This window comes from Diabrotica virgifera, chromosome 5 (assembly GCF_917563875.1).
Source record: "Diabrotica virgifera virgifera chromosome 5, PGI_DIABVI_V3a".
NCBI lineage: Eukaryota > Metazoa > Arthropoda > Insecta > Coleoptera > Chrysomelidae > Diabrotica > Diabrotica virgifera.
Genome location: NC_065447.1, coordinates 147,831,067 through 148,082,074, shown reverse-complemented (window position 1 = coordinate 148,082,074; position 251,008 = coordinate 147,831,067). Strand labels below are relative to the sequence as shown.

Sequence of the window (251,008 nt, the reverse complement as noted above, 5' to 3'; positions counted from 1 at the left end):
ATTCGTACTTACATAAATAAATTACAATAAAATTTTGGTGTTGAACAGTTTTATTCATGAAATAATCGCAACAAATTGCACTCGATCTCTAAAATTAATATAGAATTTTAGAGCTCTTGTGCAATTACAACTGATTATTTCATTCATAGGAGATTCTGACCAATAGAAAGCTACAGAAATCTAAATTAAATTGATAATTTTTGATAATTGCCCGTCGTCAAGTATATAACGTCAGATGCCCTTCGTTGCTATGAAAAAATACATTCAGTGACATTAATGACAATTAATGTTTTAAAAATTATAAAAGTGATGACTTTCAAGCGTGAAATGTTTATAACAACTGTGTGTTTAATTGTACTAATTTGTACTTACATAAATAAATTACAATAACATTTTGGTTTTGAACAGTTTTATTCATGAAATAATCGCAACAAATTGCACTCGATCTCTAAAATTAATATAGAATTTTTGAGCTCTTGTGCAATTACTACTGATAATTGGATGAAATAAAATTATGTTGACATAATATTTAAAAGTCAGATCAGTAGACAATTACAATGGTTTTGAATCGTCGTCGTGGTAGCCCATTATATTGAAAGTTTGGTTTTGACAACCTTGTCAAAGAATTAATTTGTGCATATTCCAGTGTTGCCAATCGCATTTCTCTAGATTATCCGATGATCGCTCGAAAAATATCCGATTTGTCACGAAAAGATACGCTAGGTCAAAAATTATTCTGTTATTAAAATCAATGTTGCCAATGGGATTCTTTTAGTCCCCTTAACAACCATCAAATAACAAAATCCGTTGTTCGTACGCCAATCAGTTGATTGTAATCAATTATCATTATGATAATTAACATAATTGATTGAATCATTAATTATTAATTATCAATTAACGTAACAATTAGGGAGCGTTCAAGTATTACGTAACGCGATTTTTGAAGATTTTTGACCCCCCCCCCCCCCACCTGCGTTACGTAATACTTGAACGCTCCCCTATTAACATAATTGATTAATTAATCAATTAATCTCATAATTGTAATCAATTATGTTTTCAGCAACCCAATCAACGGTGACATTGACATTAATTAAATATTTGATAATGATCAGTTAATTCCATTTCTGATTAGCGTTCGAACAACCGACCCTTTAATCTACTGGATTCTCTATTTCACGGTTTAAAAATTTTCGTTTATAGATGAAAATCTCGTATCCTAGCTGATTATTACCTAATTCATGTATGTAAATACTATTTACTTACTATTATTATATTATTCGTATTTTGTATTATCGTAAAAGTGTTAAATTCTAAATAAATAAATAAATCTAAATATTTCATTATTTGGATCGTTATATTAATTTATTATAATTATTTAAGTAAAAAAAAAACACTTTTAAATATTATTTTATTAAAACGTAATAACTACCTAAAACTAGGTACTGGAAAAATAAATAATAAATAAATCATTACAAAATAAACTACAGCTACATTAATAGCATAGGCGCAAAATTTCTGGTCAATGCTTTTAAAATGCATTATTTTATCGAGTCCTGAGTTACTTAAGCACTGCACTACATAAAATGAAAATAAAACTAAATCGTGCGTGAATTAGCTTTCATAAGTTTAAAGACTAAAAACTAAAAACTCATCGGACGGCAATAAACTCATACTCATCGAACTAATACTCATCAAAACAATAACATCGGACGGCAGACGGTTTTTGAAATTTGAATTGTATTAGTATGCCTTAAGTGGCATTGGCCTTAATTGTGCATTTAAATTCTAAACAAAAGAATCGGCACATGTCCCTTTTGTCAAAAGATGAAAAGTATCGGATGTCACTAACATTCATCTAGTATAGACTGTTTATAAAAATTTGGGCGGAACCAAACAAAATTAATGTGTTGTTGGTGTTGGGAATATATGGATGAGAAAGTTTTAGTCGATACACTGAAAAATATCGGCAAATATCCGATTTATTTAAAGATACGACAACTCTCAAAAAGGTACGCAAAAAATCCGCCGATTGGCAACACTGGTATATTCACTCCTAAATAAAAATTGATATAACGCTATTTGTTGTGGTTTTTTTTTTCAAACGTACGGCTCTAGAAAAAATATTGTTCCTAACTCATGCGGAAAGTGTCTTCCCCGCACTCGACTGCTTGCCCGAACTCCGCTATCGCGTCGTTCGGGTCAACGGCAGTCTCGTGCGTGAAAGTATCACTTTCCGCACTAGTTAGGAAATAGTATATTGTGCAACAAGTGCAGAAATTACCTTTCTGCACGTGTTGCACACTATACTTTTTTTGCAACAACAGTTTTTGCTAAAAATAAAAATCAAAATTTTTAAACGAAGATTTATTATAATAATAAATTATCACCTAATCAATTTAAATTTCTTATACCTAAACAAAAAACTTGTTGATTCCTACCACTTGTCAGTACATTTTCCTTTTTGGTAATTTAGGAAAAAACGATTTTCATATAGATCAGAAGGACGCAATAGAATGTATTTTTTTACATGGTATAAAAGGTACCGGTAATTGTAAAACTTCTTGCAGCTTTTGTTTTCGTGTCACTTAACTTTTACTAATAATGCGGACTTTAGGTCTTCTATTTCATTTATTTTCAGCTCCCATAATTCACTTCTTCGACATGCACCACTAATTGCAATAACCATTACAACCTACGGTAATAAATACTAGAATTGTATTCTAAAATTATTTAACTTTAAAAATTACCTTAGTTAGTAGGTATCTATCGTCCGGGACTTCTCTTATAAATTGATTTATTTCTTCGGATCTCAGAGTCCGTGCTTTCTTCGTAATATAACCATCAGATTTTCTTTTTAAAAAGGTACGTAATTTTGCATAAGTAAGTTGATATATTAATACCAAGATAGTATTAATATTAATACCATTAATAGTCGATTTTAGCATTGAATATATTGACCATAGAGTAGATGATTTTCTTGATTTTGATAGTTCTTCAAAATATGCCATAATTATATTTTCAGAAAAACTTTTAGTTTTATATTTTTTCTTCCAATTCATAAACTATTTGTATATAGTTTCATATTTTTCTTTTGAAGTTGAGGTAATAACGATAACGAATTGGCTTGTTCTCTCAATAGGGAACTTGCATAAAATTTTAAATTCGAAAAAAATGTTATAAATCACAACAGAACATAATTTAGAACCTGTATCAAAGATAAAAAGTTTTGTTTGTCTTTCGTTTGGCCCCTAAAGACGACTAAAAATTCAACTTATACCATCCACCCCAAAACGCGTCGTGACGTCACAGGGTTGTACGTTTACATTCTACACCAATAGGGAACTTGCACAATTTTTTTTTATTACACAATAATGTTCAGTTTTGTTTAAAAATGAGATTTCCAAAATTTCACGCTGCAAAAACTCGTAATAACTTAGAAATACATATTTAAAGTCTTCTGCGGTATAAAATAGTTCAAACGACCCGGGACGTCACATAGTTTTACATTAGTTATTATTATGGTTATATTTCGCTGTGTCTAGGTAAACGCTAACGTGTACGCAAATAAAAAAGTTAGGTAACACGCGAATTAAGCTTCATCAAGCCAGTGACGTCATTATTTAGCGTGCTCAGTGACTGTATATTTTGGTACAAGCTATTTTCATATGTTTAGTGTTTGTTTGATAGAAAAATATTTGTTAAAGGAAGGGAAGCAGAACTATTCAGATGTTTCAAACTTAATTGTAATAAATCAATGTATATATAAAAGTATATATTTAGGTTAGCAAAATAAATATATGTATTTAGTTGACATAACACGTACAAAATATTGTTAAAATAATTTTTATACGTAAGTTAATTATTATAATCAACTATTATAAATGGGAAATAAGCCACAATTTAACTAAAAAAATGATTGTATTAACGTTTCGACGTCTAAATCGGATGTCATTGTCAAAATACAAAAATTAGTCAGATTAAATAAATTATTAGAAAATTTTTTTACTAAGCAACAACATTTTTGTTTAATTTAATAATATTTTGTATTTTGACAACGACGTCCGATTTGGACGTCGAAACGTTAATAAAATCATTTTTTAGTTAAATTGTGGCTTAGTTCCATTTAGGGTAGTTGATTACAAAAATGCCATAAGGAAATAGCTTCAGAATAAGTTAATTATTATTGTGAAAGCTTTAGGTCTTCCTTTTATTTTAATTTTGGACGGTAATAATATTTTACTTATAACTAAAAAAATATATATTAATTTATAGTCTCTTAACTTTTTCATACTGTTTTAAAATGTTGTTAAACTCATTAAAACAACTATATAATTGTACACACTGCATAGTTAATTTAAAAACAAACCTAAACAAATAAAAAATAAGAAATCTCTTCACTAATCAATATTAAAATTAAAGTGTAAACACAACGCGATTAAATAAATTCCAACACTCTGACACTCTAACTTTTTTATTTGCGTACACGTTAGCGCATACCTAGACACAACCTTATATTTAGGTATTTTCTTCTTCTCCTTCTTTAGTTTATTGGCCTCCACCTACTTGGGTATTTTGCCAGCTCGTCGTCGGAGAATAAAGGAAAAATATTTATATTCTAATGACATTTATCGTATGTCGCTGTAATAATATATACCAGTTTGTTGAGATTGGAGTTTGATACAGTTTTTGAAGAAAAGTAAAGAATGTTTACTATTGAAAATAAAACCATTTTGTAAAAGTGCAAATTTTCTATGAATAGTTCAAACGATCAAAAACACTTTTAACGTCACATAACTGTATTTTTTACTAACGTTTATAATGTCTAATTTAAAATTATATATACAATTGGTGTAGAATGTAAACGTACAACCCTGTGACGTCACGACGCGTTTTGGGGTGGCTGGTATAAGTTGAATTTTTAGTCGTCTTTAGGGGCCAAACGAAAGACAAACAAAACTTTTTTGTCTTTGATACAGGTTCTAAATTATGTTCTCTTGTGATTTATAACATTTTTTTCGAATTTAAAATTTTATGCAAGGTCCCTATTGTATATATAATTTTAAATTAGACATTATAAACGTCAGTAAAAATACAGTTATGTGACGTTAAAAGTGTGTTTGATCGTTTGAACTATTCATAGAAAATTTGCACTTTTACAAAATGAGAATTTTAAAATTATATTAATTAAATAAATAAAAACATTTTTTTGTTATTTATAAGTAATATAAATTTTATGAAACAATCCTTTTTACATACTCCAAAAAATAATAATTTTATTTAAATATAATTATAGTCCTGTCGCCAGGGGGGTACAACGGCCTCCTGTATTCAGATGGATTTACCCAAGTTTTTTTATGTATTTTGACCTGTAGAACACGAATTTTTTGGGTAACAGTTGATCCGGATGTCGATAAGATTGTTATAAACCAAGAAGTTGAGGAATCACATAACAGCGATTTCTCGCAAAACAAAACATTTTTTTGTATTTTTTGGGCCATTCTAACCAAAAAATGTTCCTACAAATTTTTTCGTAGGATGCATAGCTTTCGAGAAAAACGCGGTTGAACTTTCAAAAAATCGAAAAATTGCAATTTTTGAACCCGAATAACTTTTGATTAAAAAATAAAATAGCAATTCTGCTTACCGCATTTGAAAGTTCAAGTCAAATTATATCGGTTTTAATTATTTGTATTGCTAAAAATTTATTATTTTATTGTTAAAAAAAGCTATAAACACCTAGTGCTTGAGTGATTTTTTAATGATTTCTCATTTAAAATCGAACGAGTAGGTAGAAGAGGTAAAAGTGCAAGCGAGGCTATTTCTACGTAGCATGCATTAAAACGCATGTATTAGGCACGGGAAACACTATGTGTTTATAGCTTTCTTTAACAATCAAAAAATAAATTTTTAGCAATGCAAATATTCAAAACAGATATAATTTGACTCAAACTTTTAAAGGCGGTAAGCAGAATTGCTATTTTATTTCTTATTCAAAGGTTATTCGGGTTCAAAAATTGCAATTTTTCGATTTTTTGAAAGTTCAACCGCGTTTATCTCGAAAACTATGCATCCTACGAAAAAACTTGTAGGAACGTTTTTTGGTTAGAATGACCCAAAAAATACAAAAAAATGTTTTGTTTTGCGAGAAATCGCTGTTATGTAATTCCTCAACTTCTTTGTTTATAACAATCTTATCGACATCCGGATCAACTGGTACCCAAAAAATTCGTGTTCTACGGGCCAGAATACATAAAAAAAACTTGGGTAAGTCCATCTGAGTTAAGAAGGCCGTTGTACCCCCCTGGCGACAGGACTATTAGACTGTTGCTACATTTTTACTTCATTTCGTACACATTTGATTCAAAATATAGCTTTATAAACACTGTAAGTACTGTTTTTATAAATACCTACATATTAATACCATTAACTGCAGAGAAGTAAGTTAGAATTTAGATTTCTTAGATTAGGTTTATTAGAAATAAGATTATTATTAGATTTACAGATCAGAAGGTTTTCTTATGAATTTTAGCGTTTGCAGTACTTAGTTTTAAAAATATTAAATAATCTGTTTATTATTTCAAATAAGTCAAAAAGGACTTATTTGAAATGTCATATATTATGTATTTAAATTGTAAAAATGGATAAAAACATTCAAAAACTAATGATAATTCAGTTAGAACACGAGGTCCCGCCAGAAGAGTCCCATAAGAAATGTTTTACCATACTTTCCAGAATTGTATGAGATATATAGGTCCGATAAACAACATCTAAAAGTAACTAAATTAGTAAGAAGAGGAGCCCAAATTTGGAGACTCATGAACGAAAAAGACTTTATTTATTTGATTCCTTTTTGTAAATTTTAAAATTAGTTAGTGTTAAATACAATCAAAATTCAACTCTCACGTACAAGTTGTACCTACAACTTCAGTGAGAAACTGAGTTTATTTTGTTATGTACAATTTATTTACTACGAATAAACTTCATTATTATTATTATTAATGATTAGGTATACCAACACGATGATATTAGTGTTGTTAATTAATATATTTCGGCAAGTAATGAAAACCAATTGACATCATTAATTAGAATAAAGAATTATACACTCACCGGCACAAAAAACCGCCACCCCAAAAAATGGGTATTTTTAATGTCTTGTATTTCCTAAACCTGATATCCGATTTAAGTTATTCTTTTAATATGTTATAGCATTATTCTTTAACAATATCGCTGTAATAATATTGTTGCTAGACAGGTACATTGTCATTGTATACAGGGTATACGAATCAAACTGTGTTTTTTTCTCAAACTTTGGTATAAACATTTTAGATATATCCCGTATGCACGCCAATGGTGAATACAAAATTCTTAATTGTATGCCAAAAAATGCGCAATAACTACCTCTTAAAATCTACCAAATTTCATTTGCATGTCACAAACCGTTTTAGAGCAATAAATAAATCGTCAGTTTGTAAGACCAATTTCAACACCCCTATCTCGGAAACAAAGCATTTGCGGGCATACGTTTATAAAGCAAACTGTCATTATTTTATCATGCAAAATTACCTCTTAAAGTTTGCCGTACTTATTTAAAAACACCCTATATTGACGAAAAACAGGGGTAGTTGTTAAAGTGCCTAACTTTTTTATTATCCAACAAAAGCGAATGAATCAAAAAACATAATGCTAAGAAAACCTGAAGCTATAGTTGGGTTTTAATTTCAGTATTTTATAAGAGCTAGAAAATATAGCTTATAAAAAAACCACAGGGTGTTCCAAAATTTGAAAAAAAGAATGTGTGTGTACTTTGTACGCACGTAAGAAGTTATATTTCTAAATATGATTTCAATAAAATAAATATACTTTCGGACAGTTTATTTGTATTTTATTTAATGATTAAATTAATTTTTACTTACTACTTTCCAAAAATTTTTATTAAAACAATACCAAAAATTAAAAAAAGATTAGAAAACACCAGGATTTGAACCAAGGACCTCTTGATCTCCAGCCCAACGCTCTACCACTGAGCTATACCCTTTTGTGTATACGGGCTACAAGATTTCTCAGACATACGAAGTGAATTATAAAATACTTTAAATATTACCTACTTATTATCTTATTCCCGAGGTAGACAAGTCCAAATACATAAAAATTATAATAATAGTTATTTATGATATAAATGTTAAAAGCACAATTTTAAGGCACGTATGTGAAAGATTCGCTTCACTCATTCTGCAATTCACATGAGTGCCTTAAAAATGTACTTTATAACACCTATATCATACAATATTTTTTCTACAAATGTCTTATATATCAACAATTATAATTTATTCATTCTCAATTACAGGACAATACCTACAAAAACTTTTACTTGAACTTGACTGACATTCCATTTTTATATTTTTCTTGACATTACATTAAAACTGCCTATACTGTCAATACGTAAATCATAACAACTATAGAATAACATCTACAGTCGGAAAAATGAAAGAATACCCATGAACGAACATATAAAACATGCTGTATTTTCCTGTCACCGTATCACAAAGAAAATTGTCCAGTGCAATACATGTAGCAATAATTATTACATGTACTTACGCTGGCCAATTTTTTGTGTGATACGGTGACAGGAAAATACAGCGTGTTTTATATGTTCGTTCATGGGTATTTTTTCATTTTTCTTACTGTACTTTTATTTTTGTATATTCTAACAAATTTTAATAGTTTTTTTTTTCTACAAACGTGTTAAAATGCAATAATACAGTTTAAATTAAATTTAAAAAACCTTTTAAACCACCTTTTTCAAATTGCGCAAGTTGTATTATTAATATCTATTACTCTTAATAAATGAAATATAAATATTTTGACGTTTCACAATTTGACAATTCACTTTTAACTGCAGTGCCTTATAATTTTTAAAGCACTGGTGCTTTAAAGTAGCATTTTTAACGCTCCTATGGAGTGCTATAAATTGCATTTTTAACACGTTTATAGAAAAATATATTTAAAAAGACTAATATATCCTTTTACACCTTTTCTGGACTGACACATACATAAATTAAAACATTTAGTAACGAACTCCACACTGTCTGTGTGCGCATGCGCGCAGATTAATAAAATTTCACCCTCAATCGCGCCTAAAGAAGTATAATTAAAAAAAAACACAGTTTGATTCGTACACCCTGTATATAATGGAAATGTACTGTCTAGCAACAATATTATTACAGCGATATTGTTAAAGAATAAGGCTATAACATATTAAAAAATTACTTAAATCGGACATCAGGTTTAGGAAATACAAGACATTAAAAGGGACCCATTTTTTGGGGTGTCGGTTTTTTGTGCCGGTGAGTGTAGATATTATTTTTATAGTAAACAAAAAAAAGAAAAATATCTCTGACAAGTATTGACATAACCATGACCATGATGAAAAGTCACATTCTAATGTTTTGACAGTGCTCTTACGTCAGTTGTAGTAAAAATACTATATATATCTCTCTCTACCGGTGCTTAGCTTTCTTTCTCTAGCATCTGATAGCCGCTGCCTCTGTGTCTGTGTCGTTCCATTACTCCCACCTCTTGGTAGATACACTCATACGACAAAGATAGCTAGACCACTGTACTTGATATTGGCGTTACACCTCGATGCATTGAGCGGCCTCTAACTAGCCTGATCTATTGGTAATATGTCTATGGAAAATACACCTGGTAACCCATTATATTGAAAGTTTGGTTTTGACGACCTTGTCAAAGAATTAATTTATGTATTTTCACTTCTAAATAAAAATTGATATACCTAACTCTATTTTTTATGGCTTTTTTCCAAACGTACGGCCCTAGAAAAAATATTGTTTCTAACTCATGCGGAAAGTGTCTTCCCCGCACTCGACTGCTTGCCCGAACTCCGCTATAGCTTCGTTCGGGTCAACGGCAGTCTCGTGCATGAGAGTATCAATTTCCGCACTAGTTAGGAAAATAACTATTTTTTTCTATGCCGCATGTATGAATACACATGATCAAACGGTTTTTACTGACTGTGTAGATACAAATAACACGTGGCGGTTCAAGCTCTGCCACTGTGTATATTCAGGTATACATATGGCAGTCAAAGTGTTACAATTATTAATAAAATACATAAAACCAGGTTTAATGAAATGGATGAGAAAATAAATAACAATATTTCATTTTTAATACAAATGTCATCTAGCTAGTACTGTCATCTACGTCAAATTGTGTTAGTTTTTATTGTATTCTAATATTACATTTAAACATAAGAGGAAACAGTAGCGATCAACAGGTAGCGAAAACGCGTTCCAAGATTGCGGCTGTAATTTTGAATATTTTTTCGAGATATTTGGCACACGTATTCGTAATATAATAAAGAATGGCGGTACAGAGCCCAATTTGAAAAATATATTAATATGTGGAAATTACTCTGTAATTAAATACAATATTAAAAAAACGAGCCTGTACCGCCATTAAGAAGAACAAAAAAAATACACTTTCTTCAAATAAACTTTTTTATCCGATGCCTAGATTTTGTGTCATTTTGGAACTTCTAAAATTTTTTATTTCATTAGTAGTTTCAAAATGACACAAAATCTAGGCATCGGATAAAAAAGTTTATTTGAAGAAAGTGTATTTTTTTGTTCTTCTTAATGGCGGTACAGGCTCGTTTTTTAATAGTGTATTTAATTACAGAGCAATTGCCACATATTAATATATTTTTCAAATTGGGCTCTGTACCGCCATTCTTTATTATATTACGAATACGTGTGCCAAATATCTCGAAAAAATATTCAAAATTACAGCCGCAATCTTGGAACGCGTTTTGGCTAACTGTTGATCGCTACTGTATCACCTTAATAAAATTTATTATGTATATTTAATATTTTAACAGATGGCAACCCTAATTTGCGGCAATTTTTTCATAGACAACCTTATATCGTCGTATTAGAAAAAAAATAGCTTTAAGTACACCTCTATAAATTCAATTAAGAATGGTTTTGAAAATTTTATTACCAAAATTAACACAATTTTAATTAACGAAAAGGATGTCAAAAATATATAGAATAAGTACTTTGGGAGTGGGAGTTAAGTAAATGAATTATCTAGTTTTTATGGGAAATAAGCCACAATTTTACTAAATAAATGATTTTATTAAGGTTTCGAAGCCCAAATCGGGTGTCGTTGTCAAAATTCAAAAAATATATCAACCCCAACTCAAGAATATCCGTCACAAAAAAATCATAACATGTGATCTGTCTTTAAAAAGACAACCACATGCAATGGTGACAGTAAAATTCTCGCGTTAGAGATTCCATAGTAAATCACGAGGGAAAACCAGGAAAAATCCTCGTGATACTATCCCGACATCGTAAGTATTAGGTCTTACTTTAGTTTACTCTCAAAACTAATACCAAATTCTGACCTTAACATGTAATACATGGTAATTTTAAATTATAAATAATATTAATAATACACAGATATATAAATAATACTAAAATATAAAATATGTACTAACTCGATATGTTATTGACTTACTAATACCACCTAATACCACGATGATTACGTCCTATCACGGGCCGCCTACCGACTAAACCCACCTCCTCTTTTCTCCAGCCGACGGGTCTGGACGGCCACGGGGCCGCGCGATACGCAGGGCATACGAACAAGACATGCCGCGCGTCATTCACCACACCACACTCGGGGCATAGATCGTCCCTAGTTTTCCCAATACGGTGGGTATATTGTCGAAACGATCCATGCCCCATCAGAAACTATGTAAAGTAGTAGTTGACGCGCCGATGCCGATATCCGGAATCAGGGATCAGCTCACTACATCCGGAATCAGGGATCTCGTCCAGGCGGCCCTTCCGACTTCGGCTGCCCATTCCCTTTGCCACGTCTCTAAACTTCTAGCTCTATCCAGTGGCCCTGAACCTATCGCCCCGTTGCCGCTTCCGTACATTTGGACTCTCTCCCTGGCTAGGATATGCACCGGCAGAGAACAGCCACCACCTGTAAGGCAATAGTTGATACAGTCCTGTACGCGCTGCACACTCTGATCAGGGGTTTCCTTTGAGCCTTCAGAAGCATGTCTCTATACTTTTTCATCCGAAGGACCTCATGCCACACTGGGGCCCCGTATAATATTATGGATAGTATTCATTGTAACATCATTAGCCTCTTCTGGGATCCGGGCCCCCCTATATTTGGCATTAGTTTATTCAGCATTGAGGTCCTCTCCTTCGCCTTTCGACATGCTTTTATCACATGTTGTCCAAATGTCAATCTCTCATCCAAAGTTATGCCTAAATACCTTATATATTACTGTCTGTTGGGGTCTTATTTCGGAGTCTTGATATCTGAAAACTGTATCATCTCTTTTTCTTGGTCCCCTCAAGATTATTATTTCTGTCTTGTCTACTGCTAACTTTAAATCGTTTTTCTCTATCCACGCCCCGGTCTTCTATCGCTTTATTTACTTTTTCCGTTATACTCCGATTCATATCATCTTCCACCAGTAAGGCTAGATCGTCCGCGTATGCTATCGCTCTAACTCCTGTTCTCTTGTGAATTTCTAGTACCCCGTTATATAATATACGAGTATTCCAAAGTAAGCGTCCCAGGACTGACCCCTGGGGTACTCCCGCGGTCATTTGTTTCTTTTTTTTTTCTTCGATATGCATACGGCTTTTTTAGACAGATAGTCCTTAATTATGTTGGACAAATATTCCGGAGCCCCACATTCGCCTATTCGGTTCAATATGAGACTCCAGTTTGCTGAATTAAAAGCGTTTTTTATGTCCAACAGAACAAGGACCACCCATCTTTTCTTGTTTGCCTTAGCCGCATCCCTTATCCAGGTAGCGGCATCGACTGTCGATCTACCTTTTCTAAACCCATATTGTTGACTAGATAGAACTCTCTCATCTTCCAACATGCCTTCCAGCCTCTTCTTGATAAGTCCTTCATAGAACTTACCAAGGCAGTCCAGGAGGCTTATTGGCCGATAAGAATTTGGCGAATCAGGGGGTTTCCCAGGCTTTAGGAATGGAAACCAAGTTCGCTTTCCTTTAAGTCCCTGGGAAACTCTTGTTTCTGCAGTAGCTCATTACATATTCTTCTGATAAAACCTGGTTTCAAATATGTAGGTACCTAGTTTTATCGAGATATTCTATTTGTTTGTAAGCTAAAAAATTGTTTACAACTTAAATACATTGCTGAGGCCGCCCAAATAATCTAATTTCAAATCTAAAAAGTAGGTACTTTAGATAGCTGGAGTAATATTACTATTCGTAAAAAAATTGGTAAATTTCTGTATAGTCTATTAGTTTTTGTTATGCAAGGTTTAAAAAATAATTATGAGAAATGCGAAATGTTATTGTGTAGCAAGGCTAATAAATTAAAACATTTTTAACTAGTATATCTCATAGAAAATTCAATAATTGTCTTTATTTTATTTCCCTACGACTTTTAAAATGAATCGTTTTAAAGTTATAAGCAAGGAACGTAGAAAAAAAAACAACGATGTTTTTAGTAATTTTTAAATAAGTATATATTTCAATTTTTTATAAATGTTCCCGACCCATTTGATAGGAAGGATAAGGCATTTATTATTGCTGAAGTTATCACATAACTTTTTCTACAAAAATCTGAATGCCACTTCTCACTTTCTCACATCCACTATCCAACTCAAAACAGGTCCGCCTCTGGTCTATATTAATTTGATCGATGCCATGATTCAAAGACTACATAATTATTAGTTAATTATTTTAAAGAGAACAGTAAACAACGACAATATTACGGTAAAACGTCATAAATTTGTTGCACCCTTACAGATATTAAAATATTAGTATGTATTTAAATAAAAGTTTACTTTTACAGTAAATTATGCATTTTACAGTAAATTTTTTTATTAAAAATAAAACCTTAGCCCTTAGCAAAATTAATTATAGGTGTATTGATGGTGGCATAGCTTACGGCTATAATTATATCCAGATTCTATTTATTTGGCATTTTAATATTTTGTATACACGATACGTACCTATAATATTTTATTAGATTTTAGTTCAAGTAGGTATCAATATAAACGAGTAAAAAGTTCATGTCACATAATATTATTCTAATAATTTTAAAATATCGTCTGCAGTCTGCATATGTGTTCGCTAAAACAATACTGGCTGACTTTCAACGATTTCTTGAAAAGCCGATTCGTTTTTGTTTTTAAAATTGATCCCGCCATAATCGTTACACGTTACCGACTTTGGTAAATGTATAGCAGTTAATTTCTACGTTTTCGTTTTTAGTTACATTACAAATTATTAGTGAATTCTTCGTTGAATTAATAGTGATTAATCATGTTTTACGATATTATATTATTAAGTTCCCAACACAAGGGCCAGTATTGTAAGGCTTGGATTGCCGGAACGAGAGGAGTAAAATTTATTAAAGAAGCCGAAATAAAAGAATTGGATATTGCTAAACTTTGGTAAGTATTATACCTACCACATTTTTCAATACATATTAAAATTGTTTAACACTATACCGTTGAATGATAAGTAGGTAGGTATTTACTGAAGTTAATGTTGATTTCTCATTTAATTAAGTTTGGTAGTTTTTTTTTTCATTTCGAACTATTCTTATGTGTTCGCATGTTCGTATACCTACCTATCCCATACCTATTATTTTTATTCATCAACACTGTCTTTTATCTAAAACTAATAGGTTACTAAGCTTATACAATTAGTTTATTAATAAATATATTATACATAAATATTTTGTAAATACGTTGCTTCTGATTTCTTGACTATTATGACTAATAATTCACATATTATTACAAGTTTATCTGTTCCATTCAACAGACACAGATACACCTCACTTTAGTCTATTTCTGACGAATATTGCCTTAAATAAAATTAGAAATACATTATGTAAATTTTCTTAAGCTAAGCCAAGAGTCCAAGGAAAACTTACATTCTCATTTCTAGTTTACTTATATCGTTCTTACAATCCAGCAAAATGTATAGTATAACAAACCAGACATAAAATATTATTTAGTTGTTTACTTTGGTTAAATTTCAAAATTCAGGTGACACATCTATGAACATATTTTTAAAAAGGCTATTTACTTGTTATAATTTGAGAAATGATTTTGAGAACATTGATTCATTTATTGATGTTGCTGTTGTTTGTGCTCTTTGGGATCTTTGATTTAGATTTTAGATTATACCAGACACATGGGCGCCCATAAAAAAATTTTAGGAGGAGTAGACGTGAAGATATTGCACATTATATTTTGTATAGGTACTTTGGTTGACAATATACACTCACCGGCACAAAATTCCGCCACTAGAAATGTTTGATTAAGTTTGACAATTTATAACTTTATTATTTGTTCTCCGATTTTCAAGATTCTTCTTCCATCAGTTTGTAGGTATACCTATTAGGCGAGCGGGAGATACCCCTAAAATGACCAGGTACTGACCACGGAGAGCCGAATGGCTAATTTTATTCATACTTTATATTTTCGAGGGTGCTGAAAACGAAAATGAGGTTTATTTTGAATTTTATGTGGGGGAACATTGTCAAAATCGCAATTGTAACCGAAAAATAAAAATAAATCAATCACGTTTTTTTTTGCGTTTACCTCGCTACAACTCTGTTCAGTTTTAACATTTTCTTCTGAAATTTTTACAGTATATAGCTCCAACATTTCTGAAGACAACGGTACTTGTTTTAATCTTTATTTCTTATTCTGATAAAGGTTATGAATTTTTCAAAGGGAAAGGTACGGATTTATGCATTGCAAAGTTTAATCGCAAAAGTTGAGTGACGAAATTTAAAATTTAGCCTTTTAATCACGTTTATGTTAAAGTAGAGAGTACAAAGAAGTTTTCTGGAAAATTTTTAATCAAAATGTTTTATAGAAAAAAAAATAGTGCAACTTTTATTATCGATATTAGAAATCACCGATATAACGGTTCTTTCTCGAGATACTGACCATGTGTGGTGAAATTTTGATCTTAGATTATGTTTTTGATGGTGCTGAAAACGAAAATGAAATTTATTTTAAAATTTTAGGTGGGGGAATATTGTCAAAATCGCAATTTTACCATAGAAATAAAAAACAGTGAAATCACGTTTTTTTGCGTTTAACTCGCTACAACTCTGGTCGATTTTAATATTTTTATCTAAGGTTTGTACACTATATGTTGCTCACTTTTTTGAAGACAACGGTATCTGCTTTAAGATTTTAGTCTTATTCTAGTAAAAGTTATGAATTTTTTAAAGTACAAGGTACAGATTCTTGAATTACAAAGTTTAATCGCAAAAGTTAAGAGGCAAAATTTAAAATTTATCTTATTAATTACGTTTATGTTAAAACATAGAGTACAAAGAAGTTTTCTGGAAAGTTTTAGTTACAAATGTTTAATAGAACAAAAATTGCGCCACTTTTAATATAGATGTTATACGTCCCCAAAATAGCGCTTATTTTTCGACATACTGACCATGGGAGGTGAATGGCTATTTTGGTCTTATTTTATGTTTTCGACAATGAAAAAGAGGTTTATTTTGAATTTTCTGTGACGGAACATTGTCAAAATCGCAATTTTAACCTTAAAATAAAAAAAAAGTGAGGTCACGAATTTTTACGTTTAACTCTACAACTCTGTTCCATTTTAATATTTTTTTTCTAAAATTTCTACGGCATATATTTCTTACTTTTGTGAAGACTATGAAAGTAACTGTAGTCCTTTCAGTGTTTTTTTTTTTGTAAAAGTTATGACTTTTTAAGAATTAAAGGTGCAGATTCGTGAATTGCAGAGTTAAATCGCAAAAATTAAGTGACAAAATTTAAAATTTATCTATTTGATTACGTTTATGTTAAACCATAGAGTTCAAAGAAGTTTTATGGGGAGTTTTAGGTCTAGATGTGTTATAGAAAAAATATGGTGCAACTTTTAATTTTAAGAAAAACGTGGTTTAAATTTTTTTTATTTTTATGGCAAAATAGCGATTTTGACAATTTTCTCCCACCTAAAATTCAAAATAAACTTTATTTTCGTTTTCGGCACCATCAAAAACATAAAGTAAGACCAAAATTAGCCATTCACCACCAATGATCAGTATCTCGAAAAATTAGCGTTATTTTGGGGATTTATAACGTAGATGTTAAACGTTGCACCATTTGTTTTCTATAAAACATTTTGATCCAAAATTTTCCAGAAAACTTTTTTGTACTTATGTTTTATTTTTGAATTTGATTTAAAAACTATTTTTCAAATTTTGTCAGTCAAATTTTGCGATTAAACTTTGCAATTCACGAATCAGTACCTTGTACTTTAAAAGATTCATAACTTTTACTAGAATAAGACTAAAAGCTTAAAGCAGAAACCATTGTCTTCAAAAAAAGTGAGTGATATAAATACGAAATAAATTTATTTTTTTTTTATTTTTAGGGTGCAATTACAATTTTGACAATATTCCCCCACCTAAAATTACAATAAATTTTATTTTCGTTTTTATCACGGCCAAAAACATAATCTAAGACCAAAATTAGCCATTCTCCACCCATGGTCAGTACCTCGAAAAATAGGCGTTATATTGGGCATTTCTAATGTCGAGATTAAAAGTTGCACTATAAAACATTTTGGTCTAAAACTTTCCAGAAAACTTCTTTGTACTCTTTATTTTAACGTAAACGTAATTAAAAAGCTAAATTTTAAACTTCGTCACACAACTTTTGCAATTAAACTTTGCAATGCCCAAATCCGCACCTTTTCCTTTGAAAAATTCATAACCTTCATCAGGATAAGAATAAAAGCTTGAAACAGGTACCGTTGTCTTCAGAAGTATTAGGGCTATATACTGTAAAAATTTCAGAAAAAAATATTAAAAAGGAACAGAGTTGTAGCGAGGTAAACGCAAAAAGCGTGATTTCATTTTTTTTATTTTTAGGTTAAAATTGCGATTTGACAATGTTCCCCCACATAAAATTCAAAATAAACCTCATTTTCGTTTTCATCACCCTCGAAAATATAAAGTATGAACAAACTTAGCCCGTCGGCCCTCCGTGGTCAGTATCTCGAAAACTAAGCGCTTTTTTGAGGGTGTTCCGCTCGTGTATAATGTATCGATATCGTTGTATTATTCCGGTAACAAAAAATTTTTGCTTAAATCAAATTATACGGGGGTGAATGGAAGCGTTGTATTTCCTCCTAATCAAAAATACTGTGGAAAAATGGAGGGCTGATTTTGTTTCATACTCCTTTCGTATAAGGTATCTATCTAGTGCGGCAGATTCGTGCAAATATTATAAGAATTGTGCATTTAATGATAGAAGCATATAATTTGGACCACATATTCTACACATATAAACGTTCAAATTTAGATGGGAGGCCATCTCAGATTTTGCCTTTTACAATAATGGCGGGAATTCAAAATGGCGACTATACATATGTGACTAATAGCACGATAACTTTTGAACGAGATAACAGATTTCAACCAAATTTGGTATATAGGTTCTTTTTTTGATGTATAAGATCGAGGTCTTGAACCGGAAGAATAAGTTTACCAGAAGTTGTGTTTTTCCTGGTTTTTATGTAAAAATATGTTCTTTCACCCTGTATGTATTAATTTTTAAAAAAGTTAATACGGCCATTAAAAATAGTGTAAAAATATCTTTTAGGAAATATTTTGAACTTTTTAGTTAGGTTAATTACCATGTAATAAATGCAAAACGTATCTTCACATGTACCTATATGCGGCAGATTCGTGCAAATATTATAAGAATTATTGTGTATTTAATGGTAGAAGGATATAATTTGGACCACATATACTACACATATAGAGGCTCAAATTTAGATACGAGGCCATCTCAGTTTTTGTTCCTTTTACAAAAATGGCGGGCATTCAAAATGAATCTGCCGCCCATAGGTACACTTCGCGTCAAAAAAAACTGGTACACTTCGCGTCAAAAAAAACTGGTACACTTTTTTTTTCCCAATGTAAACCTGTGTTCACACTGGACACAATGGCTCGTGAATCACGGCGTTGTTGCCAGCACAGATAATGGAATTGCACTAAATCTAAATACAAAAAATAACGTTCAAAAATCATGGTGGTGAATCGTAAAACGGGCCATAGGTAACTCAATGTAAAATTCTAAACTGTTAAATTCCTGCTTCCCTAATCATTTTACAACAAAAATCATGAGAAGCTATTTGTATGGGATTAAAATCTGTATTAAAAACAAAAGCTAAAATTGTTCTACGATTTAAACACATTCCAACATTTTGAAAAATACCTACATTTGCCACAGTAGGCATGTGTGTAAAAGTTAGGCCCACGGTATTATTTACCTTATTGTTCGCACACTATTGACTGAATAAATCATCTTTATTATTATTACTTTCTCCTCAACTGAGGCTATCTTATCAATTTTATTATTTTTTTAAACAAGAAATGATACAATAAAAATTTTGACAGTTCAAATTGTCAATATTTATAATAACTTCACTGTGACGGAACGCAACCGATACACATTATGGTAATGTGTGTGGCCTAACTTTGGCGTATTTCTGTGAAAAATTCTTATAATATTTCTCATGATTCGAAAAAAAATGAATACATTTAATAAAACACATTGAACATTTTGACATGCGACATTTTCCACCTATACTTCATCTAATTTACTAACCGTTGCACGCCATCCGCGTCATAGCCTTTGACGTCGCATGATACCAACACGAAATATTTAGGCGGTAGGTGTGTTTTTTTAGAATCACGTTGCCGAATACACTGGAATTACAGCCACTAGACATATTTTATTATATACGCGTAGAAATAATATTTGAAGATTTCTATTAATGTTGACCTAAAAAAATACACAATATGTTTCATTTAATTTGTATAAATGGATTATAAAGCGTTTTTATGAAGCACATTTACTCGAATCACACTGTAACTGTAATCGAACGAAGGTGACATTTTAGAATAAATTGGTAACATTTATTTGACAGTTGCGGTGATGACACTTCATATTTGTTTATATTCTTTACTATAAGTATCTGTTTTATTATATTTACTGTTTTTATTATTTACTTTACTATAAAAACATCCTCTACTATAAAAATATAAATTTCACCTAATTTTATCCTTGGAATAATCGAGGTATCTGAAAACTTTTTTAGTTGTTATTGTAGACATATACAAAGAAACCTACCGGCTTCATGCCAAGAGTTCGAAGCCGTTTTTTAATTATTAACAATGCAGTGCAAAAACGCTTGCACTGCAAATCTTAAAAGATTATAACTAAATTCTTGTTCTCTATTTCTTAAGTTTTTACTTATTTACATTGAATATTAATTTGTTTTGTTGTATAATCCACGTTTACAATAATTATGTGATCTATTTGATTTAAAATGGATTCAGGATTTTTTTATACTTTGGCAACTATGTCAACTTTGATCTCTGGCGTAGATAATTACGTGCAACGGTAAGGGGCGGTTGTTCGAACGCTAATCAAAACTGATCGTTATCAAATATTTAATTACAATTATATTTGATTAAGCGTACTTCTGACAGATGTCGCATTTTGAGGTTATGTTGACTGATTTATTTTATTATTTTGGTTTTAATTGAAAATAAAACATAATTAAACTCTTTCTGATGTTAATTTCTTGTTTTTACTTACAAATCAATAATAATAATAAGCAATTTTTAATAATTTAAGAGCTGCGGCTATATTTTAATTACTGTTTTACCTACAATCAATAACTGATTAGTGTTTTACATGTATTTTTCATGTCGCGATTTGATTCCCATCAAGAAAATTGATTACAATAAATGATTGATAATAATCAACTTCTTGATTAGCGTTCGAACAACCGGCCCTAAGTAAATTAGACGGACTGTATGTGCTTGATATTTCAGCAGTTTCGAATTTTATTGTAATACATAATATTTAAGTTTCACAATAATTGTTCACTGTAAAAGTTATTCATTTTGTATTAATTTCAAATTTTAATTTTTACAGTGTGTTTTATTTATTAGTATCCCACAACTTTACGAGAAACCCTTCACATTTCTCGATTTTAAATTAAACATAATAATTTAATGTCATGTCTAGAGTTATTATCTGTCATTCATGTCATATCTGTCATAAATTATAATAGAACACGAATTAATTTATGGGTACTTAATTGAGATGATGGAACATTACAAAATTAATAAGAGAATTTTTTAGGATGCATGTTTAAATAAATGTGACTGACTAATCGAGAATGCTCGATGTTGTTTTAATTTTTAGTAAACCTACTAAAAACTTGCGGTCTGCCGCACAGCCCTGTTTTTACCTGGTTTGATATAATATTTTATTTGAACTGGCAACGTTGCCTAGAAATAAGAATGACATATGTGACAAGACCAATTTACATAACTAGAAAAACACGATTTTCGGTTACAAGTCTTGTACACTTCGCGTCAAAAAAACTGGTACAAGTCTTGTAACCGAAAATCGTGTTTTTCTAGTTATGTAAATTGGTCTTGTCACATATCGATGGCTGAAAGTAACAGTGAGATATCATGTCAAATTGAAATTACGAGATAATGAGGATTAAAGTTTGCATGTCTTATTAAAAATCAGAAATAGGTGACCAAAAGCTTATTGTTATTGGATATTAGTCTCCTAATATACGAGCGTAACCTGTAATGTTAATTTTCTTTGAATTTTATCTCTAACCCAGAAAAAACAGGTTTTTGTAAAATATCCCAGTGTTACATTAACATAAATAGTCTGGGTTGTGCTATTATTCAAAATGTCTCATTTCTATAGGGACTAGAATAGAGTAAAAAAAAATGTTATTTAGCAGAGATGTTTATTTTTTACAACTTAAAATAAAAAAAACTTCATTTCTGACACTAACTACTTAAAATTAACATGACAAAATTTACTTCAAATTCTCAAAAAAAAGGTGATGTCGTTCTGGGATCGCTCTGGATTTGCATAATTCCAACAAATCTTTTTTTTTATTTTCAGGGATTGAAGGAGGGGCAGTATAGGCTGGCTGTAAATTTAAATTCCGGCAATCAGTTCTGCGACCCCGCATTTTGTATTTTACATCAATGTATTTTTCAAAGTGTTGGTCAGAAAAGCTTGTTTTGTAAAAAATTTTGTAGGGGTTGTCAGCAGTTATTTTTATAGCTTTAATGTTGTTCCACACACATTTTGATCCTGTGTTATCAACATTAAAGTTTTTGCCAATACTTTCGGACAACAGTTTCCAGTCCAAGAAGTCGCTTGTTTCTAGTTCAGTAACATTGTATGGTGAACCTGTTTTCTTGGCTAACTTTATTATAGACACCAACTCCGTGGGAACATAAATGGGACCTTGTTTTAGCATTCTTGTCTTCTCTCTTTCAATACAGGCATGCATTGAGTCCCCTTCGTTTTGTGTATGACCTGTAATTAAGTACTTATGTGTAATGCTTTTCACCTGCAATGTACACAATGCAAAAATATACATGCACAGGAGATATTTATTTTTGTTCTGTGCAGTGCAGTTATCACTCCAGAAAATGACATCTTTTCCTACGCAATGATTTTTTAAATATTTATATAAACATGTAGAAATTTCTATTGCCCCTCTCTTGCCCACGCCCTCATTCCAAAAAAAGCAGTGGCCCTGACATGTTAAAGCATCAAAAATGGTAAAGTTGTATGCATTCAACTTTGATTTATAAAAAAAAGAAGATGTATTTCCACAAGGAAGCTGGAACACACCCTCTAATCAAAAATAGCTACAATTTTATTGTCTTCTAAAGTTTTGTCCCGGTTTTTTTCCTCTCTAGCCAAAGCACTGTCTGATTTATGAAGTTCATATTCTTGTTTTTTCAATGAACGTTGCTGCTCATCCATATTTTCATACTGTGTACAAAAATTACATAAGTCTTTTTTCGGCTTAAAAAACTTAAATTAAACTGTGTGTCAAAAATTCTAGTATATATACTTTTCGTTACAGGCTGAATCTGTTCTGTATAACATTTTTCTGTGTATAATCTGTACATTATTGATAGATTCAAAGAACCTTCTAAATATTCCCTTTTACTGTCTGCCCTACAGTAGTGAGAGGGCATGCGAGGAAAACTGTTAATATGGTTTTTGACCAAAAGTATTGCTTCATCGCTTGTTTTGTTTACACTTGATTGAGCACCTCGTTTTTCTCCTTCTATAAAACCGTCTTTTAATTTCTTGGTAACTGTCGATATTGTATTGTTTGATATATTCAATGTTGCAGTAAAGAAGTGCTTACAAACTCTGACCTTTTTTCCATCAACTTCAAAATAATAGCCAAAATTTTCCTTTCTCTTCGCATTGTTTAACCTTTTTCTCTTGGGCAAAACTTTCATGATGCAGCGAGCCAAGTAATTCCTTTGCTTTACTTTATCACTTAAACCATAAAAAGAATTGAACAAATCTTGTCTCTTATCTTCTGAAATTTGTTCTGGACATTTTAAACTACACCTGTTGCAAGGGGTCTGCAACGATTTTGCTTTATGATGTTTTCCAAGACGAGAGACATATTCCTGGCCAGAGTTAATTTTCAGTTTTTTAACATTTTTTTTCCAGTTATTTTCATTGCGTTGTCTCTTACGACTAAGGATCGGTAACACTTCATCACCATTTTCACGGTTGATTACTGCATGAGAAGTTACAGGAATACTTTCATCAGCGTCTGGTACATAGGCTGAGTCCGAATCAGAGGGCTCAAAATCTCCATCATGAGCTGTACTGTCATCTAAAAGAAAAATGTGTTATCAATTCAATATATCACACCTAGCAGCAATAAACAACACAGACTGGAATTTATCAGAATAAAAGTAATAACAAAAACTTCATTAATACCTAAAATTCTAGAATTCAATATTTCTTCCACCTCATCAGCAATCCTGTATTGTTCCAAGTTCAGTGAAGTATTCGTGCGAGAAATCAGGCTTTCGGTTACAGGAACATCTTCATTAGTGTCTGATATATAATCTAAGTCTGAATCACCTTCATCAGTGTCTGGTACATAGTCTGAGTCTGAATCAGAGGGCTCAAAATCTCCATCATGAGCTGTACTGTCATCTAAAAGAAAATGACTGTTCAATTCAATATATCACACCTAGCAGTAATAAAGAACACAGACTGGAATTTATCAGAATGAAAGTAATAACAAAAACCTCATTAATACCTAAAATTCTAGAATTCAATATTTCTTCAACCTCATCAGCAATCCTGTCTTGTTCTAAGTTCAGTGAAGTATTTGTGCAAGAAATCAGACTTTCGGTCATGTTATCAGTTTTTGTGTGAGAAATCAGACTTTCGGTTATGTCATCAGGTTTAGTAGTGCTGTTCGAATTTCCTGAAAAGAAAGAATCATTGTTTGTTACATGGCCAACATTTTAATGAAAACAAAAACTTTATTATTTATTAAAGTAACTTTGATTATTTATTTAATAAAGTAACTTTTGTTTAAAGTAACTTGTATTTAATAAAGTAATAAACCTTATTTATCTTAAAAAGGGAAATGCTTACCTGTTGCAGTCTCAGTTTTGTCTACTTGTTTAGTTGCAAGAATGCACATCAATTGACCACGTGAAACCATTTTTATAGCACTTTTCACTATATTCAATCCTTTAATAAAGTTTTGATTAAATAACAACAGGTGTGTTAATTTATATGAGTATTTTGCACACAGACATTTACACACAAATTATAATACAAATGAACCTAACCTCACAAAACTTGACAGTCAAACAGAATGTCTCAGTGTTGCCCATATTTCTTTCTCTAACGAACAAGCGACAGTGGGTTATTCAGTTTGTCTCAGTGTTGCTTGCACTACATGAGTTAATTGCTTCCAGTGTAACACTGGTTTATTCACTATAGCCGTGAAGTTAGGTTCTAATACATGTTATCTCAGTGTTGTTATGATATATTGGACTCTTTTAGTTAATTTGCTGTAATAATGTTGAAAATGGAATTTTGTCAAAATATCCCACTGTTGCTTTCAGCCATCGATATGTCATTCTTATTTCTAGGCAACGTTGCCAGTTCAAATAAAATATTATATCAAACCAGGTAAAAACAGGGCTGTGCGGCAGACCGCAAGTTTTTAGTAGGTTTACTAAAAATTAAAACAACATCGAGCATTCTCGATTAGTCAGTCACATTTATTTAAACATGCATCCTAAAAAATTCTCTTATTAATTTTGTAATGTTCCATCATCTCAATTAAGTACCCATAAATTAATTCGTGTTCTATTATAATTTATGACAGATATGACATGAATGACAGATAATAACTCTAGACATGACATTAAATTATTATGTTTAATTTAAAATCGAGAAATGTGAAGGGTTTCTCGTAAAGTTGTGGGATAATAATAAATAAAACACACTGTAAAAATTAAAATTTGAAATTAATACAAAATGAATAACTTTTACAGTGAACAATTGTGAAACTTAAATATTATGTATTACAATAAAATTCGAAACTGCTGAAATATTAAGCACATACAGTCCGTCTAATTTACTTACCGTTGCACGTAATTATCTACGCCAGAGATCAAAGTTGACATAGTTGCCAAAGTATAAAAAAATCCTGAATCTATTTTAAATCAAATAGATCACATAATTATTGTAAACGTGGATTATACAACAAAACAAATTAATATTCAATGTAAATAAGTAAAAACTTAAGAAATAGAGAACAAGAATTTAGTTATAATCATTTAAGATTTGCAGTGCAAGCGTTTTTGCACTGCATTGTTAATAATTAAAAAACGGCTTCGAACTCTTGGCATGAAGCCGGTAGGTTTCTTTGTATATGTCTACAATAACAACTAAAAAAGTTTTCAGATACCTCGATTATTCCAAGGATAAAATTAGGTGAAATTTATATTTTTATAGTAGAGGATGTTTTTATAGTAAAGTAAATAATAAAAACAGTAAATATAATAAAACAGATACTTATAGTAAAGAATATAAACAAATATGAAGTGTCATCACCGCAACTGTCAAATAAATGCTACCAATTTATTCTAAAATGTCACCTTCGTTCGATTACAGTTACAGTGTGATTCGAGTAAATGTGCTTCATAAAAATGCTTTATAATCCATTTATACAAATTAAATGAAACATATTATTGTGTATTTTTTTAGGTTAACATTAATAGAAATCTTCAAATATTATTTCTACGCGTATATAATAAAATATGTCTAGTGGCTGTAATTCCAGTGTATTCGGCAACGTGATTCTAAAAAAAACACACCTACCGCCTAAATATTTCGTGTTGGTATCGTGCGACGTCAAAGGCTATGACGCGGATGGCGTGCAACGGTTAGTAAATTAGATGAAGTATAGGTGGAAAATGTCGCATGTCAAAATGTTCAATGTGTTTTATTAAATGTATTCATTTTTTTTTTTTCGAATCATGAGAAATATAATAAGAATTTTTCACAGAAATACGCCAAAGTTAGGCCACACACATTACCATAATGTGTATCGGTTGTGTTCCGTCACAGTGAAGTTATTATAAATATTAACAATTTGAACTGTCAAAATTTTTATTGTATCATTTCTTGTTTAAAAAAATAATAAAATTGATAAGATAGCCTCAGTTGATTAGAAAGTAATAATAATAAAGATGTTTTATTCAGTCAATAGTGTGCGAACAATAAGGTAAATAATACCGTGGGCCTAACTTTTACACACATGCCTACTGTGGCAAATGTAGGTATTTTTCAAAATGTTGGAATGTGTTTAAATCGTAGAACAATTTTAGCTTTTGTTTTTAATACAGATTTTAATCCCATACAAATAGCTTCTCATGATTTTTGTTGTAAAATGATTAGGGAAGCAGGAATTTAACAGTTTAGAATTTTACATTGAGTTACCTATGGCCCGTTTTACGATTCACCACCATGATTTTTGAACGTTATTTTTTGTATTTAGATTTAGTGCAATTCCATTATCTGTGCTGGCAACAACGCCGTGATTCACGAGCCATTGTGTCCAGTGTGAAGACAGGTTTACATTGGGAAAAGAAAGTGTACCAGTTTTTTTTGACGCGAAGTGTACATGTGAATATACGTTATGCATTTATTAAATGGTAATTAACACAACTGAAAAGTTAAAAATATTTCCTAAAAAATATATTTACACTCTTTTCAATGGCGGTATTACCTTTTTGAAAAATTTATGTATACAGGGTGAAAGAATTGAAAAAGAAACAACATATTTTTACATAAAAAAAACAGTAAAAACACAAATTCTTTTAAACCGATTCTTCCGGTTCAAGACCTCGATATTATTCATCAAAAAAAGAACCTATATACCAAATTTGGTTGAAATCTGAAGTCTCGTTCAAAAGTTATCGTGCTATTAGTCACATATGTATAGTCGCCATTTTGAATCCCCGCCATTTTTGTAAAAGGCAAAATCTGAGATGGCCTCCCATCTAAATTTGAACGTTTATATGTGTAGAATTTGTGGTCCAAATTATATGCTTCTATCATTAAATGCACAATTGTTTCACATATCGGCTGCACTACTCGGAGGTATCCCTCAGATGTTGTTTTTGAATTATCCTAATATCTCTTTTCTTGTAAAAGCTGCAAATAATAACACTGATTTGAGGGTTTATTTAGTTAAAAGAATCAAACGCACTAAAATTAACAACAGAAAACCAAATTAACAACAAAACAATTCAATAGCGGGTATATCCTCCTCTCGTAGCAACGACTTCTCACAATCTGTTTGGCATCGAATAAATAAGATGTTATCCTTGACTGGGGGAATAGCCCGATATTCATCTACTGGGACCATAACTGTACCAAATTTTCTGGAGGCCTAGGATGATGGCGAATAGCTATTTTCAATTCATCTCATAAATGCTCGATAGGATTGAGATCTGGGCTGCATGCGGGCCATTCTAATCTTATCAATCCAACCTCTGTTTAAGATATTTATAGAGTCAAAATATAAAAGTCAATATCAGTGTTTTTACACTCACAGACAAAAATATTGCATATTTTATTTTTGAAGTACTTACATATGTATATTTTTCCTTTTAAAAAAATGTGTAGGTACTTTTTATTGCTAAATAAGTTTATCTGAACTATCCTACGTATATGTATTGTCAATTAACTTGCATATTGCATAGTCACAACTAATTTATAGAGAAATTAATGAAATAGTCTGATTTTGCTCATAACATTTAATTAGAAAAAGAAACAATAACGACAATAGAACAATTTTTTACGGCAACATTGTAACAATTTAGTACCTATTATTTCCCATTCTAGCTCTAATGATTGCTTGCATCCTTCTAGGCATGCTCCGCAGAATACCTTGGATGGTTTCTTGCGGAAGTCGATTCCATTCTTCCCGTGCAGCAATTCTTAATTCTGCAATTGAGTTTGGAGCTGGATTTCTTGCTCGTATACGTCTTTTTAGGATGTCCCATATTAGTATGGTATAGTTAGACCCAAACCCAGACATCCAAAGTGAAAGTTATCCTCCAACACCAAATTGTTCTATATGGTCCATATAATGTTCAGGAAAAAGTCACACCATTTGGAGCGTCGAGTTAGGGGGGGAGAGGGGGGAGAAATCTGTAAATTCGTAGTTTTTTACGTTTTTCGTCAATATTTCTAAAACTATGCGGTTTAGCATGAACAACCTTCTATACAAAATTGTTCTACATTAAATTTGAAATAAAAAAGGCCCTATTCATAACCCTTCTAAAATGCACGGTTCCAAAGTTACGGAGGTAGTATAGTATAATTGGTCCAAAAAAGGGCCTAACCCAGACATCCAAAGTAAAAGTTTTCCTTCAACACTAAATTGTTCTATATGGTCCACATATTGTTTAGTAAAAAGTTTTGAGCGTCCGGTTTGGGGGGAGATGGGGGAGAAGTCGGTAAATTAGTAGTTTCTTTACATTTCCTAGTCAATATTTCTAAAACTATGCTTTAGCGTAAAGAGTGTTCTATAGAAAAATGTTCCACATACAATTTAACACAAAAAAGGTTCTATACATAATTGTCATAAAATTAACGGTTCCAGAGTTACGGAGGGTGAAAAGTGGAGGTTTTCGATACTTTTTATATTTACCGATTTCTCCCCCTCTCCCCTCCAAACCCAACGCTCAAAATGGTGTGACTTTTTTCTGAAGATTATGTGGACCATATAGAACAATTTGGTGTTGGAGGATAACTTTCACTTTGGATGTCTGGGTTTGTGGTATAGTTTACCATACATTGCCCAAAAAATATAAAAAGTATCGAAAACCTCGACTTTTCACCCTCCGTAACTCTGGAACCGTTGATGTTATAACAATTATGTATACAAGATTTTTTTGTTTTAAAGTTCATGTAGAACATTTTTGTATATAGCATTGTTTACGCTAAAGCATAGTTTTAGATATATTGACGAAAAACGTAAAAAAACTACTAATTTACCGACTTCTCCCCCATCTGCCCCCCAAACCGGACACTCAAAATGGTGTAACTTTCTACTGAACAATATGTGGACCCTACAGAACAATTTGGTGTTGGTAGAAAACTTTTACTTTGGATGTTTGGGTTAGGCCTTTTTTTTTGGACCAGTTATACTATGCTACCTCCGTAACTTTGGAACCATGCATTTTAGAAAGATTATGCATTGGGCCTTTTTTATTTCAAATTTAATGTAGAACAATTTTGTATAGAGGATCGTTCATGCTAAACCGCATAGTTTTAGAAATATTGACGAAAAACGTAAAAAACTACGAATTTACCGATTTCTCCCCCCTGTCCCCTCCAAACCCGACGCTCAAAATGGTGTGACTTTTTTCTGGACATTGTGTGGACCATATAGAACAATTTGGTGTTGAAGGATAACTTTCACTTTGGATGTCTGGGTTATGCCATCTTTTGGATCAACTATACTATACTATTGTATTGTATGACTGTTCCTGCGGTATGTGCACGGGCACTATCATGCATTAGCTCAAAGTTATCATTCTCAATGAAGCCGGCATAAGGAAAAACATGCTCTTCAAGGATGTTCCGTATGTACTAGTCAGCATTCATTCGAATATTCACCTCAATAAGCTCCGTACGACTCTCCCAACTTATGCCACCCCATAGCATTATGGAACCGCCACCAAAACTAACATGTACAAGATTACATTCTGCAAAACGTTCCCCAGACCTTCTGTATACTCGATCACGTCCATCTGGCTTCCATAATAATTGTATCCTCGTTTCATCTGTGAAAAGAACTCTTCTAAATTGATGTTCGTTCCAGTTAACGTGGGCCCTTGTAAAGTGCAACCTTTGAGTTTTATGCCGTGGTAGAAAAAGTGAAACTCTGACAGGCCGTTTTGGATTCAAACCAACCTCTTTGAGTTTTAGAGTCACTGTTTTGGCACTTACATTAACTTGTCTTGTGATCAGTAACTCATTTTTGAGATAAGAAGCTGTAAGTGTACGATTTCGCAAAGATTTAAGTCTTAAATATTGGTCATCTCTTGGCGTTGTACATGTTTTTCGTCCTTGACCAGGTCGCCTTTTGTATACCCCTGTCTCATTGTATCGCTTTACTATACGAGAAACAGTCGATTGATGGATATTCGCTATCAACGCAATATCTTCTTGTCTGTAACCCTCATTTCTTGAAGTAACAATTCTAGCACACACTACCTCACTTAAATGTGGCATATCAGCAAGAAAACTGCAGAATCGAAAAATAAAACTCTCCAACTGACATATCCAAAGCACACTTTGCATACTATGCAATGTTTGTTAATTTGTTACATTATTGCATATTCAGTTATAAAGCCTGTGTTTAACCATTTATTTATCTCTAATAAAATAAAATACATCAAATAAATAAATAAATAAAATAAATAGATAAATAAATGAATAAAAAAAATACTTAACATTTCAAAGATTAAAAAATAAACAAATAATATCGATTGAAGATAAAATATGCAATATTTTTGTCCATGAGTATATTTACAAAAAATTACGCAGCTCTTAAAAGAAAATAGATATTCGGATAATTCCAAAAACAAAATCTTAGTGATAAGATAAGTCTTTATTTATATTTTTTCATTTATCTATGTTCATATTACATATTTGTTTATTGATCCACAATCCACACAAAAAATAAAAATACCGAATATAAAATCTAGATCATAAATATGAACTATTGTAGATCTTCAATTATACTCACATAAAATTCATGAGTTTTATTATTTTGAAGTTATCTACCATAATTTTTAAAATACTTTCTTGCACTTAAACTAAATTTATGAAGATAAAGTAAACCTGTCTCTGTATATGCTTTATAATTTTAAAATTTCCGCTGTTCATGTCAATATCAGCCGTTCTATCGCATGCGTTTAAATGCCCAAGAGAGACCATCCCAACCACTGCGTTAATCGCATGCAACTGCTGCTTACGTCAAACGCATGCGACAATCGCTTAAGAGAGACTGCACCTTAAGGGTTTTATAAACAAGAAGGTGAGCTAGTTTCAACTTTCAACTACGAGTAGACTGTTTCACTGATGATGGTCTGATAAAACCGAAAACGTTCTGGAATTTTTGTAATCCATTTGGATGATTTTTTTAAGTTTTTTTAATAAAACACATAGTGGCGGCTCGTCAGAGGAGGCAAGGGAGGCTTAGCCTCCCCATAAATTTTTTACACACGCTACACTGTTTTGTTTATCTTGAATCGCGAAAAACAACAAGCACTCTCACTATTATACAACGTGTAAATTCTATATTATCACTAAATATCCATACGCACGGAGCATTAGCATTAGAACGCATGATTGCGTCTCAGTTTTTTTATTATTATTGTAGGCAGGACCCTGGGTTATCCCGAGATGCATGAACGGAGCCGAGAAGCCGGCCAGCCTCCGTTGCTAATGCTCCGCGTAGCCCAGCAGGCGTTTAAGGAGACCCGGTCTCCTAAAAGTGGCATCTAAGGTGCCATCACACGCTGCCCGGAGATTTACCAACGGAGGCTAACTAGCATCTCGGCTACGTTGCCGTTGCGTGCATCTCGGGACAACATATTTTAGGGTCCTGACTAAAAACAACGAAAAAATTAAAAGTGCGAATTCTGTTATGAAATTTGGTATTTGGGGTTAGAATAATATTTGGAACAACTTGTTCAAATAACTTTTTCCGATATTTGTAACGCAAAGCAAAATATTTTTTTTTTTTTTTTATTTAACGTCCTAATTTATTTACAATCTGTAAAACAAGTTACAATAAGTAAATGTTGTGACCACTAGTGTATGTGACTTGGAGAAAATGATTCAATAATCATTTTCTTTACAAATATTTTACATAGATATAAAATTGTTTGTCTCTGGGAATTACGGCACATATAACTAAAATCGCGATGGTAAATCACTAGGTGTATTTCGTCTAAGTCTCCGTCTGACTGGTTGGCTCATCAGGTTTCTGGCTAGTACATTTGGATGTTGTGCCAGTCTGTCTTCGTATTTCTGTGCAAAGTTGGTAATTTCTTCTTTTACTGTTGAAATTTCTAGATCGCGTCTAATAATAATATTTGCAACATACCATGGGGCATTTGTGATTATTCGAAGAACCTTCGACTGGAACCTCTCCAAGATTTCGATATTGGAGTTTGATGCAGTACCCCAAAGTTGGATCCCGTAAGTCCATATTGGCTTCAAAATTGCTTTGTAGACAAGTACTTTATTTTTCATCGAAAGTGATGATTTGTGACCAATCAGCCAGTAAAGATTGTGTAATTTGAGACCAAGTTGTTTACGCTTCATAAAAATGTGTGTTCTCCAGTTTAATCTTTGGTCTAGATGCATTCCAAGGTATTTGACTGTTGCTTGCTGTTTTAGTTGGTGGTTGTTGATATATACAGGCGGGCAGTGACCTTTACGGTTTGTGAAGGTAATATGAACCGACTTTGTTTCATTTGTTTGAAAACGCCACCGTTTTAACCAAGTTTGCATTTTGTTGAGGCTGGTTTGCAGAAGTTGAGAAGCTATCCGTGGGTCCTGATGTACTGACATCACTGCTGTGTCGTCTGCATATGTAGCTGTAGTGGTTTGAAAGTTTGTTGGTAAGTCTGCTGTGTACAATAGGTATAACACTGGCCCCAGAACACTGCCCTGTGGAACTCCAGATCCAACTGGAAATAGAGACGTGCACTCATCTCTATGTTGTACAAAAAAGTAACGGTTATGGAGGTAGGATTTTAAAATTAGGAAGTGAGTGAGAGGAAGCATATTTTTTAATTTGTATAGAAGGCCTGTGTGCCAGACTTTATCGAATGCTTGCGAGATGTCTAGAAAAGCGGCAGTGCAGTACATTTTGTCTTCCAATGCTTGATTAACAGTTCTGCATATCCGATGAACCTGTTCTATGGTTGCGTGTTGGGATCTGAATCCAAACTGGTGTGCAGGGATTAGTTCTCGATCTGATAGGAGTGGTTGAATTCTTGAGAGTATCAGTTTTTCTAGGATCTTTGACACTATCGGCAGTAAGCTTATGGGTCGATATGATTTGACATTTTCCAGCGGCTTTCCTGGTTTGGGAATTAGTATAATTTTTGCGACTTTCCAGAGGAGAGGGAAATATGCGGTTCTTAATACTGCATTGAATAATTGAGTGAGGTACACAATTCCTTTCCTGGGTAGTTGTTTAATAATTTTACTGGATATAAGATCGAAGCCTGGGGACTTTTTCGATTTAAGATTTTGTATTATTTTGATCACTTCATTTACCTTAAACTTTTCCGGTGGAAGTTCTAACTGGTATGGAAATTCTAAAAATTGTTGGATGGATGCTTCAAAGTTTTGATTATTCTCAGCAGGGAAAGGTTGAAAGACGTCTGTGAGATATTTTGCAAACACTTCTGATTTTTCTTTATTGCTTTTGGCCCATTCGCCGTTTTCTGCGCGAATAGGAGGGTTGCTTGATTGAGGTCGTTTAAATTTTTTCGTAGCCTTCCATAGAGAATAGTCTGTAATTTCTGTTGCTGATAGGTTGCTAAGATATTCTTTAATCCCATCGTTTTTGTAGTTATTTAGGAGAGTTTTAAGTTGAAGTGTAGCCTGGTTGAGTCTGGTTTTGTCCTGAGGCGCGTGCGTTCTTTGCCATGTTTTTCTTAAATATCGTTTTTCTTTGATTTTTTGTCTGATTATGTTTGGTAGCTCTTGTTTCATGAGCGTCGTGTTTTTTAGGGGTGTTGTTTGCCAGATTGCTTCCTGTATAATTACGTTAAAATTTTGTATGGCTTCATCTATTTCATAGTTTGTTTTTAAAGGTATGTTTAGGTTTAGGTTGTCCTCAATCACCCGCCGAAACCTTTCCCAATCCGTATATTTGTTGTCCAGTTTCGGTGGTAGCTGTACCTCAACAAGTTCAGTACTTATCGTGATTAATACAGGCGAGTGATCCGAGGAAAGGTCAAAGCAAGATTCAATTCTTTGCGATCTTTTTGGAATTCCCTTTGTTATGCAGAAGTCAAGTAGATCGGGTATTTTGTTCACGTCGGTTGGCCAATAAGTAGGTTCACCACTGGAAATATACGAGTAGTTGTTACTATTCATAGCCGCTAGAAGCTGTCGTCCTTTTGGGGTGATTAATCTTGATCCCCAATGTGTATGTTTAGAGTTGTAATCTCCTCCAGCCAGGAATCTGTTACCCAATGTTTTAAAAAATTCTTCAAATTGTTCTTTTTTTATCTTGTGTATTGGTGGGCAATAGACTGCAGAGATTGTTAGTGAGCCATGCCAATCTTCAATAACTATGTTAGTAGCCTGCAAGTAGTCTTTTTTAAAGTCATTAGTCTCATAGTGTTTGATATTGTTTTTGATTATAATAGCAGTTCCACCATGGGCTGTACCATCTGGGTGTCTAGTATTGTAAGTTGTGTAGTTAGGTATTTTAAAGTAGCTTCTACTTGTGAAGTGAGTTTCTGATATTAACATTATATCAATTTCGTGACTAATGATGAAAGTTTTTACCTCAAGACAATGTTTGGCAAGCCCGTTGGCGTTCCAAAGTGCAATTTTTAGTAACTTATTCATTTTGTTAAATTATTGACGACTATCGTTAGGAGGTTTAGCAGTGTGGACAGTTGTTCCGCAAATCCTTTAAACATCGATTTTAGTTCAGACAGGTCGTTAGCAGGAGTAGGATGCGTTAAATTTGGTGCTTGCAAAGTATTCTGAGATGTGCTTGCTTGAGGTAGTTGGTTTGTTACTGCTTGTGAGTAGCTAATGCCTGGATTGATGGTTCTTCCAATATTACTCGTTAGTGGGGTTGTAGGTTGTTTTTGCCGTAGGGTTGGATATGTTTTTTTCTGCAGTTCCTTATATATAGTACATCCTTTATAATTTGCCGGGTGGTTTCCTTCGCAAAGAATGCACTGAACATCGTCAGATCTTTCTTTTCTTGTACAGTGTTCAGTAGCATGATCTCCGGTGCATTTTACACATCTGGGCCTATGTTGACAGTATTTTTTTGTATGCGCATATCTTTGACATCTACTGCACTGTGGAATTTCCCTCCTTGTGTATGGTGGTTCAAATTTAATTTTGTAGTTTAGCAAGTGTTCAACGTCGTAAATTGTTTTATTATTTTCTGCTGATTTTAAGTCAATGAAGAACATTGATAAAGGTTGCTTAGTTTTGTAATTTTTAATGTTCCACATATTTACTACCGAGTGCCCCAGCTTTTCGATTTCTTCTTTTAATTCTGTCAGATTGGCTGAGTAATGCATGTTTTTTAATACTACTCTGAAGCTGCGTTCGTCACGAGGCCTAAATGTATGGAATTCTGTTTTTTTCTCAGTTAAAGCTTTAGTTATTGTACTATAATTTTCTTTTTCTTTAGGTTGTATTTTAACTTGATCGTGATTTAAAACTTTGATTTCGTATCCATTTTTGGCTATATTATTTAATAGTGTGGTGAGTGGGGTCACATTTTTCACTCCATTTACAAATATGGGAGGTGGTTTTGAGGTTTTTTCAATTTGAATCTCAGTTCTTTCAGTTTGAACTTCTTCATTTTTTGCTTCGTTATCTGCGTCGTTAGACAACTCCTCAAATCGATTTGATGTATGAACAGGTGAATTTAGCCAGTAGTCATTAATTTTGGTCTGTTTAGTTACTCTGTGTTCAGGGCTAAGTCTGACTCTTTTCCTAGTGTTTTCTACAGTTTTCCATTCTTCGTCTTGGCTAATTTCTTGGCTATTTTTGTTTGGCAAGGCTGGGATATTGCTAAAGTATAGGGGTTGTTGTGTTGTTTGGTAATATGGTGTGGGTAAAACCTGAGGAAATGAAACGTTACCTTGTACTAGTTGGTCGTTGTTGATCTGAACTTGCGGAGCGTACGCCACTGGCTGAGTTGTAAATTGGCCTGGCTGAATCATCGCTGGTGTTGGAACTCCGTATAAATTCTGCTGTGGCTGTGGCTGCATCGGTTGAAACGGCGAAGTAATATTGTAATCCATTTCGCTGAGAGTTTTTTCCGTTTTGTCATTGGAATCACTTTCAATTTATCAATAATAAAAACTGAGTTTATTATTTTTAAAACAAGTACCGGGTCATTCGAATATATGATATTAAAAACACATTAAAATAATTAAAATCACATTAACGGTTACAGTATAAAATATTTTAAAATTTGCTGGACGAAATGCGACCGCTTTGGTCTAAGGTTTGTGGTCGAAGCAAAATATCGGTAATTTATCATGTTTTTGGATTCGCAATAGGCCGCGTTTAGAATTAAAAAAATTCAGTTGACTATCTTAAAAAATGTGAACCATCAACCTGTATGGACTGCAAAACTTCAAATCTGTATTTATTTTGATATGCATAATATGATATTATCTACTTACAAAGATGGAATTGTTAACAAATAAACGACACAAACTTTGGTATTAAACTTTTACAATTAGACTAATTATTTTTAAAATGATGTAAATGTAAATAAAAAATGGTCAAAAAATGGGGCCTTACAATACATTTTTTGGCGCTTATTTTTGCTAGTGCAAAGTCTAGATATTTTAGAGTTAGGTATAGCCTCCCCTATTGTAAAAATCACGAGCCGCCACTGGATACACCATTTTACATACGAAGTTTTTATTTCATTGTATATTTTTTAAATTATAGTATACAGCTAACTAGTTTTTTATTTTATCTTGTGTAGTTTGGATTTATTCTGAATTTATTGAATATACAGCATATTGTCTACTTAAGTTGGAAACATATTATGGGAAACTTTTTTATTAGATATTAATTTTACGAAAAAAAATTATTCTTAATAAAAAGTTCTGCATGATCTAAAATCTAAGATTCAACCATGAGATATCAAATTTTATCAATATTATACGAGGTATGTCAAAAAATATGAAATTTGCTTAGTACCTTTTATGAAAAGTTGTTTGGAATTAAAAACTATATAATCAAATTATATGCAATTACATGCTTCTAATTGAAAAAAAAAAATTCTCAAATTGTGGATACCCAACATCGTTTTCATTTATTACACATACCACATAATTTTTTTATTATTAATCTTGGGAAAAAAAATATTCTTCAGAAAGCTCTGTATGTTTTAAGACAGCTTTGTATGTTTTAAGCTCTGCATGTTTATTAATTTTATAGGAGGTCAAAATACAGGGTGTTTCATTAATAATTGTCCATATAGTAACTGGAGAAACCTTAGCACAAAATACGAAGATTTAACCCAAAATACTTAAATAAAATGTGGTTCCTTACTGAGTTACAGGATGTTTTATCTAAAAATTTAAAGACTATTTTTGCTCAGCATTTTAAAACTATTCGACGTATCCTTTTCATACTTGTCAGAAAGTGCGACTACTGGACACCCTACTAAATTATGATAAAGAAACAATTCTAGCTACTACCAGAGGCGTACGACAGGGGATGGAGAATGGTTGACCCTTCTCAAATTCTGCGCCACTGGAGGAATTACTATTTTAGTGCCAGTTCTAGATTCTCCAATACTTTCTACATAAATACTATAATCTTCATTGGTAACGATAAAGTCATTAGTTTTCGAGATATTTAAAGTTAAATATGAAACGGCACAGTTATTTTGATTAATTTATGATATGATTCATATGATTAAAATTTAAAAATTATTTGTACCCAGTACTTTAAAACTATTTGGCGTATCCTTTTCATACTTGGCAGAAAGTGTAGGTACTGTACACCCTACTAAATTAAGATAAATGAACGTTTCTAGCTATTATCAGAGGCGTACGACAGGGAATAGTTGCTGGTTGACCCTTCCCAAATTCTACGCCACTGACGAAATTGCTATTTTAGTGTAATTTTTTGATTTTGCAATACTTTTTATGTAAATATTATACTCTTCATTCGTAACGATAAAATAATTAGTTTTCGAGATATTTGAAATTAAAAATGAAGCGACACAATACATTAATAAAAAAAAACCGTGTCGTTTCATTTTTAACTTCAAAGATCTCGAAAACTAATGACTTTATCGTTACGAATGAAGAGTATATTATTTTCAAAGAAAGTATTGGACAATCCAAAAATTGAGCTAAAATAGCAATTTCGCCAGTGGCGTAGAATTTGGAAAGGGTCAACCATTCACTTTCCCCCGTCGTACGCCTCGGGTAATAGCCAGAAACCTTCGTTTAACATAATTTAGTAATTTGTACAATACCTATACTACCTGCCAAGTATGAAAAGGAAGCAAGCAAGCAATTTGATTCAACCCGACCTGTGGGAGATGTTCACCCTTTCGAAAAAGAGACATTCGGGTGTAACAATTCATTGGGACGAGGTGTTTTGGCCCGAGTATAAATACAGGGATCACCCCACCTCGCTCCAATGCTCCAGGCCATCCCTTTCGCCCCTATAGCACGCTGATGCGCGATAGGGGCACAACTATCAGCCAAATGCTCTTCACAGTGGAACCCTGGGTAATAGGATTCCAATGTGGTACCCTAATCGAATGCAAAACTAGGCCAGCGTTAAGCGCTCTAAGCCTTTTATCCTCATAATTACTTATCCGCGGGAACTAAAATTTCTTGCTTGGGCTCCAAGCCATTGTACCGAGTCCTAGTAGGCTCCGTCCAATGACTCGACGCTCTAATTTTATGTCGATTTTTTTATTTTGTGTGATTTTTTTGGTGGCTTACGCCTTTTTTATGATTTTTTTAATTGTATAGTGGTTTTACCTGATCGTCTGTCTGTTATCTTGGATGGCTTCCTGGACTACCTTGGTCACTATGTTGGTGACTAGTTTGACCAGGTATTCTTCGTCTGGGAGGATCGCTGTGTTGTCTTGTTGGTTTTTGCCCTGCGTGACTTTGGCATAGGAGACTCCGTTTGCCTGTTGTCGTCTGTAGGTTTGTTGTTGTGGCCTCTGTTGTGGTGGTCTGTACCAGGTTGGACTTCTCGGGCATCCTCTGTAGCTTGCGGGGTGACTTCCTTTGCAGTTAGCGCAGGTTGCCTTTGTTTCTCTGGGTCTTTTACACGTCTTCGTGTGGTGGTCTTCTCCGCATTTCACGCATTTGGGGTGTTTGTGGCACGCGTTCTGCGCATGGTGGAAGCCCTGGCAGTTGAAGCACTGCGTTGGCTCTGTCGCTTTTCTTAGGTCTTCTACCTCTATCTTCATGTGGCACAGATGATCAGCTTAGCCTTTTCTACGTCCTCACGATTCAGAGTCAGTACAAACATCGGTAATTGCCTTTTGGGGCCGACTCTTGTGGTCATATTCTTGGCTGCTTGGCAGACTATTTGGTGTCTTGCTTCCATCTCTTCTTGGATTTCCTCCTCGGTGGTATTTGAGGGCAATCCTCTTAAAACCACTTTGGGTTTTTTATCCTCGTCTACTGGGAAGGCTACCCATTGTAGCCTTTTGTCCTTGTGTGCCTTTGCGTATTCTTCTATTACCCTCACCATTTTCTTGTAATCTTCCAGGTTTTTCGCCTGGATGAGTGTTTCTTTACCGCTCCTGGAGATTTTGTTAGTCGTATAGACTTTTAGTCTTTGGGCTATGGTGAGGATAGCCCCTGTCTCATTCACGCTCTGTAATTTAATTACAGGCGGCTGTCTGTGAGGTGTTGCCTGTTGTTCGGGCAGCACGGTGGTTTCTTTGTTTGTTACCATGTCCTCTTTCTCTGAATCGTCAGATCGCCCCAAGGCAGGCGTCTCACCATCTGTGCTTGGTCTTCATGACAGTGGTGGGAAGTCTTCTTTTGCCCTCGGCTTTTTAGTCGGTGGTGGCTTATCGGTCGCTGGGTTGTTTTCTAGCTTCGGTATGGGCTTTGCCTGTTGTTGGCGTTCTAGCATCAGGTTTTTCTGGGCTTCTCGCAGCTCTTTGGTCAGTTCGTTCATCTGGCTCTTCATCTTCATCATCGATTCTTGTAGTTCCGCTCTTTCGGTCTTTTGTCGGGCTATTTCTTCGTCCTTTTCCTTCAATTGCTTCGCAAGCTGGTCTTTCGTCCTTCTCATCGATTCTTGTAGTTCCGCTCTTTCGGTCTTTTGTCGGGCTATTTCTTCGTCCTTTTCCTTCAATTGCTTCGTGTGCAGGTCTTTCATCCTTCTCAGGTCTTCTGTTAATCGCTTTGTATTTTCTTTTTCACTTACTAGTAGCATCTTGGTTGTCTCTAGGATGATTTTGTCTGCCGCGCTTTTTCTCTTCGTAATTTCTCTTTCCCAATCCTCTTTTGAGTATTCTTTGGATTTCATCTCGGTATCTTCTTCGGTTTCCTCTTCGCTTTCATCGGTTTGTTGTTCCTGTAAAAGGCTAAGATCCACTTTGCGTGGATCTTCATGTGTTGGCGGAGTGGCCATAGGGGGGGGGGGGTGATCGAGACTTAGCTCGATCAATCGTCTGGGGGGGGGGGGGAGAATCCCTAATCTTATCGAACCTTTTTTTTCCGCCGACTGGCCCGACGCCAGCTCGGCTTCAGGGTTGGTTTCCCTACCCCTATCGCGGTTGTTCACGTACCCAGACAGAACTGGGTACGGGATCCTCTTGATGTTCTCGTTTTTACTGACCTAGGGGCCGGGGCTGCCCGATGGAGGTTCCATAGAACTACACCTTGCAGTGTCTACCCTTACGGAGGCACAGTAAAAATCCCGTAGCGGGCTCCCGTCGAGCCCGCTTTGCTTCTTCTGCTAACCGATCTCTAGCTGTGGCGTCTCAGAGAATCCAATAAAATCAAATTCCCTAAGTTTCACCACATCCAGTCGATCGGCCTTTGCCTCTCCTTCTTGCCTAGGGCTTAGAAGTGCACGATTTCGCTATCACGCTTACATTCGGGATGGAATGAAAATTCCTGCTAGTCGTACAACTTCTTCCACCGTTGGCTCCTCGTCGTCTTCACGCCTCAGAGAGTGAAAACGCTCAACTGCTGCCTTGCTTACAATCAAGGCAGGACTGAAAAGTCCACAGCCAAGCTATCCCCACCTCTCGTTGGCTTCCTTCGCTGCTGCTGCTCCGCTCCGCTCGTACGCGTGTTACTAGTCCGGTGGTCGGCACCAGACTTTACTTACTAGTATGAAAAGGATACGCCGAATAGTTTTAAAATTCTGAACAAAAATTGTTTTTAAATTTTTAGATAAAACAACCTGTAACTCAGTAAGGAACCATATTTTATTTAAGTGTTTTAGGTTAAATCTTCGTATTTTGTGCTAAGGTTTCTCCAGTTATTATATGGACAATTATTAATGAAACACCCTGTATATAATGATGTTTAGAGATAGATGTCAAAAAATATAAATTTCGCTTAAGAGTAATGCGCCTTTATTTTTCACAATACCTATTAAAAATTGTTAATATACCCTATTCCACGAACATACGCCTGTTTTGGATTACTTCGACAACGAATATTTTACTGTGCAAAATAAGAAGAACGAAAGTAAATTGCAAATTACATTGCTGTTTATTGGAATAATTATTAGTGCCATTTACTTTCGTACTTCTTATGTTGCACAGTAAAATATTCGTTGTCGAAGTAATCCAAAACAGGCGTATGTTCGTGGAATGGCCCATATAAAAAGTTATTTAGAATTAAAACTATGTTTAAATATGCAATTACATTCTTCTAATTGAAATATTATGAACTATACCTAAAGGTACTCTACTCTTGAACGAAATTCGTATTTTTTGACATACCTCGTATAAAATTGATACAAGTTCATATTATCTTAGACTATACAGAGATTTTTATAAAAAATAACTTTTTTCGTAAAATTAATATATTCGGTTCGCTAAACTCATACACAACTGGCTAGTGATTTTAATAAGTAATTTTGCCAATTTCGTAAAATTGGTAAAATAATAATTATTAAATCGTTAATAATTACTAAATAGTTAGTAATTTTGCTAATTTTGGCAAAATTGGCAAAAAAATACCTACTAAAATCACTAGCCAGTTGTGTCTGAGTTTAGCGAAACAACTATAATAAAATGTTACCATGTGAAATAAATAAAAATGATATTGGTTATCCATAATTTAAGAAAAATTTGCATTTTTTTCCAATTAGAAGCGTGTATAACAACTTTTCATAATAACAATTTTCAATATTGTGAAAAATAAAGGTACTTTACTATTAAGCGAAATCCATATTTTTTACATACCGTTGTTGAAATTGTTGACAAATAAACCAGAAAAATATTGGTCATACATTTCTACAATTATTAGACCAACTACTTTTTGAAAAATCCCAATTTTGAAAAATGTTGTTTTAATTTCTTACCGACAGAATCCGAAATATACCAAGATTTCCGAAAAAATTTACTATGAACCTACATAATATATGGAAATAGTACATTCTTTCACGGTTTTTGCTCTAAATTTTAAAGAACCGCTTGGATTGACATGAAATTTGACATACGCATAGCTTACATGCCAAAGAAAAAAAGTGATATTGTGCCGATGTGTGCTTTTGCTCTGGGGGTGACTTTCACCCCCTCTTGGGGGTGGAAAAATATATGTCCAAAATAAGTCCAGAAATGGGTAAACTGACTAATTTTAAGTAACTCTTGTTCTATAGAGCTTTTTCGCCAAGTCAACACTTTTCCCGTTATTTATAGTGAATATGTTAATTTTTCAACAAAATAACCACATTTTTAGACGGTTTTTCGCAAATAAATCGAAAATTAACTATTTTGTCGAAAAATTCGTTCTTAGCAAAAATATAGCCTGTAAAAAAGTAAAAAAAAATGGTGCACGCGTTAGGTCACTAGACCTTGTAGAACCAGAATTATAGCCAATGAAAAATAGATTCATATTCCCCAAATTTCAAATAGAATATTTCGACGTGAAATATCCAAAAAATTAAGCACTTTTTGTAGAAAACCCATTTTAACTTTTTTAAAGTGTTTAAAAAACGCTTTATTTCTGTTTTTATAAAAAGGTTCCAGAATTAAATTTAAGCAAGTTACGCTCAAAATAAAAATGGTCTCTTTTGTTTTGGCAAAAAAAAAATCGGAAAGACCACTCCCTAATTAGCAACTTAAATGAAATTAATCGTTACCGCTCCACAAATTATTTTACTTATGTTGTGTTTATATGATTAAAAATTTTAATTTTTAAAAATATGCTTTTGTTCAAAATAACTTAAAAATTGTTAGAGATACCAAAAATCTCGAAAAACAAAAAAAGTTAGCATTGCTTTTCTGAATATCATGTATTTTTTTTGTTTTTCTGTTAGACAAAACTCGTGTTTTCACTCACACTACTGTTCACTCGTATTTGAATCGTCGGTGTGTTAACACGTTTTGTTTTTGTTCTGTTTAGCTGTCGACATACACGAGTGTGTTATTGTTATTTTGTTATTGTTATTGGAGTGAACGAAACTGTAAGTTTTGCACCAGCTTTGTTTAATTTATTTTATGTTTTGTTTATCAACGACCCAGTTAAATATTGCAAATTGACCTTGACCATAACTATGGCAAACTACCAATGTGAGAATTGTTTACATGAATTCCCCGAAAATGACACATATAATAAGCTTCGTTGTTTTGGGGAATGTCAGCGAAATTTCTGTATGCACTGTTCTGGATACAACAAGACCATCACCAAAACTCTCCTGGACCCAAAAAATTCAAATCTAAGATTTTTCTGTAAACTATGTGATTCGCCTAGCCTCAGATATTTAAATGAAAAAATACCAAATCTATCAAAAAATCAGATACCTCATGAGAACTTTAATGCCTTAATTCAACTAACTAAAAAATTTACTGATAATTTGCCCGTTTTTATAGAGACATACGATTTATTAACAAAAAAAGATGGCAAATTGGATTACCTTACAAAAAAAATTGACGAGATCCATAAATTAAATAGCCTAATGAATCCTGAACATCTTTTAAAATCGGTACGGCAAATGCAACAAGATATCTTCAATATATCGTCAGCTTTTTTCGGCTGTTCCGATGATACTATTAAGGTTCAAGTTGAAGACTCAAATTCATCCGAGATAAAATTGGGATTACAAAGGCTATCTGAAAACATCAGCGAAATATCTAATCAGATAAGTAATCTTTCCAGCAAACTACCTGCTATACAAACTGAAAAAGAGGTACCTAAAAAAAAGATAGTGTATGTCACTTCAAGCACCCAAACTGAAGGCCCTCAACATTTCCAAACCTGTCCAGAAAGAAAGTCAAAAGTTTCAGAAGATAAGTGTCATTTTGTTGTTATCAGTAACTTAACCGCAGCATACACCCCTATACAAATAGTACACTACATTAAAGAGAGGCTAGGTATCAAGGATTATATTAGATGTTACGCTCTCCCTAAAGACGCCAACACAGCAACTGGTTGCTCATTCAAAATAGGCATAAAATCCAAACCATCTATCGACTTATTATTTAATAAGGAAATTTGGCCACCTGGTGTCAACATTAAATGGTCTATAGAATCACCACACTCTGAACCAAAGACTTCATCTGAAGAAAATATGAATCCGAAGTACATCAGAAGCCAGGTTAGCTTGGAAAACCCAATTACCATTCCAAGCAACAACAAAAATGAAGTTGAAGACACCAATATATTTACAGACAAGCAGGCCATCACAATTTGCAAATCTCAAGAGCCTTTCCGTTCCCATATCAATTTTGTTAAGAAAGATACTTTGGAACCATCCATAAATTTGGATCCTTTAACACCACCAAGAGTTAGACTAACTAATAACTCGAACAGTCGATATCTTCTTGCAAGATTAAGGGAACCAGACATCTTAAAGGCAATTAAACTACATCTTGCTTTTCTTCACGATCAGCCTGCTTCTGTATTTTATGACGGATATACCAACACCAGCGTGAAACTCTTTTTGGCTTCCGAAGGATTACCTACTAAGACTGAAGAACTACGAAAAGTTCTTCTAGAATTTAACCATGCCTATGGAATTGGTCCAGCTGAAGTGGAAGCTGATCTTGCCGCTTATAGGTCCTATCTAACTTCGGAACGAATTATACACCTACAAAAGTCAAGGGAATGTCACCGAAGTTATTATTCCACTGGCTCTCCAAAGCGAAATTTTTAAACAACACGACGTGTTCTGAGGGACTAGAAACCTCAAATTATTTTAGTGATGACAACTTTGGCATGGTTCTGATTAATATTCGTTCTATAAGAAATAAAACTGATGAATTATTTTTGTTTCTGGAGGAATTAGGATTTCCTCCGATAGTTGCGGTTACAGAGCACTGGCTTGAAGTTAACGAGCCTTTTTTTGTAGAAAAATATACCACAATTGCCAGGTATGATCGTCCAAGTTCGGCTCATGGAGGCACCCTGATTCTCTCTAGAAATAATGATTTTTCTCTGGTAACAAAATATGACTTTTTGTTAAGTGAATCCTTCTTTGAGTTTTCCTTAGTTTATAATAAAAATCTTAATCTTTACATTATTTGCATTTATAGATCACCTGATTCTACCGTGGAACTATTTTTTCAGAACCTGCTAAATTTGTTAGATGACCTGCCTCATAAAAGCAGAAAAATTCTATGCGGTGATTTTAACATTAATTATGCTGCTGCTAGTGCTACCCAAGTGTCCCTGGCAAACATATTTGAATCGTATGGTCTCTCAATGCACGTTGATTCTCCTACAAGGATTACAAAAACTACATCTACCATAATCGATTATATTGTCTCAGATTTCTCACCCCTTGATGTCTGCTCTACAGTTATTAATGCGGGACTATCTGATCATGAAGCAGTGTATACGAAGTTTAACATCTTCAGCAAACCCTCCTCAAAAACCCCACGTTTAGGTAGGATTTTTTCCGCCCGGAATTTTCGTAAATTCCAAAATTTATGCTTAACTTCTGAGTGGCAATTTCCTTCTATAGACGTGGACTATAATTTCAGTGTTTTTCTAGATAAGCTTCTCCACATCTTCAATAAGGCATTTCCTTTAATTCCTATTAAGCCAAAACATCGGAAACCTTGGGTTACGAAAGGTATTCGCATATCAGCTAAGAATATGCGTTCACTACTATACATCAAGAAATTTACTACCAATGTTGCTGTCACTGAATATATCATGAAGTACAGGACAACATATCTAAAACTTGTCAGGTCAGCTAAAAAAGCCTATTATCAAAATCGTCTGGGAAGCTCTAAAAGTGTTGCAAAAGAGACTTGGTCTATAATAAACGATCTTCGAAATAAAACTCACACAGCTCAATCATTTTCCCTTCCAAATCCTGAAAGTCTAAACGACTACCTACTTCGTTAATGTGAGTAAAAATATAACATCAACAATTTTGCCGCAACAAGATCCTATTTCCTATCTTCCTAATTCAAGACAGGTCTCGAATTCATTCTTTTTACGACCAGTCGATAACTCTGAACTTATCCAAACAATCAATTGTATCAAAAGCAAATCATCCTGTAGTACTGATGGACTATCTATAAAAATTTTCTCTAATCTCACAGAAAATGTGTTGGAAATCCTCCTCTCACTAATTAATGATTCCTTCGAAAAAGGTAAATTTCCAGAGTGCCTAAAGACAGCCATTATTATTCCTCTTCATAAGGGTGGCGAAAAATCTGATGCCTGCAACTATAGACCTATTGCCTTACTACCGGTACTCTCCAAAATTATTGAGAGACTCATTAAAACTCGACTTATGTCCTTTATCGTTGATAACAACATTTTATCACAAAATCAGTTCGGCTTTTTAACAAATAAATGTACCACTGATGCCATGTTTTCTGTACTACATGAGGTTTACCAAGCACTAAACAATAATCTTTATACTGCCACTGTTTTCTGCGACTATGCCAAAGCTTTTGATTGTGTAAATCACGACATCTTGATTACAAAACTAAATTTCTATGGAATTCGAGGTATTTCTTTGAATTGGTTCCAATCCTACTTGAATAATCGGAAACAACTAGTTAGAGCAAATGATACTGACTCTAGTCTCAAAAACATCGTATGTGGAGTACCACAAGGTTCAGTATTGGGTCTTATACTGTTCCTTATCTTTATAAATGACATTACTAATTTAAAAATCAATGGGAAAATTTTTCTTTTTGCTGATGATACCAGTATCACTTGGAGCAACTCAACTATTGCATCTCTTCATGAAACTATAACTTCGGATCTACTGACGATAAAGACCTGGTCTGACTCTAATTTACTCTCTTTTAACGTAAATAAAACAGTAGCATTATCCTATAAAGGAGCTCTTCAACCTTTGCCACTTCATAACAGCCAGATCAGTACCGTTGATTCTGTAAAATTTCTTGGTATTTTTGTAGACAGCAACCTCAAATGGTCCCTTCATATCGATTCGTTAAGTAAGAAACTCGGCTCAGCTTGCTATGCAATACGATCTGTCTCAAGGGAACTCAATTTAGCATCTTCTAAAATGACATATTTTTCGTTGTTCGAGTCTCATCTTCGATATGGTCTTCCTTTTTGGGGTTCTAGTACAGCTGCTCAATTTGATGTCATTTTTAGATTGCAAAAAAGAGCAATAAGATATTTGTTTGGCCTCAGAAGATCTACACATTGCAGAAGTTACTTCAGAGATCACGAAATTTTAACACTTCCATCTTTATATATTCTAGAAACGGTTTCTTTAATTCGTAAACACCTTCATGTCTTTCCATCAAGGCCCAATCATCTTTACTCCACCAGAAATTCAATCTTTGATATTTATTTACCGATTCCATCCACTGAGTTAGTAAAGAAATCTATATTATATTCCGCAAAGAAACTGTACAATCATCTTCCGTTACAACTTAAATCTGCAACATCTTTCCCTAAGTTCCGAAAAATGACAAAAGCCTATCTATCCAAAAGACCATATTATTCAATAGAAGAATCTCTTAATGAATAACTAAGAAAATTGGGTTCCATGCGCAGTAGCATAAACTTGTCAGTTCCTTATGTTGTACCTATTTTATTTTATTTGTTGTATGTTCAATTTGCAATTTATATATGTTTTGCAATAAATTGTTTTTGTCTTGGCTTTTGTATCTTATACTGTACATTGTTGACGATTTATCTAATTTTAGTAAATTGTAGTTGTTATTTGTTATTTATATTATGTTTTTCTTTTGACTGTATGTAAGCTTTGTCCATAAAATTGTAAAAATTTTCAGTGGCAATAAAGCATATTTCTATTCTATTCTATTCTATTCTAAAAATTAACTAAGATTTAGTGTTTCTAAATTTGCATACAATCGTGATCAGTGACTCGTTCAACCCCTTTTAACTACAGCCCTTTCAAAAATAATGACTTTGAAACGATGAAACTTACAGATTATATAAACAATACATACGAGTCAAAAAACTTGTGAAGTCGTAACAATTAAGTTCATTTGAGATACTAATTAGGGGGCGATTTTCCCGATTTTTTTACAAAAAAAAGGGACTAACTTTATTTTGAGCGTAACTTGTTTACTTTTAATGCTAGAAATTTTTTTATAAGACAAAAATGAAGCTTTTGTTAAACACTTTAAATAAGTTTTCCCCGAAATGTGCTTCATTTTTGGTTATTTCACGTTAAAGTATTCCATTTGGAATTTGACGAATATGAACCTATTTTTCATTAGCTATAACTCTGCTTCTACTAGGTATAGAGAAGTGATATATACAACATTTTTTAAAATTTTTACAGGCTATATTTTTGCTAAGAATATTTTTTCGACAAAATACTTACTATTTGATTTATTTGCGAAAAACCGTCTAAAAGCGTGGTTATTTTGTTGAAAAAATGAACATATTTACTGGCAAATAACTCGAAACGTATTGACTTAGTGAAAAAACACTATAGAACAAAAGTTACTTAAATTAGTCAGTTTATCCATTTCCGGACTTACTTTGGACGAATATTTTTTCACCCCCAATAGGGGGTGAAAACCACCCCCAGGGCAAAAGCACATATCGGCACAATATCACTTTTTTTCTTTGACTTGTTAGCTATAAGTATGCCAAATTTCATGCCAATCCAAGCGGTTCTTTAAAATTTAGAGGTTTTGCAATATTTTGCCGTTAAAGAACGGACTAAAACGATTCTATTGCCTCATCAAAACTTTATATTTCGCCAATAATGGGTATTTACTCTGGGCTAATTAGCAAAATTCATGGAAAAGTTATTTACCAGCAATTTTATTGCTGGAACCGAATTATAAGATCCTATATATTAATAATATAGGTATGCAAAGTCCGCAGATAGTGTGCTACTTTTTTTATAAACAAAATGGCGCCGACAAATCGTATTTTTTTCAATTATTGCTCTATAACTCCGAAGATTTTAACTTTACAACAAAAACACCTTAATAAAAATTTACCGCAATTAAATTCTGCATAGAGATATGTTTTTCACGATTTGCTCCGACGAAAATTTTCCTCGGAAAATGCGGGTTTTCCTAACAAAAACTCTAATTTTCAAATAAAGTTTTAGATAAGTAATTATTAATCAATAATTAAATAACTTAGTGACATCAAAGCTTTCTTGGTGTAGATTGTAATTCCAGAAGCCGGTGAAAATTAAACGAATATTTTAGCAACAATTCAATTGGTAATTAACAAATTACGATCGCAATAATAACCAAAATAATCATGATACATTGATCAAACTTATAAAGATTATAAAGATGAGATGCTTATTTAATATTTTATCGACAAAATATAAATTTTTCGTTTTTTTGCATAATCTTTAAATTTTGAAAAAAAAATTGTTATAATACGCTGGTCTAATTAGTAAAGTACAAAGAAAGGTTATTTACCAGTAATTTTATTGCTGGAATCGAATATTATGATCCTATATATTAATAATGTAGGTATGCAAAGTCCGCAGATAGTGTGCTACTTTTTTTATTAACAAAAATATAAATTTTTCTTTTTTTTGCATAATCTTTAAATTTTGAAAAAAAAAATAGTTATAATTAGTCCATTCTTTAACGGTAAAATATTGCAAAACCTCTAAATTTTAAAGAACCGCTTGGATTTACATGAAATTTGGCATACACATAGCTAACAAGTCAAACAAAAAAAGTGATATTGTGCCGATATGTGCTTTTGCCCTGGGGGTGGTTTTCACCCCCTCTTGGGGGTGAAAAAATATTCGTCCAAAGAAAGTCAGGAAATGGATAAACTGGCTAATTTTAAGTAACTTTTCTTCTATAGAGTTTTTTCACTAAGTCAATACTTTTCGAATTATTTGGCAGTGAATATGTTCATTTTTTCAACAAAATAACCACGCTTTTATACGGTTTTTCGTAAATAACTCAAATAGTAAGTATTTTGTCGAAAAAACATTCTTAGCAAAAATATAGCCTGTAAAAAATTTCAAAAAATGGTGTATATATTACGTCTCTACACCTAGTAGAAGCAGAGTTATAGCTAATGAAAAATAGGTTCATATTCGTCAAATTCCAAATGGAAGATTTTAACGTGAAATAACCAAAAATTAAGCACATTTTGGGGAAAATTCATTACAACTTATTTAAAGTGTTTAAGAAAAGCTTCATTTTTGTTTTATAAAAAAAATTTCTAACATCCAAATTAAACAAGTTACGCTCAAAATAAAGTTAGTCCCTTTTGGTTTTGGTAAAAAAATCGAGAAAATCACCCCCTAATTAGTATCTTAAATGAACTTAATCGTTACGACTTTACAAGTTTCTTGACTCGTGTATATATTGTTTATACGATCTGTAAGTCTCATCGGCTCAAAGTCCTTATTATTGAAAGGGCTGTAGTTAAAATGGGTTGAACGAGTTACTGATCACGAATGTATGCACATTTAGATACACCAAATCTTAATCAATTTTTGTTTAACAGAAAAACAAAAAAATACATGATATTCAGAAAAGCAAATCTGACTTTTTTTGTTTTTCGAGATTTTTGATATCTCTAACAATTTTTAAGTTATTTTGAAAAAAAGCATATTTTTCAAAATTTAAATTTTTAAAAATTTTTATTTGAAACCAAATTTTTTCAAAAATAAGCACTTTGAATCGATGAAACTTACAGATAATATGAATACAACATAAGTAAAATAATTTGTGGAGCGGTAACGACTAATTTCATTTAAGTTGCTAATTAGGGGGTGGTCTTCCCGATTTTTTTTTTGCAAAAACAAAAGGGAACAACTTTATTTTGAGCGTAACTTGCTTAAATTTAATGCTAGAAACTTTTTGTTACAAAGCAGAAATAAAGCTTTTTTTAAACACTTTAAAAAAGTTAAATTGGGTTTTCCCCAAAAGTGCTTAATTTTTTGGATATTTCACGTCGAAATATTCGATTTAAAATTTGGTGAATATGAATCTATTTTTCATTGGCTATAACTCTGGTTCTACAAAATCAAGAGACCTAACGCGTACACCATTTTTTTTAATTTTTATATTCAATATTTTTGCTAAGAACGTTTTTTCGACAAAATACTTAGTTTTTGAGTTATTTGCGAAAAATCGTCTAAAAATGTGGTTATTTTGTTGAAAAATGAACTTATTCACTCGCAAATAACTCGGAAAGTGTTGACTTGGCGAAAAAGCTCTATAGAACAAAAGTTACTTAAAATTAGTCAGTTTACCCATTTCCGTACTTATTTTAGACATATATTTTTTCACCCCCAATAGGGGGGTGAAAGTCACCCCCAGGGCAAAAGCACACATCGGCACAATATCACTTTTTTTCTTTGACGTGTAAGCTATACGTATGCCAAATTTCATGTCAATCCAAGCGGTTCTTTAAAATTTAGAGCAAAAACCGTGAAAGAATGGACTAAATACGCTGGTCTAATTAGTAAAGTACAAAGAAAGGTTATTTACCAGCAATTTTATTGCTGGAATCGAATTATAAGATCCTATATATTATTAATATAGGTATGCAAAGTCCGCATATAATGTGCTACTTTTTTTATAAACAAAATGACGCCGACAAATCGTATTTTTTTCAATTATTGCTCTATAACTCCGAAGATTTTAAATTTACACCAAAAACACTCAAATAAAAATTCACCCCAATTTAATTCTGCATAGAGGCATGTTTTTCCCGATTTGCTCCGATGAAAATTTTCCTCGGAAAATGTGGGTTTTGCCAACAAAATCTCGAATTTTCAAATACATTTTTTGGGCCAGTAATTATTTATCAATAATTATATAGCTTGGTGAAATAAAAGCTTTCTTGTTATAGATTATAAATTCAAAAGCCGGTGAAAATGAAACGAATATTTTAGCAACTGTTAATTAACTTGTCAATTGTTAATTAACAATTTACAGTCGCAATAACAACCAAAATAATCATGAGACATTGATCAAACTTAGAAAGATTATAAAGGTGTGATGCGTATTTAATATTTTGTCGACAAAATATAAATTTTTCATTTTTTTGCATAATCTTTAAATGTTTAAAAAAAATTGTTATAAACAAATTAACATTTCTCAGAAATTGTTTATTATATTCTAATTTTAAAAAATACTTAAAATGCGTATTTCATAGGTCTTGAAAATGAATGTCTAAAAAATTTTCCAACCATTTGCAAAAAAGTTATGAAACAGCAAAGTAAATATACGAAATCTCCGTTGTTTATAATTTGTTTTAATTGTTTCAAAGCTTAAAAGTGAGTCTATGGTACAACCTAATTACTCACAAAGAATGTCAAAAATTAGTGCAATGGTTATCTTTTAATCAAAGATTAAAAATACTCTTTTTTTGTAATTTTTAGCGCAAACGTAGCCCTGATACAGAGTCGGAGCTAAAATGTTCACTCGAAGCGACTGACACGCAGCGTACATTATTTATTAAAAGTGTACATCACGCGGCCGATCGTCGCTCCGAGTGAAAATTTTAGCTGCAGTACTGTGTTACTCTACTTTCGCGCGTGTAAATTACAAAAAAATATATTTATAATCTTTAATTAAAATATAACCATTAAACTGATAATTGATATTTTTTTGTAAATAATTAGCTTGTACTTTAAACTCACTTCTACGTTTTGAAAGAATTAAAAAAAAATTATAAACACAGTAGTAATCGTATGTTTATTTTGCTGTTTCATAACTTTTTTACAAATGGTTGCAAAAAAGTTTTAAAGCATTCATTTTCAATGTATTTGAAATGCGCATTTTAGCTATTTTTTAAAATTATAATATAATAAAAACTTTCTGAGAAACGTTAATTTGTTTATAACTATTTCTTTTAAAACATTTAAAGATTATGCAAAAAAATAAAAAATTCACATTTTGTCGACAAAATGTTAAATAGGCATCTCATCTTTATAAGATTTCAAAGCTTGATCAGTGTATCATAATTATTTTGGTTATTATTACGACCGTAAATTATTAATTAACAATTGAATTGTTGCTAAAATATTCGTTTAATTTTCATCATCTTCTGGAAATATAATCTAAACGAAAAAGGCTTTTAAGTCACCAAACTATTTAATTATTTATAGATAATTACTTATCTAAAACTTTATTTGAAAATTAAAGATTTTGTTGGGAAAATCCGCATTTTTCGAGGAAAATTTTTGTCGGAGCAGATCGGGAAAAACGCGTCTCGATGCAGAATTTAATCACGGTGAATTTTTATTTGGGTGTTTTTGTTGGAAAGTTAAAATCTTCGGAGTTATAGAGCAATAATTGAAAAAAACACGATTTTCGTGCGCCATTTTGTTTATAAAAAAAGTAGCACACTATCTGAGGACTTTGCATACCAATATTATTAATATATAGGATCTTATAATTCGATTCCAGCAATAAAATTGCTGGTAAATAACTTTTTCCAAAAATGGCCTATTCTCCGATAATCAGCCCAGACTAATTGGCTTCTTCAGTAATGCACTAAAATTTTAATTTTAAACAATTACAATATGGTACCTTCAGTGTGGTGCAAATGAAAGGAATATAAGTATTAATGTTTTAGTGAATGGGCGATTTTGAATATAAATCCCGAAACGAGTCGATTTTGTTTTAAATTATAATATATACTATATCATAATTTATATACTATATATTATATATTATATCATACTAGTGACGTAAATCACAATTATTTATACAAGAGTGACCAAAACATTTTTCTTTTTTCGATTAAATTAATTGACGCAAGAAGAAAAATATATGTAATTTATTTAATGGAAAATATATTTTACTGGTGTCAGAAAACAGAAAAAAAAATGTTCATTTGACAAATAAACATTGCTTTGTGCTCAAATTAAATGTAGAAAATGCCAAGAGACAGGACAGACATTCTTCTTTTAAATTAATTTTATAATAAAGTTTTGTACCCCCTGTAGGTATAAATAATTACCTAAAAAAAATTTTGACCCCCTGTAGGAATAAATAATTACCTATGTTAGTGTTTATTTTGCTGAATATAGAACTGAATAACCTTTTAAGTGAGCTAGCACACGACCCCTGTTATCATTTAAAAAAATCATCGAAACAAAATCATCACGCCCAGATGACGTCACTAGTATGATATACAGGGTGTTTCTAAATAAGTATGACAAACTTTAAGGGGTAATTTTACATGAAAAAATAATAATAGTTTGTTCGATAAACATATATCCGCAAATGCTCCGTTTTCGAGATACAGGGCCTTAAAATGTTTCCTACAAACTGACGATTTATTTATTGCTCTAAAACCGGTTTAGATATGCAAATGAAATTTGCTGGGTTGTAAGAGGTAGTGATTAAGCATTCTTTGACATACAATTAAGAATTTTATATTCACCATTGGCGCGCATACGGGTAATGGTGTGAAATTTTTTAAAGAAAAAAAAATAGTACGCCACTGAAATATTTCAAACTAAAAATCTTTTTGGAATTCCTCGTTCAATTTGTGACAAAAATGTATCTTTTCTTTTTTTCATACGACCCGCCGTTTTTATGCAAAAAATATCTTACCGCTTATGGTAGGGGAGCAAAGTTTGCTAAATGTGCAGTCACTCAAGCGCTATGGGGACCTATTTGGTTGTGATTGTTAGGTCCTAAAACCAAAAAAAGTTCCGTAAAATTTTCCGTTTTAGTGGGGACTTGCCATTTTTTAATTTAATTTTCCATCTCCAACAATCGTTCTTTCCGATTATAGCGCCATCTATCCATAATTCGAAAAAGTGTTTCGAATAAAAGTTGCTTATTTCTACGTAAAGAATCCAAATCTGCAATAAAAATTGGGGGCTCCTATTTAAGATTTTAAAGTAACTCTCCACCCAACCTCCTTGGGGGGTCGTGTTTGGTACCATTCGATAGATTTTTCAAAAATATTGAATAAGTGTATTTTGCAGTTTTTCGATCTGATGTTGATTTTACGAAATATCGCGGGATTTGTATTTAAAATTTTAAATTTACCCCCACCCCTCTCTGTGGGGGTCATGTTTAGTATCATTCGATAGATTTTTGAAAAATATTGAAATAGTTATTTTCCTAACTAGTGTGGAAAGTGATACTTTCACGCACGAGACTGCCGTTGACCCGAACGAAGCGATAGCGGAGTTCGGGCAAGCAGTCGAGTGCGGGGAAGACACTTTCCGCATGAGTTAGAAACAATATTTTTTCTAGGGCCGTACGTTTGGAAAAAAGCCATAAAAAATAGAGTTAGGTATAACAATTTTTATTTAGAAGTGAAAATACATAAATTAATTCTTTGACAAGGTCGTCAAAACCAAACTTTCAATATAATGGGTTACCAGGACGACGATATTGGTTTCCATGACGACGATTCAAAACCATTATAATTGTCTACTGATCTGACTTTTAAATATTATGTCAAAATAATTTTATTTCATCGAATTATCAGTAGTGATTGCACAAGAGCTCTAAAATTATTGAATTTTTCGCGAGTGACATTTTGATAGTTTTAATTTCACGACCCGAAGGGGAGTGAAATTATGTCAAAGTGTCACGAGGGCAAAAATTCTATATTAATTTTAGAGATCGAGTGCAATTTGTTGCGATTATTTCATGAATAAAACTGTTCAAACCCAAAATTTTATTGTAATTTATTTATGTAAGTACAAATTAGTACAATTATTAAACACACAGTTATAAATATTTGACGGTTGAACATTAATTGTCATTAATGTCACTGAATGTATTTTTTCGTAGCAACGAAGGGCATCTGACGTAATATACTTGACGACGGGAGATTATCAAAAATTATCAGTTTAATTTTTATTTCTGTAGCTTTCTATTGGTCAGAATCTCCTATGAATGAAATAATCGCGCTAATTTCATTAAAACATGAACACAATAAGATATATTTGAAATAAATTAGTAAATAATATCTAAATATTAGTTTATTGCATGTATTATAATATAGTATAATGCCATATTACAAGGTATTTTACTTTCCCGCACGCCGTGCGGGAAAATTTACTTTCACGCACGCCGTGCAGGAAAGTGCAACTTTCGGAAACGAAATGCGTGCGTGAAAGTGGCTCTTTTAACACGGCCGTAGAAAAACGTAGTTTTTAGTTTTTCGATCTGACGTTCATTTCGCGAAATATTCACTTTTTTTGTGAAACTTTTTGACTTACCCATTTCCTTACGCCCGGCCCGCTCAAATCGTCAGATTTTTGAAATATACACTCTTTTGCATGTACTTAACTTACCTTATCTGACAATTTCGAGTATTTTTAAGGATAGATTTTTTTTCGGGCCCCCCTAACTAACTCCCATGTGTTAAGAGCCAATATATGGTAGAGGTACATCTGCAGGGTACCAGGTTTCTCCCCATATGATAATCTGACGCGCTTGAGTAACTGCAAAAATCCCCGCTTGGGCTCCCCTACCATTACAAAGTATTAGTTTCTATACACTTATATAGAAACTTCGTCTAATACTTTGTAAGCGTTAAAATGTTTTATTTTTTGAATGAAAAAGATACATTTTTTCTCGTGAATTGAACAAGGAATTCAAAAATGTTTTTTAATTTGAAATATCTCAGTGGCGTACTATTTTTTTTCCTTTAAAAATGTTCAGTGCATTACCCGTATGCTCGCCAATGGTGAATATAAAATTCTTAATGGTACAGTCGAACCCGCTTATTAGAATACCGTTTATAGGACTATCCCGGTTTAAGGAATAGAAATTTAAGGTCTCGACACGTTTTTACTTGCCACCAATGATCGGTTATTGGAATATCCCGGTTATAAGAATACTTTTGGTTGGCATGAAAGCAACCCAATAAGCGGGTTCGACTGTATATCAAAAAATACGCAATAACTACCTCTTATAACCCACCAAGTCTCATTTGTATATCTCAACCGGTTTTAGGGCAATAAATAAATCGTCAAGTTTGTAAGAAAAATTTCAACACCCCGTATCTCGAAAATGAAGCATTTGCGGACATATGTTTATATTACAAAGGAAACTGTCATAATTTTCCCTTAAAGTTGGTCATACTTATTTAGAAACACCCTGTATATGCCAAAAAATAATAATTTAAAAATTAAAATAGATCTTTTTCGGAATTTTTTTCCAAAATCGCGAATTCACGGAAAAATTAATTTATTCCTTTCATTTGCACCATACGACCATACTTACTGTATATTATTAAGATTACTATAAGAAGTAGGTAAGTTTACGTATCCATGTGTTTCAATTCTTTGATTGTCTAAACCTACACCCCCAACACACAAGGTAAAGGTGTAATTGTACCGTGCCCAGGCCTGCATGGCAGTTGTGCGTCAAAATTATTGAACTGTCTCAAACGGTCGACTGGGGGAACCAGGCCACACCCCGTTTCAGTTAAAGCCTTACCGGCACAGGGAGCGCTGCTGGTATGGACAGTTTATTTTTCCCATCATACTCGTGGGATCAATATGGAACCATGCAAAAATTTAAAAGATTTAACCCTAGGTGTCTCGCAGGAGGACCCAACAAACAATCAAACTTCCACTGAGACTGTTCGGCAGAATCTGGAAGAAAATAAACCCACCACATCGGGTAATAATAATAATACTGAGGACGCAATGCGGACTCTTTTAAAAGATGCTGAGAAGGATGAGGTTTCTCGGCCAAAAATATCTGGGGCACAGAGAAGGAAGCTTCGGAAAATGAGAGAACAGGGAATTAACACTTCTAAGGTCGAATTACCTCCTAGACCTCAAAATAAGGCTCCTTTAGAATGCCGAAATCACAAAAGCTGTCAAGCGAACTGTGTCTGATAGAAGCACTCCTGAGGAGAAATTAACAAAAAAGAGCAGAACTGCTGCTGCCTCTTCCAAAGAGCTCAGCAGCAACTACAAAGCTGCTCTTACGGGAATAAAGACGGCAATAATTCCCAAAGAATAGCTAGACATATCTGTAACGGAAAAAGATGTTGGGGCAATAAAAGAAGCTCTAATTAAACTTATGGATGAGGTTCCTTGCGCACCTTGTTACGAAGGTAATCGGAAAAATTAATTTATTCCTTTCATTTGCACCATACTTACTGTATATTACTAAGGTAACTATAAGAAGTAGGTAAGTTTACGTATTCATGTGTTTCAATTCTTTGATTGTCTAATATTGCTATGTACATATTTAGGAAGTTTTATTATTAATAATTTTTTATTTCAGTGATAATATAATAGAGTATGTTATAACTGCTTCCTCTTCACCGACAAAGAGATTTTCGCTTAGACTTTCCACAATCTTGACAAATGGGGCTATTAAAATTCTCAGACAACAAGCCGTTATACTTCAAGGTATGTTTATTTGATTTTTTTTATTTAATGATAGTTTTTTTTTCTATCTATTTAAAAGCTCAACTGGCCTTGGAGGCATAGCGCTAAAAATACAATTGATACAATACAATAATATACTATGCTTCTTTTCATGAGCATTTTTCAGTGCGTCACAAATGATAGAAAAAAAGATAAGTCATTTTAGTTAAACACACACATTAGTCACATTTTATTTACAATTTGGCATAAAAACAAATCAATTGTGTTTATTGCATTTATAAAATGGTATTTCCTTTGATTTGTATAGTCTTATAAATTGTACAGATTATATTCGTAGATATATATTATATAATTTGTAAATATTTTTTTCGATTATAGCGCCATCTATTGACAACTAGAATAAATGTTATAAATGTCACCGACGAAATGTAATCACCGACGTACGTTTTTTTCTGTCACATACAATTTAATGCGTTAGAAAGAAATCGAAAAACTGTGACGCACTGAAAGATGCCCATGAGAAAAAGAATATTACTATAATATACACACACCGGCAAAACTAAAGGAACACATTAAAAATGGGACTGTTTGATGTCTCGTATTTCCTAAACCAGTTGTCCGATTTGAGTGATTTTTTAGTATGTTATAGCCTTTTTATTTAAGAATATCGGTGTAATAATGTTGTTGCTAGAGAGGTAAATGTCATTTTATACCGGGTGTAACAATCATACCTACTGTGTTTTTTCCTTAAAGTTTGGAACAACCTGTGGGATATACTATCATATACAAATTATTGAAATTAAAACTCAATTGCAGCCTTAGGCTTTCCTAGCATATTCTTTTTTGATTTATTTACCTTGGAAAATAAAAAAGTTAGGTACTTTAACAAATAGCCATGTTCTTCATCAGTACAGGGTGTTTCTAAATAAGTGCGACAAACTTTAAGGGCTAATTCTGCATGAAAAATTAATGACCGTTTGCTTTATAAACATATGTCAGCAACTGCTTTATTTCCGAGATACGGGATGTTGATTTTGTTCTTACAAACTGACGATTTATTTATTGATCTAAATCCGGTAGAAATATGCAAATGAATAGGTTTTAAGAGGTAGTTATTGCGCATTTTGTGACATACAATTTGAGAATTTTATATTCACCATTGGCGTGCAAACGGGTATAAACATTTTAGATATATCCCTTATGCACGCCAATGGTGAATATAAAATTCTTGATTTTATGTCAAAAATGCGCAATAACTACCTCTTAAAGCCTACCGAATTTTATTTGCATATCTCAACCAGTTTTAGAGCAATAAATAAATCGTCAGTTTGTAATAAAAAATTCAACATCCTGTATCTCGTAAACCAAGCATTTGCGGACCTCTGTTTATAAAGCAAACCATAATTAATTTTTCCTGCAGAATTACACCTTAAAGTTTGTCGCACTTATTTGGAAACACCCTGTATTGATGAAGAACATGGCTAGTTGTTAAAGTACCTAACTTTTTTATTATCCAGCATAAACAAATGAATCAAAAAAGAAAATGTTAAGAAAGCCTAAGGCTACAATTGAGTTTTAATTTCAATATTTTTTATAGGCTAGAATATTTCACGGGGTGTTCCAAACTTTAAGGAAAAAAACACAGTATGATTGTTACACCCGGTATAAAATGACATTTACCTTTCTAGCACCAGTATTATTACACCGATATTCTTAAATAATAAGGCTATAACCTACTGAAAAAATCACTCAAATCGGACAACTTTAGGAAATCCGAGACATCAAACATGTCCTATTTTTAAGGTGTTCCTTTAATTTTGCCGGTGTGTGTATAGTGTATACAGGGCCGTCTTAACCCGGGGGTGCAAGGGGTGCGAGGCACCCGGGTGCCAAGTCCAAGGGGCGCAAGCCAAACACTTGTTAGGCTCAAACTTGCGCTTTTTGTCCTTAAAAAAACTACAAATAACAAAAACATACAAGTGCACTTTCGGTATTTTTTACAAAGGCTATGTTTACTACACCTACAATATGCAAATGAAATATGAAACCCATTTATTATTCCGACAATAATTTCAAAAAGGTGACCCGTACACAATATTTTGACCAATATTGAATTTCGAGTGACAATGAATCACCATCTTGTAAAAATTATCAGTGTATCCGCATCATAATCTTTTATAAATAGGAAAATATAAATGCTGATTTTCAAAAAAATAATTTTCTTCATTACGTTTGCGACAAGAAAGCCGTTCATTATGTTTTTTACAAAGACACGAGAAAAGTTGTAGTCACTTAATTTTTGTAAAAAAATATGTAGATCTAAAAAAAGTAGATTCTGGCAATCAAGCAGCAATTGAACGCGAAAGAAAAAGGTGGAAGGCGGTTTTAGAAAGAATTATCGAAATAATATTTTTAGCACGACAAAATTTAGCGTTAAGAGGAACTAGTCAAAGGTTGTAGGAATCGGATAACGGTAGCTTTTTAAAATCAATAGAATGTATTTCCAATTTTGATAATACGCTATCAGAACACACTGCACGAATTCAAAGTGATCAGTATCGTATGCCTCATTATCTTGGGCAGAATATTCAAAATGAATTGATAATAGTGTAACTGGTGAAAAAATTAAATGCACAATGTTGATCTTTTAAAACAATCTAAATATTATTCTATAATAATTTTAGATTGCACACCTGATATTTCACACCAGGAACAACTTACTATTGTTATTACGTTCGTTTATCTCAATTCGTCAACATAGCTTGGCGAAGTTAGACATTTTCTAGGTTTCTTACCGGTTACTGCTACACCTGACAAGGATTAGCAAATTATTTGTTAGAATTTTTGACATTAATGAATATTCATTTAGATGATTTACGAGGCCAAGGATAATGGGGCAAATATAAGAGGAAAAAATATTGGCCTTCAAAAAAAAATTTAGACATGAATCCTCGTGCGTTTTGTTACTTGTGCGGCTCACAGCCTTAATTTAGTGCTAAATGATGCCGCTAAATGCTCAATGGAGATAACAAATTTTAATTGTTAAATAAATTTATGTTTTTTTTTCGCATCAACATTACGGTGGAATGTCATAATGAATGAGATACCCACCTTTACCTTTACATTAAAACCGCTTTCAAATACGCGATGTAGAAAAACATGTAGGTACAACAATGACACAAGAAACATCGCAAGCTCATTGATGATAAAATTAAAGAACTTTAAGTTTATCTGCTCTATCGTGACACATACGATATTTTAGCAAAGGTTAATATTGCCAGCAAAACTTTGCAAACGAGTGATATTATTATTTCGGAAGCTGTTAAGATGCTTGATCAAGTTAGTAAAGATTTAACCGCCAACCTCACTGACACTGCGTGTGAGCAGATAAGTATTAATTGACTCGGTATCAATTGCTAAAGAACCAGATTGCGAAACTAAATTTTCTGAAACTGTTCGTCCACGTCCCCGAAAAAGACATTTCAACCTCTTTTAGACCCAAAACAAAATTTTACAGTTAACATCTATTATTATTTATTGGACATTGCCATTGCAAAATTAAGTGAAAGATTTGAAATATTGAGGGAACATAATTATAACTTTTCTTTCTTGGAAAGCATATGGAGTTGGAGAAACTCCGAAGAAAACTTAAAAAAACACAATGTTTAAATTTACAAAAAAGCCTAGCTCATTTAAATAGATCTCATATAGATGGTGAAGATCTATTTTATGAATTAGAATTGTTACCAATATTTTTTATAAATATAGACACAACTTCACTCGATATTTTAAGTTATATATATTCTAATAATTTACTCTTCGTTTTCCAAAATCTTTCTACATATCTAAGGATATATTTAACACTTCCAATAACAATACCTGAAGGAGAAAAGTAGTTGTAGAAGGAGAAAACTTAAGTTGATCAAAAATTATCTGCGCTCAATAATGGACCAAGACAGATTAACAAACCTGTCTTTAATAAGTATAGAAAAGCAAGTGAAAATAGATATCACCGATGCAACAAAAACATTTGCCAACTTTTTGTTGTTTGTTTGGGTTTATATGACTGCGGACACTAAATCCATTCGCCAATTTTACTATTTTTTATTTTATTAGTCATTTTTTCGTATCTTATCCTAAAACTAATACTAATATAATAAACAATTCTACTAATAAATAATTATTTTTGTATTTTTTTTTAATAATTTTTTATATATATATATATTTTTATTAATTTTTTTCCAAATGATGTTCTCAGAGTTCCACAGCAAAAACTGCAACATTCTTCTTTAGCCCTCTACTTCATTCGAAAGCTATTTTACTATGGACTGTCCAAGTTCGTCATTCATTTTTATCTACATATTTTTTTTATATTTTTTTAATTATTATATTTTTTTTTCTATTTTTTTTTATATATCTTTTTTATATTTTTTCTTTCTTTCTTTTTTTTTTTTATTATTTTTTTATTTTTTTTTTATTTTTTGTTTATTTTTATTTTATTATTTTTTTTTATATTTCTTTTCTTTTTTTTTCTTTTCTTTTCTTTTCTTTTTCTTTTAACATATAACAATTTACAAGAAATACTTACTCTATATTTTACAATTACAATTTAAGCTTAATATCTAAAATATGTTTATACAATAGTCGGTATACCAACTCATTATTTTCTAATGTTAATAAATAATTTAAATTAATGGGATGGTGGATATCAGTCAAAGAATACAGTGAATTTAAAAACATATTAACTTTATTAGAGATAAGAGAACAGGTCAAAATTTTGCCAACTTAAAAGCTAGAAAAATTGACTTTGATATACTTTAAAAAGTATGGTATAGTGTTATAAGATTGATCTTTTTTGAATACTGAAACCATCTTTTTTAATATATAAATAAAGAAAGCAAACCTAATTAGTTTTAGTTTTAGCGTACCTATAACCTATATAATCTTCTGACAAAAGGGGGCGCAAAGATTAGTCTTGCACCCCGGCGCCGTGTATGGTTAAGACGGCTCTGTGTGTATATATACTACAACTATATTATATTACAACTATACAAATAATATTACAACATTGGTATCAAGTGGGGTGGCTTCTTGTCCAGTCATACCCCATACCTACTAAATTGACTTACAATTCTCCTCCATTCGTCTCAGTTTTTAACCTTTTCTTCCCAACCAATAACTCCCTCATTTCTGAGATCTTCTTGTACACTATCAAACCACCTTTTTCTGGGAGTTCCTTTGCTCCTTTTCGTGCTTGGGCCCCGTTTTGTGATCATCTTTGACATCCTCTTCCTTTCCATTCTCATCACGTGTCCCATCCATCTCACTCTCTATGCTTTTATGAAGCGACTGATGCTTGGTAAGATTCGCTGATGACACCGTTACAATGAAAGACAGCCTGGAATCGCTACAAGAATTGCTAAATAGAATTAACGATTATTGCATTCGATACGTACTAAAAATAAACAAGAAAAAAACTAAATTTATGATTGTCTCAAAAACAGAACATGGAAATGAAAGTTTAATGATAGAGCAAACCCAAATAGAAAAAGTTAAGACATACAAATATTTGGGAACCTGGGTTGACTACAAAAATGACCAAAACAAAGAAATTAACGTCCGAATTGAAACTGCAAGACAAGCATTTATAAAAATGAAGACACTGCTTACAAACAAAGACCCTTCAGTTGCCTCTCAGATTGAGGGCTCTAAGATGCTACATATTTTCTATATTGCTGTACGGAATGGAAGCTTGGACATTGAAGAGACAACACATAAGGAGAATAGAAGCGTTCGAAATGTGGTGTTACAGAAGAATATTGAAAATTCAGTGGGTTCAAAGGATTACCAATGTTGAAGTGCTACGACGTTTAAATAGGAAGTTAGAAATTATGAAAAGTATAAAAACTAGAAAACTGGAATATTTGGGTCACATTAACAGAGGAGAAAAATATGAGTTGCTGAGAATTATTATGCAAGGAAGGATCGAAGGAAGAAGAAGCATAGGAAGAAGACGCATCTCCTGGCTGAGGAACCTTAGAGAATGGTTTAACTGTAGTTCATTACAACTATTCAGAGCAGCAGCCAACAAAGTGACCATAGCCATTATGATATCCAACCTCCGATAGGAGAGGGAACTTTAAGAAGAAGAAGATGCTTGGTTCGTTATACAGTTCTTCTAATTCCCTGTTTGTTCGTCGTACCCAACCTTCCTCCGTATTTTTGCCTCCATATATGGCTCTGAGCATTTTTCTTTCCCATCTTACCAGTTTGTCCGTATTTGCTTTTTTCACTGTCCATACTTCGCTACCATACGTTACTGTGGATCTTATTACCGTTTTATATATCCTTAGATTTGTTTTTCTCGATACATATTTGAATTTTATCAGTGGTCTTTGGCTTCCGCTCTTTTTATTTCCGTTTGCTAATCTGACATTCAGTTCCCATTCTTCCTGGCCGTTCTCCTCTATAATAACTCGCAGATACGTAAAATGGATCACTCTCTAAAAATTATATTCCCTTGCTTCATTAGATATGAAAGTAAACTGCCCGTCTTCGTTTTGCTCTGTATTTCCGAGTATCATGTATTTTGACTTTTCCTGGTTTATTTCTACATCAAAATATCTCGTCTCCTTTTCTAATCTTTTCATAACGTTTTTTAATTCTTTTCTTGTTTTCTCTAGAATAGTAAGATCATCAGCGAAGGCCAGACATTGATGCTCATTGTTGAAGATGGATCCGGTCGGATTATCTCGGCTATTTCTGATTATTCGGATAATCAGATAACGGATCTCCTTGTCTGAGACCTCTGTTTACTTCAAATTCCTGCGATAAGAAACCTCTCCATAATACATGATTTCGTGTGCTATTCAAAGTCATTCTTACTAACCTTATCAGTTTTGCGCGTATACGCAAAGAGCTTAGTGCTTACTTTATGTTCATAGCAGGTACTCTGGATTTTTATTTATTGTAAAAATATGATCAGTCATTGTGTCATTGATGTATTAACTCTAAAACCGGCCTGATATTCACTTAGTTTATCTTCAGCAAAACTGTTTAGTCTCTCTCTTAGCATCCTGGATAATATCTTGTAAAGTGGGTGATCGACGTGCGAGCTATAATACCGCGGTTTTACGAACGACGGTTTTACTCCCGGCTCGTCGGTGCTGATCGACTAGCAAGCAAAACAGTCGTGTCAACCGTCCACAGTCAACATGTCGTAACCTTGTTACTTTCTTTCCTGTAGGAAGCTCGCAATGATTGAATTTTTTTCTTGACATCTGCTCTAGTTCATGTTTTTTACGATATTTAAGAGTTTAACATATGCGGTAAGTCGAATTGCTTTGTTTTTGTACTCTGGCGATTTACATTTCCATAAACAAGAAGAGTCTCGTAAGCAATATATAAATTCTAATCAAAAGTCGTGTCTGAGAGTTCGCATATCCATGATTAAAACTGGTCTTTTCACTTCAACGGTCGCCGAAAACTGCCAGCTTGGCTCGCCAGCCGTGATACACGCGCGGTTTTGAACGACGAGCCAAGTAAAAAATAAAACAAACTGACGAGCCGCGAGCCAGGCTTGTCGGCAAATAAAACCGCGGTATTGCAATGATACACTGGCGAGCTTTACCGACGAGCCACAAAACCGCGCTTTTACTCGCCTGTCGATCAGGGCCTTTAACAAGTATCCAGCAGAGCAACACCTCTGTAATTTTCACATGCCAATCTATCTGCTTTTTTGTATATGGGGTATAATAGAGCTTTGGTCCAATCTTTGGGCATATTTTACTCTTCCCATCAGTGCCGCTTTATCCATTAGGCAATATAGGCAGTTGCCTAGGGCGGCACATTATGAGAGGGTGGCACATTATGAGAGGGCGGCAAAAATACTGTACAAAAAATATTTGTATATAAAAATCATGGATCTGGGTTCTGTCATTAAAGAGAATGAAGCTCTTTTAAATTACTTTACCGCAAGGACGCCAAAAATTGTGCCCAAATAAAAATAAAGAAATAAGAAAGAGAAAAAGAAAAATATAATTTGACGAAGGGGCCGATGATCAACTACACTTTTCAGCTAGTGATGAGATGAAAATCCACACATTCTATATTATAATCGACACTCTGATAAGATACCTGAATAGACGTCTGGAATCTTATCGACTTATTTAGCAAAGTTTTCGCGTTATTAACAGATTTGCCAAAATTAAGCAAAGAAGAAATTATTACCCAAAGAAGCTGAAAATCTGATATCTACAAAATAAAGACGACCAAGATACATCATTCATACATGAATGCATTCACTTAAAGGGTCATTTGGATACCACAATAAAATCACCAATTGACATATCTTAAAATTGTAGTCACTGAAGGTGGATATGAGCTATTACCTCCGATTTCGTTGAACCTCCATCGATTTGCATGAAAATTGGTGAGTGGTTAGACGCTATCTCAAGGAACAAAGGTGACATGGTGTCAACTTGGGCTTTTACCCTGGGGGTGGATGCCACCCCTTCTCAGAGAGAAAATTATTTTATTAAAAATATCCCCAGAAATCGATAGAGGGACAAGTTCTAAGCAAAATTTAGACGGACAAGTTCTAAGCAAGCTGCAAACTTGCTTGAGTTCTTAAAGATCAAAAATTTTAACTTTTCGTGAGAAAAATGCATGTTCCGATTTTCCATAAATAAGTCAAAAACTATAAGATTTTACAAAAAAGTTATTATACCCCATTCCACGAATATACGACCCTGTTAGATTATCGCAACAACGAATATTTTACTGTGCAAAATATGAAGAACGAAAGTAAATTGCAAATTATATTGTTGTTTATTGGAGTAATTACTATAGCAAAATACTTTCGTAATTCTTATGTTGAACACTAAGATATTCGTTGTCGCGATAATCCAAAACAGTCGTATATTCGTGGAATACACCATATTACCAAAATTGAAGCTAATAAAAAATGAAATAAACTCCTTACTGGAAAAACCTTTTAATGTTAACTAAAAGTGAGTTATAAGTAATTGAATGTATATTTTTTTCGGCTAGTACCTAAATCTAAATGTTCAAGCTTAAATAACGGTAGTTTATAACATAAACTTATTAAACATTAATTTGTCAAAGTCCTTAGAAATATCTATCAAATGAGCCCCCGAACAAGTTAATAGCGTTAAAATTTATGCACCAAATATTTTTCAAAATTTGTCTTTTAAAAATTTGTCCAAAAAAGTAATTGTTTTTTTTTAATAACTCCGTTAATTTTTACGATATCAGGTTGCCTGAAAAACATTTGAAAGTTAATTTTAATGGCTATTAAACCACGTTAAATTTAATATTTTAAACCCCTTACTTTTTTAAAAATAAAAGGTTAAATGGCCCCAGTTACATGGATTTCGCAGCAAAATTTTTAGCTTTAAACGTTTCTATCTCGGTTAGTTTTTACCCTACAGGAATAATAAAAAGGTAAAATATTTGATACAGAAAAATATCCAGTATTTTTGGAGTTATTATCAAAGGAAAATAAAAATTACGATAATTTTAAAATTCTGATTTTTTTAAATTATATCTTTTTTTCAAAAATATGCATTCTAAACAGGTCAAAATTGTTGAAATCATTACTTATGCTAATATAAAGAAATTCTTATAAGTATTAGTATAAATTTTAATTTTTGTGGAAATGGCGTATGTTTTATTTTTCACTTTTTCCTAAAAAGTTCTAAAGGGTTCTCTTATTTTCATCATAACCTGCTTAATTGTGATGCTATTAACTCTAGGAGCTCATTGTACTCATGAAGTACTTTGACAAGTGCTTACAAGGTATATTTTATAAAATGCATCGTTTTCCCGTTATTTAAGCTTGAATACTTAGATTTGAGTACTCGTCGAAAAATATATACATTAAATTACTCATAACTCACTGCAAATTGACATTAGTTTAGTTCTTTAAGTGAGGAGTGTATTCAGCTTTTTATTATCTTCAATTTTGGTAATAATAGCTTTTTTGTTAAAGCTTATAGTTTTTGAGTTATACGTGAAAACAGCCTTAAAACATGCATATTTTTACGAAAAAATAAAATCTTTGATCTTTAATAACCCAAAAAGTATTGATTTAAGTTAATAACTTTATATAACAAATGTTGCTTAGAATTTGTCTCTCTATCGATTTATGGTATTATTTAAAAAAATAATTTTCACCCCCGAGAAGGGCTGGCATCCACCACTATGGTAAAAGCGTAAGTTGGCATCATGTCACCTTTGTTCCTTGAGGTATCCTCTAACTACTCACCAATTTTCATGAAAATCGATGGAGGTTTAACGAAATCAGAGGTAACAACTTTCAGTGACTGCACTAAGGCTAAGGCTCCACGGGCGGGAAATTGACGCTAGCAGTAGCAGTAAAATGAACTTAAGGTTCCGCGGAACGGAATAGGGATAGCCGAACTGTACCGACTACACGACTTGTGCGTAGTCGGTTCAGTTCGGCTATTCCCATTCCGTTCCGCGGAACCTTAAGTTCATTTTACTGCTACTGCTAGCGTCAATTTCCCGCCCGTGGAGCCGTAGCCTAAGTGGATTGAATGATAGTTTCCCTAATTTTGACATTTCTTTGCACATTTATTTGTGCATCCCAGTTGCCAACGTGTCCGCTGAAAGGTTCTTTTCGAAAATGTCAAGAATTAAAAATAATTTCCCATCAAGTATGACGCAAGAACGTTTTAACAGTTGGTCTATTTTGTGAAGAAAAAAAAATTGTTTTTGAAAAGTCTTTTTTGAAAAGAAGTATCTGATGTGATCGAACTGGAATGACAATTTTTTTTGTTATAAGTATATAAATATCGTTGTGTATATCCATTTTTAGTGTATTCTTTTTTAAATAAAAATTTCTGCAATTTTTTTTTTCGCACAAATGGTACATGTTTGAATGGCGGCTACCAGAGAATTGTCTAGGGCGTCAATTGACCTAAACGCGGCCCTGCTTCCCATATATCCTATACAAACATTTTTGTAGTTCTTCTCCTCCATTCTTTATCATTTCCGCCGCTATTTCATTTTCTCCTGGTCTTTTGTTATTTTTTAGCCCACTGATTATACTTTTTATATAACTCCTTCACTAAGCAGTTCTATTATTATGCCATCACCCTTTATAAGGAAATTTTCATTTTCATCTGTATTTTTTTCCATTCAGTAGTTCACTAAAATATCTCTCCCATATACCCATCACTGATTATTTTTCACTCGTGAGTATTCCATCTTCTTTTTTCATGTATGAATTGTAATTCTGGTGTCCCCTTTCAGTTTTTTTACCTTCTTACTTACTCTCTAAAACGATCTTCTCTTTTCTGACATTTTTCCTCTATGTCTTGTATTATTTTTTCGTTGATTTCTCTTTTGTTTCGTCTACATACCATTCTCATTAATCGTCTTTGATCTTTGTAACTATGGTTTCATCATCATCATTCTCTTTGCCTTATCCCTATGCGGGGTCGGCTTCCCTAATTGCATTTCTCCACACAATTCTATCATGGGTCATATTAATGTTAATCCCCTTTACCAACATGTCCTGCCTTATCGTCTCCCCCCAGGTCTTCTTTGGTCTTCCTCTCGTACTCCTTCCAGGAATCTGCACTTCAGCTATTCTTCGTATTGGGTGACTAACGTCTCGACGTTGAACATGACCAAACCATCTTAACCTATGCTCTCTCATTTTGGCATCAATTGGTGCCACACCTAGACTTTCCCTAATATACTCATTTCTAATTTTATCCTTCTTTGTCACTCCACTCATCCATCTAAGCATTCTCATTTCCGCCACATGCATTCGTTGTTCCTCTTTCTTTTTCACTGCCCAACATTCAGTTCCGTACATCATAGCCGGTCTTATGGCTGTTTTATAGAATTTTCCCTTCAGCTTTATTGGAATTTTTCTGTCACACAACACACCACTCGCTTCTTTCCACTTCATCCATCCAGCTCTAATTCTACTGCATGCATCTCCATCTATTTCTCCATTACTCTGTAATACCGATCCCAGCTACTTAAAACTATTGCTTTTTACAATCAGTTCACCATCCAACGATACCATTTTATTTGTAGTAACTCCATCTTTAAATGAACATTCCAAATACTCTGTTTTTTCCTACTAAGTTTTAAACCCTTTTCCTCCAGAGCTTGCCTCCACTGTTCCAGTTTTTGTTCTTAGTCTCTTTCACTATTTCCTACTAACACGAAACACGACATCATCAGCATACATTAAGCACCATGGAATGTTACCCTGTAGTTTCGCTGTTATCTGGTCCAAAACGAATGAGAATAAATACGGACTAAGCACAGAGCCTTGATGCAATCCTACTTTCACATGAAATTTATCAGTCTCTCCCACACCTGTCCTAACACTAGTCGTTACTCCTTCATACATATCCCTCACAATCTTTACATATTCACCAGGGACTCCTTTCTTATTGAATGACAACCACAGAATCTCTCGAGAAACTCTATCATATACTTTCTCAAGATCAATGAATACCATATGAGCGTTTGTTTTTTTTACTCCTGTATCTTTCCATCAACTGCCTTATAATGAAAATTGCATCTGCTGTTGATCTGCCCTGCATAAAGCCAAATTGATTCTCGGATATTTCGGTCTCTTCACGTATCCGTCTATCAATTACTCTTTCCCATATTTTCATGGTGTGGCTTAGCAGTTTTATAGCCCTGTAGTTTGTACATTGTTGTATATCTCCCTTGTTTTTGTAAACAGGTACCAGTATACTGCTTCTCCATTCGTCTGGCATTTGTCCAACTTCCATAATTCTATTAAATAGACCTACTAGCCACCTTGTTCCTGTCTCTACCAATGCTCTCCATACTTCCCCAGGAATATCATCTGGTCCTACCGCTTTTCCTTTCTTTATTTTTTAAAGCGCTTGAGCCACTTCCTCGTTTGTTATTTTGGTGACCATTGCTGCTACTGTCTCCGTTGACTCTACAGGCTGTCTGCCAAATTCTTCATTTAATAAGCTGTCAAAGTACTTTCTCCATCTCTTTTTGACGTCCCTTTCGTGAACTAGTATTTTATTATTTTCATCTCGGATACATCTAATCTGATTAAAATCTTTTGCTTTCTTTGCTCTCTGTTTGGCTATTTTATATATATCTTCGTTTCGCCTTCCCTGGTATCAAGTTGATCGTATAGGTTTGAATACGCTTCTGCTTTGGCTTTTGCTACTGCTACCTTCGCTTCCTTTTTCGCCACCATATAGTTTTGAAAATCTGTGTCGGATCTGGTTTCTTGCCACTTTTTATATATTTTTCTCTTCTCTTTTATTTTTCCTTGTACTTCGTTTGACCACCGCCAAGTCTCTTTATCCTCAAACTTTTTTCCTGACGTTTTCCCAAGTATTTCAATCTCTCTAATACTACTGGCCATTTTTCTCCAAATTGTATTAGGACTTCCTTTCATGGTCCAGCATATTTCTTCTACTATTCTTCTCCTTAATAGACCTTCTTTCTCATCTTTTAGCATCTACCACTTGATTTTTGTGGTCCTCTCCGATATTTTTGTTTAGTTTCGTTTTTACTTCGATGTACCACGCCGATGTCCAGAACAAGCAGCTTATGTTGTTGGCTTATCACTAACTATTACTTTGCAGTCCTTGCATTCACGTACGTCTTCTTTCCTTATCATGAAGTAGTCTATTTGGGATTGATGTTGTCCACTTTTGTAGGTAATAAGTTGAGTTTCTCTCTTTTTAAAGAATGTGTTACTTTGTAAGTCTGCGTTTGTAACGTTGCTTTGTAACTCTGGTTTATACCATCATTATTATTTGTTAATGCCAATTGTCTTAATATTTTCTTTTGCTCTGATATTTTAAGGCCTTCTTCATCGAACCAATTCGTTCCTGCTTTCATTTGTCGTTTTTGTGGAATAATTTATCATTTACTCTAGTTATCACATATCTTGTAGTTTGCCACACTTGCTCTGTTCCTAGTCTCTCTTCGTCTTCCTGGGTTAATAGCCCTTTATTTATTTCATTGATATACATTCTTTTTATTTCCACTTCCCTTAGTTTTTTGTATATCATATCGAATTTTTCTCTTTGAAATTGTTTTTCCCATTTCTTTATCTTTTTGCATCATTCTACATATAGCTCTAACCAGAAGGTGGTCCGAATCCATTTCGGCCCCTCTCATACTTCTTATATTTTTTTATAACTTTCATGTAGTTTTTTCACCAATACGTGATAAATCTGGTTAACCGTCCTTCCGTCAGGAGACATCCAGGTTCCCTTATGTATTTATTTTTGTTCAACTGAGTGTTCCTCACCACCATATTTTTTCCATTGCAAAACTAATTAGTCTTTGGACATTATCATATTTGTCACTTCATGATTACTATGTATTCTAGCTACTGCGTTTAGTACATTCTTTCACGGTTTTTGCTCTAAATTTTAAAGAACCGCTTTTTGGCATACGCATAGCTTACATGTCAAAGAAAAAAAGTGATATTGTGCCAATGTGTGCTTTTGCCCTGGGGGTGACTTTCACCCCCTCGGGGGGGTGAAAAAATATATGCCCAAAATAAGTCCGTAAATGGATAAAATGACTAATTTTAAGTAACTTTTGTTCTATATACCTACCTTTTTTGCCAAGTCAACACTTTTCGAGTTATTTGCGAGTGAATATGTTCATTTTTCAACAAAATAACCACATTTTTAGACGGTTTTTCGCAAATAACTCAAAAAGTAAGTATTTTGTCGAAAAAAACGTTCTTAGCAAAAATATAGCCTGTAAAAAAGTAAAAAAAAATGGTGTACGCGTTAGGTCTCTAGACCTCGTAGAACCAGAGTTATAGCCAATAAAAAATAGATTTATATTCACCAAATTTCAAATAGAATATTTCGACGTGAAATATCCAAAAAATTAAGCACTTTTTGGGGAAAACCCATTAAAATTTTTTTCAAGTGTTCAAAAAAGGTTTATTTCTGTTTTCATAAAAAGTTTCTAGCAATAAATTTAAGCAAGTTACGCTCAAAATAAAATTAATCCCTCTTGTTTTGGCAAAAAAAATCGGGAAGACCACCCCCTAATTAGCAACTTAAATGAAATTAATCGTTACCGCTCCACAAATTATTTTACTTATGTTGTGTTTATCTGATCTGTAAGTTTCATCGATTCAAAGTGCTTATTTTTGAAAAAATTTAGTTTTAAAATAAAATTTTTAAAAATTTTAATTTCGAAAAATATTAGCATTTTTTCAAAATAACTTAAAAAATCTTAGAGATACCAAAAATCTCGAAAAACAAAAAAAGTCAGAATTGCTTTTCTGAATATTACGTATTTTTTTGTTTTTCTGTTAGACAGAAATTGCTTAAGATTTGGTGTTTCTAAATTTGCATACATTCGTGATCAGTGACTCGTTCAACCCCTTTTAACTACAGCCCTTTCAAAAATAAGGACTTTGAACAGATGAAACTTACAGATCATATAAATAATACATACACGAGTCAAGAAAATTGTGGAGTCGTGACATTAAGTTCATTTGAGATACTAATTAGGGGGTGATTTTCCCGATTTTTTTACCAAAAAAAGGGACTAACTTTATTTTGAGTGTAACTTGTTTACTTTTGATGCTAGAAATTTTTTTATAAAACAAAATTAAGCTTTTTATAAACACTTTAAATAAGTTGTAATGAGTTTTCCCCGAAAAGTGCTTCATTTTTGGTTATTTCACGTTAAAGTATTCCATTTGGAATTTGACAAATATGAACGTATTTTTCATTAGCTATAACTTCTTCTAGGTATAGAGACGTGATATACAGCGTGTCTACTTAAGTTGGAAACATATGGGAAACTTTTTTGTTATTCATTTTACGAAAAAAAGTTATTCTTTATAAAAAGTTCTGCATGCTCTAAAACCTAAGATTCAATCATCAGATATCAAATTTTGTCAATATTATACGAGGTATGTCAAAAAATATGAACTTCGTTCAAGAGTAAAGTATCTTTATTTCTCTCAATATCGAAAATTCTTATTATGAAAAGTTGTTTGGAAATAAAAACTAAGATCAAATATGCAATTACATGCTTTTAATTGGAAAAAAATATTTTCCAAATTTTTCTCAAATTTATTGATACTAACTTCGTTTTTGTTTATTACACATACTATAACTCTTTTATTATTACTTTTACGAAAAAAAGGTATTCTTTATAAAAAGCTCTGTATGTCCTAAGACCAAAGATGCAACCATCAGATATCACATTTCATTAATTTTATACGAGGTATGTCCAAAAATATGAATTTCACTCAAGAATAAAGTACCTTTATTTTTCACAATATTGAAAACGGTTATTAAAAAAGTTGTTTAGAATTAAAAACTATGTTTCAATATGCAATAACATCCTTCTAATTGAAATATTGTGAAATATAAAGGTACTATAACCTTGAGCGAATTTCATATTTTTTGACACACCTCGTATACAATTAATAAAAGTTGATATGTCATGGTTGTGTCTTAGATTTTAGACCATTCAAAGCTTTTTATGAAGAATAACTTTTTTTCGTAAAATGAATAATAAACGAGTTATCATATTTGTAATAATTAAAAACGATGTTGGGTATCCATAAATTTGAGAATAATTTTTTTTTTTCAATTAGAAGCATGTAATTGCATATTTGATCTTGGTTTTTAATTCCAAACAACTTTTTATCATAAGAATTTTCGATATTGAGAGAAATAAATGTACTTTACCCTTGACCGAAATTCATATTTTTTGACATACCTCGTATAATATTAAGAAAATTTGATATCTGATGATTGAATCTTAGGTTTTGGGGCATGCAGAACTTTTTATTAAGAATAACTTTTTTTCGTAAAATTAATAATAAAAAAGTTTCCCATATGTTTCCAACTTAAGTAGACACGCTGTATACACCATTTTTTTAAATTTTTTACAGGCTATATTTTTGCTAAGAATGTTTTTTCGACAAAATACTTATTAGTTATTTGCTGTACTGAGTTATTTGCCAAAAACCGTCTAAAAGCGTGGTTATTTTGTTGAAAAAATGAACATATTCACTGGCAAATAACTCGAAAAGTATTGACTTAGTGAAAAAACTCTATGGAACAAAAGTTACTTAAAATTAGTCAATTTATCCATTTCCGGACTTACTTTGGACGAATATTTTTTCACCCTCAAGAGGGGGTGAAACGCACCCCAGGGCAAAAGCACATATCGGCACAATATCACTTTTTTTCTTTGACTTGTTAGCTATGTGTATGCCAAATTTCATGTCAATCCAAGCTGTTCTTTAAAATTTAGAGGTTTTGCAATATTTTACCGTTAAAGAACGTACTAGTTATACATAGTTTCTTTTCCCACTTTTGCACTGCAATCGCCGATTACTATTTTTATATCATGTTTTGGTATCTGGTCATATTGGTCAATTAGTTTCTCATAGAATATGTCTTTTGTTTCATCATCTTTTTCCTAGGATGGGGCGTTTATGTTAATAATATTTATCTTCCTTTTTTCTCCCTATATTCGTATTACGCACATTCTGTCTGAGATAGGTCTGAAGGACATAACTTTCTCTATAAAATTTTTTCTAACTGTGAAACAGTTTTTTTTTAATACTGATAATTTAATATTTTTATCCAAGACTAATCTATAACTGATATCTATACCTGTTATTCACTTGTTCTAATACAATTGTGTGCGTACTAGATAAAATGCAAAGCTGTCTATGAAAGTTAACGTTAAAGCGCCGTCGCGGTTAATTTTAATTAGAAACGTCAAAAAGTTCTTCTTACTTTATAAATAGGCTCATATCTGTTTTACTTCGGTTTTTAGCCTCAATTGACGCTGTCTGACCATATTTTCCTCGGTCGTCCCAATGATGTTCAATTTGACGATTTGTCTCTTGCTATTCGTACCATTCTATTTTCTGTCATTCTTTATATGTGCTTATTCCATTCTATTTTTCTTCTTTTGGTCCACATGTTGATTTCCTCTATTTCGCTCGTATTTCATCACTTCTTACTCTGTCTTTTAGAGTTCGGTTTATTATTTTTCGTAAGACTTTCATTTCTGCTGTTTCCAGCAGTCTTTGTGTTTTCGCCGTATCTGCTCTTGTTTCCGCTGTGTACGTCATTATCATTCAGGATGCATCCTTGCCTGAGTGAGGCAAGGATGCATCCTGCCGCCGATGCTGTTTAATATATACTCTGAATGTATCTTCGAGCAAGCGCTGGGAGAACTACAGGAAGGCGTACTAGTCAATGGAGTGCGTCTGAACAACATTAGATATGCCGACGACGCTGTAGTTTTTGCAGACAGTCTAGATGGTTTGCAAAGAATAATGTCGCGCATATCAGATATAAGTAGAGAATACGGACTTGATCTCAATACGAAAAAAAAAACAAAGTACATGGTAGTCAGTAAGCGCGAAATATTAAATACACACAATACACAGCTTTTGGTTAACCAACAACTAATTGACAGGGTCGACAGCTACACATACCTTGGTACCAACATAAACAGCCAGTGGGACCACTCAAGTGAAATAAAACAACGCATAGGAAAAGCGAGATCAGCGTTCATAATGATGAAGTCTCTTTTCAGAATCCACGATTTACCTCTTGATACCAAAATCTCTATCATCAGATGCTATGTATTTTCTACGTTATTATACGGAGTAGAGGCCTGGACACTTTACGAGGCTTCTTTGAGAAAACTGGAGGCATTGGAGATGTGGTTTTACAGACGCATTTTGAGAATTTCGTGGGTGGATCGTGTGACTAATGTTGAGGTTCTACGTAGAATAGGCAAGGAATGCGAGATTATTAACACAATCAAAGAGCGCAAACTAGAATATCTTGGCCATGTTATGAGGAACGAACAGAGATATGGCTTGTTGGTTGCAACTCATTCTTCAAGGCAAGGTATTTGGAAAGTAAAGAGAGGACCAGGGAGAAGAAGAATATCTTGGGTTCAAAACCTGAGAAAGTGGTTTAATACATCGACAACCGGACTATTCAGAATAGCAGCAAGCAAAGTTAGGATAGCCATGCTGATCGCCAACATCCGTAACGGATAGGCACCTTAAGAAGAAGAAGTCATTATCGGTCTTATTGTTGTTTTATATATATCCTGGTTTTTGGTTTCCGTTGTCAGGTATTTGTTTCTCCAGATTGTGTTGTTGAGTCATCCTGCTGCTTTGTTCGCCATGTATACTTGTTTTTGTATTTCTTCTTCCACTTTTCCGTAGCTTCACAGTTCTATTTTCAAGTATTCTGTTTCTATTACTTGTTCTATTATTTTGTTATTTACGATCATTTTACATCTTCGAATTATCTTATCAAATGTTACGTCTTCGAATTCTTTCATTAATCTTTGTAGGTCATCTTCATTTTCGGCTGTTATTATGGCGTTGTCGGCGTATCATATTATCTTTATTTTCTTTTCTGCCATTCTATATCCTATTCTTGTTTTTAACTTTCTGTATGATTTCATCCATTATCAGATTAAATATTAATGGGCTCAGCGAATCTCCTTGCCTTGCGTAATGTCAGTTTCATACTTGATCGTTTGCGATCGTTTTCCTTTACATCTTACCATAGTTATGTTATCTTCTTCTTCTTCTTTTATATAGGCAGTACTGCCTTTTTTTCTTCAACGGTGCCTTTCATTCTGCCCCTAAGTTGTCATTCCATCTTTTCCTTGGGCGTCCTATACTTCTCCTGCCTAACGGTGACTTGTCCCTGGCTATTCTTACTATCCTTGATTCAGACATCCTGCTTATGTGCTCATTCTACTCTTCTTTTCTGTTCTTTACCCAAGTATTTATATTGTCTACCCCACATATGCGTCTGATTTCCTCACTTCTTACCCCATCATGTAGTCCTTTTCCAGCAATCCTTCTTAAGATCTTCATTTCGTTGGTTTCCAGATGTCTTCGTGTTTTGCTTGTATCTGGTCTTGTTTCAGCCGTGTAAGTCATAACTGGTCTAATAACTGACTTATTGTATATTCGGGCCTTTGTTTCCAATGTTGTTTGTTTTTCCAAATTTTGTCGTTTAGGCATCCGGCCGTTCTACTGGCTTTAATTATTTGGTCCTTTACCTCTTCTTTCGATATTGTTGTCGGCTGATAGATTAATTCCCAGATATTTGAAAGTCATTACTTGTTGTATAATTTGATTGTCTAACTCCAATTTGCATCTTATTGGTTCTTTGGCAATTACTAAGCTTTTTGTTTTTTGGGCTGATATTTTCATATTCATTTCTTTTGCGTTAATGTTGAACTCGTGCAATAATCTTTGTAGGTCGTCTTCGCACTCTGCTACTAACACGGTGTCATCAGCGTAACAGAGTATTTTTATCTGTCTATTGCCCATTTTGTACCCTCTTTTTTTCTTCACTTGTTTTATTATTGCATCCAAGATTATGTTAAACAGTAGAGGGCTTAGTGAATCTCCTTGACTGATTCCTGTGTTTGTTTCTATGGGTTCTGTTATTATTCCATTGACTTTCATTTCTATTTTATTTCTTACATATATGTTTTCTATCAGTTTTATGATATCCAGTGGTAAATTTTTGTCATATAGTAGGTGTATCACATCTTTTAATTGGATTCTATCAAACGCTTTCTCTAGGTCTATGAAACAGAAAAAGGCTGGTTTGTTATATTCTAATGATTTCTCCGCTATTTGCCTTATCACAAAAACTACATCGTTACATGATCTTCCACTTCTAAATCCTTGTTGTCCATCCGATATATTGATGCAGGTTATCTTTATATTATATATTCTCAATGTTTTTACTAAATCCAGTGATATTCCATTTTTATATAATAAATGTATCTCGTCCCGGATTCTCACTCTATTAACCGCTTTCTTCTAATCTATCAGGCATATAAATATATGCTGGTTTGCTATATTCCAGCGACTTTCCTTTTATTTGTCTTATTACAAAAACTGCATCCTTGCATGATCTTCCTGTCCGAAATCCTTGCTGTTCCTCTTGCAGAGTTATGCGTTCGTTTATTTTTATTCTTGTTGTTAATTTGAGTGTTATACTTAAGATTTATTGCTCGATAATAATTATTAAGATCTTTCTTGAAGCACATCATCTTGATCGCTCTCCTCCATTCATCTTGTATTCTGCTCGTGGTGATTATTTTACGAATAAGAAGTTTTCAGTTGATGTACAAGGTAATCAACTCCATATTTTAATAGTTCATTTGGTATTTGATCTTCTTCTGGTGACTTTTTATTTTTAATTTGTTTATTTCTTGTTTCGCATCATTTTAGGATAATTCGGTCTTTTCATCAGTTATCATTTTTGACGTTTCTGGCAAAGATTCTCCGTTTCCTTTTTTAAACATTTCTGTCAGAAAGGCCACCCATATATCCTTTTGTATGTGCTTTATTTCAACTAGTTCTTTCATTTCGCTTATTTGTTGTCTTATTAAGCGCCATAGTTGTTTCTGCTACTATTCGAGCGTTAGAATCCCCCAGCCTTATCAACTTTCCTCTAACTTGATCTATTAGGTACTTGTTGCAATTGATCATAGAATATTTCCCTTGTTGTTTGGGGCTTACTATTTTCTGGGCCGTATGGTCCGATGATGTCCAGGTCTTCCTTCTCCATTTTTATTTGTGCTGCGACAATCCTTTTTGATACGTATTGACACTCTTTGATGTTATTTTGGTATCTTTGGTGTATTAGTAAGGCTACATCCTCTTTGGCTACTCCACTATAGATTAGTATATATGCGCCTAATTTTGATTGGTCTTTCCCTTTCTTTTGTGTTTCCTGTTTGGTCTTTTTAGTACTTGGTTTATTTCTTGATCTCCAGTGTTAAGCGATCTGGTGTTCTAGGTGGTTATTCCCATCTGGGTTTTGGAGGTATTTCTCGTACCTCTCGTATCCGGTTCCGAGGGTCCACATTGTTTCTTTGGGTAAGCATTAAGCAGTGTTCGTTTTTACGATTGGTAGGTTGCTATTGTTGCTAACCTTGCCTCTCCACATTTTATTCGTGCTTGGGACCTGCTCTGGTAACCACAGATCTACTCGATCTGTTTACTACTCGATCTACCCCGCAATTACCCCATACAGTATTATTATAGGTATCCAAGAATAAATAATAGATGTTATGATGGTATTATATAAAAAAGATTGAATAGGAACGAAAATAAAAAAAATCTTCAATTTTTTATTCATTAAAATGTACACATTATATTGTTTCAGGTGAATGTACAAAAGCAATGTGTGTTATTAGCATCCCTGCGACAATTAGGTAAGTGTAAATAGGTTATGTAAATACAGTGTATAGGTACATACAATGATGAGTGCGCTAAGAACCGCCAAAATATCACAAAAGATGGAAAACATATCACACCTCCGCTCAAAGAATGTCATAAGTCAAAAAAGCAAAGTATCGAGAAAACGACGTTTAAAATTGTTACTAGAACTAGAAGGATGGCACCTAAGTACTCAAACATTTTATTTAAAATACACACTAATTATCCAGGTACAGTAAATTGGACTAAAGTTTAATGGCAATAAAGCTTAATATTATATTCTTCTAAAAGCGTTACAATACCACTGTGAATGTATCGGAAACAGGTGTTTTTCCAATGTTCATGTTTTTTAATGCGTATTTTGTTTCTATTGTTAATTTGAACCTTGCACTTCTTAAAAATAACGTTAACTAAACATTGAAAAACTGAACTAAATTAATTAACAAATACATAATATTATGTTAATTCGAAATTAGTGGTGTCCCAACCGTCTTTATTTTCAGAGCCTTATATTAAATATCCACATAAATAAAGGTAGATATTATGACGACATATAACAAGAAAAGCCTTCTATAAGTTTAATGCAAAGCAACTAATAATTATTGTGGGCATATGTTTCGAAAATTCGTTAAGAATTACAAGAAATATTTATTTATACAATATGTCACAATATTCTATTTCAATCAAGGATTTAAATAAATATAGACTCTTAAATAAAACAAACGCAAACTGGAATCCGATCAATTCATGTAATACAATACATATTGAAAAAAAAATCAAATGACAGTTACATTATATCAAACTACAAAAAAGTTGTTTCAAACAATGTAAATACATAATGTATGTACCACCGTTCATTGAAATAATATTATATTTCAGACCTATAATATTTACAAAAATCATTTAAATTTTATGACTAACAAGAAATTTCTTAGATGTTGCAACAGTGCCGATGTGTTAAAACGTTGACTGACTCTCTTTCCTTATCTAAGACTGAAACGGTAAACAAAATAAAACAGAAAACTACACTTAAAATTTTGCTAATATTATAGTTTGCCGATGAGTTCACTGGGGCAGCAGCTATCGAAGCATTTATTCTTCAGACTTTTTCAGTTTGTAAGAGACAGAAGATCGTATTCGCGTTTTTGAAAGAAGGATAGAGATACTCGGTGATAGAATGCCTCGATTTTTAGTGAAGGGTGAGACATCTTCCCCCAATACATCAATCGACGGTTGAATTCAAAATCTGTTAATATTAGTATAATAACTATTTTAGTCAGTTACAAAGGTGTTTGAAGCTCTACAAAATAGTGTATTAATTCTGCTAAAGATATTAAAAAATATATTTTTTATATGGATGCTATACAATGTGCAACTTCTCTCACAACTTACATACATTCAAAACGAAAAATTTCTCATGCAGTGAGAGCAGTCGGCCATTGCAGTGAGAAATATTTTTTCTCACGGGTTGTCCTACGGTTTTCCATATATGATTGCCGTTTCCATGAGCACATGAACAGTACAAACACAATTAATATTAAGTTATATACAGTGTGTCTGCGTAACTTGGAACCATAATATGGGAAACTTTTTTAATATCAATTTTACGAAAAAAGTTATTCTTCATAAAGTGCTCTGCATAATCTAAAACCTAAGATGGAATCATCAGATATCAAATTTTATCAATAATATACGAGGTATGTCCAAAAATATGAATTTTGCTCAAGAGTAAAGTGCCTTTATATTTCACAATATCAAAAATTGTTATTAAGAAAAGTTGTTTGTAATTAAAAATTATGTTACAATATACATTTACTCTCTTCTAATCGAAAAAAAAAAATTTGAAAATTTTCCTCAAATTACGAATACCCAACATCATTTTTATAACTCTGTTATTATTAATTTTGCGAAAAAAAGTTATTTTTTATAAAAATGTCTGAATAGTCAAAAAGCTAAGATGTAATCATAAGATAATCAATTTTTTGCAATTTTATACAAAGTATATTAAAAAATATGAATTTTGCTCAAGAGTAAAATACCTTTATAGTTCACAAAAGTAGAAGGATGCAATTGCATATTGAAACATAATTTTTAATTCTGAACAACTCTTTATAATAACAAATTTCAATATTGTGAATAAAATTGACAAAATTTAATATATTATAATTTTATCTTAGTTTTTAGACTATGCAGAACGTTTTATAAAGAATAATATTTTTTTCGTAAAATTAATAATAACGGAGCTATCATAAATAAAAATGATGTTGGGTGTCCGTGATTTGAGGAAAATTTTCAAATTTCTTTTTTCAATTACAAGAGTGTAAATGCAGATTATAACATAATTTTTAATTACAAACAACTTTTCTCAATGACAATTTTCGATATTGTGAAATATAAAGGCACTTTACTCTTGACCGAAATTCATATTTTTTGACATACCTCGTATACTGTTGATAAAATTTGATATCTGATGATTGCGTCTTAAGTTTTAGGCTATACCGAGCACTTGATAAAGAATAACTTTTTTCGTAAAATTGATATTAAAAAAGTTTCCCATATGGTTCCAAGTTACGCAGACACACTGTATATTAGTACATAGTTTATATTTTAGTATTACTTATTGTATATCTATGTATTATAAATATTATTTATAATTTAAACATATTAAAGTCAGAATTTGGTATTAGTTTTTGAAAGTAAATTAAATGTACGAACAAATACTTACGATGTTGGGATAGTATCACGAGATTTTTTCCTGGTTTTCCCTCGTGATTTACTATGGAATCTCTAACGCGAGAATTTTACTGTCATCGTTGCATTTGGTTGTCTTTTTAAAGACAGATCACATGCTATGATTTTTTTGTGACGGATATTCTTGAGTTGGGATTGATTTCATATAATCGAATGAACTATCTTTTAGTAAAGTCGTCCCAGGAACGCAACTCATAAATATTGGCGATATCATTTTAAAGTCTTCTACTTTAAAATGTATAATATATGTCTGAACTGCCGATATAAATGAGTCAGATTAAATAAATTATTAGAACAATTTTTTTACTTAGCAACAACGTTTTCGTTTAATTTAGTAGTATTTTGTATTTTGACAACGACACCCGATTTGGGCGTCGAAACGTTAATAAAATTATTTTTTTGTTCAATTTAATTGTGGCTTATTTCCCATCTAAATAGTTAATCATAAAAATGCCACAAGGAAATAGCTTCAGAACAACAAAAATTAATATTGTCAAATATGTTCAATAAAATGTGCTGAAGCAAAACTTACCAGGAATTATCTTTCAAATCTGTTCAAAAATAACAGTTGATTAGAATTTTAAATAAATAACGTATATAATTTTAAGAATAATAAATACTTACATGTATATGTATTTTATTTCAATATATGCATATAATACACCTAAAAGCACTTAAATTATTTAATGTTGAAGTTTGAACTCTTGACAAAACCGCATCCATAGAAAAACTACAGTGTACAACATATGAGAAAATGACATATTTATCCCTCGCTTGATTTGTGATTTTGTGAAAACAAACTTTTGCGCTCGTGAGAAATACGTCTTTTTTCTCACTTTTTGTACAATGTACTATTTTTTGAGCTGTGACACAAAATAACGAAAAATTTACGACATATTATTTATCAAAAGTGGCTCTTGCAGTGCAGAATATAATATCAATATTATTATCTGGTTAACAGAGTTATACTTTTTAATGATGTTACTTTAAATACAAGTAACAGCAAACAGCATTAAACAAAAAATATTGCAAAAATAAAGATAAATAAATCATCAATGTGTCAATTTTCTCGAGCACATACGGAGATTGTTTTGAATAAAGTAATCACATATTTATACTGTCTTAACCCGACAAACGACGCTTTATACACATCTTAAGCCCGCACTTCACTCTCGCCGAAGTCGATCGAGGTTCAACAAGTACAAGAGTGTAGACGGCCACCTTGTGTAACTTTGCCTCACTTCGTTCTACTTCCATTCTCTGTCGGTCTGGTCAAAGGGATCTTTGTCGGTATCGTACTTACTCGCGGAGTAGAACGAGTGTGTAGTGTAGAGAGGTACTTCGGACTTCGGCGAAGTAACTTCGCCGAGAGTGTGGAGCCCGTTTTAGATGGACAAATGCCTTGTACAAGTCGATATGTGACACTGTTTATGTTCGGTGCACCGTTGGTTTTGGTTAATCATATAATGACTCTAATGTCATGTAACGAAAAATACTTGAACTATAAACGTAACACTTTTTGAGATAAGATTTTGTAGTTTTATTGTAGCACTGTTGGTGCAATAAAACCGTTTTTATTTTTTTTAGTTGTGACACTATTTGAGTGGAGGTGCGATATTATGTTATGAGATTGTACGAGATTTGTGGCTCTTACGCGATTCTTATACGTAACTAGTTGACTTCAGTCATAATTATATACCGCATTTATACTCAGTCCTCTTGGACAGGGAATTGGGCAGGGAAGTGGGCAGCGTGAATGTGTAAATAGCTCACTCGCACTGCTGCTCGTCATGCTACTGCCATTGCACGGCGATACCCAAAAAGTCGGTTTTTGTGGCGGAAGTCAAAGGAGAGGTAGCGCGAATACGAGTGGGTATTCACATTCAGCTACTCTCTCTCTCTCACTTGCCGCGGCAAAGCGGCAAGTGAGTAAGGGTTTGTTCACTACGGAGAGCAATAGATTGTATCCTCACCTTGTATCATATGATCGTATCCATCGCATCGTATCCTCGTCTGAATCAGAGCATCCTACTCTTCATGTTGACAACGAGGTATCACGACCTAGTATTATTGTTGTCGTCCCTTCGTATTTACTCAGTGTGTTTGCCGGCAGTTAAAATATTGCATATATTTTACCTGGTATTGGATACATGGGTACGATACATTGATCGGAGTAAGGCTTGGCGCCTCGTAGTGAACACAACTTAAGGGAGCAAGACGATGCTGTTGTCACATTCCTTTCTTGTGAGTCGTTTGGTATAGTATTTTTACTACAAAAGCGATATTACGTAGGTCAAAATTTTTGACGTAAGAGAACTGTCAAAACATTAGATTGTGACTTTTCATTATTGCCATCTTTATAATAAACATGTAGTAAAAATACTATAATGAGTTGTGAGGACATTGGCGAGGAACTGATGTGAACACCTCACTCGCGTCGATATCGTATTTCGGGAAATATTTCCGTCAACGGCAGCAGCAGTGGCAATAGCTGAGTATAAATCCGGCAATAGGTATGACGTCGAAAAACATTTTATTTTAATTTCCCTTGCGATCTTGAGTGTATGCGACATCTCAAATCATAGAAATTATTCTTGATCAATAAATTAATTTTGGATTAAAAAATTACTACTAATTAAACTGTTTTTATTTACATTTTTGCTTTGTTGTCTTCAATCAGTTTTGACTTTACGCGAAATTAAAAAAATGTTAATATTCGACGTCATACGTATCATTATGACTGAAGTCAACTAGCTCTTAAGCTAACATATAGATGTGGGCAAAATTTCGTTAATGGTAATGTAATGTTATAAATTTATAGCTTTTTGTCAATAATTTCCCACCTCTACTAGTTTCATCTCTTTTTATTTTCACAACGTATTATGTTTTCCATCTTTTGCGTTATTTTGCCGGTTCTTAGCGCACTCATCACTGTTAATGTATGTACTGCATTCGTTGGGTTAATATTTAACGTATTTGATACCTCTTCGCGCATTGCATTATTATAAGTATTGCTAACTTTGATCTAATTTATTTCCAAGTTTGCATTTTCTGTAATCGTATCTACTTTGCACACAACTGGGTTGTAGTCAGATCCAAAATCTGGCACGGAATACGCTTTAACTCGTTCGCTCCCCTTAAAAAGATATAGGTCTAGATCCCGCATACCAAAAAAAGTTTATTAATAGCAAGCTGAACGTTTGTTAATACCTTAACGGTGTCTAGTTGGACAAACTTTGATGTATGGGAACAAAAGGGCAAGTTTTAATTGTGGAACGTGATTTTAATTGTGGACTGTGTCATCCTGACCAGTTTATGATTGTGAAAACTAGCACGTTGTTTTTAAATTTACTCAATAGCAAACTTTATATAATACATATATGAAAAAATATTTATCCGACAAATATGTTGGGCATAATAAGTCCGACACGTAGAATACGTCAAATGACAGGAATTATGTTGGTGGTAAATAGCAGCCTGATTTTTGCATGAGAGTTTAATGAAAGGGTAACAAATCAATTGGAAGTTCTGTCCGACAAAATACATAGGACGTTTTCGTAGTCAGACGTTCGAAACCTGTAACCTGTTCCACAATTAAAACTTCCCCTCTTCCAGTGTTCCCGTACATCAAAGTTTGTCCGACTAGACACCGTTAAGCTATTAACAAATTTTCAGCTTGCTATTAATAAACTTTTTTTGATACGTGGGATCCAGGCCTAATAGAGAAGCTAAAAGTTCATCATCATCATACAGCCAAATTTGTCCACTGTCGGACATAGGCCTCCTCAAGATGTCTCCACCCTTCTCTGTCCTGCGCAGCTGCAATCCAGTTTGAGCAAACCTCTCTGTCTTGCGACATGTCCTGACCATTTCCACTTCAACTTCGTAATGCATTTTATGATATCTTCCACTCCAGTTCTTCGACGAAATGATGAGTTACGGCGAAGACCTAAAAGTTGGGACAAATAAAAAAAATGATTTCAAATTTAACTTTATACTACACAGATATTAATCATATGAAGAGAAAAAACATCATAAGAATTTTAAAGATAACGTATATATGCAACAATATTATGTTAAATAGAATATAGTAAATTAAAAACGCCTACACACATCCCAACCTGACCTGACACGACAGAATTGCTCAACGATTCTAGCACAATTGTTTTTTTTATTAATAATTTTAACCTTGTGTATTTGTATTTCGATCGTGTAATGGTCAAAGGGCGTAACCCTCAAAAATTAGAAATTGAGATTTTTGTTTTTTTGTGAAAGACCGACCAGAAATACACCTCCCGGACAAGGGGCGTACCCCACCTATTACTATAAACCTATAGAATATCAGTATAATGTCATTATGTACATTTGGCGATTTCACAATTTCATCCCAACATTTGGCGTAACCCTCACTGCGTACCCCAGAACAGCTAATATCACGTACTGGATAATTGGCGTTAGCCTAACTTTTCCTTGGCATCAGCTGATCAAAATTCTTCCACGGTTATAGCAAAAGCATCATTAGATCCGGAAAGCGAAGAAATAAGAATTTGTGTGAAAGGGCACAAGACAAGGTGATTATCATTACTTCACCTTCACTGGCAATGGCATCTAAAAAAACTGGGAACCGAAAGGCGAATAACGCTATAAATAACCGGGATAATAATAATCTAAAAAAACGAGAATCCAAAGAATTTAATTAAAAATAATGTTATTCCAAATCGTTACCAGGAAGAATATATTAAAATGAGATCAGACACTTCGGAGCCAGATGAGCTTACTGAAACTGATGAGGAAGACTAATTTTTGTATACAGAGTGGACCAAAGAGAACAGTCCACCTCGATATTTGGCAGTATTTATTGGATTTTAAGGAAATAATTACGAAATAGGTCGATTTTTGATCTAAGAGGGACACATTTTTGCCGTACATACATTTCTCATTTGTCAACCCCTCCTTTCCACTTCCCCCACTCCTTATTTTTAAATAGTCAATAGGGGTCGTGTGCTAGCTCACTTAAAAGGTTATTCAATTCTCTACTCAGTAATATAAACATTAACATAATAATTATGTATACAGGGGGTCCAAGAAAATTTTTTTTTTTATTAAAATAATTGACACAATAAGAAGAATGTATGTAATTTATTTAATTCAAAATACATTCTACTGCTGCCACAAAACAGAAAAATGTTTTTTGATTAATAAACAGTGCTTAAAAACATGAGATGTAGATCCTTGAAACACACTCAGTGATCAAAAGATCCAAGGTTAATGGTTTGACGACCACTCGTACGAAATCAAACAGATGAAATAGAGAATGTGGAAAAATCCCAACCCGAAATGGTGGATGTGTGAATTGTTCGTAAGGGGATTTTTCCACATTCTCTATTTCATCTGTTTAATAAACAGTGCTTTTCGCTTAATTTCAATGTTCAAGCTGCCAACCATCTGCCTCTTGGTAGGTTGAATATTGAATTTAAGCGAAAAACAATATTTATTTATCAAATAAACATTTGTCTCTGTTTTCTGTCAGTAATAAAATGTATTTTGAGTTAAATAAATTGCATACATTCTTCTTTTTGTGTGAATTAATTTAATCCAACATAATTTTTCTTGGACACCCTGTATAAATAATTATGTCAATGTATAATTACTGAATATAGAATTGAATAATCTTTCAAATTAGGTAGCGTACGAACCCTATTCCCTATTTAAAAATAAGGGGTGGGGGAAATGGAAGGGGGGGTTGACAAATGACAGAGATGTATGTACCGTAAAAATGTGTCCCCTTTAGATCAAAAATCGACCTATTTCTTCATTTCCTTAAAATCTAATAAATACTGCCAAATATCGAGGTGGACTGTTTTCTTTGACCCACTCTGTATTTTGTTTAATATTTAATAATTAATTGGTTAATAGCAATACATGTAAAATAGCATTATTTAGGATTACTATTATTTATTATTGTATACCTATCAGATCATTTTACACAACCAATATCACATTACAGTAATCAGTAATACCAACCAACATAAAGGGGATTCTTCATGTACAGCGTAGCCCTCATCAATAGTCATACCAAAATATTTAAACAAGCCAGCCAAAAGGCGTAACCCACAAAATATGATATACAATTATTTTTTCTTGTATTTGTAAGTAATAATATAAATTTTTGTGGTATTTATTTAAGTCAGGAGATGAAGTGCTACATGTAAATAGTAAAAGAATATTGAAACTAGCTACATAGTACAAGTAATTTAGTTTTTGAAGCCTCCTGTAAAATTTATAAATTGAGTGTTAAGCCCTTTGGCCTTTACACCATCGGTATGTTAAATGAATACCTACATAGAAAGAACGAAATAAGCAACGTATTACCCATAATATGGTAAATGGTATACGTAAAATTATTATTTTACTTACATTTTTTCTAAACATAATTTATAAGCCGTGTTTTTAATTTCTAACGTCATAATTGGGAGTACAAAAAATGCATATTTTAAAATATACAGCTACAAGTAGTAAATTCTCATAGTTTACACGTCATTTGTGTGTAAATAAATCATTAAAATGTAGAGCCCGACCTGACGGTCGGGATATTTTAATGGCAAGACAACCCGGCCAAATCCGGCATCCTGACTGTCGGGATGATTAATTTTTGTCGTCCGACAAGCCTACATACGCTCCAACACCAACGGTCAAACCAAACGTGGTAAGCCAAACCCCAAGAGTCAGGTGGTCAGGTGAGGATGTGTGTAGGCGCTTTAGTTACGCCATCAAATATAAAAGCCCATGCACGGGTAGCTGACACTAAAAAACATCTATCTATTTACAGGTACAATTATGTTAAAATAATTATTCAATTGTTAACAGCATCTTGCCATATTCCCATCATCTTTCGCCAAACCTCTATATCCAAGGCATCGTCTTCTTGTAAATTGAGGTTATACATCGGCATCCATCTCCTGATGCTCTCATTTCACGACCTTCGCGGTCTACCCCGCTTTCTTCTTCCTGGTGGTTTCCACTGAAATATTTGTTTAGGCCAACGTTCTTCAGGCATTCTTAATAGGTGTCCAAACATTTCAGTGATCTTCCTATTCCATCTATTACGGTTTCCTCAGCGTTCATTCTTGTTCTTACTTCTTCGTTAGTTTTCCTTTCCCATCTTGAAATTCTTGCACTTCTGCTTATATAGTCCATTTCTACGGCTAGTAGCATAGGAGTAACTATTAGGAGTCCATACTGGAGACTATAGGAGCTAGTAACATTGGGAGTCCATACTTCCAAGCCATAACACAATACCTACTCCGCTATTGCTCGCCCACCCTTTTGTTGTTTTTACTAGAAATATTCTTATCCCACCAAAATGAATTCAAGCTTCCCACAATTTACCTGCTTTTCAGGATTCTCTGCTTTATCTCTGCTCCCCCCCAATCCGGTCTTGTCAAACAATGCTCCCAAGTATTTAAATGTTTCCATCTGATTAATGTTGACGTCATTATTGACAAGGACTTAAAACCGAGCCTCGCTGTTTACTACTTGCAGTCCCCACTTTTGATACTCATGATAGGTACCATCCTGAGCTGTCACGACCTGATCATCTGCAAAACTAAGAAAGAAAAGAGTGTTTTCATTAACTGGAATACCCATTCCGCCACATCTCTTTTTTTCAGCTTCTAAGTACTGCCTCAACATACAAATTAAATAAAAGAGAAGACATACTACAACCCTGTTAAGGCCTTTTGTGACATTAATGGAGTGTGACAATATCTCTCCCTTTCTAACTTGTACTGTATATTATTCCTGTACATTTCTAGGATAATCTGCAAAAGGTGGTTGTCAATATTCAGGTCTTTCAAGGTTTCCCACAGCTTTGTTCAAGGAACTGTGTCATATGCCTTTTCTAAGTCAACAAAAGCTAAGTGTAATTATTTTCCTACGGATACAAACTTTTCTGCCAGTTGTTGCAAAACAAAAAGGTTACCTATCTGTACAAGATCTATTTGGTGTGAATGCACTCTGATCTCCTATTATTTCATGATCTATGTTCTGTCTAATTTTATTGTTTAATATTTTGCTAAACAGGTGGCACATAGTATTGTTTACACTTAAGCCTCGATAACAGTTTGGGTCTTTTCTATTTACCTTTTAAAAATAGAAACTAAATGAGCCTTCTTCCACTCAGGTGGTATCTGTATTTGGTTGCAGCAGCAATTCATAATCTGTGTAATTCTTTTTATCAGACAGGGGCTTCCTCCCTTCAGAAGTTAGACAGGGATGTTTCCTGGACCAGGTGATCGGCCATTTTTCATTCTGAATAACGCTGTCCTTGTTTTCTCTTATATCTATGCTTCTATCTATTTCTTTGTTACTTGATTGGAGGACTAAAAAAACATTGAATCAAAAATTAGGAGACGGCTTCAACTAAAAGACAAAAAGGATTACTGGAAAAATATCTTATCACGAATCGCGACTAGATAATTATAACAAAGGTTATTATGTATGAAAAAACGATAGTCTCATGTACCTCTGTTGTAGTATTTGTAAAATTAGAAAAACGATGAAGGCAGTAAAAATATATGCGATAATTACCGGGGAATATCTGTCACAAGCACCGTCAGCAGAGTTTACGGAAAAATTATCAAAAATAAAATAGAAGAAGAATACAAGGACTTAGAGGCCGAAGAGCAAGCCGGTTTCCGCGCTGGCAGATCCACCACTGACCACCTATATTGTGTACCACAGTTAATAGACAAACAAATAGCCTACAATCAAGAACTGCATTTAGTGTAAATAGACTTAAAAAAAGCATACGATGCTGTACCACAAAGTAAACTTTGGGAAGCCCTCGAAAAAACTAACATCAGTCTGAACCTAATTAAAGCTGTAAAAAATCTATACCAACATAATATAGCAAAAGTTAAGCTAGGCAAGGAAATCTCGTCAGGATTTGAAGTGAATAAGGGTCTTAAACAGGGCTGCTCTCTATCGCCGTATATAGAGCAAGTTTTGAAATACTGGAAAAGGAAATGTAAGAATATGGGTATACCGCTAAATAATGATAACATGCTATACAATCTATGTTTTGCGGATGATCAGATTTTTATGGCCCAGGATTATCACGATATTGAATATATGACCCGAAAAATCATAGAAGAGTACCGGAACTGGGGTTTAGAAGTGAATACCAAGAAAACGGAATATATGTGCGTTGGAGGTATACAGCAGGATCTAGCGTTGGAAAATGAAAATGAAATTACTATTAATCACTGTCAGGAATATAAATACTTGGGTCTTAAAATTACACAAGATGGAACGTTGGACAAGAATATCCAAGAAAGGTGCACACAAGGAAGGAAAGCTATCGCATTATTGACCAAAATCCTATGGGACCAAAGTATCTCCAAAGAAAATAAACATAACATCTATAACAGCATTGTTAAGAGCATTATAACATACAGCAGCGAAGTTTGGCCAGTTAAAGAAAAATCCGAAAATATGCTCAGAACAACTGAAATGGACTTCTGGAGAAGATCTGCTGGTATATCAAGAATACAAAAAATCAGAAATACAAGAATATTGGAGATAATGGATGTAAAGCATACAATAATGGACGATATAAAAACAAAGCAACTAAGATGGTTTGGCCACGTACAACGTATGGAAGACGACAGATTACCCAAGCAAGTGCTACGATGGGCAACAAAAGGACGGCGGAAAAGAGGAAGACCTAGGAAAAGCTGGATAGAAGGAATCCATAAGGAAATCAGAGAAAGAGGCTTGAACGAAGACATGTGCTACGATCGAGAGCAATGGCGATTGGGAATCGGAAGATGTCGTAGAACGTTATGAACCGATTATATATATTGATGTGATCTTGATTATTGATATGAGATGATATTCTTATTTGTTATTTAATTTAATCAATGCATTAATAATAATTTAATTAATTAACCAGATCACATATCAATATGTTTTCAATCTCAGGGCGAATTATAAAATTAATTACTTACTTACGTGGCTTCTCAGTATTTCTCAATGGTTCCTAATCGGGATAGGAAAGAAAAGAGTAAAATAATACACACATATGGGTTACAATTATAATCAAAATATTGTTTATTTTATTTAAATGGCAATCACTGCTTAATATGTGCTAGATCTTATTATTCTTAAACATAACATTTACAAATGGGAATCTTATTTCCTTTTGGTTTCCAATTGAAAGTTTTTATTAACATTTAACTATTAGGATTTATTAGCAACAATTCTATTTAAGTTTGATGAAGCTTTTCTGATATTATTGATTATGTTCTTCAATTTATAATGTGGTATTTAATACGAAAAACCCATACATTCATGTCCAAACAAATGAGACTGACCTTTTTCTGGTGAACTGAGAATGTCTTCACACAAGACCCGTTTCCTGCTATCCTTGGCTGCGATCAAAACCTCGTCCTGGCTTTCAGTAATGTTCTCCTTTTGAAGATTAGCTCGTATAGCTCTCGTTCCTGCTTCTGTCGTGATGCTGTGTTCTACCTTTTTCGAAACTTTAATCAGCTACCGGGACACTCTTGGCTCAAGGAGGTTCTTTACTCTCAACCTGGCCTACCTCTCGTTCCACGATAGATCTCCACACTCACGGAACTACACCGGCTTTCTCACTCTCCGTACACTACCGTCTACTACTGGACTTCACTTCTCGACAGCTCAAAACATTCTGATCTCTATTTTCAGTCATTCACCTACTTTCTACATATCCCTTCCAGATTCACAAATCAACCTTCCACCACCAACTCTCATTCGCAGTATTCCTCAAAAACCAATTTTTAATCTTTCTAAATATGCTTAATGGATTTCAAAAAAAAAATAGTTAATTCCCATTCTAAAATTACTTTCTACTATTTACAAAATTTAATGACCTATTATCTACTTCAACTGAGTCTTATTTAGCATAGGCTAATGATCGAACCTTCCGCGAACAACGATAATGACCTATTATCTCTTTCAACTGAGTCTTATTTAGCATAAGCTAATGATCGAACCTTCCGCGAACAACGATAATGGTACGCGCCATTCACTTTGTTTATTCTCGGCGCATTGTCCCGAGTTCCGTAAGCTTTTTCTAATCACTTCTTAAAATTAAATATAACAATTTGTTGTATACAGGTTGTTCTAAATTTATATGCCCGTGGTTGAGAAAATTGAAAATATTTTATATTAAATTGAATTCTGTTTATAATTATCAAAATTTAATTTTCATATCAAATAGAAACATAACAAATCCCCGCCTTGTATTCGATAAAATTTATCTGCATTTTTAAATAAATTTTCTCGAGGCAAAACCAACTCTCTGTATATTTCCTTACTTTAATCTACGTCTTATATCCTAACTTACTATCTACTTCATGTATCTGTCTTTTATTCGTGATATTTGTATACATCGTGAATATTATAAATTCCTCGGATCTTTTCCGAGTTCCTGTGCCTCAACTCATAACTATTTATCCCATTTTCATTATTCACGATGTACGGGCCTTCGAAAACAGGCATCAACTTTGCGCAAATGCCCCCAGGAAGATTTGATACTCGTAATGCCCTCACGAATACTTTTTCACCCTTTTGGAAAGTCACTGGTCTTCTTTTTCTATTTTGTTCCTGTCTTTGGATATATTTTTCGTTGCTTCGCCGTAATCTTCTCTGTACGGTTTCAATCACCTGTTGATATTCTTTTGGCTCTTGGTCTTCCCATGGCCTTATCGGCAGTACACCCTTCATGATGTATTCTGGGGTCTCTTTTGTTACTGTGCTCGGAATTGTATTTAGATACCTTTCTATTTCCGCCATTTTCCTGTCCCAGTGGCGATGTTGACCATCTGTTGCAATGCGAAGAAATTTCGTCACTTCCTGTATGAATCGTTCCGACGGATTACTCTGTGGATGCCTGATGCTGACAAAATTTGTCTCTATTCCTCGTTCTCGAAGTTGTCCCTTGAAACGATCATTTCGGAAATACGTTGCATTGTCCAGTAGAATCTTTTTTGGTGTTCCTACTATGGCTATAAAATTGTCGATTTTTCTTAATATTTCTTCCCCCTTTGTGGTGCGGCAACTATATAATTTTACGTATTTTGAAAACACATCCACCATTACCAGAATATGTTTGTTCCTTTTAGTGGTCATAATTAGCTCGCTTAACATATCTATTGCTACAATGTCTAGTTTGTTTCGGGCTTCAATATTTTTGGCAACATTTTCGTTTTTGAAATTCCGACTCTTATATTTTTGACATACATCGCACTTCTGGGTAATTTCCTTTGCAATGCGGTAATCCTGTCGGCTGATGTAATTTTCCCTAAAAACGAGCCAAACTTTTCTGCTACCGATATGCCCATTGTCCTCATGTAATTTCTTTATTATCTTTTCAGCCAATGTCTGTGTCACTAAATATAGTTCCTTTCCGTCTATTCTCTTAAAATATATGTTATTTTCTACTTCCGCTCTTCTTTTCTCTCTTTCCTCTAGGTCTTCTTGGTTTGTTCTTATCTCATTTAACGAATATATCCCTTCTTCTTGTATTAATCTATTTAGTCCCACCTGTAGAGTAATTGTTTCCTTTTTTCCGGTGTCCTCATCCCGTGTTAGAGCGTCGGCTATTATGTTGTCTTTTCCTTTTATATATCGGAACTCAAAATCATACTCCTGTAATAATAGAATGCCTCTATGTATTCTATTATTTACTAATCTATTCTTCATGATATGTACTAAAGCTGCATGGTCTGTTTCGATTGTGAATTTTGCTCCCAATAAGTAAAACCTCAATTTGTTTACGCAATATAGTACACTGGCAAACTCCAATTCTGTAACACTATATTTTCTCTCATGTGTTTTAGTCACTCTGTAACAAAAATAAGAAAAGAAAACTTCTGTTGGAGTGAAAGTAAAAAGAAAGATATAGGTACTCCAACAGAAGTAAGGAAAAGAAAGAATACTTATGGTAGCTATTCTGAAAATATAACTGAAGAACTACTTTCTACTAGGTAGTTGAAAGTAGTAAAATGAAAATGAAGGGGCTTCAGCAGTGAAGCCGAAGTCGGAAAATAATAAAAAATACTACTAAAGTGGTACTGAAGAAAGGGGAATTAGAAGGGATAATAAGTAGACGTGGGAAGAGACAGAGGCAAACTGAATAGAGTTGGCTAGCTATAGATGCAAGAGAGCAACTTGACACTCAAGGATGGATACGGCTCGTTTGCATGCCTGTCGAAGAACAGTAGCTCTATGTAGATAGTAATAATGACTAAAATATGAAATAATAAAATAAGAATAATGTACTGAAGAGGAATGAAGATGAATAATTTCTAAAGACGAACAAGATAAATAAATCTAACAAATCATGGGCGCCATGAAAATGATCTTCGATCATTCTCCCAGGTATCTTATACTGCTTTCAGATATTAAATATATCAAACCTGTAATAATGAACATAAAGGAATAATAAAAATAAATGATATACAAAATAAATAAACATATTTATTAAAAATAACTACCAGATTTTTAAAAATCTCTGAGTTAAGCAAGTTCATATTATGCTGTGACTCTAAAATGACATAAGTTATACAAGAAGATATATATATTTTAAAGATAACAACAATAATGTTATCTGTTACAAACTTAAATATAAGTACCTCTTACTAACATATAGGGTACAAAATTACATAAGTCTTCTACCAAATGGTTATAGTACGCCTGCTACGTACAACTAAAGGAAACCGACGAAGATGAAAATAATACAAATAAATAGGCCCAAGCCTCACTAAGAGAAAATACAATACTGAATAAAGCAAAATTAAATATACAAATGAATAAACGTTATAGAAGTGAAGTTAAGAAAAATACCGACAAAATGACCTAAATTAACCGAGCAAATGCAATGAAATAAAGTAACGACGAAGTAACCGAACAAACGAAATAAAGCGAATAAATACAATATTTGGGAAACAAGCAAGTAATGTTACAAAATAAATTTACCCGAATTACATAAACCAATATCAAAGCAATAATAAAGTATTAAAAACCTAATTTTCTCTAGGCTTATTCCTGTGCACAAGAAGTTACCGTAGATACAAAGTTTGGGAACCAAATAATCTAATATACAAATACATGTCAAAAAAAACAGAGGTAACCTAAATCTGGAAAAAAAACATAGTGTATTTAACAGATAGTCTGAAATATAAAAAAAACCAATAGTTACTAAAACTCCTCACTAAATGTTCCCAAACGAGGTTGCGGTTGCATCCTAGAAAATGAGCATCACTATGATGCACCTCCATGCCCCCCCGTAGGCCCAGGTGGCAGGACGAAAAGGAGCTGGAATGTCCCCCAAAAAGCTTGTTCCCAAAACATACTCCCAGTTTGACTTGGCGGTAGCTGCAATAAGGTCAAGGTGGCTTCCCTAGGTAGTCAAGGTGGGTACGACATCACATGAGGGTTAGTTTTCTTCCAAATGGCTAAAAACATATACTTCGTTTGATTTCTCATATAAACCGGTAAACAAAAGTAAAGAGAAGAAGAAATAATCGAGGAAAACTTTTTAGAAGCAATAACATAAAAAAAACAACCATTAAAAATGGAACAAAAACTAATCTCAGGTAACCTTGAACTATTTTGAGTTTGAAAACATGAACAAATAATGGCATTGCATTTGAAATAGGAATATAAAATATGACTTATCTGAAATAACATGAGATTAAGATAGTAATAGCCATCTACATACATTTTATATACCTTAATGAAATGGTATTGAACCAGACAAAGATAGTTACATGACAATTTATAGATATATTGGACATGAAAATTTATAGATATATTGGATGTTCAATCGGTTTAAAACGTACAGAGAAATGGTAATTATTTCCAATATTAATTTGAGGACTTCAAAAATGTTTGGTTATGTAAAACCAAAAACCCCATTAATATAAAGATCGATATAAAGATAATATAAAGATCGAAATAATCTACATCCTTCACCTAAGGGACTGGCTAAGAACATTTAACAATGAACCAACTATTTCATATATTCAAGGTTAACTAAAAAACATTAGTAGAAAAAACGATTTACCGGTTAATTTTTTATTCCTCTTCCACTGATGGTACTCCCATCCTTACTCCAGGAAACCCGTACTCCAGGAAACAAGTGGTGGTAACTTTTTCCTATACTTCCAAACTTAGTTGAAATAAAAATTAATTTCGAAGAAATTAACCGCCATTTACGGTACTAACCACCAACACCAACCTGTCAACCTCGCAGCCACCGGCCAAGTGCCTCTCATTCCTCCCACAGTCAGCGAGGAAAACGTCAAACTCTCACGGAACACGAATTAAACGACAAGGAACGGTTCAACAACTATGTTCCGTACAGTGTGACGTCACATGAGAAGTCCTTTACGATAAATTAAAGAATTTAAATGGGAGGTCAAGAGAAAATAATTATTTTTTTAAAAATAATTACAGCGCTAAAAATGATAATATAACGGGTGGACCGTTACAATCCCCTCCTACTCGGGGGAAAAAAATTTTTTAACCAAAAAAAAATTTTTTTTTTTTTTTAACTTCAAAATATTAACAACTAAATTTACAATAGTCTAACAATCCACGTTGATTCGCAAGATTACTTCTAAATATAAACTAATGGTCAAGGAAAAATAAATCAATACATGACTCAAACTCATACTAAAATGTTACTATGTTACTCTCTGCTACCAAATATTAACATATATTGCTCAAAAGTCAAAACAAAACTAAATATTGTACTTAAGTTCATAATAATAACTGAGTGTCGAATTGGGCACTAAAACCAAAATTGAACTATCCATGGACATCAGATTTATAAAGGGTATATCCAAGAACGGAACAACCAGGAAAAGGTGTGAGCCAATTCGAACCATATCAAAAGTAAATGTACCAAAGTGAATAAAAAAAATCAGTAACTAAAATAGGTAAAGAATTGAACACTTTATCCAAAACTGAACTAACAATGGACACCAGATTCATAATAGTATATCCAGAGAAAAACAATCAGGAAGATTTATGGAACAATTCTCACTAATGTCAAATAATACCAATAATAAACATACCAAAGGAATCCAAAACTCAATAACCAAAATAAATGTGGAATCGGACACTTAATCCAAAGTCGAACTATCAGTGGACACCAGATTCATAAAAGGCATATCCAAAGAAGAACGACCAGGCAAATTTATGGACCAATTCACACCAATACTAAACCACATAACAGATCAGGTCTACGTACACCCACATCCGGTAATACGAACCTATCCAACTAAATACACAAAATAAATGAAGAATCGGACACTTATCCAGAATCGGACTATCAATGGACACCAGATTTATATAGGAGTATATCCAAAGAAGAACGATCAGGCAAATTTATGGACCAATTCTTACTAATACTAAATAAACTAAATTATTGGATCCAATGGTAACTAATACTGAACAAAATAAATAAATTAGGTCTACATACACCCTCATCCGGTAATATGAACCTATCTGAACTAAGTAATCCAAAATAAGTCAGAAAAAAATTACTAACAGACTAAGTAACAGAGATGTAACCAAACTAAATCAAAGGTAAGATAAATACCTAAAGTGTATTGACTAAAGTATTCTAGAAAATACATAACTTAATTCATGCTGGTATTCGCGAACTATAGCATGTTGCTACAACAGATGTATGAGAATAACCAGACACAGATAAGGTACTAGTATAAGAATAAGTAAGAAAGAAAACAGAATGAATAGTGAACTTACAAGGTCTATGGCACTATGATAAATAATAGGAAGAAAAAAAAAAAAAAATATGATAAGTGATAGGGAAAAAAAATTGACGAGAACGAGCACAATTTTAAATAAAACTGCAAATTCATGCGTTCTCACATACGTACATAGAATTATTCAGGAAATATTCCAGAATCTGAATAACAAAACTAATGCCTACGAAAAGAAGTGGGAATATATTCAAATGAACAACTCATCTGTCTAAACACTCCAAATACTGACTTAACGAACCTACTATGTATAGGGATGGCCTAAGCATTGATTTATAAACAAGTGCGCAAGATATTTATCCATGTTTACTCATCAACTCAAAGTACAAACATACTATGAAGCAAAAGGCCTAATATGAACTAAATACTTCCCTATTAAATTGTAAAAAAACTGAAATAAGTAAACTGATTACAGAAAAATGTTTAGGAAATGTAATGATGAAAAGACATCTGCCTACTCTGCCATGAGGACATAGATTACGAAACCGGACAGCAGTGATCAGTTGCTGAATTTCGAACCCACGTATTCACCAACTTTGAGCATCAACAGACTAAGTAGTTTCTAAGAAGAAATATGAAAGACTCAAGAATTCATACATACTTACATCAAAATTCCAAACTAATTCCAGAATCATACTGTGTAGGATAGAAGGATATAAATTATTATAAAGTGTTTAAGATATTGGAGACAAATAATGTTAATAGAGTAACCCAATAACAAATTAAAAACCACATCTTTCCAATATGGCAAATTCAATAATAAGATATAAATATGATCAAAAAAAAAATTAGTAAGTAATCAAATATTCCAAATAATATAACACATAACCTGAGATAAGTAGTGCATAACATACAGTTCCATAATAATATCCATATTAAACAAGAGTACCTACTTGTATGAGCTTACCTGTCCAAATAAGTATATAAATATATAATAATTCAACAACCCTTCTAACTTAAGGGGTTAGGTGTGCAAAAACTAAACAAAAATACAAGTGAAGTTCTGATTAATTGTATAATCCTACTGACAGGATTAGCAATTAATAACATTGACTCATAATAATAATTACAATGCACCATGCCTAATACCAAAAAAAAAGTTAAACTAAAGTACTACATAATAATTAAATTAATAAGTAATAAATTAAAAGTCATCAACAACAAAGCCAAAGATGAAATCAAGCAATGTATGTAGGTACCTGCATTATCAGATGACAAAAAAAATATCAGACTAAAATTTCTAACCATACTAAAGATTGAGCTAAGCTAAAGACAAACAGAAGAAGAGATTAGCTTGAACAACACTGTTAAGGTAATCTTCTTCTGAAGACTGTTCTATAACTTAGTAGGAAAATAGTATCAATGTTTCCTAACTAATAAAGAATTTATATTTGAATCTCAACCTAAAGTATCTGATTCATATAAGCATTATATTATGGTACCCACATTGATATAATATTATTATCAACAATAATAAAACTAGAAACTGAGATGGATAATGGAACTACTTTACTATACAATAATTATAATTGTTATATTTAACACTACCAATTAAAGAAAAATAGTTTGGATGACCATCTGTAACCATCCGAACCATGCGAATTCAACGTATCATGTATAGAAACTAATGTCTGGACTGATATTGCTTTGTGGTGTGTGCCTGTCTTACCAAACAACCCAAATATCAAAAATAACAAATATAAAATATAATCTAAAGTTTGTAAGACAAAGATACATATGGAGAAAATATTAGCGACACACCAACAAATCAAAATGCCAGCAAAATATATAAATAATCAAATCAATAGCGTAAATAAAATACCTAAATACTGAAAATGATTTCTAGTTATGTATAAAATATAACCATACTAGAAAAAAATGTATGCATATATTCAATGATTAATTGTACGCGCAAACGTACTACCATTGGTAGAAGGAATAAAAATTTAACTAATAGAACATAATGTCAGTTATGTATACTCAATCTAAATACATAAATAAGTTTCCAATAAAAATACAAAATCCAAACTAACATATGAGCTGTACCACTAAAACTAAAAATGAGGTATCGAAATAAACTAATCAAAACCAAAAGCAGCATAAGTCTACCTGTTTAGTATTCGTAAAGTTTTAAAGACCAAAAATAAATCAGAAGTAACATGTATACAAAGATCTCAAAAGTTAATAAAACAGAAAATTCCAATAAAAGAAAATTGAACTAAAAGAACTACTGTCTTAGAACCATAAAACGGTTGGCACCACGCATTGGGCAGCCAGTGTAACAAAAAGAAGAAAACTTCTGTTGGAGTGAAAGTAAAAAGAAAGATATCGGTACTCCAACAGAAGTAAGGAAAAAAAAAAACTAAGGTAACTAAGTAGTTGTGGCTGAAAAGAAGAGAATGTGGGATGTGTAAAGAAAAGGATGAAGTGGCTTCTACGTTGAGAAGCCGCAATAGGAAAAAATACTACTTTGCAGTAGTACTGAAGAAAGGGGAATTAGAAGGGATAATAAGTAGACGTGGGAAGAGACAGAGGCAAACTGAATAGAGTTGGCTAGCTATAGATGCAAGAGAGCAACTTGACACTCAAGGATGGATACGGCTCGTTTGCATGCCTGTCGAAGAACAGTAGCTCTATGTAGATAGTAATAATGACTAAAATATGAAATAATAAAATAAGAATAATGTACTGAAGAGGAATGAAGATGAATAATTTCTAAAGACGAACAAGATAAATAAATCTAACAAATCATGGGCGCCATGAAAATGATCTTCGATCATTCTCCCAGGTATCTTATACTGCTTTCAGATATTAAATATATCAAACCTGTAATAATGAACATAAAGGAATAATAAAAATAAATGATATACAAAATAAATAAACATATTTATTAAAAATAACTACCAGATTTTTAAAAATCTCTGAGTTAAGCAAGTTCATATTATGCTGTGACTCTAAAATGACATAAGTTATACAAGAAGATATATATATTTTAAAGATAACAACAATAATGTTATCTGTTACAAACTTAAATATAAGTACCTCTTACTAACATATAGGGTACAAAATTACATAAGTCTTCTACCAAATGGTTATAGTACGCCTGCTACGTACAACTAAAGGAAACCGACGAAGATGAAAATAATACAAATAAATAGGCCCAAGCCTCACTAAGAGAAAATACAATACTGAATAAAGCAAAATTAAATATACAAATGAATAAACGTTATAGAAGTGAAGTTAAGAAAAATACCGACAAAATGACCTAAATTAACCGAGCAAATGCAATGAAATAAAGTAACGACGAAGTAACCGAACAAACGAAATAAAGCGAATAAATACAATATTTGGGAAACAAGCAAGTAATGTTACAAAATAAATTTACCCGAATTACATAAACCAATATCAAAGCAATAATAAAGTATTAAAAACCTAATTTTCTCTAGGCTTATTCCTGTGCACAAGAAGTTACCGTAGATACAAAGTTTGGGAACCAAATAATCTAATATACAAATACATGTCAAAAAAAACAGAGGTAACCTAAATCTGGAAAAAAAACATAGTGTATTTAACAGATAGTCTGAAATATAAAAAAAACCAATAGTTACTAAAACTCCTCACTAAATGTTCCCAAACGAGGTTGCGGTTGCATCCTAGAAAATGAGCATCACTATGATGCACCTCCATGCCCCCCCGTAGGCCCAGGTGGCAGGACGAAAAGGAGCTGGAATGTCCCCCAAAAAGCTTGTTCCCAAAACATACTCCCAGTTTGACTTGGCGGTAGCTGCAATAAGGTCAAGGTGGCTTCCCTAGGTAGTCAAGGTGGGTACGACATCACATGAGGGTTAGTTTTCTTCCAAATGGCTAAAAACATATACTTCGTTTGATTTCTCATATAAACCGGTAAACAAAAGTAAAGAGAAGAAGAAATAATCGAGGAAAACTTTTTAGAAGCAATAACATAAAAAAAACAACCATTAAAAATGGAACAAAAACTAATCTCAGGTAACCTTGAACTATTTTGAGTTTGAAAACATGAACAAATAATGGCATTGCATTTGAAATAGGAATATAAAATATGACTTATCTGAAATAACATGAGATTAAGATAGTAATAGCCATCTACATACATTTTATATACCTTAATGAAATGGTATTGAACCAGACAAAGATAGTTACATGACAATTTATAGATATATTGGACATGAAAATTTATAGATATATTGGATGTTCAATCGGTTTAAAACGTACAGAGAAATGGTAATTATTTCCAATATTAATTTGAGGACTTCAAAAATGTTTGGTTATGTAAAACCAAAAACCCCATTAATATAAAGATCGATATAAAGATAATATAAAGATCGAAATAATCTACATCCTTCACCTAAGGGACTGGCTAAGAACATTTAACAATGAACCAACTATTTCATATATTCAAGGTTAACTAAAAAACATTAGTAGAAAAAACGATTTACCGGTTAATTTTTTATTCCTCTTCCACTGATGGTACTCCCATCCTTACTCCAGGAAACCCGTACTCCAGGAAACAAGTGGTGGTAACTTTTTCCTATACTTCCAAACTTAGTTGAAATAAAAATTAATTTCGAAGAAATTAACCGCCATTTACGGTACTAACCACCAACACCAACCTGTCAACCTCGCAGCCACCGGCCAAGTGCCTCTCATTCCTCCCACAGTCAGCGAGGAAAACGTCAAACTCTCACGGAACACGAATTAAACGACAAGGAACGGTTCAACAACTATGTTCCGTACAGTGTGACGTCACATGAGAAGTCCTTTACGATAAATTAAAGAATTTAAATGGGAGGTCAAGAGAAAATAATTATTTTTTTAAAAATAATTACAGCGCTAAAAATGATAATATAACGGGTGGACCGTTACAACTCGAGATATAAAACATATCGGCACTTCTTGGTCGTTTTGTATTTGAGACAGAACTCCTGCAAATTTTTGTATGGACGCATCAGTTCAGAGTATAAAAGGTAAATTGTAAATGGGGTGGTATATTTTCGTTCCTTTTGCGAATTCTCGTTTTAATGTTTCGAAAGCTTCCTCCTGTTCTTCTTTCCAATTCCATTTTATTCCTTTTTTAAGCAATTTTATCAGAGGGATTTCCTTTTGGCTCAAATCGGGAATCAGTTTTTTAAAATAATTAATCGTGCCAAGAAAACCTCTCAATGTTTTCAAATTCGTTGGTCTTGGGTATTCATCTATGAGCTTGATTCTGTCTTCGGCTAATCTTACTGTTTTGGTGTCCAATTGAAAACCCAAATAAATGACTTCTTTTTGAAAAAATTGACATTTTTCAATGTTTAATTTCAATCCCGCTGTGTCCAATTCTTCCAGAATTATTTCTATGTGTTCCAGATGACTCTGAGTATCTTGTGAAAAAATTAATAAATCATCGATATAATGAACTATGAAATCTTCATGGCGATTTAAAATGGTATGTAGAGCTCGGACGAGTGCAGCACAAGCACTCTGCAATCCAAATGGCACTACCTTAAACCTGTAGACAATACCATCAATAGAAAAAGCGGTGTAGTTTCTACACTTTTCAGCTAACGGTATCAATCAAAAACTGTGTTTTACAGGCCCGGACTGGCCCGCCGGCCCACCGGCCCTCGGGCCGGTGCGCCTTTTGCCGTCGTTAGTACCTATCTATCCATAAAAAAATTAAACTGGACAATTTTTTTTTAACCTTTACACAAAGATGATGCAGATACCATTCCCATAAAACATGTTTTTACAGGCCTCAGTAATCAGAATCCTACATAATGAAGACAGTCGGTACAACAAAAGATAACTTGTATCAGGCATCAGATAATCAAATAGCTCAGCTACGACGGACGGCGCCCTCGAAGACCATTTTTACGATTCGAGCGCCTTTCATATGTATTAATATCCGCTGTTTCTTTTATAATAGCTTGGATGAAACTAGCGGCGCCCTCGAAGACAATGTTTTCGGTTCAGGCGCCTTTGATAGGTATCAATCTCCGCTGATTCTATTTTACTAAATAGCTTAGATGCAACGAGCGGCGCCTTCGAAGAAAATTTTTATCGACGCCTTCGAAGACATATAGGTATCAATTTCCGCTGTTTCTAATATAATAGAAATAGCGGATATTTATTACCTACGAAAAGCGCCCAAATTGTAAAAATGGTCTTCGAGGGCACTGCGCCTCTCATCTAAGCTATTTGATTATCTTATATCTGATATAAAGAGTTTTACATGTTACATCCCACAATTATTGGCCTAAATTATACAGGTGTATTTTCTGCGCTCCATAACTACGGTATACATACTGGATTGTTGCGCTCCAGAATCCTAAATAATGAAGCCAGACAATGAACAAAATACAACTTGTCAACATGTATCAGGTATCAGATAATCAAATAGCTTAGATGCGATGCGTGCCGCCCTCTAAGACCATTTTTGCGATTCAGGCGCCTTTCGTAGGTATCAATCCCTGCTGATTCTATTTTAATAAATAGCTTAGATGCAACGAGCGGCGCTCTCGAAGACAATATTTATTTTTACATTATACATATAAGATTGTTGTGCCCTAGAGTGCTACATAATAAGGCCAGTAGGTACAACAAAATTCAACTCGTTATACTCATATCAGGCATTCTTTATCTAATCTGCTACCTTTAAAGCTAATCTGATACTGATACGAGTTGAATTTTGTTGTACCCTTCTTACTCTAATACAATTAGTCCTCAGATATTCATGCCGCTCATTCCACCAGTATCGTTGTTTCCTTTCATACCTCCCATTTGACTTCACATAAGCCAACTGTGATGTCGCACTTAGACCCTCCATCAACTTACTTACATCCTCGCATCTCGGACCAATCAAGCCAAAAGCATCCATAAAAACTTCCTCATTTAAAAGTATCTTTATCTTTAGATCGATATCTCTATCTTCCTGTTTCTTCCTTTTGCTCGTTATTTCAAAACTCACATATTTATGTAAGCTGAGCGATTCTTCTTCCAAAACAGTCTAGCTTATGACCCTGTTTAGAAGTGACGTTGAAACTAGTGAGATGTTCAGAAAGGATTCACTATTATCTCTCACAAACGTAGGTGCCTTACTGTCATTTAGCAAAGTAATCCCTGTGGCGTGGATCCAATCTTATAGGTTTTTCCCTGTCCCATCAGATCTCCTACGTTTACTGATTCTTTGTCGAGATACCAACTTTACATTGGACTCCTGACAGAGGATCACGTCACAACTTTCTCTTCGTGCAAGTGTTTCTGTAACATCGTGAGCGGTCCTCGCCCTTCCCACATTTATTTGAAGGAACTTCGTATTAGATGGTTTTTGTCTGATTCCCGGACCTAGGTGCATTCATCCACCTTTTCTTCGTCCCTTCTGGCAGGGTTTCTCTTGAGGCCACGCTTTTCCTGGATCAGTTTTTTATACTCCGAGGACTGTAAGCTGTCGACTCTGTGACCGGACTTTACACGTAAGGCAGAAAGTCGCCTCACTACTTTAATCATGTGCCTAGTGCCCCCTTGCCTTATCAGTAGCAGGAGTCCGATTTGTTTTTTCCCTTGCAGTCGGTTTTACTATGCCCGAATTGCAGGCATCTGAGGCACCGCTGAGGCACATGCAGACTCTCTCGTATCTTGCACGACTTCCGGTCAAAGGGTATATTTCCTCTTTCCAGCGCCTATTCCGACTGTAAAGGTTGTATTGATTCCTCCATTTTCCCATAGAGACGAGTTTGACGTCGTTAGGCTTCCTGCTGCCGGTATACCTCCGAACCATCTTCAGGATTTCTTCCTTTGTGACATCTCTGTCTATATAAAATATTTTCACCTGGTCCTGATAGCTCCGGATATCTTCTACTGTGTTTCTCTCAGTGCGGGCCACGATAGTCTTCTTCAGGTGCTCGACTTGTTCTTTTTCTGCCGCTTCGAGGTTGAGGTCCCCGCCCCTAGTCTTCTTAGCGCTTTTGACGCTAATCCCCTCCTTTCTCGTGTCTGCGCTACCCTTGATTAGCAACTCGGCGTAGGATTTTCCACCTCCCTTCACAATCAACTTCTGCGTCCCCGCGTTCGTACTCCTCAGTGAGAGGTGGATGTCCATACCCATGAAGATTACTTTCACGATTTGCCTGATGTTCCTACTTCTATAGTCCCCCATTATTAACAGTAAGGGGGGGCTATGGAGATCAGAGTAATTATATTATCATAGCCCCCCATTACTGTTAATAATGGGGGGCTATGATAATATAATTACTCTGATCTCCAGTGTCTCCATGTCTTCCCTCAATTTCAAAAGAATTGCCAGTAATATCTTATCTCTGTCACCCATTTCTGGGGGTCTGGCGCAATTGTTTAGATATTAGGTGGGCGCCTTTTTTAGAATTTGGGTTGGCGCCTTTTTCATGAGCCAGTCCGGCCCTGGTGTTTTAAGTCAATTTTTGAAAATATGTGTGACCCGGTGATTCTTCCAAAAATGGCCTCGATGTTTAGAGGCGATTCATATTGTGATACAGTGTGCTGGTTGATATTCCTGGCATCTAAACATAATCTCAATTCTCCATTGCTTTTCTTTACTATCACAATCGGGTTAACATACGGTGAATCACATCTTTCGATGATTTGATCTTCCAACATTTTATTTATTTCTTCTTTCACCTCTTGTCGATACTTGTATGGAATCGGGTAAGTCTTTGATCGAAAATTTCCCAAGTTTTTCACCTCAAATGAATGTTCGTACTTTTTAGCCACTCTGTTTTCCTCATTGATCAAATTTTCGTAGTTTCTTAACATCAACCGCAATTCTTTTTCTTTCCCTTCTCCACATATCAATTTTCTGTCTTTTTTCTCAGATTCTTCACACATGTTTACCGTGCATTCTGCATCCTCGTTTGCATATACCTCCTCTTCAAATACTACTGTTTCAATCATATTCTTTTCACTTTCATTTTTTAGCTTTATTTCTTCTTCTCCTGAGCTCGTCTCTTCTTTTGAGGAATCCCAGGTTTCCTTTGTTTCTGATACTCTCAAATTTTCTTCTTCTGGGCTCAACTCTTCTTTTGAGGAGCCACAGGTTTCATTTTCTTTTATCTTTTTCTGACCTTTTCTCCTTTTTTTTTTCTTTGTCCTTGTTTCGCTGCCAAATTCATTTCCACTGTTTGTTCTTTACCTGATTCGTCCGTATTTTGTTTCTCATGTTCCTTGTCCTGTTCTTTTTCTTTTTCTTCTGTTAGTTTCATCGTATTATTTTTAAACTCTATCACTACATGTTTTTCTGCCAATTCGTCAACTCCTACTATCATGTCATGTGACATGTTTGGCATTATTACACATTGTAGTGCATACATATTCTTACCCAGTCGTACCATTACTCGTATGCCTTCATTTATAGTTGCCAATGTCCGTTTGTTTGCGCCCACTAAATTTACCCTAGTTATTTTGTAAATTAAATTTGTTAAGTTAACTTCTTCTATTAGTTTTCTGTTGACCAATGTTATTTCAGATCCAGTGTCTATCATAATTTTAATTGGTTTCTCGTTGATAAATCCATCCACAAATTTTAAATTAACTCCATTTTTCTTTTCGTTGTTTCCTGCCAATTTAATAAACTCCTTGGGGTGACAAAAGATTCCTGTTTGATTTTTGGTTTTTAGTGAGCGCCGTCGTGAAAAGACGCCGGTTGCTCATCGTTGTTTATATTTTCGTCATAATGTATCTCTCCGTCATATTCATCTGTCTGGGTATTATTTACTTCTCTTCTATTTTCTCTTGGTCTGTCGGATCTGTTTCGGTTTTCTCGATATCCCTGTTCATTTTGTCTACCATTATTTCTGTTTTCTTGATTTGAGCGTGTGGTGTTTCTATTCTGGTATTCTCGATTTCTGTCCTCATTCCATTGCCTATTTCTTTGTTCATAATTTCCTCTTCCGTTGTCTCTATTTTCGTTTTCCCTTCTGGGATTAAAATCTCGTCTTGTATAGTCCCTCCTATTTTGATTTCTATCTCTGTAATCTTGTGTTTCTCGGGGCCTGTAATCTTCTCGTGACCTTCTTGATTTTCTTTCTCTTAGACGTGATTCTCTTATTTGTAGGAATTGGCATAAACTATCTATGTCTTTGTAATTTTGCAATGTGATATGGTCTTCCAGCGTTTCCTCGAAATGTCTTGCAATCAGTTCGACTAATTGTTCCGATGAGTAATTGTATTGCAAATGTTTTGCATTATTGTAAATTTGCAAAGCATATGTCCTTTCTGATACACCCATCCTATCATTGTATTTCCCATTTTGCAATTCCTTGTTAATTTCCAATTGTTGGACCTTTCCCCAGAAATAATTCAAAAATTTTTGTTCAAATTGTTGCCAATTGCCGAATTCTTCTTCTTTGCTATCGAACCATAGGCTTGCTTCATATTTGAGATGGTTTCTGATAGTTTCTTTTGCTGTTTCGAAATTTCCGATGTGTTGTATTTTCTTTTTCAGGCTATTTATGAACGGCACTGGGTGTAATCTTCTTACATCCCCGCCAAACCTTATCTTCACGTCATCTGTGCTATGTATAACCATTTCTCTTCTTTCTCCTACATTTTGTTGCGTCCGGTTTTCGGTGACTTGTTTTTCTATTTCTGTGATTCTTTTTTCCACTTCTTCTCTATCTACTTGAATAGCATTTTCCAACTTATTTTCCAAATTTTCTAGTTCCTTTTTCTGGCCATTCGTTAACTCCTTTATTTTATCTTGAATTTTCATTTCATACTTTGCTATGCGTTCCTCCATTTTCTTGTTGTTCTCTTCTATGGCTTGTTTTGTTTCCTTCTGATTTTCTTGCATTATTCTTTTTGTTTCATCCATTTTTTGATCCAATTTTTGTTGTGTTTCATCCATTTTTTGTTGTGTTTCATCCATTTTTTGATCCACTTTATCCATTTTCTTTGATGTTTCTTCCTGATTTTTATCCATTGCTTGTTTTGTTTCCTCCTGATTTTTATCCATTGTCCTTTTTGCTTCATCCATTTTTTGTGATTGGAGTTGCATAAGTTGTAATATCTTTTCTAATTCTGACAATTCTTTTTTTCCTGTTTCCATGATTGTTGTGTCTAAAATATCTTCTTTGTCTGAATTATCCTCTTGATTTGAATGTTCTTTTTGTTTTTTATTGTCTTTGCTTTGGCTTCTTGTCACAGACATTTGTTTTCACGAAGTACTGTCCCCGCCAAATATGAAATTTTACTAGTATGTTACCAAGACGACTTTTTCTCACCCAAATATTATAAATTGTCAATAAATATATCAAATGTAAATATCGTAAAAATAAAATATTAAATCAGTTATGTAAAATTTGTACCTAAAGAGATCTAAAATTTTATGTTATCAAATGTAAGTATCTCACTTTTTACCACAGGCATATAAATTTTCAAATACCGGCTTTACTCTTTCTATCCTTCAAATTTGCCACTAGAAATACTTTTCCATGCTTTCCACGTTGGACGACAGTTGATGTGATCTTGATTATTGATATGAGATGATATTCTTATTTGTTATTTAATTTAATCAATGCATTAATAATAATTTAATTAATTAACCAGATCACATATCAATATGTTTTCAATCTCAGGGCGAATTATAAAATTAATTACTTACTTACGTGGCTTCTCAGTATTTCTCAATGGTTCCTAATCGGGATAAGAAAGAAAAGAGTAAAATAATACACACATATGGGTTACAATTATAATCAAAATATTGTTTATTTTATTTAAATGGCAATCACTGCTTAATATGTGCTAGATCTTATTATTCTTAAACATAACATTTACAAATGGGAATCTTATTTCCTTTTGGTTTCCAATTGAAAGTTTTTATTAACATTTAACTATTAGGATTTATTAGCAACAATTCTATTTAAGTTTGATGAAGCTTTTCTGATATTATTGATTATGTTCTTCAATTTATAATGTGGTATTTAATACGAAAAACCCATACATTCATGTCCAAACAAATGAGACTGACCTTTTTCTGGTGAACTGAGAATGTCTTCACACAAGACCCGTTTCCTGCTATCCTTGGCTGCGATCAAAACCTCGTCCTGGCTTTCAGTAATGTTCTCCTTTTGAAGATTAGCTCGTATAGCTCTCGTTCCTGCTTCTGTCGTGATGCTGTGTTATACCTTTTTCGAAACTTTAATCAGCTACCGGGACACTCTTGGCTCAAGGAGGTTCTTTACTCTCAACCTGGCCTACCTCTCGTTCCACGATAGATCTCCACACTCACGGAACTACACCGGCTTTCTCACTCTCCGTACACTACCGTCTACTACTGGACTTCACTTCTCGACAGCTCAAAACATTCTGATCTCTATTTTCAGTCATTCACCTACTTTCTACATATCCCTTCCAGATTCACAAATCAACCTTCCACCACCAACTCTCATTCGCAGTATTCCTCAAAAACCAATTTTTAATCTTTCTAAATATGCTTAATGGATTTCAAAAAAAAATAGTTAATTCCCATTCTAAAATTACTTTCTACTATTTACAAAATTTAATGACCTATTATCTACTTCAACTGAGTCTTATTTAGCATAGGCTAATGATCGAACCTTCCGCGAACAACGATAATGACCTATTATCTCTTTCAACTGAGTCTTATTTAGCATAAGCTAATGATCGAACCTTCCGCGAACAACGATAATGGTACGCGCCATTCACTTTGTTTATTCTCGGCGCATTGTCCCGAGTTCCGTAAGCTTTTTCTAATCACTTCTTAAAATTAAATATAACAATTTGTTGTATACAGGTTGTTCTAAATTTATATGCCCGTGGTTGAGAAAATTGAAAATATTTTATATTAAATTGAATTCTGTTTATAATTATCAAAATTTAATTTTCATATCAAATAGAAATATAACAATATATATATATATATATATATATATATATATATATATATATATATATCAACAAATGAACAAATGAAATTGGTCGGTGAACCAACTTTGTATCTTTTGATCACTGAGTGTGTTCAAAGATTGACTTCTTTTTTGTTTGTTTTATATATATATATATATGTCGTCAAACCATTAACCTTGGATCTTTTGATCACTGAGTGTGTTTCAAGGATCTACATCTCATGTTTTTAAACATAGATTTTACTTACTTTAAGTAATTAGGGAATTAAAACTTGAGACTGTCATTGTCGGACTTGCCGTAGATTTACGCACCTTCTATGTCTAGGTCTCGAATGTTGTTTTTTGATTGGAATGTGTCTAAAGATATTCAACCTCTCATCTTTATTGATAAGCCCAGAGAGGTTGAAGAGGGCGAAACACATTTCTAAGAACTGGTGTTTGGATCTTTGATTCTATTCGAAAAATTTTTCCCAACCCGAAATGGTGGATGTGTGAATTGTTCGTAAGGGGATTTTTCCACATTCTCTATTTCATCTGTTTGATATATATATATATATATATATATATATATATATATATATATATATATATATATATATATATATATATATATATATATATATATATATATAAATATATATATATAGAACTGGATTCGAAATCCGATGTATTTATCGACCGTGCAAGTATATTCTATAACACTATAAAACAGTGTTGAAATTATCGGGAAATGCGGTCTGTGGCTTAGATTGAAACTACATTTAATTCTGTTGAATTCGATATTTCGATGAGTATTTATTAATTTTTCATCTTCATCAGGAACAAACTACAAAATTAACTAACAGTTAGGTACAAACATAATATTACAATGATATAACTTTCGAATTGCTGTAGGTATGTTATATAAAGCAATTTAACTTAAAGCTATGCATGTCGTTTCACGAGAACGTCGAGGGCGGCACTGAATCAGGTATCTTTTCTCACATGTGTTAAGGGCCAAAAGTTCCAATATCGAGCCATCTGTTTAATATTCTGCTATTTTTAGAATTTTAAAACATTGCAGTAAATTTCGCTTAATCTACTTGTGTCTGATTTGTAATTAATTGAACGTTTATTACTGTTTATGTGGTACATCTCGAGGAACAATCTTTTCTTATAATTGCTTTCTGAATCTAGGATCTTGATATCTGACAAATTAAATTGGTGTCCTGTTGTTATGGAATGGTGTGCTGCTGCACAAGTATTTTTGTGTGTTTTGCAATCACTTTTGTGCTGCGTTATTCTTTGTTTCAACCATTGCGATGTTTGTCCTATATACTGCCCATCACATTCGAGACAAGAAAGTTGATAGATGATATGACTCTGATTTAGAAGCGGTGTCTGGTCTTTAAGCTTCGAGAATAAGCTATAGTTGGATATGCTATTGTATTTCGCTATTTTGATTTTCGGAATTCCGTTCAGCAGCTTGATTATCTTGTTGGTTAAGCCATTTATGAAGGGCAACTTTTTGTAAATCACGGGATCTGATGGTCTGTTGTCACGTTGCCCGTCGTATAAGTCTGAGTTATATATCAGTTGCTTAAGAATTTTACTTGGATAGCCGTTGTTCAAGAATATGTTATAGAGTATTTTTAAATTCTTTTGTGTGAACAGGTCATTGCTGATGTGTAAAATTCTGTTTTTCATTGCCACAACAGTGTTGTGTTTTTGGCTTTTAGAGTGCTGAGAGAAATAATTTATATATCTTCCAGAGTCAGTTGGTTTCTGATACCAATCCAAAATTATCTTGTTCTCTGTGGTTCTTATCACCTTAGTGTCTAAAAAGGGCACACTTTGTTCTTTCTCCTCCTCAACGGTAAATTGTAGGTGTTTGTTAAATCCATTGAAGAGGTCCAGTGTAGTTTGAATAGAGTCCTCGGGGATCGCACTTATCACATCATCCACATATTTGTATATGAACGGTAACTTGAACGGTAGTCGTGGAATTACTATATCAAATAGATGATCTAAAACTATGGTGGCTAGAATGGGGCTGATAGGAGAGCCCATGGGAGTGCCAAAAATCTGTGAGTAAAAAGTTCCCCCGAAAGAAAAGTAAACATTAGAAAAAATAAAATCGATTAGTTTGAAGAAGTTATTCTTACTTAGTGTGGTGTTGGGTTCAATTAAGTGCCAATTTTGCTCTAAAATTTCAATGGTCAAGTTGAGAGGAATATTCGTGAAATTTCACGAATTTTCCTCTCAACTTGACCATTGAAATTTTAGAGCAAAATTGGCACTTAATTGAACCCAACACCACACTAAGTAAGAATAACTTCTTCAAACTAATCGATTTTATTTTTTCTAATGTTTACTTTTCTTTCGGGGGAACTTTTTACTCACAGATTTTTGGCACTCCCATGGGCTCTCCTATCAGCCCCATTCTAGCCACCATAGTTTTAGATCATCTATTTGATATAGTAATTCCACGACTACCGTTCAAGTTACCGTTCATATACAAATATGTGGATGATGTGATAAGTGCGATCCCCGAGGACTCTATTCAAACTACACTGGACCTCTTCAATGGATTTAACAAACACCTACAATTTACCGTTGAGGAGGAGAAAGAACAAAGTGTGCCCTTTTTAGACACTAAGGTGATAAGAACCACAGAGAACAAGATAATTTTGGATTGGTATCAGAAACCAACTGACTCTGGAAGATATATAAATTATTTCTCTCAGCACTCTAAAAGCCAAAAACACAACACTGTTGTGGCAATGAAAAACAGAATTTTACACATCAGCAATGACCTGTTCACACAAAAGAATTTAAAAATACTCTATAACATATTCTTGAACAACGGCTATCCAAGTAAAATTCTTAAGCAACTGATATATAACTCAGACTTATACGACGGGCAACGTGACAACAGACCATCAGATCCCGTGATTTACAAAAAGTTGCCCTTCATAAATGGCTTAACCAACAAGATAATCAAGCTGCTGAACGGAATTCCGAAAATCAAAATAGCGAAATACAATAGCATATCCAACTATAGCTTATTCTCGAAGCTTAAAGACCAGACACCGCTTCTAAATCAGAGTCATATCATCTATCAACTTTCTTGTCTCGAATGTGATGGGCAGTATATAGGACAAACATCGCAATGGTTGAAACAAAGAATAACGCAGCACAAAAGTGATTGCAAAACACACAAAAATACTTGTGCAGCAGCACACCATTCCATAACAACAGGACACCAATTTAATTTGTCAGATATCAAGATCCTAGATTCAGAAAGCAATTATAAGAAAAGATTGTTCCTCGAGATGTACCACATAAACAGTAATAAACGTTCAATTAATTACAAATCAGACACAAGTAGATTAAGCGAAATTTACTGCAATGTTTTAAAATTCTAAAAATAGCAGAATATTAAACAGATGGCTCGATATTGGAACTTTTGGCCCTTAACACATGTGAGAAAAGATACCTGATTCAGTGCCGCCCTCGACGTTCTCGTGAAACGACATGCATAGCTTTAAGTTAAATTGCTTTATATAACATACCTACAACAATTCGAAAGTTATATCATTGTAATATTATGTTTGTACCTAACTGTTAGTTAATTTTGTAGTTTGTTCCTGATGAAGATGAAAAATTAATAAATACTCATCGAAATATCGAATTCAACAGAATTAAATGTAGTTTCAATCTAAGCCACAGACCGCATTTCCCGATAATTTCAACACTGTTTTATAGTGTTATAGAATATATATATATATATATATATATATATATATATATATATATATATATATATATATATATATATATATATATATATAGAAAAACGATACGCTGAGTAATCAGTGGCGGATCTAGACATTTGCCGTGGGAAGAGCAATTTTCCTTAAGCAGGGAACAATGAAACAGCAACCGAAAGACATAAAAAGATAAACCCAAACTACATGAAAGACATAAATAATAACTTACATGCATTAAGTTCCCTTAGTTTTCTTAACTGGCTTGTTTATTGGGTTGAATTTGTCTGTCTGTGGTTAATTTCGTATGTTTCAACAATTGTTTCTTTAATTTTGGACCTTGTTTTTCCATCCCCGTAGATCTGCCACTGTGAGTAATAGAATAAGCAAAATGGTGAAAGCATATAAAACGTAATAATAGAATAAAAACAAACAAATGAATAAAAAACATGAAATCGGCAGACAAAATTTAAACTTTTATGAAAAAATTTACCGACTGGCACTTGTTTTGTACAGTTTAGATTATAGTAGGGGAGGAAAGTATGCTAAATTTTCAGTTACTCGAGCGTTATGGGGACCTACTGGGTTGTGAAGAGTAGGTCCTAAAATCAAAAAAAGTTAAGTTTTCCATAAAGTGGGGGACTTTCCATTTTTTGATTTAATTTTCCATTTCCAACAATCGTTTTTCCGATTATAGCGCCATCTATGCATAATTCGAAAAAATGTCTCGAATAAAAGTTACTTATTTTTACGTAAAAAATACAAATCTACAATAAAAAATGGGGGCTCCTATTTAAGATTTTAAAGTGACCTCCCACCCCCAAGATTTTAAAAAAATATTGAATACATGTATTTTTCAGTTTTTCGATCTGATGTTCATTACGCGAAATATCGCAGGGTTCGTATTTAAAATTTATTCCCCACCCCGTATTTTTTAGTTTTTCGATCTGACGTTCATTTCGCGAAATATTCGCTTTTGTTTTGTGAAACTTTGTGACTCGCCCATTTCCTTACGTCCCATTCAAGTTGTCAAATTTTTGAAATATAGGTACACTCTTTTGCATGTACATACTTAACTTACCTTATCTTAATCTGACGATTTCGAGTTTTTCTAAGGATAGATTTTTTTCGGCCCACCCTTAACGAACTCCCCTGTATTAAGAGCTAATATATGGTGTAGAGGTACATATACAGAGTACAAGATTTCTCCCCATGTAATAATCTGACTTGCTCGAGTAAGTTTGGGCTCCCCTACCATAGATATAGTGGAGTCACTGAAAGTTTTCACCTCCGATTTCGTTGAACCTTCATCGATTTTCATGGAAATTGGTAAGTAGTTAGAAAATACTTCAAGGAATAAAGGTGACATGATGTTAACTTGCGCTTTTACCCTGGGGGTGGTTGCCACCCCTTCTCGGGGGTGAAATTTTTTTATTAAAAATTATACCAGAAATCGATAGAGGGGCAACCTCTGAGCAAAGTTTGTTATATAAAGTTATTAACATAAATCAATACTTTTTGAGTTATTAAATACCAAAAATTTTATTTTTTCTTAAAAAAATTCATGTTTTAAAGCTGTTTTTCACGTATTACTCAAAAACTATAAGCTTTTGTAAAAAAGCAATTATTACCAAAATTAAAGATAATAAAAAATTTAATACACTCCCTACTTAAAGAACTAAACTAATGTTATTTTAAAGTGAGTTATGGGTAATTGAATGTATATTTTTTTCGACGAGTACTCAAATCTAAGTATTCAAGCTTACATAACGGGAAAACGATGCATTTTATAGAATATACTTGTTAAGCACTTGTCAAAGTACTTCAGAATACCTATCAAATGAGCTTCAGTAGAAGTTAATAGCATCAAAATTAAGCAAGTTATGATGAAAATAAGAGAACCCTTTCGATTTTTTTAGGAAAAAGTTAAAAACTAAACATACGCCATTTCCGCAAAAATTAAAATTTGTGGTAATCCTCACAAGAATTTCTTTATGTTATCATAGTTAATTATTTCAACAAATTTGACCGGTTTAGAATGCATATTTTTGAAAAAAAGGTATAATTTAATAAAATCAGAATTTTTAGGATTATCGTACTTTTCATTTTCTTCTGATAATAACTCCAAAAATACTCAATATACGTAAAAAATTATTAATAACTAAATTTTAGTTTTTTTCTGTAACAAATACTTTACCCATTTTACTATTTTCGTAGAGTAAAAAATAACCGAGATAGAAACGTTTAAAATTTCAATTTTGCTGCGAGAACCATGTAACCGGGCCCATTTAACCTTTTATTTTTAAAAAAGTAAGAGGTCTAAATGACTATTTTGACGTTTTTTAATAGCTCTTGGAATAATATTTTAACCAGTTAATAGATGAACTTGCTACTTTAAAATTTAACGGAGTTATTTACAAAAAAAACAATAACATTTTTTAGAAATTTTTTTAAAAGATACATTTTGAAACATTTTTGGTGCATAAACTTTAATGCTATCAACTTTTTCGAGCACTTATTTGATAGATATTTCAATGAGCTTTGACAAATATTTAATAAGTTTATGTTATAAAATGCATCATTTTCCCGGTATTTAAGCTTGAATACTTAGATTTGGGTACTCGACGAAAGAAATATACATTCAATTACCTATAACTCACTTTCAGTTAACGTTGAAAGGTTTTTCTAGTAAGGAATTTATTTGATTTTTTATTAGCTTCAATTTTGACAATAATAACTTTTTTGTAAAAACTTATAATTTTTGAGTTATTTATGAAAAATCGGTTAAAAACATGCATTTTTCTCACGAAAAATTAAAATCTTTGATCTTTAATAACTCAAAAAGTTTTGATTTATTTTAATAACTTTATATAACAAATTTTGCTTATAATTTGTCGCTCTATCGAATTGTGGGGTTATTTTTTATAAAATAATTTTCACCCCCGAGGAGGGGTGGCATCCACCCCCAGGGTAAAAGCGCAGGTTGGCACCATGTCACCTTTGTTCCTTGAGATATCCTCTAACCACTCACCAATTTTCGTGCAAATCGATGGAGGTTCAACGAAATCGGAGGTAATAGTTCATATTCACCTTCATTGACTGCACTAATAATGACGCTGGGTTTTCGTCATGAGAAATCATAATTAAGCAACTACCATTTTTAATTTTTAATCATTTTATAATTTTTTGCTATGCAATTTGTATTATTCAAATATCACATTTTTGCCACAAAGGGCCTAGCCGGATAAGATGATGAAAAGTGCCCCCAACTCGATTCGAATTCCATATATTCCACTGTTTAGCATATATAGTGAAACTAACTTTCTGAAATTTTTAGCCCCCTATGTGACCCACCTAGAGCATAATTAGGGTTTTTATGTTTTTATTTTTTATCTCGGCTGCATCGAGAACTAGCGAAAAACTTTAAATAAAAAAGTTGTAAGCTTTAAAAAGTTCTGTCCGAAAATTTTTTTTTTTATTTTTGGCGGGAAATTTAAATTTTAGAACGATTTTAAAATTTTAAATGAGTATAAAAAAATAACTAAGACATTCTTTTCCACGAAAAAAATATATAACGTGTATTTTTGCATAAGTTTTCACCCTGAATTTTCTCAAATTGTTAAAGTTGGTGAAACGCACCTTTGAAATTAAAAAATCTCATTTTTTCGGTTTTTTTTTTTCGTTTTTTGATACAATTTTATGCATATTTTTCAAAAAAGGTAACACCGTCACTGGAGTAGGTAAAAAACTGAAAAATAATTGGGGTTTGTTTAATAAAAATTTTTTGTAACGCCATCCATTTTCAAGATACAGGGCGTTGAAGAAAACAAAATTTTACACATTTTTTACGATTTTGCCGAAACTACTGGCAACATTGTAATAAAACTTGGCGGGTTTTAAGAGGTAGTTATTGTTGTTTTGACATACAATTAAGGATTTGATATTCATCATTGGCGCGCTTAGGGGTAATGGTCTGAACTTTTTAAAGAAAAAATAAAAAAAGATAGTACGCCACTGACATATTTCAAATTAACAATCATTTTTGAATTCCTCGTTCAATTTGCTATAAAAAAAACTATCTTCTCATTTTTTCATACGAGTTTTGCTGCAAAAAAATAAAATATCTTAACGCTTCCAAAGTATTCGAATTAGTTTTTATAATGGATGTACGAATTTATGTAGATGTAGAAACTACTAATATTAGTAGTATTTTATTTCATAGAAGTTCGAATACTTTGTAAGGGTTAAAATAGGAAGATAGATTTTTTGTCACAAATTGAACGAGGAATTAAAAAACGATTGTTAATTTGAAATATGTCAGTGGCTTACTATCTTTTTTCTTTAAAAAGTTCAGACCATTACCCCCATGCGCGCCAATGATAAATATAAAATTCTTAATTGTATGTCAAAAAATGCACAACAACTACCTCTTAAAACTCGACAAATTTTATTACAATGTTGCCAGTAGTTTCGGCAAAATCGTAAAAAATGTGTAAAATTTTGTTTTCTTCAACGCCCTGTATCTTGAAAATGGATGGCATTACAAAAAATTTTTATTAAACAGACCCCAATTATTTTTCACTTTTTTACCTATTCTAGTGACGGTGTTACCTTTTTTGAAGAATATGTATAAAATTGTATTAAAAAAACGAAAAAAGAAAACCAAAAAATGCGGTTTTATGCGGTTTTTTATTTTTAAAGGTACGTTTCACCAATTTTAAAAATTTGAAAAAATTTAGGGTGAAATACTATGCAAAAATATACGTTATATATTTTTTTCGTGAAAATGAATGTCTTAGTTATTTTTTTATATTAATTTAAAATTTTAAAATCGTTCTAAAATGTAAATTTCTAACCAAAAATTAAAAAAAATTTTTTCGGGCAGAACTTTTTAAAGCTTACAACTTTTTTATTTAAAGTTTTTCGCTAGTTCTCGATGCGGCTGAGATAAAAAATAAAAACATAAAAACCCTAATTAGGCTCTAGGTGGGTCACATGACCACCTAGGGGGCTAAAAATTTTAGAAAGTTAGTTTCACTATATATACTAAAGCGTGACCTATATAGAATTCGAATCGAGTTGGGGGCAGATTTCATCATCTTACCCGGCTAGGCCCTTTTAATTCCTGTTCTTGAAAACTAGCGTATCTACTTAGAAATTTGGTTAAAATCTTAAAAATCATTAAAACATTAAAATGTGACAACCTTGAATTATTCGTGTCTGTCTGTCCGCCCGTAAATGGAACTTCCACCGTTAAAGAATTAATGCCTGGTTGCACCAACAGATCTTAAGCTCCAGCTTAGCTAAACTCAGCTTATACTTTAATACTGGGGTCAGACTAGCATCTAATACCGTTAATTATCGCATTATTTGCATTAAAGGTATGTCAAATAATGCGATAATTAACGACACTAGACGCTAGTGTGGCACCAGCGTAAGGATTTACATTTATATTTAAGCTTAAGGTACGTCTTAAGCTTAATATCTCTTGGTACAACCAGGCATAAGTAACCTTTAGTGTCTAATTTTTAAAAGGTATATTTGTGTTCAAAATATCAAATGCTTTTAAGCAATATTTTATATATTTTGTTTTTTTCTTTTAGCGTTGGTTACGATGAAATTGGTGGTAAGTGTTCTTTGAAATTTGTTATTGTTAATTTGAAATATTTATAAATATCTTTTATATCACAAACCGCCATTTTATATAACTCTATTGCTTATTTACAGATGTTATGAGCTCTTTATCTCCTGTTGCCAAGGTAGTACGTAAAAAGAGGGCCAAAAAGGTCAAAATAATAAACACGCCTGATGTCTTACAAGCCATGGAGCAAGCTCTATTGGATGAGCATGAGCAGACTCCAATTCTTCTAGAGCCCGCAGCCGAAGCAGGTTTTTCAAATAAAGTTATCTCAATTGTAGAAGAGGTGGCGGAAACAAGAGTAAGTATTTTTAACATTGTTATATTGTATACTTTAATTTTCAGTCATATCAAGATGTTTATTTTCCTACAATATGCTGCTTTAGAATCCTGTAACATTATGTTGCATATTGTGTTTGTAGCCTGCCTTCAAAATTTATTTTTCATATTTCTTGAGTTGGATATCTATGCAATATGCATACCCATATCCCTAGATAATTAAAATTCTTGTTAATTATATTACTTTACATTCAGCTTAAAATTGGTGTCATATTAGTTTTTAAAAGTTGCTATACATTATGTTTTTTCAGTCGCTATTACCGTAGCTGTTACCTTATTCAAAAGAATTATATTTAGTTAATTTAGACAAAGTATATTTAAAAGAGCTGTTTCGGTCTATAAATGTCCTCAGTGGAGCTGAGTGCACACCTCTGAACCAAAACTAAACCAAACTGTCTATTTAAGTGGAATCTCAAAAATAGTTTAAAATCCACTTTTAAGATGCTGTAGCGACATCTCTTAAAGAAAAGAAAAAAGTCCCAGATACAAAATTCACTATTAAAATAATAGTAAATAATTATTTAAATGTGAAACTTTTCTTATTGAAACCCCTTTCTGTCAGTCAGAGATTAAGGATGTTACCAGAAAGGAATTCCAATAAGAAAAGTTTCAGATTTAAATAATTATTTACTATTATTTTAATAATTAATTTTGTATCTGGGACTTTTTTCTTTTCTTTAAGAGATGCCGCTACAGCGTCCTAAGGCCGATGCCACATTATGCGTTTTGACCGGATGCGGTGAAAACGCATCCGTTTCCAACGCAACCGGACCGACCTGTCACACTATGCGTTTAGTCTGGTGCAGTTTTTAAGCGCGTACCGATGACTCAAAACGCATCCGTTTCCAACGCAACCGGACCGATCTGTCACACTATGCGTTTTCACCGGAGGCGGCGGAAACGCATCCGGTTAAAACGCATAATCTGACATCGGCCTAAGGCTACGGCTCCACGGGCGAGAAATTGACGCTGGCAGTAGCAGTAAAATGAACTTAGGTTCCGCGGAACGGAATGGGAATAGCCGAACTGAACCGACTACGCACAAGTCCTGTAGTCGGTACACTTCGGCTACTCCTGTTCCGTTCCGCGGAACCTTAAGTTCATTTTACTGCTACTGCTAGCGTCAATTTCTCGCCCGTGGAGCCGTAGCCTAAAAGTGGATTTTAAACTCTTTTGAAATTCCACTTAAATGGACAGTTTGGTTTCGTTTTGCTTCAGAGGTGTCCACGCAGCTAGAGCTCCATTTTCCCGGCCCCTTTTGTTTTCCCGGGAATCGGTAATTTGGATTTCCCGAGAATCGGGAAATTTAAAAATAAAAAGAAGAAATTGTTTTTGTTTTAATTTTTTAATGCAATTAGTATAAAAACATATAAACTTGATTACAAATTAAAAATGTCCGAAAAATCCGAAAAATGTTTAAGAGGATCGGTACGTATTTTCGGCTGCAATGCTATTCAAATTGGGATTCATTTTTTTCGAATCCTGAGAAAACTAATAAGTATTTTTGAAAAATTTAAACGCAGAATGAAAGATTACGTTATTAGCGAGGGCCGAAAGTCCCTGAGAACTTCTATAATATTTATTTTAATAAGTTACAGGGGTGAAAAAACTAAGAGAAAATTTAGTGTGATTTTTAATTTCAAATATCTCATTCAAAATAAACTTTTTATTTATTCTAAGGGACTTTCGGCCCTCGGTAATAATTTAGTCTTTCATTCTGCGTTTAAATTTTTCAAAAATATATATTGGTTTTTTCAGGATTTGAAAAAAATGAACACAATGCCGTGGTAATATTTTCCAAATTTGTCTTTGTCTTACAACGCACTCAACCGAATATAATATTGTCAGCATATATTGTCAGTCAGATACTGACAATCAGTGACAATTTTAAATATTTGACATTGCATCGGGAATATTTTGATAAATTGATTACATATTATTGATATATAGTGTTTTTGATAAATAATTGATTTAAGACGTGAACTTAATAAAAAGTTATTTATTGTGTATTATTTGTGGAAGATCCAAGCAGAGAATACATCAGATATATCCTGTGATCCAAGTATTTTGTTGTTAGAGATGTTCAAAATTGTAAGCGTTCCAAAATAACAACATATTATTAAAAAATCACTTTTCGTACTTCCGGGCCTAAAGTGACAACTTCACTCCCTTGTGACAGGTACTAAAGTGTCACATTTAATCCCTCCGGGATTAAATATTGACGAAACTCCCGGAACGATTAAATCACAAACAAACGAATTTAAGGGATATTTTATTGAAAAATATAATTAATTAGAATGGTAATTAACGTTAATATTCAAATTAATATTGTGACAGTTCGTCATATTGACCAGTCTTTCCTGGGTTAATGCAGCAGGTAACTGACGAGTTTACCTTAAGCATTAAATATTTATCATCCGGAGCCTCCCGTAAGAACTGATCTACCTGCTCAGACGTGAGAATTCTTGACTTCTTTGGCTTAAATCCGTCATTTCTTCTCTTCAAAAAAGCTAATAATTTTGGAAATTTACTTATATCAATATCTTCTCTAATGTTAATAACCGATTTCAGCATTGAGTAATGTGCCCAGCATTGGCGTAGTTAGACTTTGAGCTTGGGGGGGGCACGGCTCCCTGAGCATCTTGAAGTATGATTAAGGGACCCAAAAAGCCCGCCGCAGGTGCCTCGGAGGCGAAAATTTTTTTGAGCACCACGCCCATTTTTCATTAAAAAAAATCACCAATTTTGCTTCTTTTTTTTTACCTGATCATATACATAGTCACACGAACAGAAACCATTTTCTAAACTTACAACTTAAAATCTTTATTAATTAGGAATACAAGTTATAATTTTACAAAGGTTCTTTTTATAAAATTACAAAAATAAAAATGAAAAAACCAATTCTTTTAGTAACGGGTATAGGTACATGTCATATAAGTAATTATAATAATGTTATTTTAGGTAAAACATATACATCTTATATATAATTTTGCTACAGAAACATGCTTCTAGGAAATTAACTCTTGTCTAAACAAGAGTTAATTTCCTATTTTTTTCAGCAAATTTACATAAAACTTTTTCAGCTGTTATTTTATTTTTTACGATTTCATTTTCTATATGTATTACTGAGAGATTAGAAAATCGATCCTGAATCATAGTAGCTCTTAGCCAAGTTTTGATTCTCCTCATAGCTGAAAAACTCCTCTCACAACTAGAAGAACTTACTGGCAATATTCTAGAAATTTGCAACAGTTTATACAGGTTGGGATAATATTCTTTTTTAATATGCTGCATTATATTATCTATATTTATTTCATGTCCTTTTAGTTGCAACATATTCTTCATAACCACAGCTTCAGCATTTAAAGAGAAAGTATCAATTTTCAATATATTTTTATAATTGTCTACGAAATCTTGTGCATTCTCCATATCTAATTTACAAAATGCATCAACTGATGTGGCTAATGGTAAATTTTCAAATCTACTCGTAAAATTAACTATTATATTGTCTAAAACTTGGTAGTAAATATTAATTTTCCAGTATTCTTTAGCCGTTATATCCTTTTTCAAGTCAAGTGTATTGCTTTTTCCTATAGTTGACTCAGTAAAAAAGTCATTTTGCTGTCGTCTTCTTTTTGAAACTCTTAAAGGCTCCAGTGAAATTTCGTGTTTTTCAGCAAATTGTTTAATATCTTGCCAAATTTTAAACTCAGATCTGTAACCTTTAAAAGTTTCAATAGTACTTGTTATTAGATCACTAAATACAAATTTCGTTTTTTTTGTGTTTTTTTTCTGGGGTGGGCCACCAGAATTCTGGGGGGGCCGTGCCCACCCCTGCCCCCCCCCCTAACTACGCCAATGGTGCCCAGAGAGTTGAGGCACAAACCGCTTTTGATTTATCATCGAAGTAGACTAACAGCGCATTTTCAGTAGGTTGTCTCACATTTTTTAAGCGGCACCACTTTTTAAAAGCATCGTACTGCTGCTCGTATAGTTTTCTAGATTTCGGTGGTAACAATTCTTCACCTACTTCGGCTGCTCTTTTATCAATATCAGATACACCTTCTTCACTCATGATACCAATAATTATCAATAACAATGTTTCTTTACAATGACACTAGTAATGACAATGTTTCTAAATTATAACTGTCACAACGCAATGTTACTATGGTAACTTATTTTAAAGACAGTTTATTAAATGAGTTGAAGAGAGAAAAAACTGATTGAAATTATTGAAATAATTAATAAAATCATACCGGAAGTACGAAAAGTATCGTATATACCTTGCGACTGAAGTACATTTAATCCTTCAGGTAAATTATGGCCCTCCCTGCGGTCGGGCCATAAACTTTACCTTCAGGATTAAATGTACTACTTCAGTCCCGCGGTATATAATGTACTATTAACACTTTTCCTCTTTTCTCGATTGATTATTAGTTTTTGTTGTACAAATAAATTATTACAATCACTGAAAACATAGTTAGTGAAAAAATTATCAGATTTATTAACTGAATTAATAATTTGCAATTATAAAAATAACAGTTATCCAAGAACATTCAAAAGCCATCTCTTTAAATTAATTATGACATTTTCCCAGATAGCACAAAGACATCTTAAAGAAATCTAAAAGATAACTCACTAAAGACGTTTTAGACGTCTTAAAGATGTCTGGTATTTCCGGAAAGATATCTTTACGACGTCTTAAAGATGTACGGATGTTACAAATCCTTACATCTTAAAGATGTCTTTTTTTGTATATTATTAAGGTGTTTAGGATATCTTTCTTTTTAATTTTTTATGAAATATTTTAAATGAACTTTTAATAAAAATAATTAGTTTCTAAAAATACGTTTATTGCTATTAAAATTTTACATGTACATGTAGAATAAGCTTTACCAATTATCAGATTTGCAATTCTAGTATCACAAAACTTTTGTGTTTGCCTTTTTGTCCCAGCCAACTGTACTTAAAGCTTGCTCATTGCTAATAATTAATTTTCCAACTATTTATACAAAATCATAGGCTTTTGCTCCTCCTACTTTAACAAGCTCCGATACCTACCTAAAAAATATATTTTTAAGAGCATATTGTTAAGGTAAGCTGTTGAATTAGGAGACATGCATTTACTCTTGATGACAACGTTAACTTTAACTTTAATAATATAACAATCTAAATCTGAACTTACTGCATTATTAAAATCTGTAGTCTTCTAAATATCCCTCAAATAAAACCATAATATGGGAAATACCACTGAAGTCATTGATGTGAAAAAGCTTTTGTTTGGAGTTTGTCTTTTTGCTACCAGCTCTTGTCTTAAATATTTTACTAACCTAACCTAACTTTTAAATTCGTAATTATAACATAACGTATTTTAAGAAAAAATGTCTTAAATATGATGTCTAAAAGATATCTTAAATTTGGCGTTTTAAAGATATCTTAAATTTGGCGTTTTAAAGATATCTTTTAAAAGTCTTAATTGAGACCTAAGACATTAAGACCATATTTGGTTGTAAATAAGATATCTTAAAGATGACCTGTGCTGTATGGGTTCAAGTAGAATGACATTCTAGTAATGTTTACATATCCATACCAGTGTGAATTTTACTACACGTAATTTGCCGTGTAAAGACAGAAAAGTAGGGATACACGTAAAATATTTGCGAATTATGTACCCATAGCCTTAATCCGAAAAATTCAAAACATTTTAAAAATAGAAAAATTATAAATTTGTGATTAATCTGAATTTTTGTTGTTTTTATTATTGAAATATGTTTTAAAAAACATAAATTGTCGAGTGTTTGATCTTTCAGGCTGGCTCTTTTTTTTGTAGGTACAGAAATTTGCTGAAATTAAAAACACACTTTCTGTTGATGTAGGTCTGATGATTTTTAGTGCAGTGAGTAATTTTTTTAAACGGGCGGTCATCTGATTTGCACCAATATAATAACGTATTAAATTTCTTATGTACTAATTCCTCGTAAACATAATTTTAATTCAAAATAAATATTTATGTTATAATTCTGGATCCTGGATGCTTCCAAATGAATCAGATCGTAGCATAAACAAAATAATGTTTATGCTGACGGATATGATACATTCTGATTTAATGCCAAAATTCTTCTTCTTCTTATGCAATCCACTAATGGATGTTCGCGATCACGTTTGACTATTTTTCTCTATTCCTTGCAGTAGGTATATATTAGGTCTCCTATGTTTCTTAGCCCTGTCCATTGTTTGACATTACGGAGCCATGACATTTTCTTCCTGTCCACTCCCCTTTTTCCTTCGATCTTTCCTTCAATAATTAAGGTTTGCAGAAACTGGTATCTTTCGTTTCTAATTAGGTGCCCCAGGTATGCCGTTTTTATCTGTTTAATTGTGCATAGCAGTTGTCGTACTGACCGTAATGTACCAATTCTTCTCAGGATTTCTTCATTTGTTATTCGTGCGGTCACTCTACGCCAAAATTGGAAGCTTTAAAATATAATTAAAAAATAAATATTTTAAGAGGAATAACTTAAAACGATTATTAAGCAGACAGAGATAATAATTGTATCAGAATCATTTATTCATTTTGAGTTAGTAATATCTCCACTCATAATTTAAAATAAAATATTTCAAAAAATCCCGGAAAATTTGTAAGAATTCCCGGGAATCGGGATTTCCATTTTTTTTACTGATTTCCCGGGAATTTCCCGGTAATGCAGCTCCACTGAGGACGTCGTAGATTGTGTATCGCCTCCGCCTCTGAATCGAAGGGAAACAAACTGCCCTTCAGTTTCACTTGTAAAATTTAGTTCAAAAATATTTTGTACACCGGCCTGTAATACTGTAAACGCTGCAACTGTAATACAAGAAAGAATGAAAATATAATAAACTGTAAATATTACGAATATAATGCAGGAAACATCCACCACCTGACACATACACGAAAATCAACTAAAGTACAGGTAGGATTCAAAATACCCTAATAAATTCGTTATGAACCAAAAACGTCCATACAAAGTTTCAACGAAAGTATAATTACGATTAAAAAGAACATAATAAATTCGTTAAAAACCAAAAACAGCCATAAAATGTTTGAATAGCGCTGTACTAAGGCAGCGCATGAGACACGGGCAAGTCCCAAATTTTCCGGCAAGCTGCTCCGTGTTAAACACGCACCGGCTACCTTCTTCTTCTTCTTCTTCTTCTTCTTCTTCTTCTTCTTCTTCTTCTTATAATAGGCCTATTGACCTGTTCCTTACCGATTTTGAGCTTGTATTCGTAGCTGTGATGTTGACTGCCAGCTATCTCGCCACCTTTTAAAGGGCCTTCCTATTGGTCTCTTGCCTGTTGGCTTCGAATCCCTGGCTATAAGGGCTATTCTCTCGCTGTCCATTCTCGTTACATGCTGATTCCACTCTCGTCGTCTCTGTCTTCCCCACCGTACTATATCTTGTACGTTACAGAGATCTCTTATTCTGTCGTTAGGCATTCTGTCTCTCAGTGTTTTCCCAGTTATTGACCTCAGCGTTCTCATTTCTGATGTTCTCAGTATCCTCTTGGTTTCTGCTGTGTCACATCTTGTTTCTATCGCGTACGTCATGATCGGTCTTACACATGATTTGTATATGCGTACTTTCCCTTCCAGCCTCATATCTTTGTTTCTCCAGATGACATCCCTCAGACATCCTGACACGTAATTGGCTTTATTTGCTTGCTTTCGGACGCTCTCTTTAACATCTCCATAACTACATATTTCGATTCCCAGATATTGGAATCTCGAGACTTGTTTAATTAGTTCATTGTTAATTACTAATTTGCATCTTATGGGTTCCCTTGACACTACCAGGGATTTTGTCTTGGCTGTTGATATTTTCATGTTGTAGTTCTTCGCCACTGTATTGAAAGTTTGTGCCATTCGCTGTAGGTTTTCCTCATTATCGCAGATTAAGATTGCGTCGTCAGCATAACAGAGGATTTTTATTTATTTGTCCGCCATCTTATATCCTTTTCCAGTACCTTTAATTTTTTCTATGATTTTGTCCATTACTAAATTAAAAAGCAATGGGCTCAAGCTATCCCCTTGTCTGATTCCCGAGTTGATTTCTACTTCGTATTAATGTCTTTAATTATCCTTATCATCTTGTTGGGCTGATTTTTCTCCTTTAGCAATCTTAGCACATCTTCCAATCTTACACAATCGAAGGCCTTAGTCAGATCTATAAAGCACATAAATGCAGGTTTATTATATTCCAGCGCTTTCTCAGCAATTTGTCTGGCTATGAATATGGCGTCTATTGTGGACCTATTTTTCCGAAAACCTTGTTGTTCCTCACTAATTGTGTATTCTTCATTTATTTTATTGGCAAGTATTGTTGTACTCAGCAAGGTAATGGTACGGTAGTTGCTAGGGTCTTTGCTGTTTCCTCTCTTGTGTACAGGTATTGTTATACTCGTCCTCCACTGGTCTGGTACACGCTGGCTACATATTATTTCTTGAAAGAGGATCTCTATATTTTCGATTAAGGTTTCTCCTCTGTATTTCAGGAGTTCATTTGGTATCCCATCGGGTCCTGGTGCTTTTCTGTTTTTTAATTTACGTATGTTATTCCTTATTTCTTCTTTTGTGATTTCTAGTTCTGTGTCTATGTTGGATTCGTCTTCATTTCCTGTTTCTTCCTCTTCTTCAGGTACTATAGTATCTTCCTTATATAGTTCTTCTATATAGGCGGTCCATCGTTCTGCTTCTATTCTATTTAAACTTCTATATTCGTTAATGGGTTTTTTCCTATTTTTTAGTATTTTCCAAACTTTTCTTTGCGCCCCATACAAATCGTGTTCCATTTCTTTGGTAAAGCGTGTCCAATATTCCCTTTTTATATTTCTTATCTTAGAATTAATGTCATTTCTTGTGTCTCTGTATTGTTGGTAATTGTTTGGTGTTTTGTTAGTGCAGTATTGTAGGTATGCTTTCCTATTCTCATACGCTAGATCTCTTATTTCAATATTGAACCAGGGCTTTGATATTTTTGTTGCATTCAGGTTAATTTTTCTTACCCCTATGCTTTCCTTTGCGGCTTGTAATATATTATATTCTATTTTTGCCCATGTCTCATTTACTCCTTCACCTGTTGTAACAACAACCGGCTACCTTAGTATAGTTTAATACTATACTACACGGGCTACCTTAATATTTCAAAAATATTCAAACATTTTATGGCTGTTTTTGGTTTATAACGAATTTATTATGATATTTTTAATCGTAACTAGGTATACTTTCGTTGAAACGTTGTATGGACGTTTTTGGTTCATAACGAATGTATCAAGTTATTTTGAACCGTAACTGTACTTTAGTTTTTTTTCGTTTCTGTCAACTTGTAGATGTTTATCGAGATATTTTGAACATTTCGCACCCTCAGTGCAAGACTGCAGTAACTCAAAATTGTATGAAAATGAAGTAATCATGGAATTCGATTGTAAACATGCATATCTATCCCCTGTAAAACTTTAGTAACTTTCAAATGCTTAATGGGCTAAATATTACAACAACAACAGTTTAACTATTTTGCGTTTTTGAACATAAGTTCCGTGCAAAACTGTTGTAACTCTAATGTAACAGAGTTACAACAGTTTTGCACGGAACATTGCTACGGATTCGATAACAAGCAATGAAAAAAGTAAGATATTTGTTATTTTAATATCTATATCTGTGGTGTTTAATTTTAATATACAGAGCGTCTACGTAATCCATTAACGGCTGAGACAATAAACAAAGATTTTCGAGACCAATCTATTCATGTAAATTTTATGTCCTTTGTGTAATATTATATTTATTTTCCATAAGGTTTTAAAAGGAAAAACAGTTTTCTTAAAACTTGTGTATTGACAATACTGAGAGGTCAAAAATATCTATTCTCAGAAAACTTGCCAAAGAACAGCCAAAAATTCAAATGGCCAAAAAAAAAAGATTTGGTATACTTATGCCATTCGGGTATGATACCAGAAGCCCACCATAGTTTTTATAAAAATATTTTGGCACAAGATGATGTACGAGAAGAGGACAACAACTACGGTAAAACCTGTCAGCAACGGCCACTAAAAATGAAAGAACTATTGGTCGATATAGAAAGGTGGCCGGTAATGCCAGTTTTTGTAGTCTAGATATACAGTAAAACCTGACAATAACGGTCACTAAAAATGACAGAACTATTGGCCGATATAACTTTGAAGCTGGCCGGCTAGTTCAGGTGGCCGGTTTTGACAGGTGGCCGTTAACACAGGTTTTACTGTACATAATTGGTTTGGGTAATTTTTAAACTGGCCGTTAGTACAGGTGGCCGTTGTTGGCAGGTGGCCGGTAACACAGGTTTTACTGTAAAAGTAAATGTGTCTACGCTTTTTACAATTTTCTCCGTGCAAAACTGTTGTAACTTTGAAATTCTAATACTAAATGTGTAGTGATTAACAATTTTTTCCGTGCAAAAGTGTTGTAACTTTGAAATTCCTAATTTTTTTTTGCGTTAATATTATTTTATTTAAATTTCTATTTTTGGTTAATGTAATATAGGCTGAAAAGCATGCAAAATCCTAATTAAATGTTAATTTTTCTTAAAATTTGTGTCTTATTTCACCGATATTAGCACGAAAATAAACAAAATCGTCTTTATCTCGAAACTTACTTATTTTGACTTACTGCAGTCTTGCACTGAGGGTGCGATTTGTAAAATTCACCACATGTTTGTAAATAATGGTTAAGTAAGATTATAGAGACCTGGTAATAATATGAAAATGCATAATATATTTATAAAATAATATATTTTTCAGGTTTATTTTGAAACATATTAAAAAAGCCATATCTCGATAAAACTTGCTTATCGAAAAAATACTAAGAGGCAAAAAAGTTTTAAAAACATTGTGTTTAGCTAATGGTACCACAATAATAATTTAATTAGAACGTACATAAAGGTTTGGGGGTTTAAGGCAACAAAACTCCAATAAAATTTTTAAGGGGTGCACAAATTTCAGTTATTTTTTTACCATGTTCCTGCCATAAGAATGCCATATTATATTATGTACATTTTTACATTTTCAATAAAAATGCGATTTTTTGCCGGGTTATCAGAAGATGAGAGGATTTCAGACCCGGAATCGTACTTTAGGATCAATGACATATTATTGCTGTTTTATATTGATTTCTCAAACCAAACAAAACTTTCAAAGTCTCTTTGACCATTAAGCGGTTAAATAACGCTGTAGAGTGCATGAATCGCACTCTTGCGCGTTTTATAAAACGCGCGTGTTTTAAAGTGACCATGGCAACATCAGTAACCTTAGAAACGTAAAGTCTAGAGTCAACTTTGTAATTATTTAACTGACAGAAGTAACTTATAACGTTATCAATTAATTTCGATACCGAAATGGCCGACGCCGCCGAAACGACTGACGTCCACTTGTCTCCACGCTCAAACGACGCGCGACGACGCCCAGATGTCCTAGATCCCTTGATCTATATCTATACCTAACATATAGGTAGTAGATATTTAGAGTACCTACCTACCTATTCAACCGTTACTGCGTTGCAAGAAGTATCTGCTCTAAGTGGATTTCTTGAACTTCCAACTTTGTATATTTTATATACCCAAATTAGGGATGGCGGTTGTTGACAAAACACCGGTTTTTAAACGCTTTAACCTAGCGGTTATAACCTGTCAAAAAAACCGGTTATTCCAAAAACCGGTTTTAGGTTTTCTTGAATCAATATTTAATACCCAATAAGTTACAACGTCACATTTACATTGCACTTTAGTTTGTGATACTCCATAATGTCTATTTTCAATATAGAATCTCACAGTTTTCGATATATTGGAAAAAATCAATTTTCATTTGGTAACTTCAAAGAGCTGTAACTTTTTTAAGTGCACATTTGTACTAAGGTAAATTAGGTTGAATCGTTCTATTTTTGGTCCCAGAATTTGTGATTTAATTTATGACCTACCTTTTTGTTACACCCTTTATAATAATAAACTAACCCAATGAAAGTTTCGGGTCCAAATAATACCAAATAATTGAAAAATACAAAAAGTAGTGAAATTAGGTACTTATTTATAAGACTATAAACGTAATATGAAGTAAATAAGACTATAACGTGTATACATGTATATGAATTATAAAAAAATGTAACATTAAAAATAGTAAAACTAGTAAAAACAAATAATGAATCATTGTTAAAATTCTGAATTGGATTGTCCTAAATGTTTTACAAATTTTTTGTATATCCTAAAAAAATCACATTTTATACAAGATACACAAAACTATTTTATTTTTTTCATTTTTTTAAGTGATTCCACAGGCTTGTTTGTGTAGGTATATCATTTATTATAAATAATACAACTATGAGTGCACATTCTGCACAGCACACAGCTGATTGATATTGATACTATTATCTTTTACTATCTGTTTTTAATAGGATCCCCAATTCAGCAAACATGACCCGCACAAATTCATCAAAATAGCTAGTTCAGCTTATCACATTTCTTAAACATATTTCAGTGAGCGTGAGAGTTATTAATGGATATAAACATTAAACAAAAAATCAAGAACTATTATTGATGAATTTAAACAAACAATATTTTTTCTCGGAATTCATTATTTTTTTATTATCCGGTAACTAATAAGGTTTTATTATCTAAGGTAACTTATCCGGTTTTTCACCGGTTATTACATTAAAAAGAAAAAACCGGTTATAACCGTGACAAATAAACAACCGGCAAAACCGGTTATTGCGAAGTAAAAAAACGGTTTTAGGTTATAACCGGTAAGTTTTTCCCATCCCTAATCCAAATAGTTAATACCTATAGGTAAAACCTGTTCTCATTTGATTATTTCTTATGTTTTTTTAGAGACAACAACCCGATGAGGAATTTTTATCTCTAGGACCTGCGCTAAATGTAGATGACATATTATTAGAAACTGGATAGTAAGTCTTATTTTTTTAAATGTGTTTTATACGTATAATTTTATGATGCAGCTGAATTTAAGTTACTTGCCTACGATATAATAGATTTTTTTTGATTTTGTGATTTCTGGAAGAATAATAACTTGTATCAAATTGAACAGCTTTATAAAATCAGATACCCATTCTTAGGTGGATGAATATTGTTTTGGAGATTTTAGAGAAAATTCAGAAATTACTTGAAAAGGTATAAAAAGAAGACGTGATACCTGCTGAATGGACAGATGCAATATTATGCCCTATATGCACAAAAAAGGAAGTAAAGCAGAATGTCGGAACTGTCGAGGCATAGCGCTGCTTAAGGCAGGCCGCACATCAAAGAAACATGAAACGTAAATTACGTTTCATGGAAATAAACCACTGCAAAACAAACATATATCCGGCCATTTATGAGACTCTCCGAAAATAAAAATGTGTCATGAGCATGAATCACACTCGGTTCATTGATAGGCGGACTTTGAGATTTGTTTAGCAGTGTTTTCTTTTCATGAAACATGTTTTTCGTTTCATGTTTCATGTTTTTCGTTTCAAGTTTCTTTGGTGTGCGGCTTGCCTAACATAGCGTATAAAATACTAGCCATACATATTAAAAATAGATTAAGAGCAACGACTGCTAATAGCATAGGAGAATATCAGTGTGGGTTCAGGAAAGGTAGAAGCAAAGTAGATCAAATTTTCACGCTGAGAGAAATACAAGCCGAAAGCCATGAATACAATAAAATCACGATGGTTCTTTTCAAACAGGCTTTCGATCGAGTCTATTCAAGCAAAGAACTATTCACAGCATTACAAGATATGGTTGTTTGTCCAAATCTTGTTAGGATGATAAAATTAGCTCTACAAATAACAGCGAATAAAGTTAAGATAGGCAACAGTTTAACAGAAAGCTTTGATGTCAAATAAGGAGTACGGCAAGGTGATCCATTATCGTCTGTTTTGTTTAGCATAATATTGGAAAAAGTTATATAGGAAGCAAATATTAATAGAACAGGTCTTTGGCTAGGAGCAAAGCGGGACTGATAAAAACTGCCAAGAAGCTCGAGGAGAAAGTGGTGACCAATGGATTACATATCAACGAAGAAAAAACAAAATATCGAACGGTCAAACAAGCAATTTACTCAGGGTCAATACATAACGAAGGGAGCAACAAAAGGAATCCAATATAAATTCGAAGAAGTGGAAAGGTTTGAATGTTTAGGAAGTATTTTCACTAGACTCTAACATCCAAGAAGAAATACGCAGAAGAATATTATGTCAGGGAACCGTGCCGTATATGCTCTCAACAGACTGTTGAGAAGCAAAAATATATCCCGAGGAGCAAAGTTAAGAACCTACAAACGTGTAATAAGACCAATCGTAACTTATGCATCTGAGACATGGATCACATCAAAAAAACAGCAAGAAATGCTATTAGTTTGGGAGCGAAAAGTGCTGCGCAAAAATCTTTGGTGGGAAGAACGTAAATGGACAATGGATGCGAAGAACAAATAAGGAGCTTTCAATCAGAGCTTTATCAAGAACCTAATATACTAGCAGTAACAAGGGCTTAAAGAATTAGATGGCTGGGTCAAGTTCAGAAAATGAGTTCAGCGAGAGTCCCAAAAAAGATAATATCTAGTGCGTTGGTAGGAAGAAGGAGAAGGGGAAGACCGAAGTCAAAATGGAGCAATGAGGTCAAAGAAGATATGGCAAGGCTTAACATAATCAACATGGAATGGAAGAGAATAGTACATCAAGCCATGGGCCTGCTAGGCCTGTAGTGGTCATATATTATTATTATGTTTATTACTATTATCAGAGTTACAGTATTTCTTAAAAATTTTATCCTTCCTTTTCCAGTCCTAAACCACGATCTGGATCATCGTCGTCAATTCCGTACGGTACTATTGGTCCTCAAATTACAGTTGTTGCTGACGTTCATGTGGCCATAGGTAATATAATTGAGTTAATATTTTGAAAAAGTAAAATTTGTTGTAGGTACATTTAATAAGTATGAGAAAATCGTAGGTATTTTTTTGTAATTCTCTCTGTATTCACTCCGTGCATGACCTAGGGCAGGTGAAGGCACTAGTGCAACACCTAGCGCCTTTACCTGACATTTTTAGATCTCACAATTTAAGGTTAAGCATAATATGATAAAAACATGAAGTTGGAAATTATTAATAACTAGTGATTTTGTCCGTCGCCATGCGAACCATGAGGCGTCTGTTATAGAGCGTAACACTTTAGATTGTAATCTTTCCATTATGGATATGTTGGATTTTGCAGCTGTACCCCATAGCTGGATCCCATAGGTCCAGACCGGTTTGAGTATTGTATTGTATACCAACAGTTTGTTACGTATAGACAACTTCGATGCTCTGCCCAGTATTCAATAATGTTTACGAAATTTTAAGTTTCACTGTTGGCGCTTTTTCCATATATGGGTTCTCCATTCGAAATTTTGTCCAGGTGCATACCAAGGTATTTAACGCTTTCGTCTTGTGAAACAGCTTTGTTATTTATTTCTATATTAGGCGATATTTTGAGACATTTTGTAAATATGATATGTTGTGATTTTGATTCAATGATATTTATTCGCCATTTCTTTGTCCACTTTTCAATGTCCCTAAGATGCCTTTGAAGAGATTCGCTAGCTGTTGCGGGATTTTTATCTGTGACTAACATAGTTGTGTCGTCTGCGAACGTTGTAGTCGTTACATTTTGGTTTGTTGGTATGTCGTGTGTAAATATCAAATATAATATAGGTCTTAGAACACTACCTTAAGCGACTCCAGATCTTATAGGGTAGATTTTTTATGTATATATCTGCTTCATGCTTGACATGGTAGTATCTTCCTTCTAAATATGATTTCAGTATAGTAAACATTGAATCAGGAATGTTCATTTTTATTTTGAAGAGCAACCCTTCATGCCAGACTAATTTAAAATTATACAGGGTGTTTCATTAATAATTGTCCATATAGTAACTGGAGAAACCTTAGCAAAAAATACGAAGATTTAACCTCAAAGGGGTGCTTTATTTAAAAATTTAAAAACTATTTTTGCTCAGAATTTTAAAACTATTCGACGTATCCTTTTCATACTTAGCAGAAAGTGCAACTACTAGACACCCTACTAAATTATGACAAACAAACGTTTCTAGCTACTACCAGAGGCGTACGACAGGGGATGGTGAATGGTTGACCCTTCTCAAATTCTACGCCACTAGAATAATTACTATTTTAGTACCATTTTTAGATTCTTTAATACTTTCTACGTAAATAATATACTCTTCATTGGTAACGATAAAGTCATTAGTTTTCGAGTTATTTGAAGTTAAATATGAAACGGCACAGTTATTTTGATTAATTTATGATATGATTCATATGATTAAAATTTAAAAATTATTTGTACCCAGTACTTTAAAACTATTTGGCGTATCCTCATCATACTTAGCAGAAAGTGTAGGTACTGTACACCCTACTAAATTAAGATAAATAAACGTTTCTAGCTTCTACCAGAGGCGTACGACAGGGGATAGTGTCTGGTTAACCCTTCCCAAATTCTACGCCACTGACGAAATTGCTATTTTAGTGTAATTTTTTGATTTTGCAATACTTTTTATGTAAATAATATACTCTTCATTCATAACGATAAAATGATTAGTTTTCGAAAAATTTGAAATTAAAAATGAAGCGACACAATACAATAATCAAAATAACCGTGTCGTTTCATTTTTAACTTCAAAGATCTCGAAAACTAATGACTTTATCGTAACGAATGAAGAGTATATGATTTTCACAGAAAGTATTGGAGAATTCAAAAATTGAACTAAAATAGCAATTTCGTCAGTGGTGTAGAATTTGGAAAGGGTCAACCATTCACTTTCCCCCGCCGTACGCCTCTGATAATAGCCAGAAACGTTTGTTTAACATAATTTAGTGGTTTGTACAGTACGTATATTTCCTGCCAAGTATGAAAAGGATACGTCGAATAGTTTTAAAATTCTGAGCAAAAATATTTTTAAAATTTTTAGATAAAACACCCTGTAACTCAGTAAGGAACCACATTTTATTTAAGTGTTTTAGGTTAAATCTTCGTATTTTGTGCCAAGGTTTCTCCAGTTACTATATGGACAATTATTAATGAAACACCCTGTATACAGTTTTGGTTACTTTATTGGTGCAGAATGTCAACACACAACCATATGACGTCACGACGCGTTTTGGGCTAGCTACAATAATTTGAATTAGAATCGTCTTTAGGGACTAAACGGAACACAAAAACAACTTTTTTATCTTTGATACGTGTTTTAAATTATGTTCTGTTGTGATTTATAACATTTTTTCGAATTTAAAATTTTATGCAAGTTCCCTATTATTACTATAATATTTAATTCGTCATTTTTGTTTCAACTTCTTAGTAAGTCCAGTACCTGAGCTTATCCCATCTGCTATGATAGATGATGTCACACAAAGACCAACAGTAATCGAAGAGATTATTACGGAAGCTGAAATGCTTGCTGAAAAAAGATCAACCGTAATCGAGGAGATCATTACGGAAGCGGAAATGCTTCCTCCTACTGAGATCCCTCCAATAGCTACTAGTACACCAATGGTAGACACGGCTGCAGCTGCTAAAAGGGCTGTTCGTCCTGGCGTGTTAAAGGAAATTCAGCTGGAAGAAGTCCAAGAAGAGAGAGCTGAGAAAAGAGCAGAAACGAGAAAACCTGTTGAAGAACAGCGAGTTGTTTCAAAAAAGGTAAGATATATAAATATGTATACATAATAAATATATATATATATATATATATATATATATATATATAAAGTAGTTTGGTATTATTGACTGACAATATGTAGATACAAGTTTTTATTGAGGTTGCAGTCAGTGTAAGGGGTAGGATGAGAGAAACTCTTTGTTACAATCGAGCTTTCGCAAAATTTATTTGCTTCGTCAAGATTAGCTAAAATGAGTATATAATTATAAATACAATGAAATTAAAGATAAAAGAACATTGTATAAAAAAGCACAAAAACTTACAACGTGAGGTTAGTTCATTAATTTAACATTTCCACAAAACATAATTATATAAAAATATCCTTATTTTAATCGTTTCCAAATTTCAATGTTTTAATTTTTACAATTTCTAATGAAAAATTTTGATTTATTAATTTAGTTCTAAATTTGATTAATGCCAGAAAGACACTCAATTAATGTCAATAAGACATTAAATAGGTATCTGTTTATTTTATTTTAAGTTGTTAAAAACTAGTTTTTTGATTATTACTTACTAGCGTACTTTAAATTATGGAAGGTATAGATAGATATAAGTACATGTTTTGTTGATTATTGTTTTATTAATAAATTAAAGTGGCGTTAATTTTAAAAATTTAATTTTTGAAATTTTGTCAGGGAATTTACTATTCTTTAATTAGAATATCATTTATCGTAAGATAAAATATAATTATAGATGTTACTTAGTTTATTTATGTCTGTTCTTTTATTTACACATTGATATTTATTTATGCACACCATTTCTAAAAATTCTCTTTTATTTAGTTTATTTTCATGTTTTAATACCGTTGTTTCATCGAATTTGAATGTATGATTTTTGTTTATTGCATGATCTACTAATGCACATGTGTTTTTATTATTTCTAAGGTCGCTTTTGTGTGACGTTAGTCTACCTATTAAATTCCTGGATGTGTGTCCGATGTATGACTTATCGCAATTTTCGCATGGTATTTTGTAAACTACATTTGAGTTTTCCATAATACTAATAGGTGTTTTAGTTTTTGTATATAGTGATGCTAATGTCTTTACATTTTTAGTTGCGATTTTAATTTGTGGGTAGTTCGTAAATACTTTAGTTAATTTGGGTGTTAATATTGGTATATAAGGTAGTGATGTATAAGTAAATTGGGGTTGTAAAATTTGGTGATTTGGTGTTGTTGTTATATGTATGTCAGTCATTCTATTATTAGGGTTGTTAAATAAAAATTTGTTTATTAGTTTAATTGGGTAAGAATTCTCCAATAAAATGTCTTTGAGTTCCATTAATCCTTTATTGATGTTGCTACTGTGAGATAATTTGGTGATTCTGTGTTTTAGAGCTAATATTAAATTTATTTTCATATGAGGCGGATGCTGAGAATGATAGTTGATAAATCTATTACTATCTATAGGTTTTCTGTACCATTCAGTTATTAATATATTTTGTGGATTTCGTTTGAGTCTTATGTCGAGATATGGGATGCTGTTATCTATTTCTTCTTCACATGTAAATTTTAGATGTTCACTATAGTTGTTAAAAGTTTGTAAAGTTTCATTTATTTTATTTACAGGTAAAGCAAGTATTAAGTCATCCACAAATCGTTTAATAAATGGAACATAAAAAGGCAATTTATTTAAAGAATCCCTGACTAAATCATCCAGTACATAATTACATAATATGCATGAAATACTAGAGCCCATGGGTGTGCTTTTTTATACAATGTTCTTTTATCTTTAATTTCATTGTATTTATAATTATATACTCATTTTAGCTAATCTTGACGAAGCAAATAAATTTTGCGAAAGCTCGATTGTAACAAAGAGTTTCTCTCATCCTGCCCCTTACACTGACTGCAACCTCAATAAAAACTTATATCTATATATATATATATATATATATATATATATATATAGTAATGTTTGAATAACGGCAATTCGGTCAGTTGAAAGAAAACTCTATTTGTTTTAAGTCTCCATATTTCGTCACTATTTGGTGACTTCTTCAGGAGAAAACTGCAAATTTATTAATATTAGACATGGACAAACTTAAATATTTCGATACTTACAACTATAAGAGTAAAAATTTAAATTTCTTTAACATTATTTTGAAAATTGATTTAGAAAATGACAGATTTTATTTTGACTTATTGGGGAGTTATGGTAACTGCAATATATTTTATATTAATAGAATGTTATCTGATATATACAATTTTTAGTGAATAGGTCAAAGTAAAAAAGGAAATTATACATTTACGAAATTTTAAGGTGGAAAGGTAATAGTAGAAAACTAAGAAAGGACCTAGAGTAAGTTAAATTGATTTATAAAATGTAATTGATGGTACTTCATGAGTTAGTGTAAGACTGGTATTTAGAAATTTAAATAAAATTGAGGTAGATTAACTATTAGAAGATAAATTGGGTAATTTGTTTATTTAAATGTTATGTATTAGTTAGAATATTACAGTAGATATTACTCAAATGGTTAGTGTCAGTCTTATAATTAATTGATTCTGGAGTTTTGTTAATATGTACCATCTCAAGGAAAAGTCGCTTTTTATAATTATCAACTTGTTCCAATATTTTTACATTATTAAAATCAAATTTATGTCCTGTATTTATGCGGTGATCTACTAAGGCACAGCAGTTTTTTCTTATATTGCAGTCACTTTTATGTTGAGTGACACGTTGCTTAAGCCATTGTTTACTTTGACCAATATAACAACCTTGACATCCAATGCAATTTATTTTGTAAATTATGTTGCTCTTCAATGTGTTTGGAGTATTAGCTTTAGTTTTTGAGAACAAACTTGAATTTAGAAGTAGATTGTACTTAACTAATTTGATGTTGGGAAAAGTTTTTAAAAGTGGGACAATTTTGTCTGTTAAATTTTGGACATAGGGTATTTTTTTGTAAATAACTGGTTGTGGATTATTTATCAAAGGTCTATTAGAGGAGTTGGTGTTATAAATAAGTTTTTTTAAAATGTGTTTTGGGTAGCCATTGTTTAAAAACATTTCAAAAAGTTTATTATGTTTTTAAAAAATGTTTTTAAACAATGGCTACCCAAAACACATTTTAAAAAAACTTATTTATAACACCAACTCCTCTAATAGACCTTTGATAAATAATCCACAACCAGTTATTTACAAAAAAATACCCTATGTCCAAAATTTAACAGACAAAATTGTCCCACTTTTAAAAACTTTTCCCAACACCAAATTAGTTAAGTACAATCCACTTCTAAATTCAAGTTTGTTCTCAAAAACTAAAGCTAATACTCCAAACATATTGAAGAGCAACATAATTTACAAAACAAATTGCATTGGATGTCAAGGTTGTTATATTGGTCAACCCTTTCAATGGCATTTCGGTGTTCTTCTCGTCTTACATGGATTTTTCGGTTGGTCTGTCCAATGTACGACTTTCCACAATCCCCACACGGAATCTCGTATACTCCTTGACTTTCTAGAAACAGAAAGCATATATATATACAGGGTGGTTCATCTTATTCGCCTCGGTGTCTGTACGGAAAACCACTTAATATTTTAAAAAAATTTCTTTACAGAAATATACATGACCATTAATACTATAATCCAAAAATAATGTGAATTGTACAGGGTGCTCCAAAAAAGAGTGGTATATCAAAGTTATATTTTTTCTTATGGAATGCCCTATATCTGATGACCTTATTGAATTTACCTTAAAAAATAAACTATACTTTCATAAGGGTTCCGTATACCTAAATACAGGGTGTTTTGAATTATTTCGATTTTTATAAAAATGTAAGGTTTTAGAAAAAAAATAAATATCTACGAATCTAAGAATCAGTAACAAATTCTTTCTTGGATCTTAATAATAGACTATTTAGCATACTTAAACAGATGTTTATTGCAACAAAGTTTCTTACAGGGTGGTCAAAATATGAGATTGTTCTATTAACAAATTCAAGCTGTAATAACTTACTTATTTTAAATGGAACACCCTGTATTTTACTAGTCTATCGCGTAGAAAATTTACTTAGCTTTCAATTTGTATTAGGGTTTCCTATACTATCTTTTTACAGGGTGGTCAAAATATTAGATTGTTCTATTAACAAATTCAAGCTGTAATAACTTACTTATTTTAAATGGTACATCCTGTATCTTACTAGTCTATCGCGTAGAAAATTTATTTAGCTTTCAATTCTTATTAGGGTTTCCTATACCTATCTTCCTTCATTTTTTAAATATTTAAAGATTTCCTAATTTGTAAGCTTTAAAAATTAGAATTACGTACCTATAATATCGTGGTTATGTACAACACATCACCAACACCGGCAATATACTTAGACAAGATACTGTCATTAATAAAATTTTCATTGTTATCATGTAATCATACAGAGTGTTGTATTATTTTAGTTGATTTTGGCCTACATGTAACATTGAATAATATGTTTATATTTATAGTAAACTGCATACCCTATATTAGATGCTGTATTCTGGAAGATATTTAAATTAATACCTATATTTCATTTCGTATAAGTATTTTCCATATCTTAAACCGACGGTTATTAAGTAAATTTAAGAACACCACTTTTTGTTTGAATCTTTGAATCGCAATTACAAACAATTAAATGCAATGGCTACTATGACGAAAACGAGCCTATTGTACAAAAATATGTAAAAATGGGTATTTACAGAATATCATGGGAATTTATATTTACAGAATAATATGTGTATTGAGAATGTTTATATGGAATTGAATAGATTTTAAATATCTTCCACTATAAAGAATAGAATATCGAGTATGCCATTTAAAATAAGAACACTCTGTGTGATTAAATGATAAAAATGTGAATTTTATTAACGAAAGTATCTTGACTAAGATAGCTAAGTATATTGCCGGTGTTGGTGATGTGTTTTACATAACCACGACATAGGTACCTAATTCTGATTTTTAAAGCTTACAAATTAGGAAATCTTTAAATATTTGAAAAATGAAGGGAGATAGGTATAGGAAACCCTAATAAGAATTAAAAGCTAAGTAAATTTTCTACGCGATAGACTAGTAAGATACAGGGTGTTCCATTTAAAATAAGTAAGTTATTACAGTTTGAATTTGTTAATAGAACAATCTAATATTTTGACCACCCTGGAAAAAGATAGGTATAGGAAACCCTAATACAAATTGAAAGCTAAATAAATTTTCTACGCGATAGCCTAGTAAGATACAGGGTGTTCCATTTAAAATAAGTAAGTTATTACAGCTTGAATTTGTTAATAGAACAATCTCATATTTTGACCACCCTGTAAGAAATTTTGTTGCAGTAAGCATCTGTTTAAGTATGCTAAATAGTCTATTATTAAGATCAAAGAAAGAATTTGTTACTGATTCTTAGATTCGTAGATATTTATCTTTTTCTAAAACCTTACATTTTCATAAAAATCGAAATAAATCAAAACACCCTGTATTTAGATATAGGGAAACCTTATGAAAGTATAGCTTATTTTTTAAGGTCAATTCAGTAATGTCATCAGATATAGGGCATTCCATAAGAAAAAATATAACTTTGATATACCACTCTTTTTTGGAACACCCTGTATAATTCACATTATTTTTAGATTGTAGTATTAAAGGCCCTGTATATTTCTGTGAAGAAATTTTTTTTAAATATTGAGTGGTTTTCCGTACAGAGACCGAGGCGAATAAGATGAACCACCCTGTATATATATATATATATATATATATATATATATATATATATATATATATATATATATATATATATATACCAATATATACATATTATACAGGGTGTAACAAAAATACAGGTCATAAATTAAACCACATATTCTGGGACCAAAAATAGATCGAATGAACCTAACTTACCTTAGTACAAATATGCACACAAAAAAAGTTACAGCCCTTTGAAGTTACAAAATGAAAATCGATTTTTTCGAATATGTCGAAAACTATTAGAGAGTTTTTGTTGAAAATGGACATGTGGCATTCTTATGGCAAGAACATCTTAAAGAAAAATTATAGTGAAATTTGTGCACCCAATAAAAATTTTATGGGGGTTTTGTTCCCTTAAACCCCCCCAAACTTTTGTGTCCGTTTCAAATAAATTATTATTCTGATGCCATTAGTTAAACTAAATATTTTTAAAACTTTTTTGCCTCTTAGTATTTTTTCGATAAGGCAGTTTTTACCGAGTTGCGGCTTCTTTTTTAATATGCTTACATAAAAATTTTATGAGGATTTTGTTCCTTTAAACCCCCCAAATGTTTGTATACGTTCCAATTAAACTATTACTGCGGTACCATTAGTTAAACACAGTGTTTTTAAAACTTTTTTGCCTCTTTGTATTTTTTTGATGAAGCATCTTTTATCGAGATGTGGCTTCTTTTTTAATATGGTTCAAAATATACCTAAAAATGTAAATCATAAATAAATTTTCATATTATTACCAAGTCTCCATAATCGTACTTTACCATATACAAATATGTGGTGGATTTGACAAATATTCAAATATATCGATAAAAACTGACTTTTGGAAAAAGTACTAAGAGACAAAAAAGTTTTTAAAAACTTGTGTTTAACTAATGGCGCTACAATAATAATTAAATTGAAACGTACACAAAAGTTTGGGGGGGTTTAAAAGAAACAAACCCCCATAAAATTTTTATGGGGTGTCCAAATTTCATGATAATTTTTTCTTAAAATAATACTGCCATAACAATACCACATGTCCATTTTTAATAAAAAATCTCTAATAGTTTTCGATATATTGGAAAAAATCAATTTTCATTTTGTAACTTCAAAGGGCTGTAACTTTTTTTCCGTGCACATTTGTACTAAGGTAAGTTAGCATAGGCGTAACCAGGATGATCCTAAGGGGGGGTTACAACTACCTGAAAGGGGGGGGTTACAACTACTGGAAGGTCTCTGAGGGCTATGGTGTTAAGCGTATAGAGCTCAAAGTACATCCCAATGGGGGGGGTTACAACCCCCAAAACCCCCCCTGGTTACGCCTATGTAAGTTAGGTTCAATCGAACTATTTTTGGTCCCAGAATACGCGATTAAATTTATGACACCCTGTATACACCCTGTTACACCCTGTATATTTGTTACATATTTTCAGGAACAGCTTGTCGCCGACGAGGAATACAAGAGGATATTTTTACCAACGTCATCAACTCGATTTACTCGTATTAATCGTTGTCTTCCTGTAAGTATAAAAATATGTAGTTAGGAAATGTTAAGAAAATTAAATAATTTACACTAGCGGATATTTTGTAACTATAAAGATCCATATGAATATTTCTATATTAGTAAGTTGCAAAAATGCTCTGAAAAAATTACAAATACCTAGATATTAATATTTAATCACGGTTTTTGCTCCAAATTTTAAAGAACTGCTTGGATTGACATGAAATTTATAGCATACACGTAGCTAACATGTCAAATAAAAAAAGAAGTGATATTGTGCCGAATGTGTGCTTTTACCCAGGGGTGAGTTTCACCCTTTCTCGGGTGTGAAAAAAATTATGTTCCAAGTGTGTAAGGGGTCTAGGACGTTTCATCGCCGCCAGTTCATCGCCGCTGTTTCGATGCCGCCAGTTCATCGCCGGCCGATTCATCGCCAACTCTTCGTTGGTACTACTACTTACGGAACACCTTGTATATTGAAAAAAAAAATTATGTACAACGTACATTTAAAAAAAAATGCAAATTATTTAAATAAAAATTATGAAGTAGATACACCACTGGAGTATTGAACACTACATAAATTTGAACATATGATATATTTCTACGAGTACAAAGGTCATTTAACACTACAAAATTAGTACTATCTAGTATAAAATTTAGGGGAAGTAGAACAGTAAATATAATAGTTTAAATATTTTAGTAAATTTTTTAAATAAAATATTTTTTATCTTTTTATTTGTCATAAATTTTGAACTGAATTTAACGTCGTGTCGTGTCATCTCCTATAATACAAACGCTTGTTTCACATTATACGATTTTTGAACGTGCGAGGGATTTGTCGTGCCGTAGTTTTGTCGCACTTGTCCTTTTCACACAATAAGAATTGGGTCGCACGAAGATATTTTGCTGTGCTGTTTGGTATATTATTTTTATTTACACTTTGTGGCTGAGGTAGGTACATAATAAGATGTCGGGTATGTATCATTACGATACATCATTACAAATGGGTATTTTTTGTCCATACTTTTGTCCTAATGTACTGTAATGCGTATTTAATTCATTTGCAATTTCTATTTTGTCAGTTATTATTTCTTATGTTTTTTTCTAACAATAAAACACTGAAAACTTTTGTTTTCTATACTTCCACAAAATTTATTACAACTATGTGACTACAGCTGTTTCGGCAGAGTGCCTTTCTCAAGTGATTTAGTTTAAAATGGTTTGCCTATTTAAAATCTTTAACTGAAGAGGTTGAGGAGTGGGGAGCTGTTTGTCTCGAGTTGGTCATTCAGAATTATATCTGTATTTTTCAATTTATTAATTTCCATAGATTCTAATAAAGATAGCTTTATCTATAAAGATAGAAGGCCTTTATTTTGAATATGCAGAATTTGAAACTGTTTATTAAAAGAATGCTTATGATCTAGAAGGTGAAGTGCGTATGTAGAAGTATCTGTTTTTCTATTGTTGAAAGCCCTTTTGTGTTCTGCTATCCGTTTGTCAAAAGTTCTGCCAGTTTGACCGATGTAAGTTTTCGGACAGTCACCACAAGTTAGTTTGTAAGCACCACTCTGTAGTTTTCTCTTTCGGCTCTTATTGTTCTTAATATATTTGCTTAAGTTGTTATTAGTTTTGAAAGTTCGTGTTATTCCTTTCTTTTTTATGTATCTGGCTATTTTTGTTGTTATCTTGCCAGTATATGTGATAGAGCAGAAGGTACTGGGTTCTTTCTGTGGTGGTGGATAGACTAATTTCAGGGCTTTCTTATGGAGTTTTTTAAGCTTATTTGTGGCTTATTTCCCATTTAGACTAGTTGATTATAAAAATTCCACAAGGAAACAGCTTCAGAACAACATTACAATCTATGTTTTTCATGTACAGAATTTAATAGACCCTCTGTCATGCATACATTTTTAAATGTTGTTCCTCTCGTTTTAAATGTTGTTTTTGGATAATTTCACACAAGACGTGACCGCCGACCTACTCCAGTTTTAAACGAGTTGTTTACCCTATAAAACTAAATATAATTTCGTAGAATAAAAGGTATATTTTATATGGAGCGAAATCCTATTAACACAAGAAGATATGATTTATACTTATATTTTTATATTCACACATATTCAGACCCTCTACACTCAACATTAATTGCAACTATGTAAAATAAAGTTTATTATAATATACTTGGCAGTTTTAATTACTGTTGTTATCAGTAACATATAATTAATTTTGCTGTATTTATAAAATGTGTTTTTTTCTTTATCACCTAATTCGTCAAATTAATTAATTCAAATTAATTCGTGCACCATTAAGTGCACGGCATACACCATTCCAAGCATTTCTCGTCAAGTTTCTATCTTTATATATTTCTATTGTTTTGTCCCAATGAACAGATCTCGCTTCAATTAATGTTATTAGTTATTACTATTTCACTATCAATCTGAGACATCATAATATAAAATATATGCACCTACTTTAAACAGCCTCAAGGTGTAAATTAAAATAATGAACCAAACAAGCAAAGAAACTACCTTCATGCGACTGAACGACAGTATCATATGAAAGGATACATTAAGTTCCCTATGCTACTGGGTGCGTAAAGACGGCACGGCTGTCGTCTGTTGTTGTAAGCGAGGGACGACATAAACACGACAACTTCACCGAACGTTTCAACACCGTCTAGTGAGAAAGGCTCCATATATGCGCCACCATTGGAATGTCGTCGTGCGTTCTAAAACTCGCACGACAAAATTCTTATAATGTGAAACAAGCGAAAATCAACTGACTAACTGGCGATGAAACGGCCGGCAATGAAACGGAGGCGATGAAATGGACTGGCGATGAATCGGCGGCATCGAAACGGCGGCAATGAACCGGCGGCGATGAAACGTCACATTCCGGTGTGTAAGTCTGGAAATAGATAACGTGACTAATTCTAAGCAACTTTTTTTCTAGAGAGGTTTTTCACTTAGTCAATACTTTTCGAGTTATTTTCGAGTGATGTATTCATTTTCAACAAAAATCCACGTTCTTAAACGGTTTTTCGCAAATTCAGAAAGTATTTCATCGAAAAAAATACTCTTAGCAAAAATATAGCATTTTATAAAAAGGTGAAAAAAATGGTGTATGCGTGAGGTCTCTATACGCAGTAGATACAAAGTTGTATCTAATGAAAAATAGATTAATATTCGTCAAATTTCAAACAAAATATTTCAACGTGAAATAACCAAAAAAATAAACACTTTTTGGGAAAACTCTTTTGGGAAAGTTTTGCAAAAATTTTTGCAAAAAGCTACTAAAATTTTTTATTTCATTAGTAGTTCCAAAATGACACAAAATCTAGGCATCGGATAAAAAAGTTTATTTGAAGAAAGTGTATTTTTTTGCTCTTCTTAATGGCGGTACAGGCTCGTTTTTTTAATATTGTATTTAATTACAGAGTAATTTCCACATATTAATATATTTTCCAAATTGGGCTCTGTACCGCCATTCTTTATTATATTACGAATACGTGTGCCAAATATCTCGAAAAAATAGTCAAAATTACAGCCGCAATCTTGGAACGCGTTTTCGCTACCTGTTGATCGCTACTGTTTCCTCTTAAGTGGTGCGTCTTACGTAGGTACATACACAAAACTAATGTAAGTTAGAACGCATACAGATCCACCTTACGTAAATTTGTATTTAAAATTGGACGGGATTTTGCAGAAAGAATCCAAACCACACTTTGTTAAAACTGAGATATTAGCCAAAAACTTGACGATAAAATTTAAAATTCTCTATTAAAAATAATCATGGTTTAACATCAAAATCGTCAATATATGCATTAGATTTGATTCCACACATACTGTTTGATTCAAGAAAACAGTTGTTTTAAACAAAAAATCCACTTTTGTTGCTTGGTTCTCTTCTGCAAAACAACTTAAGTGAATTCAAATTTAACAAACATGTATTTTCCATTATTGAGTTACATAATCAGGCGTATAATATAAAAAAATGTTAATATGAAATTACTGGGATTTAATAATTTGTTCGATTTCAAAATCTGGAAGTCCTGTGAATTCAAGAAAATAGTTGTTTTAAAAAAAATCCAATTTTGTGGCTTGGTTCCCTTCTGCAAAACAACTTAAGTGAATTCAAGGTTAACAAACATTTATTTTCCATTATTGAGTTACATAATCAGGCGTATAATCTAAAAAAATGTAATATGAAATTACTGGGATTTAATAATTTGTTCTGTAAGTCCCGTGAATTTAAGAAAACAGTTGTTTAAAAAAAATCCACTTTTGTAGCTTGGTTCCTTTCTCCAAAATAACTTAAGTGAATTTGCATTAAGGAACCAACCCCCATGGATCTTTTCTGCAGAACGCTGTCATGCTGCAACGATAATGTTGGTTGGTTCTTTCGCTCATAGAGGACAATCAATCAATGTGTGGATTTGCGTGAAAGATTTGGTATTCTTTGTTGGAATGCTTACATTGAGTGTCCCTGTTTAGGATTTTGTCCTCTTCAGGGTTTGTAGTGAATGTGATATGTAGTCAAACATCAGACAAGGGCCGCAAAAGCAAACAGTCCGAAAACACACTGGGGCAAGTGTGGTGGTCCTGGTTTTCCTGGGTTATGCCGGACGGTGGTGGTCCAGAAGACTATCAGACAACAGAGAAGAAAGAATGATGGAGTTGGTGTTGGTTCCATTGACATATGTGTGTACTGTCCGTGCTTTGCCCTCGACCAATCTCCCTAGAAACCATTGTACGCCAACTGGCAAAGCCAGCGGCTCTCGTCGGCGGTCAGGAGGTGGCTTTTGAGCGCGGCGTGGACAGTGTGAGTTCGAATGTTTGAAAATAGTTGCGGCTATTTTCTTGGGACGAACAGGTATAATTGTGCAATGAAGTTGGGAAACCGCAAAAAACCAACTTCTCCCTGTTCGGGGTAACGATGAGGATTAGATGTGGAGGGTGCGGTAGGCTAGCGGGGTAACCTCGAGGATATCTTCGTACTCAGCCGGGAGATCGTCAATGCATGATTGCATTAGAATGGACGGTGGATGTAGTTTTTTCCGTTTGGGCTTTGGCTGCGTACGTGGCCAGAAGAAGAACAGGAACATTTTAGAGTATTTTGGGTGTCGGATTGGGGACCGTTGATAATTTTTGTTGTGAAGTTCCTATTCAGTGAGAGTATCCTCTCAGTGATTTTGGGGACGTTTGAAATGTTATGGATTTCGTTGCTGGGATATCTCCAGGGCTTGTAGTTCGCTGCACGCAGGATTCTACGTTCCGCTCGCAACAACACGTGATTTTGGTTACGATTGAATAAGCAGTAAAGGCCTGATTTGTATTCGATGACGGGTCGAATAAAGGTTTTATAAGTGTGTATGAGAGTCTTTCTGTGTGTCTTGCCAATTGCCCCAGCGAGAGGATTCAGGAGTCTGGCTCTATTTCTTACCCTATCTAAAGTTGCCTTTAGGTCTGCATCCCAGTTGAGAGTCTTGGTAAACAGGACTCCCAAGTAGTTAGCAGTCAGGCTGAGCAAGAGCCTTTCTCCCATCAAACTCAGTGGGTATTGGTCGTGATCATTTCTGATGATTTTATGTGACACAGAGGGAGCGCGAAACACAATGGTGGTTGTTTTATTCGCATTTAGTGTGACTCTCCACTTATTGCACCATTCTTCGACCACGTTCAACAGAGTCTGTGCTCTTCTATGAATAAGTGGTGGGTTATATCGCGTGGTTGTTGTGAGCAGAGCCGTGTCGTCAGCGTACAGGAACAGACGAGTACCTGGGATATTTTGATTTGAGAGGTCACTGTTGTAGATGATGTACAACAGTGGTGCTAGGACTGAACCCTGGGGGACTCCAGCTTGTGGAGTAAAGGGGGTAGACTTGTGATCGCTTACTTTTACTCTGATAGTTCGGTTGTGAAGGTATGAGTGTACAATTTTGGTAAATTGTAATGGTAGCCCGATGTCCATAAGCTTCCGAACAAGTCCGTCGTGCCAGACCTGGTCTTGAGCCTTTCTTTTAGGATTAGCTCAAGAACCTTTCCCAGAGTGTTTATTAGAGAGATAGGTCTGTAAAATTCCACGTCGGTTCGGGGTTTGCCTTTTTTCAGAAGCATGCTAGTGTTAGCCACTTTCCAAGGAGTAGGGAAGTGGCTGTTTTTGAGACATGCATTGAATATTTTAGTGAGAAGAGGGATAATACTCTCAGGAAGTTTCTTGAGGCACCTTCGGTTGATGCCATCAGGCCGGGAGCGCTGTTTTTACCTTGTTGGCAAAAGCTCTCCGTTTCCCTGTTTGTGAGGGGGTCCATGATAGGATCATAGACTGGGTTGTGGTAGTTGAGAGTAATATTTACTATGTATTCTGTGTGGAGTTTAAATAAGCGATCAAAATTCGGGTTGTCAGGAGTTTGAAAATTGTTTTGAAGCGAATTTTTGAATGTTTCGGTTTTCCCGTCTGGGGGAATTGACAATGTGATTGTTGACCAACAGATGGGATGGTTGAGATTGTTTTTGTTTCGTTAGGACTTTGAATTTGTTCCAGAATTTACTTCCGTCCATGTAGTCCAGTTTTGAGGTAGTATCCTCCCACCGGCGAGCCGTTAGGTCGGATATTTCTCTCTTTATCCTGGCACAGATTCGGTTGTATTCTGTTTTGATTAACGGATTTCTGTTGGCCTTGTATTGGCGTAGAAGACGCCCTTTTTGTTGGATTTTGGCTATGATGTGTTGTGGAAGTGCCGGAGATGTATAGGTTATTTGTTTGAGTGAAATTGCGTGCGTGAGAGGACAATATAATAATATATCATATCATATGTGGCTTGGTTCTTTTCTGCACAAGTATCTACGGCATATTTTACAACCTATGAGACTGTTAATAGGAAAAATACATATTTGTGGTATGGTTCCTTTCTGCAGAATCCCGTCCAATTATAAAATCTATCAAATGGCCCGGCGAGCTTCTGGCTTTAGAATCAATAAATTTTCAGTTAAATTATTAGCTGAGATCTATTAACTAGTTTATGTGAGGATTAAGTTAATTAAATGTAATAAAATTCAAAAAGGAGCTATTTCACTTGACAACACAGTAGCCATAGCTACTTTGTTGTTGCACTCGTGTAGATTATTTTTTATTTTCATTGAAGGACCTTATAATATTAGTACATTGTTTACCGGGTAGGAAAAGCTTAACATTCCTGGACGACTGTGAAGATTGCTAAGTCGAGGCGCAAGCCGAGACTTAGCAACACAGAGTCCAGGAATGTGGCTTTTCCTACGAGGTAAACATACTATTTTTCCGCAAATCGTTTAAAATTCGACAGATATTGATTGATTTAAAAAAAACGCGATAATTTTATTCCCAAATAAATGGTGCTTTGAAATTCCTAATAAAATTACTTGGGTTACTATGGAAACGTATTGAGGTTGAATTGTCAAACTTGACGCTTATAAATTTAATTGCTGGTGTTCTCGAAAGTAAAATGATAAGTGATGATGAAATTTCCATTCCTGGGACTCCTCCAGAGCTGGTTGAGGCAGTGAATACTGCTTCATTAGAATTATTGCCAAAGAAATCAAGAGAAAGAGAAAAGTACGAAAATGCATACAGACGTTTTATGGATTATCGCATGAATAAAAATACGATTTCTTTCTCAGAAAATGTTATAATGGCATACTTCCTAGACCTTTGTTTAAAGATGAAATCTTCAACATTATGGGCCAATTATTTTAAATAAATAGAAATATTTTCAAATAAATGTTTTCAAAATATAAATTAATTCTTTATAAGCAATGTGTTTTCTATCATTTATGTAGAACACTAACAACTGTACGGAAATATCATTTCCTTACAGTAAGGAAATGACATTTCCTTACAGTAAGGAAGTCCTGACTTTTTCTTCAAGAAATTTTGACAGGAATGTCAAAATTTCCTGGCGATTTGCGGAAAATTATATTTTTCGTTATGTTGCCAGGCGCGAGAATATAAAAAGTGGATGGTTTCCCTACAGGTCAACATACTACGTAAAATTGACCATTTTACCTACGTAAAATTATTTTCTATATTTATTGCACAAACTTTCAAGGATTGACTTTGTCATTTGTTTATCGTCATGGTTGATGCAAAACGAATCGAATATTAAATTCGGGTGCCCTGCTTGGCTATATGACCGACCGACCATTTTTATTGTTTAATTTAAATAAAAAAGAGTGTGTGTACTTTTACTTAGGCACGTAAGAAGTTATACTTCTATTTTTATGATTTCAACGAAACCAAAATATATTTTAAACATTTTAATTCTATTTTTATTTAAATATTAAACTAATTTTAATAATTAAAATAATACCAAAAATAATAACTTAAAATAAAACCCTTTCGAATTTCGGCTATATTTTTGTCAAATTTTAAAATCCTAAAAATGGTAAATTCTCGATAAATAATGTTAATCTGTCATTTTTTGACGAACTGGAGCGTCCCAGCAATTGCTTTTCCCTTGAGGAATCCTAGAAAATCTAAAAAACGACAGATTTTCTACACTATTTTAATAGAACTATAACTTCTAACATGCGTACAAAGTGCACACACATTTTTTTTTCTATATTAATAAGTCCAAAAAATATATAAAAACTATTTAAAAAGTCAGTACAATTATAAACTCACTTTTGTCCCTGTTCCTGTTCTCACAACTTTTAAAACAAAACTTAACCATATCCATAATAATAAAAATGAGTTCACATTCTTTAACCACAGCCGCCATATTGGATAATTCTTCGTATATCAGAGCTACCGTATAATGTATCTGCGCCTGGCACCAACAATTTTGATGAATTCGCTCACATTTACATTCACTCACAATCGCACATATGTAAAGAAGTATAACTTCAAAAATGAAATTTTCAGGGACATGAAGATATGTTTGTTGCGGAATACACTCCCTCCATCACAGTATTCCCCAAAAAGGATATTATATATTTATACCAGACTGAAGAAGAACAGAGCCAAATAGATTTGGAACAAGCCGTACGAACAGCGTAAGTTATAGTTACATATACATACTATACAGGGTCAGGCAGATAAAGGGCCTATTAGAAATATCTCGAGAACTCAAGGTAAGAAAATTATGAAAATCGGAATACAGGGGTTTTGAGGTGTGAACTATTTAATGAAAATATTTTGGTCTCTTTGCTACTTCCGGTTATACCGGAAGTTGGTTGTAACTTCGTTTTTTTTTTAAATTGGACACCCTATATATTTTTACATTTTTGAATTCTCCTTGATTTCTTCTTTCTTAAAATATAAGTTTTTATAATATTATACAGGTTAGGTTAAAAGATAATTACGGTTTTTTATTAATTTCGTAGCAAAATTCACACCCTGTAGAATTGTAGTAGTTTGACATAATAAACTCTTTTTATGTTCAAATGATTTTTAATATAGTCTACTATGTTAAGAATTATTGGTATAGTTAAATTTTTCCTTTTTTGTATACAGGGTTGGTCGAAACTCAGAATGAGTATTTTCTGAGTTTTCTTAAATGGAACACCCTGTATTTTAGTATTGTAATGAAATGTTATTTTAGGATACTTTTTAATTTCTTAAGCAATCCCTATAGCTAACTGCTTCAATTTGTGAGTTATTGGTGATTCAAGCCAAACATTAATTGCAACACAAAATACCTGAAATTTTATTAGGCTGGCCTTAAAAATATTCAATCACAAATAATTTTTCGGAAATAAATACATACTAATCGAGACTGATACTTAAAATTGCCAATAATGGTTCAGCTATCAAAATATCTACGTAGTTAAGATTGTTGGTGCGATTAACAATTAAGCACAAATTAAAGCAGTTGGGTATAGGGAATGCTTAAGAAATTAAAAAGTACCATAAAATACCATTTCATTACAATACTAAAATATAGTATGTTCCATTTAAGAAAACTCAGAAAATACACATTCCGAGTTTCGACCCACCCTGTATACTAAAATTCAAAATTTAGCTATACTAATAATTGGTAACAATAGTAGACCATATTAAAAATCATTTGAACATATTAAGGGATTTTGATTTAAAACTACTACAATTCTACAGGGTGTGAATTTTGCTACGAAATTAATAAAAAAAACGTAATTATCTTTTATTCTACCCTATATAATATTACAAAACCTTATATTTTAAGAAAGAAAAATCGAGGAGAATCCAAAAATGTAAAAATATATAGGGTGTCCCATTTAAAAAAATGAAGTTACAATGAACTTCCGGTATAACCGGAAGTAGCAAAAAAACCAAAAATTTTCATTAAATGGTTTACACCTCAAAACCCCTACATTCCAATTTTTATAATTTTCTTTACTTTAGTCCTCGAGATATTTCTAATAGGCCCTTTATCGGCCTCACCCTATATATTAATTCCCATATTTATTATCCTCTCGTTCCATTCGCTTGAATATACAGAGTGTTTGGTAATAAATGGGCCATAGCTTAACCTCCAATTCCTGTGGTTAAAATAGGCCGATTTAAGCTGACTTACCTTAGTATGAAAGTTGATAATAACCGAAATACAGGGTCAAAGTTAAACTTTTATTTTATTTACTTTTGAATATTTCCTGACAGGCATGAAACAACACGAAATTTGGAGAGTGTGGGTTTTTTGGGACGAGAAACCTAAATTCCCCACCAAAAATTATGTAGTGCCCAGGGGAATACATCTTTCAGGGTTCATTTAATATACGTTCAATTTTTTTTATTCCCACTCTGCATAATTTTGAGATCAAAACTTTTATTCCCCTATTATATTTGCTTAAAAATGTATATTACATTAACATTGCTAAACTCAAGAGATAAACGCGTTTTAAATCTACGATGCAAAATTCAATTTTTTGCATTTCATTGTAGTTACTAAAAACCATTTGACATATCCTTGTCATATTTATAATAGATAATGGTCATTAGTAGGGGAGGAAAGTATGCTAAATTTGCAGTTACTCGAGCGTTATTGGAACCTATTGATTTGTGAAGATTAGGTCCTAAAGCCAAAAAAAAGTTAAATAAAGTTTTCCATTTAAGGGGGGATTTGCACTTTTTAATTTAATTTTCCATTTCCAACAATCGTTTTTTCCGATTATGGCGTCATTTATCCATAATTCGAAAATATGTATCGAATAAAAGTGACTTATTTTTACGTAAGGAATCCAAATCTGCAATAAAAAAATGGGGGCTCCTCTTTAATATTTTAAACTGACCCCCCACCCCACCTACGTGGGGGGGGGTCGTGTTTGGTGTCACTCGATAGATTTTTCAAAAATATTGATTACGTATATTTTGTTGTTTTTCGATCTGATGTTTATTCGCGAAATATCGCGGGGTTCCTATTTAAAATTTGAAATTTACCCCCACTCTCTCCGTGGCGAGTCGTGTTTGGTATCATTCGATAGATTTTAAAAAAATATTAAACACGTATTTTTTAGTATTTCGATCTGATGTTTATTTCTTGAAATATTCGCTTTTTTCTTGTGAAACTTTGTGACTCACTCATTTCAAATCGTCAACTCAAACCGTCAGATTTTTGAAATATGCACTATTCTACATGTACTTAACTTACCTTATTCTTATCTGACGATTTCGAGTTTTTCTAAGTAGATTTTTTTTCGGACCATCCTTAACGAACTCCCCAGTATTAATATCCAATATATGGTAGAGGTACATTTACCGGGAACAAGGTTTCTCCCCATGTCATAATCTGACGCGCTCAGTAACTGCAAAAATCCCCGCTTGGGCTACCCTACCATAGTTTTCGAGATATTTAAAGTTAAATACGAAGGGGCATAATACACATTATACAAATTATCTGTGCCGTTTCCTTTTTAACTTCAAAGATACCGAAAACTAATGACGACTTTATCGTTACGAATGAAGAATATATTATTTACATATAGTCCGTCCGCTATAACTTTTCCCATGCGGTACGATTAATTTTCAATCAAATTAAGTCAAAACATAAATTGAAACGAACGTCGATGTGTATATACATTTTGTATACTGTATACTATATACTACACACATCAGCGTACGTTTCACTTTCTGTTTTGACTTAATTTGATTGAAAAATAATCGTACCGCATGGGAAAAGTTATAGCGGACGGACTATAGAAAGTATTGGAGAATCTAAAAATTATGCTAAAATAGCAGCTCCGTCAGTGGTTTAGAATTTGGGAAGGGTTAACCATTCACTTTTCCCTGTCGTACGCCTGTGGTAGTAGCCAGAAACGATTATTTAACATAATTTAGTAAGGTGTACAGTACCAACACTTTCTGGTAAGTATGATAACGATATGTCTAATAGTTTTAAAGTAATAGTTCTTAAATTTATAAAAAAAATAAAAAATTATATGAAAAAAAAATAATTTAAAACTTATTTGACATATCCGTGTCATACTTGGCACAAAGTTTAGGTACCTTACAGTGTACAACCTACTAAAATATAAATCGTCTCTGGCTACTACCAGAGGACTACGAAAGGAGAAAAAGAATGGTTTATCCTTCCCAAATTCTACGCCACTGAAGGAACTGCTATTTTAGCATAATTTTTTTATTCTCCAATACTTTCTATGTAAATAATATACTCTATTCGTAACGATAAAGTCATTAGTTTTCGAAATATTTAAGTTAAAAATGAAATGGCGCAGTTATTTTGATTACTGTATTATGCCCCGTCGTTTTAACTTCAAATATCTAGAAAACTAATGACTTTATCGTTACGAATGATATTTACAGAGTATTGGAGAATCCAAAAATTGCACTAAAAGAGCAATTCCGCCAGTGGCGTAGAATTTGGGAAGGGTAAACCATTCATTTTGCCCCGTTGTACGCATCTGGTAGTAGCCAAAAACGTTTGTTTAACATAATTTAGTAGAGTGTGCAGTACCTACACTTGCTGCCAAATATGATAAGGATTATGTAAAATGGTTTTCAGTCACTACAATGAAATGCAAAAAATTGAATTTTGAATCGTAGATTTAAAATGCGTTTATCTCGAAAAAGGTTGAGTTTAGCGAGATGAATATAGTATACCTTTTTTAAGAGTCAACAGTAGCGCGTCATCAATATAACTTCGAGAGATAGCAGCAAACCTTTTTTCGAAAGTTCTGTGAAGCTTTGGCAACAGTGCGTCGGGATTATTTGACATAACTTAAATATGGTGACATTAAATCATAGACGCGCTAAATGAATACAATACGCTAATAGAAAACAATTTTATTATTAGTAAATAAACATCTATTTATAAAAATAAACCAAAATAGGTGAAAAATTTATTGAAAGCGTGTATTTTGGTTTTTTTATTTAAATTTAAAATTTAACTTTTAAACTATTGATGATATTTCTAGATTAAAAATCCTGCTAAAACTTTACATACTCGCATTAGAATTCGAAATATTTTTACGTAAAATATACTTACCTATAAGTAAAACTCAAAATTAACAATAATCTATTTTTTAAAATAGTCCAACTTAGTTCTGTTACACAAAAATATAATAAATTAATTATAAATAAACACTAACGAATTCTTAAAATAATACATTACTGCACTGAACAGATATCGAGTACAGATAACAGAACAGCAGATAAGAGAATCGTTCAATTATACTTAGAAATCTGACGCAGGTTTTTCAAAATGACAGTTACTATTTCTGTATGTTGCCTAATCAGTTATTAGTTATAATTTGTGCGATTTCTTGTTAGAGAAGAAAAAATTAGTAGTTCTAATGTGACATAAAATCTGGGCATGGGATAAAAAAAGTTTATTTGAAAAAAGTGTATTGTTTTGTTCTTCTTAATGGCGGTACAGGCTCGTTTTTTTAATATTGTATTTAGTTATAGAGTAATTTTCACTTTTTAACATATTTCTCAAATTGGACTGTGTACCGCCATTCTTTACTATATTACGAATATGTGTGCCAAATACCTCAACAAAATATTTAAAATTAAAGCTGCAATCTTGGACCGCGTTTTTGATGATGCTCCACTGTAGCCTCTTAAGGGAAACGGAGCAAAATGCAATTCAATGGGTTTTAAATGTATTCATTTTTTTCGAATCCTGAGAAAACTGACAAATATTTTTGAAAAATTGAAAGGCAGAATGAAAGACTACATTATTACCGAGGGCCGAAAGTCCCTGAAAACTTCTATAACGTTTATTTTATTAAGTTACAGGGGTGAAAATAAAAGAGAAAATTTAGTGTGATTTTTAATTGCAAATATTTCATTCAAAAGAAACTTTTTATTTATTCTAAGGGACTTTCGGCCCTCGGCAATAAAGTAGTCTTTCATTTTCCGTTTAAATTTTTCAAAAATACCTATTGTTTTCTCAGGATTCGAAAAATATGAATACATTTAAAACACATTGAAAATTTTGACATACGTCAAAATTTTGCATTTTGCTCCGTTCTCCTTAAGTAAAAATAATAGGGGAATAAAAGATTTGAACTCAAAATTATGTACAGTAGGGGATAAAAAAAATTGAACGTATTAAATGAGCGCTGAAAGTCATATTATGTGGCGCCCTCTGGGTAATATATAATTGCTGGTACCAAATTTCGTGTTGTTATCCCATGCCTGTCAGGAAATATTCAAAAATAAATAAAATAAAAGTTTAACTTTGACACCCTGTACTTAGGTTATCAACTTTCGTACTAAGGTAAGTTAGCCTAAATCGACCTATTTTAAGCCCAGGAATCTAAGTTGAAGGTATGGTCTATTCGTTACCAAACACCCTGTATATGCGAGTTCGAGTGTAGCTGTAAATAATTTCGGGGAGACAGTGTCACCCTGTCTAATTCCACGTTCTATTCGGAACATTTTGGTATCTTCATGAAGTCGGACACAAGCTGTACCAGTTTTGTAGATACTCTTAATAAAAACAGTAGATCGGTAGTCAGTGCGCAGTCAGCCAATGCTCCAATTTGCTATAGTATCAAACGCCTTTTCATAGTTATGAATATAAGAAAAATATGCTGGTTGTTTTGTGTTCACTTTTCTATTAGCGTTTTAATAACTTGTAGATTGTATGTAGATGATCCATCAAGAGATGATCATTTTTGTTGTCAGTCAGGCTGGAGCGGAGCCATGAGATATATTTATGTATTTATAATATACTTATTATACGTATATATATATATATATTTTTTTAAATGAATAACCATTTTCAATTTCTTTACTTTACTCTCTTTACTCTCATTGGAGTACGAAGGGAACCATGCTCGTTGGAACTTACCGCGCTGAGCAGATGGGACGTGAATTATAAATTGTAAAATTCCCTCATCTTCCTTAGTCTCAGCATCCGTATGGCTTGCAAATTGTAGAAGCCTCGGAGGTGTAACCAGAGAAGGTTCCCATTGTTTTCAGTCTGGTGGGATCTAGAGTAACATTATGTTATTCTATATGCCATTAGAGTGAAAACTTAGTCTTTTTTCATATATTTCTTTATGTATATACTTAAATTTGTTAATTTTTGATTCTCTATAGCATGATCTAGATGTCAATCTAGTTTACGGAATGTTATAATGGCGACTGACACTTCGTAACAATTTTATTAATATAAAAAACTTTTAATTTTATTTATTATGGCTCTATTTTATTATAAAATACAATTTTTTTTCAGAGGCTCGTCACTTGAAAGAACAGATCGCCAAAGAGGAACCTTATCTATGCAAAATATAACTGACGAACCAATTATTCTGCCAAGGTAAGGAGAGTTTTAATTTCTATTTAAAATATTTTTTCTCAGAAATTCGTGTATCTTCAAAATATGTCAGTAAGTTAAATTCATTTGCGATATTATAGAGATACTTATATACTTAAATTTTATTATATTTATATAATAATATTATTCCCAGATCAACTTTAGAACTGCAACCTAAACCCGGCAGCACCTCAACACCTAAAGGCAAAGATCGGTAAGTATCAATTTTTGTTTTATGCTAGGGCCACACTAGCGTCTAATTCCGTTAATTATCGCATTATTTGACATTAAAGAGAGGTGTAGCCACGACTTCGCGCGCTAATTTGTTATTGCCATTATTAGGCGATAGCTCGAATGGCGGTTTCTTTCGACACATTAAAGGAGTTAGTACGTCACTTGTCGCGTTGTATTGGCTACGCTAGCGCTGTTTAGTTATAAACGCAACAAGTCCTATCAAGCTTGCAGTGTAATTCGTGAAATACATACTATTCTATGAAAATTTAGTGGTGTAACGAAAAAATAATCAAATTTTTAACAGTGTTTGAAATATAACCTTGTTTATGGGATGCCCGACAAAAATCACGCAATAATCGTGGTGTGCTCAAAGTGCGAATTGTGCAGTCATTATCTTTTCCAGCGACGAGACGGTAGATCCATTTGCTTTGCTTGATCCATTTAGAAAATAATAAATTCATAAAATAATAATTAGCAGTTGTAAAATATAACAGCATAGTAGCTTCGACTTTCATCTTGAAATTATTTGATTAAAAAATGCGTTTACTACTGACTACGCGCTTAAATAAGTGTGGCCAGTGACTTTAATGCGCAGTTTAATCCATAATTTTTGGTGTATAAATTAATAGGATAATGAACGTTAAACGTTAACGTTAGTGTGGCCCCAGCATTGTAATACAAGAGGACATTTTGGAACAGCAAAATTGAAATAAAAATAGGAGGTAGGGGAGTCAATATAGAACGAAAACTTATATTGTTTCGGAAAAATTCAAACAAGCTCATATTTTTTAAAAGTTTTTTTGTTAGTTATAAGTAAAAAGTTCTACTCACAGATTTAGCGGCTAATTGTTTATTAATTGTTTAAACAATGACAATTGTTTTGTATAAATAATTTTAAAAATATCGTTGAATTCATCATTTTACTTCCATTAAAAATATTTCTATTTTTTTATGATTATGCTGAATCTGAATCGGAAATTACAATAAGAAAATTCAAACAAAAATTTTGAGCTCTTACACAGTGTGTTTGCGTAACTAGGAATGATATTATGGGAAACTTTTTTTATTATAAATTTTACGAAAAAAAGTTATTCTTCATAAAATACTATGCATGGTCTAAAATCTAAAACTCAGCCATCAGATATCAAACTTTATCAACTTTATACGAGGTTTGTCAAAAATATGAATTTCTTTCAAGAGTAAAGTACCTTTATATTTCAGAATATCAAAAATTGATATTATGAAAAGTTGTTTGGAATTAAAAACTAAACTTACGTGCATAGAAATCGGCCCACTCAAAAATTTGGTCAGTTTTGATGTCTCATATTTCCTAAACGTATTGGTCGATTTAAGTGATTTTTTGAACATGTTATAGCCTGATTGTTTAACAATATCACTGTAATAACATTGTTGCTAAACAGGTAAATTTTCATTGTATACCGGGTCTACCAATCAAACTGTGTTTTTTTTAAGTTCGCATCACCCTGTGGAATATTCCAGCATTTATAAAATACTCAAATTAAAACCCAACTATAGCCTCAGGCTTTCTTAACATTCTGTTTTTTAATTCATTCATTTATGTTGGATAATAAAAAACTTAGGTATTTTAACAACTAGATATGTTATTCATCAATACACGGTGTTCCTAAATAAGTGCGACAAACTTTAAGGGATAATTCTGTCTAAAAAAATAATGACAGTTGGCTTTTAGAACGTATGTCCGCAAATGTTTCTTTTCCGAGATACGGGATGTTGAATTTTTCCTTACAAACTGACGATTTATTTAGTGCTTTAAAACCAGTTGAGATATGCAAACAAAATTTGGTAGGTTTTAAGAGATAGTCATTGCGGATTTTTTTACATAAAATTAAGAATTTTATATTCACCATTACCGTGCATACGGGTAATATGATCGGTCATATTACACGTATACGCGCTAATGGTGAATATTAAATTCTTAATTGTAATGTCAAAAAATGTGCAATACCTAAGTCTTAAAACACACCAAATTTCATTGACATATCTCACCCTGTTTTAAATAAATAAAATAAATCTTCAAATAATTCAACATCCTGTGCCTCGGAAACGAATCATTTGCGGATATACGTTTACAAAGCCAACTGTCATTATTTTTTCATGCAGAATTATCCCTTAAAGTTTGTCGCACTTATTTAGAAACACCGTGTATTGATGAATAACATCTGAGTTGTCTAGTTGTTAAAGTACCTAACTTTTTTATTATCCAACATAAACGAATGAATCAAAAAACAGAATGTTAAGAAAACCTGAGGCTATAGTTGGGTTTTAATTTGAGTATTTTATAAATGCTGGAATATTCCACAGGGTGATGCGAACTTAAAAAAAACACAGTTTGATTGGTACACCCGGTATACAATGAAAATTTGCCTGTTTAGCAACAACGTTATTACAGTGGTATTGTTAAAGAATCAGACATGTTCAAAAAACCACTGAAATCGGCCTACAGGTTTAGGAAATATGAGACATCAAAAATTACCAAATTTTCCGATTGGCCGATTTCTATGCACGTAAGTTTATGTTTTAATATGCAATTACATTCTTCTAATTGAAAAAAAAGCAAATTTTTCTCAAATTACGGATACCCAATATCATTTTATTACAATAATTATGATAAACTACACTGCGCGTCATAGAAAACGGTCACCCTAAAAATGGGTCATTTTTGATGTCGCGTATCTCCTTAACCTGTTGTCCGATTTAAATGATTTTTTTAATATGTTATAGCCCTATTCTTTGTCAATATCTCTGTAATAATATTTTTGCTAAACAGGTAAATTTTCATTGTATACCGGGTGTACGAATAAAACTGTGTTTTTTTCTCAAAGTTCGCAACACCCTGTGGAATATTCTAACCTTTATAAAATACAGAAATTAAATCCCTACTATAGCCTCAGGTTTTCTGAACATTCTATTTTTTGATTCATTCTCTTATGTTGGATAATACAAAAGTTACGTACTTTAACAACTATTCATGTTCTTCATCAGTATAGGTTGTTTGTAAATAAGTGCGACAAACTTTAAGAGGCAATTCTGCATGAAAAAATAATAACCGTTTGCTTTATAAACTTATGTCCGCAAATTCTTCGTTTACGAGATACGGGATGTTAATTTTTTTTTACAAACTGACGATTTATTTTATTGCCCTAAAACCGGTTGAGATATGCAAATGAAATTTGGTAGGTTTTAAGAGATAGTTATTGGAAATTTTTTGACTTGCAATCAAGAATTTTATATTCACTATTGGCGCGCATATGGGTAATATGACCGATCATATTACCTGTATGCACGCCAATGGTGAATATCAAATTCTTAATTGTATGTCAAAAAATGTGCAATAACTACGTCTTAAAACCCACCAAATTTCATTTGCATATCTCAACCGGTTTTAAAGCAATAAATAAATCGTCAGTTTGTAAGAATAAATTCAACATCCCGTATCTCGCAAACGAAGCATTTGCGAACATACTATTGTAAAGCAAACTGTCATTATTTTTTAATGCAGAATTGCCTCTTAAAGTTTGTCGCACTTATTTACAAACAACCTATACTGATGAAGAACATGAATAGTTGTTAAAGTACATAACTTTTGTATTATCCAACAAAAGAGAATGAATGAAAAAGCAAATGTTAAGAAAACCTGAGGCTATAGTTGAGTTTTAATTTCAGTATTTTATAAATGCTAGGATATTCCACAGAGTGTTGCGAACTTTGAGAAAAAAACACAGTCTAATTCGTACACCCGGTATACAATGAAAATTTACCTGTTTAGCAAAAATATTATTACAGGGATATTGACAAAGAACAAGGCTATAACATATTCAAAAAATCACTTTAATCGGACAACAGGTTTAGGAGATACGCAACCTCAAAAATTACCCATTTTTTAGGGTGTCTGTTTTCTATGACGCGCAGTTTATTTTACTCTCAATTTTACGAAAAAAAGTCATTCTTTATAAAATTCTCTACCTTGTCTAAAATCTAAGATGCAACCATCAGCTATCAAATTTTTTCAATTCTATACGAGGTATGTCAAAAAATATTAGTTTCGTTTACGAGTTGAAAGTACCTTTATAGTTCACAATATTTCAATGAGGATGTAATTGAATATTGAACATAGATTTTAATTCAGAACAACTTTTCTTAATAGCCATTTTCGATATTGTGAAATATAAAGGCACTTTACTCTTGAGCGAAATTAATATTTTTTGACATACCTCGTATAAAATTAATAACATTTGATATATGATGGTTGCATCTTAGATTTTATACGATGCAAAGCATTTTATGAAGAATAAGTTTTTTTCGCAAAATTGATAATAAAGAAGTTTTCAATAGGTTTCATGTTACGCAGACATACTGTATAAAAGGTAAAAAAAAATAATTTTTTTGAACATTTATTATTGTTTAAACTTGTTATTAACTGTATTTTAGGTAAGCTTAACAAAAAAAGTTTTGATGACTTTGTATAAACATTTTTTACTGATAATTTTCGGTCTTTGTATTATATTTTTCATCTTTCTTAATTTTCTCAAAAATAAATTATTTATTTTATTTTTAAAGTAAAATAATTTAGTCCATTCAAAAGACTTTATCTATAGCTTAAAAAAAACACCTATAAATTTGTAATATATCCTTTTAAATTTAGTTGTTTTCTAAAAGTTACCTAAAAAGTAAGTTGTGCAGATTTTAGAGTTTTATAGGTAAAATTGTATTAGTTACAATTTTTTAAATCATTTTTAAACAAAATTCATGTAAGTCTCACTTTCCGCCCAAACCGTACTTATGATCGTATTTTTTTTTTATTACAAATATAATATAGTTTAATGTTCTTCTTGTATTTCCAATTTTTAAAATTCAATTTGATCAATTGATTAAAAAATTATACCAAATTATCTCAAACTCGCTCTACGTCGAACGATGCTATACAGTGCGCCAATATTTGTGAGAGCGGTGACTTGAGCGTTATAAATAAAAAATTGTAGAATCTGTAGATCTAATATTAAAAAAATCTTTATATACGGTTTCTTTGTAAAATTTTCTGAATTTTTCAACGGCCAATTCAGTTTTTTTCTAAAATTTATATTTTCGTAGGTATTTAAAAAACAACTAATTTCGCAGTTTATTTGTTTAATAAAAAATAAAGCACCCACTTTCGGAGTAGAACTATTTGATATGTTGTTTATTAAACATTTCTTAATGAAAGGACCCCGCAGAAACCTTATTGGAAATGGCTCTCGGTCAAATGCTCTGAAACTTTGGGTTCTGGTAGTCCTTGATCATACTAGTGACGTCATCTATCTGGGCGTGATGACGTAATCGCTGATTTTTTTAAATGAGAATAGGGGTCGTGTGATAGCTCATTCGAAAGATTATTTAATTCTTTATTCATAATATAAACATTAACGTAATTATTTATACAGGTTGCCCAAAGACACTTTATTAATTAAATTAATAGAGACAAAAAGAAGAATGTATATAATTTATTTAATTCTAAAAACATTTTATTGTTGTCCGAAAATAATAAAAAAATGTTTATTTGATAAATAAATATTGTTTTCGCTTAAATTCAATATTAAAGTTGCCACCCACCTGCCTCTTAGGAGTTTGGCCATTTAATTTAACCGAAAAGCAATGTTTATTTTTCAAATTAACATTTTTTTCTCTTTCCTAAGAGCAGTAAAATGAATTTTGCATTAAATAAATTACATACATTCTTCTTTTTGTCTCAATTAATTTAATTCAAAAAAATTTTTTTTGCACCCTATATAAATATGTTTATATAGGGTGATATATAGATAATTATGTTAATAATTATGTTAATTTATAGATAATTTTGTTTATATAATTATGTTAATGTTTATATTAGTAATTTATACCTTTGGATAATTATGTTAGTGTTTCTATTAGTACATATAGAATTGAATAACCTTTCGAATGAGCTATCACACGACCCCTATTCTCATTTAAAAAATCATCGATTGCGTCATCACGCCCAGATGGATGACGTCACTAGTATGATATACAGGGTGTCTAGAAACTCTCCCGACAAACGAAGACCGGAGATTCTTCAGATAATTTTAAGATAATTTAGCCCAATTTACCTAGTCCGAAAATGTTTTTAGGGGAGCTAGAGCTCTTTAAAGATGGCGTCTTGGAATTAGTTTTTCTTAAATATCTCCAGAACTCTTCTATTTAGAAAAATGAAAACTGGTAAGCTTATGTATCTTTCAAAAATAACTCGATTCCATCAATTACGAATTTCTAGTATTGGTCATAGATGCCCGTTTTGGGTAGGGCAACGGGTATTTTATCGCATAACTTTTATGTATTTACGTTCTAAGCATTTTTGACACAGGAATATTAAATTGTCAGGTATTCTAGTACTAAAATGAACTCTTACTTTAAGTCGGTATGATGCACCGTTTTCTAGAAAAATCGACTTGAAAATTTTTCGTTCATTGAATTTGAAAAAAATTTGAATTTTTTTTTTCAAAAATAGGCGGTGTATTTTACCGACTTAAAGCAAGAGTAACTTTTAGTCCTGAAATACCCCATAATTTAATCATCAAGTGTCAAAAATGCTTAAAAATTAAAGACAAAAAGCTATGCGATAAAATAACCTTTGACCTACCCAAAACGGACGCATATGACCGGTAGTAGAATTTCTTAACTAAGGAAATCGATTTATCTCTTTCAGATAAATAAACATACCGGTTTTCGTTTTTGTAAATAGTTTTTTTAATTTTTTTTTCAAATTCAACAAACGAAAAATGTTTAAATCGCTTTTTCTAGAAAACAGTGCATCCTACTGACTTGAAGCAAGAGTACCTTTTTTTACTAAAATACCTCACAATTTAATAATTTAGTATCGAAAATGCTTAGAAGTTAAAGACAAAAAAGTTATGCGATAAAATAACCGTTGCCCTACACAAAACGGGCGCATATGACCGGTACTAGAAATTTGTAATTGAGTAATTGATGTAGTCGATTGATCTCTAAAAGATAAATAAGTGTACCTGTTTTAGTTTTTCTAAAAAGAAGCGTTTTGGAGATATTTAAGAAAAACTAATTCCAAGACGTCATCTTTAAAGAGCTCTAGCTCCCTTATGAAGCATTTTCGGACTAGGTGAATTGGGTTAAATTGTCTTAAAATTATCTGAAGAATCTTCGGTGTTCGTTTGTCGGGAGAGTTTCTGGACACCCTGTATATGATAAACAAATTTTAATTTAAAAATAAAAATCGACCTGATTCGGGATTTATCTCCAGAATCGCCCATTCTCGAGAAAATGAATTTATTCCAACTCAAACGTCCTCACTGTACATATAACTTCAAAGGCCATGAAATTTAGTAGGTTTTAGGAGGTAGTTATTGCGCATTTTTTTGGCATACAATTAAGAATTTGATGACCGGGTAATATGACCCGTATGCACGTCAGTGGTGAATATAAAATTCTTAGTTGTATGTCAAAAAACGCACAATAACTACCTCTTAAAACTTACTAAATTTCAATTGGATATCTCAACTGGTTTTAAAGCAATAAATAAATCGTCAGTTTGTAAGAAAAATTTCAACATTCAGTATCTCGGAAACGAAGCATTTGCGGACATATGTTTATAAAACAAACGGTCATTATTTTTTCATGCAGAATTACCCCTTAAAGTTTCCCGCACTTATTTAGAAACACCCTGTATTGATCAAGAACGTTGCTAGTTGTTAAAGTACCTAACTTTTTTATTATCCAACATAAGCAAATGAATCAAAAAGCAAGATGTTAAGAAAGCCTAAGGCTACAGTTGAGTTTTAATTTCAATATTTTATATATGCTAGAACATTCCACAGGGTGTTCCAAACTTTGAGGAAAAAACACACTATCATTGTTACACCGGTATACAGTAATACTTATCTGTTTAGCAACAATATTATTACACCGATATTCTCGAAGAATAAAGCTATAATATATTAAAAAAATCACTAAAATGGGACAACAGGTTTAGGAAATACGAGACATCAAAAATATCCCATGTTTAAGGTGGTGCGTTAATTTTGATGCTTAGTGTAAAATCAGTGTAAAGTCGTTCCACGCGGTAACCGAAATAAAGGTATCGCAAAATTTCGCGTTTCTTATAAAATTGATCAAGGTAGAGATTAGCGACTTTGATAATGGACGACTCATATACAGACGATACAAAATTAATATGTTCTACAAATGAAGGGGTTTTTCTATATATCTATGATACATCTCACACAATATCACAATTTAACATTTATTTTATTTTGCTGTGATTTTATATTTTTGCGATTGTATATATTTTATAAGATATAAAATGTAATTTAATTACATATTTGTATTATCTCTAGACCCACTTCTTTGGAACAAGAATTACCACCAAATATTAGCACAACACCTAAGGGCAGGATCCGGTAAGTATCAATTTGATCTAATAAACACATATGATTTTTAATAAACAAGAAAACAAGGTTAAATTCAAAATATATATAAATACCAGCAAAGTTAATCAGATTTACAAAAATTACTATGGATGGATCTGGAGCTAAAGTAACAACATAGGAAGGTAGCACAAAAGTAATTGCATTAGAAACAGGAATGCGATAAGGCGATTCCATGTCAAACACATTCATTATTCAACATAGCAGTAGAAGGAACAGTCAAGCCCAACAAAATTAAAGGATTCTATATTAAAGGAAATTCTATAGCCTACTCCTTAACACAAATAGTTCCATATGCAGATAATATTATTCTTATGGGAAGAGACAAGGAAAGATTAAAAGAAGCAGTAACAATCCTGGCAAAGGAAGCACGGAAAAGAGGTCTAGAAATTAACGAAAAAAAAAAACAAAATATCTACAAAACAAAATATCTCTAGAAGAAAAGATAACAAGACGAGAGAAATCAAGATAGAAAACTACACTTTTGAAAGAGTTACACAATTTAAATATTTGGGAATAATAGAGAATGGCCAAAATAAGAGAAGTGAAGACGCAAACTTATCCAGATATACAAAACTGAAAATATACAGAGTTGCAATCAGACTAGTAGTTACGTACGCAGCTGAGACAATGTGACTCACAGAAAAGATGAAGAAAATTTGAGAATATTCGAAAGGAATATTCTCAATATCCTCAGACGGATTATGAGCCCGATAAGAATGGACAACGAAAAAATGAGGAGGAGAAGAATAAACCATGAACTAAAAGACATAATGAAGGGAGAATATATAGTTAGATTTATTTAAGCGCAGAGAGAAAGATGGCTGGTACATAGAGAGCAAGAAAAACGACCTACTGATTAAGAAGATCACCAGATAGAAACCAAAATCTGAAAGACCAAGGGGAAGACCCAGAGAGAGATGGGAGGACCAGGTCATGAGAGATATCAAAATTCTGAAAGCGAGAAATTAGAGGGAACTATGCACATATCGAAATGAGTGCAAGAAAATTGTAACGAAAGCCAAGTCATACAACAAACTTTAACAACACACAAGTGGAATGTGGAGTGATTCACCGCAATAAACGAATCAGAGAGCTCTAAGTAAGAGCAGCAAACATTCCATCCGGAATGAAAAGCCTTGATCTTGATGATGATGATAATGATGATGATGATGATGATGATGATGATATGATGATGATGATGATGATGATGATGATGATGATGATGATGATGATGATGATGATGATGATGATGATGATGATAATTAAATGCAAACCGCAGATATTATTCTTCAGCTACATCTTGGGCAACAAAAATTGCTCAATTATGAGCAATATTGGTCAACTGCGACGTAACAAAATATCAACCAATTTACGGCAACGGCAAATGATTTGGCAAAATGTTTAGCAACCACAAGATTGAGCGATAAGAAGCAACGCGTAGAAACTAGGCAATACTTTGTTTCATATATAGTCCAGGCTGTATGCTCGGCACCGTTAGGTAAATTATGCCGATTCATTTTTTGCACAAACTTACTAAAAAAGAGGTCCTTATAACAAACATATCCACAGCGTGCCAGGAGGTACCGCGATCAGAAAATTGTTTAAACAATTTTTTAAACAAATTCAAACAGTCAATTTTTTTACTTTGGACAAATTGTTTTAGATTATTTGGGTCATTGTGAGCAAAAAAGGTATCTTGTGATTTTTTTGTAAAATTGATTGTTGTCAAGTTATACGCGATTTAAAATTTGAAAACGCGAAAATGGCCATTTTCAAAGCTTAATAACTCAGTTAAAAATTATTATTATGAAAGTCAGTCAGAAAGTCACAAAGTGACCAAATTGAAGTTTAAAACTCCTCTACAAGATACTGAAGAAATTTTTGTCATTATTTTATTACTAAGCTGTTATTTTTAATTATTAACCATGAGCGCTAAGCGCGTATTAGGCGGCCGTCAATGGTGAGTGCAGAGATGCACCATTTCGACCGTCGAATGGTGCATATCACTGGCACTTACATTGACGGCCGCCTCAATACGCGCTTAGCGCTAATTGTCAATAATTAAAAATAACAGCTTAGTAATAAAATAATGACACAAATTTCTTCAGGATCGTGTAGAAGGCGCTTTAAACTTTGATTTGGTCAGTTTCTGACTTTCATAATAATAATTTTTAACCGAGTTATTAAGCCTTAAAAATGGCCATTATCGCATTTTTCAAATTTTAAATCGTGTAGGTATAACTCGACAACAATAAATTTTAGAGAAAAATCACAAAAGGCATGTTTTGTTCATAATAACCCAAAGAAGCTAAAAAAAAGTTGTCCGAAGCGAAATAATTGATTTTTTGAATTTGTTTAAAAAATTGTTTAAACAATTTTCCGACCGCGGTACCTCTTGGCACCCTGTGGATTTGTTATAAGGACCGCTTTTTGAGTAAGTTTGTGCAAAAAAAAACGAATCGGAATATTTTACCTAACGGTGGCGAGCGTACAGCCTGGACTAAGTTAAAGGCTATAAATATGCGTAATTCACCCCTATTAAGCTGTATCGCGAATAAAGTTGATTAGGCAAAAAATTTAGTGCTATATATGTGCTAATTAGTTGCTCTAATCTGAATTTTGTTGCTCAAACCGTTGACCAGGAAATCGCGTTGAAAGTGGGAGGGTCTTCTTGATTTGTTTGGTGAAAAATTTACTTCTATTTATGTGTTAATTAGTTGCTCTAATCCAAATTTTGTTGCTCAAACCGTTAACCAGGAAAACGCGTTGAAAGTGGGGGTCCAGCTTAATGGCAAGCTGGACCCCCCACACCGAAGAAAGTTTAAACTTCTTGATTTGTTTTGTGAAAAATTTACTTCTATTTATGTGCTCATTAGTTGCTCTATTTCAGATTTTGTTTCTCTAAGCGTTAAGCAGGAAATCGAGTTGAAAGTATCGCGTTGAAAAATCGAATGTTTCGGGATTTATTTATAAAATCCCCCATTCACGCAAAAATGAATTTATTCCAACCTTTACGTGCTCACTGTATATGTCTGTGTTCTATCTATGTTAAATAAATTATTAGTTGCTCCTACATATTTGGCACTAAAATAATTTAGGGAACACGTACCATCGAAATATACTGGTATCTGATTGTATTGCTCATTGTTTTAGTGAATATAGAAGTCTTTCGTTGTACGTCTAATGAGAAGCTGGCCCCGCCCCACTTTCAACTCGATTCCCTGCTGAACGTTTAGAGCAACGAAATCAGAAATAGACCAACTAATTAGCACATAAATAGAAGTAAATTTTTCACCAAACAAATCAAGAGGTTTAAACTTTTTTGGGTGTGGGGGGTTCAGCTTGCCATTAAGCTGGACCCCCCTTTGAACGCGATTTCCTGGCCAACGGTTTGAGTAACAAAATTCGGATTAGAGCAACTAATTAGCACATAAATAGCACTAAATTTTTTGCCTAGTCCGAACTTTATTCGCGATGGTGTGGGGTGCAGCTTAATAGGAGTGAGCAATTCAGTTGAAAAACTGTGCTCGCCAATCGCCATGGACGACATTCTTGCAGTTGCAGCTTGTAGTGCTTTTAATATTATGAGTCAAAAGTAAAAAAGAAAAAAAAAAGAAATAGACGTATCAGGGTGTGAACGTTTTTATCAAGACGGAAGCAAATTGTATTGTGTTGTAAATTAAATATTATATTCAAAATTTGTACTAGAATGTCCCGAAGTGATTTTGAATTCCGCAGTTTTTGGCATTATTAAGATATATCAGACACTAAGATACCTACAACATGTCGATGAAGTTCTGGTGGAAGAATGGGAACAACTAGATCAAGAAACTATTCTATGGCAAACTAAAATGACAACCAGAAGGAAAGAGAAAACGAGGTAGACCGAGAAAAGTTGGAGCGAAGGAATAAATAAAGAGCTGAGAGAAAGAGACATAGTGAAGAAACCAGGAATGAATATGAAGCGGCGAGAAGAAACGCGAGCAAAGTGTGTAGGAGTAAGAAAAGGGAGCATATGGATAAAGAGCTTCAAGAGATTGAAGAGCATTATATTAATAAAAATGTAAGAAACTTCTACCAGGAGGCGAAAAGGAGCAGTGACCAATGTGCAAGAAAACAGAACTACTACAAGAGCAAGGAAGGGCACCTAATAGGAGATAAGCAGGGGAAGCTGTAGATGGGAGGAGCATTTTAGAGAGCTACTTAATGAAGAACCTGATGGAAGTGATGAGGAACAAGAGGAAATGGTAGAGGAAGTCAGAGGCCCGGCGGAAACAGTAGAGACTCCAACCGGGGAAGAAATAAGAGAAATCATACATAGTATGAAAAACAACAAAAGTGCAGGTAGCAATGGTATTACTGCAGAATTAATCAAGCATGGGGGAGAAGCACTTATAACGCGAATATGTAGCCTGTTGACGAAAATCTGGGAGCGAGAGGAAATGCCGAAAGTATGGAGAGAGGCAATAGTATGTCCCATTCATAAGAAGGGAGATAGAGCAGTGTGTGAAAACTATAGGGGTATCACTCCCCTAGACGTAACATATAAGGTACTCGCCAGAGTCGTAAGAAGCAGACTGGAAAGGCACTTAAACGAGCAGGTTGGTGAATACCAGGGAGGATTCAAAAAGGGCAGATCCACCATAGATCAAATATTCGTATTGAAAATGATTCAGAGCAGTACATACGAGCAACAGTTAAAGTTAAACCTCCTCTTTATAGATTTCAAACAAGTTTACGATTCTGTGATAAGAAGGCGTTTGTACCAGGCCCTAAGAGTACTTGGAATTCCGGAAAAGATGATCAGACTCGCAAAAATGACCTTAGTGAAGACCGACAACAGAGTAAGGATAGAAGGAAGCCTATCAGGAAAATTTGAAGTTAAAAGGGGATTAAAGCAGGGAGATCCGCTGTCCACAGTACTTTTCAATTTCTTGTTGGAGGCGATATTGAGAGAGAGTGGAATACGAACGAAAGGCATGATCTTTGACAACAGAAACCAGGTTCTGGCCTTTGCGGACGATGTAGTGCTAATGGCAAGAACGGAAAGGGAACTGCTGAGGATTTTCAAACTCTTTGAAGTAAAGGCTAAGCAGTATGGACTAAGAATTAATGAGCAAAAAACAAAGTATATGGAAATGGGACAGACCTCAGATGAAGACACACAACTGAAAACTACCACAAACAACGAGAATAAAGAGTGTTGCTTCAAAAAGGTGACGGAGTTTGAGTATTTAGGAGTAACGCTAACAAGTAAAGAGTAAGAAAGCCAGGAAATTGAAAAAAGAATCTCGAGAGGAAGAAAGACAGTCGGAGCCCTACACAAACTACTTGTTTAGGCAATACGTAAAGTATCCTTAACAATAGTAACCTATACTTATTGTACGGTTATAGAGTATATTCCCATAGGTAAGCTGGTTAAGAGTAGATAACGATTTTTCATATGTAATTTAAAGTATTATCTGCATAAATGGCACAAAGAATATTTGCTACGAGAGGTATATGGTTCAAAATGCATACAGTATCACGACTAATAAGTTATGTTCACATACATGTAGAGTACTTACAGTTTTATTCCTTGATGACGTGTCACATCAGAGCTCTGATTGAATTCCATAATCCATTTGGTTCATTTGTAAGGCACTCACTAATACGCTAAATAAATCATCGTCGATAATACTGAGCAGATTGAATTATCTGAGCGGTATAAAACGATAGCAAAAAAAGCCGGTAAAATGCGGCCTTTTTACGAATAGCGGGAGCGTCGATAGATTAGAGATGATTCTCGTTAGGAAGCTTTTGACGATCTGCCCCGGCGAGGGGTTCAAATGCGAGTCTCAACAATAACCTGGAGTTTCCAGAAAGGTTACATAAATACTACTTGAATTTTAAGTAATCAGTAGTACAGGGGCGTAACTAATTATTTTAGTGAGCCGTGTATAATATATTTATTGTACATATTGCCGGGGGCGACAGGCGAGAGAGATGGCCTATATCACCTCGAAGAGAGGGGATTGGCAAAGATGTGCACAACGATAAGAAATGTTTGAAGAAATTAGAGTTTATATACACAAGGGGTAACAACGATAAAATGGAGGAAAACGATAAGTTTTCCCCCTAGGGATAGATTTTAATCTTCCAGGGGAATCACAGCGATTTTCGTAATACCACGAAGAAAATCACCGTGAGTAGTGTGAATCTTGACAGTACGAACTAGACCATCCTTACCAGGCAATACATCTATTACCCTGGCAGTTGGCCATAAGAGTGGAGGAGTACCATCCTCCTTCAACAGAACCAAATCCCCGATCTTGACAGGGTCAGTAGGGTCGGTCCATTTATTTCTTTGCTGCAGGAGGCAAAGATAGTCTTTTTTCCACAATTTCCAAAATTGCTGTTGAATTTTACTAATACGCTGAAAAAGATTCAACCTATTTTCAGGTATCTCTGAAACACTTGGTTCAGGGGGCGCGGTTAAACTTCTTTGAACTAAGAAGTGAGCTGGAGATAGGAAAGCGAAGTCATTGGCGTCAGACGACATCCTAGTGATGGGTCTCGAATTTAGAATAGCCTCGATTTGGCATAATACTGTGTTAAACACTTCAAAGGTGAAGTGGGAATTTCCTATAATTCGATAGAGGTGATACTTCACACTCTTTATTCCTACCTCATGGAGGCCGAATTGATGGGGGTTGCGGGGAACACCCATCTTGAAAGTTATGGAGTTTTGAGTACAGAATTCCTTAATCTGTTCCGAATTATTTTGATTTAAGAAAAAATCATAGAATTCGCGCATTTCATTTTTTGCCCCATGGAAATTTGTGGCATTGTCGCTCCAAATAATACTGGGCGTGGATCTTCTGGCAATAAACCTTTTCAGAGTAAGAATATAGGCTTCTGCGCTTAATCCTGTGACGAGTTCGATATGAACACATTTAGTGCTCATGCAAATGAAATAGGCTACGTATGCTTTGTAAAGCGGTGCCTTCCTCAAATGTGAGGACTTAATTAAGAAGAACCCCCCATAGTCCACTGAGACGACTTGGAAGGGTCTAGTGGGGAGTACACGATCGGGATGCATATCTGCCATCTGTTGAACAGAATTGGGTGTCATGAATCGGAAACAGTTTACACACTTACGAATTAAGCGTTTAATCTGTCTTAATCCGTCAATTGGCCAGTACTTCATTTTGACATACGAAAGTACTGTTTGCGCGCCTGAATGTAATAACTTATGATGAGCTTGAGTCAAGATTAGTTCTACAACTCGACATTTAGAAGGAAGTAGAATGGGGTGTTTTTGATTATACGATATGGGGGCGTGTCGGAGACGTCCTCCCACACGAATCAGCCCATCATTATGTTGTAGGAAGGGGTTGAGTTTACGAATGGCTTTATTGGTCACGAGTTTAGCATTTTTCAATTCAAGAATCTCTTTTTTAAAGTAGATACTTTGGATATACCTGATGATCGCGTGATCAGCGATCTCCATTTCGGGTGGCGTCAATATATCCGTATCTCGTGGAGAGTTATTTATTTTCTTTTTAATATTACTGATGAATCTAAAAAGATAAGCGACAATTCTTTGAATTTTACGAAAAGAAGAAGATTTAGCGAATAGATTTTCAAAGGTGTCGTTGAGTTCGTGATTTGTTGCTATGTTTGAGACAACTAACTTCCTTAATTCAGGAAGATCATCCTGAAAATGAGGAATTTGATGAAGAGAAAAATCGATGGGATTGTCTCTAATAAAGCTAGGTCCGCATAACCAGTCTTCGGTGGTCTGGGGATTATCAAAGACATTTATCCCTCTGGAAGCGGGGTCAGCGATGTTTTCGTGACTTCTGACGAAATGGAAATCACAAGGAAAAGTTTCCAACAAGGAATTGACCTTTTGAATTCTGTTTTGTACAAAAATGTTCCAAATGTGTTTTTTAGAAAGTATCCAAGACAAGGCAATTGTAGAGTCAGCAAAGAGATGAGATGAAGATATACTCAAATTTTTCTTGAAGATGTGAAAAAGTCTATGAGCCAGAGTGACTCCCAACACTATTCCACAAAGTTCCAATTTGGGGATGGTGAGTTTATTTTTTAGCGGAGAAATTTTGTTTTTAGAAGCGATAAGCCGCGACGATACAGAAAAGTCTGAGTATGTCGCTTTGAGATACACACAAGTGCTGTATATTTTTTCCGATGCGTCGGTGAAAATAATTAATTGAACATCAACAACTTTCTTTTGTAAAAGTAAGCATCGAGGTACCTTGACCTCTTCTATAGTTTTGAATGTCGATAAGAGGTTTTGCCAATTTTTCATAATGATGGGTGAGTCAATGGGTTGATCCCAGTCCAATTTCTGGGACCATATTTCCTGTATCAAGAGCTTAGCGTTCACAAGGACAGGGGATAACCATCCTAGCGGGTCATACAAAGTAGCAATGTAGGAGAGAATAGTACGTTTAGTAACAACATTAGCCAATTTGAAGATAGGAGTTTTAAACGAAAAGTGGTCGCGTTCTGAATCCCAGAATATGCCTAAGACTTTATCAGATCCCGTGAAGTTAAGACTGACTTCAGAGACGGGATTTAAATTGTGTTGAGACAGAAATTCTGAAGAACTGCAGTTCCACTTGTGGAGGAGGAAACCATGGGTTTCTAGCAAAGAAGTTAATTGTTCGAAAAGACAACTTAATTCATGAAGACTGTCAGCACCGCTGATCAGGTCATCCATATAGATAGATTCTTGCAGAACACTAGTAGCAAGTTCGTGGGTATGTTTGTTGTTGTCAGCGATGTGCTTGATAACTCTTTGAGCGATAAATGGGCTACTTGGGAGCCCGAAGGGTAATCTTTGAAATTGATAGCACCGTAAAGGCTGCTGAATATTGTCCCTAAAGAGAAAATTTAACAGAAATGTTTCAGTGGGACAAATGGCGATTTGTAGGAACATAGCCTTGATGTCGCCTACTAGTGCGAATTTAAACTGACGAAACTTAGCGAGAATGTCAAAAAGTTCATGTTGGACGACATAACCTTTGTCTATGACGTCACTGAGGGAGATTCCCGTAGACGATTTATTGTTTGGATCGAAAACTATACGAGTGGAAGTAGTAGAGTTGGATTTGAAAACGGGAAAGTGAGGGAGAAAGTAATTAGGTTTACCTGAGTCATTTAGCATTTTTAACGGCACTTGAATTATTTGTCCGTTATTGAGATATTCCGATATAATGTCCTGATATTTTTCCAATAAATCAGGGTTGAGTTGAAAACGTTTCTCGAGACTGAGAAAACGTCTTTTTGCCGAGAGAAACGAATTTCCCATGTCTATATCTTCGATAGGGAGTTTGAGATTGAGTGTGGACTCATATCGTCCATTGGGGAGAACATTAACATGTTTTACAAAATTAATTTCAGCGGGGTGATCATTAATGAGATCGGTGTTCTGAGGAGCGGCTTCTTCCAGCTCCCAGAATTTTTGTAAATGATCGGATAGTTCCTCGTTGGACACTACCGGCTCATTTACGGCGGAAGGAGTGTTATGAGAACAACAAGTAACGAGAGAGTTTGAATAAAATTCCAAAGCCTTTTTAGTATTTTTCGACTTAAGAGCAAAGTCTGGAACTGACCCTGATATCGTGTACCCGAGTAGAGTGCGTTGAAGAACGGGAAGACCTTTTCCCAAACGAATTATTTCAGGTTGAATGATATCGTTATACAGGTCTGCACCGAGCAGGATACCAATTGGGGATGTTACATGGAACATCGGATCACCTAATGGTATCTCTGAGGGTATGTTTAGTTTGCTCGCCGAAATAGAAATTTGAGGAAGCGGATTTGTTATCTTTGGGAGTACAGAGCACGAGATGTCAAAAGGAACGTCGTTAGCGACAGCGAAAATTGTTGTATCTACAATAGATTGAGACGAGGATGAGGTGGAGTTAATTCCATTGATCCGTAATTTTCCATCTCTAGTGGTGAGTGACAGTTCCTTTACGAGGTCAGCACTAATAAATGAAACCTGTGAGGCCGAGTCTAAAAGTGCCTTTGCGAAGACCCTCTTGCCGCTAGGAGCGACAAGATAGACCTGGAGTGTGCTTAATAACACCAAATGATTATCAAGCGAGGCTGCAGATAGAGCCATTGAATGTGGAGTCGAATTTTGAAGATTAACTTCCGTTTCAGGAGCTCTAACATGTGAGGGCCCCTGTTGTGAATTACCCTGTGTATGGGAGTTATTTGAGATAGCGGTTTTATTATGATTATTTGAGTTGTGTTGGCCAACAGCCGCGGAAGGGTTACTATGACCCGTTTTGTCGAAATGGAGCAACGTGTGATGACGAGATTTACAAACTATGCAAGAGAATTTGGATTTACACTGATCGAGCATGTGAGACCCAAGACAATTAATACAAAATTTATTTTGTTTGACAAAACTAAAACGTTCTTTAGAATTCAACTGCTTGAACTGAGGACAAGAGTAGATCGAGTGAGAGTCGTTGCAATAGGAACATTTCTTAGGACCTAAGCGAGGCGAAAGGTTACTGGTAGAAGTGTCTGAGGCTAGGTGTAAAGAGTGTCTGGAAGTAGTAGTCGATTTTGGTTTTGATTGAGATTGAATATTCTCAAGATGAACAACGCGTGTCTCGATTTCCCCTAGAAAATGGACAAAATCAGGGGTAGCTTGGCTACCACCGGATTGGAACTCAAGAGCCCTAATGGTAGGTGCGTCGAGTTTCTGAGTAGCGATATGTATGAGAAGTAAATGCAAGAGATCTGAAGGGGGCCTATTCAAGTTCAATAGGGCCTTGAAATTATTTGACATGACCGTATGAAAATTTCTTAATTGTGAGTGATTTGCGTTTCCAGAAATAGGAGGCGCATCAAGAATTTGAGAGATGAGAGTTTTGATAAGCGATTTAGAGTTGGCGTACCTTTGTGTCAGGTTATCCCGGGCTATTTTGTAATTGTCACCTGTGAGTGGGATATGCTCGAGAAGCGTCAAAGGCTCGGAAGTTAGAAAACTTTTGAGGTAAATGAGTTTTTCCAGATCACTTAATGTAGTATCAGATCCTATTATTGTATCAAAGGTCTCAATGAATGAATTGTATTCAGTAACTAAGCCACTAAATGGTTTTAACTGAATACGAGGGAGGTTTACTGTTCGTTGCCTAGCCATAGACTGTGAGGTTAGAGAAGAATTAGGGTCAAATTGGAGGGAGGGGGTAGCAGTCACATTAGAACTTTCAATGACCTCTAACCTTTCTTCCAATAGAGAAATTGTATCCAAATATTTATCAAAAACCACAGAGGAATCAGTAGAGGGGGTAGGTTCCTCGGGGATCGTCTCCAGCACATTTTGAGCATCGCGGAAAAGTCCGTAAGAATGTTTGAGTTGTGAAATTATTTCACGAATTTTATATTTGTTTAGAGAATTAAGAGTTGTGGGAACCGAATCAGCCAACTTGGTTATATCAAGTTTTGCGGTGAGCCTCTGTCGGTTATATTTTGATCGGTCAGCCATGTTGCGAGAATGTGAGATTAGATAGATTATTTGCAAATGTCTAAACCTATAAATCGATGCGAAAATGAGAGAATATGTACAATATATTATATATTACACGTTTAATAGTGTGAGATTGGCTTAATAGTATCACCCTGTATGAGCGCAGATTAGTATATGAAATGCAAAACTATAAAATTTCAAAATATATGCAATTTTCCAAAATGGGTATTTTTCAGCAAGTGTGAGACACCCTTAACAAGTATTTAAATTAATTAAATTGAAGGAAAAAACAATTATTTATTTTCTATAGTTTTCTAGAAGTGTAAAATGAGCTTAAGCGAAGCTAAATGTAGCAAAAACTTACAATTTATGCAAGAAAACAAAATTATTTTTAATAATTTTTGTAACCTGTGAACCAGGCTTAATCGGATTCAAAATTATAAATTTAATTTAAATCAAAAGGTTGAACAAACAATGTTAAAATTATAACACCCGTACTATCAGCCAAGAAATGAGTACACTTTTTGTATACTATAAACAGAAAAATATATTTACGAAAATAAAATAATGTAATATATGCAAATATTTTTTCATACAAACAAAACGACTCCTTTATTTGAACAAAGCAAGTAGTTTCTGAAATTGCACGTGTAGACCGGGCTTAACAACCTACCAGCTATTGTAGAGACGTGCTGGGTTAAATACTGAGAATTTGAGTGCAGAAAGAGAGGAATATTTTATTTTTGTGCCGGGGCGGCGTGGCTTGGAAATTTCCAAATGCAACAGAAAGACACTATAAATGAAAAACCGTTATTCTCAGAATAGAGATTATCAAAATATGCAAATACGAAGGACCTTGAGGATTTAATTAATAAATAATTAATATGATACGGCTCGATGGAACAGAAATGTTTAGGCAATACGTAAAGTATCCTTAACAATAGTAACCTATACTTATTGTACGGTTATAGAGTATATTCCCATAGGTAAGCTGGTTAAGAGTAGATAACGATTTTTCATATGTAATTTAAAGTATTATCTGCATAAATGGCACAAAGAATATTTGCTACGAGAGGTATATGGTTCAAAATGCATACAGTATCACGACTAATAAGTTATGTTCACATACATGTAGAGTACTTACAGTTTTATTCCTTGATGACGTGTCACATCAGAGCTCTGATTGAATTCCATAATCCATTTGGTTCATTTGTAAGGCACTCACTAATACGCTAAATAAATCATCGTCGATAATACTGAGCAGATTGAATTATCTGAGCGGTATAAAACGATAGCAAAAAAAGCCGGTAAAATGCGGCCTTTTTACGAATAGCGGGAGCGTCGATAGATTAGAGATGATTCTCGTTAGGAAGCTTTTGACGATCTGCCCCGGCGAGGGGTTCAAATGCGAGTCTCAACAATAACCTGGAGTTTCCAGAAAGGTTACATAAATACTACTTGAATTTTAAGTAATCAGTAGTACAGGGGCGTAACTAATTATTTTAGTGAGCCGTGTATAATATATTTATTGTACACTACTAAGAGCCAAAAACATCTCCAGAGAGGCAAAATTAAGACTCTATAGAACAGTGATCCAGCTCACAGTTCTTTACGCGAGCGAAACATGGGTCATGAACAAAAACCAAGAAAATATGCTGAACATCTGGGAGCGGAGTGTCCTAAGGAAGATATTCGGGGGAGTAAAAAACGATGAAGACGTTTGGAGGAGACGAACAAATGCAGAGATCAGAGAGCTGTACCGGAAACCAGAAATAAGCCAGATGGTCAGAACAAAGAGACTAAGTTGGTTAGGTCATCTTGCGAGAATGGCTGACGGAAGGTGGGCAAAGGACTCGCTGCTGAGAGGGGAAGGAAAGAGGAGAAGAGGACGACCCAGGAAAAAGTGGCTAGAAGCATGTAAGGAAGACCTGCAAACAATCGGGATATCTAATTGGAGAACTGCGGCCATGGACAGGAGAAAATGAAGAAAACCTTAAAGAAATTTCAAGCCATGGGCCTTTAAGGCCTGTTGAGCTATATTATATATTACAAGATACCTACAACATGTCGATGAAGTTCTGGTGGAAAAATGGAAACAACTAGATCAAGAAACTATTCTATGGCAAACTAAAATGACAACCAGAAGGAAAGAGAAAACGAGGTAAACCGAGAAAAGTTGGAGCGAAGGAGCGAAGGAATAAATAAAGAGCTGAGAGAAAGAGACATAGAAGAGGACCTATGGAACAACCGGACGAAGTGGCCATTGGAAGTCGGAAAACAGCAGAGAGCGTTATAAACCGACAGTTTAAAAATTAAAGCGACTGGTGCAAATGTAGTTGATAGAACTTTTTCGAGCAGCAGTAGATACAGTTAAAATAGTGAAGATGATATCCAACCTTCGACTGGGAAGCAGCACTTGAAGAAAGGACTGGATGAACGGACGGTAGAACGTTATACTATATTTCACTGGTGACGGCAAAATATCGAGATATTGTTCAAAGTATTGAAAAGTTTCAGGCCCGCTAGGCCTGAATAAAATAAAAATCTTTGGTAACCAGAGGTAATGATAGCCACTTAAAGCAAAATACTGCCCTTTTTTTGAAAAGATTATTAAAAAATATGTTTATATTTTGAAATTTTTTTATTGTATGGTGGTGACTCATATTTAACAAACGTAATTATTATTTTTTAGTCTAGCTTCTGAAGAACCCACGTTAATTGATGCCTCCCCACGAAAGAAAGCAAAGTAAGTACTACTGTATTTTATAAATGTCAGTAGGTATACCATATTTTATCAGGATTAATTATCAGGAATAAATATTGAGATTATAAGAGGGATTTGTAGATTCTTCTTCTTCTTCTTTTTGTATAAACATGACTGTCTGTTTTTCAATGTGCCTCCAGTAAGTTGTCGTTCCTTCCTATTGGGGAACCGTCTCTCGCTGTCCTTACTACTCTATTTGTTGTCATTTGGCTTATGTGGTGATTCCATTCTACTCTTCTGTTTGTTACCCAGTTAGTAATGTTGTCCACCTTGCATCTCGTCGTATATCTGTACTTCTAGCTCTGTCCCATAGAGTCTTACCATCGATTTTTCGAAGGATTTTCATCTTTTTTGTCCTGTCTGTATCAGGTCGTGTTTCTGCCGCGTATGTCATTATTGGTCTGATGTCGGTTTTGTAAATTCTGCCTTTCATTTCTTTTCCGATATTTTTATTTATTTCTCCATAATGTGTCATTCAGGCAACCTGCGGCTCTGTTTGCTCTATTTAGTTGATCTTCCATTGACTGATGATTTCGTTTTAATTATTCCTAGCGGTACCTCTCTTGAGTACCTATAACAAATAGATAACGTCCTTTAATTTGACCCTGTCAATTGATTTCTTATCGATTTCTTGCCTTTCTTTTGAACTTGCCTCATTATAAATATAGCGTCGGTACATGATCTTACCGATCTAAAACTATGTTGTTCTTCTGCTAATGTTATAATTTCATTCAGTTTGTTTGTTATCACTTTGCTTGTTAATTTTAATGTTGTGTTTAATAAGTTAATTCATCTGTAATTCGCCGGGTCCAATTTGTTTCCTTTTTTGAAGAGAGGTATTAGGATGCTTGATCTCCATTTTTGTGGTACTCTGTTTTGTTCTATTATTTTTTGTATTAGTTTTAATAGTTGTTTCGTCAGATCTTGTCCTCGATACTTTAGGACAGGGGTCACCAATTAGCGGACCGCGGTCCGCATCCGGACCTTGGGCTAGTTTTGTGCAGACCGCGATTACATTCAGAATATAGTGTTTTACAATTTTGAAAATCTTTGGCCATGAAATTGTGTACTATGTTAGGCTCAACTTATGGATGCGAAGCAGTTTTTTCAAGAATGAACTTTATTAAGAATCAGTACAGCTCTCAGCTAACAGATGAATATCTCAACTCCCTAATGAAAATCAGTCGCACTAAACTCATTCCAAACTTTATACAGGTTATACATTTTTTTACATTGGAAACAATTTTTTTAAACAAATTAAATTGATGTTCTTGCCCCGAAAAAGTATTTTTAGGTTTTTTTTGTGTGATTTTGAACAAAAAAAAAGGTCATTTGTCATTTTTCTCAAAAGTTGATAGTTTTCAAGTTATAAGCGAGTTAAATACACATACGCATTTTCGAGGCTTGAAAACTCATGTGTAAATTAATTATTAGTGTACAAGTGCCTAAATTGAAACTTCTACATTCAATGTCAAGATCCTAACGAGTAATCGGGGCTTATTTCAATATAGATCGTTGGTTTTTAATGGTTAATCGTCGCATTTTATGGCGCGTATACATATTATACGTACTTATGTGAGAAATTCTCAACAAGTACTTGACATTTATTAAAATTTTATAACATATTATTAACATAGTTTTTTAAATAATTTATCAACGCACCATATAGTGCAATATGCACCATATAGTGCGACGCGCCGCCGCGGCGGTTTAAGGCGAAAGTGGACGCGCTTAATTAACAATTAAAAACAACTATCTAAATTGAAATAAGTGCCGGTTACTTATCAGAATATTGAAATTGAATGTTTTAAGTTTAAACTTCAATTTAGATACTTAAGAACCTCAAAAATAATAATTTACACATGAATTTTCAAGTTTAGAAAAGGCTTATTTTTGTACTTTTCAGTTTTAAGTCGCTTAAAACTCGAAATCTATCAACTTTGAGAAAAATGAAGATCTTTTTGTTTAAGATTACCCAAAAATGCTGAAACTATATTTTCGGGGGTAAAAAAGGTGATATTTTGAATAAAAAAAAATTGTTAAACAATTTCTGCCCAATTTCGCCCAGCACCCTTCTCATTTGTCTTCTTGTTAAGAATCCGCAAAGAATATGAATCAAAATAACCAGACACAGGCAGCATTAATCCGGACCCCGGAAGACCCCGGCCCCGGAAGGTTTTCGAAACGGACCCTCAGAGAATATAATTGGTACCCCTGCTTTAGGAGGTCGTTAGACATTCTGTCCTCTCCTGGAGATTTTTTTAATACTTCCTTTACATCTCCCTCCTCAATGTTTATTTCTTCGTTTGTTCTAACTTCAGGTGTTGGTGGTTCGTTATCTTTGCCTTTAGCAAATAGAGATCGGAAGTAGTTTGTCCATATTTCCTTCTGAACGTGTTTCGTTTTTATTAATTCGTTCATCTCTTTTCTTTACCCTCTAATCATTCTCCATACTTTTTTGTGTTCCGTATATAGAAGTCGTGCTGCATCTGCTTTGAGAAACTCTGCCAGTGTTCCCTTTCTATTTGTCACAATATTGTTTAGTATCTCCATCAGCTTATCGTGCTTTACAATACAGTATCGAACGCTTTATGCTAATCAATAAAACATGCATAAATATCGCAATTTACGTCTCTACATCGTTGAAATAGCACTTGTATACTAAATAGAGCCTCTCTTGTACCCACTGCATTTCGAAAATCAAACTGTGTACTGCTGATTTTTTCTTCGCACAGTCTATATATCCTTTGATGTATAATTTTTAGAAACAATTTTAGAATATTGCTCAATAAGCTAATGGTTCGGAAATCACTGCAGGATACAGATTTTGTTTTCTTTGGTAAAGCAATAAACGTTGACTTCAGCCAAGTCTTTGTATTACTCCGCTTAAATATATATTTCATTAAATATTTGGCTAAGGCGTTGAGTACCGTCGGTGTTAAATAGTTTTATTAATTCAGCATATGCATTGTCAGGTCCAGGAGCTTTGCCATCTTTTAGTTGTGAAATTGCTCTTTCCACTTCATCCGATGTGATTGGTAAGTGGTCATCACATATGTAGGATGGAGATTGTTCGGATCTAGTATCATCAAAGAGTTCCTGGATGTATTTTGTCCATATGCATATTTCTTGATTTCTGTCTGAGATGATATTCCCATGGTAGAATAAACCAACCAGCCTTTTTCTGTTTCATAGACCTAGAGGAAGCGTTTGATAGAATACAATTAAAAGATGTGATACTCGTACTACATGACAAAAATTTACACTGGATATCATAAAACTAATAAAGAACATAATATATGTTAGAAATAAAATAGAAATGAAAGTCAGTGGAATAATAACAGAACCCATAGAAGCAAATACAGGAATCAGGCAACGAGATTCACTAAGAGCCCTCTACTGTTTAACATAATGTTGGATGCAATAATAAAACAAGTGAAGAAAAAAGAGGATACAAAATGGGCGATAGAGAGATAAAAATACTCTGTTACGCTGACGACACCGTGTTAGTAGCAGAGTGCGAAGACGACCTACAAAGATTACGGCACGAATTCAACATTAACGCAAAAGATATGAATATTAAAATAACAGCCCAAAAAACAAAAAGCTTAGTAATAGCCAAAAAACAATAAGGAGTTAGACAATCAAATTATACAAGTAATGACTTTCAAATATCTCGAAATTAATCTATCAGCCGACAACATTATTGAAGAAGAGGTAAAAGACCAAATAATTAAAGCCAGTAGAACGGCTGGATGCCCAAACGACACAATTTGGAAACAAACACCTAAGATTGGAAACAAAGGCCTGAATATATAAATCAGTTATTAGGCCAGTTATAACTTACACGGTCGAAACAAGACCAGATACAAGCAACACACGAAGACATCTGGAGAGCAACGAAATGAAGATCTTACGAAGGATTTGTGGAAAAGCACTACAAGACGGGGTAAGAAGTGAGAAAATCAGACGCATATGTGAGGTAGATAATATAAATACCTTGGTAAAGAAGGGAAAAGAAGAGTGGAGTCAACACATAAGCAGAATGTCTGAATCAAGGATAGTAATAATAGCCAGGGACAAGTCACCGTTAGACAGAAGAAGTATAGGAAGCCCAAGGAAAAGATGGAATGGCAATTTAGGGGCAGAACGAAAGACACCGTTGAAGAAAAACAGGCAGTACTGCTTATATGTACCTGTAAAAGAAGAAGAAGAAATCATCAACATTTATTAAACTGTTAGTTTTAGGTACAGAAAATAGTTGTCAAAACTTCAAGAACAATGAAAGTTGTTTCTAAAAACCTCATAACATGTAGGGTGACTCTTAGCTCTTTGTACTTCAAGTACTTTGTTTACTAAATACTAAGTAAACTAAGGGTCGGTTGTTCGAACGCTAATCAACAATGATCATTATCAAATATTTAATTACTGTCACCAACTGTCAATGTCAACTTTCATTGGGTTGCTGAAATCATAATTATTGATTACAATTATGAAATTACTTAATCAATTATGTTAATAATTGTTATGTTAATTGATTAACTAATCTCATAATTATAATTAATTATGTTTTCAGCAACCCAATAAAAGTTGACATTGACAGTTGGTGACAGTAATTAAATATTTGATAGTGATCATTGTTGATTAGCGTTCGAACAACCGGCCCTAAGTATTTTAAATACTACAGTATTTGATTACTATTCTCTAAACAAAAATAAGTATTCCCTTCCCTTCTATCAACTCTTGAAGTTCAAAATTAATTCTAATTCTCCACAAAATACATTTCTTCATAGCTCTGGTGATTCTTTGAAGATCCCTTGTCATGCATCAATTTTCAGAAAAGGTGGCAACTGGTTTTATAAAAGTTTTTGTATACCTTATATTTTGCATAGTCTTCCAGAAGCATATCCGCATTAAAACCAATTTCTGACACGCTATAAAATGTTATAAACTGCTCATTTTCGTTAGTTTCGTACACCAAGTTCTTATAAAAATAATGTCCTGCTGAGCCGGATCCACATCAATAAAAATTTATGTTGAACGTTGTATTTGGCACAAATTGCTCGTGTGCGTTAAAGTTTTTGTTGATGTGGACTGTGCGCCGCAAGGATTTATGCAAAAATATTTTCGTGACGAACAACACACATTATCCGGCGTTCTGTCGGTTTTTCAATCGACTTCAAAGAAATTTTCGCCGCACAGCAGTGTTAATGTAGACTTGATTATCCACTTGTCGCTAAGGGGATTCGGCGGTACAACACACAAAATAAATATTTACGTCGTAAATATACTTGACCAGATTTAAATTTGTGCCGCGAATATTTTTTTAATGTTTTATTTTAGTAAATGTTTTATCTGAATTGATTTAATTTTTTATATCGCTTTCAAATATGAAAAAAATGGCGGATTTTGAAAAAAACGTTGTAGACTTTTTTTTAATGGAACACCCAGTATATTTTTTTGTAAATTGAAAGAAAGGTCATTCACCTATCTAGCGATAAAAAGGTTTTCAAAATCGGTTGTCAAATCACTGAGTAATTAATTTTTAAAATGAGAGGTGCAACGTGGATATCACATACCTAAATAACATAACTAAGCAAATTGATATGTTATGTGATTTCCACATTGCATCTCTCATTTTAAAAATTAATTGCTCACTCATTTGATAACCGATTTTAAAAAATTGTATATCGCTGGATAGGTAAATGACCGTTTTTTCAAGCTACAAAAAAATATACTGGATGTTTTAATAAATAAAGTCAACAACGTGTTTTTTCAAAAATCCGCCATTTTTTATTTAAAAGCGATATTTAAAATGGTCATTTACCGAAAAATTCGAAAAAACGGTCATTTATCTATCCAGCGATATAAATTTTTTTAAATCGGTTATCAAATGAATGAGCAATTAATTTTTAAAATGAGAGATGCAATGTGGAAATCACATAACATAATATCAATTTGCTTAGTTATGTTATTTCATCATCATCATCATAAGTGGCTCGACAATCCGTTGTGGATCTTGGCCTGCTGACAAAGAAGTCGCCACTCCTGTCGATTCCTGGCAACTTCCCTCCATCTTCTGACCCCTAGAATTTTTAGGTCTTCTTCAACATCATCAATCCATCTTCTTCGTGGTCGTCCTCTACTTCTTGTACCCTCTGGTTTTGAAAATGTCAATCTCTTAGTGTATTCGTGGTCTGACATCCTAGCAATGTGTCCAGTTCATCTAAGTCTCTGCACTTTAACGAATTTCACAATATCTGGATCGGTGTATAACTGATACAGTTCAAAGTTGTATCTTCGACGCCATAGCCCATTTTCATTTACTGCCCCAAAAATCTTTCTAAGAATTTTGATCTCAAAAATACCAAGAAGTCTTTTATCACTTTGAGATAGGGTCCACGTTTCAGCTCCATACAACAGTGCTAGTCAAAAGTCCGTACCCCCCTCGTATCTTTTGAACGGTTATACTTACAATAGTGAAATTTGGAGAAAGGAAATGAATGGAAGTAGGCTTCTTAACTAGTCATGACAGGTGACGTAAAAGTGACAGATGACTTTACAGCGCCACTGTGACAGATAATTTTAAATGGCACCCTATGGTAAGCGATACCTCGTTTGATAGGTATTAAAAATACCCATTCAGCTATAATACTTTTGTTTGAGTTTAAGCTTATTTGGATGAATAAATGAAATAATATAAAATTGTAGTTTCGCATTTAATTAATAAAAATTCAGACCTCCGCCTATGGTTACTTGTCAAAAAGGTTGACGTTGACGTAAAAACTACTAGAGAGCTGAAAAATGTCAACTTTTTTGATAAAATAAGCATGGGCGGACATTTGAATTTTTAATAATTAAATGCGAAACTACAAAGTTGTATTTATTTCATTTATTCACCAAAATCAAAATCAACTTAAACCCAAAAAAATTAGTATGACTGAATAGGTATTTTCAATACCTTTCAAATGTGGTATCCACTTGCCATAAGGTCCCATTTAAAATTATCTGTCACAGTGGCGCTGTAAAGTCATCTGTCACTATTACGTCACCTGTCATGACTAGTTAAGAAGCCGGACTTTTGACTAGCACTGTATATCACAACCGGTCTTAGTATATTGGTCTATAGGTCTTGTATATATTGAGCTTTACTGCACGTTTTATATTTTTATTTTTTAAATGTTTATGGAGACCGTGAACAGTTTTGTTTGCTATTGCTATGCGTCTTTTTATTTCATCGCTTGTCGTGTTTATTGAGTTTACTAGCGATCCAAGATATGTGAATTCCTTGACTTGCTCAAAGGTGTGATTGTTATTTGAATTCTCTGTTGGATATTTCGGGAGATTTTAGAAACCAACATATATTTGGTTTTTTCCTCGTTTACCACAAGTCCTAATTCACTTGCCGCGTCCGCAAGCCTTGTAAAACACTGCACCATGTCTCTCAAACGTTTGCCCACTATAACTATATCGTCAGCGAATGCAAGAATTTGCGTCGATCTATTAAAAATAGTTCCATTCATTCTAATATTTAATTTTCTGACTGCCTTTTCCAAGGCAATATTAAAAAGGAGACACGCCACACAGTGTTCAAAATTGGTCAAAACGTGATCGAAACTAAATTTGTTTAAACTGTAAAAGTGATCCGGCTGAAAACTTGGAATATTTGAGGTATTATACCGTATAACGAGTATATTATAATAGGAGTCATTTTTTTAAGTTTTCATCCCCTCATTAGGGGGTGAATTACTTAAAAAATATCGTTATACAGGTTGTTTCATTAAGAATCTCAAATCTTTGATTTTTAGATTCTAGACCTCAAAATATTAGGATTTAACCCAAATCACTTAAATAAAATGTGGCTCGTTACAGAGTTACAGGGTGTTTTATTTAACAATTTAATAACTATTTTTGCTCAGAGGTTTAAAACTATTCGACGTATCCTTTTCATACTTGGCAAAAGGTATGGGTATTGTACACCCTATGTACACCTTATGTTAAACAAACGTTTCTGGCTATTACCAGAGGCGTACGACAGGGAACAGGGAATGGTTGACCCTTCCCAAATTCTACGCCACTGGCGGAAATGCCATTTTAGCAGAATTTTTCGATTCTCCAATACTATCTATGTAAATAACATACACTTCATTCGCAACGATGAAGTCATCAGGTTTCGAGATATTTGAAGTTAAACATGTAACGGTACAGATATTTGATTAATGTATTTTGCCCCTTAATTTTAAACTTCAAATATCTCTATGACCAATGATTTTATCGTTAAGACTGAAGAGTATATTATTCATTATTAGTGATAAAACCATAAGTTTTCGAGATATTTGAAAATTAAGCGACACAATACATTATTCAAAATATCTGTGCCGTTACTTGTTTAAGTTCAAATATCTTGAAAACTAATAATTTTATCGTTAGGTGTGAGGAGTATGTTATTTATATAGCAAGTATTGGAGAATCGAAAAATTGCGCTAAAATGGCAATTCCGCCAGTGGAGTAGCATTTGGAAAAGGTCAACCACTTACTGTCTTACAGGATTTATCGACGAAAACATGGCTAGTTGTTAAAGTACCTAACTTTTTTATTTTGCAATATAAGCAAAATGAGGTTTAATTTCAACATTTTATAGTTGCCAGAATATTCCACAGGGTGTTTCGAACTTTTAGAAAAAAACACAGTATTATTGGTACACCCGGTATGCAATATAATAGCTATTTATAAAACTAATGTACAACATTATCTATTAAGGATTAACACTACTTCATCAAAAATAAAATCTCTTTTCGCAACCCCAACAAACAACATGTGTTTGACATACATATAAACAATTCATACGAGTGCAATTAATTCAGACTAAATGCGCGCAGCGCTCGATGCAAACTTAATGCGCAATTTACTCAGTTGCGCAGTTTTTCGCAGTTTGTCTTATATATTATTTTATTCCTCACATTGCAATCTTTCATTTAGTGAAGGATTTAACGTGGCACAAGATGGCACAATAAACGTAATACGCTGTCAAACATTAATTTTATCAAAAATTGTATAGGTTTTTAGACAGCCGATTATATCAAAATCACCTTTCCGTGAAACTTACTATGCTATTTTAATGTTTAAAGTATGTACTTTTATCTCAAATAATTACTTTTATATTAGCTATCCACATAAATGAAGTAATATTCCAAGTAAAAGGCAGCTTCTGAGGATTTAAATTTGATGTATAAAATTATACTGAATTTTGTACTTTTGACCATTAATAACATCTGGCCCTAACAAACTTAAAAAATCAATTTTTGCTGAGAAGTTGCATCATGAGTAGTACAAACAAACCCCTTAATTTCGGCATTCTCAGATTTATTTTTTTTTTCTTACGATCACGTTTCCTTCAATTTTGAACACTGTGCGCCAGCGCGTCTCCCTGTCTTAGACCATTATTAACGTCAAAGAACGTAGAGTTTTCTCCTTGAATTCTAACGCACGAGCTTGCGTTTTGCATTGTTAGTTGGGTCAACTTAACTAACTTAGGTGGGATTCCAAAGTCTATCATTGCAATATATAATGCGCTTCTTTTAACACTGTCATAGGCTGCTTTGAAGTCGACGAAGAGATGGTGGGTATCTATGTTATATTCTAGTGACTTTTCTAGAATCTAGTTATGTTATTTAGGTATGTGATATCCACGTTGCACCTCTTATTTTAAAAATTAATTACTCAGTGATTTGACAACCGATTTTGAAAAACTTTATATCGCTCGATAGGTGAATGACTTTTCTTTAAATTTACAAAAAATATACAGAGTGTTCAATTAAAAAAAAAGTCAGCAATGTTTTTTTTCAAAAATCCGCCATTTCTTTTCGTATTTGAAAGCCATATAAAAAATTCAATCCATTTAGACAAAACTTTTACTAAAATAAAACATTTCAGCGAAAACCGCATATTTCTATCTTGAGCCGTTTAGAAGTTATAGGCAGTTAAAATGGAGGAAAATATAAATCGACCACACACACACACACACACACACACACAAATTTTTATTGATGTAGAAGTGCCTTGGAGCTTGATGTGGATAGAGGTCGTATGCATGCGTCGTTTTTCATAAGTTTACATAAGTTTACAAAATTATTTGCGAATTTACAAATTTTCTATTAGAAATAATTTTAATAAAATTACTAATAAGTATTTTTTATTGTTTTAGAAGACAAGTGATACCTGATGAATCACGTCCTAGCGATAAAACTAAAGAGGCTCCCAGGTACGGTATAAGTACATTTATTAATGTTATTAATAACAATAATAATAGGGTACTTTTATTTAACTAAGAAAATGTTACCTACGTTACATTATTGTTCATCGTTAGGTTAATGTGTTACTATCTTAATTATTATTGATTTTTAGTTAATGGTTCTTCTAATCTCATCTTGGCTTAGTTAGTCCTTTATGGTGTTACTGCTTTTTTCTTTTGATTCCATTTCCATTTTTTGGGCGATTTAATTTCTTTTTGTACGGCTAAGAGCCTGACATGTCCTCAATATGACTGCAAAGGAAGCAAAATAACGTACAGGGTCGGACTTATAAAAAAATTTATGTAACGGTGCATTTGAGCTCGTTGCAAATGAAAACTGTCTTAGCTAAAATTGAACTGATATGTTCTTTTGGTAGGTTAACTATCCAGAACACTTCAGCAAAAAGGAAATGTTTCAAAATTACCTGATTCGCAAAATATCTTTTTTTTTTATTTAAATAATGTTCACAACACGTCTTCCCCATAAAATTTTAAAAAATACCGAATTTGTAAAATGTCATTTTTTACTTAAATTAGGAAATCTTATTCGACTACTTTTCTAATAAGAACGAAACCCTCTTAACACTAAATTACATATTTTCCATCGTTTTTGACTCATATTAGCAAGAATTTCTCAAACGCTCAAATATGTCAATTTTACTTTGTAAGCCATGACTGCTTAGGTTGCCATGGAATTTGTTTGACATTTATAGTTAAATAAGTAAATTGGCCAGTTCATAATGTCACATTTAAGCAAAGAGGACAGAATATTAATTAAATATTACCGTGAAAAATATAATTATGGTGCAAAAAATTGTAAATGCATATCCTGAAAAAAATTCGCATATTGGAACGGTAGGAAAGTTCTTAAGACATCTAAGGGAAACCCATGCGTATATTGTACATAAAAGTGGAAGTGGAAGGAAGCGAAGCTCAAGAACTGAAGAAAATATTACCAGAGTAAAGGTTTTTAGGAAATTTGCAACCTGGCCAATCTGTTGGAACAAGAGAAATCGCAAAATAAACTAGGATTTCCCGCACATCAGTTCGAATAATCATTAAAGAAGATTGCCATCTTAAAGTATTTAAAAAAGTTTACTGTAATTTGCTACTAAGAAGATTCCGCTCTCCTGAAGACATTAGAAAAATGTTTTATTTACGGCCTTCTAAAAATACCCAAAATAATAGGGTGTATTCTGACGTACCAACAATTTAAGAGAGAAATTCCTCTAGAGCATGTTTTAATTGAAAAAAGTCATTTCTCAAAAGGTGTAATGTTGCAGTATCCATGTTGGGAAAATCTCGTCTGATTTTTGTTGATGCCGGGGTAAAACTTAATTCAGAAACACATCAAGAACACATCTTGCAGCACCTGTTACCTGAAATTGAAGAAGTATGTTATGATTACATTTTCCAGCAGGATGGTGCTCCTTCGCACACTTCCCACAATACAAGGATATTCTTGAGTGAAAATTGCCCGGACTATATTGAGCCACAGATGTGGCCATGTAACAGCCCAGAATTAAATCCGGTTGACTATTCAATTTGGAGAATTTTCAAACAAAATTTGTATGACGGACAACAATTTGAAATCATCGAACAGCTCAAAGAAAGAATGCAGTTTGTTTGGAACAATTTTGAACAGGTTGTAATAAATGGGGCTAATAATTTATGGCGCAGACGACTTCAAGAAGTGATAAACAATAATTGTGGCCACATTCATAATATTTTAGTCTAAGTTTTAAAATTATTAAACTGTTTTCATAAAAAACGTGATATTTGTTAAAATATTATATTTCCCTAACGTGACCCGTCAAAATAGCCCGGTCAAAACAGCCCCGTCAAAAAAGCTCCGTCAAAATAGCCCGCAAACAAAATAGCCCCGACAAAATAGATCTCACACAAAATAGCCCCGGTCAAAACAGCCCCGGCTAAAATAGCTCCGGCTAAAAGAGCCTCTTAGAAAGCACTTCCAATAAAAAGTTCTATCTTTTAACGGAGTACCATTTATTTTAAATTACTATTCTAATTGGGAAATAAGCCACAATTTACTTAAAAAAAAATTATTTTATTAACGTTTCGACTTCCACTTCGGACGTCGCTGTCAAAATACAAAATATTAATAAATTAAACAAAAATGTTGTTGCTCAGTAAAACAATTCTTCTAATAATTTAAATTAATCTGACTCATTCATATCGGCAATTCAGACGTACAGTATGGTGCAAATGGAAGGAATAAATTCGTTATTTCGAAAACGTTAAGGAAAAATCCTGAAATAGATCGATTTTTATTTTTAAATTACAATATTCTGTTATATATGTCATACTAGTGACGTCATCCATCTGGGCGTGATGACGTAGCCGATGATTTTTTTAAATGAGAATAGGGGTCGTGTGCTAGCTCATTTGAAAGGGTATTTAATTCTATATTTAGTAATATAAACAATTACATAATTATTTATACAAGGTGTCCAAAAACTTTTTTCTAATTAAATTATTTGATAAAATAAAGAAGAATGTATGTAATTTATTTAATGTAAAATGCATTTTACTGTTGCCCGAAAACAGAAAAAAATGTTTATATCACAAATAAACATTGATTTTCGCTTACATTAAATGTTCAAACTTCCAAGAGGCAGAGAAGACAAGACTGAGTTCTCTGAAAAGACCATTTTTAAACGCTTTTATTTAGTTCAATAGTTTGCGTCAATTCTTTAGACGTTAATTTGACTGCCTTTTCTTCAATGCAAATGAATGAAAATTTGCAGACATAATATGCATTCTCGGGAACAATACACGAAATTTCAATAAATTTTTTTTTTGGTTTTTAATTGTTTAAATAAAAAAAACGATTTTAATGGAAAATGCTTAAATTCTCTTGTTTTTTACAATGTAAAAACTTGAAACTTTTATAGATTGTAGCTAATGATATGAACTCTACATAATTTCACTTTTTACGTTAATTGTTTACGTTATGGTTCATAAATAAACAATAAAGTTTCAAATTTTTTGCCGATTCCGACTATTTTTCATGTTAGTACATCATATATTTTATACATATTTTAATAAACATGAAGATATATTTTAATGTTTGAAAAGTGTAAGACTAAAAAGTAAAAAATAAAAAAATGAAAAAAACATTTTTAAGAAACGCTTTTCTTTAGTTACGAGTGACAAAAATTAAAAATATTATAAAAAAATCAACTAAAAAGCAAAAAAATAAAAAAAAATTTAAAAAATCTAACACATTCGTTAAAGAAAAGCGTGGGGCGAAAACCGTTTATTCGATGAAGACGCGCCACGCTTTTATTTGACGAATGTGTTGGATTTTTTCAATTTTTTTTATTTTTTGCTTTTTAGTTGATTTTTTTTATAATATTGTTAATTTTGGTCACTCGTAACTAAAGAAAAGCGTTTCTTAAAAATGTTTTTTTCATTTTTTTATTATTTAATGTGGTTAAGATAAACATCTGAATAGAGGATAATTACCATGTCCGAAAAAATGTATTTTTAAGGAATTATTTCATGATGAATTCTGAAGGGGGCTTTTTTGTCGGGGCTATTTTGTCGGCGGGCTATTATTCCGCGGCTATTTTGTCTGCAGGCAATTTTGTCAGAGCTATTTTGTGTGCGTGATATTATGTCGGGCCTATTTTGTCGGGGCTTTTTCGACGGGGTACCATTTCCCTAATTTAATAAAAAAAAATATATTTTGCGAATCCGGTGATTTTGAAAAATTTTCTTTTTACTGAAGTGTTCTGGATAGTTAACCTACCAAAAAAGCATATCAGTTTAATTTTAGCTAAGACAGTTTTCATTTGCAACTAGCTCAAATGCACCGTTACATAAATTGTTTTATAAGTCCGACCCTGTACGTTATTTTTGCTTCGAAATTGTCAGTCATGTTGAGGACATGTTAGGCTATTAGCCCTGCAAAAAGAAATTATATCCCCCAAAAAACAAAAAAGTTATTTTCAACTAAAACATGTACTCCTTTATTTCGGCCCACAGTGTAGTCCAGGGAACCAGGGAACAGGGTCTACTTATTTCTTGCCTAGAGTCCGAGCCGTTTTTAATTATTATTAACGAGTTAATGCAAAAACGCGATTTTTTCGATTTTATTCACTCTATTAAAAAGCTAAATAGTTGACATAAAATTACAAAACATGATTTTTTTGGTCTGTTTTTAAATCAAGAGGAGTAATTCAAATTTACCGCGCCGTAATGCTTGTTTGTAATTGGTTCAACCTCAGGCAAGTTTACTCCACTGTTATCAAATTTTGACACTAATGACATTTATGAAATTTTGACACTTCTGGCATTTCATAGGTTAATTAAGTTATATCGGCGATTTTTTGTGTTTTCTGCGTTATTCCTTTAATTTTTAGATTATTAGTTTGCTTTTACATAAAAATCAGTTGTTTTTAGAACTCTTTAGCGACGTATTAGTATAATATAATATTTATGGATTACCGTCGAAGGCCGACATGCTCAACTAAAAAAGAAGATGTATTTGGTGATTTTTCTAGTGACCTTCTTGGGTGTGAATCTGTCTTTTTAGTTTACTCCTCCTAGTTTAAAAACAAACATTAGAACAATGAAAAACACAATGAAAAACCTTAAAAATGCCGATTTTTTAATGTTAAAAAGTCAATTTGTTGCTTCGCAAACTGCAAAATATAAAACTCGTTATTTTTTAATAACTTTTATTAAAACTAAAGTAGAACTTTAGTGTTTCACCCAGTGTTGGGTATAGGATTAGGAACTTAAAACACATCAAAATTTGAGACCCATCCATTAATTAGTTTAAAAGTCTTCTTCTTCTTCTTCTTATACTTATTGTAGACCTTTCGATCTGTTAATTCCGATGTTGAAGTATTTCTTGAGAGGTAAACTGCTAGCTATCTCTCCATCTTTTTGGTGGTCTCCCCGGTGAACGCTTGCCAGCTGGTTTTCCTTCTAGCGCTATTCTTGGTAGTCTGTGCTCATCCATTATTTTTACATGACTGAACCATTCTCTTCGTCTTTGCCTATCCCATCTTACTACATCTTGCATCTGCTATTGCTCTTAGTGTCTTTATTTCGGCTGTTCGTAGCATGCTTTTGGTTTTATGGGTGTATTCTCTTGATTCGATACCATAGGTTATAACAGGTCTGATGTAAGTTTTATAAATTCTTACTTTGCTCTCCATTCTTATATATGGGTTATTCCAGACCACATCTCTCAAACATGACTGTGGCCTTGTTTATTTGTCCTCTTAGGTCTCTGGCTGGGCTATTATAACTTGATAAATAACTTTAATAGCTATTTGTATAACAAGGGAGGAAAGTGCAACTTTTCCTCCCGAGAATGAAGTTTACTGCCCGACGCGTAGCGGAGGGCAGTAATCATTCAAGGGAGGAAAAGGCACTTTACTCGCATGTTATACATATGGGTTTTCCACCTTCCTCAAATAACAAGTCATTTTTTCATTTTTACTTAATTTATTTATGTAACTAACCAACAAAATTTATTAGAACTAAAACAACAAGTAGGTACAATATAACTGTCAACTGTCAAATATAAGTCAAATTATTAATGTAAACATTGTTAAATCAAAATAACAATTTACTGTTTTTTACCATTCTGCAAAATACAGGATGATTTATAAATAAACGTTAAAATGTATAGATACTTCGTAATAGAAAATAGATATTATACAGGGCGTCAATAAGTTATATTTCATAAATGAAATACCATGACGTCACTTTTACTTTTCCTCCCTAGGGAGGAAAAATATTTTCCTCCCTAGGGAGGAAAAGTACAACTTTGCTCCCTACAATCAGGTCCGGAAAAGTATACTTTCGGTAGAGTTAGGTGGAAAAAGTGATTTTGTAACGGAATTCTCAATATTGATATAATTATATAATATAATGAAACATCTCAAAAATATTTATTTTCCTTGAAGTCCTCTAAAATGTTCTCTCATGTTATATGCATCTATAAAAAAAGTTAGTGGTTGAATGTTTTGGGAACATATAGAATGAGTCGTAGCGTGGTGCCAGATAGCCAGATGCGTGTCGAGATGCCTGGCGAGCATTGCGGCGAGATTGTCTGGCGAGATGCACTATGTTTCACTATGCTTCACTATATTGGTACGCTTAGGTTTAGTTGACCGGTAGTGTCTTTGTTGTCATTATCATATCCAATATCATATTTCATCTTTTATAAAATTTTATATTTAATTTGCTTCAAATGTTTTTGCGGTCGAGCTGTAAGTTTATATTTTGAAACATTTCTTTTAGATGTTGTAACTATAAGCAAGTGTGATAACTTTCTATCTTGTACAATCTTATTTGGTTCCATAAAGAATTTAGCTCTCGCTTCAAGTATCTCTTCATTACTAATATTATTACAATTCAAGGATTTTTTGCTGTGATTACAGGGCCTCTCAAAAGTCTCTATAAAATTCTCATTAAAATGATTTCCATACCTACAAAAGAGAGAGAAAAGGGATTATAAAAATTCTAACCTAACTTTTATACCAACTGATTTACCTCACTTCTTTTTGCCTCTCTCTTTTGTTTAAGCCTCTTTTTTTCTTCTTTGTTTCTTCATTTTTCTCCGAAACAGCAACTCTATCTATATTGTTCTCCATTTCCAGCAAAAAAGTGATATTTTACTGCACCACGCCAGCATACACTACAACGAGATACAATCTGTGTATAAATGTCAATTTGAAATAAAAATTGCAGATATTGCGATTTGAAAAAAATTATATTTGTAGAAATTGCAGCTTAAAAAAAAACGCTAATATTAATTCGTATTTTAAGCGGTTGAAATAACACTTTGATTTAAAAAAGCAGTAGAACTTTAAACGATTCACAACATACAAATTTAAGCGCCACCTTTATCTTAGTAGTGGAATTTTTGTTAGAAATTTCGTTTTGAAAATAAGCTCCTCAAATTCTGCAAGTAATATTACCGAAGAAGATTCTTTATAAGTATCATTAGTTTTGTTTTCTGTGCATTCAGTGACATCATTTTTGTATTTTTTGTTTGTATACTGTATTTCGTAATCAATGGAGCTCATGAACTGTATGAACCTCATAGTTGAACCTATATTTTGTAAATACTATTTTTTAGCGCCATAGAAATTGAACTACCCGAAGCTGTTCCAAGTCAAAGAACTGAGATCTTGTCTCCTATTATTGAAGAGTTACTAGTGCTTCCTTCTTTGCCGTTCCAATCATCAAAATTATCTCCCCAAACGACTGTTGATTTCAAAGGACGGTAAGTAGAAAAACTATAATTATCGTCTAAGTATCTACTCATTTCATTGATCAGGTATTAAAAAGCCAGAATTTAGCCATTTTGAAGTATGGAAATTTTGAAAAGTGACAGATAAATATTAATTGGGAGACAAAAGACAGTTTTTTAAGAATATACAACCAAAAATAAGGGACAAACCATGGTTTGAGAATACAAGTAATCGTTCGATTATTCGGATAATCATACAAGTCGAATGCGCAACAATCATGCAATATTTCCAGTACCTATATAAACATAAAATAGGTTTGTTAGATAGTAATAAATGCCTATGTAATGAAATTGCCGATTTACAACATATTATTTTAGAATGTCCATTAAAAAAGTTAGAAAGTGACAAGCTTTATTAAAATTTGATATCATACAGAATCAAATGTCCAATAAATGTTTCAAATCTATTGACTTAGAGGATAATAGTATCCATATTATTATATATCAGTATGTAAAATCTACTAACATTACTTTGTAAGCAGCATTGCGACATGGTAATAAATTACAATGTAAGCATAAAAAATAAATAAAAAAAATAACAAACAACAGATAAAAATATTAAGAAATAAAAAATAAAAAACAAAACAAACAATAAATTAAAATATTATAAAACAAAAAATCGTAATAAAATGAATAGAACTATAATAAAGGGCCTAGCCGGGTAAGATGATGAAAACTGCCCTCAACTCGATTCGAATTCCATATATCCGTTTAGCATATATAGTGAAACTCACTTCTAAAATTTTTAGCCCCCTAAGTCGTCATGTGACCCACCTAGAGCCTAATTAGGGTTTTTATGTTTTTATTTTTTATCTCAGCCGCATCGAGAACTAGCTATAAATTTTAAATAAAAAAGTTGTAAGCTTTAAAAAGTTCTGTCCGAAAACTTTTTTTTTATTTTTGGCGGAAAATTTAAATTTTAGAACGATTTTAAAAGTTTAAATGAGTATAAAAAAATAACTAAAACACTCGTTTTCACGAAAAAAATATATAACGTGTATTTTTGCATAATTTTTCACCCTGAATTTTTTCAAATTTTTAAAATTGGTGAAACGCTCCTTTAAAAATAAAAAACCGCATTTCTTTGTTTTTTTTTTTTGTTTTTTGATACAATTTTATACATATTTTTCAAAAAAGGTAACACCGTCACTAGAATAGGTAAAAAACTGAAAAATAATTGGGGTTTGCTTAATAAAATTTTTTTGTAATGCCATCCATTTTCAAGATACAGGGCGTTGAAGAAAACAAAATTTTACACATTTTTTACGATTTTGCCGAAACTACTGGCAACATTGTAATAAAATTTGGCGAGTTTTAAGAGGTAGTTGTTGTGCATTTTTTGACATACAATTAAGAATTTTATATTTATCATTGGCGCGCATAGGGGTAATGGTCTGAACTTTTTAAAGAAAAAAAGATAGTACGCCACTGACATATTTCAAATTAACAATCGTTTTTGAATTCCTCGTTCAATTTGTAACAAAAAATCTATCATCCTAGTTTTTCATACGACACGCCATTTTTTTTCAAAAAATAAAACATCTTAACCCTTACAAAGTATTCGAACTTCTAGTAGTTTCTACATCTAAAGTCGGAAAAATGAAAGAATACCCATGAACGAACATATAAAATATGCCGTATTTTCCTGTCACCGTGTCACAAAGAAAATTGTCCAGTGCAAGTACATGTAACAATAATTATTACATGTACTTGCGCTGGCCAATTTTTTGTCTGATACGGTGACAGGAAAATACAGCGTGTTTTATATATGTTCGTTCATGGGTATTCTTTCATTTTTCCTACTGTACATAAACTCGTACATCCATTATAAAAACTAATTCGAATACTTTGGAAGCGTTAAGATATTTTATTCTTTGCAGCAAAACGGCGCGTGGTATGAAAAAATGAGAAGATAGTTTTTTTATCGCAAATTGAACGAGGAATTCAAAAATGATTGTTAATTTGAAATATGTCAGTGGCGTACTATCTTTTTTCTTTAAAAAGTTCAGACCATTACCCCTATGCGCGCCAATGATGAATATCAAATCCTTTATTGTATGTCAAAACATGCACACTAACTACCTCTTAAAACCCGTTAAGTTTTATTACAATGTTGCCAGTAGTTTCGACAAAATCGTAAAAAATGTGTAAAATTTTGTTTTCTTCAACATCTTGTGTATCTTGAAAATGGATGGCGTTACAAAAAATTTTTATTAAGCAAACCCCAATTATTTTTCAGTTTTTTACTTATTCTAGTGACGGTGTTACCTTTTTTGAAAAAAATGTATAAAATTGTATCAAAAAACAAAAAAAAGCGGTTTTTTTATTTTTAAAGGTGTGTTTCACCAATTTTAAAAATTTGAAAAAATTCAGGGTGAAATATTATGCAAAAATACACGTTATATATTTTTTTCGTGAAAACGAATGTTTTAGTTATTTTTTTATACTCATTTAAAATTTTAAAATCGTTCTAAAATTTAAATTTCCCGCCAAAAATAATAAAAAAAAATTTTCGGACAGAACTTTTTAAAGCTTACAACTTTTTTATTTAAAGTTTGTCGCTAGTTCTCGATGTGGCTGAGATAAAAAATAAAAACATAAAAACCCTAATTAGGCTTTAGGTGGGTCACATGACCACTTAGGGGGCTAAAAATGTCAGAAAGTGAGTTTCGCTATAAATGCTAAACGGTGACCTATATGGAATTCGAATCGAGTTGGGGGCAGTTTTCATCATCTTAACCGGCTAGGCCCTTTATAATCAAGATGCAGTAGAAATAAACAAACCAAGACGCGTTAAATGCTACTATATAAATAGGAGCACTCCCGAATCATAATTTACAATGTACATTGTAAATCCCAAATCATGATTTCCAAAGTTTATACATTGTAAATTATGATTCGGGAGTGCTCCTAGTAGCATTTAACGTGTCTTGGTTTGTTTATTATTTCTACTGCATCTTGATTGTAAATTTAGTGTAAATAAAAACTATTGTATGTATTCAAATATACCATGTATTATAATGTAAGCATTGGTTGATGAAACTACAGTGGAACCCCGATAAGTCGGCTTCCGATAACCCAGAAGTTTGGCTAACCCGGACCGATTTTCATCAGACAAAACAAACATTTTTCAGTTTGACTGAGTTTTCTACCAAAAAATGAACAATATTGCTTACAATACAACTGTACGTAATTTAGATGTATTGTCCATATATTATGTATTTCATGTTTTCGCAATTATTATAATGGAGTTTACCTGTAAGTATACCGTACTTTATTAATTTTTACCATATTCTCCGGCTAACCCGGATTTTCGATAACCTGGATCGGCCGCGTTCCCGATTAATCCGACTTATCGGGGTTTCACTGTATAAGGAAACATGACTGGCCTTTTCGCTTTGCCAGTGCCATTAACTTAAAAAAAAAATTTATTAGAGGTTTTGTAAATTTTGCCTTTCATTTCTTTTCCGATAATTTTATTTCTCCATATTGTGTCATTCAGACAACCTGCGGCTCTGTTTGCTCTATTCCCTTGATTTTCCACTTCTATTTTGAGCCTTCCGTAACTAGCTGGTGTGATGCGTAGATATTTATACTCCATCACTTGTTCTCGTATCTGACCTTCCAGCTCCAATTTACATCTTATTGGATTTGTTGTTATGCATTTTGTCTTTTTTCTGGAAATTAACATGTTAAAATTTCATCTTCTTCTTCTTCTTCTTCTTGTAATAGGACTATCTCCTGTTTCTTCTGGTACAGTCTTTGCTGCGATCCGGAGCTCCAACTCTCGTACCATCGTTTTTTGGGTCTTCCTATGGGTCGCTTGGTGTTGGGCTTCTGTGTTTTCGCCCAATGCGCCATACGTTCAGGGTCCATCCGATCTACGTGGTCCCTCCACATGCGTCGTCGCGCTCTTGTCCATCTCACTACGTCCTGAACGCCTAGCTCTCTCAATGTGTCTTCGTTTCGTACTCTATCTCTGAGTGTGATACCTCTTATGGATCTTAGGGTTTTCATCTCTGTTGTTCTCATTATCTGTTTGGTCTTTGTTGTCTCATCACTGTTAAAATTTCATCACATGTTTAATTCTGTCCAATCAGAATATTATACTGGGAATAATCTACTTTCATTATTATACCGAGAATAAATTTAAGTATTTTTTTTTCTGTGGAATTACAACGAGTTTTCTAGTTTTGACAACTATCATATTTAAGAAAATGAACCAAAATAAACTTCTAGTTCTGCTGCATCTAAGGGCAATATAAATCGGCAATTTTACGAGCTCGAGTGTAATTTGGTAGGATTATTTTATGAATAAAACTGTAATTTTAACTAATATTGTATTGATATCTTCGTCTGAATATTTGATAAACAAGACCATGCTGTTCACTTTGACAAGTTGTAAAACATTAATAATAACTGTGATAGATGTCACTGAATGTTTATTTACAAAGACTTGAATTTTGTATGTGAGGATTAAAAAATAATCTTTCGAATATCACATGATAGTAAGACTAAAATAACAAAATAATGCTCCAGTTTGTATCTCAAACTTGCTGCCATTCGGCAGCAAGTCTAATGTAGCCTGTGGGCTCTCGTGTCTATTGCCAGGGAACAAATTTTTGAAAAATTGTCGAATTATTTTTAGTTTATTCTCATTATCTGGTGATATAAATACGGATAATAATGATAATTTCCTGTCGTCAAGTAGCGCGGCATATATAGGGTGAGGCAGATAACTGGCCTATTAGAAATATCTCGAGAACTAAAGGCAACAGAATCATGAAAATTGGAATAAAGGGGTTTTGAAGGATGATCTATTAAATGAAAATATTTTCATCTCTTTGCAACTTCCGGTTATACCGGAAGTTGCTTATAACTTCGTTTTTTAAATTGGACACCCTGTATATTTTTACATTTTTGGATTCTCTTCGATGTCTTCTTTCTTAAAATATGAGGTTTTGTAATATTATACAGGGTATTTTAAAAGATAATTACGTTTTTTTATTAATTTCGTAGCAACATTCACACCCTGTAGAATTGTAATAGTTTGACATCTAAAACTCTACTTACGTTGAAATGATTTTTAATATACTCTACTATTGTTAAGAATCATTAGTATAGCTAAATTTTTAATTTTAGTATACAGGGTTGGTCGAAACTCGGAATGAGTATTTTCTGAGTTTTCTTAAATAGAACACCCTGTATTTTTGTATATTATTGAAATGATATTTTATAGTACTTTTTTATTTCTTAAGCATTCCCTATACCTAACTGCTTTAATTTGTGAGTTATTGGTGATTCAAGCTAAACATTAATTGCAACAAAAATCCGTAAAATTTTATTAGGTTGGCCGTGAAAATACTCAATCCCAAATAATTTTTCAGAAATAAATACATATTAATCCAGAATGGTCCTTAAAATTACCAATAATGGTTTAGTTATCAAAATACCTACGTAGTTATGATTGTTGGTGCGATTAACTATTAAGCACAAATTAAAGCAGTTAGGTATAGGGAATGCTTAAGAAATAAAAAAGTACCATAAAATATCATTTCATTACAATACTAAAATACAGGGTGTTCCATTTAAGAAACCTCAGAAAATACTCATTCCGAGTTTCGACCAACCCTGTATACTAAAATTAAAAATTTAGCTATACTAATGATTCTTAACAATAGTGGAGTATATTAAAAATCATTTGAACGTAAGTAGAGTTTTAGATGTCAAACTATTACAATTCTACAGGATGTGAATGTTGCTACGAAATTAATTAAAAAAACGTAATTATCTTTTAAAATACCCTGTATAATATTACAAAACCTCATATTTTAAGAAAGAAGACATCGAAGAGAATCCAAAAATGTAAAAATATACAGGGTGTCCCATTTAAAAAACGAAGTTATAAGCAACTTCCGGTATAACCGGAAGTTGCAAAGAGATGAAAATATTTTCATTTAATAGATCATCCTTCAAAGCCCCTTTATTCCAATTTTCATGATTCTGTTGCCTTTAGTTCTCGAGATATTTCTAATAGGCCCTTTATTTGCCTCACCCTGTATATTTTGTCCTTCGTTCTTACGAAAATTTAAAATTAAATAAATATTCAGTGACATTAATCACAATTAAGGCTTTACAACTTGTCAAAGTGAATACCATGAGCAGATTTAGCAAATAATCAGACGAAGATATCGATAAAATATTAGTTAAAATTATTTAAAAATATGTTTTATTCATGAAAAAATCTTACCGAAGTACACTCGATCGGTTAAAATTGCCGATTTGTATTGCCCTCGTGACAATTTGACATCATTTCCTCTCCTTCGGGCCGGGAAAATTAAAACTGTTAAAGTGTCACTCATAATACAAATTGGTAATTTTAGAGTTCTTGTGTAATTACAAGTGATAATATCATCTTCATTGGCGCTCTTTATTAATATATATTTCATCTTTTCAATTCTTTTTAAATTCATTCATTTTTTTTCAATCCTGAAAAAAACTAATAAATAGATAATTTTAAAACATTTAAACGCAAAATATGTATTAGTTTTCGCAAAAAATGAATGTATTTAAGAAGCATTGGCCCGAAATTTTGCGCCTACGCTCTTAAGTATGTGTCATTAGTATTCTGTAACTGGTAAAATATTTTATTGCCAACCGTCACTAAAGTCATTCATTATTGTACTCATTTGCCCTCATTTGTGGCAGTAAAGTAACACTTTATTGTACTGAAAGAAGAATATTGTACACAATTTGCGTTATTAACACTTACAGGGCCTAGCCGGTTAGATGATGAAAAGTGCCCCCAACTCGATTCGAATTCCATATAGGTCACCGTTTAACATATATAATGAAACTAACTTTCTGAAATTTTTAGCCCCCTAGGTGGTTATGTGACCCACCTAGAGCCTAATTAGGGTTTTTATACTTTTATTTTTTATCTCAGCCGCATCGAGAACTAGCAAAAAACTTTAAATAAAAAAGTTGTAAGCTTTAAAAAGTTCTGCCCGAAAAAAATTTTTTTGTTAATTGTTGGCAGGAAATTTAAATTTTAGAACGATTTTAAAATTGTAAATGAGTATAAAAAAATAACTAAGACATTCGCTTTCACGAAAAAAATATATAACGTGTATTTTTGCACAATGTTTCACCCTGAATTTTTTCAAATTTTTAAAATTGGTGAAACGCACCTTTAAAAATAAAAAACCGCATTTTTTCGGTTTTTTTTTCGTTTTTGATATAATTTTATACATGTTTTTCAAAAAAGCTAACACCGTCACTAGAATAGGTGAAAAACTGAAAAATAGTTGGGGTTTGCTTAATAAAAATTTTTTGTAACGCCATTCATTTTCAAGATACAGCCATATGTTGAAGAAAACAAAATTTTACACATTTTTTACGATTTTGCCGAAACTACTGGCAACATTGTAATAAAACTTGTCGGGTTTTAAGAGGTAGTTATTGTGCATGTTTTGACATACAATTAAGGATTTGATATTCATCATTGGCGCGCATAGGGGTAATGGTCTGAACTTTTAAAAGAAAAAAAGATAGTACGCCACTGACATATTTCAAATTAACAATCATTTTTGAATTCCTCGTTCAATTTGCGATAAAAAAACTATCTTCTCATTTTTTCATACGACGCGCCATTTTTATTCAAAAAATAAAATATCTTAACGCTTCCAAAGCATTCGAATTAGTTTTTATAATGGATGTACGAGTTTATGTAATAGATGTAGAAACTACTATAAGTTCGAATACTTTGTAAGGGTTAAGATGTTTTATTTTTTGAATAAAAATGGCGCGTCGTATGAAAAAATAGGAAGATAGATTTTTTGTCAACAAATTGAACGAGGAATTCAAAAACGATTGTTAATTTGAAATATGTCAGTGGCGTACTATCTTTTTTCTTTGAAAAGTTTAGACCATTACCCCTATGCGCGCCAATGATGAATATCAAATCCTTACTTGTATGTCAAAACATGCACAATAACTACCTCTTAAAATCCGCCAAGTTTTTTAACAATGTTGCCAGCAGTTTCGGCAAAATTGTAAAATTTTGTTTTCTTCAACGCCCTGTATCTTAAAAATGGATGGCGTTACCAAAAATTTTTATTAAGCAAACATCAATTATTTTTCAGTTTTTTACCTATTCCAGTGACGGTGTTACCTTTTTTGAAAAATATGTATAAAATTGTATCAAAAACCAAAAAAAAAACGAAAAAATGCGGTTTTTTATTTTTAAAGGTGCGTTTCACCAATTTTAAAAATTTTAAAAAATTCAGGGTGAAACGTTGTGCAAAAATACACGTTATATATTTTTTTCGTGAAAACGAATGTCTTAGTTATTTTTTTATACTCATCTAAAATTTTAAAATCGTTCTAAAATTTAAATTTCCCGCCAAAAATTAACAAAAAATTTTTTTCGGACAGTACTTATTAAAGCTTACAACTTTTTTATTTAAAGTTTTTTGCTAGTTCTCGATGCGGCTGAGATAAAAAATAAAAGCATAACAACCCTAATTAGGCTCTAGATGGGTCACATGACCACCTAAGGGGCTAACAATTTCAGAAAGTTAGTTTCACTATATATGCTAAACGGTGACCTATATGGAATTCGAATCGAGTTGGGGGCACTTTTCATCATCTTACCCGGCTATGCCCTTTATGTCAAAAAGTGAAATTCTGTAGTGTTTTGTAAATATATTCATATAAAATAAATTAAAACTTTATACTCTGGGCTAATTAGCAAAATTCATGGAAAAGTTATTTACCAGCAATTTTATTGCTGGAATCGAATTATAAGATCCTATATATTAATAATATAGGTATGCAAAGTCCGCAGATAGTGTGCTACTTTTTTTATAAACAAAATGGCGCCGACAAATCGTATTTTTTTCAATTATTGCTCTATAACTCCGAAGATTTTAACTTTACAACAAAAACAACCAAATAAAAATTCACCGAAATTAAATTCTGCATAGAGATATGTTTTTCACGATTTACTCCGACTAAAATTTTCCTCGGAAAATGCGGGTTTTCCTAACAAAAACTATAATTTTCAAATAAAGTTTTAGGTAATAAGTAATTATTAATCGATATTTAAATAACTTAGTGACATCAAAGATTTCTTGGTATAGATTGTAATTCCAGAAGCCGGTGAAAATTAAACGAATATTTTAGCAACAATTCAATTGTTAATTAACAATTTACGATCGCAATAATAACCAAAATAATCATGATACATTGATCAAACTTATAACGATTATAAAGATGAGATGCTTGTTTAATATTTTATCGACAAAATATAAATTTTTCTTTTTTTTGCATAATCTTTAAATTTTTAAAAAAATATAGTTATAATACGTTGGTCTAATTAGTAAAGTACAAAGAAAGGTTATTTACCAGCAATTTTATTGCTTTAATCGAATTATAAGATCTTATATATTATTAATATAGGTATGCAAAGTCCACAGATAGTGTGCTACTTTTTTTATAAACAAAATGGCGCCGACAAATCGTATTTTTTTCAATTATTGCTCTATAACTCCGAAGATTTTAACTTTACACCAAAAATACTCAAAAAAAATTCACCTCAATTTAATTCTGCATAGAGGCATGTTTTTCCCGATTTGCTCCGACGAAAATTTTCCTCGGAAAATGTGGGTTTTCCCAACAAAATCTCGAATTTTCAAATAATTTTTTGGGCCAGTAATTATTTATCAATAATTATATAGCTTGGTGAAATAAAAGCTTTCTTGGTATAGATTAAAAATTCAGAAGCCGGTTAAAATGAAACGAATATTTTAGCAACAATTCAATTGTTAATTAACAATTTACAGTTGCAATAACAACCAAAATAATCATGAGACATTGATCAAACTTAGAAAGATTATAAAGGTGTGATGCCTATTTAATATTTTGTCGACAAAATATAAATTTTTCATTTTTTTGCATAATTTTTAAATGTTTAAAAAAAATTGTTATAAACAAATTAACATTTCTTAGAAATTGTTTATTATATTCTAATTTTAAAAAATACTTAAAATGCGTATTTCATAGGTCTTGAAAATGAATGCTTTAAAAAAATTTTCCAACCATTTGCAAATAAGTTAGGAAACAGCAAAATAAATATACGATATATCCATTGTTTATAATTTGTTTTAATTGTTTCAAAGCTTAAAAGTGAGTCTATGGTACAATCTAATTACTCACAAAGAATGTCAAAAATTAGTGCAATGGTTATATTTTAATCAAAGATTAAAAAATCTTTTTTTTGTAATTTTTAGCGCGAAAGTAGGCTTGATACAGAGCCGGAGATAAAATGTTCACTCGAAGCGACTGACACGCTTAAACTCGCGCGAGTTGTGTATGTGGGCGGGTAGCTACGGTACTGTATTATTCTACTTTCGCGCGTGTAAATTACAAAAAAATATATTTATAATCTTTAATTAAAATATAACCATTAAGCTGATAATCGATATTGTTTTATAAATAATTAGATTGTACTTTAAACTCACTTCTACGCTTTGAAAGAATTAAAAAAAAATTATTAACACCGTATTAATAGTATGTTTACTTTGCTGTTTCATAACTTTTTTGCAAATGGTTGCAAAAAAATTTTAAAGCATTCATTTTCAAGATATTTGAAATGCGCATTTTAGTTATTTTTTAAAATTATAATATAATAAAAACTTTCTGAGAAACGTTAATTTGTTTATAACTATTTTTTTAAACATTTAAAGATTATGCAAAAAAATAAAAAATTTATATTTTGTCGACAAAATGTTAAATAGGAATCTCATCTTTATAAGATTTCAAAGTTTGATCAGTGCATCATAATTATTTTGGTTATTATTGCGACCGTAAATTATTAATTAACAATTGAATTGTTGCTAAAATATTCGTTTAATTTTCACCAGCTTCTGGAACTATAATCTAAACCAAGAAGGCTTTTAAGTCACCAAATTATTTAATTATTGGTAAATAATTACTCACCTAAAACTTTATTTGAAAATTAAAGATTTTGTTGGGAAAACCCGCATTTTCCGAGGAAAATTTTCGTCGGAGCAGATCGGGAAAAACACCTCTCTATGCAGAATTTAATCACGGTGAATTTTTATTTGAGTGTTTTTGTTGTAAAGTTAAAATCTTCGGAGTTCTAGAGCAATAATTGAAAAAAACACGATTTTCGGGCGCCATTTTGTTTATAAAAAAAGTAGCACACTATCTGCGGACTTTGCATACCTATATTATTAATATATATAATTATTAGATTCGATTCCAGCAATAAAATTGCTGGTAAATAACTTTTCCCAAAAATGGCCTATTCTCCGATAGTAATTATTCAATATTGATAACTATCGATTAAAACTCGAAAGCGGCCATATTCCAAAGTTATCTGTCATCACTGTCATGAAATAATTATGACGTCTAAAATTTAAAAAGTTCTTAAATTGTAAATTCTACCAAGGCCAGAATCAGAACAAAAAAAAAATTGTAAATTGCATGTAAGTGTTAAAACCAATAACAAATTATTGTAGAAAGTGAAATTGTAGATAAAATATATTTTGGCATTATCCAAGCTGTCAAGCTTTCAGTGCTTCATTTTCCAGTTTTTCATTCAGGGATTATTAAAATTAAAGATGATTAATTTTATGAAATAATGAAGATAACCAAATTAAAAAAATTGTGTAGTGTTATAATGAGATTTTAAAGAAGTTAAATAAACGACAGGTTTTTATTCAATTTATTTTATAAGTTTTATATTATTTTTAAATTATTACAGAGTCCAAACTCTTACGTAGTCAACTTTAAGGTGCGAATCATCGGAATTCAAATTCCAAGTTGATTTCCAATCAAATTATGTTGACGATAAAATTTTGTATGCACCACGTCAGTAAAGACTCTTTATCGAACTCGTCTGTTACTCGCCTCGCTCGCTCTTATCGTAATATCAAGACTCGTTCGATAAAGAGTAACTTTACTGACTTGGTACAGAAATAACTATTAATGTATTTTATTTGTATTATAAATGTATTTTATTTTTTTAGCCACCAACGACTTATGGACATTATCACAAAATTTAATTTCGATGAAGGCTTTCCAACTATTGAAGATTTAAGTGAAAAACCTCTTAATAAATTACATGTTGCTCGTTGCTTTCATGATTTGTTGGGTAAGCTTATATTTTTCATTTAATATGTCGAATTTATATTAAATATTTATGAAAAATAATGTAGGTATGTTAAAAGACAGAAATATGTTTTTAACATGTAAAAATAATATTTATATACTGCTTTATACTGTAATAAAAAAATTATAAAAATTACTAGTGTTTAGGAAAGGAAATATATCCACTCAAACAATATTTTCAGCTGATATTTTAAGAATTCTTTTATACACCCACAACTCGAATGATTCCAGTTTTTTCATTGATGCAGCATTCAAGGTCCAAGCTTCCATTCCGTAAAACAAAGTTGAGAAAACATAACATCTAGTCAACCTTATTCTTAGCTGTAACTTCAGATCTCTTGTGTAGAGTAGTTTTAATTTCTTGGAAGTAATCATTTGTGGAGTGGATCATTGTTCCAAGATATGCATATTGGTCTGCTCGTTCGACATTGGTTCCGGTTATGAGAAGATTCTCGTTATTTCTTTGCGTTTTAGATACTCTCATAAATGTTGTCTCCTTGATGTTCATTGTTACACCGTATTCTTGGCTATACATCGCTATTCTGTTCACCGGTCTCTGAAGATCTTCAATATTTTCGATTAAGATGACAGTGTCATCCGCATATCTAATGTTGTTAATGGAAACTCCATTTACCTTCATTCCAGATGTTTCGCGCTTAAGATCAATTTTAGGATCTCTTCTGACTATGACATTAAAAGAACAGGCGACAATACGCATTCCTTTCTCATCACTCCACGTCTAATTTCAATTTCTTCTCACAGCTATTCGTTAACACGTACTTTTGCTCGCTCCTTATTAAATTAGAAATTAGATATGATCCTAAGTTCATTGTAATATATCTTCTTTGATTTCAGGACATTAATTAATTTTTCATGTCGGACTTTATCGAAAGCTTTATTATAGTCAATTAAACACACATACATCTCTTGATTGACGTCTAGGCACATTCATTTGTATTAGGATAAAGTGAGAAAAGAGCTTCACACGTTCCTAGGCGTTTGCGAAACCCAAACTGTGTATCATTAATGTATTTGTCCAATTTATGATAATATATTCGATTATGTATGACTTTCAGTAGCAACTTTAGCACATGGGACATCAAGCTAATAGTCCGGTAATCGGCGCATTCTCTTGCGTTTTTCTTTTTAGGGAGACAAACCAAGATCGATAAATTTGGTTCAAGAGTATCACTATAGAACATCATTGTGCTGCTCATCAATAATTTGTATTAATTCGATAGGAGTATGTCAGGCATAACTTTAGAGTAGGGAGAATTTTACACTTCCCAGGAGTGACCGCAACGAGAACAAAACTGAAGCCAAGTGAGAACCAAACACAGTGCCAGTGGCGTATCGCGTAGGCCAGAAGAAACTATATAAAACTACATAATTAAATAATATTGCTCGTAGTTTTAGTTCAATTTTCTATTTTTATTAATTACATAATATTATGCATGTCTTACATACAAAGTTAAACAAAAAACAGTATTTTAATATCGCGTAGGCCAAAAGAAACTATATAAAACTACATAATTAAAAAATACTGCTCGTAGTTTTAGTTCAATTTTCTATTTTTATTAATTACATAATATTATGCATGGCTTACATAGAAATATTTAAACAAAAAACAGTATTTTAGTATGTTGAACTTTTATACCCACTCAAAATAAAACAGGATTAGGAATTAGGGGCTGTGACGAAAGCAAACAACTTTTTGAATTATTGATTTATGGTAGATAGGTATCTTTATTTCAAATAGGTAACGTAGTATACAAAAAAATGTTAACTTAATGGGATAGGCGCAAAATTTCGGCTCCAATACTATTTAAATGGGATTTATTATATCGAATTCTGATAAAAAAGTTACAGGGGTAAAAAACTAAGAAACAATTCAGTGTTATATTTTTGCTAAGAATATTTTTTTCGATAAAATACTTACTTTTTGAGTTATTTGCGAAACACAGTCCAAAATCATGTGTTTTTTTTCGTTAAAAATAAACATATTCACTCGTAAAACTCGAAAATCATTGACTTAATGAAAAAACTTTATAGAACAAAAGCTACTTATAATTAGTCATTTCATCCAATTCCTGACTTATTTTGAATGCATATTTTTTCACCCCCGAGAAGTGGATATAGAATTGTAAACTTTGTCTTATATAATAATAGACAATTTTTCATTCCTATTCCCAAATTTTCATCCTTCCTTTATTTTTTTTGGGGTCAGATTGTTCTTTTATTGGGCCGTTGTAAAAATACAACAAAATAATAATGTAGGTATACAGAAATATTCAAGTCAAGTTCTATTCGTTTCCGAAAAAGTTTAAGCACAAATTTGTACCTACCGTCATTGTAATAAATAGGAAATGGCTATTATCGGTGGACATATTTTATAAAGTTATAATGTACCTATATTTATATTTTATAGTATAACTATAATATAATATATATGTTATAATATATTTAACACAATTAGCGATGTCAAGTCACAATGACGACCTCTCGTGGATTTCGTCTGAACTAGCGTTGAGGGTGTTTTCAATGGCATGTGCTGATCACACATGCATATGAACCAAGTAGGTAATATTCATATTTATTTTTACATATTTTAAATTAATTATTCTTCTTCTTCTTCTACGGCACTACAGCCCAAATTGAGCCTTGGTCCTTTATTTTTTGCCTACACCCTTGCTTGTCTGTGGTTGCTCTTCTCCATACACGGACTTCTAAAAGGGCTTGTGCGTCGCTGTTTACTATATCTTCCCAGCGCTTTCTTAGCTTTCCAACCGGTCCCTTTCCCTGCATTCTAGCATTCAGTGCTCTTTTTGGTAGCCTATCCTCTCCCATTCTTATCACATGTACGGCCCAAATTCTCTTCAAATTAATTATTGGCTAATATAAAATGATTATCATGGAATCTTCACGTTTTGATAAAAGTTGGCGTTGATGTTGTATATAAAATTTGTAAAAAAACATGTAAAAATTAATAATGAACGTTATCTACTGGTTTCAAATGCATGTGCGCTCAGCGTTTGACATTGAAAAATCCTCACAGCTAGTTCTGCCAAAATCCGCGAGAGGTCGTCATTGTGACTTAACATCGCGAATACAAGTGATTGTAAACAAGGTATAAACGTAAAAATATGCCTATTAACCCATTGTTACCCTTAAAAATCCTTTAAAATTTTTGGTATCCTTAAGTTAATTATTGGTATAAATTACAATAATTACTGTATTAAATCAACAAGTTAAGTAGTTTTAATTAAACTTCATCATCATCATCAATGGCGCTACAACTCTTCGTGAGTCTTTGCCGCGTTTACTATTGCCTTCCATGTTTGTCGGTCCTGTGCCACTAATTCCCATTGTCGCACTCCCATTTTCTCTAGATCTACTTTGACTGCATATTTCCACCTTTTTCTAGGCCGCCCTACGGACCTTCTTCCATCTGGCCTTTCCCAGAACTCATTGTTTATAAGGTGATTGTCGTTACTGCGTATCACATGCCCTGCCCATCTGAGTCTTATTATTATTACAAACTTATTATTATTATTAATTAATATCTTAAAAATGGCATACAAAAACCTAATTTCAACCCGTGAGTATTGAACTATTGCTCACGGGTTAGGTAATGGGAGTTATTATCTATTAAAAATAGTGAATAATGAGCATGCTATTAAACGGTCGTAGAAAAAATAATTATTGTTGCATGTCATTACCTTAAAACGTTTATGATATTTTATAAATTGTTCTGTACAATCATTTTCAACTTCACATGCAGTGACTTCAAACTAATTGTACTTAATCTATACTTTTTATTGTGGACTCAATGTAAAATTACTTTTTAAATAATATGAAAATGATTTCTAATAATACCTTTCGAAGTTGTCCTTTTGGCTGCACACTTTTTGACAACTCAAAATATATAGTTGGTACTGCTTGATCCAACAATTTAATTTTTCCTGTGGTAGTTTCATAAAAAAAAATATTTTCAAAGTGCTTCGAGCAGATTCTGTAGGTTTTTGTGGGTGTTAAGTTTTTAATTTTCATATTTTCAATCCAAAGACTTCTTTTTGGTTCGTCTTTTGGAAACCTATATAAAAAGTAGGTAAACGTTATTAATTCCATTTTCATAGTTGCCACAATATATTTTATAAATTCATTTATTTCGTACCTACACCACTGGTAAAATGGTGATTCTTTATGTTACTTTTAATTTTACATATAAATTTTTCTCATTTTATAACTTAAACATGTAATTTTAATTATGTAGTAAGGTACATTGAAGTCTTAATTTTCAAATTATTAACCGTTTAAGAGGCAATATCTAAGAATAAAGGAGTATTTATTGAATTTTCATCTACGCACACATAGCAGAAATATTTATTTACCTGTGAAATGTAACTCCCACTTCATTCCTTCTGCTATTGCTTTTACAACCGTAAGCCGAACACATCACCATTTTAAAGAGTTAAAAGAATTGCTAGTTTTCACCCAGAAATCGCACAAAAATCACTAATAAAACAAGTGGTGTCAAACCTCAGATGAGAACCAACCTTATCAAAATCGACTTCACTTTTGCTTGAAGGACAGATAGCGCGTTACCTCTCCTGGGGAAGTGTAAAATTCTCTCTACTCTAAGGGTCCAAGGGTCCAAGGCTTTTCCCGTTCTTCATTGTTTATAATGCGTGTGTTAATTTAACCACTGATTTAGTAAAGTTTATTTCAATTTGCAAATTAGTAAAACTTTGATTGGAGCTGAATAAAACATGTTTATCCTTTTCAGGCCAATATTCAAGAATATGCAAATAATATAGTGTTATTTTTTTTAGCCTTGTGTGCTTTCAAGTATGTAACCTTAATACCGGAGGAAAATAGCATCGAGCTTAGACATATAGAGAAAGGTCCAAGATTTCTCTAAAACATACTCGTAAAGAAACAGTCTGTATAATTATTAATATATTGAGAAATATTTATTAGCTTCACTGATCTCATGTGAACTCTCGATTTTTTAACTAGAGCTAGTTATTTTGTTGTAGTAAATAAGATTATGTATTAAATAAATATACAGTGCTAGTCAAAAGTCTGTACCCCCCCCCTCGTATCTTTTGAACGGTTATGCCTACTTATAATAGTGAAATTTGGAGGAAGGAAATAAACGAACGTAGGGTTCTTAACTAGTCATGACAGGTGACCTAATAGTGACAGATGACTTTGCAGCGCCGCTGTGACAGATAATTTTAAATGGGACCTTATGGCAAGTGATACCTCGTTTGAAAGGTATTGAAAATACCTATTCATTCATACTAATTTTGTTTGAGTTTAAGCTCATTTTGATGAATAAATAAAATAATATAAAATTGTAGTTTCGCATTTAATTAATAAAAATTCAGACCTCCGTCTATGGTTACTTGTCAAAAAGGTTGACGTTGGCGTAAAAACTACAAAAAAAAAACTGAAAAACGTCAACTTTTTTGACAAAAAAACTGTAGGCGGACATTTGAATTTTTATTAATTAAATGCGAAACTACAATGTTATATTTATTTAATTTATTCACCAAAATCAAAATCAACTTAAACCCAAAAAACTTAGTATGACTGAATAGCTATTTTCAGGACCTTTTAAATGAGGTATCACTTGCCATAAGATCCCATTTAAAAGTATCTGTCACAGTGGCGCTGTAAAGTCATCTGTCACTATTACGTCACCTGTCATGACTAGTTAAGGAGCCTAGGTCCGTTTATTTCCTCGCTCCAAATTTCACTACTATAAGTATAACCATTCAAAAGATACGAGATGGGGTACGGACTTTTGACTAGCACTGTATAATATGAAATATATATTATAGTTATAAAGGTACCAAGGGTAATATAGGGATATAATACCCGTGGTGCCTTCAACGTTTAATGTCCGACAAAATTCTTCTTTATATGCAAAAAATTTGAATGAATTTTGAATTAATTAGTTTACAAATAAGTACATTTAGCAGCAATAGTCGTAACGTAATTGTGGTAACCATAGTTTTACTTAGGTCTTTATTTGTCAACTTGACAGTATTTTACTAGTTATTTAAATTTAACGCCCTAGGGCATTATATCATATTTAACTGTCTTCGAAATCATGTCATTATTTGTCAAATAATATACCAGTCGGATTTAAAACATTATTGTCCGACTGGTATATTATTTGAAAAATAATGACATACCTAATGTCCAAGTCAGTTAAATATGATATATTTTCCTAGGGCGTTGTTTTTAAAAATAACACCCTATCTATTAAATTTAAATATATAGTTAAATACTGTCTAGTTGACATTGACAAATAAGTGTACTTTTTTAAAAACTAATTTATCCAAATTTTTCTCACTAAATATTTAGTCGGACATTAAATGTTGAAAGCACCACGGGTATTACGAATAATAATGTTATTATCCTTTTAATACCTTTGGTACCTTAATAACTGTAACACGCTTAATAAATAGAGCCTGAAAGGCTTTTTAGTTTATTTATATTTCTTTAATTTATTTTTAAGCTGCATATTGGTTATTAATAATTATTTTAAACGCACACACCAGTAGGACCACGTTGTTGTAGTTGTTAACTCAATTAATTTTAAATATATTTAGAATCGTAGAAACCTACGATTCCAGAATATTTACAATTACAAGTGTGTAGAATATCTAAAAATCAAAACTATACGCATACAATATTGGTGCAATAAAAGGTATTTTCAAAATATTCATATCAAAACATTCCAGTAACAATATACTTACTGCCTCTTAACGACTCTAGATTTGTAGAAATGACTTTTAATTTTAGTTAATCTTTCTATCTTCAGTTTCATTAATTTACTTCATCATTTTCAGTGTTCGAATGACTCTGTCTTACAACATTGAATGGAAGTAACTAGCACGGCAGTAAAATTATAGTTGCCTACCTAATATTGATCTTTTGTAACCAATTTGCATTTTCTATTTCGAAATAGTTTAAGGATACAAATTAATACTAATAAAGTATTTTTTTTATCTTATTTTTAAGTACCAAAAATGTGTTTGTAAATTTGTACCTGTTCTTATCCTACTAGTCAATATTTTTATTAAATAAACGTTCATGTAAAATTATGTATTTTTAATTAATACTTTATATAAAAAAGCAGAAGAAGAAAAGTCAAACTCTATGACTTCTTTGAGTTTATATTAGGCCAAATAATTAACGATCTTGTACAAAGGGCATAAGAAAATATCCACAAAAAATTTAATTACAGTAAACAGGACATCCGTATCCTCCCATGTAAAGTACGTGCTTTCTATAGTTTATTTTTTAATAAAAAGACAGATTCACACCCTGTAGCAGTTACGCTATTAACTAAATAAATCCCAATAAAATTTCATCAAATACCCCTAAATAAATCCCGTGTGCGACGCCGTCGATCGACTTAAAACGATATCTCTCTGCTCACGCGCGAAAACCTCGGCGGTCGATTTTGTCGATCCGGATCCGAATCGGAACTTCAGTTTTGGTCAAACTCAGGGTCTGAGCGAACGCGCTGTTTTTTTTGTTCTAAGTGGCGGATTTGGACGAGATTTTGGATAAAATGGAGCAGATATATCACTAAAATCAAGGAACATTAAGACCATTTTTTTTTTGGAATAGCGATAATATCAAAACTCAATTTATCTTTGGTTTTTTTTTACATAAAAGAAGTTTAAGGCCAGCGTGTTTCGTCTGTCCAAGTAAGTAAACTGTAGATATATTTCTCATTATTTTTCGTGGTAATGCATCATTGTAGTTAAGTTCATATATAATCCATATTATAATAATGATATTCATTTCCATTTACAAAGGAACAATCAATCAAGGCCACAGGGTTTTAGTGTTAAATTTAAATTCCAAATTGTAGCTCATATTATCCTTTAAATATTTGAAAAGAACATTGAAGGTCAAGTTTTTCCTAGTGTCCAAACCTAAATTCTAATATCTTTTATACCTTACCGTTACGCTTTTTACTTAAGTGTTTTTATCTGTGATTTATAAAAAGTTTTAACGAGTATCTATACAGCCTTCTGTCACGCCCATCTAATGCGCACGTCCCTGTCATGTCTGAATTGAAGTAAACTTCAGAAATTTTGACATGACATATGGATACCTAACCTACCTAATATTTGATGTTTTTGTTTGGGCCTGTTCAATATGTACTGCTACTGTTATTGAAATACATAATAACTAAATTTAATAAACTTTATTGTAGATTCCGCCACTTAGTCACTTAGTTACGTCGTAACTTAGTCACTTTGCATTCCTTTGCATAATTTATGTCATTTGAAGTATGTACCAGTAACTGTTAGCAACTTTGCCATGGTTTACCCATAGAGCTCGCTGTTTTGTTGGAGAAAACCAGTACCTGACTTCACAACATTTAGGATTTTTCAGTAGGACTTGCCCACCACAGCATCCAACCAGTTTATCGTGCCAAAAGGACTCTCCTATGGACTTCATCTTGCATTCTTAAATAGGAACTGTGGTGAAAGATAAGTTTGTTTACTTTTATTATTTATATATTTTGGGTACTCTATAGTTGCTTGCACTGTAAACTGTTTGTATGCATACAATCGAGTGGAACTAGGTACATATTTTCGTGACAGATATGGTTTTCAGGTCTTTGTTTTGTTCCATATTATAAATAGTAGTTTTTTCTAATTAAGTAAGTCTTGTTTAATAATAATCATAAATAATTGTAGCTTAAAATTTGATAGGGAATCGGGGGTAAAATTTTGTCGAGCTTTTAAAATAGGGAATATGTCTAGTGGGTTTTTACATTGTATATTAAGAGTCTGACCAGCTCATTTATATAAAACAATTATATAATAATTAGTATTTTTGCTAGATGAGATACTTAATTTTTGGTAACCGTAGCGTTCTTGTCGTGTACGTATCTCACTAGACGAGTTCAATTTAGGAAATATTACTAACTTTTAGTTGTAAGAACTTTGTGCTATTCACACGGACTTTTTGCTTTGGATTTTCTACTAATACAGTTACTTAGCGCAGCGTGTAGTGGTTAATTGTAAGTTAGTGGCTTTTTGGTCCTGTTTGACCATTCCACCACCCACTACCACTGTTATTGTGTTTTGATTTATATATTACATTGTCAATATATGTATAATATAGTTATTATTATTAATATATTTGTATGTATTAAGGTTGATGTTTTATTTCAGTCTGTATTACCAGTATATAATATAGCAGGACAAGATTAGTATTTAGTATTTTGTATTTCAGGTGGTTGTAACCAGTGTCATAGAGTTCCTGTTGTTCATTACTTCAAAAATCTCGAACCTGTCCAACTTCTTGGTTCTGAGAGCCGAGTTGTTCGTTCGAGTTGGCGCCCTTTGTTCTTCTTCTTTTTTTGTTGTATCTCGATATTATTTTATCTCTAGCATTCTTATCTATTTTCTTCCATTTTTGTGTTTGCAGGTCTCATTTTCTTTCTAGTTACTATCATTTCATTATCAAATTTTTTTTCTCATATCTCCAAAGCCAATATTCGGTGTATTGAAGCTAGCCCGAATACTCACTTGAGATTTAGTGTCTCTCTGTCCTTTTGATTTTTCCCTTCTGAGCTAAGCCCCTCTTCTTTTTGTCTTAAATCTCTTCGCTCCTATTTTTTCCCCATATTTCGTCAGTCTTCTTCTCTTCAAAAATCTCTATACCCAGAGTATAGAGGTTTCAATTGGCGCCCAACGTGGGGCTTCTTTTACATTTTTGGCTTTGAAAATATCTCATTTTACTTTTGGTTTTATCTTGGTGGTTTCAGTGATTGTGTTTTTAGATTTTGATTCGAATGTTCACTTTGGTACTTCAAATTTTTTTGGACGTGTCTTATATCTATATCTTGAATAAACTTGTTTTGCTATAGTATACTGTGTTGACTGAATAAATTTATTTGTTTTGATTGGTTAAATATTTATTTTGGATTAATAATAAATTAAATTTAAATTAAAAATTTAAATATCTTGAATTTAAAGATTTCACATATTTTTACAAGTCCGGAGTAGCATTAAAAGTGAATCACTACCTTGAATTAAAAGTTTTTTCGATTTTAGGTTTATCGGAAGTTGTAGCAGTACATTTCAACGGATTTCACGACTGGACCAAACAAATAAACATTACTGGTATAGGTATCCACTCACAACATTAACTTGAGGACAGAGAGTAAGTTACACTTTACCTACTTACATTTTATCTCATTCTCGTGTTTATTTCCCAGTTGTTTATAATGGCATCGTTTAAGGTGGAATAACTGTTAACTCCTGAATTAGACTATGAATTGGGGATTCGTCAGTTGACTGATCCATCTTTAACTTCGGATGATGCTAAGATGGTCGTGTTGAGAGGTGCGTTGAAACAAGCTTCAGCAAATAGGAGTTATGCTGTTCTGTCAGCTTCCCATCTTAATTTTGTTGATGAGGTCCGTGAAATAGAAGTCACTATTGCAGATCTAAAGGCTCAAATTAGTTCTTTTGTTGGCTCCTATAGTGATGTCGTATATGGTCGCTTGACTTCCCGTTTAGGTCATGTTTCAGGTAGGGTTCATTTGTTAGAGTCAGTAAATGAGGAAGAGAATGCCATCAAGAAGTCTCTGAACTTCAAGATACTTAATCTGGAAGGCGAACTTGAGTATAAAGTAGTTCCACAGGCTCACTCCACTCCTCATAACCCTAGTGTTTCAGTAAATTCCTTCCCTTTCTTTAAGTCGGCTCCTATTTATAAATGGGGCGTACATTTTTCTGGTGGCTCTAATGAAAATGTTGTTGGTTTCCTGGAGAAAGTAGAGTGTCTGCGTCTAGCACGTGGGAATAGCGAAGAGGAGTGCTTTTCGTCAGCAGGTGACTTGTTTAAGGATTCAGCTCTTACTTGGTACCTCAATAACCGAGGTAGTTTTACTTCATGGCAACAGTTAGTTGCCAAACTGAAATCAGATTTTCTTCCTTATAACTATGACGACAACTTACTGGACGAAATTAAATCTCGTAAACAGGCTCCCCAGGAGAAAGTCACCATCTTTATCAATGAAGTTGTTAGTTTGTGTAACCGTCTGGAAGTTCCTCTTTCTGAGTCCCATATAGTAAGAATTATTAGGAAAAATTTGTTGCCGTCTTATCATCCGAGTCTGGCACTCACTGACATTCGCTTGATTGCTGATCTTACAGAAAAATGTAAGAGGTTAGAAGAAGTTTTGTCATGGTCTTCTGAACCTATATCTAGTGTCCCAAGTCGGTCAAATTTCAGAAATCAGGAATCAACCTTTTCTGATAGGCAAAATTATTCTCGGTCTGGTAATATCTCTACTTTTAATTCGAAGATTACCTGTTGGAATTGTCTTCGGTCCAAACATCGGTATTTTGAATGTTCTGAACCTAGAGGTCTGTTTTGTTATGGGTGTGGATGTCAAGGTGTACGTAAGAGTGAATGTGAATTCTGTTCGGGAAATGACAGAAGGGGTGACTCCCACTCCTCATCAAAATACAGGGAACACTCTAGAAAATCCTCAAGACCTAGAAATCAGTTTCTCGAGTCAGGAGGTCCATGCCCAAACCACTCAAATATCCCAACCCCCCACCGAAAGACAAAAGACCACAGAACGGCAGATACCAACCGAAAAGAGGACGTTAGTCGACCATGTCCTTTGTGATTCTTCTGTAGTTTCTCCAAGTAGTACCTTATCTTCTTTTATTGATGTTGACATTAATTCATTATTAGTTCGAAAAACAAGGATAATCGTCCATACCTTGAAATATCTATCTTAGGACATTCTTGTTTAGCTTTACTGGACACCGGGTCCAATATCTCTATTTTAGGTTCTCTAGGTCTGGAATTTCTCCAGAACTCTAATGTTAAGATAGGTATGGATGAGAGTTTGCAAGTGACTACAGCTGATGGTCAAGTCCAACCAATTTTAGGTCAGTTTACAACTGAGATTTCCGTTAGTTCATGTAAAAGGATGATTACATTTTTTGTTATACCTTCTGTTAAGAATTCAGTTATCCTAGGGATGGATTTTCTGAAAACTTTTAATAGTGAATTAAATTTTTCTGAATTTTCTTTATCTGTCTCTTCTTTTAATATCTCTTGTGTTGATGCAGTTAAAGATATGAGTAGACTTAATGCTCAGGAGTTAGAGCAGTTGAATAATGTCATCAAATCATTCTCTTCTATCTCTTCGAAGAATCAGTTAGGCAGTACTCATCTCATCGAACATCACATTGATATGGGTTCGTCTAAGCCCTTCAGACAATACAAGTATCCATTGCCTCAAGCCTGGAATGAGAGCTTAGTTAAGGAGGTGGATGAAATGCTTAAGCTTGGTATTATCGAGCAGAGCTCGTCGAGCTTTTGTAGCCCCTTGTGGTTGACGAAGAAGAAGGATGGGACTTTTCGTGTCTGTTTCGACGGACGTAAACTTAACAGCATTACGATGAATAGGGATGCCTATCCTATACCTCGTATAGATATCATCCTCACTAAGCTACAAAATGCTAAATACATTTCATCCATCGACCTAAAGAAGGCATTCCTACAGATTCCATTAAGCGAAGAGAGTAAGAAGCTTACTGCCTTTGCAGTAAGTGGCAAAGGATTGTACCAGTTTACTACAATGCCTTTTGGTCTGGTGTCTGCTCCCCAGACTATGTGTAGATTAATGGATTTGGTAATAGGCCCTGCTTTAGATCCCTATTGTCAATATTATCTTGATGATATTCTAGTCATTACTCCTGATTTTGAAACTCATATCTCTGTATTGCAACAGTTGTTTCAGCGTTTAAAAGACGCCAATTTGACGATTAACTTAGATAAAAGCAGCTTTTGTCGTGACTCTATTAAGTTTTTAGGATATGATGTTGATTCTCACGGCCTACATACTGACCCTGACAAAGTGTCAGCTATTCGTGATTTTCCTGTGCCTAAGAATACCACCCAGGTTCGTCGATTGTTAGGAATGGTGGGTTACTATAAAAAGTTTGTTAAGTCTTATTCTACCTTGTTGTCCCCTATTACTGACTTACTTCAAAATAGGAAAAAGGGACAAAATATTGTGTGGACTCCTGAAGCTAATGAAGCTTTCATTAAAATCAAGGAGGCTCTCACCAACTCCCCAGTTATGGTAGCCCCAGATTTCACTAAGCCTTTCTATTTAATGACTGATTGTTCAAACACAGCATCTGGTGGTGTACTCTATCAAATTGTAGATGGAGAAGAACACCCTATAGCCTACACCAGCAGGAAATTAAATAAAGCCCAGAAAAATTATACAACAACTGAAAAAGAGTTGTTAGCCATAATTACGGGTATTGAACATTTCAGATATTTTCTTGAAGGTCGTTCGTTTACGGTCATAACTGACCATAGTAGTTTGGTGTGGCTACAAAGTATGAAGAACCCATCTCCTCGTTTGGCTAGGTGGATTTTAAAATTGGCACAATATGATTATAAAATTGTTCATCGTAAAGCTGCAGGTGTAGTAGTCGCCGATGCACTATCTAGAACTTTTGATATTAATTTGTTAGATTTATCTACTTTACAACCAGATGATTGGTATCGAAAAATGTTGTATGATGTTCAGAATGTTCCAGGTAAATTTCCTGATTTTAAAGTTGAGCACGGTGTTTTATATAAACATGTTTTAAGTTCTATGGATGCCCTCACGGGAATGTCTGAGTGGAAGATAGTAGTTCCAACCCCAAACAGAGCAGAGGTTTTGGCCACTTTTCATGACCATCCTACTGCAGCGCATTTTGGCTTCTACAAAACTTTCTGTCGTATATCTGAACTGTATTACTGGCCCAAGATGCGTCAGACTATTCGTAGTTATCTCGCTCGATGCAAAATTTGTGCTACGTGTAAGTCGACAAATCTTCCCCAACCAGGTTTAATGGGTAATTATCGACGGATTGATTTTCCATTCCAGCTTATATCTTTAGATCTTATTGGTCCTTATCCTAGGTCGTATAAAGGTGCTCAATATGCCTTAGTAGTTGTTGATTACTTTACAAAATTTCCTTTGGTTCATACGATGTCTAAAGCAACTACTTCAGCCATTATCAAGTATCTAGAGAATGAAGTTTTCCTAATTTATGGTGTTCCACAGATCGTGTCATGCGACAATGGGCCCCAGTTCACAGCCAAGGCTTTTCGTGATCTCATGTCTAAATACAACGTACAAAAGATCTGGTACAATGCTAACTATCATCCTCAAATTAATCATACTGAAAGAGTAAACAAATCAATCGTGACTGCTTTAAGATCGTATTCTTTTCCTGATCAGAGAGCTTGGGATACTCATATCCACTCTATAGTACAAGCTATCAGGACTTCTTCTCACGAAATAACCAAATGTCCTCCATCGTACTTAATGTTTGGTCGTCATGTTCCTCTTTCTGGTGATTACTTTGGTAAGATTTCCGATAATGCCACTAATTTTCCTGCAATATCAGATAAGCTACACCGTTTAGAAGATCTTCAGCATCTTCCTGATATCTATGTGGATGTTCGCAAACGTTTAAAGGCATCTTATGATAGAAATAAGTGCCGTTATGATCTGAGAAAGCGAGCCTTATCGTTCAGAGTTGGAGATTCCGTTTTGAAGAAAAATTTTGTCAAATCAGATAAAGTGAATTTCCAATCTGCCAAGCTGTGTCAAAAATACATACCTTGCACTGTTATTAAGGTTATCTCTCCTTTGATTTATGAGTTGAAGGAAACCTCCACTGGCAGGAAACTAGGAAGGTTTCATGTCAAAGATTTACTTGAGGATAAGACTGTAGGTCCACATAACTTATCTGATAATTCTGATGGTTCATCTTCAGATGAAGATTAAATTGTGAGGGCCAGTTTGTTATTTTGTTTATCTATTTTGTTTACCTGGTTAATTTCTGTTCGTTGTGCCTTTTTTCTTATTTTATCTTATCTTAATGTTGGTTAATATCTTAGTTTATGAACTTGTTCATTTTCTTGTTGGCAATATATATTTTTTTTAGAAAGCATATCATAGGAGTACAGGATGGAAAATGGGAATTTTCCCCATCTTGAATTCTGGGTTAAATGAGTATTTATAGGGATACTTAGAAAATACTGTTAAAACATTTTCTTTGAGTTATGGCTTTGCATGGTTCAAGCGCGCGGACCATGCCCATAAAGCTTATGTATTCACTTAACTGTGTCAGGGTTTAGCGTGGGTTCAGGACTGATCACCCTGGGCTTGTGCATTTCACTTGGCTCAGAAATCTATTAATATCTATAAGTTGTTCCTAGAGTGTCTCTTAGGTTGGAATTAGAATGTGTCATATAGAATTGGATCGTTCTGATATTCAGCTGTAAGTAAGTCTGTTTACCTTGGTTGTCATCTCCTATGCTGTTATCTTTTAGATGATTGGAGTTTTAACATATCTTATTACTTTAAGTTTGGTTACCTGTCTCTACCACTTGCTTGGATTAGTGGATGTGAGTATGTGAGTTACCTTATTTGTCTCCCTACTGAGCATTATGTTAGTAGATGTTCTTCTACCTTAAATATGAAAAGGTAGATATGAGTTTATCTTTACCTTTACCTGAAGTGAGTTTATCTTTACCTTTAGTTTGAGTTTATCTAGTACCTTTACCTTGATGCATTTATCTTTATCTTTATCTTGAGTTTACCTCGTACCTTTACCTTGACGAGTTTATCTCTTATCTATATCTTGATTGAATGTATATCTTATCTTTATCTTGATTATTATAAAGTCCTAAGAATCTGTCCTTCTCTGTGCTTGTCGTGAGTAAAGAATTGGACCACGTCAATAGTACAGTTTAGGTATTACAGTTAGGATTTTTATTACCTTTTACCTGTTGTGCATACCCTCTACCACGAGTAGATGCGGGCTTGCCAGTATCTTTACCTTTTAGCATACCCTATACCATGAGTATAGTGGGCTTGCTAGTATCTTTACCTATATTGTGTCTTCCTATCACTGCCCAAGAGAGTAGATGTTAAGGATTATCTTTTACCTTGCTTTTTAGTTGTTGTTGATATCCGGAACCATATCATATAGGTTTAGCTTTGTAGCAATGTAGTTTCAACTAGTCCTGATGAATTAGTCCCTCATTGAACTCTCGGGTGATTAATAGAATTTGTTCGCTCTAGTGTCAATGTTGGGTAAAGTTAATAGGATTTGTTTTAGTTTGATTGTTGTGAATGGTTCTGGTAATATTGTGTTAGGGGTTGTTAATAAACGCCTGTAATTTAGTTTTAATGATGGTTTATTAACATATGAGAATGTAGATAGTAAGTAGTGTTAAGAGTTAACTTACTCTATAAGGTTGTATAATTATATTTAGAATGTAAGCGATTAACGCGTAATTGTTTGTGTTTTTTCTTCAATCTTTGGTTTTACTAAATTAAAATTATCGCGTTGAATAACTTATGTCGGTCAGTTACCTATGTCGGTTAGTTACATATCCCTTCTATGTTTTATACTTTCTGCAAATATGATTAAATATATCTCGCGTGGCCTTTATACTGTCTGTATGACTTCGTTCCTGATTTTTGTCCCGCCTCCTCAGCAAATAGTATGGCTGTTGAGCCTACCATAATTATGGTTTTATACCACCACGTTTCTCCTTTACTGTGTCCATCCTCGGGTTCGCCCTAGCGGTAGTTCGCTCAGGAAAACTTAAAAAAAAGGAATCCTTTGGGAGTTTTCCTTTTTTTTTGCTGGAGATGAGGGAGAATGTAGCAGTTACGCTATTAACTAAATAAATCCCAATAAAGTTTCATCAAATACCCCTAAATAAATCCCGTGTGCGACGCCGTCGATCGACTTAAAACGATATCTCTCTGCTCACGCGCGAAAACCTCGGCGGTCGATTTTGTCGATCCGGATCCGAATCGGAACTTCAGTTTTGGTCAAACTCAGGGTCTGAGCGAACGCGCTGTTTTTTTTGTTCTAAGTGGCGGATTTGGACGAGATTTTGGATAAAATGGAGCAGATATGTCACTAAAATTAAGGAACATTAAGACCATTTTTTTTTGGAATAGCGATAATATCAAAACTCAATTTATCTTTGGTTTTTTTTTACATAAAAGAAGTTTAAGGCCAGCGTGTTTCGTCTGTCCAAGTAAGTAAACTGTAGATATATTTCTCATTATTTTTCGTGGTAATGCATCATTGTAGTTAAGTTCATATATAATCCATATTATAATAATGATATTCATTTCCATTTACAAAGGAACAATCAATCAAGGCCACAGGGTTTTAGTGTTAAATTTAAATTCCAAATTGTAGCTCATATTATCCTTTAAATATTTGAAAAGAACATTGAAGGTCAAGTTTTTCCTAGTGTCCAAACCTAAATTCTAATATCTTTTATACCTTACCGTTACGCTTTTTACTTAAGTGTTTTTATCTGTGATTTATAAAAAGTTTTAACGAGTATCTATACAGCCTTCTGTCACGCCCATCTAATGCGCACGTCCCTGTCATGTCTGAATTGAAGTAAACTTCAGAAATTTTGACATGACATATGGATACCTAACCTACCTAATATTTGATGTTTTTGTTTGGGCCTGTTCAATATGTACTGCTACTGTTATTGAAATACATAATAACTAAATTTAATAAACTTTATTGTAGATTCCGCCACTTAGTCACTTAGTTACGTCGTAACTTAGTCACTTTGCATTCCTTTGCATAATTTATGTCATTTGAAGTATGTACCAGTAACTGTTAGCAACTTTGCCATGGTTTACCCATAGAGCTCGCTGTTTTGTTGGAGAAAACCAGTACCTGACTTCACAACATTTAGGATTTTTCAGTAGGACTTGCCCACCACAGCATCCAACCAGTTTATCGTGCCAAAAGGACTCTCCTATGGACTTCATCTTGCATTCTTAAATAGGAACTGTGGTGAAAGATAAGTTTGTTTACTTTTATTATTTATATATTTTGGGTACTCTATAGTTGCTTGCACTGTAAACTGTTTGTATGCATACAATCGAGTGGAACTAGGTACATATTTTCGTGACAGATATGGTTTTCAGGTCTTTGTTTTGTTCCATATTATAAATAGTAGTTTTTTCTAATTAAGTAAGTCTTGTTTAATAATAATCATAAATAATTGTAGCTTAAAATTTGATAGGGAATCGGGGGTAAAATTTTGTCGAGCTTTTAAAATAGGGAATATGTCTAGTGGGTTTTTACATTGTATATTAAGAGTCTGACCAGCTCATTTATATAAAACAATTATATAATAATTAGTATTTTTGCTAGATGAGATACTTAATTTTTGGTAACCGTAGCGTTCTTGTCGTGTACGTATCTCACTAGACGAGTTCAATTTAGGAAATATTACTAACTTTTAGTTGTAAGAACTTTGTGCTATTCACACGGACTTTTTGCTTTGGATTTTCTACTAATACAGTTACTTAGCGCAGCGTGTAGTGGTTAATTGTAAGTTAGTGGCTTTTTGGTCCTGTTTGACCATTCCACCACCCACTACCACTGTTATTGTGTTTTGATTTATATATTACATTGTCAATATATGTATAATATAGTTATTATTATTAATATATTTGTATATATTAAGGTTGATGTTTTATTTCAGTCTGTATTACCAGTATATAATATAGCAGGACAAGATTAGTATTTAGTATTTTGTATTTCAGGTGGTTGTAACCAGTGTCATAGAGTTCCTGTTGTTCATTACTTCAAAAATCTCGAACCTGTCCAACTTCTTGGTTCTGAGAGCCGAGTTGTTCGTTCGAGTTGGCGCTCTTTGTTCTTCTTCTTTTTTTGTTGTATCTCGATATTATTTTATCTCTAGCATTCTTATCTATTTTCTTCCATTTTTGTGTTTGCAGGTCTCATTTTCTTTCTAGTTACTATCATTTCATTATCAAATTTTTTTCTCATATCTCCAAAGCCAATATTCGGTGTATTGAAGCTAGCCCGAATACTCACTTGAGATTTAGTGTCTCTCTGTCCTTTTGATTTTTCCCTTCTGAGCTAAGCCCCTCTTCTTTTTGTCTTAAATCTCTTCGCTCCTATTTTTTCCCCATATTTCGTCAGTCTTCTTCTCTTCAAAAATCTCTATACCCAGAGTATAGAGGTTTCAACCCAAGAAAGTTACTAGAATAATAACCAAATACATCTTCTTTTTTGGTTGATCTAGTCGGCCCTCAACGGTAATCCATAAATATTATATTAAGTTAATAAGTCGCTAAAGATTTCCAAAAACAACTGCCTTTTATATAAAAGCAGACTAAGGGCCGTTTGCACCGACTATATTAAGGCTAGCTTAAGATTAAGGCTCGCTTAAAGTAAATAGTTTCACTGCACCGTATGTCAAACTCGATTTAAACTTCACTTAATTTAAGCCGCCAAATTCTGCGGCTTAAGAAAACTTAAATTAAGTGAGGTTTAAATCGAGTTTGACATATGGTGAAACGAAAATATTTACTTTAAGCGGGCCTTAATCTTAAGCTAGCCTTAATATAGTCGGTGCAAACGGCCCTAACAATCTAAAAATTAAAGGAATAACACAGAAAACACAAAAATCGCCGATATAACTTAATTAACCTATGAAATGCCAATAGTGTCAAAATTTGATAAATGTCATTAGTGTCAAAATGTTATAACAGTGGCGTAAACTTACCTGCGGTTGGACTAATTACAAACAAGCAATACAGCACCGTAAATGTGAATCACTCCTCTTGGTTAAAAAACAAAACATAGTGGCGGGATACGAGCGAAATACATTGGCTTATAAGGCAGTTCTTGGTTTACTGTAAAGAGACCGAAATCAGTAGGCCGAAAGCAGTAGACCGAACTCATTAGACCGAAAAGCACTTTACCGAAACCTCACTAGACCGAACAGCAGAAGACCGAAAAGCAGTTCTTTTTACTTGTCGCAGTAAAAGAGAAAGACTAATGTAATTACAACTAAATGTTATTTGGATGGTTATTATAAACAGTTAAAATGGTGTTAACGTCACTCTACCCTTAATTTATTTTTACCTTCACTAATTTGTTTAACGGATGAAAATTATTTTATATCAGACTGTACAGAGTAACAATTTATACAGTCTATATATAAAATAATACAAAAAATACAATAAACAAAAAGACAGATATACAAAATCTTAGCATAATTTACTGCAAACTTTTTAAATTTATTTACCATTTCGGTCTAATGCTGTTCGGTCTAGTGAGCTTTCGGTAAAGTGCTTTTCGGTCTAATGAGTTCGGTCTACTGCTTTCGGTCTAATTGTCGTGATACCCTATTCCACGAACATACGACTGTGTTGGATTATTTCGACAACGAATATTTTATTGTGCAAAATATGAAGAAAGAAAATAAATTGCAAATTACATTGCTATTTATTGGAATAATTATTAGAGCCGTTTACTTTCGTACTTCTTATATTGCACATTGAAATATTCGTTGTTGCGATAATCCAAAACAGTCGTAGGTATGTTGGTGGAATGAACCATAGTAATGATCCTGGCCTATGCTGAACAATATAATAAGTAGGTGTGTGGCTTGGTAGTCTATTGGTTAAATCGTGTAGGACATGATTCTCATAGAAAAGGCATCAAATATCCGGAAATATTTTTAAGCCATATTAATAAAAAGACCTCCTTCAAAGTATCAAAATTATACTGAAACGAGGGCATCTCCTGAGGTAAAATATTCAGAAAGCAAATACAGCATCCGTTCAGAATTCTCGATCAGGATTATTTCAGGGAAAACACCATTACAGTGTAACAATATTACAAACTTATCCCAAGATTTAATTAAGTATTAAGTAGAAATGGGTCTATGAACCAGTACTCCTGTTACAAAACTGACTTTACGCGGTTGACTTTACTATTTTATTATTTATGTTTTTAGGCACTAATGTTTAATTTTAGTTGACTTTATTTATTTTTAATAACTTACAACTAAACAAATGAAAAACAATGAATTTATATCTTTTATTTTACAAACTACTATATATATTTATTTATTACACCAAATCTAATATTTTATTTAAATAATTACAAGTTCAAAAATATTCCGCCCGACACATATCAAGTACACCGACGTATTCAAATTCACAACTAACCTACTAATTCCAAAAACCCCTATTTATACATTATTACAATGTTCCAGAATAAGAAAGATTATTACGGAAGAATTCATCTTAGTCTAGAATACCAATCGAAGGGATATTTACATAAATATCAAATAAGCATTTTCTAGAATGAAAAAGAAATATCGACGTACCTGTTAAAAAGGTCCCCCTTTTAAATGCATTCACATAAATCAAATTCGGTAAACAAAAAGGGGTTTGTTAAATTTAATAAATAGGCAAGGAGCTGAAAACAGTCGAGTGACAAAGTTATGTCACATTGTCCCCTCCTTAAAAGAAGGTTCCTCCTGGAACCTTGGCGGGACTCGAACTGGATGCTGGTATCTGCAACTTTACCCTCTTTTACAACTCCCAGTTGTATAAAAGTGGCAGGGGTCGGTCTTCGCTCCGCACCAGTAACTATGCGGATTGCAACAGACTAACACCTGGACCTCGTTGTCTTGGAAAATTTCTTCTACCATATGTCGGATAACTCTCCAGTCTCATAGGGATCAGACTCAAAACTTATATTTAGGTTTAATTAACCTTAACATTAGCCTTCCAGTTAGCATCAGCAATCTTTTATCTTATTCTGACAAATCTATATTTAATATCTTAATTAAGTTTATAAATGATTCTAAGATAAAAATTTAAACATATCTGTAACAAAATTCTGTGGCAAAAAGACGCTTTGTCTAATGCCATCTCTTTCCACACACACACACACACACACACACACACAACTCTCCAGTCTAATTGGCGGCATTCTAACTTTGGCATGGCTAACTTTTGCACATCGGACTCCAACACGTGCTCTCTCAATTGAATTAATGCATCCCATACATCTTGGTAGGTAAGTTGGTCATGGACAGTGTCTTTTGTTACCAGATAAAATAGGTAAAGTGATACATCTTGGAGTTTCAATGTTTTGCCAGGAGCTGGCAGTTGGCGTTGAAGTTCTGCAACTCGACCAAACTTCCTTCGAAATGCGGATGCCAACCATCGTGCGTCTCTGATACTGGCCGGGATGGTATGAGCCTGTTTCAACTTGGGAGAACAACCAGTTCGCTTCTTTGGATTATAAAGCCAGACTTTGTCGTTCTCTTTGAAACATCCCTTCTCGGCTTGGGTATCGTATCGTTTCTTCATTCGGTCGCTAGCGATCTGAAGATGGGAACGGACCAACTCGTGTATATCGTCCATTCTTCTTCGCAATTCATTCACATAATCCTCACCAGCCACATCTTCTCCAGGTCGACATCCAAGCTCTAAATCACAGGGTAGACGCATCTCGCGTCCAAATAGGACTTTTGCTGGTGTTTGTCCCGTTGATTCATTAACAGCAGATCTCTAGGATATTTCGAAGAACGGAAGGTACTGGTCCCAGTTTCGCTGATGATTGGACACCATATTTGTCAAATACTTGCCGACTGTCTTATTCATACGCTCCACCATTCCATCCGATTGCGGGTGATAGGCCGTGGTTCTTGTCTTCTTCATGCCTAATTTATCACAGATTCCCTGAAATAGATCGCTCTCAAAGTTCCTTCCTTGATCACAATGGATCTCCAGGGGCACTCCAAATCGGCTGATACAGTCTTTGATTAGCACATCTGCAATAATGGCGGCCTTCGGGTCCGGAATTGCGTAGATCTCAACCCATTTCGTGAAGTAATCCATTACGACCAACATGTATTTGCATCCATTTTCACTTTCTGGAAATGGCAGAGCAATATCCAAAGCTATTCTTTCAAAGGGACTTCCAACATTGTACTGTCTCATAGGAGCCTTTCTTTTCCGGTAGGGTCCGTTACTTGTAGCATAGGTAGTACATTTCTTACACCAGTCCTTCACATCGTCGGAACTATTCATCCAATAAAATCGTTCCCGAATTCTCTGAAGGGTTTTCTTTACACCAAAATGCCCTCCTGATGGACAGTCGTGTAACCGACGAAGTACTTCGGCTACTCTGCTTTTTGGAATTACCAACTGCGTTCTCCTCGCTGAACCATCATCAGTTTCCATTACTTGTTTAAGCAAGCTGTCTTCCAAGATAAATGAGTCCCACTGAGCCCAATACGTATTAACTACTGAGCCTAGGCTTGATATTTCTTGCCAAGATGGTCGACGATTTTCTTCTTTTCATTTTCGAATCTTCTGTAAAACTGGATTTTTCTCTTGTTCTTCCTTGATCTTGGTAGGCGTCCACTCGTCGTTGACTACTGTTGTTCTTAGTACTACTGCTTCCTTTGACTCTGTTTTGTTGCAATGGGAACACTCTGCTGGGCACGGCCTTCTAGATAGAGATTCAGCGTTCCTGTGGCCGACTCCGGCCCTATGCTCGATCTTGAAATCGTATTCTTGAAGTCGTTCAATCAATCTGGCTATCTGACCCTCTGGATTCTTAAACTGCATTAACCATTTAAGGGCGGCATGGTCGGTTCGGATTAGAAACTTCCTTCCATATAGGTATTGATGAAAGTGTTCCACTGATTTTACTACTGCCAGAAGTTCTCTTCTCGTGACGCAGTAATTTCATTCAGGTTTTGAAAGCACTTTACTAAACGTTGCTGACTATATGACCTAAATAATTGACTTTACTTTTAAATAGCTGGCATTTCTTGGGGTTTAACATTAACTGGGCAGCTTTAAGTCGATAAAAAACGTCTTCTAAATTCTTCAGGTGGTCTTCAAACGTCTCCCCCAAAACGATTATGTCGTCTAAATACACCAGGTAGGTTTTCCAAGATAACCCTCTCAACACATTTTCCATAAGCTTCTCAAATGTCGCAAGAGCATTACAGAGTCCAAACGGCATAACGTTGAATTCCTATAATCCAGATCCTGTAGTGAAGGCCGTCTTCTCCTTGTCCACTGGATCCATTTCTACCTGCCAATATCCAGACTTCAAGTTCAACGTAGAAAACAATTTGCTTCCAGCCAATTTGTCCAACGTGTCGTCGATCCGAGGCAGAGGATAACTATCTTTCTTGGTAACATTATTCAACAAACGGTAGTCTACACAGAACCTCGTAGTTCCATCTTCCTTCTTGACCAGGACCACCAAAGAGATCCATGGGCTCGTAGAAGGTTCTATCACCCCTTCTTCATTTCTTGAACAATCCTTTCAGCTTCCTCTCTCTTCGCCTGTGGTAATCGTCGAGCTGTTTGACGAATTGGCCTAGCGGTACCAGTGTAAATTTTATGTTTGACAACTGTCGTTCTTCCTGTCTTTCTTCTTTTTGCTACGAATATGTCACGATATTGCCGAAGAAATTTCCCTAATTTCCTTTTCTCCATTTGATTTAGAGATTGGCCTGCACCTGCAACCATTTGGTCGAACTTGTCGTTGGAATTATCTGACGTTGTCTTCTGACGGATTATGGACGTCACAGGTACACAAGTTCCTACTTTTGTCTCCTTCTTGATGGTTACCGGGTAGTCATTGACATTAATCAATCTCACGGGAATTTCTTTAGCAGAAGTAACCAATTCCTTTCCAATTATGATTCCTCGGCCAACCCCCTCGTCGTGGTTCCATGGCTCCATCATAACAGGTGTTTCTTCTTCTACAATTCACTGTAGCCGCGCTACGATGATCGTTTCACTCCTCGTAGGCACAACTGTATCTTCTTTAATGGCTGCTTGCACAGTGCTGTCATCATGTCGTTCAAGAAATATCTCCTCGTTGCCAACTTTGATTACCCCGTTCTTAAAATCCAATTGAAATCCTTGCAAATTCATTACGTCCATTCCTAATATAACATCTTCTTCGATGTCTGCAACTATGACAGTATGGACGAACTTTTCTGTTCCAATTCCTAATTGTATCTGGATTTCTCCGTGGGTGTTGGCATTTTCACCTGTGGCAGTCCGCAGTCGCTACCTCGTTGGTAAGAGCTTCTTACGACTGTTTATAACTGACGGTCGTATAATGGTCCTGGTCGCTCCGGTATCCACCAACAATGTATACTTTTTACCATTTATTTCTCCATCTACATATACACTATCTTCACGACATTTCAAAGTAACTATTAGTATGAGAGGGTCTTTGGAAAAGTTGCGGGTCAAAGCTGCCCCCCTAAGGCCGACCCGTTCTAGTTTTCCTGCTGGTGAATCTCTTGATTACTATTGTACCTAGGGTACTTACACGAACTCCGTACGTGTCCTATCTCACCACAATTCCAGCACCTTATGGTCTTCGTTCTTGTATGAAATCATCATAAGCCTCTCTCAATCCACTGCTGGACATAGGCCTCCCCTGTTTGTCTCCAAAGTGTTCTATCTTGTGCTTTCTGTATCCAGATTTTTGTTGTCTTTCGTAAGTCGTCTTGTCATCGTATTGGTGGTCTTCCTCTGCTACGTTTATCGGCCCTTGGTCTCCATTCAACTAGTTTGCGAGTCCATCTTCCATCCTTCATTCTGGCAACGTGTCCAGCCCATTTCCATTTTAATTTACAGCTTCTTTCAATGACGTCTATGACTTTGGTCTTAGCTCGTAGATCTTCGTTTCTAATCCTGTCTCGCAGAGTGGCCCCTATCATTGATCGCTCAATTCTTCTCTGCGCTACTCTAAGTTTTTGTGCGTTTTTCTTTGTGAGCGATAATGTTTCTGCACCATAGGTCATCACCGGTAGCACGCATTGGTCGAAAACTTTTTTCTTCATGTTAGTTGGAATGTCACTCTTAAAAATGTCCCTAAGAGCTCCGTATGCTGCCCATCTTTGTATTATTCTTCTGGATACTTCTGTTGTTTGATTGTCCTTACCTATCTTAATTGCGTGACCCAGATATATATATATATTTGTCTACCAGTTCTATTTGTTCATTTTGTATTTCAATGTGTTTACTTGGTACTAAGTGTAGAGTCAGCTCAGTATGCAACCACTTATACGTTTCCTTCAGAAACGTAGTCGGTACTTGAGACAGAGAACCTCTTTGGGGAGAAGGACAGGATGTCAAGTAGTTAGTAGAAGTTAGGTTAATGAAGGATTGTGGCTTTGAAATATAATTGTAATAAAGTGCTAAATAAAGATTGTCTCAATAATTCTACATGGTGGCAGCGAACTTGCAAATACTCCGAGGAATATTTGGCAAGTAGAACCTTCTTCGAAGAGCAGAAATAGAGTGAAATAATTCCAGGGATGGCAGAGAATCAAGCAGCCAGCCATGTGCTTGCCAACATGGCAACAGTATCAGCTCCTTCTGAGTTTAATTTCTCCCTTCCAGGATCATGGAATCAGTGGAAAAAGAGGTTACAAAGATATATGTCGGTTAGTGGTTTTATAAAAAAACCAGAAGCTGAAAAAATTGATATGTTAGTGTATCTAATGGGGGCAGAAGCAGAGGATATAACTCAATTTAATCTAACACCCGCACAGCAAGTATATAGTATTATTATCGAGAAGTTTGACGCTCATTTTATACCCCAAAAGAACGTAATATTTGAACGATTCAAGTTCAACACACGTAGTCAACAGCCAGGGGAGTCAGTGGATGCATATATCACTACACTCCATAGCCTGGCAGAGCATTGTAGTTATGGGGCTCTAAAAGATGAGTTAATAAGAGACCGCATAGTAGTAGGAGTTTTAGATGTAAAAGTAAGTGAGAGGTTACAACTCCAAAAGAACCTAACATTAGGGGAAGCTGTATTAACAGTACGTCAAGCCGAGCTGCAGAATTCTCAAAACAGAATTCTTAGGCAAGAACGAGTACAAGAAGTAGCTACGGTCAATGCACACAGAGGTAACTACTGGTCACAATCACAAGCAGAACCAAATAAATATGGACAACAGAACACACAGGGGAAATCCAACAAAAACTACAAATGTACATACTGTAGTGTACCAAGCTGCAACAGCCGAGAAAGATGTCCAGCAAAAGATAGTCGTTGTCGATTATGTGGAAAGAAAGGACATTGGCAAGCTAGATGTAGATCCGGCAGGAATGTAAGAGTAGTTGAAGGTCAAAACTGTGCTGAAAGTGAGGTAGGAATAGAAAATGAAATGGAAAACTTACAGGTAAATAACTTTGATTTTCATCTAGGACACATTTACACTAATGATAAAGATCAGTGGTTTGCAAAAGTTTTAGTTGACAATAAATGTTATGCCTTTTCTTGTTGATACAGGTGCTGATGTAAGTTGTGTCTCTAGAAATATGTTGTCTGATTTCTACAAAAATAAAATGTATGTTTGCCAGGAGTCCATAGGGGGCCCTGATAATAAAAAACTAGAAATTGAGGGTAAAATTGATGTTAATTTGACTTATAATGACAATATGTGTTCAGAATCTTTATATGTTGTAAAAAATCTAAAGGTGCCTATCCTTGGTCGGCCTGGAATTATAAAATTAAAAATGCTTAATATTAATAAAAATAGTTCACGTTATATTAATAACTTAGTATCTAAAAATATAAATGCATTTGGGGCAGAATCAGAGACCTACAGTGCTAGCAAGTACTCATTAGAAACGATAGCTGAGTCATTTCAAGGAATATTTGATGATATTGGGGAATTTAAAACAGAAATGAAACTTGAGCTAAAATCTAATGTTCAGCCATTTGCTCAGTCAGTACCACGAGTAGTTCCATTACCACTCATGCCCAAGTTAAAAGTTGAGTTAGACCGTCTACTTCAGTTGGGTATAATAAAACCAATTGAAGAACATACCAGCTGGGTAAGTCCTATTGTTTGTGTACCAAAGGGTGACTCTGTTAGGTTGTGCGGAGATTACACAAAACTTAACCAAAATGTATTAAGAGCTTATTTCCCACTTCCAAAAATAGAGCATACTTTGGCTCAACTGAAAAATTCAATAATATTTTCTAAGCTCGACACAACTAGTGGTTACTTCCAAATTAAACTGAAACCAGAAAGCCAATTGCTAACAACATTCATCACACCATTTGGTCGATACTTTTTTACACGTCTTCCCTTTGGAATTTCATGTTCTCCAGAATATTTTGCACTTAGGTTTTCTAAGATTCTTTCAGGTATGAAAGGGGTAGTCTTTTATATGGATGATATTTTAATCCATGCTAGTTCAGTCAAAGAACATGACGAAATTTTAAACCAAGTTCTAATAAAATTACACAGTGAAGGTATAACCCTTAATAAAAACAAATGTGTCATTGCTGCTAAGTCAGTCAAGTACTTGGGGCATATCATCACTACTTCTGGGGTTAAAATAGATCCTGAACGGGTCAGAGCAATTAGAGAATTCCCAGAACCAGAAAATAAAACAGAACTTTTAAGATTATTAGGTATGATTAATTTTGCTGGTAAATATATTAAAAACAAATCTGAAATTTTAGAACCTTTAACATCTCTTCTAAAAAAGGACTCAGTATTCTTATGGGGACCTGCTCAAATTCAAGCTCTAAATACTCTAAAAAAATGTTTAGAAAGTTCCCCAAATTTATCATATTTTGATGCGAACAAAACTATTGTTGTAAATTCAGACTCTAGTTGTTTTGGTATAGGAACTTGTCTGATGCAAGAAAATCTAGATAAATCTCGCGAAATAGTGGCATTTTCATCTCGATTATTAAGTCAAGTAGAGGGTCGATACGCGCAGATAGAAAAAGAAGCCCTGGCGATTACGTGGGCAGCTGAAAAGTTTGCTGATTATATAACAGGGGTCAAAGATTTGATTTTTGAAACAGACTCAAAACCCCTTGTTCAAATTTTACAGACGAAAAATGTGGATGAATTATCTCCTAGGTTGCAGCGGTTTCGGATGAGATTAATGCGTTACAATTATAAAGTAGTTTACATCCCAGGAAAACAGTTGGTTGTGTCAGACGCACTAAGTCGAAGTCCCATAAAAAATTCTGTACCTAGTAGTGATGAGTTGACAGGTATTGAAGTCGAGGGGTATGTTAAATCTGTAATCCGTAATTTACCCATAAAAGATCGGTTTATAAAGCAAATAATCGAGGAACAAAGCAATTACCCTGTTTTACAAATAATAAAACAATATACGTTGACTTCATGGCCAGAAAAGTCTAAAATTCCTGTGCATGTTTTGCCATATTTTCAATTCAGATATGATATATCATTTTGTGAAAATTTGTTATTAAAAAGTTCTCGAATTATTATACCAGCAGCTTTACAACTTAAATGTCTAGAATATATTCACACAGGTCATCTGGGGGTAGTCAAGTGCAGGGACAGGGCTAAATCTACAGTGTGGTGGATCGGGCTGTCTTCTCAAATAGAAAAAATGATTAGAAATTGTCCCAATTGTGTGTAAAATCGTGAAAATATAAAAGAAACTTTTTACAAAGAAGAATCATGTACACGACCTTGGGAAAAGATAGCGCTAGATCTTTTTAAACTGGATAAATGGTTCTTGATTGTCGTGGACTACTACTCCAGATATTTTGAAATATTTGAGCTCAGTTCCATGACTGAAATCGTTATTATAAATCACTTGAAAGGTTTATTCTCTAGATATGGTATTCCGAATATTGTGCGTAGTGACAATGGACCACAATTTTCAACATTATTTAAGAAATTTGCTTCAAATTATAATTTTATTCATGTAACTAGTAGCCCATACTTTGCACAGAGCAATGGATTAGTTGAACGGGCAGTTAAGACTGCTAAAGAACTAATCAAAAAGAATAGTGAAGATATATTTTTAGCGCTCTTAGCCTATAAAGGGCTACACCTTTAAAGTGTGGACTTTCACCAGCAGAGCTGTTTTTCTCTAGAAAATTAAGAACTAATCTACCACAGTTGTCATTAAATTTGGAACAATCGGTTGTTAAGTGGGGAGTCTCATTAAGAGAAAGGGAAAATAAGGAAAAACAAGCAGATAATTATAATAGTAGACACCGAGCCAAGGATATGCAACCTTTATATTATGTGGGCGATTCTGTCTGGATTATTGATATTAGGCAATATGGAAAGGTAATTGAAATTTGTGAAGAACCACGCTCTTATGTTGTTCAAACTAATAGTGGTCAATTCAGACGTAACAGATGGCATTTGGTCCAGGCACCTTACTATACTCCTGATACCAGTAACCAGTTAGTTCCTAAGAAATTTGTTGACGGCAGCGACTTAGCAACTCCAGGCTTCTCCCACAAAGAAAAGGAGAATGAGAATATAAATAATTCCTCTGATACTTTAGAGACTATACATGGGAGTCAGAGTTGCGGAGTCGATGCTTCACCAAATAAAAGTGATGTCCAAAGTGAACACTTACCTGTACAGGAACCTGATCTGTTATTGAGGCCTAAAAGGAACATTAAAAAGCCAATTTACTTGTCCGACTATAGTTGTTAAGTTATGTATATTATGTTATGTTATGTATTCATTCTATATTTGCTGGGGTCCTGGAATTTTCATAGAGAGCTCTGTGGCTTACCTCATTTAAAAAGAGGAGAATGTAGAGTCAGCTCAGTATGCAACCACTTATACGTTTCCTTCAGAAACGTAGTCGGTACTTGAGACAGAACCTCTTTGGGGAGAAGGACAGGATGTCAAGTAGTTAGTAGAAGTTAGGTTAATGAAGGATTGTGGCTTTGAAATATAATTGTAATAAAGTGCTAAATAAAGATTGTCTCAATAATTCTACACTAAGTTCGTCATATATTTTGTTGATATATTATGACATGCCGGTATACTGGGTAATGAGAAAGTGGATGAGTTGGCCAAAGATGCAATAAAAAAAGGTGAGATACTAGGGAGTTTTTGTGCACACAAATACGTAAACGTAACGCATCTTTTTGACATATACGCTTGCGCATTAATGGTTGAACTCCCGTATCGCGATACGTATTACCTAAGGTTACGGGCTGGTACGTTAGGTTCATACGCATCCCTATCGAGCCGAAAGTCACCGAATGCACACGAGGATCTTGCCCGATTACCTACCAAATGAACATTTCATCAGCGTACTACCCGTTTATAAACATTTTAAGGTTATATTGGTTATTGGTTTAGTCTATTTGAGTAAAATTATTCTGTTTGTAATTGGAAATTGGAACTTCATAATAGATTTAAAATTTTATTGTTTTTAAGTTGTCTATTAATAAAGCAAAACAAACAAATCTTGTATTAATTTAAGAAATACAGTGATCACCACAATTAATAACTAGATAAACAAATGACCTAGTTTCAGTAAAATTTTCAAATAAATATTACCACACTATTTACATTATACCTACTGGAATTCTGATGTAGGTATACAATAATTTACAACTAAAAAGTAGGTATAAACAAAAATAAAAAAATTTTAACCTAAGGAAAAATAATATTTTTATAGTTAAATAGAAGCAATTAAAACCATACAATTTCATCATTCATTTATCTTTTTTTACATTTGTATATTAATTGTATACTGTGTGAACATTGTTTTATTTTTTTGAATGTCAACGGAATTTAAAAGTGACTTTACGATTTGCTTTACGTTACGTTAAGGCAGTTACAAAAACTACCTATTTTAACATTCATCCTCTACGACACGTTAGTTGCTTTACGTATACGGAGATGCGTACGTTACGTAGCAACAAAAACTCCCTATTAACTCACATCTTATCGACAGATGCAATAAATGACGTCAACGTTAGAATAAATAAAATATGGAAAAAAGAATGGAAAAATATTACAAGCATGTCAAAAAATTTATATTTTTCTTTACATCAAGAACTTCCTCCGCCACCTGAATACATATTTAAATATAACCTGCCAAAGCAAGATATTTCTACTATCGTCAGATTAAAAACTCGACACGGGAAATATGAGGCACATCTGCACAAATTAGGAATAATTAATTCATCAGTATGTTTTTGTGATAATGTTTCGATTAGAGATTTAAACCATATTTTCTTGGAATGCAAAATTAACGAGAGATATATAAATCAATTATATTACAATTTACGACAAACACAAGTTCATTTTCCAATTAGTATAGAATATCTACTAAGTTGTCATAAAATGGAAATATTTAAATTACTCATAAACTACTTGAAAGAAACAAATATAATCATTTAAGTGAAATACGTATAAATATAACAAAACTAATAAATTGAGGTAAAAATAAAATAAAAATCTGTGGCTAACGGACTCGCATCCAAGCCATTTTTTCACACACACACACATATATATTTTGTTTTTGTTATATTCATTTTTAAGCCTATTTTATGACATGCCGTACCAAGTTCTTCCAACATTTTCTTTATTTGTCCCAAAACGTCTGCAATCAGGACTATATCGTCTGCGTAGCTTAGGTGGTGTAGCATCTCTCCGTCCACATTTATTCCTTTATCACCCCATTCGAGGGTTTTGATTGCTTTTTCTAGAGCCGATATGAAAAGTTTAGGTGACAACGTATCCCCTTGACAGATACCTCTTTGGATTTTTATTTGTTTGCTGTTAGCGTTAGTTGTATCGAGCTTGTCGCATTTTTATATATATTACATATTAGCCTCGAATATCGGCTATCAATGCGGCTCTCGTTTAGTGCTTCTATAACACTGTCGAGTTCTACTGAGTCGAATGCTTTGTGGAAATCTACGAATGCTAAAACTAAGGGCTTGTTATATTCTATGGATTTTTCGATGAGTTATTTTATTATAAAATTAACATGAAGTAAAACTCCATAGTGTAGTTGGCATATTTAATAAAAATTCTAAAAAAATTTTAAAAATCCAAACGGATTACGTTCGTCCAATGTAAGCCAAATTATTTAACAAATTTCACCATGTAGTTAGAATATACATCTTGTACAATCGTAACCACACTTTTCAATTTTTTAACATTCAAAATTTCACCCTTTTTCAATTTTACTAAGTGAGATTACATACCTTTAGGTTCACTGATGATGGACTGATAAGTCCGAAAACGTTAATGAACGTAATCCGTTTGGATTTTTAAAATTTTTTTAGAATTTTTATTAAATATACCAACTACACTAGGGAGTTTTACTTCATGTTAATTTTATTTAACTAGATGGTATAAAGCCAACCTTCGGGTATTATCCCGTTTTAGTTATTTTATTGTTTGGAGGTGATCGTTGGTTCCAAAGTTTGCTCTGAATCCAGCTTGTTCTCTACTTTGATACAGGTCTAATTTCTTGTCTAACCTTGTGGTGATTACTCTCGTGAAAAGTTTATAAAGATGGTTTAACAGACTGATTGGTCGGTAATTTTCCAGATCAGTTTTTTCTCCTTTTTTGTGCAGAAGAATTGTTTTGACTCTATTACATTCAGATGGTATGGATTTATTTGTCAAACATAGATTAAAGAGATCTTTTATTTTTCTCATTAGAGGTTCACCGCCATTCTAACAGCCTCGATCACTATTCCATCGTCTCCTGGTGATTTATTGGATTTCATTTTATTCATCGCTTGTCTAATTTCACTGAGAGTTATTTCTGGCATGAGTTCAGAGCCTTGATTTAATATTGTTTTGCTTATTGCATCTTTTAGCTGTGTTTGGTTCATCCGTCTGCTTTTTTAAAGTTCTCCATGGAAGTCTCCTACTATTGTTAAAAGCTCCTCTCTATTTGTTGTTATTTCGCCCTTTTTGTTTTTTAATTTAATGATCTGACTTTTTCCATTATTTAGTTTTCTTCGCAGACTTTTTAGGCCTTTATTATTTTCTATGGCTTGTTCGATTTTAAGTGTATTATACTTTCTTAAA

At 33.2% G+C, this 251,008-nt stretch overlaps 2 protein-coding genes and 1 long non-coding RNA gene across 3 annotated transcripts; 2 read left to right on the top strand and 1 right to left on the bottom strand.

Annotated features, from left to right (window-relative positions):
- Positions 1-14,259: 14,259 nt before the first annotated feature.
- LOC126884495 (uncharacterized) lies at positions 14,260-224,322 on the top strand. The gene is made up of 18 exons (XM_050650433.1): positions 14,260-14,491; positions 59,094-59,221; positions 81,454-81,502; positions 123,368-123,390; positions 123,492-123,703; positions 136,626-136,702; positions 138,578-138,669; positions 141,144-141,481; positions 148,622-148,708; positions 157,588-157,718; positions 164,345-164,428; positions 164,580-164,639; positions 173,059-173,121; positions 187,344-187,397; positions 197,620-197,676; positions 204,833-204,979; positions 217,063-217,187; positions 222,037-224,322. The coding sequence occupies exons 1-18, from the start codon at positions 14,361-14,363 to the stop codon at positions 222,123-222,125; spliced, it is 1,947 nt and encodes a 648-aa protein (XP_050506390.1). The 5' UTR covers positions 14,260-14,360; the 3' UTR covers positions 222,126-224,322.
- Positions 128,578-129,356, bottom strand: LOC126884502 (uncharacterized). Its single transcript, XR_007698069.1, has 2 exons — positions 128,927-129,356; positions 128,578-128,802 (listed from the first exon to the last, which is right to left on the bottom strand). It is a non-coding gene; the product is annotated as an uncharacterized LOC126884502 (long non-coding RNA).
- Positions 224,323-243,532: 19,210 nt separating the features above from the next.
- Positions 243,533-244,477, top strand: LOC126885490 (uncharacterized). Its single transcript, XM_050652067.1, has one exon. It carries the CDS (start codon positions 243,533-243,535, stop codon positions 244,475-244,477), a length of 945 nt encoding a protein of 314 aa, XP_050508024.1.
- The last annotated feature ends 6,531 nt before the right edge of the window (positions 244,478-251,008 follow it).

What these genes read in the sequence shown, in the direction of transcription:
- LOC126885490 (XM_050652067.1), top strand. Translation starts at nt 243,533, where the DNA reads ATGGCAACAGTATCAGCTCCTTCTGAGTTTAATTTCTCCCTTCCAGGA.
- LOC126884495 (XM_050650433.1), top strand. Translation starts at nt 14,361, where the DNA reads ATGTTTTACGATATTATATTATTAAGTTCCCAACACAAGGGCCAGTAT. An exon ending in TTGGATATTGCTAAACTTTG is followed by an intron (nt 14,492 to 59,093) that starts GTAAGTATTATA and finishes TTTTTATTTCAG; the next exon opens with TGATAATATAATAGAGTATG. An exon ending in TTGCTTTCATGATTTGTTGG is followed by an intron (nt 217,188 to 222,036) that starts GTAAGCTTATAT and finishes TATTTTTTTTAG; the next exon opens with CCTTGTGTGCTTTCAAGTAT.